This window comes from Plecotus auritus (assembly GCF_963455305.1).
Source record: "Plecotus auritus genome assembly, chromosome: 6".
Lineage (NCBI taxonomy): Eukaryota > Metazoa > Chordata > Mammalia > Chiroptera > Vespertilionidae > Plecotus > Plecotus auritus.
The window spans coordinates 52,710,801-52,999,158 of record NC_137773.1 but is presented as its reverse complement, the minus strand read 5'-3'; the positions used below and the strand labels follow the sequence as shown (position 1 = coordinate 52,999,158).

At 42.4% G+C, this 288,358-nt stretch overlaps 2 protein-coding genes across 4 annotated transcripts; one reads left to right on the top strand and one right to left on the bottom strand.

The window, feature by feature from the left end:
- Positions 1 to 19,933: 19,933 nt before the first annotated feature.
- Positions 19,934 to 40,170, bottom strand: ZNF330 (zinc finger protein 330). 2 transcript variants are annotated; one of them, XM_080675337.1, is made up of 10 exons: positions 40,001 to 40,151; positions 34,708 to 34,836; positions 32,821 to 32,840; positions 32,649 to 32,719; positions 29,966 to 30,045; positions 25,965 to 26,091; positions 25,416 to 25,520; positions 23,716 to 23,762; positions 22,109 to 22,226; positions 19,934 to 20,894 (listed from the first exon to the last, which is right to left on the bottom strand). In XM_080675337.1, the coding sequence occupies exons 2-10, from the start codon at positions 34,825 to 34,827 to the stop codon at positions 20,623 to 20,625; spliced, it is 960 nt and encodes a 319-aa protein (XP_080531463.1). In that variant the 5' UTR covers positions 34,828 to 34,836; positions 40,001 to 40,151; the 3' UTR covers positions 19,934 to 20,622. The 2 variants fall into 2 exon arrangements, with proteins under 2 accessions (XP_080531463.1, XP_080531464.1); XM_080675338.1 differs by lacking the exon at positions 32,821 to 32,840 and having other exon boundaries at positions 40,001 to 40,170.
- A 51,821-nt stretch (positions 40,171 to 91,991) lies between these two features.
- RNF150 (ring finger protein 150) lies at positions 91,992 to 271,133 on the top strand. Of its 2 annotated transcripts, none has more exons than XM_080672483.1 (7): positions 91,992 to 92,510; positions 186,128 to 186,378; positions 192,750 to 192,821; positions 194,473 to 194,555; positions 213,816 to 213,912; positions 221,040 to 221,250; positions 249,147 to 251,525. In XM_080672483.1, the coding sequence occupies exons 1-7, from the start codon at positions 92,030 to 92,032 to the stop codon at positions 249,263 to 249,265; spliced, it is 1,314 nt and encodes a 437-aa protein (XP_080528609.1). In that variant the 5' UTR covers positions 91,992 to 92,029; the 3' UTR covers positions 249,266 to 251,525. The 2 variants fall into 2 exon arrangements, with proteins under 2 accessions (XP_080528609.1, XP_080528608.1); XM_080672482.1 differs by lacking the exon at positions 249,147 to 251,525 and adding an exon at positions 270,560 to 271,133 and having other exon boundaries at positions 91,996 to 92,510.
- The last annotated feature ends 17,225 nt before the right edge of the window (positions 271,134 to 288,358 follow it).

Below are 288,358 nucleotides of genomic sequence, written 5' to 3'. Positions count from 1 at the left end.
TTTGATCATATTATATGAGTGAGAGGGAGAAGTCAAAGATGACTCTGATTTTTTTGACTGTGCAACCGGAAGTATGGAATTTCCAGGTAATTAGATGGAGAAGACTTCAGGAAGAATAGATTTGGAGGAAAATTAAGAGTTTTATTTTTTTTTCCCTCTTTTTTTTTTTTATTGTTTGAAATATAACAAAGAGTAGTACATATGTCTCCTTTTTTTTTTCCCCCATTGACCTCCCCACAGGCCTCCCCTACCCCCCAGTACATGCCTTTACCTGCCCGCCCCAGTGTCTTGTATCCATTGGTTATGCTTATATGCATGCGTACAAGTCCTTCGGTTGATCTATATGTGACATACTGAGTGCCCCTGTTAGACACCAAAAAGGAAATGTGCATCTCTATAGACAAATCTAAAATTCAGGAAAGAGGCTGATGCTGAGGGGCTAACTTTAGGAGTTATCCAAATGGAGACAACATGAAATTTATGACACCAAAAGAGGTTATCAAGGGATTGAACAACATAGATAGAAAAAAGGAGAGGCCGCACGTCCATTAGCCCTGGTCCTCTCACAGAGCATAGTGTAACTTTAAACTCCAGCCACACCTTACCAATAGAGCTACTCCACACTTAACCCAATAGGAATTTTCCAGTGGGAAGTTCTTCAAGTAATAAAAGGAGTAAAGCAGTTAAAGGGTGTCTGAAAATGTATTCAGTGTACACAGAAGAATCGCTTGAGTAACCACTCCGGACTTACTTTTATTTTAAACCCAATTATTAAGTGCGGTGATCTCGTTGCCAGCACATTGGTAACCAGAAGTTAGCAGGCACCTAATAACGACAACAGCTAGAAGTGACTGAGAAAAAGGAGTCGGATATGGTGATGAAGACTGAAGTCTGGACTTCCTGGTGCTTTAGCTCATTTCTTTTCTTGATAAACGACTCTCCCATCTTTTCTTTGAGGCAGTAAGTATAAGCAGTCCCACCTGGGCTAGCCAGAGCCATGGGCCTGTTAGTGCTTCTTCAAACTACTATTTTGTTCAATGCATATTTGGAAAAAGGACTGAATATTACGTGGCGAAAGGTGAGAGGGCAGTGCTCAGCCTCTCCTTGAGCATCCAAGCAGGTGCGCTCCAGCCCCCGCTTTGCATACTCTGCTCCCCCAAGAGGTGGTTCGGGGACCACTGAATGTCCCTAAAGCATGATTCTTGAATAGGATGGCCATGTCATTTATTTTTAAATATATTTTTTATTGATTTCAGAGAAGAAGGGAAAGGGAGAGATAGAAACATCTATGATAATAGAATCATTGATTGGCTGCCTCCTGCACACCCCCTACCGGGGACTGAGCCTACAACCCAGCATGTGCCCTGACGGGATCAAACTATGATCTCCTGGTTCATAGGTCAACACTCAACCACTGAGCATGCTGGCCGGGCAGGATGGCCATGTGATTTAGTTTCCCACCTGGCACACTTCTGCAAGTGAAATGGGGTAATATTACAACAGGCATCAACTGAGCCTGTCTCAAGCAAAGAAGAATATGTCTCACCCATCAACACCCACGCTTCTACACTCCACTCCCACTCCAGGCAGCTTACAAAAGAATTTCTCCCAATCACGTAAAATACTACCTAAGATGACTTCTGATAACCACGATTTTCTGTATCTTAGAACATTTCCAGAAATATTTTGGCACTTCTTATAGATATGATAATCTCATAAAACTTATTGACTGGACCATTCTTTAATCACTAGCTATCATTCAGTGAGCATGGGCTGTATTCCAGGAGCCAGGGACATTGATTTATAGAAAGTACTCAACAGTAGTTGGATGCATACTTAAATGTGTTAATTCATTTAGTCCTCACAAAACCAGCAGGAATTTAACCCTCCCCCCATGACTGATGAATTCACTGATGCCCAGAGAGGTGATGGAACTTGATTAAATTCACACAGCTGGTGCGTGGCAGCCCCAGGATTTTGTTTTATAACTGCCTGGACTTCTCATGCTACCAAGAGAAAGATGATGAAAGACATGAAAGGAGCTGATGTCCCATAAGATGGCTGAGCCCAAGATTCTTCCTCTGTCCTGTTTCCTAACCTAATCATTTCAACATACAACCAGATGAAGAAAAAGTCAAGGAAATTCTGCATGTGACCCTCACCCCACCCAGCTGAAAAGGCAGGCAACCCTCTCAGAGGCTCCTAAAAATGCTTAAAACATTCACTGAGGAACCTTTAAGATGGCACCATAGGCAGCTAGCTCTGCAAGAACACAACCCACAGTCACTAGTAAGTTTTTTAAACAGCTAGTTGTTTGTTCCCTAATTGATGGTTTATCTCTCCCCACAGCAGGTTTTTTTAATTACTCCAAGGTCTCATTACCAGTTGGCATTTGCCAGGACTGCTCACATGTGCTGGGCTTCAGAACCACCTGAGAGCCCTTGTTAAAATACTGTTGCCCAGCTTCCCCCTGTCTCCTACCCGGAGAAATGCTGATTCTGGAGGTCTGGGGCTGGGCCAGGAAATAATACTTTTAGCAGCTCCCAAAGGGATTCCGATGCAGTCAGTCCAAACACTCAGTGTTTGGGAATCAATAAACACAAGGAGGAAGAAGGTTAGTATAAGAAAAAAAAAATCACAAGTGAGCCTCTTCCCTCTTCTGCCAAGCTGCAGTTTTCTCCAAGTTTCTTCTTCTCGGTATTGAAGCAAGACAGCCAAACCAACCAAGACTTTCTGCGGTGCTCCCGAGGCATAGTGCTACTCGAACCTTTACACAACGGTAAGTTAGAGTATGTCCCGCTATAAACTTAACCGAAAGCTCATCCCACTACAGCCTACTTATAAAATCCACAGCCATTTTCAACTTAACAGCTTGGGTTATAGACAGACTTCTCAGTCATCAATGCCAAACGTAGTTTACATTATATATATATATACATGTTTCATAGAGTGTCTTTTGTAGAGTTAGGTAACATGGCAAAATATATTTAAAGTTTAAAATTTACCTTTAAATCTATAATTTGTCCATCAGTTCTGGAAGAAGTTCAATTATAGAGACCCTGGGATTAGCACAAACCAAAGTGTTTCCAGTATGGGTAACAGTCTCTTGATTATTATAAAAATGCAACTTCATTTTTGCCTCTCACTGTTTGCACATTAAAATCACATGGGGAGCTGTAATGATTCTGAGGCCCAGGGCCCACCTGCCAATATTCTAATGTATTTGGTCTGGGGCATGGCCTGGGCCTTGGGATTTCTGAAAGTTTCCCCTATGTCACAAAAGTGCAGCTAAGATTGAGAACCATGCTTTATGTCTGAATGAAGGTTCCTGGTTTGAGCAAGTCACATATTTCCTGGCAACTCTGAGATGATAGGGCCTTTTGTTCGATTTTATGTAAAACACAATCTCAATTCAAAATTTGATTCTCCAAATCTTATAAGTAGCAAGCCCTGAATTCCTCTATTTAACTTAGCATTGATCTCCCTTCCCCAGCTCCCATGCCTGGGGGCAGTGGAGGGGTGGCGGTGGTCCATCCTCCTGCTCCCAGAATGCGGGGATGGGAGAAGAAGGAGGTATAGGGAGAGAAGGGATGAGGAGCCAGCACAGTTCTGATGTGGCTGAAACGCTTCTTTGGACTTTGGGGTCTGGCAAATGGTTAAAAGTGAAGTCCCTGCTGAGTCAGCAGATATTGAGCTGTCTCTTTCCTAAATGAGGCTCTTCCACGGTCTCTCAGAGATTTCCATGTGGGGACACCTCCCCCAGGAAGTTTTCCTGGTTTTGAACTCCCTCCAAGGTTACTCTGCACCCTGCAGTCACACCTCTTTTTGTTGGCGGTTTTCTCACCACCACATAGGCCTTAAAATGAAATCTCTCCCCTCCGGCCCACAGCTGGACAGGGAACACCCTCAATGCGCAGCGGGGAGAGATGAGTCCTCAGTTAGGGAACAAACTACTAGTTGTTAGCAAGAAGCATTAGTGCCTATGGACTGTGTTTTGTGGAGCTAGCCACCGTGGTGACATCTGACTCCTATCAATGGCTTTAAGAAGTTATAGTCTCCCTTTGTGAGGATAATTTGACAGTATCTATTAAATGTTTAAATGCACGTAAAAGTTGACCCTGCAATTTTACATCTAGCATTCATCCTACAGAAGCCATTAAGTCTGTGCACAAAGTCATACACATAAGGACATTCACTTTGCATTATTTGTAATAATGAAAACTGAAAACAAGCTAAATGTCTCTCTCAGCATAATGGTTAATTTGCTCATGATCATTCGGATCACATGTCATTATACAGGATAGGGTAGACCTATGTGAATTCTTAGGGAAACAGTGATAAGTCTTATGATTAAGTGAAAAAATAACTAGTTTTGGGGTAGTATGTATTGTAAGAGCCCACTTTTGTAGGAAAAAAAAGATATATGTGAACCTATAGATGTCCACAAAATCATCAAACTTTATCTATCAGTGGTGGTCTTTGAGGAAGGTAGTGTGAGTGGAACAAGAAGGTAAGAAAGGGACTTTAAGGATTGCTCAGCTCTCTATGTTAAGATTTAACCATTTGCACTAATAACGCATTTGTACATGGCCTCTGTGACTTTTTAAAGGGGAAAAAAAAAGAAGAAATATGATTGGCCTGGAAATCTTCAATAGCACTTCGCACTTTTAACAAAATGTCCTTACCTTCCCAGTTCCTGGCCTTCACCACTCATCAAATGCTAATTAACCTCCTGCTTTCCCAGAGTCTTGCAAGTATTGAGCTTGGGCTGCTGTCTCCTGGGGTAAGCCAGCACTCCCTCTTGAGGCAGGTGCCTGCCTGGGTGCCAAGTCTTGGTGTCAGAGATGTAACCTCTATAACCTGGAACTCTAAGCTCTGTGAATAACAGCAAACTGAATGCTTAACAGATTTCATCAGGCATGGGTGGAGCTTAGGCCTTCACCACAGTAGTCCTCGACCCCAAAGTGAAGCGCTGTTTCTGGCAGCAATTACTCTCCTAAATGGGTCGGACAGGTTTGTCCCTACTTGGTACAAACAAGCAGTGCCCTCTTCTGCCCAGCAGCAGAACTTCTCTACAAAGCAACAGACGGGTGGAGTATCTGGAACTTCCATTTGGTCAGGATGTGTCTTGCAAAATGGGACAAAGAGACTGAAAAACAATAGTTCTGAGCCAGAGAGCCATTTGCAGGAAAGCTGTCACTCTGACTCTGCCCTAAATTCATGTCCCAATTTTACAAGTACCCTATTTTAACCACAGAAAAGATGATAGAAAGGTTTAAGTAATAGGCTAAGTCCCATCTATTAAACTGCAAAAAAATTAAGGGCTTCAATTTTATAATGCTCTGATGAATTAAGAGGAAATATTACCCTAGGCATGGCATGCAATATCAGCTCAAGTTTTCTGAGAAACAATCTGGCAATAAGTAATAATTTTTTAAAATCTCTTATAAATTAGTCCAGTGATTTTACATTTGGGAACCTTTCCTTAAAAAAAAATAGCCCCAGATAAAATGAAGTATGTTATATAAAGATGTTTAGAGCAGTGTCATATTTCATTACTTTATAGTGTAAAACTGAGAAAACTCACAATAGGCAAGCAGGAAAGAAATGATTATATGACATACAGCATGATATCACAATGCTTTGCCATAAAACCATGAAGAATTTTAGTTCAGGGACACACATAACACACGTAATACCCTGGTTCCAGTGAAAGTGCATACCATGGTAAAAGATTTTAGAGAAACAGCTTAGTATTCACTCTTATCCATGGAAAAGATTAAGGATGAGGCAATAAAGAAGGTAGTAGAGGGAATGAAAGCAAGACAGAACAAAACTATTAGCTATTATTTAATGCTTTAATCCTCACTACCTCATCTCAAAGCATCATTTTCTGTTTGGGAAGCCAAGGATATCTATTCTATTACATTAATAGTTTGTTAATAAGATAAAAGAAGCAAAACAAAAATAGTTTGTTAATAAAGAGTATTCACTTATGAATACACAGGAAAGCAGAATAGCCTTAGAAAGTTATGCCAGATCTCCTTTCTCATGTCTTAAACACATAGCTTCACACTTTGGGGCTCATACAGACACAAGCTGACGAAAACTCTAGGTTCAGTTGTCAGTATTTATAATTCTTTTTTTAATATTTTCATTGATTTCAGAGAGGAAGGGAGAGGGAGAAAGATAGAAACATCAATGATAAGAGAAAATTATTGATTGGCTGCCCACTGCATGTCCCCTACTGGTGACTGAGCCCACAACCTGGACATGTGCCCTGACCAGGAATCTACCCATGATCTCTTGGTTCCTGGGTTAACGCTCAGCCACTGAGTCACACTGGCCTGGCAGTATTTATAATCTCTAAAACTAAAAATCAAGTTTACCCAAAAAGTTCCATAATATGAAAATCAATGTAAAAAAATGCCAGAAAGTTTGGTGAAGCCCCTGGTAAGGCTGAAATGGAACAGCCTGCTGGAAGCATCCCATATCGAGAGTTTAGGCCAAAACAGTGAGCTGTTCCAGTTCTCATTATTAAGCTCACAATACGTTCTCAATTCTGGCCTGCAGGGATTTAAAGTGTGGGCTTGAAATGGCTAACAAAGACACAAATCTTTGCAAGGGCTCAACTCTCTCTCTCTCTCTCTCTCTCTCTCTCTCTCTCTCTCTCTCTCTCTCTCTCTCTCTCTCTCTCTCTCGTAAGAATCAGGCAGTGGTTCAAAATGTATCCAGCATGGGAATTATAGGAAGGGCTATTAATCTCTCATTCCTGGGCCTCGTTGGCCAGATATTCCATGGAGATCTGATCATGTCCAGAGAATCTTTATTTTAACAAAAGCCGCTGCGGATTTTGGTGCAGCTGGCCCACAATGCACCAATACTACTGTAGTAGACAGTAGGGCTCCTTGAATTAACCGGCTTGATTCCTTACAGCTGGATTCCAGACACTAGGTTAGGGAACACAGAATCCAACCAATTTTTAACATTCCCAATTACCAAAACCCTACTCTAAGCTTCCACTGTCTCTCATTTGGACTCTTGTACTGGCCTCCTCACTGGTCTCCCTACTCCTACACAGCAGTGAGAGGGGCCCTTTTGAAGCCCAAGTCAGATCATGTTACCTCTCTGCTCAGCCTCCTCTCCGTTCCTGACCTTGACCTACAAGGTCCCATATAACTAACTTTGTTTCTAGCTATCTCCCTAACTTCACTGCCTCTTCCCTTTCCCTCTCTACTCCACCACAGTGACAGCCTTTGTACTTGCTGATCCCTTTGACTGAAATGCTCTTCCACCAAATACCTTCATGCTTACATTTTCATATCATTGTCACCTTAAAGAGAGGCTCTCCTGGATTAGCTATTTTCCTCCATGTTTTCTCATCTTTCTCCTTCCTTTGCATCTCTTCTTTCCCTAACTCAGTTCCCTCTCTTGGTTTTCTCTCCCCTTTGCTTTAGCACGGATGCTTTCACCCAGGCCTTAAACTGTTTTTTTGATATTCTATTCTGAACCGGCCAGATCAGTCCTTTTCAATCCTTTTCTATCCCAGTAGCAGGCCTCTGATCAGTATCCAAGGCTCTCTTCAGCCTCACCTTAGGGGGTGGAGAAGAGCATGTGAAATTCTTCCAGGAACAGGAAAACACTATAGGTTGAAAGTTATTCTAAAGGCTTCCCATGAAGGTCTGATGAGCGTGTTTCCCAACATTCCTTCCCCACCAAGTAGGGCATCTCTGCTCTAGAGATCGATACCCAAAGTGGTGGTCCACAGGCCAGCATCGCTGGCATCACCTGGAAGGTTGTTGGGAATTCAGGTTGTCAGGCCCCCGCCCAAGAACCACTGAATCAAAATCTGCATTTTAACTAGATTCTCACATTCAATTCTAAGAAGCACTGCTCTGTTGTGATAGGAATACAGTAAAACACAGCACACCTCATGGACAGATGTCATTCAACTTTCAATTAGAACATATACAATGGAACATTGTGATCTTTGGATTAAAGCAGGCTGCTTTTTATTTCTAATATGTAATTAACTGAATCTTCAGCAAATTATTTAACCTTCTGGAACCTCAATTAACTCATGCGTAAAATGGAAATAATAATACCTATCTTGCAGAGATAATTCATATCTAATTCTTAGCACAGTGCCATGAATAGAGTAGTTATAGAATAAATGAATTTTTAAATTTAATTGTTTAGATTATTATTAATGTTATTGTTATTGCCATAATTTACTCTAACATAACTTCATATGTTATTAAAAATTATTCAGATCAAGTTACACAGACATGCTTCTCGTCGCTCCAAAGCTTACAACATAAACTGGGCAATAACTCCATGAGCAATTGCACATTAAAAAAATCCATGAGCTGACAAGATAGCACATTCATTCAACTCTGTGCTGAAATTTTAGTGAGCATGAGGTAGGGTTTATTAGTCTGACCCACTGATTAAATAGCATTATCTGAGTCATAAACTACAAAACCAGGAAACCACTAAAACATGAGATTAAAACTTCACCAAATGAAAAATATATCAAAGAATAAAAATTTGATAACAAAGAGGCTTCATCCTGTTAGATAAACTTTTTTATCGTAGAGTCAACAATAATCTCTCATGAAATGTTTAATGACCTAATATCTGAACCAACTAAAATAAATAGAAATTCCTTATAAGCTCAAGCTCTACATCTAATTAAATGTATCAAATTTAAATGTCATACTTTCTAATCCAGTACCCGAAGCAAATGTCACAAATGGCCTTTTACTCTTTGTTAATTGTTATATGGTGCCTACTAGTGTCATTTCTAAAAGCTCTTCTTTCTTTTAATTTATGTTTTGTTTTGTTTTTAATTTACCTTTATTGTTGAAAGTATTACAGATGTCCCCCTTTTTTCCTACAATGACCCCTTCTACCTTTCCCATCCCCCTTCTAGGCCTTCACCACACTTATCTGTGTCCATGGGTTTTGCATACATGCATGTAAGTCCTCTTGATGTAAAAAAAAAAAAAAGAAAGAAAGAAAGCCTTTTAATTTTATAACTAGACTTCCATGTCCTCACTTGTAAGCTGAGAAGATTGCACTAAATCATCATAATGATCTCTTCCAAAGGGTTGCAATTCCACACTTAGAATTTTCGGTGTTTGCTCCAATATCAAAGTCAGAAATAGTACCAGTCCTAGCCCCTCACATAATGTATCAACTGGCCTGTTTTTTTCTATAAACTGCCTTTAATTCATAATCTCATCATCTCTGGATTCTTCTACAAAATAAGAAATTCTAAGTTTACATTTATAAATACATAAAAGCAGGAAAGAAAGAGTAGACAGTCTTTTCTTAATTGGAGCAAATCTCTGAATTTTGGAATTACTTAAAATGCTAAGATGATGAAGCAGAATCCATTGATAACAGCCATTCATAAAACAAGACTGTTTGGAAAAGCTCCACATGGCAACATTTACATGCAGTTAAGTTTGAGAGAGGAGGGATTTCTCCTCTCTTTTTTCTCCTTCAACCTCTTTTGTGATAAGTGCTTTCTTTGAGTAATATGGTAAAGTTTACAAAATCCCAGTTCCCGGTATTATAGCCTATGTCTTACTATTACTTTGAAGATGTTGTCTATTCTCAAGTTTTGATAACTTCACCCAGCTTGGTAAAAATGTGAAGAGGTACTAAATTTCCAAGTTCCACAGCTGTCGCACCTTGTATAATCATTTTAAACCCATTAAAATAAAGAAAAGCAAAAAAAACAAAAAACAAAACAAACAAAAAAAAACAACTAATCTGCAAATTCAGCACTGTTTTAATTAATGACAGGAAACTATGATTTTTTAAAAAAAAAAAGAAACTGATTTTATGAGACCATAGATACGTAATATAACCTCATGTCAAAAAAATATTTCATGTTAAAAAAAAAGGAGTTAATAAGTTTTACATATATTTCAATGCTCATCTTCCATCACTCAATCTAACTGGATAACTGATATATTTTCACACCTTCAAAACTGAGGAAATATTACATCTTCAAGTGCATGCATTTCAGAGGTACTGCTTGATCAATGAACAATTAAATCTGCTTAATATGTTGCACTCGTCTTCACATTAATTTGCCTGGAGTAACAACAAGAGTGCCACACAAGATTGATCAAATGACTTTTAAGTCCCCAGTGCTAAATTGTTGTGGAATACAAATGCAAGTGCATGATAGCCGCGTGAGCACTCAATGAATTCCTAATGAGCAGGTGCCGTTGTGCTGATTGCCACGTATAATGACACCACCCGCAGATTAAAGTGCCCAGAGCTCTGCCTTGAGACCTAGCACTGCAACTACACTCGGCTGGATCCATTGAAGCCTCATTTGGATGGTAAATGAATGTACTCCGGATGAGTGTATTTTATAAATGAATTAAACGTATGTTAGAAATGGATATTTTTTTGTCAGAATTCTCAAGTGCCCCTGGTTTTCCATCAGAAATTATTCTTTCTTTGGCTGGGGAATACCAGACTAAGACTTCCAAAGACCTGATAAGAATTCAAGTTAAATGAACCACCGTGTCCCCTCCTCCTCCATTAAGGATCTTAGATCCTTCTTCCAGAAGCCGCTTGAGTACAAGATTATAATGGCATAAAATTAGTGCCAAGAGAAAGAGAATTTTAAGGAAGTCCCCACATCAAAACGAGTACTTCTTTCTTCATTTATTCAAGAACCAGGATTTCCAGAGAAGAAAGAATATCAAATCCTCGGTAGTTTCTATCAAAGTTACACAAGCATACTATTTCCTTTCTTTCTTTTTTTTTATTTTTTATTTATTTATTTATTTATTTTATTTTTTTTCCAGTTCCAAAGTCCTTTTCTGCTATCTGGTTGGCATCCCATTCACTGTTTCTATAATGTACTGTGTTCACCCATAAAATCAAATAAATGGGAAAATTTCCTCCCCATGTTTCAAAAAATTCTCTTGTTAGAGCCAGCATAAATGGATTGGGAATTGTTTAATTCAGATGCTACATCTAAGTACATTTTATTTGAGAAGGTACAAGTGAAAAGGCAGAAAGGCTCAAAAGCTTCAGACTCCTTAGAAAAACAGACAATTGGTTATCAACAATCAGTGGAAGAGACGAAGGTGCGGAAAATTGGAGGGACTTCCAGTTAAGGAACAAGCTGTGTTTTATGCTGTGGTAACATAAAACACCAAAATATCGAGGGCTTAACAGAAGTGCTTCTTACTCACCTAGATCTCCTATCTGTCCTGGAGGCATGATCTTGGCTTGATCCTGTGGTGGGGGAAGTTACCTTGAGGATATCACTGCCCTTTGACCTGTGAGCTGGGCCCAAGCAATCAGAGGCTGCTCACCCCTCCCCCGCTTTTGGAGTGTAGGTTCTGTCCACCATTCCCATAGTGGGAGCTGTTTTTGAGAACACAGCCTGGAGAGAGCAATGTGCAGTTAACACCATCTGGATGGTACACATGACTGACCACCGCAACAAGTCTATATAAACTTCAGATTCTGCCCCAGGAGCTGAGGTCTACTCGTCTCACAACTGCTCAGCACAAGCCTCGTGGGTAAGTTCCCTTGCTTATTAAGCTGCCACCTACCCAACTGGAGTGTTCTGAGTCTTTCTCTGGGCTCTCCTCACCCTCCACCTACAGGAGCCAGTTTGCAAAGCAACACTCAGGGCACCTGTGATCACAAAGCCAGGCAGGAGCTCACAGGGCAGCTTCATATGGGAATTGAGTACTTTGACCAAAACATCACATGGCACCTCTACTCGCATTTCATTGGCTAAAGCGAGTCACATCATCACACCAAACCTCATGGGGGCATGGAAATACAATTTCTTTCCCACTTCCATGGCCCAACCTTCCATGCCTGGAAAGACTAGAAGCAGAAAAATACAGGTGAACCTCATAAATATGTCCCTCACCCTAGAAAATTCAAAAACAAACCTCACTTCCCCCTACTCTCAGCTTGTCATCTGTCTTCTGTACATCTTCTGCCACACACACTTCCTTTTCAATGAACAATATTTAAATGCCTATTTTCCTCTATCTCTTTCCAGATTTAACCAGGATGGTAACAGTCATTGGAGGCTCCGCATAATGCCCCACACTTTGCAATCACTCCTATGATCTGAGAGGCTGCATACACGGCCCTGTCATTTACTTGGGGCTCACAGCTCTGGTCAAGAGAGACACAGCACAACTGAGACGTAAGAATGTTTAGTACTGTGGAAAATTAGGGCTCTGACACCAGCATGTATCTTCAATTGGATGATTATCATTACCTTCTCTGCATTCCAGACCCCATCTGTCCTACTTCAGGGCCTTCCTGTTCAAACAACTCCTTGGTCTCTTTTCTTGGAACAGGGAACTCAAGAAGGTGCCCTTTTCCCTTTCAGCCTCCCTGTGCTACCATGCTCTCCCACACCCCAGTATTGTTATGTCTCTAGCAGCAGTACCTTATGTTTGGAAGATAGAATTAAAGCCTTGGCACTAGTTAAGATCATGTGGGTTGGATATGTACAGTGACATGTTGAGTTATAGCAGTTAGATATGATATAGCATTTAACGTGGAGAAAGAAGGCAAAGCCAGTAAAGGAGACTAACAAGGACTGGCCAGCAAGGTAGGAGGAAAATTGGGAAAGTGTGATATAGTGGAAACCAAAGAAAAAATGTTTGAGGGGAAAGATAGTAGCCATTGATGTAAAATACTGAGGATAGGCTAGGTAAGGGAATAGGGAGCTGATCTTTGGACATGGTAGAGCATAGAGATCACTGGTAGACTTAATGAAATACTCTCTGAGAAGTGGGAGGTAGAATGGGTAGAAACCACACTGGCATTAAGAATGAATGAAGGGTGACATCATGGACCCTAAAATCCTTTCAAGTACAGTAGCCCTCCCTTATCCATGATTTTGTTTCCCCAGGGTTTCAGTTATCCTTGGGCAACCAAGATCCAAAAATATAAAGTGGAGAATTCTAGAAATAAACAATTCATAACTTTTAAATTGTGCACCATCTGAGTAGCATGATGAAATACTGCACCTTCCTGCTCTGTCCCACACAGCATGTGAATCTTTCCTTTGTCCAGTGTCTCCACACTATAGTCGCTCCCTCCCCATTAGTCACTGAGTAGACGTCTCATATTCTCAGATTGACCATCGCCCTATGGCAGTGCTTGTGTTCCACTCACCCTTATTTTACTTCATAACAGCCCCAAAGTGCAAGAATAGTGAAGCTGGCAATTCTGATATGAAGCTGGCCTTTAAGTGAACGGTAGGAAAAAAATGGTAGAGTTAGGTACTATCCATGTTTCAGGCACCCACTGGTTTTCCTCAAACGTTTCCCCTACTGTATTTGCTCCTACTACCAAAAGTTGCATGTGTGGCTGTGGTCCCACCAACCATTCCTGCTCTGCGTTTCAGCATTCACCCCGGAGCCCTCCGGCTGGACCATAGAGCCCTTTGGGGATGCAGTTACTTTCTTGTGGGTGGCAGGCCCTTCTCACTCTTTGCCACACTCAGGTTGGTCTTTCTTATTTTGCCATATCTGTTAAAAAACTATACTCTTTATTCTTAAAAATAGTGTCTCTATAATACAGATTGCTAATCCAGCAGTTTTCTCAGTGGGTGATATGACATCTATTTCTAGAGTTAGCTCATGGTTGAAATATAAATGAAGGTCATGGTCGTCTTACACACTAGTATCAGAGGACAGCAACATGATGAGAAATCAGGAATTCTCAGAAGGCCAGCCAAAATAAATGCCTTTTGAAAGGAAAAGTGACAAATGCCAGGGGGGAAATATATCTGATTTTATCATGAGTGCTTTATTATTTGAGATGTAGTCTTATGCAAATACATTTATTTTAACTATACATGATTATATCCTTACTTTTTTGTGGCTATTTTAGCAGCTAATACATTCTTCCTAATGGTGAGTTTTCAGTTGAAATGGGCTCTCAAAGCAGAAACTGATGGACTAAGTTTTGTCTGATCTAAAATCAATTTTTATTTTACTTCTATTTTATTTCAAAAGAGCATACATTTTTTGAATCCATTAATCCCTATTATGTTCCTTATGTATCAACCACAGAACTTGATCGTAGTGGCTATGTCAGCTAATCATCCAATGAATATTCATTATTGCTGTGCAGAAGAGCCTCAAGGAATATTTGGTGAATGGGATTTAATGTTTCTATTGAGTGTTTTTATTTTTTTAAGCCTCTAAGTGAAGAAGCTAAATCCAACAACTCCTGCTACCACTTCTAAACCACTATAGGAAGATTAAGATTTTAATGAGCAATATTTTTGGAATGTCAACCTGGTAGAGTGGCAGGCATCTTCAAACTATGGCCCGCGGGCCACATGCGGCCCGCTGAGGACATTTATCTGGCCCGCCAGGTGCCGCTGCCTGTCCTGCTTAGCTGCCGACTCGTCCTGGCCCGCAGTGAGCATAGGAATTTGTTCATATTTTTTAAAACTATAGTCCGGCCCTCCAACGGTCTGAGGGATAGTGAACTGGCCCCCTGTTTAAAAAGTTTGAGGACCCCTGCTTAAGAGTGTTCAAAGATTAAACAAGAAGGTTCCTATCTTAACGCCAAGAGCTTTACATTTCTAACTCACATTGACAAGCACATGTAAAACAAAACAAAAAATGGATTTCAAAGAAGGAGGACATTTTGTCGAGTTGAAAGATAAAGATCAAATGTTTTCTTTAGACTCACGTCTAAGGCTGGTTGAAAGGCCTGGATGGCATTTCAGACTGAAATTCTAATAAAGAAACATTTTCTTTAAACCTTTTTTTTATACAACAGAAACAAAGCTTCAATAACTACTCCTTTTTTAATGATTGTCTGGTAGTGTGAAGTACATTTCTTAAAAAAAAAAAAAAAGAGAGATCCCATCAGCAAAGTAAAATAATTTGATGAACATATCAGGTATATTATATACCTACTAGAAGCCCGATGCATGAAATTCATGCACTGGGGAGTGGGGATGGTGCCTCAGCCTGGCCTGCACCCTCTCACAATCTGGGACCACTGGCTCCTAACTGCTCGCCTGCCTGCCTGCCTGCCTGATCACCCCTAACCACTCACCTGCCTGCCTGATCACCCCTAACTGCCTCTGCCTGCCTGCCTGATCACGCCTAACCACCTCTGCCTCAGCCTCCGCCATGGCAGCTTCATCCAAAAGGACATCCAGAAGGTTGTTTGGCTGTCCAGTCTAATTAGCATATTATGCTTTTATTAGTATAGATTGGCTTAGACACTAGGTACTTAAAGGTCAAAACTATATAGACTATGCCAACTGTGCTTTCATTGTGTTTTTTAAACCTTTTCTTCTTGGAGGCCAAGAAAAACTTGATATCTAAGATTAAAATTAAGTAAATAGATTTTGTGTTTAATTTATATAATAAGGAATATATAAACTTCTATTACACAGGTAATATGTAAATCTCAAACTTTAAGATAGCAATGTGCGTGCGCGCGCGCGTATGCACACTGCATATTACAATTGTGACTATACAATACAGTAGTCAATTCCTAGCATTAACCATGTAAAAATTAGTTTCTGCTTTACAGTTGCATGAGCTATTTAGAAAGTGTCTTACTATTTTTACTCTGCCTGTTATAGCTGTGTTTAGCTTATAGGTTTTGCACAAAAAGAGCTATGTCCTCTTAACAGGTACATCCCATGGACTTGAGGGGTCCATACTTTCAGGACTGTGCAAGTTCTCAAATATGAAAAGCAGTCACAGAGCATTTATTCTCTGCACAGTCTCTTATATTAACTCAAGTTTAGAATTCTCAACTTCCAGGGAAGTTACACTGTAATGAAATCTTACTTTTCCAGTGTTTAGTGTGGGTTTGCTTTGGGATTTCATTAAAATCTCAGTGGTCTACAAAAGGCTCATAGGTAGTATTGAATAAAGAACTCCAAAGAAATATAACATAATGACTGCCAGTATCAATAATAATTTAGCATCTTTTGTTTTCATTGCAGCCTGGCGACAGTATCCCAAAGAGTATAGAGTTTCAAGAGTCCATTTTAAATTGCTTCATTAACATAAACACTGTCAGACAATGTGCTAATGTTATGGAAGACTTTGTTTCTCCCATCCTCTATTTCCACTTTTTGAGAAACTCTATTACAATAAATTTCTGCACCTAAGTTATGGTTTAACTAATAATTACTTCACCATTAACTCTGGGAGCATTTAAATTTTGTTTGGAAATAATAATTATGCTCTGTGAAAACATTTGACCTTCTAGTCACAGACCAAAGAGTTAATATTTATATTTAAGATTTAGTAGATAACTAAGTATGTGAGTTTCCTATTGCTGCTGTAACAAGTTACCACACATTTAGTGGTTTAAAATAATGCAAACTTATTATCTTACCAGAGGCCCGGTGCACAAATTTGTGCACCAGTGGGGTCCCTCAGCCTGGCCTGCAGGGATCGGGCTGAAACTGGCAGTCTGACATCCCCTGAGGGGTCCCAAATTACAAGAGGGACCTCTAGCATGCATATAAGATCTTTGGTTAGTCTCTTTCCACTCTAGCCCCTCCCCCCTTCCCTCTGAGATTCATCAGACTGTTCCATATTTCCATGCCTGTGCATTGAGTGTCTGCCCCCTGGTGGTTAGTGCGCATCATAGCTAATGGTCAAACAGTTGGACATGTAGCATATTAGCCTTTTATATATATAGATTATATATATAGATAGTTCTGTAGGTTAGAAGTCTGACACAGGTCTCACTGCACTATGAATGAGGTGTTGGCCCGGCTGTGTGCCTTTCTGAAGGCTCCAGTGAGCTGGCAGGTAAGGCCGGGCTGTGGCTGTGCCGAGGTCCACTGATCCCCACAGGCCAAGCCAAGGGACCCCACCTGTGTATGAATCTGTGCATCGGGCCTCTATTGTGAAATAATAGTTTTCAAGATACAGGACATTAGGTAATGAATGGGATAGTGATCCCTAAGAGATGAGAAACACACAAGAGGAGCCTTACAATGGCCCCAACTTACTGCCTTAAGAAATTTTACAAATCACAGCTGAGAGGAGGAGGACCCAGGTACAGCCCAGGACCCTGAGTGGAGAAGAGCTGAGTCTGGATAGACATGCAGCCAGCCTTCTCAATGTAGTATGGGAAAATTAGCAAATTGTACTAGTAGTTACCATATTCTTTTGCCTTCCCACAAAGATTCTTTCTCAGAAACACTCTGGCTTTTATATACATTGTTTTAACTCTGACTTCTTATAAAGATTGCTTCAATATGTCTAATTTATCATTTGTACTATCTATGGTGATTCCACAAAATATTAAGCATTTAATATATTAAGTTTCATCCTTTGAATTGTTCCCATTGGACAGATAACCAGGATCATTCTGTAATGCACAGGTGGGTGTGCTATATGGTCTATTCCAGCCGTGGGCAAACTATGGCCCGCGGGCCGGATCCGGCCCATTCGGCTGTTCTATCTGGCCCGCGGAGCCGAAAGAGCAGAGGGGTTCTCTTGCTCTCCCCTCCGCTCCTTTACTTTGAATTTATATTAGTTCACACAAACACTCCATCCATGCTTTTGTTCCGGCCCTCCGGTCCAGTTTAAGAACCCATTGTGGCCCTCGAGTCAAAAAGTTTGCCCACCCCTGGTCTATTCACTCTCCAAAATGGACTAATACAGTGGTCGGCAAACTCATTAGTCAACAGAGCAGCAAACCGCAACTTGTGAGCCGCAGTTTGCCGACCACTGGACTAATACATTCTACATGAGTAGAAGCTTGTAGGTGATGTGTAAAAGTCACCCTCACATACATCATTACAATATTCCAGCGTTTACTAACTATGACCAGAATGAAGAGGAAGAAAAATATTTCCGTTATTGTCACCTCCTACCTGACTGCCACTATCTCTGCTGGTCTCAGTGGATTACCTGGTGGTATAACCCAGACCCTGACACCCTGGGGATCTAGTCACCATACCCTTCACAGGCTCGGGTAGTTTGCCATGTCCATTTATGGACAAGTGAACAAAGAAACACCTAGGAAACTCAAGTGAATCACCTGAACTCCACTGATACTCCTCCCTGCCCAATACATAAAAGCAGCCCTATTTCCTCTTGATGGTCATAATAATCTGGCCAATCAGTGTATATTCTATTAGCCTTCTTCATAACTCTCTGCAGGCCAGGCCCCCTTGGATAATCACTCCCAGTTTGAGAGTCATTTTGATACTTGTGACCCCATCTGACATTGGCAATTAGGCATTGCCACTTGGCCACTATTTTTTCAGGGTCTTATCGCCCATTACTATCAATGTACTAAACTTTGTAATAGTTTGTTTCTACTGTGAGCAGTAGCCTAGAGTCAACACTAAAGTTTTAGTGACCCTTGTCCCCTTCCCACTCCCAACAATTCTTGTCTTTATGGCCTTGTTAAATGGTTTGTCCCTGGGCCTTCCAGTTGAACATAATCATCTGATGATCTTCCAGCCAAAGATAATCTATCCATTCCAGCATGCCCATTTTCCTCACCCTTTTAATCCTTCTCTCCACCATCTGCCACAGTAATGCAGGCATTTCAACTTTGCTCAGAATTGTCCATAGCTTTTTCCATGTTTCTGGAAGTTATTCACCATCTCCCAGGAGCCAGGGTGTTAAGTCCTATAACCTAAGAACCCAATGTGGTGCTATCAAACTTTCCCCTAATTTTGTTTTGACTCCTATTATCAACATCTTCGTATTCTAATCTCAAGCGTACTCTTCCTGGCTCCTCCCAGCACATGCGGGCCAATTCTTGGGGCTCCTTTGGGGAATAGTAGTTTCTCCTCTCTGCTAGCCCAGCTGAGTTTTGTTTAATTTAAATTCTAGTTAGTTAACCCTAATTCTAGGTCTAGTAGCCTGAAAATAGGACAAGTCCTGAGGGGGCACATATTGCCTAGGGCAGTGGTCGGCAAACTGCGGCTCTGTTGACTAATGAGTTTGCCGATCACTGGCCTAGGGAAGGAGACTTCTGTTCAGCTTGGGAGTGGGATGGGGGATGCTCGTCCTTAACAGAGGAGTGAGCTGACTGCAAGGCTCAGAAAGTTCAGGAGTCTGGGGAGTAAAAATCTACAGCAGCATCCATCCAGATGTCTCTATCTCACTTGTCAGGGTCCTGGGTTTTCCCAAACAGTGCCCTCATCTTTTCATATGGACTTGCCTTGATTGGCAACTGTCTTTGAAGTTCATTCTGTTAAATCCTGGGCTTGGTCCTGTTTTCTCATCCCTGCTGCTGTAAGAGATGAAAGCTTTTTCTGCATGCATCCAGAGCCCTCTGGCTCTCACTCCTGGTTTCCATAGCCTATTACTGCCCTCAGCTGTTCATTATGTTTCTATAGAATCCAGGGGTCCTCAAACTTTTTAAACAGGGGGCCAGTTCACTGTCCCTCAGACCGTTGGAGGGCCTGACTATAGTTTTTAAAAAAAACTATGAACAAATTCCTATGCGCACTGAGGGCCCGGGATGAGTCGGCTGCTAAGCAGGACAGGCAGCAGCACCCGGCGGGCCGGATAAATGTCCTCGGCGGGCCGCATGTGGCCTGCGGGCCGTAGTTTGAGGACCCCTGGATAAGCCATCCAACCCTTTTATCCTCAAAACTAGTTTTCTCTGTACTTCTCAAATACCAGTCAGTCCCATAGCGTTTCTTTCTACCACTCCATCCTAATTCATAAGTTGTAACAAATGGAATTTGTGCCAGCAACTGTCTGTTCTCCACCTCCACCATGAATGATGGGGTCTGGCTGCATAACTTTGTGTCTACCACAATATTAATCTCTGCTACTTATTTCGCATATTAGACAAAAAAAATGAAGATTACACAAAAACATTAGAATATTTTCCAAGGTTTACAAAATTAAGAACAAGAAATTAAATAAAATATCAAAAGTATGTAACTGTAATACTAGATTTATTCAAAAAGAAATTAAATTTCCTGGGTAAAGCATCTGTGTAATACTATTTCTAATTCTGTGTCTGAAAAATGGCTTTGTAGTCACCTTTGTCTATACATTTAGGCATTAATAGGTACTATTCAGGATGTACATTGTGAAGAATCAGTTGCTAAAGCACACATATCATGACTATGTAAAATGACATGAAGATTTAATGAAAATTTAGTATAGAACATCTGACTTGTATCCGATGGACAAACAAGGAAAAATACAATAACTCTATTTACCCATTACATTTAACAAAATCAGACAGAATGTATTTATAAGCAGTGTTTTTCATAAAAACAGCAATTTAATTTCAAATATATTACCCTCCAATTATTCCTTTATCTTATATATGTATCTAATTGGCAAAACCTACCAGGTTACTGAAATCAATAAAAATCCAATCCACGATGCTTAATTCCTTGTATCAATAAACATCTTACATTTGAAAATCATTTTTCTTATGCCATAAGCCTGCTTATCAGTTCCTATAAAAATGCTATGCCTACCCCTTGCCCAGTAAGTGTGACTAGTCTTTTGCACAAGGCTAAGTGACAGTACTTCTGAACACCCACACACGATTCATCAAACACACACTTTCCTGCTCCTCTCAGACAAGGTCACCAATGGGCAAGCAGTTCCCCTAGTCCTCTTGTTCTTCATAGTGAGCATAGCCACTGGCATAGGTCCTTCCTAAATTTAAATTAGTAAACAATTCTGATGACTCAACATCTGAATCCTTTCCACCTTCGTCGTCGTCGTCTTCATCATCCTCTGCTTCAGACTCATCCTCATCGTCGTGGTAGCTGGTATCACCATACTTATCAGATGAAAGGTTCTTCCAATAAGCATCATACCCAGAAGCTCCATCTCCCTCTTCACCTCCAGCCTGTCTGCCAAATTTCAGGGAGCGTGCTACAAAACGGATATGTACACGGCACCTCATTAGTTCCCATTCTCTACATCCTCATTTTCCTCTATAATACATAACATTACATGAACCTGATTGGCTGCTTCTTACTCCCAAACAAAAAAGTAAGCCACATTTTTCCTACTTTCCTAACTTAATATTTAATTGGAAAAAAAGACCTTAAAAAACAACAATCAATTCTATCCAACGTGAGGTCTACATACACACCACATGTAACAAATGATAAAGATGACAGTGTCATTTCATTAAATCTAGAAAAAGTTGGGAAACAAAACAGCACTCTCTAAACATAATAAGGCATGTTAAAAATTAAAATAAAATGCCCTTTCGTTTGATCAATTAAACATTTATTCCAAATTATAGCAGAGTTGATTTCATGTCATTACACTTTTTAGGGCAATTTTAAAGTCAGATGTCCTAGAATAGTGGTCGGCAAACTGCAGCTCGCGAGCCACATGCGGCTCGCGAGCCACGGTTTGCCGCTCTGTTGACTAATGAGTTTGCCGACCACTGTCCTAGAAGACAAAGCCTTTAATTTCTTCTTCTAGCAACACAAACTAGTGCAAAAAAAAAAAAAAAAAAAAATCAGCAAAATCATCAGTCTTACCTCATTTGATTAAGCAAAGTCATTTAGAATTATGGTTCCATTCTGATACGTTTGGTAGAGTCAAATTGTGAGCTGCATTACTATAAATGTTTATGGCAGTCATATTCCTTCATAGAAAAGTTATATAAAAACCAGAAAGCAATTTCCTACAGTAGTGATGTAGTACATAATAAGCATAGCTGCTCAAATACTACATACCTAAAAATTGCTTAAGAATGAATTTCAACTTTCCAGTACTAAAGATTACCAGCACTTAAATATTAAGGATTTATAGCTACTCAATTATTGAACAAGGAAGCCTCAGCAAAAAAAAAAATCCCTTTTTTGGTCTTAAATTTCAGTATTCACTATGTCATTAACTGAGGCAAATGCCAAATATCAAAATGAATGATGGCATATTTCTTAAGTTAAATTAAGAAATTTTACCCATATATTTTCCAAGGCTGTAAAATTCCACTTCCTTAAGAGAACACATTTATCTTTCCAAATAGAAAAAAGAGGCAAAAACAAAAATAGAAAGAGGAAAAAAAAAGATAAATCTTGTCTAAGCATGAAAGCAAAACCAACCCACTGTCATTTTAAGAGCCTTACTTGACATGCTAAGATCCTTAGTTTCCTGAGTTTCATGTCCACATTTAGGGCAAGGAGGCTGTTTTCCTTTTTCTTGTTTAAATACTTTGCTCCTTGAATGATCATCACAGAAACAGGCCTATACAGAGAAGTAAAAATGAACAATAAATAAATTTAAAGAAGTCCTTCAAGCAGTACTTACTTTTATTTCATTTTATTTTTAAATATATTTTATTTATTTCAGAGAGGAAGGGAGAGGGAGAGAGAGAAACATCAATGATGAGAATCACTGATTGGCTGCCTCCTGCACACACCCCACTGGGGTTGGAGCCCGCAACCCAGGCATGTGCCCTTGACTGGAATCGAACCTGGGACCCCTCAGTCTGTAGGCCAATGCTCTATCCACTAAGCCAAACCAGCTAAGGCAACAATAAATAAATTTAAAATACCCAAAGATAACATGCACTATTTCAAGGAAATTTAAAGATATGGTTCATTAGGGCAGAAGAGCTTGGGACTGGTCACCCTCCTTACTTTAATTTCTTAAGAGAAATGCTCTCTGTCAGGACTCTTCAGAACGATGATCTAACACAAGGCAGAAACTATACACAGGGTATGATATGTAGACTCATTCATGAATATATGAGTATTCACAAAGCCCCTGATGATATAATGGTGAAGAGCCTATCTTACCCTCACATTGTATGCAGTCTAACTGGGGACACTGACAAGTGGAGAGGCCACTACAAGACACTATGCATTGAAAGAGAAGAGCAGAGGAGGAGCACTAAAACCGGTGCAGGATTCAGGTAAGAACATGAAGTCTTAGCTGGGATCTGAAGGAGAATGGGGGTACAATAATGATGGGAGAGGGATCTAAGGCAAAGGAAACAGCTTAGACAAAATTAGAAAAGAGTGGGAAGAGAAATAAGATAGGATTAAGCCGAAACCAGTTTGGCTCAGTGGATAGAGCGTCGGCCTGCGGACTGAGGGGTCCCGGGTTCGATTCCGGTCAAGGGCATGTACCTTGGTTGCGGGCACATCCCCAGTGGGAGGTGTGCAGGAGGCAGCTGATCGATGTTTCTCTCTCATTGATGTGTCTAGCTCTCTATCCCTCTCCCTTCCTCTCTGTAAAATAGCAATAAAATATATTTTTTTTTTTTAAAAAAAAGATAGGATTAAGAATATAAGCAAAAACCAGAGAAATGTTTCTGAGAGCAAGTGAATTGGTTGTATCTATTTAGTTATCTTTGACAAACTAAAATGCTAGAGATAAGTTCCAAGGAATTAGAACATTATGGAAATCTTCACTCTCCTACGCAAGTGCATTCTGACATTAATTAAAATACATTCCATCATTTTGGTCAGAATTTTTTCCATAAATGTAAGGTGTGAAAACACTGAGCCAAGAGTCAGGAAGCATGTGCACTAGTGTCAACTCTAAGACAAGCCAACCCATAGCCTTTGCAAAGTCATGAAGATTTCTCAATCCCACAATCTCCTAAATGAAAAAACAAAACTAAATAATGTTTAAGGATCCTTCTAGGTTAATCATAGCTGTAAGTAATTCAAGGACTGGTGTGGAATATGGGAATTAAAAACAAAAAATAAAAAATACTCAAGTATACCTTACAACGGAGACAAGAATGCTGACCGAGCCGATTGCACGAAACACCTGTGGGGAAAATACATAATGCCCCGATTAAACTTGGAATAAAAATACTATTTTCCACAGATTTGTACTTGAAGTACTATCTTAGGTCAATTACTAAGTTTGCTTTTCTGTCTCACAGTATAACTTAGAGGACACATAAAAATGAGATTGAATTCCAAATCACAAGAAAGGAAATCAACAATTCTTATATACTTTAAGATGTTCCTTTAATCTTTGAGAATTTCTATAAAAATACTGTAAGATTATATATATAATTGATATATATGTCTTAGATATAGATATATCTAATAATGACATATATACACATATATCTCAATTTTAAATTTATGTGAATATAAGGATTAACAACTGATACCAGAACTATCAGAACAAGAACCAAATTCAAGGAAGTGAGTATCTGGGGAATATCAGTCTTTCCCAAGATGGCATCTATTATATAATAACTAGAGGCCCAGTACACGAATTCTGGGTCCCTTGGAATGCACCAATAGGGTCCCTTGGCCTGGTCTGTGGGATAGGGCCGAAACTGGCTCTCCGACATCCCTCGAGGGGTCCCAGGTTGCAAGAGGGCGCAGGCCAGGCTGAGGGACCCCACCGGTGCATGATCAGGGCCGGGGAGGGATGAAGGAGGATGGCCAGCTGGGGAGGGACCTTAGGAGGGCTCCAGGGCATGTCCATCCCATCTCGCTCAGTCCCGATCCACCAGACCCCAGCAGCAAGCTAACCTACCAGTCAAAGCGTCTGCCCCCTGGTAGTCAGTGCATGTCATAGCGTACAGTTGAGTGGCCTTAGCATATCATTAGCATATTATGCTTTGATTGGTTGAACGGACAACCAGACACTTAGCATATTGGGCTTTTATTATATAGGAAGGTTTTCTAAGTGCCAGGTACTATACTAATGCTTTTCTTTATCTGGATTCTCATTTCAGTTAACACTTTGAAAAAGAAATTCACATCTTCCTTTTAAGGAGATTCAGGTTTAGAAAGATTTAGTGATTTGCTCCAAATCATATGACCAACAAGTAGAAATCAAGTAGTGTTTGACTCCAAAACTTGAGCTTATGAGAATCAGAGTAGAAATAAAATACAATCTATCTGTGAAGGTGATACCATCCACCCAGTCAGTAACACCGGTTCTCAAATAGAAAGATCCTTGAGAATTATGTGTGCAGGTTAAATGCATGTGCCTGGCACCCACCACAAACGTTAAATACAGAATCTCAGGGATGAGGCCTGAACACCTGTATTTCTTAAAATCCTCCACAGGTGTCTTTGATGCATACTCCTGTCTAAGATCACTGAAAAGAAACCAGGGGTGGTATCCCTTACTTGGGGGCATCTGGAAGTGTGTGGAGACGAAGGGGATTATTTTAGTAACTTAGAGGTGAAAATGACATTTTGTATTCAGGACCAGTAATTCCTGATCATTCCCACAAAATAAAGAATTGGCCCAATTAAAATACCATAGGCAACCTCTTTTAAAAAGAGAAAATAGATGTGTTATGAATTTTTTCTACAACCAGTAAATAGATTTGAGCTAAATTACAGTCCATAAGAGACTGAATGAAAAACTGGATTCCTTTTTCATTGTTTAACACTCAGACTATTAAGAAACTTGGATATAAAGAACATTTAATATATAAAAACTTACATTTAAATGTTTCTGCCTCTAAAACCTGGCAGCTGGCTTGATGTTCAAATTGATCATCTTCACAGAGAAAGTTTTGGCAAAAAGAACAACTGAATATTCTGCCTCCTATTAGATTAAAAAACAAAACACAAAAATGTAAATATGATAAGCTTTAATTTAAAAAACTCATTATCTATAAAACTGGTCAAAAAGGATGGCAAGTTATTTCAGATTTACACCATAATGACACAGGAGTTTCTGTTCTGGTAAAAGCTACAATGAAAACTGCTAAAATGAACCATAAAGAAAGGGACTCCCACTAACCCCTGGCTACACATATGTAATACAATGCTCAGAGACACTTGCTCTCCTATAACTACTCTCCCTACTTGTTTTGGTAAACACTCCAAATGACTATTAGTGCTAGTATAAATCCCTTTTTCAACTAAACTGATAAGCAAAACAGTGTCCATATTTAGGATTGAAAGCATCCTGAAAAATATAATCCAGGATGTTTCAAAGTCAGCCTTCACTTGGAGCCAAGTTCGCTGCCTGTATGCAATCACTCACCATGGTCCCAGACACCTCGTTCACATTCCACACACTCCGCATCGGTAAGAGGGCAGGCACAGGCATGTGTGCTGAGACATTTCCGACCATGACAAACCCAAGCTTCACAGAAGTCACATATTGCACCCTGCAACCAAGGAGCACAAAAAATTAATCTTCGCCACTTGACCAGCTGCAGCCATTGTCTAACACAGCGATTTTCAGTGTCCCACAAGAATTTTTCAATGTACAATACCTAGTCAGGGGCACTGATCTCTTTTCCCTTAGATTGTCAAGTAAAAAAAAATGACAACAGCCAAACAACAAATCCAGTGTGAATGTGCTGTCTTGAACCATGAATACATAGGTCATTTAATAGCGTTCTATCTTGTTGGTCACATTGCATAATAAGGTTATGTCTGATTGATTAATTCTTGGTACCAGAAATCCTTATATATAAGTATAGGCACCTGATTTTTTTTAAGTCACTTTGGAGCAAAAAGGGTAAATAATTACTATTATTATTTATTTTAAAAATCAATCAAAGTTATACCTATTTTTTTTTTTTTTTGGTCAGATTGGCAAAAAAACATGTGTTTTGGTGTGCTGCAGAATTTTAGTAATTAGTTTATTTGTGACATGAGGTGAAAAAGTTTGAAAGTCTCTGTCCTACCCAGTAGCTACCATCAAAGTTATATACATTTAGTAATTTATCAACCTTCAGTGACAGGGGTGGCTTCACTGAAGAAAAAAATTTACTGTTTACTTAGCCAAAATTAAGAGTGAAAACTACTACACCAATAGCTATTTATACAGACCTTAGCTATGTATCAAAAGAAAAAGAAGCAAGGGGAAAACTATACACTTACCCTAATATTAATCACTGAAGTAAGTCAGGAGCTGGAAGTGTGGCCTTCAAACTGAATTCTAATTCAAATGAAATCTGGAGTCCACAGTTCAAGCATGCTTGTCTACAGCAATTCCAGTAACTAAATTGAATGCTTCCAAATACTAATATTTCTAACTTAAGAAAATTCCTTATTTGTGTCATTTATAAAATAATCACATAGCTTTTCTAGGATAACCCTAGACAACATATTAAACGTCTGTCAGCATCTTTTTTTCTTTTAAGGCATCTTATGCTTCAAAGCAATTATCCTGTTACCTTGTTGGAAAAAAATTAAAGTAAAATATATAGAACTAAATGACAGGGTAAGACTTTCCATTTCTGTATCAAGATAGGATAGTAAGACTATACCTTTCAATAACATGAGGTCAAGAGTATTAAGAGCTAGAAAGAATCTTAATGGACTGAATGGTCTTTCCTTCACAGATGAGGAACAGGGGCCTGAGACCAAGTCCAAATCCCAGAACTACATTATAGAGGAGCTGAGATTTAAATCCAGGTCTTCCGAATCTCAGTTCAGCGTTATACCATTCAAGGCCCTGTAACAAAAATAGTATAGAGCAAATAGGAAAAACGTTTTATGACTTATAAAAATGGATTAACAGCCCTAGCTGGTTTGGCTCAGTGGATGGAGCGTCGGCCTGTGAACTGAGGGTCCCGGGTTCAATTCCAGTCAAGGGCACATGCCCGGGTTGTAGGCTCAATCCCCAGTGGGGGACTTGCAGGAGGCAGCCGATCCATGATTCTCTCTCATCATGGATGTTTCCATCTCTCTCTCCCTCTTACTTCCTCTCTGAAATCAATAAATATATTTAAAAATAAATAAATAAAAATGGATTAACAGTGTAGCTAGCAAATCCTCAAATGTCTTTTGGATTACTCAAGGTTCTAACAACAAAGACATGGCATAGTAAACTGGGTAATACAGGAGAGTTTAAACGAGATAATTTACAAAGGACAGGGATAGGTTCAGAAAAAACATCAAGGGACAGGGAAGGGAGGGAGTTACCAGAACCCAAGTGAGAGCCATATAGAGAAGAACTCTGCCCAATTCACATCCAAACCAGGGAATGAGCTAGGAGAATAAAGACCCAGATGGTATTCTCCTATTAAACCTGCCAGGGTCTCCCATTGGCTGAACCAAAAGGAAGCCATAACATAAAAAAGCCATGATCCAGTCAGGCTCCTAGAACAAAGCAGGATGAAGAGGGAATTTCTAGAATTTATAACTAATGATTCATGATTCTACTTAAATATTTTATTTATATAAGAAAAGATCATACAGACTCATACAACTCAGTTAAAGTGTTTGATAAATTTAGACATAAGCTACCAAGGAAGATGACAATGGTTTTTGAATCTTTGATTGATTTTTGAAAGATAACACTGATAAGCTTACATTTAAAATAAAAAATTCACAAGATGACTATGAATAATTCTAGCTCCTTGCATCTGTAAGACAAGCACACATGAAATATGTCATATAAAGATCTGCCTCCTGATAGGTAATTATATGTTCTTAGAAAGTTACTAAAAAGGAAATATTCTGCTTGATGTAAAATAGTATTATTTTAATCGTGAACTGAAATTCGAACCAGAGCATAAAATCACACAATGGAATACAGTAAAACTGGTTAAAAGGATAACTTTTTAGTGAAAAAGAGAGCAAAATGCATCACACAAACATGTTTTTATTACTTAAAACAATTTCCTTAGCAACTTCTACATATAATGAAGAAATTATGTATAACCTGTATTAAGTATGTACTTTTTTGAAAATAAAAAGCTTTAATATAAAAATATTAATCCTATGTTCTTTTGGAACGAGGTTGCTTATTTAATCAAAAGCATGAACCTTGGGTAAGCAGGGCTTTCATAGTAAATGAAGTCTAAGTAAGACACATTAGAAAGGTACCAATAACAAATGAATTTTATTTAAGTCAAAATTAAATGTTTCCATTCCTTGTATGTTTCCAAATAAGAAAAATAGGAAGCAGTTAAAAACAAGTAGGTAATAAAGGGAATTCATACAAAAATATACCAGAGATAATCCAGTTAACTCCAGATTAATTAAACCAGGGGACAAAACAGTATGATTATCCTAATATATAAAAACCCTAGGTGGTAACAACCAGTGGTCCCCGATTGGAGAGGGTGCAGGCTGGGCTGAGGGAATTTTGTGCACTGGGCCACTAGTCCTATATAATAAAAGCGTAATAAGCTAAGTGGTCGACCATTTGGTCACGGTCGACCAGTCACTATGACACGCACTGACCACCAGGGGGCAGATGCTCCGACCAGTAGGTTAGCTTGCTGCTGGGGTCCAGCCAATTGGGACTGGGTGAGAGGGCTGGACAAGCCCTGGAGCCCTCCCGTGGTCCCTCCCCAGCCGGCCAGCCCCCATCGTCCCAATTGGGACTGGGCGAGATGGCCCCAATCAGCCCCAATCGCTGGCCAGGCTGAGGGACCCCACCCGTGCACGAATTCGTGCACCAGGCCTTAGTATGTTTATAAAATACAGTGCTTATAAAAAATAACCATTGGTCAGAATGATGTGTCCTTATCCTTGGATACAACTAATCTTAAGACAGCAATTTTCAACCTTTTTCATTCCATGACACACATAAATTACTAAAATTCTGCTGGCTTAGCAAAAAAATATATTTGCCCATCTGACAAAAAAAAAAAAAAAAAAAAAAATAGATATAGCCTGGCTAGTGTCGCTCAGTGAGTGAGCATCAACCAATGACCGGGGAGTCACCGTAGGATTCCCAGTCAGGGCACATGCCGTTTCCAGGCTCAATCCCCAGTAAGGAGTGCAGAAGGCAGCAGATAATTCTCTCTCATCAATGTTGTTTCTATCTCTCTTTCCCTCTCCCTTCCTCTTTCTGAAATCAATGAAAACATATTTTTTTAAAAAAAATAAGTACAATTTTAATTCACATTGGATGGCTATTATTGTGCTGGCTGTTGTCATTTTTTAAAATTCACAATCTAAGAGAAAAGGGGTCAGTGCCCCTGATGAAATAGTCAGGTAGTGCATGTTTTAAAAATTCTTGCAGTACACTGGTTGAAAATCACTGACTGGTCTAAGAGATAATGAAGAGAAGCTTACCACCATTGCAAGGCCAGTACTGTATACACCAGCATGCTTTATGACACAGTCTGAAGACTTCATCATGCACTTTGTTTTCCCTAGTAAAGAAACAAATTTATGCAATTAGCCTGGCAAAAGTAGCACATGCAAGTAATTCATTAATTATCTTTAGCCTGTGGAAATAATTTTAAATAGCTAGAAATAAGCAGTGTACTGCTTACATAACCAAAAATAGAAAATGGATATAACTGAGATCTCATTCATTACCTGAGTCAGATGTTTTGAGATTAGAAATTTATTAAAAACCAACTGCACAATAAAGTTGTATGTTAATTTATATTTGTACTAAAATCATAAATTCCAGGTTATGTTTTATAACCAAATCACCATTATAGCAGATTTTAAAAAACGCTTTAAAATGAATTTAACCTTTCATGCCCTAGCCGGTTTGGCTCAGTGGATAGAGCGTCAGCCTGTGGACAAAGGGTCCTGGGTACGATTCCGGTCAAGGGAACGTACCTCAGTTGCAGGTTCCTCCCCGGTTCAGCCCTAGCTGGGGCTCGTGCAGGAGGCAACCAATTAATGTGTTTCTCTCACATCGATATTTCTCTGTCTTTCCCTCGCTCTTCCACTCTCTCTAAAAATCAATGGAAAAATATCCTCGGGTGAGGATTAAAAAAATAAAAAATAAATTTAACCATTCATAATTCGCAATAAAAACAGTCAGGTTTAAAGTTGTTGCTTATTTCTTTCCACACAATATCTCAAACCAACCAAACAGAGATTATGCATCTTATCTGGTTCACTTTTTAAGTTTATTCATATGTACACATTTATAGACACAACCTCCAATTAAATATTTTTCAAAAAAAATTTTAAAATAGTCCCCAAGTGAGCACAAAAACCAGCAATATGGTGATAGAGCTAAAAATTACCATATAGCCACAAAAACTCTGATGTAACAGCTAATTAGCAATCCAAAACACTGTCAGGAAATTCATATACTATGGGAAGATTAATAATGACACAGTAATCATCCATTTCATACTCCACAAAGTGGAACATGAAAGAAACAGAAGATATTCAATTTTCCATTATCCTGAGTACCTGAGGAACAAAGCTAGACAACAGGAAACGGGAAGGAGAAACTGGAAATGAGAGGCAACGGCTACCCAACTGTTCCATGTCTAACACTAAGTACAAAATAAGTGAGAAATGTATCCATGTATAACAAAATTTAAGCTCAAAAACACTGAAATTATAGGAAGACCCTAGCAAGAATTTAATCTTTTCCATAAATTATTTTCTCATTCTATATTAATTTCTTTTGTAAAATAAGGATGTAACAACCGGCAGATAAGCGGTCTACTAAGCCAGTATTCTCTTTTTCATTAATTATAAACCTCAATGATGTCTTCTTTGAAAGCTAGAACTACACTAGAATATTCAGGGATGTAGCCCTAAACATCCCTAACTTTCTGCAATGTTATCATACATAAACACATTAAAATGAGCATATCTCAAAATGTGTTACACCTGAAAATATTATACTAAAACCAAAAGGTATATTTGTTCAAGTAAAAGTTTGGGGAGAAAATCTGCATTTGTTTACTGGAGGTCTTCAGAAACTTTAACATATAAATACTAGAGACCTGATGCACAAAATTCGTGCAAGGGGCTCAGCCCTCTCAGCCCTCGCAGCCCTGGCTTCGTCCGGAAGGTTGTCTAGATGGTCATTCCGCTGTTTGGTCTAATTAGCATATTTGTTCTTTATTATACACGATATAATAGAAATCTCCCAGATGGGAAGGGAATGAAACACACAGCATTTCTCAAATGTATACACAGTGCTAAAAAATACTTATTATCACAAGTATTCTAAGGAAGACTATTTGACAAACACCAATCTTGTTCTGTGAACTACATTTAGTTTTACTCTGAATGATCACCTACTCTTAGTTTCCACTTATACCTAGGAAATGAGTATGTGGCTTAAGAACTCTATTCTAATCACTTGGGAATCCATGTGAAGAAATTCAAGAATCACATGCTAAAAGCCAAACAGAAAACAAATGATCAGGTAAATGTGGAATAAAACTATTCCCAATGGTCTAACATACTGCAGGCAATATTAGCCAGAATCAAATTTTAGAAAAGTAAACAAATGGCTATGGACAAGACTAAAGTAGTATAATTAAAAATCCAGGACTACCAAGTACTATTAGTCTGAAATCTGATCTTTTAATGTATGAAACAACATGTTGGTAGCCCTGGGCAGTGAGGCTCAGTTGGTTGGGCATCAGTATACACACTGAAAGGTTGTTGTTTCAATTCCCAGTCAGGACACCTGCCCAGGTTGTGGGCTCGATCCTGGTAGGGGGCCTGCAGGAGGCAGCAAATATGTTTCTCTCTCTCTCTCTCTCTCTCTCTCTCTGTCTCTCTCTCTAAAAATCAATTTAAAAATCTTAAAAACATATTGGTAACCTATATCTAAGCTGTATGTTAACCATTTTCCAGCATTAAATTAAAGAGTCAAAATTAAGACTTGATAGTGTTTTGGTAGGCAAAGTATCATTTAATGATATTTTATTAATGGTAAGGCATAACATTATGATAAACAGTGATAAACCCACCATTTCATATTGATTAACTGCCAACAAATATTTGATAAAAGGCAGGTGCCTTTAGTTATCATACTTACCACACTGTGCACAAATTGGTAACTTCTGTACAGAATTACAAAAATAGCAAAATGCTCTATTCTTCTGCCGCCTTGTCATGTAAAATAAATTTTAAAATATAGTCAATATCAGATAAAATATCAGAGGATCTATATTATTACATACAGATAAGAAAAAGAAATGAAAATTTACCTCTGACATTTGTCACATTCCTGTAAAATATAAACATGACATTAATTTCCTACTGGCTAAAAATTGGAAATTTACTTGCATTATAAAGAATATCCTGTTCTTCATGTTAAAATTTAAATGACACTTGACCAACTGCCCCCGGTATACAGGAATCTACACATAACAAAGGTATGCTCTTGGGCATAATGCCCTCGACAAGTGCCATTTTCACAAAAGGGTAAATAGAGGTAGTTTGTTTTTTAAAGAATCACACAAATAATAAAGAACAGACACAAGAAACAGTGGAGAACACAATATGATAAAGCTTTACAGAAAATCCAGAATCTTAAAGCATGGTATTAAAAATTCTCAACAATCTGGTCTCTAAATACTTTTCAAATTGCTGGCCTATTCTCTTTAGATTCAAGTCACTATTTGTCAGCCAATTTCAAAATATGCCTTGTACTCTCTTTATTTATGCCTTATTTATTCTAATACCTTGCCCTGAAAAGTCCCTCCTCACAGTCTTTCCCTGTTGGAAGTTCTGGTGATGATCCCACCTTTTCTGTAAACTGCAGCCCATCCACACATTCAACTTTATCACCTCTAGTCCTAACTGCCTCCACTACAACACTCACCAAGTCTGGCTGTCATTGTATATACTTAGGAATGTGAATTACTTCTTCTTTCATCTTGGCCTCTACCCTTGACTCTAGAAATGATCCTGACACACAGAAGGGGGGTCCCCACTGTCCTATCTGTGCCATGTAATCCTGCTCCCCCACTCCAGCCATAAATGTCAGTCCTGGAAATGGCACCATGAAGTCCAAAGTATCAGAGTTCTTTCCCTCCCTGAGGTAATGACATGTGATGCAAGATATGCTAGTTACTGGTGCCTATGAACCCAAACAAATGGAGTAAGACAACCTGAGAAAATGGAACTAATAAGCAAAAAGGAACAAAAGCAAAAGATGGAACTACAAGGTTGTTCCAGGCTCCAGTTGTCCCTGTGCCCCAGCTCTATCCTTACCCTGCCCAACTATACAAGTTAGTCCACTATTTTCTCCCGGTTACTTAGGTTGGATTTGTCATTTATAAACAAACAGTTCTTAAGTACTGCACAAAACAACTGATCCATAAGCTTGTGGAAACAGGACTGTGTCATTCACCTGTGTATCCCCCACAGTGCCTAAAATAGTATCTGATGGCACAGAGTAGATGCACAACAGTTTGTGGAATTAAGTCATGTTAAATGCTTTATGTGTGTCTGATGAAACAGAAGAAGAAAAAAGGAGTAGTGGAAATAGGAAAAGTAGAGAGAAGTAGAAATTGGGAAATGTGGGACAACTCAGAGAAACATGGTCCAAGAAAAAAAAGGACTAATGCTGACATAAATATCACTTGCTTTTCGCAACTTTGACCAAAGAAGCCCAGAAGTGATCAGGACTAACCCATTCAGCACAGGGAAATAAGGTAGTAGAACAGGAAACCAAAAGAGATGTCAAGAACAGCAGAAAGTTTAGAAATGAAAAATCAAATTAGTTATAAAGAAATGCTAAGAGAAAATGATAAAAAGGTTCCAACTAATAAGACAAACTGAATTAAGACACATACGTTCAGAGAAGCTGGAAAATTTTTCACAGTGATCCTAGTACGTATTCTTGGTCAGTAAGTATTCATCACCAAGAATAGCCAAGGTAATATGCTAGGTTTTATAAATAACATAAAATCAAACAAAAATCATGGCTACTCAGTGTTAATGAAAACAATGGACATGCCTTTAACACAGATTTCAAAATCAATAAAATATATGCAGCAACACTGTATTCACTAAAATTTTTTTCAAGTGTTTTTCCGATAACTGATACAGTTTTTCAACTACCAAATGATATCATAAAAAGCTGTTACCATTGAAGCATTGCATGGGTGTTTAGCTAAATCTATAGTGCTTCTCGATGCTCGCAGCTGTTTTTCACGTTCCCGGCGGTTCTCTGCCTTCTTCCTCGCACCAGTCTTTTTTTTAGGCATTTTTTCCCTCTTTTCAACACAAGAGAACAAACAGAGAAGGTGTAAGTGCCAGGTTGCATTTGCTATTCTAAATAAACTAAGAAATTTATTCTCATTAAATTTTAAACTCAAGCCTGTCATTTTGACTGGTAAGCAATTTTAGGCCTTTATGAAACATTAAGCACACATTATCCCAAGTAAAATAGATGCCTTTTAAAATAATGCACTTACTTGCACTACCAAACAATTCTAAAAAATGTAAATACACACACGCACGTGCACACACACACACACACACCCCCCAAATCATCTTAAAAGCCAAGTTTTCTTTCCCATTAGGAAAAAAAAAAGTTTCCCTGATATTAAGTATTCTTTAAAAATTACTCTGTATCAAGGTAAAAAATAAAACGAGTAGGCAGATGTCATAAAAAAGTATATTATTTACCCAGTTTACAACACTGTTTTGAACTTTATATTCAAACTAGAGGCCCGGTGCATGGATTCGTGAAGCAGTGGGGTCCCTCAGCCTGGCCTGCAGGGATCAGGCCAAAACCAGCTCTCCAACATCCCTGGAGGGGTCACGGATTGTGAGAGGGCGGTTCTCGGGTGACACACCCTGGAATCAGGCTCCCTCCTCTCTGATTCCCGGTGCATCACCTGGGAACTGCAGCTGTCAAGTCACCACAGCTCGGCAGCTCCTGCATTCAAGTGTCTGGCCCCTGGTGGTCATTGTGTGTCATAGCTACCCGTTGGCCTAGCCTGCAGACATCCCCCAAGGGGTCCCGGTTTGCAAGAGGGCACAGGCAAGCCAAGGGACCCCACCAGTGCACGATCGGGGCCAGCGAGGGACCATGGGAGGGCTCCAGGGCATGTCCAGCCCATCTTGCCCAGTCCCAATCGACCGGACCCCAGCAGCAAGTTAACCTACCAGAGTGTCTGCCCCCTGGTGGCCAGTGCACATCATAGCTACTGGTCAAATGGTCACTTAGGCTTTTATATATATACTAGTGGCCCGGTGCACAAATTTCGTGCACCAGGAGGAAGGTGGGGGTCCCTCAGCCTAGCCTGCACCCTCTCCAATCGGGGACCCCTTGGGGGATCAGGCTTAAACTGGCGGTCAGACATCCCTCTTGCAATCTGGGACCGCTAGCTCCTAACCACTCACCTGCCTGCCTGCCTGATCGACCCTAACTGTCTCTGCCTGCCTGCCTGCCTGATTGCCCCTAACCCCTCTGCCTGCATGCCTGATCGCTCTAACCTCTCTGCCTGACTGCCTGATCGCCCCTAACTCTCTCTGCCTGCCTGATCGCCCCTAACTGCTCTCCCCTGCCAGCCTGATCTCGCCCCCAACTGCCCTCGCCTGCTGGCCTGATTTCACCCCCAACGGGCCACCCCTGCCGGCCTGATTTCGCCCCCAACTGCTTTCCCCTGCTGGCCTGATCGCCTCTAACTGCCTCTGCCTGCCTGATCACCCCCAACTGCCCTCCCCTGCTGGCCTGATCTCGCCCCCAATGGCCCTCCCCTGCCAGCCTGGTTGCCCCCAACTGCCCTCCCCTGCTGGCCTGATCTCGCCCCCAACTGCCCTTCCCTGCCGGCCTTAACCCCCCTAATGGCCTCTGCCTCAGCCCCCACCACCATAGCTTTGTCCATCCGGAAGATGGCCGGTAGACCCTGTCTAATTAGCATATTACCCTTTTAGTAATATAGATAGATTATATAGGATAGGATTGCTTAAATGGCGGGGGGCGGGTGAGCCTTTTTCAGCAGGAGGAGATGCTCTTGGCAGACAAAAACACATAATCCCTATATCTGGACTGACAGCCAGCCATACGCACTATACTGCCAAACCGGTCATTAAAAAAATTGAACCGCTTTCTTACACCTTACACCAAACAGCTGTTGCCATTAAAACCCCTCCTCAGCCCCCACCTTAGGTTCTGCCTTCACAGTTCACCCAGATTAGGTTCTGATTGGTTGGTTTCTATGCCAGTCAGCATCAGAAGCTCTGTCTCCTAGGCAGCCATTGGCTCCTCGTAGTTCACCCAGATTTGGTTCTGATTGGTCGGTTTCTATGCCATTCAGCATCAAAAGCTCCACCTCCTGCCTTAACCAGTTTGGCTCAGTGGATAGAGCGTTGGCCTGCAGACTGAAAGGTCCCAGGTTCGATTCTGGTCAAGGGCATGTACCTTGGTTGCGGGCACATCCCCAGTAGGAGGTATGCAGGAGGCAGCTGATCGATGTTTCTCTCTCATTGATGTTTCTAACTCTCTATTCCTCTCCCTTCCTCTCTGTAAAAAATCAATAAAATATATTTTTTTAAAAAAGGCTCCACCTCCTAGGCAGCCATTGGCTCCTCACAGTTCACCCAGATTTGGTTCTGATTGGTACGCTTCTATGCCTGTCAGTATCAAAAGCTCCACCTCCTAGGCAGCCATTGGCTCCTCACATTTCACCCAGATTTGGTTCCGATTGGTAGGTTTCTATGCCAGTCAGCATCTCCGGGCATATCAATGAGCCTGATCAGAGAGGCAGGACTGATCAGCAGCCCCAGTGGAGGCCTGAGAGAAAGAGAGGCAAGCGCAAAAGAGAGAGGTAAGTGCTAATCAACAGCTGCCATGGAGGCTACGGATCAGACCCTGCTTCTCTCTCCAGGCCTCTCTTCGGGCCTGATCCGCAGCCTCCTCGGCAGTCAGTGCTGGGTCCAGGCTCCCGCAGCCACAGCAGTCAGTGCTGGATCGCCACGGCAACCCAGAACTGACTTCCGGTCGGTAGAGCCTTCGGTCATTTTAGATGTCATGGACCCTGGGTTTTTTATATATTGGACTAGAGACATGGTGCACGAAATTCATGGATGGGGGAAGGGTTCCCTCAGCCCAGCTTGCACCCTCTCCAATCCAGGACCCCTCGGACATCCCTCTCGCAATCCAGGACCACTGGCTCCTAACAGCTCACCTGCTTGCCTGCCTGATCACCCCTAACTGCTCCCCCCTGCCAGCCTGATCACCCCTAACTGCTTCCCCCTACTGGCCTGGTAGCCCCTTACTTCTCCCCCCTGCCTGCCTGATCGCCCCTAACCGCCTTTGCTTTGGCCCCCGCCACCATGGCTTTGTCCGGAAGGCAGGACGACCGGAAGATGTCTGGTCTACCCGGTATAATTAGCATATTACCCTTTTATTAGTATAGATGATCTGATACTGACAAGTCATGGCTCTCCTATGTAATCTATATATATAAAAGCCTAAGTGACTGTTACGACCAGACAACTAGACAACCGGCCAGTAGCTATGATGCGCACTGACCACCAGGGGGAAGACGCTCAATGCAGAGCTGCCCCCTGGTGATCAGTGTGCTCCCACAGCCGGCCAACCTCCCACAGCCAACCTCCCATAGCCAGCCAACCTCTTGCAGTCCCTCTCCCCAGCCTGCTAGCCCCCATGAGCCCTGATCAGCCTCATGAGGACTGGGCGAGATGGCCACAATCAGCCTCGATAGCCAGCCAAGCCGAGGGACCCCACCCATGCACGAATTCATGCACAGGGCCTCTAGTATCTAAATAAAACATCTGCTAGGCAAATCAAATGACAACATTAACTACGAAGTCAAACTAGTCTCTCTGAAAAGATATTGAAGGTATTATAGTTTTGCTTTGATTCTGAAAGCTGCCCTTCTGTCTACATGAAATGAGCATATATGAGGTGGGCAAAAGTAGGTCTGCAGTTGTAATACAAATAAATAATACAATAATTAATAAATAATACAAGAATAAACTGTTTCACGCACTCAACACTGTAAACCTACTTTTGCCCATCCCTGTATATTAAGTCCTCCCTTAACCTTGTGCACAGGTTCTGCGACTTTTAAGTGAAGTGACCTATAGCGAAACCAATTTTACCACTGGCTGATTCACATAAAGGGGAGTTAAGTTCCTAGCTATCTCATGGTTTTAACTAAATGATTTGCACAAAACGTTATTCTATAACCTGCTGTAATTTTAACAGGGCTCAAAGTTATGTTTAAGAGTATATATTTACCACATATATTAAAATAATGACTTTAAAACTGGCTTTCATCATTTAGTTAAAAGAACTACCACATTTAGTAGAACAAGGTTTTTACTAAATAACACATCTTTCGCGGATGTTTGCTTCCCAGCTCTGCCTGGCATATATTAATCACTCAATAAATGAAGAGACACACTAATGAAAGAACTTACATGTGATTGCTTTGAAATCTGAATCTCAAATTTCTTAATAGTCTTCAAAATACGTATTTTTAAAGTCTTTTTCCTAAGAGTGATTCTCAAAAATCAACTGCAGAAATTCCTAAAAGTACAGATTTAGACTTCTAGGCCCTACTCAGGATCTAGGAATTCCAAACCTCCAAGGACAGGCTCAGGTTTCACTGGGGACTGTGACACACAACCTCCCTGAAGACACTGATTCAAAGAAATCAACGTGTGCCCGGGACACATGGACAGAGTTCAAGGAAGCACGCCTTTAAGAGACTTCTATTTCTTTTTCAAAAGGGCATATTACAATACAGCAAAACCATGCACCAGCTTGTACTGGAAACAACACGAAGGTCACTCAAGAACTTTTCCTACTTTGGGTTTCAACTCTTATGTTAGAATATCCCATCAAAAACCAAGTGATGGGAAGTTGCGACTTTTTAAAAATGGACAAATCAAGCCAGGACGTTTAGCAGGTGGTTACTCAAGTACTGCCCAAGCCCACCAGGTCGCCCTTTCAGTATTTAACATGACAAAATCTACAGGGTGAAAAAAACGTGTACTGTTATGGCCAACAGAGCACAGGTAATAATCACCGGGTGATCATACGGAGGAATTCTCTACGTTCCCAGGGGTGAACCGCTGAGAAAGTTGGGCCTCATTTTTTTCCCCCCTCCGGTTTTGGAAATTTGAAGAGCAAATTCTTTTTCTCAGCCTCAGATGGGGTTAAGCCCCTCTCCAGCAACGCTCCGACTTCTCCAGAATGTGGCCCGTGTCGCCAAACGAGGAAACCGGCGCGGGGTCGCCACGGTCTGGGAGGGAAAGCCCGCAGGCAGAGGACCCAGCGGGGTGAAGGGGCGGGCGGCCGGAGACTCGCCGGAGGTGCCACGCGGCTCGGGGACCCGCCGACCGACACCGCCCGCGGGACACCCTCCCTCGCGCGCGCTCCGGGCCGACCTCGCTCACCCTGGCGGGGAGGCCGAGCTCACTCCGAGGGCAGAGGGGCAGGGAGCGGCGGGGTGACGCCCGCGGCGACAGCAAACCCGGCTCGTGGACCACGACCCGGGGTTAGGAGGTACTGAGACGCAGGGAAGGCGGGCAGTCACTTCCCGACTCCAGGAGCCGGACCGGATGTCCTCTGACGTCAGCGCGTCCTGACGGCGGCGCGTAGACAGGGAAGGGCCCGCCCACTTCTGTTCGCTCCACCCCGTCCCTCCCGCTCCTGCAGGGGAGCAGGGCGCGAGGAGCGGGCTCTCTCATGGGGAGAGGAAGACCTGATGGAAAGGAGGAGGCCGGAGAGAAGAGGAAAAAGGGGAAAACAGAGCTTAAGGAGCTGGGAAGGCCCGTCTATTTTATTTTTTCAGAGAAGGAGGAGTCTAAAGGAAGAGAAAAATCTAAAAGGAAGAGGTACATGAACTCACAAACTTGGTACTGTTTGAGTTGACTCAGAAAATGCTGGCCTAATTCTTTGGGAAACTTCCCACCATCGATTCTTCACATCCCACTTTTCATGTTTGCTGCCCAAGCCGTGCCTTTAGTTGCTTGGTGAAGCGTCTCCGCAGTGCAGGATACGCATTTCCCCACACGTCCTCTCTTGTTAGGAGGTGGGGTCACTCCCCTGCTCCCCGTGCCTCACGCAGATAATTATTTCCTTTTCTGTGTAGCCATGCCACTTTTCATCCTTCATCGTTACTCTTTTTTACCCACAATTTAGTAATGGGAAACTTTGGAACTTGATTTCCAACTTCTGCCATCACCCATTAGCATCCGTATGGAAGACCCATTCTCTTGGGTTCTTGATTTCTTCAGCCTCAATAGCCATCACCTACACTCCACTACAGGCACCCAGTTCTTAAATGTTTTTGTCTCAGGACCTTTTAAAACTCTTAAAAACTGAAGATCCTAATGAGCTTTTGTTTATGTGGGTTATGTCTATTGATATTTACCATATACAAATATTAAAAAATTTTAAATACTAGATCAGTAAAAATAATACTCATAAGTATATTACATCTATACTAATAAAAGGTTAATAGGCTAATTAGACTGGGAGATCTTACAGGAGGCCTTTTGGACGTTCTTCTGGACAAAGCCATGGTGGCAGGGCCGAGGTAGAGGCGGTTAGAGGCCAAGAGGGGAGGGCAGATGTGGGTGATCAGGTGGTGGGGGGGGCAGTTTGGAGTGAGCAGGCCAGCAGGGGGGCAGTTGGGGGCGAGCAGGCCAGTGGGGAGGGAAGGTGGGGGCGAGCACACTGGTACGGGGGGCAGTTGGGGATGATCAGGCTGGCGGGGGGGGGGAAGGCATTTGGGGGCAAGCAGGCTGATTGCAGGGGGCAGTTGGGGGCGAGCAGGCCAGCAGTCAGAGTGGTTAGGGGCAATCAGGCAGGCAGGCAGGTGAGCAGTTAGGAGCCAGCAGTCCCAGATTGCAAGAGAGATGTCCCACTGCCGGTTTAGGCCCGATCCCTGTAAACCGGCAGTAGGACATCCTTCTAGGGGTCCCAGATTGGAGAGGGTGCAGGCTGGGCTGAGGGAGACCTCCCCCACCCCCATGCACAAATTTCGTGCACTAGGCCACTAGTGTTAGTATAAAGAACATGTTTAAATAGAAAAAAATAACTATAGTTTTTTTCCAAACAATAAACATATTCTTTTACAGTTCTGCAAATCTCTTTAATGGAAAGCTTAATAGAAAGCAAGTGAATTCTTATATCTGCCATGCTATTGAAAAATGTGTTGATGTTCTCATTTTTCCAACATATGGTTAGCCAGAGTAATAGCAAAGAACCCTCTGGGGAAAGACGGGAAATTATTACAGTGTACATCTTTTATGATATTCCAGGCTTCCTCCTGGGGATCTAGTCTTTTCTCTGCTGATGGTTTCCAGATCCAATAACTAGCTCAGACTTTAACACCCAGCAAAGAATTGTGACTAGTTATTGGAATGTGGTTCTCAGGCTCCTGGTCTTGCACTCCTTGATTCCTTTTGATTACACAGGCTGAGCAGTGTCCTTGTTTGGTGCCCATCCATTATGCTCCTAGGGACACTGTATTCTGTTATCCATCTCCCTAATCTTCTCAGGAGCAGGCCCTCTCCTTCATGTGCCACACCTCCCTTGCCACTGGTTAAAATAAAATTACATTGTAAAGAAAGCCAAGTTATTGACCCAGTGGTCAGGAGGAAAACCGAGGGCAGATTCTGATGTTTAAAACTGATGTTTGAACTACTCTGTTATTTTTAGACAGTCCCTAGTTCTATAGGTCAACTCTGTTATTTTTAGATAGTCCCTTATTCTGTAAAATAACTGTTTTAGTTTGAATAATAGAGAAAGATAAAAACTTAACTGTCTGACCTTGCAAGCTAGCCATCTAACGTAATAGACTAATACTGATAATATTCCCATATTCTCATGCCAAATGTTTGTTCATTATGTATCCAAGATCACAAACTGTCTGCAAAAATAACTTACACAGAGCTCTTTGTAAAATCTGCAAAGAGCTCAAAAGGGTATAAATAAGGAAAACTTCCTCTATGGCTTTGCTCAGAGATTTGGGAGACACCTCCCTCTGAGCCCACGCGTAATAAAGACTCCTAACTAATTGGCTCATTAGGGCGTCTTGTATCTAGCTTGCTGATTTACGATACAACAGGACCATGTTCAGACTCATAGAGTTCAGGAAAATCTAGGATTCACGCATTTCAGGTGTCTCAACCCAGTTCATTGCATCAGGGTTTCTTTCCAAGTCAGCATTGGGACCTTGGCATGGCCAGCCTAACTGAGCTGCAAGGTTGTTCATCTCCATTGGAGCTCTACCACACTTCCAGTGCTGTGACTATTGCGCAGCTTTCTGCCCTCCCGCTGCAGGAGATAAAAGCTTCTTAATTTGCTACCAAAGAGGCCTTTTGAATTTTACTCATATATTTAATAGCCATTAACCTTTCTCAGCTTTTTGTGTTTTGCAAAGACTGGATTTTGATTAGCAACAGCCAATTCCCCTGTTTTTAAGATTACTATCTCCCTCCTATTTCTTAAATGTCTAACGCATCACAGCCACTCTAGTGTACAGGTAACCGCCACTATTCAAATGTTCACGTTACGCCACTCCACTTTTACAAAAGACCTACATATGTACCCATTTTTACTAACCAAAAGAAATCCAAAGAGGATTTCTAAGAGTGATTCTCAAAAATCAACTGCAGAAATTCCTAAAAGTACAGATTTAGACTTCTAGGCCCTACTCAGGATCTAGGAATAGCCTTTGCGTTTGTTTTGCAGGGAGCCCTTATAAAGTCAACATGCACCTGAGCAGTCAGAGTGGCCCTGCCAAGCTCCCTCCCTGGGAACGACACCCAGCATCTCCACATCAAGCCCCATAGTTGTGAACTGTCTATGAGCATCTGTACTGAATCTCGATTTATTTTGTGCTTCATTAGCAAGATGTGTCCTAAGGTATCAGAAAAGCCTGAGCACTCCTAAGGGTGTTATGGTTAGCATACAACTGGACATAATTGTTATTTTAGGTTTATGTGTTATTTGGTATGATCAGCGAGGTTATTTTTTGGGTATGGGAATGAGCAAACGTTTTTCTATATAATTTAATGGTAATTGCTTTTTTGCTTTCTACCATCAACATGAAAGGTTTCGTAGAACACTCACCTTTCAGAGAGCAGGGGAAACATGTATTACGTTCCTTTAGAATACATCCCAGTTCACTACTAATGATAGTTTTACCTATTGCACTGTTATCTTGTGTCAAGGTCTGTCTGTCCTACACCTGTCACCAATGAGGAGGTCTCATTGACAGTCAGCTGGCCAATGACTCAAGTCAAAAATTCCATATTAGCTTCTCCTTTCTTGACTCATCTTTGACATCAACTATCTTAGATTAACTTCTCTGGAAGCATACTGAGTCAGAGATACAACTTGCATTTGGCTGGGTCCATCTGAAAACCCACTCTGACCTAGAATTTGAATTCTAGTGAATAACATGCACACTGGAGATAGGGGCCCTACAGTCAAAAAAGACAGGATGTTGGGGTTGAAACTCTTGCATAAAGCTGGGACTCACAAGGGACAACACCCTCAGTGCAAAAACAAGGTTAAGGGAAAATCTTGCAACCCAGAGAAAGATGGTTAATTGCCTGCATCACCTTTGTTTCTAAATGGAGTGGCAAATAGTAAAAATTAATAGCACCACAAGAGAATCCCTAACTGCAAGCCCAACTTCAAGCATTTGTTTGACTTTAAGGCTCTCTCCACTATTCTACAGTGAAATAAGCATAGGGAATAGGAGAAACCTGAAGGGCCTCCAGAACATTCCTAAAGTTTGACATCGCTGGTCTGCGGTTACTAAGCCCCTTCTTCCCAGGATCACAGGCTTCTGGTGATTTTTTTTAAAAATATATTTTATTGATTTTCCACAGAGAGGAAGGGAGAGGGATAGATAGAAACATCGATGAGAGAGAAACACCGATCAGCTGCATCCCGTACACTCCCCACTGGGGATGGGCCCGCAACCAAGGCACATGCCCCAACCGGAATCGAACCTAGGACCCCTGAGTCCACAGGCCGACGCTCCATCCACTGAGCCAAACTGGTTAGGGCTGTGGTTTTTTTTTTTTTTTTTTTTTAATGCTTTTATCATATTGCCATGAAAATGATGTTTGAAATTAATAGGTTTTAATAGATACCCCCTTTTTGGTAGCAGGGGGGTGGATTAAGAATGTTCCTTTCTATTACTGAGAGATTTTGTTTTAACTATGAATCAAAGATAAAATCATGAACTCTTAAAAATAAAATTCAAAAGAGAAGCAACACAGTAGAAAAGTGGGTAAAATATATGAACATGCAATCCACATCCAAAAAAACACAAATTGTGAATAAATACATGCAGTTATTTTTAGCCTCTTTAATAACCTGGTAATTTCACACCTTAGTCAAATACTATAAAGAAACTATCAGGAAATGTATGCAAGAATAGTAGCTTTATAGAAAAATACTGCAAACCAGCTGAAATGTTCATCCAACAGTGAATGGATTAATAAATTGTTACATATTCACCCAATGCAATGTTAAATGGTAGTGAAAATGAACAAACTACAATAATATGCAGAATTGTGGATGCTTTTCAGAAATAGAATGTTTACATATGTGTTATATATATATATTATTTTGCATGTAGCAAATATTAAATATTTTAAATTATATTAGTAAGTGTGAATCACCTGTGTGTCCTCTCATTACTCCCTACGTTGGTGGGTGTTGGGAGAGGTAATTTGCCATGGACTCTCAGCTGCACATTCTTATGAGTGTGCCAAGAATGTAAGGCCCTCTCACATGACGTAACATGACTCGCTGCACAAAGATCAGAACTGCTTCCACTTGTTAAAAAAAGGTAAATTCCTCAAGTTCAGTGTTCTTTGGTGATGATGCAAATCTGCTGTGTGCATAGCATCTCCCTGGCCCCTCTGTATTATTTCCATGAGATTTGAGAATCAAGGGAAATCAATATGATCATGATACTCCAGCCACTGCTGTGCCATGAGACTAAAGTCTTTTGTCCCTGATCCAAGAGTCTTGTATCTGCCAGCACCCATAAACAGTAACAGTCTGCAAGTTAGGTAAAATCCCAGACACTTCATAGACCTGGACAGTAAGCTGGGAAACTAGGAAGATTTCAAAAGACCTTAACCCTGTTTAGTCACTAACTAGCTATCTTGAGTTGGCCTATTCAGTACTGTCTACAGAAATTTTGTCCCTTTTATGTAAAAGGAGATCATTGAAGTAGGTAGTCTCTAATACTTTGTGATTCTATATTGTGTGAGTATGGAAACATGTCCTGAGATCTAGAGTGAAGGCACTCAACCAGATAAAATGGAGCTTGCAAGAAGGAATTGAAGCTCTTTTGTAATTTCACTTTGTGTCTGAATCTTACATCACCAAGTGCTTTGGTGGGTGGAGGTCCTTTCTTCTTCCTGCCTTCTGTTTTCTTTCTTTATTTTTCTACCTGTGGGCATTGATGCGATGGAAACAATGAGATAGAGAAACTTGCCAGCCACTCGGAGTCCTTTTCCTCCTGTGCTTTTTCTCTGTATTGCAGGGTTCTGGGTTAGATTCCACCAGTGAGAGGCATGTGACTTGGGAATTGGAAGAGAGGCAGAGCCATGATTATTTCTCCTACAGAGCCATGCAGGCACTCGCTCTCGCTGACAGTAGAAATGGAGTTTTGCCAGCCACTTCCAGTCATTTTTTGAGAATAACTCATTTCAGCTCTGTAGATTACTGAGATGATTGGTGGTTTCCTGCGGTTCCTTCAGTTTTCCACATTTCATGAGAAGTGATTGTCTTCACTTTTGCTTCCTCAGCTCTTGTTTTGTTTGTTTTTAAAGTACTTAAAACCTCGTGTTAAATCCTTCCTACCTGAAATGCCTGCAATGGTTTCTCTTGACCTAACTCAGTGGTCAGCAAACTGCGGCTTGCTAGCCACATGCGGCTCTTGAGCCGCGGTTTGCCGTTCTGTTGACTAACGAGTTTGCCGACCACTGACCTAACTGAACCTGTCTGATAAAAGAAGGTAAAAGTTGAGGAAAAGCTACTCTAATTTGGTTTATTTTCAAATTTTTATACTGTCAAAAACTTTAATAGTATTAGAATCTGTATCCATAAGGGTTAGTTTTACATTGCTGCCATAACCACCAAAAACTTAGGAAAACAACACAATTTTTTTAAAAAACCACAATTTTTTTAATCTTGTAGCTCTGTAGGTCAGAAGTCTGGGTGGGCTTAAATGCGTCCTCTGTATAGGATTTCACAAGGAAAAAATTAGGGTGTCAGTGAGGCTGCATTCCTTGGTGGGGGCTGTGCGGAATAATTCTTTCCCAATCTTATTCAGCTTATTGGTTCACTTCGTTATCTTATGGTTGTAAAACTGAGGTTCTCATGTCTGTGTGAGCCATCATCAGGGGCTGGCATTTGCTCTTAGAGGCTTCCTTGATTCATTCTCTTGCTTTTTCTATGGTCCCTCCAGCAATAGACTCGTGGGGCTGAGTCTCTCACATTTCTGGATTCTTCTGCTGCATCCCTGTGAAACCATCCAGGGGAGATTCTCCGCTGCGCCCACCCAAATCATCCAGAATTAAACTCCTTTGCTCAGTTTCTCTTCAGTTTTGCCAGCAAAGTTCCTTTTGTCAAGTCACATAACATAGAGCAGGTTTCCAGGATTAGGGCCTGGTCACATCTAAAAAATTGAATATTGTTATATCTTCTTTATATGACATCCTCACTTGAAATCTTATGACCCGCCTTGACTATAGCAGTCTTCTTTAACTTGGTATTTGGGTTTGGAGGCACTCCTTTAGGAGGAAGAGAGGGAGAGATGGAAAGGAACAGCCAATGCAAGGAGAGCAATGATAACACAGACCCCAAGATGATTTTAGAGAGAGTACTCCAGGAGTGGTCAGGGATGACCTGGAAATATAGAGTGCATCATCTTATAAAGATATCACATTAATGATTTCATTTTTAAAAATTAAGATGCACGACCCATTTCTTCTCCAGCAGTTACACATGTTAATTCTTTTTCACTGAGCAGCCTCTCTTCTAACACACACACACACACACACACACACACACACACACACACACACACACAATTGGGAAACAGCAATTTCTTAAAATCAGCCTCTGACAAAAGCCTACTTTGACATGGATGGGGAATTTGGAATTGCTTCTTAGGACCTAGAAATTAAGAGGTTTCTCTGTGGGATATGGTGATATTACCAATTCTCTTGTCAAATAAACAAATTATGTGTCTAGCTTCATACTGAGATGAGATATATTCCCTGCTATTTGGCTCCCAAGAAGAAATATTTCTCATCATAACAGATACCCCCTCAAACCATATTTGTGCTTTGATGTGGAACAAAAATATTCATTAGAAGAATGACTGAACCTTTGGTCCTGCCTCTAATAAATCCATCATCTATCTCAATAATAGAGACTATTTTTCCTCTCTAATTTTGTCCTCCGAGACCCAATTCCCATCCTTATTGTTTCCTTTATTGCCTACAGAGCATAGTCTAGAAAGGAAAAAATGAAATATGCAGAGATAAATAATAGTTCTAAAAATCTTGTTTTATCATCTCAGCTCCTTTGGTTTTTGAACATTGTAGAAAAAATAGGATATGAAAAACATTTTATAAGCATTCTTTGTGAATAGCTTATATACCTTTACTAGCCATTTTACTTTAAGAATGTTTATCCCAAATGGGTTAACTATGTTTAGAAAAAGACCTCAAGCCATGCATTTATAGACATGCATCAGATGACCTTGCCAAAATTTTACCCTTTAAAATACCATTGGGTTTTGCTTATATGAGAAAGGTTTTTTAAAATAATAAATAGCCTTAGCTTGCAGTCTTGCTGAGATTAGGACATTAATATCTCTGACGCTAAAAACATTAATATTCTACCAAAGACTGTGGACCTACTCAGCAAGTATAATCATAATCTTTATATTTGTATTACAATTATGTTTATTGATGATTTTACTCTAATTATTCTTTTTTTTTATTTTTGGACAAGATGTGTGTCAAAGTTGTCACTGTGACCCTAAGAGCTATTTCCAGCTCTGCCACTGACAGTATCCTTAGTGTATCTCCTTTACAATCTCCACCCTTAGGAGAAAAATAGACCAGTGGCACAAATTCATAGAAGAGGGAGGAGATGGGATGGAGAATATTTGTACTTATTGAATGTCTACTATAAAGTAATAGAGTTGTGAAGGTGTATGGATAAATTTTGTCTTTTTGTCTAAAAACGACAGGAAGCCAGGATTGTCTTATTGTGGTGTAGGTTTCTCTGACAAGATTCCAGAGAGAAGCCCATCTAGGACCGTCTGGCAGAAGGATCCGTGCGAGGTGCCAGAAAGCTGATAGTCCAAGTCCAGGGTCCACTCGAATGGGGGCAGGAGAGATTGTTAAGGGGTTGCAAAAGAGAAGATACAGAAGATACATAAATTAATATCTACAAAGACTAGTCATGCCAAGGTCTAGGATTAGGACTCCTGACAGATGGAAATCACCTGGAATCACTCCAAGGACAGAGTATTCAGGCCTTGCAGGGGCCATTTACATAATTCCAGCTCAGGGTTGCAAGGGCAGGCCAAGTTTATTTAAAGGCATAGACACTACATTAGGAACCCAAGAAAGAATGAAGTATTTTTCCTGGTAGCCTGTGAAGCAACCTCTTCTCTTTTCATTTTGTTGAGGGGTTTATGCTTGTGGGCAGGGGTGTCTGTGTGTGTGTGTGTGTGTGTGTGTGTGTGTGTGTCTGTCTGTCTATCTGAAAAGGGAATGTGAAAGGAGAAAGGGAGGTGCGGTCACATGACCAGCCGGAAGAGGGCACGTGAACAGGGGGGCGGAGCCACCTGAAGGGCCCCGGACCAGTGCACATGATCAAGAGAGTAGGGCCATATGTCAGTGCAGAGGAGCGCAGGTGAACAAGGGACAGGAATCCTGATGGTCTGGAGGTGGGCATGTGAACAGGGGGGCAGGGCCAGGATATCATCCTGAAGCAAGCTGGTTTGAAGACCCCCAAAAAATTTATTTTCCAGGCAAAACAAAATCTGCCAAGTAGGCAGGCACACACCATTTCCAGGAAGGACTTTGGCAATGGGACTGTTGACAAGTGGGAGAGCAGGGCCAGAGGACCAACCAGGGAGGTGGCACAACAGACACAGAGCCAGCAACTGGATTTTCGTGCCCAGATTCTAGATGCCAAAACTGAGGCTCAGAGACGGGTAGTAGAGGTCCCTAGCCTTGGCCCATGTCCCAGTCAACTCAGCCCAGATGTCAGGTGGCTCCACCAGCTGCCCAGGTTGCAGAGCCACATGATTAGGTGAAAGTGGCCACCTGAACAAGGGAGCAGAGGCAAGTGAGCACGTGAACAGGGAGGGCAGGGCTTGTGATCAGCTGGAATTGGCACAGCAGAAGTGGGCTCCTGATCAGCAAGAAGTGGGCTCCTGAACAGAGGGGCAGGGGCTCCTGATCAGCAAGAAGTGGGCAGGTGAACAGGGGGGCAGGGACATGTGATTATGGAAGAGATGTTCCTCCAGGATGGAGGAGGGCCCACATGATGATTGAAGGGATATGGCCAGGAGCCCCCTGAAGCTAAAGAAGTAGGAAGGACCCTCCCCTGAACCCTTGGAGGGAGCAAAGCCCCAGACACCCTGATGTCAGATTCTGGCCCCAGATAGGGGAGAGCTTGTGTTCCTGTTTGTTTAACCCAGTCTGTATTCATCAGAGCAGCAGCCTCAGGAAATTTACACCTCCTTGCCCATCCATTTGGGGCTTGATAGGGCTCTGGGAATAGCAGGGGCCGACGGAGATTCTGTGCCTGCGCTCACCACGCAGGCTGCTGGATGGGAAGCCGCTCGGTGGGAATCTCCCTCTGTCTGTGCCTCAGCCTGTCTCCTAGCCCCCTTACCCCCCAGGACTCCTCTGCAGTGACAGTTCAGTGGGCTCAACAGGGCAGGCTGCTTTGTGGGAAGTGCAGTTAATTTGGCTCAAAGACTCCTCCACTTGCTGAACCCTGGGCTATAAGTTGATGCAGGTTACTCCAAAGCCCCGCTCTTACCTACAAGGCGTTTCCCCTAATGAGTCCAGCCTGGGGCTCCGCTTTCTGAAGCACCTGGGATGACAGAAGCGAGCAACTGGGTTTTCATGCCCAGATATAGAAGCAAAAACTGAGGTTCATAGAAGGGGAACAGAGGTCTCTAGCCTTGGCCCACCTCCCAGTCAACTCAGCCCGGATGACAGGTGGCTCCACCAGCTACCCAGGGTGTGGGGGCACATGATCAGGAGGAAGTGGTCACCTGAACAAGGGGGCAGGGGCAAATAAGCAGCTGGAAATGCACTCGTGAATAAGGGGGAGGGGTAACATGGACAGCTGGGACTGCGCATGTGATCAGCGGGCGGGGCCACGTGGACACCCAGGAGTGTGCAGGTGAACACCAAGTGGGGTTATGTTAGGACAAGCAGGGGGCACCTGAAGATGGAGGAGCAGTCACGTGAGGATGGAGGAAAGGGCACCTGAAGACTAGGGGAGATTGAAGGGATGGGGCCAGGAGCAAAGGAGCACCAGAAGCCCCCAGAAGCCGACCAGGCAGGAAGGACCCTGCCCTGGAGTCCTCCCGGGAGCACAGTCCTAGACGCCCTCATTTCCGATTCTGGTGCCCAGACTGGGAGATAACTTGTTCCTGTTTGTTTCGGCCAGTCTGTAGTCATCGGAGCAGCAGCCTCAGGAGATAGACCCCTCCTTTTGGGGCTTTGAGTGGGTCTGAGAACTACTGAGCCCTGTGCTCCACGGCAGGGGAGACCCCTCCTACCCCCCAGACCTCTCACTGCAGGGCTCCCAGGGAGATCCATCCCTGTGTCTGTGCCTTGGCCCTGTCTCCTGCTCCCTGGGGCTCCTCCGCAGTGACAGTGCAGTGGGCACATCAGGCAGGCTGCTGGGTGGGAAGCCGCTCGGTGGGAAGTGCAGGCCAGGTGGCTCAGAGACTCCCCACCACCTTGCCCAGCCCCCAGCTGCAGGATGATGCAGGGCACTCCCCAGCCCCATGCTTACCTCCCGGGCCTTTGCCTAAGGCAGTGGTCAGCAAACTCATTAGTCAACGGAGCCAAATCAACAGTACAATGATTGAAATTTCTTTTGAGAGCCCAATTTTTTGAACTTAAATTTCTTCTAACACCACTTCTTCAAAATAGACTCGCCCAGGCCGTGGTATTTTGTGGAAGAGCCACACTCAAGGGGCCAAAGAGCCGCATGTGGCTCACCAGCCGCAGTTTGCCGACCACTGGTTGGGGAATAGCCTACAGCTGTTCAGGTATTTGGCCAACAGGAGGCAATAAAATGCCCTGAGCTGTCTGGCAGCAAACAATCCTATTCAGGTTTGGGGGAAGTGCCTTTTAGCCGTTTCCAACAGGTAAACTACATGTGTCTCAACACTGTTGAGCTCCCCAAGCTTCACCAACCTTTTGGTGAAACTCTTGTAATTATTACATGCTGGAATTGGTTCTCGGCAGGAGACAATCTGGAACTTGAGCACCTGGCACAGGCCTGGGCACAGAGCAAAGCCAACTCCCTTCCTGCCACCTCCACTTAAGCCTGGACTCCAGCACCCTCTACCTCATCCCATTTGGATCCGGCTCAGAGGCAGTGTCCATACCCGAAGGCCGGAGTCTGTGACCCATTTGGAGGCAAGGTAATCACACCAGGATGGAGATGTGCACTTGACTTTATAAGGAGCTCCATGTGTTTGGGAGTGTTTGGGAAAAACTGGGAGTAAGGCCTCCATTCTCCGAAATCCAGGACCTCGCAAACTTGCAAGCATCTGAGGGCTGAACTTGAGCAGGGGACTTCAAAGGGTTTGCACAGAGTACTTTCTGCAAACAATGCCTTACCTGATGGCCTTTATAGAAAACAGATGGAAACTACGCTGCTTGGGGATAAAGTGATGGACAGTGTTGAGGGCACCTGGGAGAGGGGACCACAGTCCTCTTTCCCCTGTGGTTCTGGGTCCCAGGGTGATAGATGGTGGAGCAAAGCCCACTCCCTTCCTGCCGCCTCCACTGGAGCCTGGGCTCCAGCACCTTCTGCCTCATCCCATTTGGAGCCGGCTCAGAGGCAGTGTCCATACCCAAAGGCCTGAGTCATTTGCGCCTTTGGAGGCAAGGTACCCTCTCATTTCTGAGTGGAGCACCTGCAGGATGTCCCTGCAGCACGTGGAGCAAAGAGCAGACGGCTCCAGTCCTAGAGGCCGCGTACAAGTCCTGGCCACCATGTCCCCCAGCTTGTGCCCGGAAGGACTCTGGTCATACAGCAACATAGCCACAGTTACAAATGCACAGAGGGCCCTGGAGCCTCCTGGGTTCGTGAAAAGGGGGACCACACACATCCGCTGCAGAGACTGTCCTGCTTCCCAATCCAGCTCTGCTCCGCCCCAGCTGAGGGAAGCGCCCAGGTTCTGACCTGAGAAATGGGAATGATGTGCTGGGTTGACTCCCAGTGAGCAAGGCAGGGTGACTCTTACTTCATTGCAGTAATGGAAACTGGCCAGCAGAGGGCGACAGCCTCTGCCGCCTCCCAAGGCAGGCAGCTGGGCTGGGAGGGAACCACACCTGGTTGCCCTTCAGGAGCGCTAAGGGGGAGGCTGAAGGATGGCTTTGGGGCCAAGTGGGCATCCAGCTGCCCTGGGAGGCCTGTTCTGCCTACCACCCTACAGACGGGTCCCCTCGGGGTCCGCACTGTGGGTGCTCTCAGCATATCCTCTAGGAAGGCGGGGGGCGGGGTTTGGAGGGGGGGAGGGAGAGGGGGCGGAGTGCCCACCTGTTGTCTGCACCCCTCTGCTAAGGGGTCAACCCCCCCTGCTCCTGCCAGACTGGTTTGAGGACCCCCAGGCTGCAGGTAGGACCTGGGGCTCAGCAGGTCCCTGGAGCTTTAGGGGAGCGCTGAGGATGCCCTGTGCTGAATGGGGACCCAGGGGTTGAGAGATGCTGCCAGGAAGGTGGGGTGACATGGGGACTTGGACCAAGAGGTGCTGCGCAGAACCACGTCTCACAGAGCGTCTCACAGAGCGAATGCGGGAAGTCTGCTGGTTTGCTGAGCCCTGTCTGCAGGGGGTGAAGGAGGGGTATGAAGGGAAGGGTGACCCCCATCAGAGCCAATGGCCACAGGGTGAAGAGCAGCTCACCCAGAGGTCACAGGTCAAGGAGATGGAGGGTTCCATTTTCAGCTGTGTCCTTTTACAGCTGTGTACTCTGGGAGGAAAAAGTGACTCCTCCTCTCTATGCTCACCTGTACAGTGGGGACTGGAATAAGGGCGGGGCCAATGGGCAGCCAGGACTGCGGTGGTGATCAGGGGGCGGGGCCATGTGGGCAGCCGAAAATGGGCATGTGAAAATGGGGGTAGGGCCACATGAACAGCCTGAAGTGGTTATGTGAACAGGTGGTCAGGGCCAGCTGAAGTGCCCCGGACCTGGGCATATAATTCAGGGGGCAGTCCCATGTGTCAACCCAGAGTGGTGCAGGTGAACAAGGGTAGGGACTAGTGATGGTCCAGAGGTAGGCATGTGAACAGGGCGGGAGGGCCTGTAGATCATTGTGAAGCCAGCTGGTTTTTAGACCCCAAGTCCATTTTCAAGGCAAAACAAAATCTACCAAGGAGGCAGGCAACGGAAGGCAAAAGAATAATAACCGTACTGTGCAATCTGAACCACAGAAGGTGAGGGGACGCTGGGTGATCTCAACACATGGCCCTGGCCCCAGTGCTGGGGACTCCCCCAAGATTACCAGGAGGGAGAGACCCTGGGACAAAGTGAGCAGCTGCCCAGAGGCCCTGGGGCGATGATGGGACCCCTGTCTTCTGGGGCTGTAGAAGGGGTGTGGATGGAAGGGAAACGGGGACCACACACATCAGCTGCAGAGCAAATGGCCATAAAGTGAAGGGCCGCCTACCCAGAGGTCACAGGTAAAGGAGGCACAGTCTGTGGGCAGCCCAGGGTTCTATTTTTAGCTCTGCCCTTTAACTGCTCTGTGCCCTGGAGGAAATCACTTGCCCTCTCTGTGCTGAAGGAACCTCACCTGTACAATGGGCCACAGCTGCTCCTCCCAGGAGTGTGGGGAGATGGTGTGTGTGGGGCACTTGCCTTGAGGGGATTCTGCTTCCTAATCAACTCCCCTGCCTCACCACTCTTCCCTCCCAGAGCCTTCCAGGGACTGCACAGTCCCTTCTGGGAGGGGGTGGTGGGGGGAGAGAGCAGGAACTGAGGGTGGTATAGACTTTAAAAAAGAAAAACATAATCTTTTAAAAACAGTACATGTTCTACTGATATGCTTAATATACCACATAAATGTGTGGTTTGCTGGTTTTGTGCTGAATATTCTTTAAATATATATATTTTTATTGATTTCAGAGAAGAAGGGAGAGGAAGAGAGAGATAGAATGAGAGAGAATCATCAATCCGCTGCCTCCTGCACACCCCCTACTGGTTACTGAGCCCACAACCCAGGCCCTGACCCTGAATGGAACCTTGACCACCTGCTTCATAAATCGATGCTCAGTAGCTGGACTGTGCCAAATGTTTTTTAAAGAAAAATTTAGATGAGGTATGGCACCAAACAAAAAAGGAGGAACATCTTATGGTATGAGGGGAATGTCACCCCCAAGAATGCAGTTCTGGTCCTGTAATATGACATTGCAAAGGGTTGAGCCAGGTCCCCAGTTAGGATCTATTGCTGTCTCCTATGTAACTAATGTCAAAAACCATTTCTAATGCCCTTCTCCATTTCCCATTACCTCCTGTAAGGACTGGACAATCTATGGCTCATTTATTTTCCAGCTGGAGCAGCCATGTTACCTAGTTCTGGTCAACGAAATGTAAGGGCAAGTAAAGGAAGCTGGGAAGCTTATGAAGAAGGTTTCTCTCCCGCCTAAGAGAAGTGGGAGTAAGAGGAGTAAGACTTTGCTGCTAGCTGTCCCTGCTGCCTGACCGTGAACCTGAACGTTTGAGCAGAGGCTGCTGGGAGCTGCTCAGCCCCCTGACAGCCATGAGAATCACAGAGACTCCAACCCAAAGTCCTGACCTCGTGAGCCACGGAATGAACATCTTGTTGTGTGAGAAAAATCATGTCCTGTTGAGACAAGTACCAGTCAGACAGCCTGTGGTTCAGAGCACCATTCATTCTAAATGGATGCTGAATCTCGACACTTACGAATAGGAGAAAAAGGACAAATTGGATGGTCGTTGGAGATGGCAGCAGAGCCCAGTTTTTGGCTTAGTTTAGTCAGCCGTGTTTTGTTTCCCAGGAGAAAGTGTCGGTGCCTATGTCTGGACTGGGGAACCCCACCTTTCTGACCAGGTGGATTGCATTCTATCTTGTCATCCTTGGAAGAGACCTTCAGCTGAAGAGTAATTAGCACTAATTAACCTGCTCCATCTTTCCCTGGGCTTCATGTGGAATAAGGCCTGGCAGCTCTGGTGCATCTAGAAGTTAGGAGGACAGGGTTACTGCCGGGGGCCATCCACATGAAAAGGAAGCAAATCTCCCCCAAATCCCACTAAACTGTGTGGTGGGGGTTATGGAAGGTGAGTGTCCGCTACTGAAATACAAGTGGGTGTAAGCCATGGTGAAAGGATATGGCCCCAGCAGTGAAAACCCTATAAACAAGGAAGTATGTGTAAGAAAGTGAATGTAACCTTTAAAAGAATATGGAATAGTTATACAATCAAATGACTCTTTTCTTTACAAAACAAATTGCTATTGAACTCCTTTAAATATTAAATCCCCTTGGCAATGAAGGAAGAACTTTGAGATTCTCAACCTAAACTGGTAAGGAACAATGCCAATTGAAGGTTAATTGGAAATAAAGACAAAGAATCCCATAAACTGCACTATGAGAGAGTGAGGCAATATTGACGGACTTATTCACTTGGGAAATATTGACTGTCTTCCATCTTTTTGCTGAGCTGAATGGACATGGTCCCTGCCCTGCTAGAGCATGCAGTTGAACATAGGAGAGAAACTTTTAACCAGCGGGAGACTTTAATATATACCATATTTCTATACAACAGTCCTCTGAAAGAAAGGAACAGGGTTCTAAAAGAGAAAAAGAGGATCCTAATTTAGACATCAAATAAGGTTTCTGGAGAAAGTGGCATGGAACATAGACCTGAAATATGACGAGGTGTTAGTCAGAGGAGGAGCAAGGCAAGCATTCCAGGTGGGAACACTCAACTTTACAGGAATACTTAGACTGCAAAAATATATAATTGGACCTGTAATATATTCATTAAACTTGACATTTGGAAGCAGGTGGACAACCCAAACTACCATCCACAGGAATTCCATATGCCCAGGCCCTTGTCAGTACAAGTTCAAAGCTTTGGCTGTACCGCCATTCTCTGGCCATTTGCACCCTCTCCAGCCCCCTCTCAGCCCCCCAGGAACTCATCTCTTTAAGCCAAAGACAGTAAATAGATGACAAGTGGCCTCTCAACTGATCATTCTGAGCAGTTGAGAAGTGGACCCTACTAATTACCTTAAAGTTTCTCCAGTTCTTTCTGACACATCTTTCACATGAAAAAAAAAAAAGGAGAGAATGTAAGAGAAATTAATGTCTTTGAATTTGAAACACAAAGATGACTCCTCTACACATTTTTAACCTTGATAGATCTCTAATTAGATAGAAAGACTCCAATTTACTAGCTTTGTGAATTCAACTCCAGAGAAAATAGCATGTGAATGTTATCTCTCTCTCTCTCTCTCTCTCACTCACATACACACAGAGGTTGCAATACACTTTGAGAAAATATTCTAAGGCTCAGCCCTAATCTTCCCCCAGTAAAGAAATGCTATTTTAGTTACCTCCAAAAAGAAAATTTCTACAACCTTCCAAAGTACTTCTTTTCAATATTATAAATACCCCTGAATTTTAAATGAAACATATAAATTTTTAGCTTACTTCTTTTTAATCAAATGACCATATTTGTCAGTTCTATATATATTTGGGGATGAAATATTGCCATTTAATTTGAAAAGTGTAAATTATCATTCCCATTTGCCCCCAAACATTTGTCATATTTGCTATTGTATTTATTATTTATAGTGCACCACAGTAGTATAAGGTTCTCTATGGTAAATAGAACATAAAAGAAAACAAGCAAACAAACAAAAAAGCAAACAATAAGCCCTTTGCTCTAAAGGAGTTATCAGCAAGCACCTCCTGAACTCCCCAAGGTATCAGTTAGATTTGCTGAACAGTAATGATAAAGCACCAGGGCTCTTAATTTATTTCATTCCATTAATTTTCTTCTATAATGTCAGAGAAAGCAGAACAAGAACTGAGTGTGAGAAATCACATATCCAGGAAAGAGAATGTTAGCGCATGCATCTAGATTGCAGAAATGCTCTTCAAGAAAAATTGGCTTCCTAGGAAAGTTTGACATTCCTGGACCATGAAATGCCCTGTGTTGTAGTTTCTGCCCTGATCTTAATGTACACTCGAGGCTGTTTCATGAGAGGAAAGGGGAAGGGGGAGGGAGAGGAGACCATGCCAGTGTACCTCATCTATAACTCTGGCATGATGCCAGACCCTACTATCCTTAGTGAAACAGGGACTTGGGTTTGGGATGTATCAGAATGGAGCCACAAAGAGCCAAGACTGGACTTTCCCAACTCAATCATGGGTTCCCTGGAGGGGATTAGAAACATATTTTAAAGTGAACATTGGAATCTTCCTTTTCATAGAATTGTGTACAATGTAAGCCCAGGATGCTAGCCCTTTTGTGATTTTCCTGGTTCCATATGTAACTACTAGAGGCCCAGCACACGATATTCATGCGCGGGAACGGTCCCTAGGCCTGGCCTACAATCAGGGCCATCTTCCCCAGGTGCCCGCAGCTGGCCCCACCCCTTGCCGCTGCCCACCCCCAGTTCCCCATTTGCCATCAGGTGATCAGTGCCTGACGGCCGGGGGAAAGGGACTGAGAAGCCGGCTATTCCTGCCCGCTCGCTGGCCCGCCCCCGCCACGGGTGGCCATCAGGCGATCGGAGCCTGCTGGCTGGGGAAAGGGGCCAAGAGGTGGTCAGTGCGCCTCATAGTGACTGGTCCAGCAGTCGTTATGGTCGTTCTTCCCTTAGGGTCAATTTGCATATTACCCTTTTATTATATAGGATAGAGGCCTGGTGCACAGGTGGAGGCCAGCTGGCCTGCCCTGAAGGGGGCCCCAGATCGGGGTGGGGGGGTCCCCACTGGGAAGCGGGCCAGCCTGGGCGAGGGGCTGCATCGGTTTGCAGGCCATCCATGCCCCCAATCAGGGTTGGGGTTCCCGCCGGGTGTGGGGTGGCCTGGGCGAGGGACTGCGGGTGATTTGCAGACTGGCCATGGGTGGGGGGGGGTCTCCACTGGGGGGTGGGACCAGCCTGGGCGAAGGGTGGCGGGGGGGTTGGCCGGCCCCCAGCCCTCAATCAGGGTGGGAGAGGCTGATCAGGGGTGGGGCCGATCAGGGGGGAGAGGCTGGGTTCACTGGTCGCAGTGGGCATCATAGCCACTGGTCATCCTGTTGTCTGGTCGTTCTGGCTTTTTATATAGCTAGATAGATTGCTACTGATGATATTATAAAATTAAACTTTTTATAGCTTGAATGTCTTACTAATCCTTGACTTAAAGTAAAACCAACAGACAGGAGTGTTTAGTAGAGAACATTTAAAAGATTTAAAAGCTTTGATCTGGTGACATAAAATGTTGAGAATGAAAGGCACTGAATGAATATTTTGCTTGTTAAGATAAAAGATGAGGAAATATTTGTTATATTCCTTGATGACACTAAAAAATATAAAAAATATAATCCATATCTTGTGCATGAAAGTTTTTTTCAGCAGATTTTTTGTTGTTAATCCTCACCCAAAGATACTTTTTTACAGAGAGTGGAAGAGAGACAGAGAGAGAAACATCAATGTGAGAGAGACACATCCATTGGTTGACTTCCCCATGTGCCCCAACTGGAGCCAGGGATTGAATCTACAACCCAGGTACATGTCCTTGACTGGGAATGGAACCTTTGACCCTTCGGTGCATGGGCCAAGCATCTAACCCTTTGAGCTATGCTGGCCAAGGCTCATCAGATTTTTAACTGTTTTATGCTTTACTGTGAGTGTTTAAATTATAGTTTGTTTGTAAGTAAACAAAGCAGTATTGCCAGTGAGTGGATGGGAAAGTTAGATAAATTCTGAAATTCAATATTCCAAAGTACACCTTTGCAATGGATGAAACGATGTACTCAAATTTAACTTTACTCAGTAATAGATATGGCATGCTGAATGGACTCAGCCTTGACTTCTTTGCTATACCTCTCAGTTGGTTCTGAGTGCAAGTGGGAAACAGAGTTGCACTATATTAGGCTCCCTTGAACCTCAGCATAACAAGTTTAAATTAAAGGAGTTTCGTTTAACCATATTTTCAATATGTTGTATAAAAATGGGTTTTGACAGGTCTGATAATCTAGAGGCACTCTTCAGCCATTCAAGTATTATATGGTGATTCATGTTATAATTAAAAATAATCTACAGGTGTCCCAAGACATGGAATAAATGTCATATATGATCAAGTTCCTTAAAATAATTGAGGTACCTGGTATTACAGGCTACTTGGTCCAAGCACGTCCATCAGTGTATTGTATATTATCTGGCTTAGAACTGTTACAAACATCTATATATATAAAGAGTCAAGGTTGTAACATCCAAAACAACCAAAGGCTTGCCCGAACGCCAGGCTGCGCACGCAGCAGGCGAGTGGGCTGAACTGCTGACCTCTCGAAGAGAGAGAAGCGGGGCTGATCAGCAGTGGCAGCGACTGCTGGCCAAGCCCCGAGAGAGAAGCAGGGTGGTCAAACCCTGCTTCTCTCTCTGGGCCTCGCCAGCAGCCAAACCTCTCTCTCTCTCTCTCCCAGAGGTCAGCAGTTCAGCCCGCTCACCAGCAGCCTGGGGGCTGCTGATCAGCCCCACCTCTGTGATCAGGCCTGGAGATAGGCCCAGAGATGCTGACTGGCATAGAAACCAACCAATCAGAACCAAATGGCTGCCTAGGAGGCGGAGCTTTTGACACTGCCTGGCATAGAAACTGACCAATCAGAACCAAATCTGGGTGAATTGTGAGGAGCCAATGGCTGCCTAGGAGGTGGAGCTTTTGATGCTGCCTGGCATAGAAACCAACCAATCAGAACCTACTCTGGGTGAACTGCAAAGGCAGAACCTAAGGTGGGAGCTGAGAAGGGGTTTTAAGGGCAGTAGTGTTCGGTGTAAGGCAGGGGTCCTCAAACTTTTTAAACAGGGGGCCAGTTCACTGTCCCTCAGACCGTTGGAGGGCCGGACTATAGTTTAAAAAAAAAAAACTATGAAGAAATTCCTATGCGCACTGCGGGCCCGGGATGAGTCAGCTGCTAAGCAGGATAGGCAGCGGCACCTGGTGGGCTGGATAAATGTCCTCAGCGGGCTGCATGTGGCCCACGGGCCATAGTTTGAGGACCCCTGGTGTAAGGTGTAAGAAAGTGATTCAATTTTTTAATGACCAGTTTGGCAGTATAGTGCATATGGCTGGCTATCAGTCCAGATATAGGAATTATGTGTTTTTGTCTGCCAAGAGCATCTCCTCCTGCTGAAAAAGGCTCACCCGCCCCCCCGCCATTTAAGCAATCCTATCCTATATAATCTATCTATACTAATAAAAGGGTAATATGCTAATTAGACTGGGTCGACTGGCCATCTTCCAGATGTCCAACTTCCTTCCAGACAAAGCCATGGTGGTGGGGGCTGAGGCAGAGGCAGTTAGGGGCAACCAGGCCGGCACAGGAGGGCAGTTAGGGGCGAGATCAGGCCAGCAGGGGAGGGCAGTTAGGGGCGATGAGGCAGGCAGGCAAAGGCAGTTATGGGCGATCAGGCAGGCAGGCAGAGAGGGGTTGGGGCAATCAGGCAGGCAGGCAGAGGGGTTAGGGGCGATCAGGCAGGCAGGCAGGCGAGTGGTTAGGGGCCAGTCATCCTGGATTGCCAGAGGAATGTCTGACTGCCAGTTTAGGCCCGATCCCAGTTGGACATCCCCCAAGGGGTCCCTGATTGGAGAGGGTGCAGGCTGGGCTGAGGAACCCCCCTCCATGCATGAATTTCGTGCACTGGGCCTCTAGTTTATAATAATGGAATATATTGTTTAACATGATGAAACCTGAATAGGCTCATTAACTCTAAATTTGATTCAGTATCTCCATTTCTTTTCATTTGAAGAACCATGATTCTGTAGTTCTATAACATTAGCTTAATTATGTGAGCAGTGAACCATCCCTAAATCTAGACTCATGTTTAGTTTGGTGCAAAATAAATATTAATGTTGGGATTCTTATTCCTGAAATGCTTTTCTGAACAAATTCATTCATCTCCTTTATTTTTCTTGGGATTTCTAGAATACAGCACAATTAGAAATTGTAGAATCATGGCATTTTAGGAGTGAGGATCTTGGAGATCACAGAGATGAGAAGAATGTATTAAATGACTCATGATTATGAGCTAAATAGTTCTTATAAAGGTACCAGAATTATAATTACAATAAATGCCAAAAAGGAATGAATGGCAAATATTACAACAAAAAGGTTAGAACTAAAAGCTGAAATAAGTAAGTAAATTATTAGAGACTTAACTTTAATAACTTAAAGTAGATTCATTAAAACCTGAATAGATAACTCAAAGGAAGCTGAGAATATTGCTGAGTATAGGGAGAAATTTACTTCCAAATGCGTGCATGCTCACTCTAGCCCTCACGAATCGCATGCCAAGCTTTCCCCTTTAAAACTGAACATGAATCTTTTTATTGTGATTCTTTGACATATTCCTACTACTCAACATGAGAATGCTTTGCTGCTCCTTCCTAATGAATTACTTTATTCTTTACCAAACTATAACCATTAAAAATTACCCAAGAAATATTTATTGAGAAGTTCATCTTACCTTAGGTTTTCTCATGAGGTGATACATCTTTACATTATTGGTAACGTTTTTACAATTCTTCTTCATATTCTTCATGGCAAAGACATCTTGTACAAAGTTATATCGTTTCAGATTCATACAATTATATGACACCTGAGATATGATTCTTCAGGATACCAAGCAGCATTCTCCTGTAATGCAGACTTCTAATTTCTCCAGTCATTTCCTCCTAGTAGGCTTCCTCTCTGTGCTTATTCTTGTTACAGTTGATTGACCTTCACCAAACAGTCCATGACAGCTCTCAGACTTCCCTTTTCCTCATTTTACAGTACATTCGGACTAGTGGCTATAGAACAGTGTATTTTAAAATGTTAGCATACATTAGGGTGATGTGGAGGGCTATGAAAACACAGATTGCTGGACCAGCTCCATAAATCTGGTGTGGGAGCCTGAAAACTGCATTTCTAACTAGTGATGCTGATGCTGCTGATCGGGAACTCAGATTCTAGAAACTCAGCTGCAGAACGCTGGAAAACCAGGGAGCTGCACGACAAGGGATTGCTGCAAATTTTTCACAGTTGTTGCCAAAAGTAGTTTGGGAGTTAAAAAACAATTGGTGTTCGCTGTGTCTGAAATGTAAAGGAATCAGAAATAAAAACGACAGAGCTGGAAGGATTTTCAAAGGCTGAAGACTCGCAAACACTGAGAGGCCTTAGGATGCCTGGAGCTGCTATCCCCTCCTAGTGTCTGCCACCTTGGCACCCCAAATATAGGATATCTACGTTTTTTTCTATGCACTTTTCAAAATTATCCTGCTCTGCATTGACATGACCTTTTTAGAATGTCATTCTAGAAGGTCATGTTCTCTTCCTAGAGTTGTTTGTTTATCTTTCAATTTCCAAGGTGTAATTAAAAAAATTGAAAGTCTGTTCCAGGGGTGAATGCTGTTTTCCCCACTGTGGTGCAGCTTTACTGGGGTAATCTGTAATCAAATCGTGTGAGTTTTCCGCCCTTGCCTTCTTCTTCCCTACTTGAAGCCTCGGGAATAGATAAGTGAACAGAAAGGCGGACGTCTGGATAATTTTATCTTCCCTATTCATCTTTAGTGCCAGTGCCCAAATCACTATTAAATATCACCTTAGCAAACAGAGGGTAGAAAGTCATCTGTCCAGAACCAGAGGCAAAATCATAGATTTTCTCAGGTTAGGCATAGGTACCTGAATTATCTCCATATATGTACTGGATCATTTATTTAAGGAAACAATATATCTAGAAAGAGATCTAGGAATATAACCAATGGATTCCAGTATTGTTTGCAATATTAAAAACTGAAAACAAGCAAAATGCTTATCAAAGTGGCTTCCATCTCTGGAGGCTCCATTATGTCACAGTGCTGTGTGACCTGGCCTTGAAGGGGAAGATAAAGATGGAGCAGACACACCAACTCTCGAGCCCAGCTGAGAGGTGACACAACTCAATGAAGCTTCTCTACATACCACTGCTCTAGGACCAGCACTAAGTGAAACGGTAGTGTGGACTGTTAGAGAGAGGATTGCCGCTTGTCCTCTCTTACGACCCCCTACCCAGAGAGACTTTGGTCTCTCAGGTTTCTCTTCCCCCCTATTAATATCGGAAGTCAGCAAGCAGGCTGGTAGGTTGAAAAACCAATTCACAAATGTTAGGTACCACCCTTTTCCAAATCGTATCCTTATATTCCCCCTCAATCTTAATAGATGTCACCTGAAAAATAAAAAGGGTGATGAGAAAGGGCATGTGGCCTGATGCAGGGGTTGGCAATCGGGGGCCCATCGGCCAGACCTGGTTCGCTGCCTGTTTTGGTGCACATTACAAGCGCCGTACAAAATTCGTACAGATGAGAGTTTTTAAAGGTTGGGAGAAAATATGTTAGGAATACTTTATGGCATATGAAAATTATCAAATGTCAGGGTCTATAAACAAAGTTTCCTTGGAGCACAGCCATGAACATTCATCCACACGTTGTCCATAACCTTTTCTATGCACTTTTGCGATCTTTCGTGTCACAATGGCATATTTGAGAAGTTCCAAGAGAGACCCAGGATGACCCACAAAGCCCAAAATATGTCCTTATCTATTCCTTCACAGAAGTTTGCTGACTTCTGGCGAAAAGATTTGGAAACAGCCTGTTAAACAAAGTAACACCAACTGCTCTTGGCTGTTGAGCTGCTCCCCCTTTAAAGTGCTAACGTGGTTTTGCAGCTCCAGATGGGGGCTAGTTTCTGCAGCATTTCCTGAGCTGACGACTGAGGAGCCCTTCTTTTTATTGCATGTTTCATGTCTTATTTTGAGGACATATTTTGAGGAACGTCAATTTGGGCAATGTCATTCTGGAGCACAGGCCCTCAAAGTGAGGACACAAAGTGAACAAGAAGGAATGAAGAGCTACCGCTGAAATATCTGTGAACGAATTAGCAAGAATGGCCCAGATGAAAAGAGGATTTGAATTCCAAGTGTCTCTCAAATTATACCCACAGGATAGATGGCTCCTACTTGGGAGTATAACAACCGGGGAAAACAAATTTGAGGAAATAATCTTTTTTATTAACAAATAATCCCACTATCTATGCCTTGTAAAAAAAAAAAAAAAGAAAAAGAAAAATGGTCATTCTAAATAAGGGGAAAGGTCACAGAACAAAGTGGCTGTCAGTTTGTCAGTTCAGTAGAACGCTTGGTAAATGTTTATGCTAAATGCACAAAGCATGAGCTTTCTTTAGTTGTAGTTCTTAAAGCACAGGAAGTCAGTAAATATTAGGCAACAACAGTTCCCATCACTTCGCTTGGGATTTTATAACAGGGTCAGGCTGTTCTTTCTGGAAAAAAAGAAAACAAACATATTCTCCCTTTGTGGAACAATAGCTACCTCTAGTGGCTGTCTTGTTATAATGCTTTATATTTCCTCAAACTCTCCTAAAAAATTATAGAAATGGCATTTCCATCTTTCCAAATTTTAAATGTGAGTCCACTTATTTACGTCGGCCTGCAGACTGAAAGGTCCCAGTTTCAATTCCAGTCAGGGGCACATGCCTAGGTTGTGGGCTCAGTCCCTAGTGGGGAGGAGGGAGGGTACTGGAGTCAGCCGATAAATGATTCTCTCTCATCACTGATATTTCTATCACCCTCTCCCTTTCTCTCTGAAATTAATTCAATATATTTTAAAAGCTCTTTGACTCTAGACTGACACCTTTTGACATACCTGAGTCTTGGTCTTCTCACAGCACTGTTTTGAGTAACAGTGAAACTGTAGTCAGAAGCACTCTATATTATAATGTATACTAGAGGCCTGGTGCACAAAATTTGTGAACTGGGGGAGGGAGGTGTCCCTCAGCCCAGCCTGCACCCTCTCCAATCTGGGACATCCCTCTCACAATCCGGGACTGCTGGCTCCCAACCCCTCACCTGCCTGCCAGCCTGATTGATGCCTAACTGCTCCCCTGCTGGCCTGATTGCCCCAAACTGCCCTCCCCTGCCGGCCCAGTCACCCCCAACTGCCCTCCCCTGCCAGCCCAGTCTCCCCCAACTGCCATCCCCTGCTTTCCTGGTCGCCCCTAACTGCCCTCCCCTGCTGGCCTGATCACCTACAACTACCCTCCCCTGCCAACCATCTTGTGGCGGCCGTCTTTGACCACATGGGGCCGTCCATCTTGTGCGAGGGTGTGAGGGTCAATTTGCATATTACCTCTTTATTATATAGGAGGATTGCAAATAAGAGATGCTAATATGTTATTATCACATATGATCCTTAGAGTTTTAAAAACATGCCAAGAAATTTGAGATACATGGGATCAGTATAGGAATTGGCAACAGAGCAGTTGGGGCCTGAGAAGAGGAGAAACAGATTGCTTTCTGAAAGCTAAAATGTGACATCAACTCCAAATGGACTGGGAAAAAGAAACGTGAAGTCCCCCTGGATTCTGATGAATTCACTGAGCTGAACATCATTGGTTGCCTCTTCCTTTCCTGTTCTCCTCTACTGGCAGCACCCTAGTTTTGTTTTGGGGCTTGCCCTCCTATGCAGTGTGGGTCACTAGTGGCTGAGTCAATCATACTTCTGTTCCTCAGTGAATGGATTTGGCCATGTCTATATGACCCCACCCAAGTCAGTGGGATCTGAATTCTTCTTGGGGGCAGCAGCATGCATGGCCATGCTAGGAAAGACTTTTTTCTGGCTATTTAAAAGGGGTGTAGAAAAAGCCCCATCCCCATTTTAGAGAAGATGTTGTCATGTCTGCATGTGGCATCTGAAACTCCTTCAACTATCACTGATTGTGAGGGGAGACACTGATGACACCCTGGAGGTGATAGAGCAGGGAGGCCAGCAACAATGACGACCTGAGCCCTTAACGACAATGTTGCATTGTGGGCTTAGCCAACCTTAGAACTGTCTGCCTCTGACTTGTGATGCTGAGCCCATTGTTTTTAAGCCATCTTTGGTTGGGAATTCTGTTGCTTGCAGTGGAAGGCATTCTTACATATTCCTCTGAGGCCTCTAGGCTTCGAAATGCCTGGACCTTGGATTTCTTTCCTTTAATCATCTATAGCATATGCTCAGAGTTATAATTCAATATAATGTGTACCATAATTTTTATATTAGTGAAACAACATGAGTTCAGACAAAAGAGGAATCTATATTGGTAAAATATCTGTTTGATGAAGGATGGCATCACCCAGGCTTTACTTTTATGAACAGGCACACCATTCTTATCTCCTTTCACTGTGCCACGCATAGAAGTATGATTAGTGATAGGATTAACCAGTTAACTGCCACGTGTCCAAAACAGAAACCATCCCACATACCATAATATTTTGAATTTAATTGCGTCTATAGACACTTATGGTGTACAAAGGGTTAAGTAAGATTCTCATCATGAAATGTAGGTTCTCATTGAATAATGGTTTTCCTCTCTTCCTAGTGTCTACCAACATATATCCTTTTATCCATCATATCTTACTGAGAGCTCACCTTCTCACATAAGCTTTCCCCAAATTAAATTCACCTGTTAATTTATGTCCCCTTTGCACTCAAGACTATGGCTGCATTAGACACAACTGCTTAAGTTTTCAGCTGCATGCCGGCATATTCTGTCTCTCTAGATACACACCCGGATTGCAAGGAGCTCAAGCAAGGAGAGATTTTGGCCTCCACTTTTTTATAAGTATATATGTTCTCTGACTTTTCTCAATTCTTCCATAACCCTCCAATATTTAGCCTTGGATCTAAACATAGCCATTACCAGTAAGTGGTGAGAACTGCCCACCTTAGCAGCCCTACTCACATAATGGTGTTGAGCTGTACAGATGGGTAATGAAGGTCAGAATGACCTTGCTCTTTAATATGCAGCCTGCAAAGTTCCTTTTTAGTTTTATGAAAGCTGGTCCCTGTCCCTGAGTGGGGAGAATCTGGCTACTTATGTGGGAAGGAAATAAGTTGGAATTTGGCCAAAGAACAGATAGCACTATCACCCAGACCCAGAGTCCTGCTTTATGTCAGCTATTAAGGCAGAGTTTCCTTTCAACTCTAGACATTCTTGAAATAACTAATGGCAGAGACTTAATGAGTGCCTTTTATGTGCCTGGGATCATTCTAAGAGCTTTTCCATATGTGTACTCATTTAATATTCACAGCAAACTGATGAGGAAGGCATAATGATGATCTCTGTTTTACTCATAAGGAGAAAGAGGCAGAGATGGGTGAAGAAACTTGCCCAACTGGCAGATCTGTGATTCAACCTTGGCTAATCTCACTGCATAGCCTGCTTTCTTAATCATACATTACAGCATAGTGTGTGTTCTTTGCTGCACCCCTCCCCTAATTAACTATTGATCTATTCATGAGACATATAAGCACCTACTGTGTGCAAAGAGCAAAAAGTTCAAAGACAAATTAGACATCATCTCTGCTCAAATCAACACCACAATCCAGTTGGGAAACAAATAGAAAAATAGGTATTGGATTGAGGACCCAACATCCCTCTGGACGTTCTCTTCCTACTATGTCATCCACCCATTCAGTGCTTTCTTTCTACTTTAATAGATTAATGTTCCACTTTTGAGTGCTTTTTAGCCATGACTACTTTGCTGTGTATATTAATTTACTAGGGCTGCCATAACAGAGACTCTCTGGCTTGAAACAAAGTTTATTTTCCCACATTTCTGGGGGCTAGAATTCCAAGATCAAGTTATCAGCAAGATTGGTTCCATCTGAGGCCTCTCTCCTTGGCTTGTAGATGTCCATCTTCTCCTTGGGTCTTTACACGTTTTTCCCTCTATACCTGTCTGTGCCCAAATTTCCTCTTCTTATAAAGACAACAGTCAGATTGGACTAGGTTCCAAACTAAGGACCTCATTTTTACTTAATTACCTCTTCAAAGCCCCTCTCTCCAAATACAGTCACAATCTTAGTTACTGGGGGTTAGGACTCTGATATATGAATTTTTTTCAGGGTGGGGGGGCACAACTCAGCCCATTATACTGCATTAACTCCTTCTCCTCACCAACTTCTCCAAAAAATGCTTTGACAACTTTAATGATTTTAAACCCCCAGCACTTGGAAGAATTAAAAACCTTTCTCAGCTCGAGGCAGGCAAAGACGAACATAATTATGCATATTGCAAGCTATGTGTATAATTAAGATGTTGTGAATAGTCCTAGGGACATGCTTTCATTTATTCAAAAAACACTGCCTGGAATTGTTTTCATAAGCCGATTTAATATTTTTCTCATTGCAAGGCATTACATATATTACATATGTATATTATATATGAAGTGAAGTTTATCCTAAAAACAAAAGATAGGTTGAAGTCCCCTTTCCTGTCCCCTTTAGGGGTTAGTCTATCTCAAACATCTTCTGGGGAAGAATAAAATGAAGAGTTGACCCTAAGAATGAGGATAAAGGAAATAGAAGGGTTGGGAAGACCTTAATACGTAAGTTATAGTGAGGCCCATTATTCATTTCAGTGAAACTGAAGGCAGTGCTTCTGGGAATAAATTTTACCTTTTTAAATAGTCACAGGGATGTAAAGTACAATATAAGGAATATAGTCAATAATATTGTAATAACTATATATGGTGTCAGGTGGGTACTAGATTTATTGAGGAATTGCTTCATAAATTATATGTGTCTAACCATTATGCTGTATACCTGAAACTAACCATCATACCTAATAATAGGCAAACATGTAAATTGACTGTACCTCCGCTATGCCCACAGCCAGAGTGAGTATGCAAATTAACCCAACAAAGATGGAGGTTAATTTGCATACATAGGCACCCAGCATGGGTCCCGAGAACTTTCTCAGCACCCAGGTCACTCCGAGGTAGGCCCCTGTGGGTCCTGAGCAACCTGGGAAGGGCCTGAGCCAGGGAGCTCCTGGGCAGGGGCGGACCTGGGTGATTGGGCGATCTGAGGGAGGTGGGGGTCCCCTGCCCAGGCCCCAAGCCCTGGCCAGAGGCTTGGGGCCTGGGCAGGGTGGAGCCCAGCGATCTCAGAGAGAGCTGGGGGTCCCCTGTCCAGGCCCCAAGCCCCATCCAGAGGCTTGGGGCCTGGGCAGGGGTGGAGCCAGGAGATCGGAGGGAGCTGGGGGTCCCCTGTCCAGGCCCCAAGCCCCAGCCAGAGGCTTGGGGCCTGAGCAGGGGCAGAGCCAGTGATCGGAGGGAGCTGGGGGTCCCCTGCCCCGGCCCCAAGCCTGAGCCAGAGACTTGGGACCTGGGCAGGGGCAGAGCCGGGAGATTGGAGGGCGCTGGGGAGGGCCCCTGTCCAGGCCCCGAGGCTATAGGCCTGGCAGGGGTGTAGCTGGCGATCAGAGGGAGATGGGGGTCTCCTGTCCAGGACCCAAGCCCCAGCCAAAGGCTTGGGGCCTGGGCAGGGGCAGAGCCGGGTGATCTGAGGGAGCTGGGGGTCCCCTGTCAAGGACCCAAGCCCGGGCCAGAGGCTTGGGACCTGGGCAGGGGCGGATCAGGGCAACCAGAGGGAGCTGGGGGTCCCCTGTCCAGGCCCCAAGCCCCGGCCAGAGGCTTGGAACCTGGGCAGGGGTGGAGCCAGTGATCGCAGGGAGCTGGGGGGCCCCTGCCCAGTCCCCGAGGCTTTAGGCCTTGGCACGGGCGGAGCCAGAAATAAGAGGCGATTGGTGTGAACTACAGAGGAAATACCTTTTCTGACCGCTCATTGGCTAAGCTCCCTGTTTATAATATTCTTAGTAACTTGGGTATAAGAATCCAAAAAGGTGATCTAGGGTTTTTCCACCACACTCCTAGAGAAAAAAAAACAAAGGTCCGCTGCTGGAGGGCTAAGAAATGTCATATCCTGCCCTAGGCAGTTTGGCTCAGTGGATAATGCCTAGGCTTGCTGACCACACGGTCCGGTTGGATTCTGATCAAGGGCAGGCTCCTCCCTGGCTGGGGCCCAGGTCAGGGCTCATGCAGGAGGCAACCAATCAAAGTGTTCCTCTCACTTTGATGTTTCTCTCTGTCTTTCCCTTTCTCTTCCACATTCTCTAAAAATCAATGGAAACATATCCTCAGGTGAGGATAAAAAAAAAAAAAAGTAAAGAAAGAAATGTCATATCCTATGAAAGACACATCTTGAAAATGCCTAAAGAAAGTTGTCATTTTTTCATGGTGAAGGGGCTGGAGTCCGTGTTGATGAAAACACCTTGGTGGCTGCGGTGACTGGCAGTGGCTGCAGCAGCGGGGTGATGGGGCTGGTGCCTTCCCCTGATCATCCTGGTCACCTCAATAGGACTTCCCCTGAGGACTCCCAGTATGTGAGAGGGGGCAGGCTGGGCTGAGGGACCCCCCACCCCCCGCAGTGCACGAATTTCATGCACCAAGCCCCTAGTATAAAATAATATTAGATGTCAATTGTAATTGACAAATAAAAAACTCCAAAAATTACTTTTTTTACAAATAAGTAATAAAAAAACAAATTAAGAAGTGGATGGAATACAAATGATTATGAAAAAATACTATAAACAATTCTATTCCAACAAAATGGACAACCTAGATGAAATGGACATATTCTTAGAAAAATACAAGCTCCCAAAACTCAATCAAGAAGAATAAAAAAACCTAAATAGGCTGATAACTACCGAAGACATCAAAGCAGCGATAAAAAATCTTCCAGCAAACGAAAGCCCTGGTCCGGACAGCTTTACAGAGGAGTTCTACCAAGCATTCAAAGAAGAACTAAAACCTATCCTCCTCAGACTATTCCAAAAAATTCAAGAGGAAGACACACTTCCAAGCTTATTCTATGAAGCCAGCATTACCCTAATTCCAAAACCAGATAAAGACACCACAAAAACAGAGAACTACAGGCCAATATCCTTGATGAACATAGATGCTAAAATCCTCAACAAAATTCTAGCAAATCGGATTCAGCATTACATTAGAAAGATCATACACCATGACCAAGTAGGATTTATTCTGGTGGTGCAAGGATGGTACTATATTCGCAAATCAATAAACGTGATACATCACATAAACAAACTGAGAGACAAAAATCACATAATCATATCAATCAATGCAGAAAAAGCATTTGACAAAATTCAACAACCTTTCTTGATAAAAACTCTCAGCAATGTGGGAATAGAGGAATCATACTTCAACATAATAAAAGCCTTATATAACAAACCTACAGCCAACATCATACTCAATGGGCAAAAACTAAACCCATTTCCCCTAAGAACAGGAACAAGACAGGGATGGCCACTTTCACCACTCCTGTTCAATATAGTACTGGAAGTGCTAGCCATAGCGATCAGACAAGATGAAGAAATAAAAGGCATCTAAATTGGAAAAGAAGAAGTAAAACTGTCTTTATTTGCAGATGACATGATACTATTCATAGAAAACCCCAAAGACTCCATCAAAAAACTACTAGACCTAATAATGAATTTGGCAATTAGGCAGGATACAAAATTAACACCCAGAAATCTATGGCCTTTTTATACACTAATAATGAACTCACAGAAAGAGAAGTGAAAAAAACAATCTCATTTACCATTGCACCAAAAAAATTAAGATACCTAGGAATAAACTTAACTAAGGACGTAAAAGACCTATACGCGGAAAACTACAGGACACTGAAAAAAGAGATAGAGGAAGACATAAAAAAAAAAGAACATACCATGTTCATGGATTGGCAGAATCAACATCATTAAAATGTCCATACTACCTAAAGCAATCTACAGATTCAATGCAATCCCCCATTAAAATACCAACGGCATATTTCAAAGATTTAGAACAAACTCTCCAAAAATTCATCTGGAATAAAAAAAGACCCCGAATAGCCACGGCTATCCTGAGAAAGAACAAAGTTGGAGGAATCACAATACCAGATATCAAGCTATATTACCAAGCCACGGTTCTCAAAACTGCCTGGTACTGGCACAAGAACAGACATATAGACCAATGGAACAGAACAGAGAACCCAGAAATCGACCCAAGCCATTATGCTCAATTAATATTTGCAAAGGAGACAAGAGCATACAATGGAATCAAGGCAGTCTCTTCAATAAATGGTGCTGGGAAATTTGGTCAAATACCTGCAAAAAAATGAAATTAGATCACCAACTTACACCATACACAAAAACAAACTCAAAATGGCTAAAGGACTTAAATGTAAGAAGGGAAACCATAAAAATCCTACAAGACTCCATAGGCAGCAAAATAGCAGACATATGTCGTAGCAATATCTTTACAGACACAGATCCTAGGGCAATGGAGACTAAGGAGAAAAAAAAACAAATGGGCCTATATCAAAATAAAAAGCTTCTGCACAGCAAAAGAAACCATCAACAAAACAACAAGAAAGCACACTGCATGGGAGAACATATTTGCAAACACTATTTCTGATAAGGGTTTAATCTCCAAAATTTACAGAGAACTCATACAACTTAACAAAAGGAAGATAAACTATCCAATAAAAAAATGGGCAAAGGATCTAAATACACATTTTTCGAAAGAGGACATTCAGAAAGCCCAGAGACATATGAAAACATGCTCAAAGTCACTAATCATTCAAGAGATGCAAATCAAAACAACAATGAAATACCATCTCACACCTGTCAGAATGCTATCATCAACAAACAACAAGTGCTGGCGAGGATGTGGAGAAAAAGAAACCCTCGTCCACTGCTGGTGGGAATGCAGACTGGTGTAGCCACTGTGGAAAACAGTATGGAGTTTCCTCAAAAAGTTAAAAATGGAACTCCCATTTGACCCAGTAATACCACTTCTAGGATTATATCCCAAGAAACCAGAAACACCAATCAGAAAGGATATATGCACTCCTATGTTCATAGCAGCACAATTTACAATAGCTAAGATTTGGGAACAGCCTAAGTGCCCATCAGCAAATGAGTGGATTAGAAAACTGTGGTACATCTACACAATGGAATACTATGCCGCTATAAAAAAGAAGGAATTCTTTACCATTTGCAGCAGCATGGATAGAACTGGAGAGCATTATGCTAAGCGAAATAAGCCAGTTGGAGAAAGATAAATATCACATGATCTCACTCATATGTGGGATATAATGATCAACATAATTTGATGGACAAGAATAGATCCAGAGACAAATGGTAGGGGAGCAGGGTTTAGAGAGCAATCAAAGGACTTGTATGCATGCACATTAGCATAACCAATGGACACAGGCACTGAGGCGGTGGGGCTTGCCTGGGGTGGGAATGGCTGGGGGGGGGCGGGTGTCAATTGGGGAAAAAGAACTTTAGACAATAAAAAAAAAAAGAAAAAGTGGATGGCACTTTGTGATTTGCAGTGTGCTGTATTGAAGTAATAGTCGTGTCACAGGCTGAAGCAATTTTCAGATATTCCTTGTTCATTTCTTCAAGATGGTAGACTATGCCCTCCCAGCACTCATTATTCAGCTATGTTCATCTCAAAACTGAGTAACTTTGAAAAGAAATATCCTTTTCATGTAACTGTACAGAATTCCATAGTGTGGGTGTTTAATTCACCCTCCAGGGACATAGGCAATATAACTGAATTCCTACCTAAATTTCATCCTGGTGTTGTCTTACCCACTGAAGAATCCCTGTGGCCTAATATAATCCTATATAATAAAAGGCTACTATGCAAATAGACCGAACGGTGCAACAACTGAACAACCAGTCGCTATGACATGCGCTGACCACCAGGGGGCACACGCGGAACATGGTGGGCGTGAGCAGCAGGTGGCAGAGTGTGGAACATGGTGGGTGTTGGTCACGGCGGGATGGTGGAGCAGGTGAGCGGGGGCACCAGACCAAGGTGGGGCACCAGTCGCTGTCCTTGGGGCAAGCCTCTGGTGGTTACTGAAAATTCTTTGCTTCTGTCTGCCACGGTCCTGCCCACCGCTCGCACTCGCTGCCCGGCACCGGCCCCAATCACTCAGCACAGTCAGCAGGTGCGATCAGTGGCTGCCAGGCCCGATTGCCCCTCTGGGCTTCTCCACCTCCCCCTGCTCCTGAGGGGTGATTGGGGCAGCAGCCACAGCTCACACCTGCGCTGGACCCACTTGCACCCACTGCTGGTGCAGGCCCCAATCACTCTGTGCTGTTAGCATGTGTGACCAGGGCTGGTGCTGTCAGCGTATGGGAGCTGGAGCAGGACTGCTGGCAGACAGGGGACCAGGGGACGCAGCGGGAGGGGCTGGGTGGGAGCGTGGAGGATGGGCCGAGACCCGCTTCTGTGCCCATTGCAGCCTCGCAGCCCACACTTCCTTTCGAGGTGCATGAATTCATGCACTGGGCCCCTAGTCCTCTAAAAATTTCAAAGCTTCATTTATTTCTAATGATTCATAGCAACATTCCCCAAATTGCTGAAGAGGGATTAATAGATTGCATAAAAGCCGTTGTTAAAAATTGAGTAAATGACAATTTTATCACTGTTACTGAACTACTTTATTTGGACATAAATGAAAGGTTTATAAAAGAACACAAGGTAGGTTTACATCATGAATTTTTCTGAGAATTAAATATTTCCCAACAATAGCCATCTGTTAAGTCCATTGGAACAGCTTTTCATTTCTGGATGAAATTTGAAGTTAGTATATTAAAGAAATTCTTGTGAAGAATTTTATTTTATCATGGCAGCACATTGCCTTCCTCTGGGAATTTTTAATTACTTGTCAATACAAATGTTATAAAGATTCAGAACATCATTTTCTTACTCATAAAATCCAGAAAACTTTGCAAAGAGAATAATTAAAGCCTTCCATAATCCTAGTACTGTTCTATTCCAAGGTAAAATATTAGATTAGATAACTTATAAGTTTCCTTCTGTTTCTAATATTCTTGAAATTTTCTGATTCTTCCAGATTACTATCATCCTAGGTAGAATAGTGCATTTTTCAAAGAATAAGGAGTGAAAACTTATGTAAACCTCTTTTAAAGAAAAACCTGTCTTTAGCTCCCAATGTTGACTTAAATTACTTTTATCATAATGCTAGAGGTCCAGTGCACGAAATTTGTGCAAGAGAAGGCCTTCCTTCCCCCGGCTGCCAGCACTGGCTTTCCTCTGGCACCCAGGACCCGGGCTTCTCTCACAGCCACGGCTTCCTCCGGAAGGTCTCCGGTCTAATTAGCATATTATGCTTTTATTATTATAGATTAATTATATAGGTTCAAACACCAAACTAGGGACATTCTTATCATTCTTATGCAACTATAAAGCAAGAACACTTATTTATAATCAAACAATAAAAGTTTAATTTAATATACCTGATCCATTTTTTCCAGAATTGTTTATTGAGTATGTACTATATGCCAGGAACTAACCCAGGTGCTGGAGTCACAGCAGGAAAGACCACAGATGAAAACCTCTTCCCTCTTGGAATTTATATTCTAGTAGAGGAGAGACAGAGAAAGACAATTTTTTAAAACATCAACTACGTACAATGTTAAATGGAGATGAGTTGGGGACAAAAAGTAGGAAAGGAAGTGGGTAATACAAGAGGAGTGTTCATTTTTTTAAAATAATTATTTATTGTTTAAAGTATTACATATGTCTCCTTTTTCCCCTCATTGACCCCCTCCGTCCCCACCCCCACCCCAGGCCCTCACCACCCCATTTTCTGTGTCCACTCACTTTTAACAGAGGGCTACATGTGCCGGTGCCAGATGTGGTACATATACGTTTTGACTCACACTCTCTTTCCTAGAACTCATGGCTTCACCTAACACCGAGGAAGGTTGGGAAGGTGGGAAAATTGAGTATAGCTCTATGACTAAAGGAAGAGAAAATGCATGTTGGTGAAAACACAGCAGTCTTGGCATGCTAATATTCCCTTTCTGAATTAAGCAGACTTACTCCTGAGAAACAACAGAACATCCCTTGCAGGTTTGAACCACCTCACTGAGCTTATAGCATGGCTGAGACAGAGGCTCAGAGTGCACCCTCGCTGTGGGTGAAATTCCAAAGAAAGTGGAGAAAAGGGTGATTGATTGAGCTCTACTAGTGCTTTCAATCTCATCAATCAGAGTTTGGGGGAAGAGAGACTCCAGGAGTGCTAATCTAGGAAAATAGTCCACTCACAAATATGATCCTTTTTCCTACTCTAGCCTCCTCAACACAGCTGACTGAGTATTTCTGTTGAACACAAGTCAGATGGTATCACTTCGTTGCACAATGCCTCCATCTCATTCAGGGTAAAAGGCAACGTTTCTTAGAATGGCCTCTATGGCCCTTCCTGAACTAACTCCTCCAATATCCTTATATCCTTGCCCACACTGCCCCTTCCACGTCACCTTTGCTCCCCGCATTACAGCCACATGGGTCTCCTTGCTGTTCCCTGGATGTGCCACATTTGCTCTCATGTCAAGGCCTCTGCACTGGCTGTTCCCTCCAAGGTGTCCATGTGGCTCACCTCCTCACCTCCTCCCCCCAATGAGCAGTAAGATGCTAAAAATGTCTGAACCCAGGCATGTACTGAGGCATGTGTGGTTGATGTTACATCCATCTGATACAGATATACTCTGAGACATACCTTGATTCCTCAAAATCTCCACAAGATAGAAAAATTGGGAACCTGAACCATGGCAGAACCCAAGCATTGGTGGATCTTCCATAAGATCCAGCCATCCAAGTAGGCCCTGCCAGTGAGAGACTTCTATCCTGGGCGAATAAATAGGCTGTCCAGTTTATACGATTCATGTTTTCTCTTTTTTGTCTATACACCAGAAAATGTGAATTTTGTGTTCTTTCTGTAATACCTGGTTTTAAAGATTATTCAATTTAGTGTAACCATGGCAAATATAGCAAGAGTTAAATAGGCTATCAACCATTGGCTAGCCCACAGAAGTTACACTGTGATAAATGGAAACTAGACTATTCACAAGAACACACACATGTTTGTGTTCTCTCTCTCTTTCTCTCTTTCTCCCCTGCTAATTGGAAATCATCCATGCATATTTTAGCCATATAGCCTTTTAAGTTCCTTTATTTTTAATTTGTCTTAATAGCTTTATATTTCCTATGGCCTGCCTCATATTAAGCTAGGCTTCATAATATTCTGCATTTTGTGCATATTTTTATTAGTTTCATCTAATCAATTTGTATTTATTTCAATTTCAATTTGTATTTATTTCTTCATAGGCCTGTGTTTATTTTCTTTTTGTCACCTTAATAATATTTCAGAGACTATTTAAATTCTTTACAGGCTTCTTTGCCATTAAAAATTATATTATACACCTAATTTGGATAAAGTTCAGAAAATCAGTTAGCTAATTATAAACACTGACTAGTGTGGAAATTGAGGAACTGAGATATAACTGTTGTTATTCATTAATTATTTTAATCCTCACTCTTCGCCCCCCCCTCCCCGCCCCACCCCAGTTTTCTAAATTATCTATGATTCTCAACCTGGCCACACAGTACAAGTATCTGAGTTGCTTTAAAAATTGCCATTGTGAGAGCCCCATCCCTGTCAACTTAATTCAAATGTGTGCAGGTTTATGCAAAAATAAAAATAAAACAAAAAAAGACCTTCCTGTGTCATTCTAATGTATAGCCAGGGTTTTGATTTATTCCAAAGTTTGGATCTGGACTTGAAGTGAAGTAACAGTCCCCTCTCCCACAACTATCATCATAAATAAATAAGAGGATGTATTATAGGAATTCCAAGTTCTACAGATCCATTTGGAGACCCTAACAGACTCCAGCCTCACAGCAGCAAAGCAGAAGAGGAATTGTATAATTGTACTAGACCTGATTAAGAGAATCATCTAGTCCACAGCACCTTAGAGCTGGAGAGATCTGGAGAAATCATCAGTCGACTCTCATTTTACAGCAGAGAAAATAGACTCGGAAGGGGCTGGTCTGACCCCTCACATTAGTTATGTGTAGCAAAGAGGGGAGAATTCAGACCAGACAACTCATATGAAAACAAACACAGGGACTGGCTTATGAGAAAATAAATAAATAAATAAATGTTATTTTCTCCCCCTTATTCCTTCACAGAGAGTTTACTATGTGGCAAGAGAATCTGTCAATGGAAATAGGGTAATGCCGAACTCTTGTGATGACTCTGTGGGACTCAAGCTCAATGGATGTTTAGGAATTAGTATCCAAAGTAAAATTCACCAAAATGAGGGATTAGTCATCCTGCAGTCTTGACCTCAATAGAAAATTAAGCACAAAGCTTGGATTAAAACCCTGACACCTGTGCCGTTCAATCCTAAGGCTGTCTGGCTGGCTGTCTCCCTCAATTGTGCTGATGGCTGTTCACCAGCCCTGTGGGAATGCACTTTGTCACAGGGAAAATATTTATAAAAGTGTCCTTCTAAACAGCTGGCTAGAAAGGGCAGGAGGAGGGCCTGGATTCTCTCCCCTCTGGTATTTGACAAAGTGTAGTTTAAAGCTGCTCATGTCTAACAGCTGTTATGGGCTGTCAGGATACAATTCTCCGAGTGTCTTGGGTTGTAGATACATCACCCCCATCCTGACTTTCTGGTGAAAGAGGAAAAGATTATATCAAAAAGGACCCCCCAAAAAGCCAGTTTTTAAAAATATACCCAAATAAAGTAATAAATTAGAACAAAATCTGAACAACCATTTGAAAAAAATAAGAAGGAAAAAAGGAGTTGTGCTGTGGTAGGAAAGTTTTCTGTTGGTTTTGGCTCACATCCCAAGAGTTTGTATATGCTGACTCTCCATGTCTAGTCTCTCAAAGAATTTCATGACACACTTGTTTGGAAGGGTTCTGGTTAGTGAGAAGGATAAAGAAGCCCAAGTTAAATGTCAAAATTGTACTGAAGACTGAACTAAGTAAAAATTCCTTTGATCATTTGAAGGAGTGAAAAAGAAGGAAGATTATTTTTAGCAATATATTGTTCTGAAATCTGAGAACTTAATAAGGGAATATAAGCAAAGAAATGAATATTATTAGTTTCATGCACACTCTCCCTCTCCCCACATAACTTTCCCATAACCTTCCATTTCTGCAATACTTGCTGCAGAAGCTACAGGAATGGTTGGACTCTGAAAGTTCATGGTTTCAGAGAAGCGATCCTGCTCAAATGAGATTGAAGAAACAGCATCTGAGCTGAGGTGATCAAAGGAATTAGCCAGAGGCAAAAGAAGTGAAGTTACAAGTCAGAGTCAAGTTAATGAACAAGGTGGTGAATATCCAAGACAAAGAGAACACCGTAGGCACTTCTTCAAATTTCTGTTTCTTCATTTGTGTAATGGGACCAGTGATACCTATCTCATAAAGTCATCCTGAGAATCAAATAAGATAATCTGTTCTGTGTAAAGTGTTTAGAACAAATAGTGCCTGCATATATATTAAGTGCGCAAAATTACAGCTCTTCATTACTTTTTATTACTCAACATGTTTATTGATGCTCACTGTGGAACAGGCATTGTAGTAAATGCTTGGAATACAAATAGGAATAGGACATTCTGCCTGGAAGTGCTCAGCAGGCCAAGTCCTTGCAGAGCAAGCATGTTAAACTCAGGGGGCCCACAATGAATATTTTTGTGGCCCAGCCAAATGACGGTATGTAAGAAATATTTTAATAAAAATTTCTTAACTTAATTTTAAAATATCCTGTTATACATAATCCTATCTAATAAAAGAGTAATATGCAAATTAACCATCACTCTGCTACACCCACAAGCCATGCCCACCAGCCAATCAGGAGCAAGTATGTAAATTAACCCAACCAAGATGGCTGTGGCCATGGAGCGAGCAGGAGGCTTGGGTTTCCCCCAGTAATGGAGGAAGCCAAGCTTTCCGCACACCCTGGCCAGCCTAGGCCTCCACTCAAGGCTACAAAGTTTCAATTATAGAAGATAAATAAATCCCAACAGAAATGGCTGGGGCCATGGAGCAAGCAGGAGGCTTGGCTCTGCTTAAGGCTACAAAGTTTCAATTATAGAAGATAAATAAATCCCAGATACCAGGGCCTCTGCTTGGGTTGCTGGGGGGCGTGGTCAGCCTGCAAACCACCACAGGACCCTTGCCCAGGCTGCCCCACACCCCAAGAGAACCCCACCCTGATCTGGGACACCCTTCAGGGCAAATCAGCTGGCCCCCACCCATGCACCAGGCCTCTATCCTATCTAATAAAAGAGTAATATGCAAATTGACCGTCACTCCAACACACAAGATGGCTGCCCCCATATGGACACAAGATGGCCACCACAAGATGGCCAGCAGGGGAGGGCAGTTGGGAGGGACCAGGCCTGCAAGGGAGGGCAGTTGGGGGTGATTAAGCCTGCAGGGGAGGGCAGTTAGGGGTGACCAGGCTGGCAGAGGAGGGAAGTTTGAGGCGACCAGGCTTGCAGGGGAGAGCAGTTGGGGGGGACCAGGCCTACAGGGGAGGGCAGTTAGGGGTGACCAGGCCTGCAGGGGAGGGTAGCTGGGGGCAAACAGGCTGGCAGGGGAGCAGTTAGACATCAATCAGGCTAGCAGGGGAGTGGCTAGGCACAGGGGTGGGCGAACTTTTTGACTCGAGGGCCACAATAGGTTCTTAAACTGGACCGGAGGGCCGGAACAAAAGCATGGATGGAGTGTTTTTGTGAACTAATATAAATTCAAAGTAAAGGAGCGGAGGGGAGAGCAAGAGAACCGGATAGAACAGCAGGATCCGGCCCGCGGGCTATAGTTTGCCCACGGCTGGGTTAGGGGATGATCAGGCTGGCAGGCAGAAGTGGTTAGGGGCAATCAGGAAGGCAGGCAGGCGAGCAGTTGGGAGCCAGCAGTCCTGGATTGTGAGAGGGATGTCCGACTGCCCGGTGGGATCGGGCCTAAACAGGCAGTTGGACATCCCTCGAGGGGTCCCAGATTGGAGAGGGTGCAGGCTGGGCTGAGGGACACACACCCCCGTGCATGAATTTCATGCACTGGGCCTCTAGTTATTAATAACAAACTACAACATTCGCTAATGACTGATTACTACACTGAGTGGCCAGATTATTATGATCTCTGAATGCATAATAATCTGGCTAATGAGTATATATATATATATATATATATATATATATATATATATATTAGAGGCCCGGTGCATGAATTTATGGGTGGGTTCCAGCCAGCCTGGCCAGGGGGAGGTGACATGGGCGGTGACATGGGCGCCTGGCCGGCCTGCCTGCTGGTTGAACTCCTGGTCGAGGGGACAATTTGCATATTAGCCTTTTATTATATAGTATATACACTGAGTGGCCAGATTATTATGCGTTCAGAGTTCATAATAATCTGGCCACTCAGTGTATAATCATGTTGCATTCATTTTCCTTATGCGCCTTCCACACAGGCGCACCATTTCTCTCCACTAATACTAGCAGCGAATATTTTAGCAGCCGATTGCCACATCATTAGTCTTGGACTGACTTGTTTGGTGTGTGCAACAGGAAATACTTTGCTTTCAGAAAACAAGAAAAATAGGTTTATTTGCAGTTATTAATTTGTGCAGTTATTCAGTGTCTGGTAAGTTAATGTTCAATAAAAATATTAATTTATATTAAAATGTTCTATTACTTTATGTTAAAGATTACTCATTTATTTCAGCCCTTTGTATTTCCAATGTCTCTATAGAAATAAACCTACGTTTCTATGAAAATTGCAGCTTTTGCTTTTTTGCGGCCCACATAAACTTAAACCTTGTTTATTTGGCCCGTGTTAGCCTTTGAGTTTGACATGCTTGGTGTAGAGCGAGCTGTGCTAATTGTGATGCAAAATAACCTGGTTAGGTCATCCCCATATTGTGTCATTTCTATGTAGTATTTGCTGTCTCTGAATTCTTCTTATATGTATGTTTTAAACATGACCGTACTCTAGCTTCACAATTCCTTTGTGTGGTTATGTCTATCTCTAAAACTAGATTCTAAACTCCTTGAGGGGAGAGCTGTCTATTCCTCAGCACCCAGGAGGAGCCTAACACAAATCAGACAACCACATACACAGAAATGGCAAAACTGACTTTCTTTAAGAGCTTTAGACATTAAAATTTCTAGGCTGTGTTCCCTCCTGTCCTCTTGTCCTCACCTCTCCTTGGAGTCTCTCTCACTCTTCTATGTACCCAACGTAAGCTGCCCTTTAGAATCTTCCAGCATTCCTGGGAAGAGGTGTAATCACTCGAGACTTACTGAGAAAATTGTGGCTCAGCACTGTTAAACAGCCCCCATGGCAGCACTGAGATTCTGATCCTGGTTCATCTCCTGCCAAGCCCCCGACTCCTCCAACCCAGCACGTTGTACATCCCCTCTGAGCACATACAGAAGACGGGGAAGAGGAATGTATCTGCAGCACGGGCCGTGTGCAACTACACGCCACAGGCTGCTATGCCACAGGAAACTGATTTTTAAAATAGTAATGCCAGCCCTTCCACCAAGGTAATGCAAACCCCTGTTACATGTGAGGTGAGGGTTCTTCCTCCTTCTCAGACATGTGGAATGTATTCTTGAAGAGTTCTCCCATTTTCATGGGGATAGTTATGTGGGAGCTTAGTGTGAAGAACTGAACAAGTATCAATTTTTAAACATTGTGATCAATCAATGTCAACTTTGAAAAATACCATATGGATCAAACCCTGCATATTGAGACTTCTTCACATTAAACTTTTATTAAGCCATTAAAATAAGTATATGGAGGGGGAATTATATTTTCAAGTGTTTCTATTCATTTTCTAACATTTCACTTCCTACAGTAGAATTCCCTTTGAACATGCAATGCCCCTGAATGGCAAGGTGACAAAGCAGTGTCAGGGATGAGCGCGTCATGGGGAAAGTCCAGTTTGCTGACATTCAGAGCAGTGGGACACCGCTGTCCTCTGCGGAGGCTGCTCTTCATTTCTGACTGGGAGGCTTACACGTTGCATGCATTCAAGGCAAATCTGCCTCCACTCCTTAAGAGCACAAGAACACCTCCCTACACCTGTTAGCCTAACGATAAAAGCCAAAGTGAGAGGCAATACCAGGTAGCATTTAGTTGACATCCAAAAGAATAGCTCTTGAGGAAGCACTGATTCAGGCAGAAACCCAAACTGTGCTGATGCGGAGGCAAAGGCAATGGGTATTACTTATGAGAAAAAGAAGGGCAACAATTACATCAATGGCAGGAATTTCTATAGATGCAGATAAGCTGACACGGGGATGTTAATTCTAAAAAGTGTCTTTAATTTTTAACCCTGCAGTCATAATGTCTGCTTTCTTGCTGTGTTTCCAGTTTTGTGGGATTCAATGCTGCTTTAGGCCCAGCCCAAAGGATACTGTGCCCAGTTTTAACATTCCAAAGGCTTGAGAAGTGAGCTGTACAAGGCAGTTCATCTGGGATGGCAGCTCTGACTCCATTTTAAAGTGTCTGCATTTATATTAAGTTTCACACACCAAAGAGCCCTGGAGACACCCACTAATTCATTGTGGCCTGTGCTGCTTGGCTGAGGGAGAAAGCCCCCCCTTAGGCCCAGACTCACGACTAAGTTGTCTTCTGGTGATATTTCAAAAACGACTTTTAGGGAGCTCCCTTTACTTTGGGGCATGACAGATTAAGTGAGGCCAATCTCTGGAAAAGCAATTTGCATCCTGGACCTGTCAAGAACTTGAAAACCATTCGTGCGCTTTGATCTGGTAATCTTCCTTCCCGGACACTTCGCTGAGGCGAATTACAGGATTCTTACCCTAAACAACTCCTTCTACAATCTTCCTCTTCTCAGATAATGACAACATCCTCCCACCAGTTGCTTAGGCTCCAAACTGTAGAGTCCTCCTGGAATCTTTTCTTTCATACCCCATTTCAGATGCCCCACACTCTGGGGCCCAGAGGATTCTGTTTGTTCCATCTTCAAAATATACTGAGGATCCAATCACTTCTCACCTTGTTCATTGCCACTGTCCTGGCTCAACACTATCCTCTGTTTTCCAAATTATGGTTATAGCTCCTGATTGTTCTCCTTGCTTCCGAACCTGCTCCAATACCATCAGAATAAACTTTTAAAACAGGTCAGACTGTGTCACTTTGCTCCTTAAAGAAAAATCCTCTCCAAAGGTTTTTCCTCTCCCTCAGAATAAAAGCCAAAGTGTTGTTACCCTGGACTATAAGGCCCCATGGGCTCTCTGCCCCTCCACTTCCCCTCCAATCTCATCTCCTTCACTTTTTCTCTAACACCTCTCCATCCTCCATGGTTTCTTTGCTGTTCTTCAAACACAATAAGCACAAACTTACCTCAAGGCCGCTGCATTTATGGTTCCCTCTTCATGGTACAACCAGGCCCCCAAACATACACATGGATCTCCTCCCTTCTTTCAGGATTCTGTTCTGAAGTCACCTCATCAGAGCAGCTGATCCTGATGTACAATAGCACCTTATACAACATAGGTCACCCTCCCTCAGTCTGATGCCTTGGTCTTAATAGCACTTTCTGACATAATCTAAAACTTAATTTTTTTTTTCGACTTCTCCCACCTCAGAATGTAAACTCCATGAAAAGGAGAACCTTATCCATTTTATTCCCTCTGGTATACCCAGCTCAGTTTGAGTGAAGCTACTTGAGCGAAGGAGCAGTTGAGTGAAGCTACTGGAGCAAAGGAGCAGTTGTGCTGGAAGAGAATCATTAGCACAAAGGTGGCAATAGATTAATATTCTCCACCTCCCCCTCAAATAATGGGCTTTTGACTTTCTATTTTATCATGAATTGGATTTCAGCTTCACTGAAGTAATGGATAGTAGAAACCAAGATCTTACAAGTTATCATTATTTTTTCCTGAACCACTTGAAAACAAGGTACAGACAGAATGCCTCATCACTACTAAATACTTTAGGGCAGGGGTGGGGAACCTTTTTTTCTGCCAAGGGCCATTTGGATATTTATAACATCATTCATGGGCCATACAAAAATTATCCACTTAAAAATCAGCCTGCTATATTTGGTCAAACATTTAATTAATTCACCCCTAATGCCTTGGCAGGGCCAGACCAAATGATTTCACAGGCCTTGTATGGCTCTCTGGCGGATGTTCCCCATCCTTGCTTAAGGGCAATATTCCCACACAAGGACATTCTACATAGTGTGAACATCCAGGTCACGTATTCAGCATTGATAAAGTGCTATCATCCAATTCACAAACTGAACTCAATTTTTGCCAACTGTTTATTTTTCCTGTCTGGTCCAGGAGCCAGTACAGCATCATTTGTTGCATTTAGTTGTCACATCTCTTAAGTCTCCTTTAATTTGGATTGATTGGTTCTCCCATCTTTCTCTGTCTCTCATAAGCTATATGAGTTTTAAAGAATACAGATCTTTCATTTTGTGGGATGCCTCTCATTCTGGGCCCATTGAAAGGTTTCCTATGTCCAGTCCAGGCTATGCATTCTTAGCAGAAATGTGACAGAAAAGATGCCGTGCTCTCCTCCGCACATCACTACAGGAAGTATGCCATGTGACCAGTTTTCCTGCTGGCTATGCTTCTCTTGATCACTTGGTCAATTTGCTGTCTCCCAGGGTTCTCTTCAGTAAATTAACCATTTTCCATCTTGTCGTCAATAAGTACTTTTCAGAAGCTACTTTAAGACTAGGCTACATCCTGCTTCACATCAAGCATACACACACACACACACACACACACACACACACACACACACACACACACCTTAGCACCCACTAAGGACTCCTGCCTGAGTCAAATAACATTGCCAAAGGGTGACTTTCTATCTCCATCCATCTTATGTTTTTTTTCAAATTTTTATTAAGGTATTATATGTGTACATATCTTGCCATTGCCCCCCCCTACCCCACTCCCATACATGCCCTCACCCCCCAATGTTTTGCATCCGTTGGTTACTCTTATATGCATGTATACAAGTCCTTCGGTTGATCTCTTATTTCCTCCACCTCTCCCTAACCTTACCGCTGTAATTAGACAGTCTGATGCTTTACTGCCTCTGTAACTATCTTTTTGTTCATCAGTTTATAATGTTTTTCATTATCCCCAAATGAGTGAGATCATGTGGTATTTTTCTTTCATTGACTGGCTTATTTCACTTAGCATAATGTTCTCTAATTCCATCCAGGTGTCTACAAATGGTAGTAATTCCTTCTTTTTTATGGCAGCATAGTATTCCATTGTGTAGATGTACCATAGTTTTCTGATCCAGTCATCTGCTGATGGGCACCTAGGCTGTTTCCAAATCTTAGCTATTGTAAATTGTGCTGCTATGAACATAGGGGTGCATATATCCTTTCTGATTGGTGTTTCTGGTTTCTTAGGATATATTCCTAAAAGTGAGATTACTGGGTCAAATGGGAGTTCCATTTTCAGTTTTTTGAGGAAACTCCATACTGTTCTCCACAGTGGCTGCACCAGTCTGCATTCCCACCAGCAGTGCACGAGGGTTCCTTTTTCTCCACATCCTCGCCAACACTTGTCGTTTGTTGATTTGTTGATGATAGCCATTCTGACAGGTGTGAGATGGTATTGCATTGTCGTTTTGATTTGTATCTCTCGGATAATTAGTGACTTTGAGCATGTTTTCATGTGTCTCTTGGCCTTCCTTCTGTCTTCTTTCGAAAAGATTCTATTTAGGTTCGTTGCCCATTTTTTTTATTGGATCATTTATCTTCCTTTTATTGAGTTGTATAAGCTGCCTGTAGATGTTGGAAATTAAACCTTTATCAGTGATACCATTTGCAAATATGTTCTCCCATACAGTGGGGTTTCTTGTTGTTTTGTTGATGGTTTCTTTTGCTGTGCAAAAGCTTTTTATTTTGATGTAGTCCCATTTGTTTATTTTCTCTTTGGCTTCCATTGCCCTAGGGGCAGTATCAGTGAAAAAGTTCTTTTGGCATATGTCTGAGATTTTGCTGCCTGTGGATTCCTCTAGTATTTTTATGGTTTCCCGTCTTATATTTAAGTCCTTATCCATTTTAGGAATAAACCTAACCAAGGAGGTAAAAGACCTATATGCGGAAAACTACAGGACACTGAAAAAAGAGATAGAGGAAGATGTAAACAGATGGAAAAACATACCATGTTCATGGATTGGTAGAATCAACATCATCAAAATGTCCATACTACCCAAAGCAATCTATAGATTCAATGCACTCCCCATTAAAATACCAACAGCATATTTCACAGACCTAGAAAGAACTCTCCAAAAATTCATCTGGAATAAAAAAAGACCCCGAATAGCCACAGCAATCCTGAGAAAGAAGAATAAACTAGGAGGGATCTCAATACCAGATTTCAAGCTGTATTACAAAGCCACTGTCCTCAAAACAGCCTGGTACTGGCACAAGAACAGACATATAGATCAATGGAATAGAATAGAGAATCCAGATATCGACCCAAACCAATATGCGCAATTAATATTTGACAAAGGAGGCACGAGCATACAATGGAGTCAAGACAGTCTCTTCAATAAATGGTGTTGGGAAAATTGGACAGATACATGCAAAAAAAATGAAACTAGATCACCAAGTTACACCATACACGAAAATAAAATCCATCCATCTTAGTTGACATCTTCCACAAGGAAGCGATATCCTTCCTTCCCCATTTATTTATTTATTTATTTATTTATTTATTTATTCTATCATTATTTATTTATCCCTTTATATTACATGGATTCATGGATTCTTGTTTTAGCCCATGGGTTAGAATCAGTTACTATCATTCTTTATTTTGATGCTCAAATTGTCCCAGATTTGGCCAGTGGGAGCCCCATCCAGCTGGCTTATGTGTCCTTTTGGAATGCTCTCACCATGCTCTGAGCACTTCCCTCCAAGCTTACTTTGCACTTTCCCAGCCCAAGCCCTGGAATCAGCCCTGGTTCCTTTTAAAAGCATATCACACTTAGAAGCCAAGATCCTCTGGCCACTTGATGTATCTATTACTTCTAGCCTCTGAGAGAAGATAGCTATGGTGTATATATGTATGTATAGATATGTATATGTATATGTGTGTGTGTACATATATACATCCATATATAATGATTTTGCATTTACTTTTAATTCAATCCAACACCTTGGGGTTCTTTATAGCTTTTTTTCCATATTTGTAAACTCCTTCTTCACACTAAGGAACCTGGCTCCCAGTATAGTCAATATTTTACTTATCTGCCCAACACCCCTGTACTTAATCAATCTCTGAGCCAGGATCTGTCTCCTTGATCCTGCAACCTCCCCAGCCTCCGGAAAGAAAGGGTAAAGAGTAGTTATGCATTCTTTTTTTTTTTCTTTTTCAAAAAATGTCTGAAGTTTTACATATGTCTTCTTTCCCCCCAATTGACCACCCTCCCAACCATTCCCACCCCGGGCAAGCTCCCACCACCCCAGTGTCTGTGTCCATTGGTTATGCTAATATGCATGCATACAAGTCCTTTGGTTGCTTTCTAACTTCCCCCTCTCCCCAACCATTTGTCTCTGGATCTATTCTTGTTCATCAAATTATGTTCATAATTATATCCCACATATGAGTGAGATCATGTGATATTTATCTTTCTCTGACTGGCTTCACTTAGCATAATGCTCTCCATTTCCATCCATGCTGTTGCAAATGGTAAAAATTCCTTCTTTTCTTATAGTGGCATAATATTCCGTTGTGTAGATGTACCAGTTTTTTAATCCACTCATCTGTTGATGGGCACTTAGGCTGTTTCCAAATCTTAGCTATGGTAAATTGTACTGCTATGAACATAGGGGTGCATATATCCTTTCTGATTGGTGTTTCTGGCTTCTTGGGATATAGTCCTAGAAGTGGGATCACTGCGTCCATTTTTAGTTTGTTGAGGAAACTCCATACTATCTTCCACAGTGGCTGCACCAGTCTGCATTCCCACCAGCAGTGCAGGAGGGTTCCTTTTTCTCCACATCCTCGCCAGCACTTGTTGTTTGTTGATTTGTTGTGCATTCTTAATGACACAGACTCCTCCAGTGTTGTGGCTGGGGAAGAATTGCTAAGACATAGAGAGGTTTGGGGAACCACCTTGGTTTGCTATGGTATCTGTACAGAACTAGCTGGGGGTGAGGAGGAGCAGGGGGAGCCAATGGTCCCCTCCCTCATGTAGGTGGTTCGGGAATCAGGCAGTCTCCACTTTTGCCTGTGGCATCAGGCACTATAAAAAGCACTGTCCCAGTTGCCTAGAAGCCTATTTTCTAAAATGAAAACACACAAATCCAGCACATCAAATACCACAGAGAAAAATTCTTCTTAGTAATTCTTTTTGTGCCTGCTTCTAATTTGGATATAGCTACCAGCTATTTGCAGTGCTGCTGGATAAAGAGAAGTTACTGGTGAAAGGTCTTTAACAGAAACCTGTAAACTACTAAGGTCCTGGGGGAAAGGGACACTTTTGTTTGCATCGTGAATGGGGTCCTGGGTTGTCTGAAAAAGTGCCAGGTGGGAAGTACAATGGGAGCCATTGAGAACCCTCTTGCAAATTGGTTTAGATACTTCATGTGGCACATATCTCAAGTCAAGGAAACTGTTGGTGTGAAAGGAAAATAACCAAACATTTAATTGGGAGGGAATTGTGCTGTGTCACAGTTTTAAGAACACTACTCTAGAGGGGATGTACTCTCTGCTGACTGTTGTGATCTCTCTGCACAACTAACCCACGCAGACCTCCCTTGCCTATTGCGGCTGCGAATCCTCTGTTACCAGTCCTGACAACCAGAATAAACAGTGAAGAAACATCTCACCCAGCTTCTCTTCTTGTAGAGTTGGAAACACTCATTCTGCAAGAAAACAAATGTCACGCATTTGCTTCCAGAAGGGAGGAAAGAAGCCCATTCCTGTGCTCACCTGAATAGAGCGGTCCCCAGACCAGCAGCACCACCTGGGAATTTGTTAGAAAGGCACACGCTATCTGGAGCCCCACCCGAGATGTGCTAAATCAGAAAGTCTGTGGCAGGACCCGGCAGTCTGAGTTTTAACAACCCCTAGGTGATGCTGATGCACACTTACATTTGAGGGTCACTGCCTTAGATCTTCCAGGCGTGGCTGGGAAGGACCTCCCCACCAGCTGGCCTTACCTTGTGGCCCTCGGATGGGTAATTAGGGGCTCACTGCAGTTGCTCCTGCGAATGGGAAGGCTGATTACAACCGCGCGCGCGCACACACACACACACACACACACACACATTTCGCTGTATATAAGGTGCAGAAAGTGGTTCCCTTACGCATAGGTCAAGGGGGCGCGTTCCTTTTTGCCTCTACCGATCCAAATCGAATATGGAGTTGAATTTGAGACCCAGCAGGGGTCGCTGCTGCCCATAAAGAGAGACTCAGGGAGCTTGGCAAGCGAAGCCTCGAATCTTTGACATCACACTAAGCTCCTCCTTGCACGCACACATTACACACACACACACACACACACACACACACACACACACCACAAACGGACACAGAGACCGAGTACTTCTCTCTGCCCGCTCGCACCCACTACCCAGGAACCGGCCTGTCCCTCGGCAAGTGTGTCCGGCGTGGCTGCCAGCGAAGCGAGGAGCAGGAGCGAAGCGCCCGCAGCGCGAGGGAGCGGCGCGCAGAGGAGCAGTGGCCAGGACACCCTGGGCAGCACCCCGTGCTCCCAGCAGCCGCGCCCGCCCGCGCCGGGGCTGAAGGGCGCAGAGCCGACACCCCGCTCGCTCCTGGGCCCCCTGCCACCCCTATGAGAGGAGAAACCCAGCGAAGGAGCAGGACGCTCGGCAGCTGGACTCCTCCGCAAGCCCCGAGCGCCCCCTCCTCCTGCTCCCCTCCGGCGCCCGGGAAGCGAAATGCAACCGCCGCGCTTGGGCTGAAAGGGGAAGGGGCCGGCGCCACCCACCCGCTCAGAATCCAGTCCCCGCGGCGGCTGCGCGTCCCGGCCGCGGCCCCCCGGGCTTGGGAGTGAGCAGGAGCCGGAGCGAGAGGAGGAGGCAGCCGGCCCAGGGTTGGCCGGAGCGGGGGAGGAGGGACGGGGCAGGAGGAGGGCGCGGGGGGCGGGGAGGGGGCCCCGGCGGATGAAGATGGCAATGTCTCTCATCCAAGCGTGCCGCAGTCTGGCTCTCTCAACATGGCTGCTTTCCTTTTGTTTCGTGCATCTGCTCTGCCTGGACTTCACCGTGGCCGAGAAGGAGGAATGGTACACCGCCTTCGTGAACATCACCTACGCCGAGCCCCCGCCGGACCCCGGGGCGGCGGGCGGCGGCGCCGAGCTGCACACCGAGAAGACCGAGTGCGGGCGCTACGGGGAGCACTCGCCCAAGCAGGACGCCCGCGGGGAGGTGGTCATGGCCAGCTCGGCCCACGACCGCCTGGCCTGCGACCCCAACACCAAGTTCGCCGTCCCGGCCCACGGCAAGAACTGGATAGCCCTCATCCCCAAGGGCAATTGCACGTACAGGGATAAGATCCGGAACGCGTTCCTGCAGAACGCCTCCGCCGTGGTCATCTTCAACGTGGGCTCCAACACCAACGAGACCATCACCATGTCCCACGCAGGTGAGCGTCCCGGAGGCGCGGGGGAGGGGAATCCCAGGGATGGAGGCGGTGGGCCTGCGCCTGCCTCCTAGCGCCGTTCTGGGAAGTCTGTGCTTGGGCAAAGACGCGTCTCTGTTCCCTGGACCTACTAAGTTTCGCTGTGCGTCACTTTGTGGGGGTTACAAAGAGCAAGGGTCAACTGAATTGGGGGACCTAGGGAGTGTGTTCGGTTTAGATTAGAGCCGCTGGGACTAGGGTCGCTGAGGTGGCCTAATTTCTCAGAGGAGGACCCGAAAGGTGCGGTTCAGGGGCAGAACTCAGGTATTGCCCCCGGTGAGGGATGCCCCGCACCTGTGGGGAATGGGTAGATCGGATAACTGGCTCTGCACTCGCTGGGTGCATCAGGTATACTCTCATTCGTGTATCAGGAGGTGGGTAGGGTTACTGGCTCGAGCAGCTCGCCTCCTCTGAGAACTAGCTTCTCAAGTCAGGTTTCAGTGCTTCAGGGGAGACTGGGCACCACCCCCCCACCCCCCCACCCCCGCCCGCTGGCTTGCTGCACATCAAACATAATGTTAAAAGCCTTGTGCTCTGCCAGGCTGTCATCCGGAGAAGCTGACAGGCGGGCATGATGGTAAATAATAACAATCCTCGCCAAGCCAAGAAAGACATGGTGGCCATAAAGTTACGTCTACTTTTTTTAGTATTGCATTGTCCTTTGCTTGATTGTGAGGTTACATATGTTTGTGCCAATAAGAGGATTTCAGGATAGAAAGGCTAAGCTTTTCTTAATGATCGCAGGGCGCCCGGACTAGAAATAGGTTGCTGCCCTAAAACTGGCGATTTACCCCTGACTGACACAGCAGTGCCTCCGTGGTAGGAAGAAGAAGTCCTCTCCACGCTTGTCAGCATAAGCAGCTCCCTTTAGCAGAATCCCGGAGTCCAGGGTGCTACTTGTTCCTGTGCGCCCTCCTTCCACAGAGGGGTTCCTGGGCGGAGGCTGTGACATCCATAGGGAGAAGGGAATAGAAATGACAGATGCACTGGAGTCACTTAAGCAAAAACAAAAACAAAAACAAAAAAACACCACATTGTTTTCCTTAAAAGCCAGATACTAATAAGCAGTTATACTATTGAAATGGAACACCAAGCTTTGCCTACATTGGGAGGAGGGAGGGGTGCATTCTTTGGGGTCAAGTTTTCATTCTGAGACCTCATGTCACCTATTAGTGAAATATCTAATTGGTTTTTTATTACCAGAGGGTCATCATCACTAGCTGTTTTTAGAAGAGGAAATGGTCAACCGTAACAAAAACAGGTGTGGACAGCAATGCTCCTAACACCTAGGCCAGAAAAATGCAGTGCGGTAATTAATGAAGAGGCGGAGAGGCAATAAACTTAGAAAAGTTACAATAGTGCACACAGGAACATATGATGTGCTTTCTCACGCTCAACAGTTTTGTAGGGGAAAAGATTGCATTCTGACCTTGAGTCATAAGAGCATTACTTAAAGTATGATATTCAAGGATTTGGAGGACTTTGGAAGAGCACTATAAGTCATGTAAAGTATCTTTAAGTAAACATATTTAATATCTTAACTTCAACTGGCAGGGTGGTGGGAAGGAGATTTATTTATTTGTTTTTATTTTTTTGTCCTTTAAATGCCAAGATTGTTGGCTGACTTTGCAGGATTCTTTCAATGTTTCTTTGTGCATATGCATGAAATCTTAAACTTGGCTTCTTGGAACACAGACTAAGAGGCATCATTTGTTCCTGTCTAAAAGGTTCTGCCAGAACTGCCAACACATTGGATCAATTAATGGCTCGCCTGTTTTTAAAGAAAGCAGTAAGCTGATTTTCTACACAAACGATGCTTGATTAAGACCTCGTGGGAGTAAAGGACTTAGTAATAGTTTAAAAGTTAAAGACTAAACAATGCGAAGGAAATTCTCTACTATCTAATTATTCTGTTTTGAAAAATGTGTTAATGCTGCGTCTGCTAATAGCCATGAAACTTCCATAGTACTGTTTGATGTATTGCCACACCAGGAGACTCTGCATTCGCTTTACTCAGAGATTGCATTGATTTCTGCTAAAGTCCCATTATAAGTAGATACATGACCCAGCAGCTTGGCAAACCCTTCACTCTTAAATTCTTCTCCCTGAATATCAAACAGTGCCAGCACTGGTCTGCTGTCAGTGTCTCCCTCTTAGCTCCCCGAGGCTTTCATTTTTCTAGTTAAATTTGAGTCATATTTTTAAATTCATTGTAAGAAATACATTTTAGGTGCTAATCAGATTTTCTTTTGTGAACATGGTATTCAGTATTAAAAAGTTCACAAATGCAGAGAAGCCTTACATTTGTGAACTTTTAAATTTAGTCACAAAAGAGTTAACATCAGCCTTCGCATTTTTCAAAAAAAATCTCACCTCCTCTAGATCCTTTATTTTTGGAACTGATAGCTTTCAGGTGAGGAAAAGGTCTGAATTTAGAGTTATGCAACCCATCATGTAACACTTATGCATTATGGTGATATGACTCCCACACACCCACTATCTCGGAATTCCATGAAATGGAAATCATTTCCCCTTCACATTTCCATATAGCAGTTCTTTTAGAATGTATTCCCTTTCCTGCTTAAATGATTTGAGGTTTCTGTCACTTCTGCAATTATGGTTTCTCATTCACAAAGACACAGATTCTCCTGGGATAGACTAATAGTTTTATTTTGTTACCAGGTTTTAAATCTTATTTGAAGTATGACAGCTTTGTTGCCATACAATTCACATATCATACAAGTCACTCATTTAAAGTAAATAATTTAATGGTCTTTACCATACTACAACCCTCACCACTAATTCCAAAAATAAACCCTATGTCCATTAGCAGTTACTTGTCATTACTAACCAATTTCCAAGTTCTAGTTAATCAGTAATCCACTTTATGCCTCTATATATAATTTGCCTATTCTGAACATTTCATGTCAATGGAGTCATGTAATATATTGTGGGTTTTTTGTGTGTAACTGTCTTCTTTCACTTAGCACAATATTTTTAAAGGTCTAGCAATACTGTAGAATGTATCAGTATTACATTCCTCTTTTCCAAATAATATTCTTTTGTATGTATACACCACCTTTTGTTTATTCATCGATTAATACACGTGTAGGTTCTTTTCACTTTTTGGTTATTAAGAATAATGCTTCTATGAACATCCATCTACAAATTGTGTGTGGACATTTCTCTTGGGTACATACCTAGGAGTGAAATTTCTGAGTCACATGGCAACTGTATGGTTTAACTTTTTGAGGAACTGCCAGATCATTTTCCAAAGCACCTGGGCCATTTCACATTCCCACCTGCAGTGTATGCAGATTCCAGTTTCTCCACATCCTCATCAACATGTGTTGTTATCTGTATTTTTTATTTTGACTATCCTGTGGTTGTGAAGTGGTGTCTCCATTGTGGTTTTAATTTGCAATTCCCTGATGACTATAGTTACTTTCAACATAATCTTGATTCTTTCTCTGCTTTTTATTTTGTTCCGTCCCCCTTGTTATTCATTTATTTATTCTTTCAGCCCATACATTTTTTGTCCTAGGGAAGAGAGAAAGAGAAAGACAATGGTAGAGAAAAGAGATCCATCCCTTTCAATTTAAAAAAAAAGCCCATGGACCAGGGATTTTATAGGCCCCCTATAAAAGGATGTGAGGAACTGTATCTTCATTGCTTTAGGGAGCTCCTGGCACGGTTTGCCTTGTGAAAGTGACAGCGGGGTGGAGCAAAAAGCTATACGTATAAGAATACAGTCTTCACCTAGTGAGAGCCCCAGGAGTGAACTTGCAGGTGCAGGCAAAAGCCATGAGACCCAAATTAAGAAGTGTAGCCTCCAGAGCCAACCACTTGAGTTTGTGCCCTGGCTCTGCTACTTCCTCTCACTGTGCATCTTTGAGAAAGTTACTCAACCTCCTGCAGCTCCCGTTTCCTCACCTGGTAAATGGGAGATAATAGTATCTACCTCGGTTGGTTGTTTTGTGAAATAAAGAGTTAGCACAGTGCTTACATCTGTAGCTGGGACGTAGCCATCAATAAATATTAACCCTCATAAGCACTGTACACAGTGACACCTAGGAGCCACAAACTGGAGCATCCAACCCCAGGACTCAGGGCGTCCTGGCAGCCTCAGGAAAGAGCTCTTTATTTACCCTTTCATGCATTAGAGGCCAGAGCCGTTGTGCCAGTCTTTGTGGTTCATGTGATTTGATATAAATGTTCCATCTCTTTCAGATGGTTGGTGAGCTTTTTAGGATTCTCCTGTTGCATTTGTGCTTTCTCTTGGATTAAACTGAAATCTTATCATGGCAGGACCTGTATGATAAACATAGTGGATCTGCAGGTGTGTGGATGCAGTTTCTGACTGAACTGTGATATGGAAGAAATGGTGTGTTTTCTCCCCCCTCCCCTACTCTTTTAGAGTGTGTTTGCCACCTTTTTGTCTACTGTTCATACATAGTTAAAGGGAAAGGAGGAAACTAAACATCTAGCCTTCTAGGAAGAACTGTTGAGAGACGGGGTCCCTAATAGTAGTTTAGGGATGGAGGGAGGAGATGGCTGCAGTAACTGTCTAGGCCCGTGGTCGGCAAACTGCGGCTCGCGAGCCACATGCGGCTCTTTGGCCCCTTGAGTGTGGCTCTTCCACAAAATACCACGGCCTGGGCGAGTCTATTTTGAAGAAGTGGCGTTAGAAGAAGTTTAAGTTTAAAAAATTTAGCTCTCAAAAGAAATTTCAATCGTTGTACTGTTGATATTTGGCTCTGTTGACTAATGAGTTTGCTGACTACTGGTCTAGGCAATAAGCTCAGCCCTTGGCGAGGAAGCACCCGGGATGAAGTATATCCCCTGTATTCTAGGACTTTCTCCAAGGTTCGGGGAGAAAACGTGGGATATTTACGGAGGCTCTTTCCCACGTAGGCGGGTGCTAAGAGTTTAATTCCCTGGTTCATGCTACATTTATGGCCATTACTTTAAATGCTCAAGTCCGCCTTTGCCTTAACTTCTACAAAGGAACTAGCTGCTATAATTAATTTTTTTCTCCAGGACTCATTTTTCCAGAATATTTTCAGGGTTTTTTAAAAGTGTTTTTTTACATTTTCCTTTAAGTACTATGTTTGCATTAACTTGTTTCTCAGTGTATCACAGCCCGCTCTTTGGGTAGTAATACTATTGTTCATGTAGTACTTACTTTGTGTCGGGCATGTATTATGCACTTTATGGATGTTGGTTCATTTAATCCTCACAACTCTGCTGAGATAGGTACTGTAATTATCCCTGTTTCACAGACAAGGAAACTGAGACCTAGCCAGGGGAGGTAGTAGGTGGTAGAGCTGGATGTGCAAACTCCAGCAGTCTGTCTCCTGAGTCTGGGCTTGTAATTACTGCCCCATATGCCCTCTCAACTTGAATGGATGCTCTAAAAATTAGACGAGGACAGAGGTGACTTAATCATGGATGCGGGGGATGATCTGAAGCCAATTCCTTTTTCAGAATTCTTGCACGCGTCTACAGGCCAAATGCACCAACTTGCAGGCTGCAGTTCTATGCTGGGAGAAGTGGGACCTTCCTCTGATTAACCATTTGGATCAGCCACTTCTATCCTGGGTCTCAGTTTTCTCACTTAAAAAATGAGAGGTTTGGTTAGTTGTTTTCTAAGTGCTGTTTGAACTCCATAATTTCTTCTTTATATATTCAAAAATTAGGATATTTTTACTAAAATTCAAATTTCTGGCATCGCATCAGAAAATCCGATGGCAGGGACTTAGATGCCTGCGTGGCGGCAGGCAGCCGGAGCAGAGCTCTGGCCGGCCCTGTAGATGGTCAGCGTGCCCGTTAGTTGGCCCAGGTCCCCATCACTTCCTATGGTCTGGCTCTTGGCCTGCGCTGCTCATTGATCCCCTTGCCTCAATCCCAAGGCCATTTGCAGCCTCAGCTTTATGGAGTCAAACAAGAGTTAGTGAGGAAAGTTTGCAGAAAGCAGACATGGCCTGGTAGAGGGAGAAATTCATAAGGCTCGAAAACTGTTTAGAAATTGAAGAGGTTCCCCTGAGACGGGAAGCTTTCTCTTGCATTCAGGTGGAAATTAGACATGAATGGTGCATGCTTGCTTGATGCAGGATTCGTGCAACAGGTTCTGATGGGTGATGTCTGAAGGGCCTTTCCAAGCCTGAAGAGCCTCCGGTTCCACTTCGTTTTTCTCTTAAGATGCATACAGAAAGCTACCATTTATGTTTGGTCTTAATCCCCCAGGCCACCACACTCTCTCCCGCCCCTTTGTTTGGCGCTAAGCGGTACCTCTTCACCTGTCTGTCTGCTGGCAGCCAGATAGCCAACAGCCGGGAACTCCAGACTCTGTTATTAAAAGCCATACTTCAGTGTCAGTGTGAAATAACATTATTGGCAGTGTAACTTAATATGGCCTGGGCATTTCAAGGAACTGTGTGCCTTGTTTACTCATTGCAGTCATAGAAATACATGTCTGGGGGATTTGAAAGGTATCCTGTCTCCTACCTTCTGATCTTTAGTAAGGATTCCATCCTTGTCTCTCTTGATGCCTCTATTCTTAAGACTCGCCTGAGGTCTCAAAAAGGAAGGAATTTCAGGACCATGAAAACTGGGAAGGTTTAGCGAGAACCTGGGACTTTGTTACTCATCCTTTTAGTTTTTTAGAAGGAATGAGTATGCCTCTGGTGCCAGGTTAATTTGTTTAGAAACCAGTCTCAACTTTGTAAAAGAGGAGCCTAACCATTATTGTTTCACTTCTGGACATAAAACTCAGTATATAAATAATGTGGTGTTTTGCTAGTCCCTGAAAGTCTTCAGTGTATCCCCACAAGAGATACTTGATCTTGCATCTACTCTAAGGAGGATCTTACTGAATACGGACTGAAGTGGTGCTAGAATTCTGTGTATATGATCATGTAAATTCAGAGAGGCTAAATTTGAATTAAAATGAACCTCAAATCCTATTCAGGTTATCGCAGCTCTTAGGGTTTTTATTGGTAATATAAAACCCAGAGAAATTCTGGTGGTTCTGATGAAAACATTGTCTGTAGGTATAATTTTTTTATTTTAAAATTTCAGGGATTAATCACTTGGCAGTTTAACATATGATAGACTAAGTGTGCTTTATAGATTGAAGTCAAAATATTAATGATTAGGATTAGATCTGGGTCTTTTTTTATATAAGAGAGGAAAATTAAATATTTTTACTGCTTCAAAAGCATTGGTTATAAAATTATTCCTATAAGGTTTATTTTTAAAATATCTTGTATATTCTATAATATTGTTATACTTAGAAAATATTTTTTCAGTAGAAAGAAGCATCATTTATCAAAAAATTGAAGCTTATGTTTTGGATTGTCTGAACATCTCATAATAGATATTTTTAAAAAAGAATTAGATGTATTTTTGGATGCAATATATGGCTTATCCCTGTCCTTTCCAGGCAAAGATATATAATGAGTAGACATATTAGGTAAAATCCAGGAAATGTTTTGTTTCTTAACCAATCAGCCTGATATCTCTCCATCGTAGATGGTGTTCTACACATACAGTCCACTCAAGCACTATTGAAAAGGCAAATATTTGAGGTTTTTCAGAGGTGTTGACAGTATGCATACGCAGTGCCTTTTTCGCCCCTTAAATACGTCTTTTCTGTGGTCATCACTGTCTACAGAAGATATTGTCCAGCCATTCTATAGCCATGAACTGACTACACCCTCATCAGGAATGTAATTCAAATGATCCAAAGAATAGTGGGAGAGAAAAGATGTTTCCCCCTTTATTTATCAAGAAGGTGCTTGGACTATTCTTCCTCCCAGATACCCACAGGACTGGCTGCCTCCGCCTCCCTCAGGTCCCTTCTCTATATGACCTCATCACTAAGGCACTCCCTGGCTACTCTATTGACAACAGCACCGTGCCTCCCCCACATCCCATCCCCAGTGCGCTACCCCTCTCCCTGCTTCATATAATGTGTTTATCCCATCAGAATGCAAGCTCCACAAGCAGCAAAGCTTTTAGACATTATTTTTATTGTTGTTCATGGTAAAGTTCCCAAAAAGCCTAGACAAGTCCCTGGTGCATGGAATGTGCTCAGTAAATATTTATTGTTAAGATCTGTTAAATAATCTGGAGACTGGAAAGATGGACTCTGTTAATGTTAGTCTCTAATTTCATGAAAAAAGTATTCTATGACAGTAAAAAAATTTTTTCTTAGCTTTTGACAGGTAAATTCTAAGTTGAATCTCCCATTAAAATGTTTAATCCTCTTGTAGAATGAGGCATGAAGTGGGGGCCTGGTCCATGTTCATGGTCTAAACAGGGGTCCTCAAACTACCGCCCGCAGGCCCGCCGAAGACATTTATCCGGCCCGCCGGGTGCCGCTGCCTGTCCTGCTTAGCAGCCGACTCGTCCCAGCCCGCAGTGTGCATAGGAATTTGTTCATAGTTTTTTTTTTTTTAAAACTATAGTCCGACCCTCCAACGGTCTGAGGGACAGTGAACTAGCCCCCTGTTTAAAAAGTTTGAGGACCCCTGGGAAAAAGATGTATTAAGTAACAAGGAGAAGAATCCAGGGTGTCAAAAGTTATAAACAAATACAATTCTGTGCATGTGTTTAGGGTCCTGCTGCTTAGATAGATAGATGTATCTACATAGAGATGTATCTCATATATGTGTGCCTTTTTAAATGAAAGAAATAAACCTCAGAAAATATAGAAACACTTAAAAAGAGGACGATAATAACCATCCATAACTCTACTATATTATTTTTCATTTTGTGGTACATGTTTACTTTTACCAAATTTGGAATGTTACATATATGTTTAATAGCTTTTTAAAATATAAGGTTATATTTTGACATTTTCTTGATGCTTCCATGACATTTCTATGATGTTTCCACTTTTCCTCCACATAGACAATGCTGCTGCACCTACATCCTTATGTACCTAAAAATGGGTGCATCTTATCTCAGGAGTGGCTGCAGAGCAGGTTTTAGCATAGCCCATTTAGTGAGGTCTTCAACTCTGTGCTCACTCAGTAGTGTGGCGCTCCTTTGAAGGAGAAAGGACAGCTGGCAGTTTGGGGTACTGCCGATGGTGCTGCTGCAGTCTTAGCACAGCTTTCCTGCATCCCTTTGCTCCAAGGTAAACTAGTTTGGCAGCTGGGGCAGAACTTGGAGAATCCGAAGAAACGAAGCCTCAGTGATAGAAGCATCAGAATTACAACCAGTGAAACCCCCACCTTTCCCTTGCACTGAGTCGTCTGTGGTTTATGTCTCGGGGATGTTAAAGGCAAATTGAACAGGGAGTTAGGAAACCTGGGTTTTTGTTGTGGTTCTACCACAAATTGGCCTTACCGTTGGCAATTCACTTCCCCCACTGGATCTTGGTTTATATCTGTGACTTCCCACCCTTGCTTCACATTAGAACCAGGGAACTTAAAACTTACAGATGCCCAGAGATTCTGATGGAATTGGTCGACTGTTGGGAGGGGACACTTCAGATAATTCTAATGTTCAGCCAGAGTTGACAGCCAACACACTGGATGAACCTAAAACCTTCCTCAGGCTCTTAGATTCCATGATTCTTTAAGTATTTAAAGAAATACTTAAAACTATTCCTTTGATATCAAAATCCTATATGAAAAAAAATTTAATATCTTAACTCTAGTGGTTAAAACTATGGTGGTATGTTCAGTTAACTATTCCCTGTACCATGAATTAGTGATTCGCTAATAATAAACAGGTTTAGAGACCAGCAAGAAGGCAAATGGCAAATGCAGCAAGTACAGGGAAGCATACACACTCGTGTAAAACAGTCAAAAAGAGTACAACAGCAATGTGTCAGAAATGATTAGCATCGATTCCCTTTCTTCTAATATTTATTCCATCCAACAAAGATAGACGTCTGAAGTCATTTGGTTGGTGAGAGTGAGATGCTACCCATTCAAGGGGCTGCCCAGAACTGGAGGTTTTGCTGGGCAGAGAGGACCAAGGAATCTCAAGAAGCAAGTGATTCACCTAAGTCTTCGAGTCTCCACCTGTGAAATGAGCCTCACACGTTATCCATCAGAGCTGCTGTGGACACTTGCACTAAATAATGCAGCAAAGGGGAAACTTTGAGCCGTTAATAAATGATTAGCCATTTAAATTAAGTTCAATGAAATTTTATTGCTATGTTCATTATCTTGATTGTAGGTTCTGGACATAAGAGGTAGAGATACCCTGGTATTTTTACCAAGTGGGAAGTACCCCATTCCATTTATCTGGGTTGTCATCAACCCAGTTTGGGAGGCAGTATAGGGTGGTGGTGAAAAAGATGATTCTAGTACACAACTGATCTGCGTCTGAACCCGGAGAGAGTCACCTCCCTGGGCTGTCAAGAGAAATATATTTGCTCCCAGCCAGCGTGACTCAGTGGTTGAGCATTGAGCTATGAATCAGGAGGTCATGGTTTGATTCCAGGTCAGGGCACGTGCCCGGATTTTGGGCTCAATCCCCAGTGTGTGCAGGAGGCAGCCGATCAATGATTCTCTCCCATCAATGGTGTTTCTCTCTCTCTCTCTCTCTCTCTCTCTCTCTCTCTCTCTCTCTCTCTCTCTCTCTCCTTTCCTCTCTGAAATCAATGAAAATATATTTTAAAAAAGAAATATATTTGCAATCACACTACATCTTAACACCTATATTATCACCAGCTGAGTCCCAGCTACCCTGACCTCTGCCTGGACTGCTGGGCTCCTCTAGTGAGTAGGGTGATGAATTTAATACATATGCCTGGAACCAAGAGGTGATTTTCAGAAAGGATGTCTTAGCTTACGCAAAAATGGAGAGGCTTTCCCTCAGTCCTCTCCCAGGAGAAGAGAAGGTAACTGAGAAACAGCTCAGTGGCTCTTTAGAATGGCGAATGTACCCTCACATGGTGGCTGCTGACAGGCTCCCCAGCTGTTATCTACTCATGCCACTTGAAGTTCTTCCACAGGGATGCTCAGGCCCTGGTCGCAGGGGAACTGGTGTCCGACTGCCGTGCAGCCTGAAGCTCATGAACACCAAGGCACAGTCCGACTTTGTCCATCCCTGAGTTGCTAGACAACAAGGCCCTGGGAGGTGGAGAGGGTTCTGTCACACTCATTTACCCTTGGAAATTGAACACAAAAAGTTTTCGATGATCCTGGATTCCTGGTCTGTCCTTACTCCCAGATAACCTCCTTCCTGATGGAACCTGAGCAGCAATTTTTGTCCTCCAATAAGTACCCGGAGATTGCCGAAATGCCCAAATAGCCTTTTAGCCTCTGAACCAGTCGCTTTCTGGTGGGTTCAAAGCATCCTGCCCTGAATATGAGCAGCTGAGGAGTCATCAAAGACCTGAAGAGGAAATTGCAGAATGTTCTCACTGTGCGGTGCCTTTTAGTCCTGGTCCTTGGTCTCTCAAGTTCTGACAACTCTGGTAGCCTTAAACTCCATTTTCCCCTTCCCAACCCAGTAAGACTGCAACAAGTCTCGGCTGTTGCTTTCTGTTTGGTCACTATGGGTTGAGATCTAAATTGGCAAATTACCTGAGGCAAAAATAAAAAAAGCAGCAAGCAACAAATGTAGGGCTCACTCAAGTGTATTTTTCTCCTTTCTAGGATGTTGGCCCCTCATGCCCTATTGCATTGATTACGGTCATGATCTTTAAATAGCTATTTGTTTGATTTTTTTTTCTTAACCCACCTTTTATTGTTGTTGTTAATGCGAGGGCTATTCTGTTACACTCTGCTCCAGCACAGGTAGAAGAAGAAATCGCCCTGTTTATTTCTGCCTATGCAATTCTGTTCCTAGGTTCACCCTAGTATTGATGATGCACCAGTTCATGATCTAAGAACCCTTGTGTAGCTGACAATGGACATGGTATTTGTTGAACTAGAAAAAAAAATGAAGAAAACAAAAACATGATAATAGCAACTAGGTTATGTAAGAATGAACGCATTTGGAAGACCTATGGAGAAGTATGACCTACCCCAGTAGTTGTAACCAAATGTCCTCTCCGGGTCTGAAGCAGGCGCAAGTCAAGAGCACCACAGAGATGTGAGCTATTTTGGAGACCATTTCACACCATTCCTCCCGGAATGATATGATAGAGAGGGAAGTGCAACAACTTCACTGAGAGAGGAGTGCTTTGGAGATTATCAGAGGGGAAGAAGAACTGGAACAAGTTAATACCGGGTGAACCACGCTGGCTGTGACAGAAAATGTAACTGGTGTGCTGGGATGTGTCAGAGGACACCCGGGAGATCTGAATGAAAGAAATTAGCTGGCCACTGTCTACCTTTGTCTCACCCCAGTGTAATGGCATTTTAATGATTCATCAGAAGAAAAATGCATGTGACTGTGTGTGTGTGTGTGTGACATTTGAATGGATGTTAAAATGGTTTGATCTTGTCTAGTTTTCTTGGCAATCCCACTCATATGGAAAGGATGGTAATACACTATACAGATAAAATCCCCCTTTCCTGGGGTCCAAGTGGCACGGGGTTATTGTCAGATGATGTAGCAGACCTCATGCTCACTGGCATATGTCCTCATCACCGGAGCACCATTATGTTCAAGAGGAAACTAACATTTGTCCAGAATTCACCATGGGTCAGGCATTTTGCTAGCCCATCACATCATTATTTGGACAGGCTACATTGTTTAGTAGTTAAAGCCAGACTAGACCCAGACCCAAGAGACACAGATCCCAGCTCTGCCTTGTTATAAACCTCCCTGCTTCAGTTTCCTTGTATGTAAAACGGCAGTAATAATAATAATAGGACCTATTTCAGGGGGTTCTTGTGAGAAGTAAATGGATTAATATGCATAAAGCACTTATCTACATAGTAAGCACTATAAAAGCATTTGCTAATAAGAAAGCAGAGTAACACATGGTACTAGGATTCACGTCTATTTTAACCAAAAGCCTGTGGTTTCCCCCCACTATAATCTAGTGTTTCTACATGCTAACTAATATCACTACGCTATACAGATCACATTAAATTGATGTCACCTTTGATTTCTAAGAACAGTGAATGCTAAGATAGAGAAAATATCTATATTTATTCCATTTATATTTTTTTCCCATTTGGGCATTGGCTGTAGCATCTTTTAACCTTTGATATATTTTAGTCTGAAAGACTAGACATTAAAATATTATACTCTTGGATCATACTTAATATATTTGTCTCTCTTTGACATAGTACTTTTCTCTACTTGATTTCATTTATTCTGTTTTTAGTGTGTTTTTTTAAAATCCTCACCTGAGGATATTGTTTTCCACTGATTTATTTTTTATTTATTTATTTAGTTAGTTAGTTATTTTTAGAGAGAGTGGAAGTGGTGGGGTGGGGGAGAGAGAGAGAAACATCAATGTGAGAGAGATACATTGATTGGTTGCCTCCTGCATGCAGCTGGGGCTGAGGATCAACCTGCAACCCAGGTACATGCCTTTGACCGAGAATCGAACCCGAGACTCTTGGGTGCATGGACTGATGCTCTAACCATGGAATCACACCAGCCAGGGAGATTTTATTTATTCTTATAATAAAGCATTTCCTAGGTGAAAAAGATTCTAGTATCCCAGCCTACAGATGAAGGAGTTGAAGCTCACAGAGTTTGAGTTCTAGCCAAAGTAGGACTCAAATTCATGTTTTCACTCTTAAGTCAAGTGTTTGTCACTGTGTTCACATACTTCCTTACAGTTGTGACTTGAGCACTTTACCATGCACAGGTGTGTTAAACCCCAGCTATACAAAGATGAGATGCCACCTTTTTCAGTACAGGTTACCATCTAGCAGACAAGAAGGATCCAGTGGATGTGTGATATTATTAGTGTGAACAGAGTGCTATAGGGACATCCAGGAATAGCCTCGCGACTTGAGGGAGGCTATGCAGAGGAGGTGACAGTTTACAATAAGTAGAGCTGTGTGAAAGGCAGAAGATGAGAGCACTTTACGTAGAGGAAACCATCTATTTGATTGTTGAGGGAAGGCGAGTGGGCCAAAGTGACAAGCCAAGGGGTTGTATGGTGAGGTGAGACTAAAACACAGTTTGAGACGGGAAGGGTGCTGAGGAAGTTGGACATTTCCTATAAGTGATAGGAAATCATGGAAGGTTTTTGGCAAACATTGTCAGAGTTCTGTTTTAGAAAATAATTGTGCTAGCGTACTGAAGTGTGGGTATAAGAGACATTGGTTTTATTATTTTTTTCCTGAGGGAAGAAAGACTTTATTTTAGTAGATAAATAAGCCATTAAACACTGGAATTGCCTTTGGCTCTTGGTCAGAGAAGGCTTCATGAAAATAGCAAACCTTAAAAAGGAAATTAAGGCAGAGAGTTTTGCTCAGAGGACAAAACCACAAAAACAATATTCAGATACTTATCTGCAGAGCGTAGCTGCTGGACTGGGATTTGGTAAAATCCCACCTCAAGGTTGTTTTTATTTTTATTGATTAAGGTATTACATATGTGTCCTTAACCCCCACACACACATTGCCCCCCCACCCCCTCCACTCATGCCTTCACCCCCCACCCCTGGTGTCTGAGTCCATTGGTTAGGCTTATATGCATGCATACAAGTCCTTTGGTTGATCTCTCCTCCTTACCCCCACCCTCCCCTACCTTCCCTCTGAGGTTTGATGGTCTGATGGAAGCTTCTCTGTCTCTGGATCTGTTTTTGTTCATCAGTTTATGTTGTTCATTATAGTCCACAAATGAGTGAGATCATGTGATATACTTTTCGAAAGAGGACATAAGGAAGGCCAAGAGACATATGAAAACATGCTCAAAGTCACTAATCATCCGAGAGATGCAAATCAAAACGACAATGCGGTACCATCTCACACCTGTCAGAATGGCTATTGCTAACAAATCAACAAATGACAAGTGCTGGCGAGGATGCAGAGAAAAAAGAACCCTCGTGCACTGCTGGTAGGAATGCAGACTGGTGCAGCCACTGTGGAGAACAGTATGGAGTTTCCTCAAAAAACTAAAAATGGAACTCTCATTTGACCCAGCAATCCCACTTCTAGGAATATGTCCCAAGAAACTAGAAACACCAATCAGAAAGGATATATGCACCCCTATGTTCATAGCAGCACAATTCACCATAGCTAAGATTTGGAAACAGCCTAAGTGCCCATCAGCAGATGAGTGGATTAAAAAACTGGTACATCTACACAATGGAATACTACACTGTGGCAAAAAAGAAGGATTTCTTATCATTTGCAACAGCATGGATGGAACTGGAGAGCATTATGCTAAGCGAAATAAGCCAGTCAGAGAAAGAGACATTGGTTTTAAAAAAATGTTAATTATGAGGCTGATAACAATAGTCTAGAGAGTTCAGAAATAATTTCTAGAAACTGGTGTGTGAATATAAGGGCAGAGTTAAAGTTATATAATTGTAATGGGTGAATGATTAAACTATACTAATAAAAGGATAATATGCTAATTAGACCGGCTGTCTTCCGGACATCCTTCCTGACAAAGCCACAGTGGTGGGGGCTGAGGCAGAGGTGGTTAGGGGCGATCAGGCCAGCAGGGGAGAGCAGTTAGGGGCGATCAGGCTGGCAGGCAGAGGCGGTTAGGAGCCAGTGGTCCCGGATTGCGAGAGAGTGCAGGCTGGGCTGAGGGATACCCCCCCTCTCCCGCATGCACGAATTTTGTGTACTGGGCCTCTAGTGATATTATAAAAATGGAATATAAAAAAAAAGAAGAGGTTTGGAAGGAAAATGTGGATTCAGTGTTGGGCGTGTTGCATTTAAGATTGCTGAGGCTGGACACAGATGTTGGCACCACTAATATAGGACAGATAGTTGAAACTGTGAGACTGGATGGGAGCAACACTGGAAGAGGTGTAGGTAAGGATAGACACCTGGGGTGGGGTTAGGGTAGAGGGAACCATTATGGGGATTGGGAGTAGAAAACAACTTTTTGGTTTTGGAAACGTAGGAATAAGAGAATTTCAGTAAGTAAGTACACAACAATGCCAGATGCTGCTAAGAGATCAAGAGGCTGATGGTATTGGATTGGACATGCAATGATGCACTTGAACCAAATGATATCAAAAGTCCCATTCAATTAACACATTGGCTCTTTGAGCTTCCTCTAGATTCTTCCAAGAGCAAATAATAATATTAGAACAATTTCTAGAGAAATTCTTTAATTTATGAAACAATTACTAGAGGCCTATTCTTATTTATCTGTGGGTATGAATTTGGTACTATCATTGCTAATCCTGGCATTTAAATCTCCAGAAACAAATTTGTTAATGGTTGGGTTTTATAAAATCCAGAAAACTATACTTAATTTAATCTTCTAAACAATAGGCATACATGGTAGGGATTATAAAAATGAGTGCATGCCTGGCCAATGTGGCTCAGTGGTTGAGTGTCAACCCATGCACCCAGAGGTTCCTGGTTTGATTCCTGGTCAGAGCACATGCCCAGATTGCAGGCTCGATCCCCAGCAGGGAGCATGCAGGAGGCAGCTGGTTTATATTGATGTTTCTCTCTCATTAATGTTTCTCTTTCTCTCCCTCTCCTGTCCTCTCTCTCTAAAATCAGTAAAAACATTTTTAAAAAATGAGGGCAAAGCACAGTCAACATATTAATATTTGGATGCCAAGTCATAGTTGAGTTAACTAATGTCTGGGGACTGAAGTTGATGTATAAAGGTATGGGTGGGTGTGTGTGTGTGTGTGTGTGTGTGTGTGTGTGTGTGTGTAAGAGAGAGAGAGAGAGAGAGAGAGAGAGAGAGAGAGAGAGAGAGATATCACCGTGATGGTGCTGTATATGAATGATCATTGTAAATGCTGGCATTTCAGCAACCATTACCTTTTATTTGCAAAAGAGGCTAACAATTTGGGCTCCTCTTATTTCTGCATCCAATTTGGATTTGGGACATTGAATGGAATCATCAAGTTGTTGTTGTTGCTGTTATACACAGTATCATTTGTTAAATGAAGGCTTCAGAGAGAGGAAAGCAGTGTTTTGCACAAGCTTGAATATGTACGGTTAGTGTATAAAGAGATCTAAAGGCAACGTCTAGTCATTGGAACCTCGCAATCTTTTATAATTAACTCTTTTCCCCCTTAAAGAATATAAACAAGTCATAGCTCTTCAGGTGTCAAGTTGCTACTCAGCTCCAATTGCCATTAGCTCTATTGGAGGTGATTCAAAACAGAAGACAGAGGCTTCTGCGATAATGTTGTAGCAATTGGGAAGACGGCTCTTGTGGTTATGCTTGGAGCCCATGTAATAAGGATGCACAGATACTCTCTTGATCCTTATGAGTGACCTCTGATCTGAATCGCAGGAGCCACTGTTCTCTTTGTGCTGTGAGCAGCAGCCACCTAACATTCTCCACTGGGTTCAGGGGTGAGCCAGTTGGGTGATGTGCACAAACCAAGAGAACTTGACCTTCATTCTTTTCTTCTTATGCCCCAACACCTCATCACCTCCTGCTTCTTTTTACAACCCCTGATCAGAACATACTGTCTCCATTAAGTATTTCCTTATTGAGGTGTAACCTTGTTAAATTTTTATGTGTTTATTCAGAATTGAGGTAAAACCCTGCATATCCTTTAGTAAAGACTAAATGCATGTCTGAGACCTTTGTGTTTGTAATATTGTGTAAATGGAATCATCCTAAGGGAATGGAACTTGACATCTTAACCTCCCATACCAGTGTTCCTAACACTTCCTGTAAATAGGGCAATTTAATTACATTCCCACCTGTCTCATTAACCTTTTATATTAGTTGTTTTTCTAACTGCAATTCAAATAATAAATTTAGAAGGTTGGGCAACACTCTTACAAATGAATCAGAAAAGAAAAATATTACAATTCACTGCATAAGGGTAGCTATTGTTTTGCAAAACGTTTATTACATACCCACGTATGTGTGTGAGAAGTCACAATGGATTTAAAAGCTAAGGTCTTCGAGAACATCCTAGTGATTCATGATGGGTTTTTTGCTCTGCTCTAAAAAAAAATGCCCCCAACGTTCAGCATTATGATCCTGGGTCATCTCCCCTGTCCCCCGATTCCCCTTGTTGCCAAGATGTTTGTTAATACAAGCTCACACACAAGGGCTTCTAAGTAAAGGGGCATTCACAACCTTGGGGTTAGACTTTCCCAAACCAACACCCTCCCTCGATTGTGCAGAGGCATTTGTAGTCTTTAGCGGAGACAGAGGGCCATGCGTTCACATGGGGGTAGGGTCTCCGGCAGTGTTGTCTCCTGTGAACCAGCAAATAGGATCCAGATCCTCTAGAACCGTGTGAGTCCAGTTGGTGGAGGCTGCACCATCCAGGAGCAAGGCTCTGTGCTGTAACCTCCCAACCATGGAGGACGGCGAGGTGAGGATCCTGTAGTTGGTCTCTTCGTTTTCAAAGTGTCTGAGGAATGGAGGTGAGTGAGCGTATGACAGAGAATCAGGGGACAAAAAGAACAAGCTATATCAGTGGTTCTCAACCTTTCTAATGCTGCAACCTTTTAATACAGTTCCCCAACCATAAAATTATTTTCGTTGCTACTTCATAACTGTAATTTTGCTACTGTTATGAATCGTAATGTAAATATCTGTGTTTTCTGATGGTCTTAGGCGACCCACAGGTTGAGAACCGCTGCTGTAGAGCCTCCCCTCAGGCTATGTTTTAGTCCAGTGGTCGGCAAATTGCGGCTCGCGAGCCGCAGTTTGCCGCTCTGTTGACTAATGAGTTTGCCGACCACTGTTTTAGTCAATACCTCGTGAGGAAGCACTGTAGTAACACCAGAACCACACTCTAATTATCTACTGTTTTATTATTCAGTTATTTATTTTGCTTAAAGGCCCTATTTAGCAAGCAGTATACAGTTCGTTCCATTGTATGAGATACATTTTTTCAAGCATGGTGTGATAAGTTTGGAAGTCAAAGGTCCTCCTATTAAATGATCAGCTCAGCAGCCGTGACAGGTACCCCTGTGGTTGCAATCACTGTGTGGACGTCCACTGAGCTGGGAAAGTAGAGTGGTTTCCAGACAGGGTTATTTTTGTTTGTGGACACTGCCACTTACATAGGAATTTCCCAGCTATGGGGTGGATGTGACATTATCTACTTCTCTTTTAATGTAAAAATAGCAACCCTCCAACTTCTCCCTGGTGTGGTAGGGAAGGTAGAAGGCGGATAATGGCAGAGTATGTGTGCTGACAGGCGGGCTGAAATGTTCATGGCCCTTAGGAACGGAAAGGATTGGGGAGCAGTTGCTTAACATATGCACTGTTGCCTTTCCTTGTTGTTCCTTACATTCTGTCTTTTGACCACTTTCACTTTCCTAGATGGGTGAACGAAGCAGTGAAACCCTAATCAATATTTTTTTCTACTTGCTGATAGTATTGCTATAGTGTTAGTAGAGAAATGGCTCGAAAAGAATAACATGTGGTTTTGTTTATACACCTTCTGTGGGTATACTTGAAAGCTTATCCAAATACATCTGTTTCCGTAGCAGTGTCCTCAGTCAGTGACTCCCAGGTTAGGTATCACTGAGGCTGCTAAATGTCAGCAGGGGGAAAGGCAGTAAAGTTGTGTCTCTGTGCCAACTTGCATTGTATCGATCAGTTTGCAGTGTGAAGGTTTGAACATCCCTGATGCCATTACTTTTTTAATAGCTGATATCCAGTATTTGTGATTTTCACTTTAGACAAGATAGAAGAAAATTATTATTCCTTCCCATTAGTGCAAAAATTTCCAGAATCCATTCCAGAATATTTTCTCCAATTGAAGGTGAAAATCTCTTACCCTGTTCTTCCAGGAGAGAATTATGTATCTAACTAGAGGCCCGGTGCACAAAATTCGTGCACGCGGGGGGGATGTCCCTCAGCCCAGCCTGCACCCTCTCCAATCTGGGACCCCTTGAGGGATGTCTGACCACCCATCCCTCTCACAATCCAGGACTGCTGGCTCCCAACCGCTCACCTGCCTCTGCCTGATTGCCCCTAACCACTTCTGCCTGCCAGCCTGATCACCCTCTAACCACTCTCCTGCCAGCCTGATCGACACCTAACTGCTCCCCAGCCAGCCCAATTGCCCCTAACTGCCCTCCCCTGCTGGTCTGGTCACCCCTAACTGCCCTCTTCTGCCAGCCTGGTCACCCCCAACTGCCCTTCCCTGCTGGCCTGTTCTCCTCCAACTGCCCTCCTCTGCTGGCCTGGTCACCCCTAACTGCCCTCCTCTGCCAGCCCAGTCACCCTGAACTGCCCTCCCTGGTGGTCTGATCGCCCACAACTGCCCTCCCCTACAGGCCTGGTCCCCCCAATTGTCCTTCCCTGCAGGCCTGGGTCCCCCCTCAACTGCCCTCCCTTGCAGGCCTGGTCTCCCCCAACTGCCCTCCTCTGCTGGCCCAGTCACCCCTAACTGCCCTCCTCTGCCAGCCTGGTCACCCCTAACTGCCCTCCCCTGCTAGCCTGATCACCCACAACTGCCCTCCTCTGCCGGCCTGGTCACCCCCAACTGCCCTCCTCTGCTGGCCTGGTCACCCCTAACTGCCCACAACTGCCCTCCCCTGCAGGCCATCTTGTGTCCACATGGGGGCAGCCATCTTTGACCACATGTGGGTGGCCATCTTGTGTCTTGGAGTGATGGTCATTTTGCATATTACTCTTTTATTAGATAGGATTCTTTATAGAAATTATTGCCACTGCCCTGAAGCCTCCATAGGTCACAACACTGGCATACTTCAAACCAGTCATACCTTCATCTTGAGGGGGCAGGGACACCCCTCCCCCAACTGAAGTCTGGGTCCCTAAGCCAGAGAGGAGAAAGATGATGGGGAGGGCCACCAAGTAAACTATGGTATGATGCTATCTTCTTCACAATTTTGTTTTATAATTATTGTCAGATATTTTTATACTTATTTAGATACTAGAGGCCCAGTGCATGAATTCATGCATGGGTCGGGTCCCTCAACCTGGCCAGTGATTGGGGCCCATCAGGGCCAGGTGGCCAGGGGGAGGGGACCATGGGAGATTGGCTGTGGGAGCACATTGACCACCAGGGGGCAGATCCTGCATTGAGCTTCTGCCCCCTGGCGGTCAGTGTGCATCACAGCGACCAGTTGACTGGTCAACAGGTCGTTCAGTCACTTAGGCTTTTATATATATAGATAGATTGTAATCTTAAAACACTCCTTTGCATACATTATGGAGAAAATATAAGCAAAATAAATTGGTTGAGCTGGTTATTTTATAAAACTTTTTCACAATGAGTGCAATACCTTCGAATCACTTTTCAACTCAGAGCATCAACATCCCTGTTTGCTCACACTGTGTTATCTGTGCCATCGGGACTTTGAGAATGCAGCATTTCATAAAAGAGAGCTCTGCTTAGTCCTCTGGGGTTTCTCTGTGAGAGTCAATGCTGGCACTTTCTAATCTTAAAGAGGGTACCAAAATGTTTTCAGACGATATTCAGCACTTACATTCCTTTCTGAGATGAACTTTCAGCGGTTTCTGACCAAGGTGTTGCAGGGTGGAGTAGGTGGTGTGAACCATGTCCCAACTGCCCCCTGGCTGACAGTAATTTTAATATGCCATCCACTCCAAGGGGCATTTTGATTTCATAGATGTTAAAAGGTTAAGAACAGTGAATCAATGAAATGTGGAATTTGCTATCATAGAAACATTTCATAATGTGTACCCCCCCCAAAAAAAAATCCCTTGTAACGTTTATATTAATAGCACAGAAAATAAACCTCTAAGGGATTTACCCTTATGTAGTTATTGTGAATGGACAATTTTATAAAGATGATTATTGTTTCTGAAAGTGAAAATTGAAATTGCCCACATGTCCATAGATGGGGGAGTTGGTGAAGCAAAGCAGGACATGGATGTTCCAAAATGTGATGACCTTCGGTGAGAGCTGCATGTGTGATGCTGAGTAAAGGGACAGACTAAGGAACAGCCAGAAGCCCAGGAAGGGGCCATGAGGAGCAGTGCAGGTTAATAGAATGATTAATGTTTATTTGTTTAAGGATTTTTGAGTACCTATATATCCAAAGCACTGTGATAGGTGGTCTGAGTTAGAGAATGCTTAAAGTAAGGGAGATGCATATACAAAATGCTATGCATTTCCAAGGAGGAAAAAATTCATTCAAGTTCGGGGCTCATTGGAGACTTTCTGCAGGAAGTGGCATTTGACTTAGAGCAAGATTGGGAGAATGTTGAGAATGTGTTGAACCGTATGAAAAATAACAGAAATCCACTTATGCAAGCCAGATGCTTTTTTAAAGGGTTACTTTTTTTCAAAGTATTAAAGTATAACATGCATATATAAAAGTGCCCAAATCATAAACACACTGCTTGATGGATTTTCAGCAAGTGATCAAGCCCGGATTAAGAAACAAAACACTAACTAACCCATTAGCATCCTTATGCCCCTTCCAGTCATTAATCTTCTCAAGGGTAACCACTGTCCCTGCTTCAAATTCCAAAGATTAGTTTTGCCTGTTTTTAAATGTATATAAGGAGAATTATACAGAATGTGCTCTTTTGTATCTAGCATCTTTCACTCAACATTGTGTTGTCAATTTTACCCATGTTGTCGCTGGGTAGATATAATAGCAAACTCTACAGAGGTATAGACTTAACCTCCTGAAGACATGAAAGTGCCTGAATCATATTTGTAATCTCAATATCTGCCATCATATTGGCTTAGAGTTGGCACTAAGTAAAGGCTTGTGAAATATATGGGTGGCCGCCGGAAACAAATTAATTTTCTGAGCCAAAAAGCAAGCAAATGCACTCAGCGAGCAGTTATCAGTAGGTAGGGTGCCTGGCACTGCACCAGGTGCTCACACAGGTCCCTTGTTCTACGGAGCTCACATTCTATTTGGGGAGAAGTAAAAGGTCCCTAACAACATGGTCCTGCATACGGTGGTCTGCTTTGGTAAATAATGCTTTTATATTCAGGCTGCTGTCTCTGGTAGAGACACATGAAAAGAGTAATTGCATCACGTTTTCCACTTGCTGAGGACATAGCTGCATTTCAATGAAGCCCGAAAGGTTTTCAGAGCTGGAAAGAGCATTAGAGAGCATTAAGTCCCACGTAAAGAACTCGCTGTGGTTGTCGGCCACTGATAACCCAACAAAGGAATTTGGAAGTCACTTAGGGATAAAAGAAATACAACACTGATGATTCTTGGAGTTTCTTGGAATTCCAGCCTAATTGGAGGCTAATCGGGACTTCAGGATCTCTTGCCTGTGTAAAGGAGTATGCAGTCTTGTAAGTCACCGTGTTACCTTGCCCAGAATAAAAATGAAAGGATTCTTTGATTACAGTACACTTAAATGCCATCTTTTTGAAGTGGACAAGTATGACCAGAAAGACTCTTAAAGTATCATTAAATATGGTATCTTTATTTTTAAGCTTATTATATGACTTTTTGCAGTTTAGGACAATGAAAGCTGTACAAACCTTATGCTCATCCTTTCGAGGTACTTTTGTTTTATAACAGGAAAATAATTCCCTAAAATGAGTATAATTAATTGTCTTACAAGCTAAAAATTATCTTTAGGTGTATTTTTTAAGTATGAATGCGCACTACTCCTTGTGTTACAAAACAACAACAAAAAAACCCAAACCCAGAAACAGAAGCACAATGAGCAAGCAGTAAACATGGCCACTAACCCTCTCTTCCACCCTCCCCCATTTCAGAGGAAACTACTGTTAACTGTTACATGCCTGTCTGCACAGAACTCTTACTTTAATTACAAAATGTATCATGTATGCATGAGTACATGTAACATGTATGTAAAGTTAAAGGATAATGATTAATAACTACAAATAAATCTATTCCCAGCACTCTGTATACTAACTGGATTACTGATAAGTAGCTCGTTAGAAGCCCCTGGGTGCCTCTCCAGGATCACATGTGTCTTCTTCCCAGAGGCAGCCATTATCCTGAAATTTTTTCTATTATTGTTTTGTTTTCATTGATTTTATGTATTTTTTATATATTTGCTTAAAACTGACTTTATAAAAAAAAAACCGGTTTGGCTCAGTGGATAGAGCATCAGCCTGGGGACTGAAGGGTCCCAGGTTCGATTCCGGTCAAGGGCACGTACCTTGGTTGCATACCTTGGTTGCGGGCACATCCCCAGTGGGAGGTGTGCAGGAGGCAGCTGATCGATGTTTCTCTCTCATCGATGTTTCTAACTCTCTATCCCTCTCCCTCTCTGTAAAAAAATCAATAAAATATTAAAAAAAACAAACTGACTTTATTTTTATTTTTTAATCTTTATTGTTGAAAGTATTACATATGTCTCCTTTTTTCCCCATTGACCCTCTCTAGCTGGCCCCTGCCCCAAGCCTTCACCACCATATTGTCTGTGTCCAAGGGTTTATTGATTTTAGAGAGATAAAGGGAGAGACAGACAGACAAACAGATACATCGATTTGTTGTTCCACTTATTTATATATCTGTTGGTTTATTCTTGTATGTGCCCTTGTTGGAGACTGAACTTGCAACCTTGGGGTATTGGAACAATGCTCTAACCAACTGAGCTACCCAGCTAGGGCTATTCTGAAGTTCTTAAATCATGCCCTTACTTCGTTGTTTAATCCTTCCATATGCAGCCCTAGAAATAAATATATATATATACACATTTTTGTTTTACTTGTTTTATACACTATATAAAAGTGTGTATGTATCTATCATCTTAATATATATATAAACCTAATATACAAATTGTATACAACTTTATAAAACCAGCTATTTTACTTAAATGGAATAATTTTGTCTCTGTGTTGAATTAATCTATTTGCTCTGCAGGTTCCCTCTTATAAAGGGTAAAACTCTATATTTGGTTTTGTCTCCTGGAGAAAAACTATAACCTGGATATTATCTTCTAGATAAATAGCTTGAAGGGATATTTGAGAATATATAGCATTGCTACAAATGCAGAGGAATGAGAAGATAATATTCTTTTCAATTATTTAGGAGACAGTGATAGTACTTCAGGTCATGGAAAGAGTTATTTGTTAAACTGAAGTCATTGAATGGTAAACATTCAGGACTACTAAGCTGTCATTTTTTTGTCCTGTGTTTCCAATTCATGCCTAGGGATGAAATGGACTCATTCCATTTGAATATACATTCTCCTTAAATTTAAATATTATTCAAATTAGGTGCAGTCTTACTCATACCACATTATACTACTTATTAAGAGGTAGAAATTAGGTATATATGGCAGAGAAGGGGATGGGGCACTTATAAAATCTGTTTACTGCCAAAGAGCATATTTTTAATCTTTGCTCAGTCTTCATTTATGCATATTTTAGTAAAGCTTTAGTCAATTGCCTTTGTAGCTTTCATAAATTTCTGGAAGATAGCAGGGTCATGTGAGGGATTTGGACTATGCAATGTGTATACATACATGTGAATTGTGTGTCCACATTCTGTCACACCTGCAGAAAGGACTTCACAGCCAACTTTGTGCCCATCCTCGGGGTCTCCATGCATTTGGGCAAAAAGGAAGGAACAAGTGGAGATGTATAACAGGGTTCTCCTCCTGTGACATGGGTTTCCTACTGCCCAGGATTCTCCCTGTGCTCTTCATACACTCCTGTGTCTTTATGATTCTGGGTCTTGGATTGTTTCAATATTTCCCATAACTTCAGTTTTATAACTTCCAGAGCCAAAACTCACTAAAACCAGTACCACCAACATGTAAACGAAACCTGTTCATAGTTCTTTCTAAACTTAATAGAAGAGGAAGAGGAGGAGGGCAAGAAAGAAAGAGCTTAATTTAGGACTAAGAGAGTGGCCTTGAGCATAAAGCATTCTCACAGAGCCATTTGATTCATTGTGTGTGTGTGTGTGTGTGTGTGTGCGCGTGTGTGTGTGTGTTTAGTGTGGTTATCAATCATTTTCCTGTTTGTGGTAAAGAAAAAAAAAGTCAGTATTTAAGGATCTCTCTTCCTAATTATACAAATTCAGAAGAGCTGGTTATTTCCCAGTATTTTCTGGCTTCTTGATAAATCTCCCTATGGTATGAGGGGGAGCTTTATAGTACTGTTAGTGGATTCACCTTCTTTCATGAACCATTCTGATGGTTCATTAGGAATATGTCTTTTACTGCAGAGGGTCTTTAAAAAGTCAGAACACAAGAGTACAGAACACAGAATACAAGAGTATTCTTAGTCTATATGGTAAGTGTCTACAAAGGGCTTAAAAGGGGTTGGGAACACAAGAAAATGGTGTATTACTGTCTTTTTTCCTGATTAATTATTGTACCCATTGCTTTAATATTGAAACCCTTCACCTGAAGTTGGAGGGAAACCATATGAGTATTGTACTTGCAGTTGTAGCTGACATGCTACTGAAAGATAAGTTTGCCCAATGTTCTTTGACTTGGCAGACAGCCTGCTCTATTAGGCACATATTCCCCCTTGCATTGAATTAGAGAGGAAGAGGCAAGGAGGTAGAAAGTCAGGAGCAGGAGAGCTACCCCGAAATCATTCATCTCAGGACAGGAAGACCAGAGCAGCCAGAAAATGCTAGAAAAACCATTCATGGTGCATATGGCTGTTGGACAAGAATTGAAACAAATACCTCAGTTACCACGGCCATTGGTTTCCAAGTTCTGTTGTTTCCCCGAAGCTCGGCTCATCCCGTATACAGCAGAGCAGCAGTGACGTGGGAATCACTATCCAATCCCTCAGTTACCACGCACATCACTTTCAGGCATTTTTAAAGAACCTTCAGGGAACATAATATGTCTGACTACTCTGGATCATTTCAGTCCCTTTTCTCTGAAGAGTTCGAACAGCAGAGGGATGTGGAGCTCAAATGATGGTGTGGCACCGTCGGGCCGCATGGGGGACTGAGCAGATAACCTAAGCGGCAAAGCTGACGCACGCTTTGGGGGAGCAGACTGCACTTGGTTTCTTTGGTACAAACACATAATTATACTGCAACAGTGTATTGAATGCCGAGTGACCATAAAGTTCTGAGAACCCTGGGGCACAAGTGGAACAGTTTATGGTTTTGAAAATTAAACAGAAATCCCCACAGGGAGTATAAATTGGAAAGAAAACTAAAAGCTCTTCTGTTCTCCTGATATTAAATGGGGGCATATGCAAACATTATTGAAGGAATCCGTTTAAGGGTTGTTTTTTTTAATATGCATGAAAATTGCCTATCTCTGAAGGAATAATTGATTTTCGGAAAACATTATCAATCTATTCTCTTGCCCTAAATATAGATAGATAACCTCTCTCTCTCTCTCTCTCTCTTTCTCTCTCTCTCTCTCTCTCTCTCTCTCTCTCTCTCTCTCTCTCTCTCTCTCTCTCTCCCTTTCTCTCAAACACACACACACACACACACACATAAACACACACATATACCAATAGTTCAATTATTTTTACTTTGTTCTAAAGGTCTTTAATCTCACAGATCTCTTTGCTTATATTTCTACATTATGCTTTTAAATAGTATCTAATAAACTTTGGAAGGTAAAATTTCACTCCGTTAGTGGGGAAGTTTCATATGTCTAAAGTTGCTAAATATGGAACACACAAAATCCCTCCTGCGCTAAGATTGGGTTGACCATGGTGTTTTCTTGTCTCTGTCCAATCGAAGCAATGGTCCCTAGGTGCTTCCGTGTGGAGCAGTGTGGGCTCTTTTTTGTCTCGTGTGTGTCCTGATCTCTCCCAGCAGACAGGGGAAGGCCTCTCCTAGAACCCTCTCTGCTTAAAGTGAGTTGCGTGGCAGATGGAGTTACAGAGGGAGCACAGAGAAGACACAGGAAGAAGGCTGAGGAAATCTACCTAGCTCAAAATAACAGCTCAACTAACACCTAAGTATCATTTATCCTAATGACTGATAGGGCTGTTTGTAAAATAAAATAGAGCTCCCCGAATGCTCACACATCCTTGACCCCGGCCTTTCTTTCCACAATTTGAGCACTAATGGCTGCTTGCATCTGACACGGTCCGGACCTGCAGGACTGACAGTGCTGAAGGCTGTAGGCAGAGCCGCAGGCCCTCCAGTGGTTGTGACTTCAGGTGTTGTATTAGAGGTGCTGTGCCATAAGTGGCCACTTATCCAAGGGGAATATTTAGGAAATCCTGCTGACAACCTTCATGGTAACAACCACATTGGATTCATGTTCCAGCAAATAGGTCACTTGACCCAGAGCCATACAAGCAGATCATGTTTAGTCATCAGACTTCTCGCATGTGGCCCCAGAACTTTCCATCCTTGTGGCGGTGCTCCTTGGCTTCGGAGAAATTCTTATTGACTTCCTGTCACCGTCTCGCTGCCCTTTTGCCTGCGTCTGACTTTCCCAGCGGCCGGGAGGAGGGTGCAGCTTCAGTACCTAGTCTCTCCATCATGGCCAGCCTGTTTGGAAGTCTCACCCTACAGCCCTCCTCAGAGCTGAGCTTGAATTGTCGCCGCTGACACATTGTCCCCTTGCTCTTTCTCACACAAATATAATTCTTTCAGAGGCACAAAAGAAAAAAAAAGTGCAATTTTAGATAAGTAGTTGTTATTTCACAGAATAGAACCTTTCTTCGGAGTCTTGTGAGAAGAGAACATATTTGAGATGAGTCAGGAATATAAAGTGAAGCTAATGAAGAAATTAGACATGTTTTAAGCTGTCACAGTGCCACATTGTGACAAGAGAAAGGAAAATTTAAATTGATAATAGCAGCTGGAACTGAATTGGGTGAAGAGAGCAAAGTGGCCAGAATGAGGACAGGCAATTTCAAAATTGATGGTGAACCACAGGTTTGGTTTTGTATTTGTCCTTTGCAGCAAAAGCAAACCCAACAGTAGCAGACTGGCTGAGGCGTCCTAGTAGAGGGGGAGGGGAGAGGTCAGATTTCGGAGGTGCCTGAGAGAAGAGGCAGGGACTTCATGACAGATTATGGAAGGATTTGCAGATTAATCTTCCTGCTCCAGCCCACTAATCCAGCCTCCCTGGGAAGAGCTGTTTTTCAAGGGAGAAGTCCTTTTTCAATTTTCGTTTGTTTAAAATGTTTACTTACATATGTCTTTTTTTGAAGTAGGAATCTTTTTTCCAGTTTTCTGTATAATATACACTGTCACTTTGAGAGCAGCATCTGTCTTATAATTTTAAACAATGTATGTGAAGTCCTGACTACACTTTATGCGCCTTATCACATACAATCATTGCAGCGATGCTCTGGACTCAGTATTGCTTTCCTTGCCATTTACCTGTAAGGGGCTGAACCTCAGAGAGGTTAGCAATTCATTCAAAGTGTCACAGGCTTTCTGGTCCAGAGCCTACAGTTCTGACCACTACTACACAGGAGCAGGATAGCAGCTAAATGCCAGGCATTAAGTCTGTATATAATAGACCTGTATATAATAGACCTGTCAACCTATACTATTCACCCCATTTTACAGATGAGGAAACTGAGGCTCGAAGACAGGAATACATAGTAGGATTTTAAATTGTGTCTGTCTCCCCTCTAAATCATTCTCTTTCTACTGATGTTTGTGGTGTTCAGCAGACACTGACCTAGTAATAGCAGCTACTTGTACAGGCATACCTCAGAGACATTGTGGTTCCACACCACTGCAATAAAGCAAACTCCATACAGAAAGTCATATGAATGTTTTGGTTTTCCAGTAAACATAAAAGTTATGCTTTATACTATACATTATTAAGTGTATAGTAGCATTACGTCTTAAAAATGTACATGCCTTAATTTTAAAAAACAAACCTTTATTGCTAAAAAAATTCTAACCATCATCCAGGCTTTCCATGAGTCAATCTTTTTGCTGTGGAGTGTGTTGCCTCCATGATGATGAAAATGCAGTATCTGCTAAGTGCAACAAAGCAGATCACAATAAAATGAGGTATGCCTCTATTTTTATAGAATCTACTATGTGCCAGGCACTGTTCTAAGCTTACTTTACATACATTAACTCCTTTAAAAAAAAGTGATCCTGCATGATAAGTACTCTCACTTACCATCCCTTTTCTTCAAATGGGGACATTGAAGATGAAAAGGTTAAGTAACTTGCCCAAGGTCATACAACTATTAAGAGGTAAAACTAGAATTTGGGCCCAGGCAGTCTAACTCTAGCAGTTAATAACTTTATACACTCTCCTCAAAGAATGAAAATAAGAAAGAAAAAAAATCAAAGCCACCTTTTGGCTTTCTTGGGAGTTTTAGTGGCCTAAAGTTTTTCAGAATAAAGCAAGGCTTCATTTTCTGGTTGAAAATAAGATAGGATGTGTGATATGCAAGTGCTGCAGTTGGAGAGAGCAGAAAGTCAACGTTTTTTTAAAAAATGTATTTTTTAAATTTATTTTTAGAGAGAGGGATGGAGAGATAGAAACATCCATGAGAGAAACATCATCAATCAGCTGCCTCCCGCACGCCCCCTGCTGGGGATTGAGCTCGAAACTCAGACATGTGCCCTGACCCGGAATTGAACCCGGGACCTTCCAGTGCACAGGTGCAACCACTGAGCCACAATGGCAGGACAAAAGTTAACCATTTTAGTGGAATTGACCTCTCCAAGCAGTCTCCACACAAAGAATGCATCACAGCAGCGAAAGCCGCCTTCTATCCTTTACAACAAATTAGGCAAGTCTGTCAGCAAATTGTCTCTGTTAGAACCTGGCAAAACTGATAAAGATGATGAAACACCACTTCATTAAATGGCACTATCTAACCCCATGCTGTCACTGTGAGGTGGGCTGAGATATTTTGCATTTGAAATGAAAGAGACTTGTTATGAACCTCTCTTTAATCTTAAGCTCCTTTTAAAACTATTTATAGACATAATCTGCTCTGATTTTGAAAGCAGGCCTGGTAATAGTTTAATATGGGATAGAGTGAAATCGTTTCCCTTGCAAAACAGCAAAGCATGTAAAATACAGGCCCTCCCCTCCAACATCCCTTTAAAAACAATCCCACAAGGTCTTCTGAGATTTGAACATGAGGTTCTAGAGAGGAGAAGATGGATGCCTTTTCCTTTCATTCACTGAGGTCCATGTTGGACTCCCGGTATCCCCGTCACACTTCACATTGCCCACTGACCCAGGGCATGGTCAAGTACAGGGCTCTACAGTTGCATTGGGTCTCATTTGGGACCAGGATAAATTCTCAGAAAACTGATTTATGCTCTTTGTGCTGCCTTCAGTTTCCAAGCATGACCACGTTTTATAAAAAATTTAGAGCAGACTGTTGTGCTTCCCTTGGGATGCTTTGGTTTCAAGGAGGGGGAAAGATTATTTTCCCCCCCTGGTTAAAATCTCAGAGATTGATGCAGGCTACAGCTGCTGGTTTTTGTTTGTACTGTTTTAAAATTGTTTCAAGAAACATCAAAGACTTTGCAATTTAGGTCAGAGAAACAACTTAACCTCATGGTCAGGGAGGCAGGACAAGGCCCCAAGCTCAGCCCATCCCTGGCCAGGTCTGCAGCCTCGGAGGGCGGGTCACCAGTGAGTGGGTCTTCAGCAGCATGTGAGGCCAGGACAGACAGAACCCCTGCAGTTGCTGACCGCTGACACACGGTGAGAGCACCAGCCTGGCTGGTCCTGCTTAACCAGGGAGGGGAACCTAAGGAAAAGAAGGCTAGAATCTTCCCCAGGTTATTAACTAAACGATGGTGGGATTTAGTCTTCATGGCCTCTGTTCTTGTTTCCACAGTCAGGAAACTGCTCGCTCTCTCTCTCTCTCTCTCTCTCTCTCTCTCTCTCTCTCTCTCTCAACAAACAAACAAGAACTCATACACACAGACAATAGTATGGTGGTTCCCAGAGAGAAAGGGGAGGTGAGGGGGAAGGGGATCTAATATATGGTGGCCGAAGGAAATCTGACTTTGAGTAGTAAACACACAATGCAATACACAGATGATGTATTATAGAATTGTACACTTGAAACCTATATAATTTTATTAACCAATCTCTCCCCAATAAATTTAATAACAAACTAAAAGAGTAATTTTAAGCATTTTTATTTTTTTCTTTTAAATCTTTTTTTTAATTTTTCAATTACAGTTGACATATAATATATTTGTTTCAGGTGTACACCCCAGTGATTAGGTATTATTAAACTTACTAAGTGATCATCCCAAGAATTCTCATACCCATCTGACACCATACATAGTTATTAGAATATTATTGACTGTATTCCCTATGCTGTACTTTACATCCTTTATGACTATTCTGTAACTACTAATTTGTACTTATTAATCCCTTCACCTTTTGCACCTATCCTTCCAATCTCCCTTCCCATCTGGCAACCACCTAAATGTTCTCTGTATCTGAGTCTGTTTCTGTTCTTCTTGCTCTTTTATTTTGATTTTTAGATTCAATTGTTGATAGATATGTATTTATTGCCATTTTATTATTCATATTTTCATTATTTTTCTTCTTAAAGAAGAACCTTTAACATTTCTTATAACATTGGTTTGATGGTGATGAAGTCCTTTAGCTTTTTCTTGTCTGGGAAGCTCTTTATCTGGCCTTTGATTTTAAACATTTTAAAATACATATGCAGTGAAATTTACTTTACTTATTGTACAATCCTATGAGTTTTGACAAGGGAACCCATCACAGTCAAGATACGGAACAGTTCCATCACCTGTCAAAATTCTCTGTGTTGCCCCTTTGTGGTCAAATTCTGCCCCACTCCCATCCCCTGGCAACCACAGCTCTGCTCTCTACCGTGTTGTTTTGTCTATTAATGTCATATTAATGGGATCATGCAGCATGTAGCTTTTTGCATCTGGCCTCTTCTACTGAGCACACTGCATTTGAAACTCATCCCTGGTGTCCTGTGTATCAATAGTTTGTTCTTGGGCAGTATTCCTTTTTGTGGATGTACCAGAGTTTGGGTAGTCACTTATCCACTGAGGACATTTGAGTTTGGGTGGTTATAAATAAATAAGGCTGCTACAAACTTTCATGTGCAGGTTTTTGTGTGGACATCTTTTTTTCAGATCGCTTCGGTCCCCTCTCGCCTTTGAATAGGCCTAACTCATTAATTTTTATCTCCCCTTTTTAAAAATTAAATTTATTGAGGTGATATTGGTTAGTAAAATTATATAGGTTTGAAGTGTACAATTGTATGATACATCGTCTGTATATTGCATTGTGTGTTCACCATCCAAAGTCAAATCCTCTTCTGTCACCATATATTTGACCCCTCTTACTTTTTACTACTTCCCTGACCACCTTCCCTTTTGGTAACCGACATACTGTTGTCTGTGTCTAGGAGTTTTTACTTGTTTGACTTGTTTGCTCTTTTATCTTTTCTTTCCCAATAAAGGGAGAAGGACGTGGCGTGAGCATAGAGAACACCACAGCTCTAGTGCAGGCAATGTTTCCAGGGTCCTTGGCTGCTGCTTCTCAAGCTGTACCCAATAGACTAACATTTGGGGGTTTGAGAGGCAAGAATAGTAATTCCATTGATATCAGGTGACTGAAGTAGTGAATTAGACCGAGCTATCTTCTTTCAAACAGGATCATTTTGACCAAGGGAAGGAAATGCCATTCACTGGCATATGAATGGGATTCAATACTTAAATGTAAGTAAAATTTAAAGCAAAAAATAAAAAATTTTGTTGAGTGCTTATTATATGAAATATTCTTGTGAATTATATTTGTGTTTTATAGGCAATGTGTTTTTCTTTTTAATCAGAGACTTACAAGTAAAGATCTCAAGAGGCCCAGCATGGCAATTCACTAAAAGTCTCAAAGTGATGGTATAGGGTCAGGGCTCACCCACACAAAGATGCTAAACTTTGCAGAATGAAGAATAAAGGAAGAATAAAACACATAGTTTGAAGCCTTGAAAGAAAAACATATACTGTCAAGGTGGGGAACCCAACCCTGAGTGATTGGTTAAATCCAATCAGATTTGCTTGTGTTTTAGAATCCATGGTCTGATCTTATTCTCTAGGTCAAGGAAGAAATAATAAGCATCTGTCTTAAGAGGGAAAAAAAATTGAATACGAATGATACAATTGTGTGCTATTTTTTTTAAAAAAAGCAATTTTAGTGTAGAAATGGGAAGTAGGTCTAACTAAAGGCTGGTGGGGAGGAGAAATGAATTTGGAGCAAAGAGCAAAAGGCATTAGAGCAAAGCTTTCAAGGCCTGGGAAGCACTGGAAATTATTTGACCTATGCCTGTCAGCTTATTTTGTGCAATGTTAGAAAACTTCAAGGAAATCTTAAAAGAATAGTTCCTATTTGTAATTTTATAAAAGATATGTAATCTTTTAATGGGTAGTATTTCCTCATACAGTTTTATGAAAATAACTGACTAGATAGTGTCATCATTTTTCTATTAGATTTTGAAAAATATTTTTTAAAAGGAAATGTTCTTATGCTAGAGATTTTCCCACCAAACCTCACATAAGATAAAGTAAGAAGAAGTGACAACAGATTGTTTTAAGTACTAGGAATGAAACTATTTTGGAAAGCCCAATGGAAAATTCTTTAAAGTCCTATTTGGATTAGATGCAACTCAAGTTATATAGAAAAGCTCTAAGTCAAAAGTCATGAATTAAAAACTACATTAGAGCCCTAGCCAGTTTGGCTCAATGGCTAGAGTGTCAGCCTGTGGACCAAAGGGTCCCAGGTTCAATTCTGGTGTCAAGGGCATGTACCTCCGTTGCAGGCTCTTCCCCGGCCCGGGCCCTGGTAGGAGCGCGTGCAGGAGGCAATCAATTGATGTGTTTCTCTCACATTTACGTTTCTCTCTCTCTTTCCCTCTCTTCCACTCTCCCTCAAAATCAATGGGGAAAATATCCTCTGACAAGGATTAACAAAAAATAAAAATTACAAAAGTAAAAACTACACTAGTGACAAAATAAAACTAAAGAGACTTTTTAAGTGATTTATTAATATAAAGGCACAGTTTGGGGAAAAATATAACAACATTTTGAACCTTTGATTATTAGACTGAGATTAAAGGGGATAATTATAGTTAGTAAACAACAATAGACTTTGGTTCTGACCTCAAATTTTTAGCTATTATTTAATGTTTTATTTGGTGGGTTACTTCAAGACGGGCTTCCTTTACTTGGCTGACATTGGTTTAGATCTGGGTTGGCAGACCATGGTCCTTTCTGAGGCCATATACAGCCCAGCACCCATTTTTTGTGAATAAAGTTTTATTGGAACACAGCCACACCCATTTGCCTCACCGTAGTGCAAAATTGAGTAGTTATGACAGATTATATGGCCCACAATGCCTAAAATATTTACCTTCTCACTCTCCAGAAAAAGTCTGCCCACCCTTTCTCTAACTAGGGCTTCCTTAGTTGGGTGACTTTGGTCTAGATGCAATACCTGGGACCAAGATTTTTTTAAAAAAATAAGTTTGGGCCAAAACCGGTTTGGCTCAGTGGATAGAGCGTCGGCCTGCGGACTGAAGGGTCCCGGGTTCGATTCCGGTCAAGGGCATGTACCTTGGTTGCGGGCACATCCCCAGTGGGAGGTGTGCAGGAGGCAGCTGATCGATGTCTCTCTCTCATCGATGTTTCTAGCTCTCTATCCCTCTCCCTTCCTCTCTGTAAAATATCAATAAAATATATTAAAAAAAAAAGTTTGGTAACTTTTAGTTTGTATGTATTTTTTTATTTTATAATTTAAAAATTTTTTTCAATTACAGTTTACATGTGATATTATTTTACATTGGTTTCAGGTATACAGCATAGTGGTTAGACAATCAAAAGTGTTTCCCCTGATATATCCAGTACCCGTGTGGCACCATACAGAGTCATTACAATATTATTGACTACATTTTCTATGCTGCACTTCACATCCCTGGGACTGTTTTGTAGCTACCAATTTGTACTTCTTAATCCCTTCACCATTTTTATCCAAGATCTTGATTTTCATTCAGAGAGATTGAATTGCCCTAACGAAACTCATAGGAGATTGTGTTTCAAAATTTAATGTGCTATGCCTGTTGCAACAGTTCCTGTGACACTGCTGCATGGCTGTGGGTGGACAGGTGCTCAGTGCGAATGCCCTGGAATCTTAGTAGAAGCTGCATGTCAATCCCAGGCCCTAGACCTACTGGATCAGAATCTGCATTCTAACAAGATCCCTGGGCAGTTCATTCGCACGTTGATTTGGATACCACTGCCCCAGAAGTTGCTTGAATTATGGCAGAATCTCTCTCTCTTTTTTTAAACTTTTTCTCTCTCACAAAGAAACAAAATAAGTGTTACCAAGAGCCAGCCCTAGTATTCTGGCTTTCGCTCTTTGGGACTGCACAAATGCAGTGTTGTCCAGACGTCAGCAGTGGTGGATGGCCTTTATCCTGAAAGAACAAAAGCTCCCATCATGCTCTCTTTCATTTGCAATGTCTGCACTTCCTAGAAATGTGTAGGTGGCTCTGCTACCCATAAACATCTCCCTATTAACACATAAGCTTTCAAGAGCCATAGAATGTTGTGTTTTCATTGGAGAATGAAAGATTATCACACTCAGAAACCCCATATTTAGATTTGTGCCATATTTTACATTAATTAAACTCTAGGCCAAAATGTTTCATGCTTTTTCTAGCAATAAATTTCCTTCCTCCCTCCTCCCTTCTTCCTCTTATTGCCTCCTTTATTTTCTTTCTTTTTTCCTTTTTTTTTCTCCTTCTTTATTTCTCCCTTTTGTTGTCAATATGCAAAAGTCTCTCTTAAGAATTAAACTGGGAATGCTACCCAACTTTCTTATTCTATTTTTTTAAAAAAACAGCATTCACCAGAATAGCTTGGGGAATTTTTTTGTTGGCTCAGTCTTAGTGCTAACATTTGCCCGATAAACTTCCCAGATACATGCCCTTTATTGGGATTCAAACCCACTACCCTTCCATGCAGGAGCCGTCACACTAACCACTGAGAAACACTGGCCAGGGCTAGTTTTATAATTTTCAATAATCATTTCTGTTGCTGCGATGTAAGTATTAGGTAACATTTACTGTTAGCATCCTTTTCTTTGAGTATATTTTATTTATCCCCAGGATATAAGCAAATAGCTCAATAGCTCCAATTTAATTTTCTGAAATGGTAGGGAAAGAATAATTAAACCTCCATGCAGTCATAAAAAGATGGAATTTTAGTCCAATATCCATGGGATCTTACATGAATGTACATCCCGACTATAGCAACACATGAGGGGAGGTGTGAAACATCATTTTTTCCCTTGATATTTCTCATATTTTGACATAATTTACATTTACAAATGTAAGGCCAAAAACAAATGCATCCTTCCTAGTTATAGCTTATTCTAGATACCTATGTTTAATTTTAGATTTGGTTGCTATTTATCACATATTTAACAATTAAGTAGCCCTAATTACACAGAATGCCTAAACTAAAATAGATTTAATTTCATAGTGTTTTATGCCAGCTTTCTCAATCATGGGGGTGAATGTGTTTGCAATAAAGCATAGAATTATTTGAATTGAAATCTAAGCTATTTAGAAATAATGTAGGATGGCTGTGGAAGCTTCAGTAAAATTTTTTTGTGAGTACACATGATTTCCTTCTTCATATTATGATCAAATAACTCATTTGGAGATAAAGCTACCTCTTCACAAGGCAATATATATATATATATATCCAGAGTTTTATAATATTAAATAAAAATTATGTGTTTTTATGAAATTTAACCAAATACTTTTCTTCTCTAAAAACTAAAAGAATTGGCCGAGAAGCCAGAAATATGAACACTAAGGAGTGTTAAAGTTGTCCCTTTAAAAAAAATGTATTGTTTAAAGTATTATGTATGTCCCTCTTTCTACCCCATTGACCCCTTCTAGCCCGCTCCCATGCCAGGCAGGCCAGGCCAAAGTTGTCTCTTTTATTCTAAAGTGTGAGTACATATAAAAAAAGATGTTTTTTTATTATCTTGTGAACTTCTCCAAAATAGCCAGATTCTTTTATATGTTAGATTTTCAGGTGAATTACCTCAGCTTTCCATCTTACTTTGCCTATATAGCTAAAGCTCAAATTGCAACCAGAATACTTAATGAATAATTGATGGTATTCAACAGAAATGTTTACAATGGTGGGGAAAGGTTACTGGAAAAAATGTGGAACTGCAACTGGGATGAATTCTAAAGAGAAATGCAGAAAACTGGGCCCTGGAGTAACACAGTTAAGCTTCTGATGAAAGAACACATTTGTTAGATTAAAAAAATATATATGACTCTGAGGTTGAAAACACATCAGCAGAGAACTTTCCATTTGATGATTGATTGGTCAGTCAACAATATATATTTTTAAACTTAGTAATTTAGAATTGGTGAAAATGATGCAAAACCCAAATAATTGAAATTTGTATCTGGAAGCAAACAAAGGATCATAGAATAAAGGTAAGGAGGCTAAGGAATAAGTTATTTGGCTAAATGTATGATCCCCTGGCTATATTGTTGGTGGCCTAGAAAATCCCGGTGAGGCAGGGGACTGCTAAGAAGGAATGGGGACTGCAAGGCAGGACAGACTTTGGAGCCAAGGGAAGGTCATGGGTTAAAGTAAAAGAACAAAACACATGATCCAAGGTAGGAGCCAAATGTTGTCCCCTATTGCTCTCCAAGCTCTTCAAAGAAATCGAATGCCACCAAACTCGCCGAGTTCTGAAGGGGATGAGATTACAGTCCTCTCCAAATGTTTAATGACATGTTTCTGTTGTCTAAACCTACCTGGGCTCCTGCCAGTTAGCACAGTCATCCAGCCAGCAGCCGTGCATTCAGTCATCCAACATACTTTTATCACCTGTCAACTCTATGACCTCAAAGCCCATAGGGACACAGTTGGCGCCTTTAAGAAGCTCACACAGTCCATCAGTGAAGGTGACTAAGGCACAGGAAAAACCCAATGGTTAACAGGTATTAAGTATGTTATTGTACACCAGCCACTGTGCTACATACGTTGCCTACTATATTTTATTTAATCTTCACAACAATCCTTTGAGTTAGCTGCTGGTTTTTCCCCACTTTAAGGATGAGGAAGTGGAGGAATAGGGCAGTTCACTGACATTGCCAGTAACCAGTGGAGGCTGAATTGTCACACGCAGAAGTCTGGCTCCAGGACCCATGCTCTTCCTACTACTACATGGAGTGAGCAGGATGGAATTCCATGTAGCTAGTAAACATCATGCTAATGATTATGTATTGACCACAATATGTTTGCATTATATTTTGTGGGGAAACGCAGACTGAAGAATCAGAAGGTATATCATATACTCAATTTTTAAAAGCCACCAAAATATTCACCGTATTGTTCCTAGAAGGTGGGATTAAGGATAAAGGTTTGCCGGAACCGGTTTGGCTCAGTGGATAGAGCGTCGGCCTGCGGACTGAAGGGTCCCGGGTTCGATTCCGGTCAAGGGCATGTACCTTGGTTGCGGGCACATCCCCAGTGGGAGGTGTGCAGGAGGCAGCTGATCGATGTTTCTCTCTCATCGATGTTTCTGGCTTTCTATCCCTCTCCTTTCCTCTCTGTAAAATATCAATAAAATATATTAAAAAAAAAAAAAAAAAAAAAAAGGATAAAGGTTTTTCCCTTTCTCCTCCACCTCTCCTGCCCCCATCTTCTCCTCCCTCTACGTCTCTCTTTTCTCCCTTTCTTCTTCCTTTTTGTGTTTTCCAAACATTTACAACAAATGTAGTAATTTTACAAGAAACATGCTATCAAAGGTTTCCAGTAAGAATATATCCCCTCTATGTTAAAAAATAAATAAAATAGATGTTCGCTCATCTTAATAACAAGGCATCTGTTCAGCATATCAAGATCAGAATATAAATTGGATGTACACATTTAATTGATAATACGTACTTTTTACTTTGTGCACAGATTTGTTTCGTCCAGTAGCTCATGGATCACAGCCCTAGTGGCTTCCGATTATTGCGTAATCATTTCAGCTTTATTAAAGGGTAGGTGATGCTATGTTTAATTAGAAGAAGATCTCATGGAGTTATGCCCAAGGTAGTGAAGTTTAGTCTTCATGCCACCACTTTCAGAGCAGAGGGTTTGGTCCTCTTGGTGGGGCAGGATGTTGGGGCGTGGGGTCTTGCCCAGGTTTGACAGAGTCCTCTTGAGAAGGCAGATATTAGAATACAGGGGCTCTGTCAAAGTGACTGTTGATTCCTGGAGTAGAGGTGAGAGGTTATCAGGAGTCCAGTGGAGGCCAGTGGGATGGGGCAGCAGAAAAGAGTGGAGGTGGAGGGCTGGCAGAGACAGCCTCAGTGACTCTCCTGCAGGGCCTTTATGAACACCTACTGTGTTTTAAAGGCCCAGAGATATACTCATCAAGCAGACTATTTCTCCAGGTTCGTTTTTTAATGTTAAAGCTCATTCATAGAAATAAAGCACCGTGCTCTTAATGTGAATTATTCGCTCTGTGGATTTAAAAAGAGAAATATTGACCAACTTCTTTTGCTTTCTCTGCATCTTACTGAACATCTGACTCCCAGAATTATGACAATGAATTTGCCAAATGGATCACAACTTTATTCTAAAACCAAACAGATGATTTTTCAGTGATATATTTTCAATCATCCGTCCTCTTGTTATTCGTGATTGGCAACTATAATTAGTTGCTTCTGCCACCATTGTCACATCAGTAGCTCAAAACACCCAACTGGGGAATCTGAATGGTTGAGATACCTAATGCCATATTAATTTCAAATTAAATAACTCAATTTGGCTTTCAGAGCCTCCAATTGGACAATGTACTTCCTTCACCCTTGCTTAATCTTGACAACTACTCAGTGGTTGTGATATGTTGGTTTATTTCATGTATAGAATTTAACCACAGATTTTCATGCTGGCAAACAAAATATTTTTTGTTGTGAATTTTATATAGGTAGATTTTCTTCTTCAAACACTGGGCCCTATGTACAGTGATAGTCAAAGTAATGCAAGGCTATATGAATAAAGTTATAAACTCTCTCTGAAAGGTTCTGTTGCATGTTTTAAAAATATGCCACAAAGGCCTCATGCAGAGGAGAGAGAAGGGGAGGAGCAACCCAAGACTCTTTATAAGAAGATCTAGCAAAGACTGTCAGTGCTGACTAGTCAGCCACATCCTCTCACCAGCCCACACTCTTCTATTTCAAGGGCCTGGGCAGGTGTTGTAGGTATTATTTTTTTAGGGGATGGGAAAGTTATTATCTAGAATACATTGACTGGAAAAATGCTTTTCTCCAGATTTGAGTTCTTTCTCTTAAATATATTTATATAATAAAAAAGAAGAAACATTAAATTGTAATTAGAAAAATATTTACCCATAATAAAAATCCCAAATTCCACAACCAGTTTCATTTCTTTGTCTGATATTTGTTTCAAACATATAATAAGTAGTTTTTTATAATTACAATATATGTATGCATATGTGCATGTTTTTTCTACTTTTTCCTTAATATTTTATAAATGTTTCTTCACATTTATTAATTATGCTTATCTTTTTAATTGCAGCATGATATTCAATATTTATACATTTAAAACAACAGTGGAGTCACTGAACTTATTTATTGTTTTCTCATTAGCAGATATCTCCCCAGATATGTCATCAGCAATTGATGAATTTAACTTTTTTACTCTAGTCCAATACTAAAGAGCTTTATTATTTAAAAAAAAAGTTTTTCTGAAATATTTGCTGGTGTAATTCTCTTCATTTGTATTTCTATAATTATTAACAGTGTATATCCTCTTTAGTTAAATTTCTGAATCTCTCACCCACTTTTATCCACTGGGATTTTGATGATGATTTTGTTTATTTTTAAAATGTCGTTTATTTTACTAGAAATAAACCCTTTACTAATTATAACTGCTGAAATTTTTTCCCTCTTTCTTTAAGCTTTTTTATCTTAATTTTGTTGTCCTCTTAGCTTTTATTTTTACCATGTTTCTCTCTGATATGCCACTTTTTTTCCCCTCTCTAGACCTCATCTCTGAAGATTTCTTTAGGCTTATGTTCATATCCTTAATTATGTTGGCTACACTTTTCATTTGTTAACTCTAGTACCTATTGATAGACTGTAATTTCTTTTTCACTATTAACAAAATACAAACCCTTGAAATACCTAGATCCTCCTTATTCTCCCCTTTGCTTCATATTTATAAGATACTTTTCATTCCTTAGTTGAGGCACAACTAATTAACAACATTTCATAATACCTGTCACTCAGAATAGGTGCTGAACTTGAAGAGCTGGCTGGCCCTGCCAGGACTGGGTATCTGGCCTGACCGCTGCTCTTGTTTTGAAAGTCTGCTACTGCTACCCTGTTCTTAGATTTTATCAAAAGGGAGTGTGAAAAGTGAGAGAAGAATTATGTTGATTTTCGGCCAACTTGGTATATTGAGGTAGCGTCTACAAAACTACATGTAGCAAAGAAGCAACTAGGAAAGATACCCCCTTCTTTTTTTTAAATTAAATATATACTTATCGATTTCAGAGAAGAAGGGAGAGAGAAAGAGAGAGAGAGAGAGAGAGAGAGAGAGGAACATCAATGATGAGAGAGAATAATTGATCAGCTGCCTCCCGCACACCCTGCACTGGGGATCAAGCCCGCAATTGGGCATATGCCCTGACCTGGATTCAAACTATGATCTTCTGGTTCATAGGTTGATGCTCAACTACTGAGCAACACCAGCTGGGTGGGGAAACCCCCTTCTTCATCATATAATTGCCATGGCCAATTGTTTCTCACCTACATGTAGTTCTGACCCATCCTGATGGCTGCATGCCAAGGTGGTCATCTTGTGGGCTTTGTTGCCCAGCAGTCCATTGCTGGGTAATGTTCTATTTGTAACATTCCTTTAGAGCATAGCTAAATGGAGACCTTGTGCTTCATTGTACTTATAGCAGCTTTTTTTTTCAGCTTCCTTTAGCTTACTGTGCAACAGTTGCTATGAATCACCATGCCTCCTCTTCCCCACACATTCTCAGCCACCTGATACTGTTAGAGCAAGTAGTAGTTCACTGGTTCCATTCAACACTGTTTTTTGTGGAATCTAAACTGTGGCTTTATGAAACATGGATGAAAGTACCCATGAAAGTGAAGACAGGGTGCAGAGTAGATCTTGGTCTCTAAAGACCATATAGAAAGTCACTACTCTGGTGTCCATTTTAAATCAATTTGATAGAATTTCTTGTGTTTTGGGGTTGCATTTGGGCATTTTAAGTAATCTTTATTTGGCCCCCATTTTCTGTTTTTCAAGGTTAAATGACTTCTAACAATACCCATTGATATACTACTTGAAAGTATTTATTTTTGATGGAAAGTTTATCATGTGAGTCATCATCTATGTGTGCGTCTATCTTTGATCAGTTCTGGGAATGTGCTTAGTCGCACAAGCCAAGATCCTTGACCAGGTCCAGTCTCTGCCTTTTGCTGCTGCAGATGGAAATCCCGTTGACAGCAGAGAGCTGTGGGCGTGTAGGAAGGGGTCAAAATTCCTTCAGTAGGAAAGATAGAAGGCATCTGATATGTTCAGAGTACTGTCACAGCAATGTAACGTGTAAAAACAAGCAGCTTTTAAAAGCCAATCCCTCGAACATGTTTTTTGAACTTTTTGAGATGTAGGCAAGCTGTGAAATATTAAAGCAGGGAAACACACACACACACACACACACACACACACACACACACACTCCACACACTGCTCCCATGAGCCTGGGAAGATCTGGACTGGGCTTCAAAACTGAGTTTGAGCATTTTGGGGAGGGAGGGCTTATGTTGTTTATTGTTGTCTTGGGCAAATATTAAGATTTAAAAGGCAAAGAAAATGATCCAAAAATGTATTGCAGACAAGATGAAATAAGCAAGATCTCTCCTTTTATCCTCACATGTGTCTATGGAATGACAAATATATCCCCGCTTATCGAGGCCCAGTAATTGTGAGGCCACGTGACCTCCTATCTGGCAGTCATCCCCTCACCAGTGGAATGAATGTGGAGAAAACTGAGCACGATGAATTGCCTTTTGGTTTGAATTCCTCTCCAGCTGGCCAAAAAAGTAATAAAAACGGTCATGGGAACAGAGCAACACAGATGTTCAGAAGCTAAGGAAGCAGTCAGCAGTTTGCAAAGAATTCTTCATGCACCATGCTTCCAAAGACATGGAACCAATGACTCACTGAAGTGTAAACTTCAATTTTGGCCCTGGTGGGTGTCAGTAAATAGCAGTTGTATGAAAGCAGCGTCTACTCTGCAACTTCCTCCCAGACTTGTGGTTGTGCATTTCCTAGAATGCTCCAATAACAAGTTTATATATGTCCCAAGCTTTGGCAACCGAAGAGTGCACTCTAGTCCGGTCATGAATGTAACAGAAAAGAAAGCGTTCTATTTAAAGAGGAATGTTGGTGTCTATTTCGGTAGGAGACAAAATTTGAAAGCTTTGTAGAAATATAGTTCCTCCAGCCCCTACCCAAGGTTATAAGAAGGAGAGACAAAACCTTACCAGCAATCGCTCAAATGATATTTGACAGTGTTTGACCTGCTGCACTAAAGCCCATCTTAGGATCATAATTAATCCCAGTATTTTCATAACTCTAAACATTTCCCATTTCTATGCATCTCCTGATAGTCCCCCTACATAATTCAATCCTTCTCTTTGGCCTTCCTGTTGTCTTTTTTCTTGTACTTTTTTGTTCCCTGCAAAAAAAGCTTTATTGTTTCATTTGGTTCAATGCATGGGAGATGGTTCAATTCAGGGTGGTTAAAAGAATGGCTAGTAGTTTCGGGAAGAGGCTCAGGTAAAGGCCAGACACCAGGGGGATGCAGAGGGGCCCCTCAAAGGCCTCTGGGTTCCAAAGCTCCTGGTCCTGCTTGAGGGCGAGCCTTTTAAAGAGATACTCGCCCAGCCCCGTTGGGGGCCGGCCAGCTTGGTGATGCTAGTCAGGTGGTCGCCCATTTTCTTGATGAGTTTCACCTCCTCACCCTGGAAGTGGTTCTCCAGGAAGTCACAGAGATTAGGGTCTGTGCGGGTAGAACCCAGGGCAGTGGTCGGCAAACTGTGGCTCGCGAGCCACATGCGGCCCTTTGGCCCCTTGAGTGTGGCTCTTTCACAAAATACCACGGCCTGGGCGAGTCTATTTTGAAGAAGTGGCGTTAGAAGAAGTTTAAGTTTAAAAATTTTAGCTCTCAAAAGAAATTTCAATCGTTGTACTGTTGATATTTGGCTCTGTTGACTAATGAGTTTGCTGATCACTGCCCTAGCCGGTTTGGCTCAGCCTGCAGACCAAAGAGTCCCAGTTTCGATTCCGGTCAAGAGCACGTGCAGGAAGCAACCAACTAATGTGTTTCTCTCACATCGATATTTCTCTCTGTTCTTTCCCTCTCTCTAAAAATCAATGGAAAAATATCCTTGGGTCAGGATTAACAAAACACACACACACACACACACACACACACACAAGTTAAAAGTTTTCTTAGCCAGGCATATGAGGCTGATGGCCTTTTTAGGAGCCACTGATTGATAAAATACATAATGATAAAAATCTACCACACATTTTGTAATGTTGAAATGTACTTGAATTTTGTAGAATGCTCTGTAGACATTTGAAATCAATGCTACATGTATAAATGTGTATATTGTGAGTCCACCTACTGACAGTTCTTATTGGGCATTTCAATTCGTGTACTTCTTATAGTACTTCTTATACAGGCAGAAAACCATTGATATGTGTTTTTTAACACCTCTCCGTACAGGACAGACCCACGGTTTGCCTAGGACTGTTCCAGTTCATGCCTGTTGCTCTGGTGTGTGCCTTGATTTGGGCAATAGATTATGTGGCCACTCTACCTGTAGGCAGATATTTGTATTGCATTTGTTTTATCTTGACGCAGAAAAATTACACATAAAAAAGTTGGAAGCCTATTATTTCCATCTCCAAGTGCATTTTCTCCACTAATATTGTTAGTCTGACTTACATTTTTTCCTTGTTGAGCTCAAAGTAGTATATATTGCTTATCATTTCTATCCATTAGCCTTTGATCAAATGTATATGTGTTTCTGTGTGTGTTTATTATAGTAAGTTAGAAAATAATTACTCCCAGATCATATTTAGTTAGTCCTTTCTTCCTCATTTTCTGGAGTGACCTGATGGCCAACAAATCTCACTGGTTGCCTAATTCAGTTCTACACAGATCGCATGTGTGTATTTGGTGTGTGTGTGTGTGTGTGTGTGTGTGTGTGTGTATGTGTGTGTGCAAATTTTAAGAACTATTACAGGGGTGGGGAACATCCATTCCTGGGGCCATTATAAGGCTTGCAAAATCATTTTTTTTAAATATATTTTTATTGATATCAGAGATGAAGGGAGAGTGAGAGATAGAAACATCAATGATGGGAGATAATCATTGATTGGCTGCCTCCTGCACGCCCCCTACTCTGTGCTCTGACTGGGAATTGAACCATGACCTCCTGGTTCATAGGTCAACACTCAACCACTGAGCCACACCAGTTGAGCTTGGCCTGCAAAATCATTTGGTCTGGCCCTGCCAAGGCATTAGGGGTTAGTTAATTAAATGTTTGACCAAATATAGCAGGCTAATTTTTAAGTTGATGATTTTGTATGGCCTGAGAATGATGTTATAAATATCCAAATGGCCCTTGGCAGAAAAAAGGTTCCCCACCCCTGAACTTTTACAAAATATTCATAAAACACATTCATTTTATAATACACACTTTGCTCGCCAGTCACCATGTAGACACAACTCAGGTATTTGCATCCTTTCTGAGGGTAAACAGTGTCTTGGGTGTGCTTGAGTACCAGTTATGGGGACCTCACCCCCTGAACTCTGAATCTGTCATCCACATTAGAACTTTGAGTCACCACCCAGAGCCACCTCCCTTTTCCAATTACCTGGCTGTCTTAAGTGAGGCTGTTGCTCTCTTCTTGCTTCTTGTCCTGTTCTCCCTCCTCTATTGCTGGAGCAGGAGGGCTCACTTGAGACCCCCTGCCTGTAGGGAGTAAATGTGATCTCCACTCCTATTAATTCTTTCTACTCTATGACCAACATCTCTGCTTCTCCTTGTGTCTCTTACCATCTCCTACTATTCCAAGTCATTTTTTTGTTCCTTTTGCCATCAAAATGGGAAAGAAATAATTATTTTGTAAAGCTATTATTAGGTTATCAAATGTCAGTCTGTTCAGGCTGCTGTAACTAACTACTGCAGAACGGATAACTTACAAACAGCAGAAATTTAATCCTCACAATTCTGGAGTCTGAAAGTCTGCCAGCATGTCTGGTGAGGGCCCTCTTCCAGGTGGTAGACTTCTTGTATCCTCACTTGGTGGAAGGGGCTAGGGGAGTTCTGAAGGGTCTCTGTTAAGGCACTAATCCCATTCATGAGGGCTCCACCCTTGTGACCTAATTACCTCCCAGAGGTCCCACCTTCTAAGATCATCACACTAGGTGTTAAGATTCCAACATGTAAATTTTGAGGGGACACAAACATTCCCACCATAGCATCAAAAGAAATTGCCAGCTCCATTCATTCTTCAGCCTTCTTTCTTGATTTCTTGGACTAAATCCTCTGGACAGGGTAGAAGATATTTAAGTGGTACCACCGAAGGTCATGTTCTGAGGCATGGCTCAGAGTATAGCATGCACCCCAACTGCCCCAACTGTCTCCATCACTTTCCCCAGAGATTGAGGGGAGTCTTGTCTTCTTTCATTGTTTGGGAGTTTTACTTTCTGGAACCTGACAACCAGCCAGGCATCCCCTTCGCCTGGAGCACCAGGGGTGCACGCGTAAATGGAATCAGGCGATTCTCCGGATGGTGGTAGAAAATAAAGTCTGCCTTCTTTGCATGGTATAATTATTTAACATATAATTTAAATTCTGTAAACTATAAATATTTGAACTCAGCAAAAAAAAAACAATTATTTCTATTTCAGCATATTAGTATATATGATTGTTTACATGTTGGTTGCTTTAAAATGTACATTTCTCTAACTGAGATATATCTAGGTGGAAACTTAAATATTTTTTGTGAGACTCTGGTTGATTCTACAGGGCTATGTACATGGTGCCCACTAACTGATTTGCATGGTTAATCTTCCACAGAATGTCTTTTCTGAAATATTATACAAATGATATTGAATTTGGCTCTACCCGCTTTCCCAGGAAAAATGAAATCAACTTTTACAGCTGGGAATAATTTAGTCCTTAGCATTGAGCGCCTTAACTTTCTCTCTCGGGAAAAATGCCTTTTTGATCTAACAGTTTATTGCAAAAATGTGGTTCTGGCTTCTGTTTACATGATGAAAAAATAAAATAAATTATATTATTTTATTGGGAAACTGAGATTAAATGTAATTCAAGGTAATTTGGAAATTCCAAATCTTGTTGAACTATTTCATTTCCCTCAGGAGAAAATGCAGATCTAATGTTTTCATCGGATTATGTTTATGTTTTTCATCTTGTCCCAAATTCTCATAATAAAATTGGTTTCTCTTGTTGTAATCAGTTTATCCTCACATTAATGTATTCCCTTAAACATTATTCATTGGCTTTTTTCCCCATCACCATGTATCCCCCCTAAACTTCCTTCCATCTCCTCCCCACACCCCACCCCAAAATCACCACACTGTTCTTCATTGGCTTCTTAAAATCTTTATAAATTATGATGTATTGACTTAAAGTAGGTTAATGTAGCGTACACTAGCTGTTTAAGTGATGTGCAATAAACTTATGGGTGATAGATACTATGCTTTCTTAAAAAACTAAGGGATGATTTAATAGAAAGATGATGAACAAGAGCTATCTTACCTACTAAAAACAAAGCAAAGCCAAAAACACATACCTTTTAGGAAAGATAAATAGATTACAGTATTCTAATAATGTGCTTATCTTGAGCTTGCTATGCTGCTTGATATTAGGGTATTATTTTTGAATAATTTTTTAAATTAAATGTGACATCAGCAAGCATCATCAATATTTTTCAGATAAATTTATATATCAACAATTCTGACAAATATGTTGCAATTGGGATTTTTCTTTACAAAACAGGAATAGAAAATGTGGCCATTTAACTGTAGAGATTCATCAAACAGCTAATGGTTTTCCCCTGGTGTGACCCATTGGTTCTCTAACACACCCTAGGATTGCTCACAAGTTACTTCCCAAAGTGCAGGAGTCGTTCTCAAAAACTTTGAGTCATGTTATTGCTCACAGAATATAATATTGAGTTGTTCAGTGGGTATGATTGTTTACATGTTGGTTGCTTTAAAATGTACATTTTATAGAGTTTTAGTTTTGCAAAATGAAAAAGTTCCAAAGATGTTAACAACATGAATATACTTAACATTACTCAACTATACACTTAAAAATGGTTAAGATAGTAAATGTTACGTGTTTTATGTTTTTTCCACAGTAAAAATTGAAATACTAAATTTAATATTTACATATTAAGAGCAGTCATGATCTGGTCTCTCAACTGTCATTCTTGCATCATCTTTTGTTCATTCATTCAACAAAGCTTTTCAAGCACCTGTTATACTTCAGAAGCATACAAAGCACAGCAATGGAAAAGGCCCAGCCCCACATGCAAAATTTAAAATAAAATATTGCTAGAGTGGAAAGGACTGCTATGTTCTTATTCCTTATGCTTTTGCCATAGGGCTTGAATACTTTCCATGTACACTTCACATTTGTGTACTTCTACAGCTTTGTTTATCATAGTGTCTGTCCTAGCTGCCCTCCTGCTTTCCACTCGCCTCAATTCTTATTCTTACCTATTGACAGTTCTTTTTTAAAAAATCCATAAAAATGACCTGAAGATAAAGCTCTTTCTTTGGCAGCCATGTTGTGTTGTGTTACGTACCTCTCCTTGTCTTCCAGGCCTGGTCCAGTGGTTGGTACAGTGTTGTGCATGTATCAGACACAGAAGCAGGTTTGCTCAATGAAGTGACATATTAAAATATCTGAAATTCTCTTCTTAATACATACCAAATACATTGTTTTCCTTGTCTAAATATTTATTTATATTTAATTTTTAATTAAAATAATTTACATAAACTTATATTTATATTTAACATTTATTTATTTATTGTAGTCATCATCTTTCTTTTTTTGGATCTGAAGGTTCAGTTGCATACCACTAAATGACTACATACTTCATTACGCTTATCATGAGTACTTAGGTTCTCTCTCTTATGTAGGAGCGGAAGCAGTTCAGGGACATGGCCTTGAGTAGAGTAATTAATGAGGCTCACTGCTTTAGAATACCGTTCATGAAGCAATAGTGCCATTTTAGGGGATTTAGATCTGTTTTACTACTTAAGGCTTAGGAATAAATGTACATTTCCCCATTGTTATTAAATATATAATTAACTTCTGTTGTGTCCTCTTCTTCATTTATCCACTAAGCGTTCCATAACATTCTTCTTAGCATAAACTATAGGGAGGGCTCCCATGTTCATGACATTGAAGGCTGTGAAGGTCAGCCATGAGCTGCAGCAGAGGGGGGCTCAGATTTGGAGCCTCTTGCTTTCTGGCTCACACCAAGAGGACTAACATATGGGCATGTGCCAGTTTCTGCATTCCCCAGAGCCAGAGTGAACATCTAATTTTAAGTTAACTTTGTCAATTATTCCTTTTTTAATTTCAGCTTTATTGAGGTGCAATTGACATAAAATTGTAGGGTATTTAAAGTGTACATCATGATTTGATATACCTATACATTGTGAAAGGATTCCCACATTTGTCACCACACATATTTATCTTTTTTTTTTCATGAGAATATTTAAGTTATAATTTCTTGATAAATTTAAGTTTTGTTCCTTTATTTCTCTCTCAGCTTTGGAAGGAAGAGTGCCTAACCACCTCAGAGTTATTAAAACATGTTGGATCTGTGGCTTTTTGAGTCAAATTATAGAGAGCTGGTTAAAGTAAAAGATACTTTCATCACCTCACATGTTGCATTGATCAGCTGAAGAGCAACCAGCACTGCCTTTGGGAGTCATCAGATCAACTGTGGTTTCTTTGACTAGCCAGGACTATGTTTTGTTTTGTAAATTTTTAAAGTTTTCATTGTGGTAAACTACATAAAATTTACCATTTTGAAGTGTACAGTTGAGTAGCATTAAGTATGTTTACATTGTTGTGCAACAGATCCCTAAAAGTTTTCATCTTGCAAAACTGAAACTCTACACCCATTAAACAATAACTCCCTTCTCCCCTTCCCCCGGCCCCAAGCAACATGATTCTATTTTCTGAATCTATAAACTTGACTACTTTAAATACATTACATAAGTGGAATCATATAATACTTGTGTGTTTTGTGTGTGTGTGTGTGTGTGTGTGTGTGTTTCAGAGAGAAATGGAGAGGGAGAGAGAGATAGAAACATCAGTGATGAGAGAGAATCATTGATCAGCTGCCTCCTGCAAGCCCCACACTGGGGATCGAGCCCACTACCCAGGCATGTGCCCTGATGGGGAATCGAACCCTGACCTCCTGGTTCGTAGGTCAATGCTCAACCACTGAGCCACACCAGCTGGGCTAATACTTGTGTTTTTGACACTGGCTATTTCACTTAGCATAATGTCCCTAAGGCCCATTCATACTATAGCATGTGACAGGGTTCCATTGTATGTATATGCCATCCTATCTAATAAAAGGGTGATATGCAAATTAACCGTCACTCCATCACAAATATGGCGGCACCCAGTCCCCTCAGCCTCGCCGGAGTCCCCCAATTCTGGGGGGGCTGCCGCTGAGAGTGGGCAGCGTGAGTGGCCTGGCAGAATGCTTGCTTCTTCGCCGCAGCGATGGAGGGCCTCTGGGCAGCAGGCACGGAGCGGCTGGGGCGGGACGCTTGCTTCATTGCTGCAGTGACGCCCTGGCCACGGAGCACCTCTGAGGGGTGGGGGACCAGCACGCAGCCTCTGTGGCTGAGCACAGGCCTGGAGAGGAAACAGCGGGCCCGCCTCCTGCCGAAGCAGCGCGGGTCCCTCCCAGCTCCGGTGGAAGCTGCACGGCTCCAGTGGAAACAGCACGGCTCCCGGGGGCGCACTGCGGTTCCCACCGGCTCCCAGGGAAGTGGCGAGCGGCCTACTGTGCACGATATTGCATGATAGGCTACTAGTATTATAATAATCTCTTCATCTGGGGATGGATACATGGATTGCTTCCACCTCTTAGCTAATGTGAATAATACTGCTATGAACATGGATGTGCAAAGATCTCTTGGAGATCTTGCTTTCAATATTTGGGGTTATACACCTAGAAGTGGGATTGTTGGATCATATGGTAATTCTACTTTTAACTTTTTGAGAATCTGCCATACTGTTTTCCATAGAGGCTGCACCATTTTACCTTACAACCAGTGGTGCACAAGGGTCCCGATTTCTTCACATATTTGGTGATACTTTTCTAGTTTGGTCTTAATAATAGCCATCCTAGTGGATGTGAGGTGATACCTCATGGTTTTGATTTGCATTTCTCTCGTGATTAGTGATGTTAAGCATCTTTTCATTATGCTTTTTGGCCATTTCTATACCATCTTTTAGAAAATATCCAAGTTCTGTGCCCATCTTTAATTAGGTTATTTGTTTTTTTGTTACTGAGGTGTAGTTCTTTAAATAGTATGTGTATTAACTCCTTATCAGACATATGATTGCAAGTATTTTCTCCTATTTTGTAGTTTGCCTTTTCACTCTGTTGAGTAATAGAACTGACTTTAACATTTGATACTATAATTTGTATAGAAATTGTCTTTGGCTGATCTGCTGACATGTAACCAGTAATCTCTTCTGCCCAAATAAGTATATCTGACCATGAAGTCCAGTTCTCTGTTAAGGTTATCCAACTTCCATAAAATTAATCACACTAGTAGGGGCAATGCTGTAAAACTTTTCTGTGCACTGAAGCTTTAATGAAAACCTTAGCATTTTCCTTCTTGTAACTGCACTAGCGTGTCAAGTACTAAATGGCACTCTGGTTTAAGTTCTCCAGAAATTGTTCAAGGGTTGAAGTGGGAGGTGCAGGTAGGCTGTTTGCCCTAAGTCTGATGTGACTGATTCTGAGTTTGTGGAGGAGGATGGCTGGTTTATATTGTATAGCCATTTTCATGGAACTTGAGAAAATATGAGCTATACCAGTAAGGACAATCTGAAAGTTACTTGGAGTTGCATGGGGATTCAGAGCCCATTTCTATATATCATCAAGGAAATGATATATACTAAGTAACCAGAATAGAATCTAGGGACAGTATTTGCCTTTTTTTTTTAAGGAAATGTATATAATCTATGGTTTCTGCAGAACCTTGCCTTTTTATCTCAGGGAATATCAGTGTGTTCACAAGTTATATATAGTCAACCTCTCCATTAAAATGCAGCTAGCTATTGGGTGATTGCAAGAATAGCTGTGAAAATATCTAGGCCACCCATTCTTAGAATCATATGCTTCTTAAGTAGTCACAGAGAAAGCAAGTAATCATTCATGATCATGGTGTATTTTAATAAATGATGTGGATTTGGGTGAATATTAATGATTGCCAATTTCTGAATCTTTCCTAAATTAATGTCACTGTATCAGAGAAAGCCCAATAAGTAAATGGTTATTTTTTAGGATATGAGCTTTACTGACAATGTTTATTTTTAATGTGAAATGGTATTTTTAATATTGGAAAACATGAAGTAAAGTGAAGTTTCAAGATTACCCTTAGGAATTTTATAGTGTTTTAAATTTAAAAATTCATTGTAATTCTAGCACTAATACTAAAGTCCAGAGCTTTAAATACTCAACAGTACTTGCTTGAAAATAAATTGCAAAATCATAATCAATATTAAATTTTCAAGAAGGATATTAAGGGGCATGGGGCTGTGTTGTTGATTCCTTTTATTTGTTGTTGTTTCTTTAGTGTTCTCAGTAAAATTCATACTCCATTTATCTAAAGAGTCATAAAGCTGGAATTTTCTAAGAGCACTGTATATAATGATTATGGCAAAATTCCAACATTTTCCAGTGGGAAACAGGCTTTTATTCTCTTTTAAACTGTCAAGCTGTTTGCAAAAGCAAGCACTCCAGTTAAATGACTAAGCAAATGGTTTCTGAATCATGCCCCAGTCCTTCAGAAGGATCCATAAGAAACATCTGGCTAAGTGACTAAACTCCATTTGTGGCCATGCATATCAAAGATTAATCATCAAGGATTCTGACTAATTCCAGCCACTACCTCTTAATGGATGCCAGATGTGAACCCATCAGCTTTTTTCATATGACATCAGAAACACTTGAATGGAGCAGTTGTCTAGCACTCTATTGGACTAATATGATTAATTTTAAAGAGGGGTTTGGGGGTTCCAGCTTGTCCTAACACTGTGTACTCAGTATGCAAAGTGAGATTTCAACAGTGTATCCATCAGTAGCAGCGTGTTCTCAATCTTTTGCAGTCCATCATCTGTTAGATTCTAGCTTTAAATTCCTGTGTGTGTGTGTGTGTGTGTGTGTGTGTGTATCTTGATGAAACAGGATTAGACAAAAATATTCTAAGCTCATTAACTAAGGAGCTTTAAGAATGCTAGCAGAGAGGACATTAAAAATCAATTTCTAATCCAAATGTCCATGAATGAGAGTGGTTAAAGCAATTGGAATATATCCATACGTTCCGCACAATGCGGGCAGAAAAGGGTGCTCTGCTCCATTCAGCCATTCAGGGTCAAGGCTGATAGGGGCCTCACCTTCCTCATTACATGACTTCCAAGGTTGCTGTCTGTGTGGACATTCAGCCAGCAGAAGGGAAAAGAGAGGGAGGATAAATGTGGAAGGTTGTTGTGGGACAGGCAGGTAAGTGATACATATTCCCTTGACCAAGATGTAATCACATGGCCATATCTAATTGCAAGGAAGGCTGGGAATTGTAGTCTATGTGCCAAGACAAAGAAGAAGCAGGTTAGATACCAACTACCCAATCTCTGCTACAGAGGTGGTGGAAGCTAGGTAAAAGAAGAGCATTTCATTAAATTCCTGTGTGTGTGTGTGTGTGTGTGTGTGTGTGTGTGTGTGTGTGTGTGATTTACACAATGTAAATATATGACCTATTCAAAAAATAAAATATATTTTTCAGAAAAAAAACAAAATCATTGTCTAAATAACACTTAGAACTCCTTACCTAATTATAAGCCATGTACTCCAGAGAATGTTGTTATTTACCATAGCTTATGAGCATGCTCTAATTCCTTTTTAACCAAGCTGGTTCCAGACTCAGGGTGAACTTCTCTGTGACCTGGTTCACTGCATTTTGGGGATTTTTCTTTTCCTCCTCTCATCTCAGTTGACAGGCCAACTGAAGAGAAATGGTTGTATGATAACCTGACAAGAAGGAAGTTAGCCTTGGCTGTGGTTCACTGGGGAAAGCTTCCAACCACACCCATCCTGCAGTCACTGTAAAGACCCTGCTCTGGGTAGCCTTATGGGCCACATTTGCAACCCTGAAGCATTACTCCTCATTCCCGCTTCTCAAATGTCTTCGGAGCTCCATATTGCTCCTCATCGCAGGATCCACCCTTTTTAGACTATCTGATAAGATTTCGATCTGACATTTGCCTGTTGCCAACTTTGCATCTTGCCATTTTTTATTTCCTTTTAGTTTTCTCTGTGCCTGAAACCAGAGTTTCTCACACTGATATTCCACAGAAGACTTTTCTGGGAGGCATTATCAGGTGTGCTGTAGACAAGATGTATTACATTAGTTCAGAAAGTACTAATACATTTGGAAAACATTATAGCGCATACTGCGTTTCCTCTTGGAGGTACATATGCACTGAACTTCTGAAAAGGTCTAAAGCTTAGATGCTTATTTAATTTTGTTCATCCTGGAATTTACCATACTCAGTTGAACATAGGAAGTGCATTGTGCACCCTACCTAGGGGTCCTTGGGCACAAAGATGCACAGAGCATCAAGTGGGATGTTGCTGCTCTAGATGTGTGGGGTCCAATGTGATCACACTAGACACATGGAACTATGGAGCACTTGACCTGGGTCTCTACTTTATTTCTATTGGACAGCACTACTCTAGGATTTCTTGTGAATTCTTTGCTGAATTCTGTACAATCATATCCATTTTAAACAATTGATGCTTGCTTATATATAAACCCATTTTTATCAATATATTTTATACTTTTTTAGCAAGGGTCTTTTAGTGGTAAACTTTGAATCTCTGTCTAAATATGCCCTTATTTCAACATATTTCTTAAATGGTAGCTTATCTAGTTATGGAATTGTAGATCATCTTCTTCCAGCTCACTAATCCTCTCTTTAAACTCTATCTAAGTGAATATTTAACCCAATTATTGAGGTTTTTTTATTAAATGACTTTATTGATCATTTGTAGTACAATTTTGAATTATTTGTTTTCATCTATCTGGTCTTTTTTGTGTGAACTTTATTCTTTTTACTGTTTTATCTGCCTCCTTTTATGATTTTAATATTTTTGGTGTGTTTATTTTATAAGCTCTCTTTGTTATTTCTATGATCAGAATTGCTTGAGGAGGTCTAATCCAGCTGTTGGTTCTGTCAGCTAACTCTTGCCCAGCATGAATTGTTTCCTCGTTTTGGTTTATAATTTGGAATTGTGAGCTCATGTTTGGTGGAGCTTAACCAGTTATAATATTATGTGCCCTGGGATGAGGGTATATTCCCCATGAGATGTCTTGTATTTGCTTCTGCCAAGCACCTGGTAGTATTTCTGGGAGTTAATGAAACACATGTTAGTTTAAATTTGAACCCCAAGTCTAAGTGGAAAGAGACCCGTATGAACTTTAAGAGGAGACATCTTTCCCCATTTATCCTTATTGTCTTCCCCTGTGGTTGAGGGAGATTATTTTCCCTGGTTCAGTGTTCTACTGTGGAAACACAGTCTGTGGTCCCATTGTTAGAGATGGATTTCAACTCCAACTCATGCCTTGAGCATCTGCCAAGCCTCTGTTTTTTTGTGTGAAAGCCAAACTTCTCAGTTGCCTGCGACCATCCCATTGGCAGCTCAAGTACCAAACACCTTCACCTCCATCTAGTTTTTGGTTCTGGAAATGTTTCTCATGTTCCCACAATTGTAGCTATGCATTTCAAAGAATGTGTTTTAGCAAGCATTTCTTAGGGTTTTATAAGAGGTGGATTTACAGGGTAATTATTCTGCCATATTGCCATAAAATGTTAATGCACGTTAAGTGAGTAGTGGTCTGTGGATGAAGTATAAGAACAATCTGTAAGAGACACCAGAGCAAACAGGTAGGGGAGGCAGGAAAACACAGGAGTGATTTGTTATCGTTCAGTTTTTCTAGACAGATGCTGTCCAACTTGGTAACCACTAGTTCTCTCTGGCTGTTGAGCCCTTAAAGTGTGGATGGTGAATTGAGACATGCTGAAGGTATAAAATACAAACTAGATTTTGAAGACATGGTATAAAAAAGAATGTAAACTATCTCAATTTTTATGTTGATAATGTATTGAAATGCTACTTTTATATATTGGATAAAATAAAACATTAAAATTAATTTCAGCATTTTTTAATGTGGCTATTAGAAATTTAATTTGTGACTCCCCTATTTCTATTGGGAGTACATTAGAGTACATTGTAGGTACACAGTAAGTACTAGTTGAATAAAGGAAGGGTACACTCAAATTGTCTCTCACTATTCCTGAACTTGGCATATGATGAGACCCACAATACCTGCAAATACTTCCCATCCTGGCTGTACTATGGATCCAATTCTTATAGCAAAGGGAGGAGTGTGAGGTGAGAGAACAGAATTTAGTTCACTGCAGTGTAGCAAATTTAGGTGGAGAGTAGTGGAGGAAATGAGTTTAGTAAATGCTTTTGACAATCATTTGAGTAGAACAACACACCTATCTTTCTTTGGTAATAGTCTTCATGGTTTTTTTAAAAATATATTTTTATTGATTTCAGAGAGGAAGGAAGAGTGAGAGAGAGAGACAGAAACATCAATGATGAGAGAGAATCGTTAATTGGCTGCCTCCTGCATGCCCCACAGTGGGGATCGAGCCCACAATCTGGGCATGTGCCCTGACTAGAACCGAACCTGTGACCCTTCAGTCTGCTGGCCAACGCTATCCATTGAGCCAAACCAGGTAGGGCAAGTCTTCCATGTTTTTGTCACACTTTTTTTAGATGATGTAAAAAAGTTTTTACTCAATATATAATGAATGAAAAGCACATAAGAAAAGGAATCTCAAAAAAAAAATAAACTTTCTCAATTTGATAGTATTATTTTCTCTAACATTTTAGCCAATCTACTTCCCTAAATCAGTATTCATTCATTTATCATTTGGGTATACAGAATGAGAAAGAGGGTGCTAGAAGGTGGGAAACACCATACACTCAAAGTGTATGTTTCATTCGGGTTCATTAAACTTGCTCAGTGATTAAATGCTATTCTGCCTTTTGGTTGAGAAATGAGCTGTAACTGTAAAGTCAGACAACCAAACAAAAAATTTCCAAAGGCATCATCGCACTCCCATCTGTGGCTAGTCATTAAGCCGGTAATGTGACATTTTAAGGGTGTTTTGCCATATTTTGTCTTTGTCGCTCTGTACATTTCACAATAGCCCTTCTAACAAAGTCCATGTGTTTTTCCTAAGTGGTAGGGGAAGGGGAAGTAAAATTATGAAAGAGGATCATAAGCTAACAGATCTGAGGCTTCCAGAGAGCTGTTATTCCACCAGCCTGTAGAACAAACCCCCGTCCGTATACAAGCCTTGGTTCCAAGTTGCGTTTCAGCTGGCTGTCTCCAGAGACCACTTGTGCCTGTGTAAAGAGGCCTCCCTTTTTCATTGTCCCTTATTCTCTTACATTGTCACCAGTGCGTTAGCACATAGGCTGGGCCTCCAGTTGTAGTCACTGTAGCCGCCATCCCAGGATTCTGTTCACATGAGGAATGGACCATGAGTTGCAATGCAAATTCTCCTTTGTTCACTCACTTCAGGGCGAGTTAGCAAGCTGTGTGGCTCAGCTAAGGTATCATGTTTTCCCTTTGAGTCCAACTGCCACCAAAGTTTATTTCATGTACAATTTCTTCATGCGTGGAGTACTGGTGTGGGCACCAGGGACAGATGGGCTTTGTCCCAGGGTGTCACTGATAACCCAATTCCCACCTGGTGGGCCTTTACCTGTAACAGTGGGACACATCTGTTCCCCCAAGGGCTTAAGACAGGCATACGGACCAAATGATGAAAGCATTTGGAAATGGAAAGTACAGCCGTCTTTGAAGTGGAATTATCTGTAACTTTTATCAGATGCGGTCCTGATTCCATCCATATGCTTAGTGTTTAGTTCGCAGGCAAGAAATTGTCCATTTACTACCTCCATTGTTGCCCAGAGAACAAAATGTTCCTAAAGCCTTATGGAGAACCAGATTTAGTGATTATGCCTCTTTTCTTTCATTACCTCTTGACCCCTAGACTTCCGATGCCACTCACCAGTGTTTGTGAGCAAGAAAGCTAAATTATCTCTGCTGGAGTGAAGCAGCCGAGCCCGAGAGTACGAGAACATGTTTTACCTGTTCAGAGCAGCTTAACCACAGTGCATGTTTATTTTCATGGCCAATGTGAAGGATCTAGTCTAGCCCGGATCTCATCCTCAACCCTCCATGGATCTTACCTGATAATCTAATTAAATGTAATAGCTTAGATCATGAAGAGCTTCTGGGGGAAAAACACCACCATATCATGGGATGATGTGTTCTAGCTTTAGCCTGACTGTAATGGGCCGGCTGAGCTGAGTAAATAGGAATGAATGTACGGTTGGCCGTGGTTCATAGGGTTTACCACATTGTCCTGATTGTTTGGAAAGGTTGGGGTTTAGAGACCCACAGCCTCAGCATGTACAGCCTTTAGCAGTGGCTTTACCTTAGAATGCAGTTGTACCACGAGTGTATATCAATGATCCAAGTGAAACTCTTCATTACTGGGGATTGGGAGAGGGGGAAGAAGAGAAAAAAAATATCTTTAAATATTCCCACAGACCACAGAGTCAGTGCCAGTACACACCACAGGCAATGGCGCAATCAGGCCGAAACCAGAGAAACCTACAGAAAGCATGCATGAAAGATCTGAAGGGCTTTTCTTGCCATTGTCCATTAAAACAAAATAAAATGAGAATAAACCAACAAGCCCCAAAGAAAATCTCCAGTGGCCATTGAGAAGAGGGTGCTTTGTGGATGAATAAGCTGCATAATGAAGAGTCTAGAGAAGCGCTGACTGTCTGAGTTGAAGGTGGTGATAAAGTTGCCAAGCAGGTGGTCCAGTCAACACCAACCAACCACTTACATTGTACCTATGGGCGGTTCGGGGAGTTTGCCAGGATAATTTTGCCTTACAAGCTGAGTTTAGAACCTAACCCTAAGTTGCTGAACTATTCAGTTTATGTATGTAAAGCTATCAACTTGAGAGGCTCCATCAAAGGACAAAAGCAATAACCTTGCTTCTGAAACCTTCTATAATGTAAATACCTGTTGTTCAGAAAAATCATTTGAATTGGTTAGCATTAAAGGCACATGAGAAACATTTGCTCTTCCCAGACTTGGGAATGTAGAAAGATTTTCACATGCATTTTCCAGATGGCAGATTATCTGAATCGCAGTTTAGTTCTTAAACATATGCTGGGGAATTTGGTGGTGGGGGTTGGGAGAAGTAATGGTAATGATTATGAAAATGTAGCACATATTTCTAACCCAGAGCACAGCTCACTTGAGAAGTCACTTAAAAACACTATGACATGTTCTCAGATTTTCTTAAAGTAAAATTTACACTCAAATGAAAATGATCGAATTGTTGATTTTCTTCATCTAAGAAGAACTAAATGTAATCATTCAGACTCTTAAAAAGCGCGACAGCAACACTTTAAAAATAACTTACCCAAAGAATGTTAGAAGAAATGCACTTCAATGAGTAAAATGAATTTAGGATTCCCTGAAACATAATTCTTTGGGTGTTTATACCTGGGGGAAATTGTTTTAAATCAATTACATAGAACTAAAGGCCAATACCTAAAATTATTTTCTTGATGATCATAAGGTATTTCACTTCTGACATGGATCTTTTCATTATAGCCCATTGGTTCCCAATGTGGGGCACACACCCCACAGAGGGGCAATTTGATTTGTAAGGGGGGCAATTTGAGAATGAGTTATTAACAGTGAATGAATTTTTTTTGCATTTCTTATGGTTCTAGGGGCCTCATATACAGTATATACATGTAGTATATTGTGACATATTTATGCATTTCAGTTCTCTATTATAATTTGAAACTTTATTTGCTATTTTTTCATATCCCTTCATATTATTATTTTTTAACAATTTCTTAGTGAATTCTTCCTCAGTATTTCAACAGTCCTTTCGTTCTTTTATTTTTCTCTTTCATGGATGCCATGTTCTTTGGAAGGTTGTTTAGACCAAGTTAATGGGTTTTTAGGCTTCCTCCACGTGAACAGGAGTTCACTTTTTGAATAATAAGAATTAGTCACTGGTGCAGGGGGTGGAGGCATCAGGATTTTAGAGATGCTTAGATGGGGCATGGCCAAACAAAGGTTGGGAACCACTGTTATAGACCATTGTTTTAATTTACATTTTGAGATCCATTAGTTGGTTTCTCTTTGTAAACAATATGAAAATGTTAACGTGGTCTACACAGAACCAGAATTATGTTTCAGGGAATCCTAGATTCATTTTATTCGTTGAAATGCATTTCTCCTAAGTTTCTTTGAGTAAAGTTCTTTTTTAATATATTTCTTTGCTGCAAGGTTGCCTTCAAAGGATGTGTTTGTAACTCTATACATGTATAGAAGGAAAACCCCAGCAATGCTGTATAACTGAGACAACCCCTAGGAAAGAGACCTGTGCCGTATTTCAGTGACTATATTACCTTCCCCACTTTATTTCTTTGAGTCAAAAATATGGGGTCAGTAGTTTTACTGGCAATTTCAATTTCCCTTCTTTTAAAAAAAAAAGTGTGCAAAAATGCAATGGCACAATGTTGAGAGGGTGACAGGTGGCATCTTCTCTTTCCCCAAATCCTTTTGTGATTGTGCTGGCAGGCAGTGGACAGCTGGGAACCTTTCTGGGCATCCTGTCTCTGTGCTGCCTATCTGTGGACCCCTTGGTGAAGGTGATAGAGAGGAAGCTCGGAGGAAGGCATGTAAGGCCAGGGGTGTTACTTTGACTGTTTCTGATACAGAAAATCTGCAGGAATAGAAGGGCAGCCCTGGGATCTGTGGGTGGGGCCAGCAGCATTTAAAGGGATAGATACTCTGAGGTGGACAGAGCCGAGTGTCCTTGGAATAAGCGAGAGGTCCTGCTGGATAGGGAGAGAACTGGTCTAATTAAGCAAGAAGGTGTAGAACAGGGAGCATTTACAAAGGATGTCTTTAGGATAAAGAAAAGCAGAGACTAAACGAAGGCAGTCAATTCCTTTTCTCTCTGCCACCTCATTCTTGCTTCTAATAACAATTTTCACTAGGTTTGCCTTTGAAGATCCAAGTATTCTCCTTCTAAAATTATATCACTTCTTTACAATATGGTTGTTTTGATTTATGTCACTAAAGCATTTACACTATCAGAGCCTCTCACGTCTTAGCATCGTTAAATTTATTGATAAAAAATAAACATTTCTTTCAATTGGAAGGACCACCTGGTGAGGATATGTTTTTATTGATTTTTTTTTTAGAGAGAGAGAGAGAAATGGGGGTGGGGGGGGGGGGAGAGAGAGAGAGATTGCTTGGGTATGTGCCCTGACTGGGAATCGAGCCCATGACCCTTTGGTGGGAACCTATGACCCTTCATCAACCAACTGAGCCACGCGGGCCAGGGCCCCACCTGGGTTTTTAATTGTGCTGGTCATTTGCTTCTATACATGGTGTACACATCTGTGTAAAAGACAGCTATGGATTCACATTTGCTCTCAAGTACCCCAGACTCCCTGGATTCACTTTGAATGAAAAAGAACCCAGAAACACTGACTAATTGTGATATTTTTTCATAAGTTCTTAGAAATGTTTTAAATCTAACTTTAGTAAGTAAGCTCCTTACAGCAAGGATTTCTCCTTAAAAACAAAAAAAAAAAACTGGTTTTCCCCTGGAGCTTCTACTCCAGTGCTTAGCCGGGAGTAGCGTCTCAATTAGCTGTTTCTGTGAATTGTTTGCAGACAGAGCAGAAACTTACATATCCCTCCAGTTTCTTTTAAATATAACATCGGTGTGTCTGTGACAAGCAGCTTTATGTTGTATTCTTGAATAAAGAAGTTAGTGCATACTTTTTACATACAAAAAGAAAAAGCCACAACACTTTTTTGTACATATGTACACAGTCTCCATTTTTTCATGTAAATCTTTGCATTTTGCTGATATTGCGCTCTCTCTCTCTCTCTCTCTCTCATACACACACACACACACACACACACACACACAAACTCAAAAAATTGTAATGCTATAATGCAGGAGGAGAGAAGGGAAAAGCCAATTTACTTGCCCATCAGTACCCAGCTGTTACATTGAAGGGATAGGGAAATTGAATTCCTGTGGCTTCACAGCCAGGTCTGGAGGGCAGTCCCCACGCCCCCCCCCCCCCCCCCAAGCATCCCCTGCCCCACTCCCGCTGGCCATCTAGGACAAGAGGCCCTGAACTGTTTGCAGACAGCTTCCCAGTGTTCCTCCAGGACAAGCGGCCTCCCCGGGAGCTTTAATAGCTCTTTGTAGGGCTCCTTGTTATGATTTGAATTGTGGCTTTTGAAAGAAAAGATCCTTTCTTCCACAGTAACTTCAATGTGATTGGCAGTGATTAGTGAAAAAGTAATATCTAAAAAGAGTAGCTGTGCTCAAAAGAGAATGAGGTTAACCAGTATGCAGCTGTGGCCTTACATTATGAAGCCTTGGCATTCTATTTAATGGCAAGAATGTTCTTTGTTCTCCAAATCACCAGGTACATCCCTTGATAAGCTTATAGAAATTCCTTTCACTCTAAGAAGATTTTTGTGCGTGTGAACCTGAAATTTGGTTTTATATGCCCTAAGACAGAATTTAATCACTGAGTGAATGAGAGTCACTTAGATTCTAATTTATCATTATGGATTTACTTTTGTGATAATTGAAATTTTCAAGTTGACTGCAGTGAAGAGAAATATAGAGGACAGGAGAAGATAATGAACATTTATTGGCTATCTTGGCACTGTGCCAGGTGCTTTTATAGAAATTATTCTATTTAATTCTTACAGTTTGTAGACTTTGTGGTATTAACCAAGCCCATGTCACACAATGACAGAGCTAAAATGGAAATCAAATCTATTTGACTTCAAAGCTTATTTTTGAGTTATTGAGGCATGCTGTCTAGACAGGGAGTATATTAAAGATTTTGTTTTTCTCAGAATGAGTAAGGAAAGAAATCAGATGATCTGTCAGCTGTGTTTCTGAGAGAAGGGTGGATTGTGGGAGAAGCAGAATCTGGAGTGGGGGTAGACCATTCAGTTCAGTTGCCAAAGAAGTGATCTTCTGGTGGGAAATACCTTTATGACTTTGGGCAGACAGAAGTGTCCCAGGTTCGAGTCCATTCAAGGGCACCTACTGGTTTGCAGGCTCAATCCCCAACCCTGGTCAGGGCACGTGTATGAGTCAACCAGTCAATGTGTCTTTCTCACGTTGATGTTTCTTTCTCTGTGTCTCTCCCCCTCTCTTCCACTCTCTCTAAGAATCAAAGGAAAAGTATCCTCGGGTGAGGCTTAAAAAAAAAAAAAGAATTGACTATCTCAGATATCTGTTGTTTTCTTACAAACATCTATATTATAGGCCAACGCTATTCTCAATACAGTATAAACTCAAGTATACATATATTTTGCTTTAAAGGAATAAATACCTAAATCTGATTTGTTCTCCTATGTTTTATAATCTCAAGTGCAATTCTGAAACTTAAACATATGGAGTTAAGACAATCTCAAAAGAGAAAGATTAATCTTCAAAGCACTTCTATTTAGAAATGATGTGCTATTTAACTAGATGGTTGGGTGTGAATGAACATCACAACTGGGAATTTAGGACCCATGCTTTCTCAACGCACCTCCTTGTCCCTGAGGCAGAGATAAGATTTGAATAGAGCCACAGCCTCAAATTTCCAAATGTCAAGTAAAACAAACAAGCATGTATTGCCTAATCAACCCTGTCCGGTTCAATCACGTGTTACTGAGAGGATTCAGTATGAAGGAACTTGACATTTGTCTCTGGTTTTAACTGTGTTCCCTCCCCCAGCTTCTTGTTGCCAGATGTCACTCTGCCAGGGATCATCTTGGTCAATTCTTACTGTTGCCACACAGATGTTTACAGGAGACTACAAACCTCACAGCTAAGCTAACCAGTCCGAGACCAAGGGAAAATGCACCAAAAGTAGGGCAGTGTGTATGTCTCATTCCTCCTTACTCTTCATTCTGGTTCTTAAAAATAGAAACCCAAATTTTAGCAAATTCTAGGAATGAAGTGCTATTAGAAAAAAATAATGAAAGAAAAAATTCTCTTTGCTCATAATATTTAAGATGTGACCAAAGTCAAATGTGTCCCTCTATCATAATGCGTGATGTACTCAAGTTATAAATGGGTTGTGTTCCAAAAATTAATTTGTTAACACCCATGTTAATGTAGGCACATTTCTTGCAGGTTTCATCTTCAGGAAACATTCAGTTCAGGAAACATTTCCCAGTGTAAGTATGTTGTACAGTACGTGGGCTCTCCTACCACCTTAGAGAAGCCTACTGCTCCTAGAAGTCTAAGTGCTTGATAAATACTTCCTCTCTTACCAGGCATGAGTGTGGCACTGGTCATACCTGGGTTGTCTTCTGCCTCATGGGTGCTGTTTCTCTGATTCTGACAGGCTCCTTCTCCTTTGCTCAGCGCTACATGTGGAATTCCTCTACACTTGATCCTCTTTCTCTCTCTGTGCTATCTCCCTGTTCAACTTTGTCCACATCTGGGCTTCAGGTACCATCTACATTCTGACAGCTGCTAAATGTAGATCTCCCCTCCTGAACTTCTCCACAGATCATCTATAGTATCTGTATGATTTCTCAAAGTCACCTCAGACTCAGCATGTCCAAAAACATGTCTTCTCCCCCAAATTTGGATTTCTTCCATGTCCCCCCACCAACTTAAAAATGGCTCCACCATCTGTCCAGGTGGGTGGGTCATTCTTGGCACCATCCCCTTCTCATCCCTCAGGCCGCTATAAGCACTGTCCATTGTAACTTCAAATCTACTCATTTTTCTCCAATACTCTGAACATTCTGTGCTCTTTCCTGCCATGGGGCCAATGCTCGTGCAGTTTGTTAGAACAAAAAATCCCTCACTTGAGCTTTATTTTTATTTTAAAAGAAAGTCATCTGCTGTAGTCAATGATTTATTGATTCATTCAAGTCTAAAGAGAGAATAATAGAAAGTAGAGTTTTGAAGTTTTCCTGTTGAATACCAGGTAGAGAGCAATTTCCTGTGACAACCTGGATTAATGGTTGTATTAGAAAGGCAGTAAGTTGAAGCCCATGTGGCTCACATATGGTGACAACTTCTAAAAAAAAAAAAAAATTAGCAAGGACAATTTTATAGTTACAAAATACCTCCAAAAAAGTTACTATAAGACTCTAAGTTATTATAGAATCAATGACATAAGGATCATTGATCAGATTCCTGTCCCCATACTCACCTGGGTCTGTAACCTCTTACCTTACTAGAGTATTCTTACTAACAGCTGCCTTTTAGCAAATTTTCATCATTCTATTAGCTACTTCTGAATAATATAATGTAGAAAATTATAGACATAACTTTAAAAAGTTCAAGGAGTTAGAATTTCCTGCCTCCTCATTTTCCTTCTGCTCCCACCCCCACCTCTGCTGAGAAACCTAGTCATTCTTTAGAGTTCAGCTTCAGTGTCAGGCCTCAGAAAGCCTTTCCTGACTCCTGGCCCTACCCCAGGCTCCTTTGTAGAACATCCCCAGAGAGTCTCATTCCTTTCCTTCTTCATAGTTATCTGAGTTTATAATTGTACGAATATTGGTGGAGACCTTTTTATTAATATATGTCTCTCCCACTAAACTTAAAGCCCTCTGAATGTAGGGAATGTGTATTTTTTGTGTTCACCATCATTACAGTTCCAGAGCCCAGCATGGCACATTGTAAATGCTCAGTAGACATGTGTCAAGTGCTGTTGAGTGAATAAACTGAACACAGTACAGAACCACTATGGCAGATATAACTTCTCTTTGAGAAATTGCATTCGGAATCCTAATTGGTTTCTGGTACACAACCCCACTCCTTCCACTCGCTAGAAGAACCATCCTTTCTCCCTGACCTTGGTGGGCCTCCACTATCTGCAGGCACTTCTGTGATCTACACAGCTGGTAGTATTCTGATGGCCTGAATCATGGCTTACCAGACCTACGGCTGGGGAAGCCGAAAGGTAAAAGTGAGGAAAGACCTGGAAGGGCAACATAATGGAAATGGAGCATTGGACAAGAGTGGGGCTAAAATCCTTAGCTGTGGAGGTAGCATCGTTTCACAGAGAACCTTGTAGGATAGCTTCCCTTCTCTCCAAAGGCTGTGGTGGTTGAACTGCCCCTTCAGAAGCCCGTCTCTGTTGAATGGAAGACAATTCAATCTTGCAGCATCTTTTGTTTCCCCACGTTGGGTCACCAGAGGCACCCTTGGCCTTCCTCCCCTTCACTTGGATTTAGGGAGTTGTGGGGAGAACAGAATGGTGTGCCTGACTGTTGACGATTGGAATGTGGCCAGTGTTACTGACGTAGAAAAAGGCAATGGGGAAGGTGAGAGTACAAGAGAGGATAAGACATTTATCTCCTCAGCCACCAATCTCCTCAGCAGACTTCAGTGAACTGTTGCCTGGTAGTTTGCCAAGGTTGTAATTCAGTCCAATATCAATCTGTGTGTTTGGGGTGGGGGACACTGCCTAGGTCCCTGAAGTACCATGTATGGTATATGTTCTTTTCTGTGATATAAATTAATCCTGAAAGCTAGCACCCATTGTAGTTCTGTTTTGTATGGTGTGCTACACCCTAAAATCATTCCCACGGTCCTTCCTCTTCTTGCTTCTCAAAATTCAGTAGTTCCCTAATTTTTTCTTTTTATCTCTCATACTTGGCCCAATAAATAATAAGTAATTTTTTGTCTACTCAAGAAAAATACATCTATCAAGGCAGAAAGACGAACTGTGTCTCCTAAATGAATGACAATCACTTTAGAGCGGTGGTGGGAATCCTGCCATTTGGTTCATTCTTTCGACAAATGTCTTTTAAGCACCTACTATGTGTCAGGCAGTGCTGTAGGCATTAGGTATACAGTGATGAATACTACAGAAAATGTTCTTTCTTTTTGGAATTTTGAGAGTGCTCCTTGAAGAGCTTAAAGGAAATAACTAGAACAGCCCTTTGAAATAATCAAAGCTGACGTACCTCCTCGTTGAGAATATGGTGGCTCCGTGCGGGAAGGTGCCCAGCTTTCCCTCTGCAGCCCTTCCCCTCTGCATTACATCTGACTTGCTTATAGGCTGCTAGCCCTGTTTGCCGTTATGCCCCTTAGTGCATGCAGCAGTCCTGCTTAAAAGGATTAGCAATTTCTTGGTGAGATTAGGCCAAACGGTGTTCTTCTCGATGCAAGCCCAGAGAGGAGATGCATTCTCTGAGCTGAGATGCATTGAGTAACTCACAAGAAGCATTTCCATAAGACAGAAATAGTGGGTGTTTATGTAATCACATCATTTTGACCCATGCTCTTAATCATTCAGTGTGGCATAGTTTAAGATAGTGAGGAGAGGAAGGAGGTGGGGGAGGGAGATGGATTAAGGGCTGACATCATATGCAAATCAAAACAATGAGGTACCATCTCACACCTGTCAGAATGGCTATCATCAACAAATGACAAGTGCTGGAGAGGAGGTGGAGAAAAGGGAACCCTCTTGCACAGCTGATGGGAATGCAGACTGGTGCAGCCACTGTGGAGAACAGTATGATGCTTCCTCAAAAAAACTAAAAATGGAACTCCCATTTGACCCAGTAATCCCACTTCTAGCAATATATCCCAAGAAAACAGAAACACCAGTCAGAAAGGATATGTGCACCCCTATGTTCATAGCAGCACAATTTACAATAGCTAAGATTTGGAAACAGCCTAAATGCCCATCAGCAGATGAGTGGATTAGAAAACTGTGGTACACCTATACAATGGAATACTATGCTGTGGTAAAAAAGAAGGAATTCTTATCATTTGCAACAGCATGGATGGAACTGGAAAGCATTATGCTAAGCGAAATAAGCCAGTCAGAGAAAGATAAATATCACATGTTCTCACTCATTTGTGGACTATAATGAACAACATAAACTGAGGAACCAAAATAGAACCAGAGTCATAGAAGCATCGAACAGACTGTCCAACCTAGAGGGAAGGCGGGGGGTGAGGGCGCAAGAGATCAACCAAAGGACATGTATGCATGCATATGAGCATAACCAATGGACACAGACAGGGGGGTGGGAGGTGGTGAGGGCATGTGCTGGTGGGTGGGGGCGGCCGGGGAGAGGTCAATGTGGGAAAAAAAGGAGACTTGTGTAATACTTTAAACAATAAAGAATTTAAATTAAAAATTAAAAAGGGCTGACATCATAGATCTGTTCTTAGAATGAGAGACTGTTGGTAGAACCATGAGAGGAGTCAGATAACCTGTCCTAGTGTGAGCTTAATCGGATACAGTAAAGACTGTTATGCATGCGGCTTTGACAATAAACATATTCAAGTTGAAAAGCATTTCTAACACTCAAAATTGTAACTTCAATTAATGCTGCTTTCACTGTATAATAATCTGTGATAAAATTATTTGCTTTCTCTAAGCAGAGCTGAGATGTTGTATTTTCCCAAATAAAGTGGGGACTCATACACAGAATGATTTCAGGTGATGTCTGAATCAATATTGTATATAGAAACATATACACATATAGATATAAACACACATATATCATTCACATCTAATTTATTTCACAGATGTTATTTATTATTATGAAAGTTAGTTTTATAAAATTTGGTTATATTTTTAATTCTCCTAGGACCGTGGTCAGCAAACTGAAGCTCGCAAGCCACATGCGGCTCTTTGGCCCCTTGAGTGTGGCTCTTCCACAAAATACCACGGCCTGGGCGAGTCTGTTTTGAAGAAGTGGTGTTAGAAGAAGTTTAAGTTTAAAAAATTTGGCTCTCAAAAGAAATTTCAGTCGTTGTACTGTTGATATTTGGCTCTGTTGACTAATGAGTTTGCCGACCACTGTTTTAGGAGATTATATAAACTAATGCTTTCATTGCCTTTTACAATTGAGAAAATCTCTGTTGTATAATTACTGAAACTGAAAAGACAGGAGAGAAAGGAGTGGTGAGGATAAACGAAGAGGAAATATTTCAAGAATGAGCAAGAACTTGGAAATAGGAAAAGATAGAAAATAGTCAAAGAGAGAAGTATATATAAAGCATATCTAAAGAAAAGAGAGAAAAATTACTCAGAGAACTAGGCTTTGATGGAATAACACAGAATTCCAGAATTCAATTCATTTTTGAGGGATTTCCAGTTAGAGTTTTAAAGATGGGTTGCATTTTACAACTGTAAGCAGAGTGGGAATATAATCTCTTGAAAGTTTTCCATAAACTTGTAGATATGGGAAATACCTGGCCTGTGTCTTACTGGGTTAAATCTGTGCACCTCAAACATTTTTCCAACATAATTATTCAATTGTAAATTAGGTCAGGTTAATTTATTTAATTTCGTTTCTGTGTAGCAATTTTTAAAAGGTCACAGATAAATTAGTACTGAATGAGTCATTCTGATAGTTATTATAGCTTAAGACTTGTTAAACTTATTTATATTTGTTGCCATTTGTAATTCTAACCAGCTGAAATAACTTTTGAATAAGTATACCTATGGCCAGGGATTACCATTTATGAAACCTCCCAAACAAAATCATGTTGAAATATAACATTTAAAGCAACTACTCATTTGGATGTTTGATTCATTTTTTTTTTTAATAATTGTAAAAAAAAATTTTCCTCATTTAAGGTGTGGGAGGCAAATTTTAAAAAAATCCCATTGCCTCTGTCTTGACCTGAGCGTGTGACAAGAACAAAGATAAAAATTTTAAGTCAGAGTAGGCACTTATATTTATCTTGAAATTGATATACTTACCAAGATCTTCTGACTTGTGCATGAAAATATTATTGTATTTACTTTTAATATTCTTAAAGAGTTAAATTAGTCTGCCACCTGCATGGCAATTTGACGTTGCTCAAGTTGAAATATATTTGTTGGTAAACCAATATGTCTGTGTACTTACAGTATTTAATAAGGATTTAAGGGATAACCTGCTCTTGCATCCAAAGTTCTAGAGACTTTCCAGGTTTAAAGCTATAACCAGGAGTCTCCTTTACATGTACTGACCCAGGGAATCTAGAATGTATTTATGAAATTTGTGCTTAAACAATTTCTCTTTCCTGTTTTTGAATTAATTAAGTAGATAAAAGATTGCCCTGTGTTCAGAACTATTCACTAGGAGAGATTTGGAGGCAGAATTTTCTAAACCAATTCCTTGAAGAGTCTTGCTTGTCTTCTAAAACTGATTTTCAAGTTCATTTCAACTCCTAATCTGATAAAACTCTTTCGTCAGCTTTGCTACGAATGAATACAATGGAAATGGGTTATGTCCAAGGTTCAGGATGAGTTCAATATTATGAAATTGTCACCCACAATCCCGGGTCATATTTTCTCTTGTAGTCACATCCCTCAAATCTTGGTAACAAAAGTGCCATTCTTTTAGCCTCATTGTCATTAAGAAAATTATCCCATGCCCAAACCATAAGGGTATCTGTTCCTAGGTGTTGCTATGTCATATATACCCCTGATAATAAGAATTCAAATCTTAGACTTAAAAAAAAAGCATCCATGCTTCAGTAGGCTTTTCAATATTGCTCTTTCACCAGAAGAGTATTCCTGGAGCTTTCTCTTCCAAGTGTTGCATTGCCCACCAGCAGAGTCACTTTCACTTTCCTCTTTGGTATCAATGATACCTGAGCAATGTGTGTTTTAGTGATTGGCTTAACACCATCTCTCTTCCTTTGACAGCAACAGGAGTTGTCATAGTTGTCTGTTTGTGAGATGGAGTGCCTCTGTATTGCCCTGTTTGGGAGTGTCAAGGTTTCCGAAAGGTGGGTTTTCAGGGTAGTAAATTCTCAAAAGTCGAGCATGTTCTGCCTTCCCTGCCTTGAGAAGGCTAGCAGAAGCCAGAATGAGAAAGATTGTGTCCACAGCCACATCTTTGTGAGGCTTAAAGATCTAAGTAGACCTGCTCACACTGATAAGGAACTCCTGGGTTACAATCTACTATTTATCTTTCAGAAGTCTGAAATGGCACTGTTTTTGCATGTGAACTTGACTGCAGTGGCATATTTTGCTGTCTGATCCTGGTATCCACAAGCTGAAAGGGGTTTAGAGATTCTTCAGATACATCCTACAGAAGTTGATAGTTCAAGGTCACAGCCCTGGGGACAGCCCTGGAACTAGGACCCAAGGCTACTCACACACATTCTGTAGGGCTGTGTTACTGTGTGTCAGCCCGTTGCTCCTCTGCAGGCCAGGCATTGCAGCTACCACTTGAGCTCGGTTTACACTGACTAGAGTCCATGACGGTACCTGTCTGGCTTTGCTGGGGTTGCTACAACAAAATACCACAGACTGGGTGGCTTGAAAAAATGGAATTTTATTTTCTCACAGTTCTGGAGGTTGAGAATCCAAGATCAAGTTGCCAGTAGGGTTGGTTTCTGGTGAGGGCTCTCTCCCTAGCTTGTAGATGGCTGCCTTCTCCCTGTGTTTTGCGTGTTGGAGAGAGAGAGAAAGCTCTGGCATCTCTTCCTTTTCTTATAAGGACATCAGTCCTATCATGTCAGGGTCTCACTCCTATGACCTCATTTAACCTTAATTACCTCCTTAAAGGCTCTGTTTCTACATACAGTCACATTGGGGTGAGGGCTTCAGCATATAAATTTGGGGATGGGGACGCAATGCAGTCCATAACAGTACCTAACCATTAAACGAAGTCCACAGGGGATGGAACTAGACTCTAAGTTGGACTTTATTTTGCATTGTTATCTACCTGGAAGCAATTTCAACTAGAGTCTCTTCAGGGAACATTGTGCATCAGGGCTTCCTAAATTGAAGTCAGGGTGTGCAGTTACTTGGAGTCTTTAAAAGCACGGGGCCACCAAATGGCACTTCTAAAGTAATTTTTGAATATGTAATACATGAGTATGATACAGAATACAAAAGGTATATAGTGACAAGTGGAGCTGCCTCTCCTCTATCCTAATCTGTCACTGGTGACTTTTACTTTGATGCAGGAAGTCTTTGCATTGACAAGCCATCTGTCACAGTCTTTTTCTTTTTACATTAATAATAGCATTGTATGCACAGTTCTATACTTTACTTATTTTACATAATAAATCTTGACAATTATTCAAAATCAGTGCATATGGAGTCTATTGTATACTTCACATTTTATAAAATCTGTGAAATATTTCGTTGAGGATATACCACAGTTTTCTACCCAGTCTCCTATTGATGGCCTCTAAGGTTATATTTCTAGATTTTTCAATTATATTTCTTTCAAATATACAAACTGGGCTGCAGAATACTTTTATTTTTTTTTTACAGAATGTTATTCACATATATACATACATAAACATTTGCAGGACTGATTTCTTTAAAAGTGGAAGTGCAGTGTCAAAAGGTATGTACAGCTTATATTTTGGTAGATAATCACAGTATGGTTCCCCATCGTGGTTTGTAGGAGAGGGTTTGGGAAAATTATGCAGATTTGCTTCTCATTCTCTCTGTGTATTGGCTCATGAATCTCTCACACTCTGGAATGTTCTCCAAGTACCATTCTGCTTCCTTGTACCCACCAAGTTTTTCTTGATGACCTCTCTTCTCACTTGTATTCTTAGTCTGTACCACACAAGGCATCTTTAGTGCATGGGTTCAGAAAATCTAATTGACTACAGGACTCTCTAACACTTTGCTAAATACAATTTTTCTCTTTAACTATATTTCTTGTGCATATATAATTTCCCTAAATTCCCTAAGTAGAACCCAAAGTTTACCTTGCTTCTATAATAGCAATATATATTTTATAACATTTAGTATGTTAAGAACTTTTGTATTCATACTACAGGCCCAGTGCATGAAATTCATGCACTGGTAAGGTCCGTCCCTTCCCTTCCTGGCCGAGGTCTCCCTCCCTTACCCTGGCTGGCCCTACCCCCTGGTCGAGGGGAATAATTGCATACTACGCTTTTATTATATGGGATTTTATTCTTTAATCACCCTTTTGAAGTAGCCAGAGGGTAATAATTTTATATAATAAAACCCTAATATGCAAATCAACCCAACAGCAGAACAACCAGTTGCTATGATGCACACTGACCACCAGGGGGCAGATGCTCAATGCAGGAGCTGCCCCCTGGTGGTCAGTGCACTCCCACAGGGGGAGCGCCACTCAGCCAGAAGCCAGGCTCACGGCTTATGAGAGCATGCGGCGGTGGTGGGAGTCTCTCCTGCCTCCGTGGCAGCGCTAAGGAGCAGCGAGCAGGCGGGCAATAAGGAGCGAGGGGTCCCAGACTGCGAGACAGATGTCCACCAGCTGGCTTAGCCTGCCAGCAGGAGGACATCCCCTGAGGGGCCCCAAACTGGGGGACTGAGGGACCCCCCCCCCCCCATGCACAAATTTTCGTGCACCAGGCCTCTAGTAATAATAATAAATTCTCAAGTTTATGTAAATTATTATTAATAATCTACACTAATAAAAGAGAAACATGCAAATTACCATCACTCCGCTACACCCAACAGCAAATCAGAGTGAGTATGCAAATTAACCTGAAAAGATGGCGGCAGCCCCGCACCCCAGCCGCTCTGGGCCTGTGAGAGTCGAAGAAGTTGGGCACCAGCGCTTGAGGCCTGCCGCAGCCAGGGAGACCAAGAAGCCACTGTCCCATTATCCCAGGCCTCAGAAAGCAGCAGAAGCCTCACATCCACCTGCCCCCACGTCCTGGGGGAGCTGGAGAAACTGGGCCCCAGCGCCTGAGGCTGGCTGCAGCCCAGGAGATGAAGAAGCTGCCTGTCCTGTGATCCGAGGCCGCAGCCAGCAGCAGAAGCCTCATGTCCGCCTGCCCCATGTCCTAGGGGAGATGGAGAAACCAGGCTCCAGCTCCTGAGGTGGGTGCAGCCCGGGAGCCTGCCTCGTGATCCCAGGCTACAGCCAGCTGTAGAAGCCGCCTGCCCCATGTCCGCCCTCCCCATGTCCTGGGGGAGACAAAGAAACTGAGCCCCAGCACCTGAGGCTGGCTGCAGCCCAGGAGATGAAGAAGCCGTCTGCCCTGTGGTCCCAGGCCACAGCCAGCAGCAAAAGCCTCACATCCGCCTTCCCCACGTCCTGGGGGAGACGGAGAAACCGGGCCCTAGCACCTGAGGCTGGGTGCGGCCCGGGAGACGAAGAAGCTGCCTGCCCCATGATCCCAGGCTGCTGCCAGCCTGAGAAGTTGTCCACACTGCATCCCAGGGAAGACGGAGAAGCCGCCCGCCTACGGTCCAGGCGCCAGCACCTGCGGCTGGCTATAGCCTGGTAGATGGAGAAGCCACCCACCCCACAATCCTGGGCACCAGCACCTGCAGCTGGCTGTGGCTCAGGAGACGGAGAAGCCGCCCACCCCGCAGTCCCGGGTGCCAGCACTTGCAGCTGCAGTCCAGGCGAAGCCACCTGCCCACCATCCCCTGCGTCTACAGCCAGCCTGGGCACCTACGGCTGACCAGAGGGAGGGAAGCCCAGATCCCGGGTGCCTGTGGTCAGCTGGAGGAGGGAATCCTGGGTTCCGGATGCAGGGCCGAGGCAGAGGTGGTTAGGGGCAATCAGACTGGCAGGCAGAAGCAGTTAAGGGCAATCAGGCAGGCAGGTGAGCGGTTAGGAACCAGCAGTTCTGGATTGTAAGAGGGATGTCTGACTGCTGGTTATCCCCTGAGGGGTCCCAGATTGGAGAGGGTGCAGGCCAGGCTGAGGGACACCCTTCCCCCCTCCCTCCCCACCCTGTGCACGAATTTCATGCACCGGCCCACTAGTGTATAATTATAATAGACTAGGGGCCCGGTGCACGAAATTCATGCACTGGGGGTGGGGGTCTCTCAGCCAAACCTGTCCCCTCTCACATAATGGGAGCCCTCAGGGGATGTCCTACTGATGGCTTAGGCCCGCTCCCTACAAGGAGCGGGCCTAAGCTGCAGTCTGGCCTCCCTTTGTGGGAGGCAACCAGGCTGATCAGGGGAAGGCACCAGCCCCATCACCCCGCTGCTGCAGCCACTGCCAGTCACCACAGCCACCAAGATGTTTTCATCAACACGGACTCCAGTCCCTTCACCATGAAAAAATGACAACTTTCTTTAGGCATTTTCAAGATGTGTCTTTCATAGGATATGTCATTTCTTTCTTTATTTTTATTTTTTATCCTCACCTAAGGATATGTTTCCATTGACTTTTAGAGAATGTGGAAGAGAAAGGGAAAGACAGAGAGAAACATCCAAGTGAGAGGAACACTTTGATTGGTTGCCTCCTGCATGAGCCCTGACCTGGGCCCTGGCCAGGGAAGAGCCTGCAACCTAGGTACATGCCCTTGATCAGAATCAAACCCAGACCCTGCGGTCGGCAGGCCGAGGCATTATCCATTGAGCCAAACTGCCTAGTGCAGGATATGACATTACTTAGCCCTCCAGCAGCAGACCTTTGTTTTTTTCTCCAGAAGTGTGGTGGAAAAATCCTAGATCACCTTTTTGGATTCTTATTACCCAAGTTACTAAGAATATTACCAGTGGCATACAGGAAGCTTAGCCAATGAGCAGTCAGAAAAGGTGTTTCCTCTGTAGTTCACACCAATCGCCGGCTGGGCCCTGCCAAGGCCTAAAGCTTTCGGCCTGGGCAGGGGACCCCCAGCTCCCTCCAGTCGCCAGCTCCACCCCTGCCCCCTCGGCTCTGATCGCAGGCTTGGCCCTGCCCAGGAGCCCCCTGGCTCAGGCCCTTCCCAGACTGCTCAGGGCCCACGCAAATCTTACCTCAGAGTGACCTGGGTGCCAGGATGTTCCCGGGACCCAGGCGCTGGGTGGGCGCCTATGTATGCAAATTAACCACCATCTTTGTTGGTTTAATTTGCATACTCACTCTGATTGGCTATGGGCGTAGCGGAGGTACGGTCAATTTACATGTTTGTCTATTATTAGGTAAGGTAACTAATGCATACTTAATACACAATATCATATTATTATTTCATCATAGAGATAAAAGAACTGAGATGCAATGAAATTAAATGCGTGGGTCACACAGCCATGAATAAAGGCAGGACTTTGGTTTTAACTATTCCAGATGAAATTTATTTTCCACTATCTCATACTATCTGTTAACACTGAGTAGTGCTGAGCACTCAATAAAGAGTGGTAGGTTGATTAAACATAAGCTTCCATCCAGATAATCCAGGTGAAAACCAGATGGGTGACAGCCTTGAGTGAAAAATCCACCCTGCTCTCTGCTCTGCAAGCCTGGCAATGAATCATTTTGCCCATCAGGGCTACCTTCAGGGAATACTTAAAACCTTTTTCATTTGTTCATAGCCTAGATTTCCTCACTCTCAGTCCTTACTTTTTTTGGACTTGATGCCTTCTAAATGTGGCTTTTGTTGTGTGGCCAGCTACCACAATAAGGTCACTCACTGTTCAATATTAGCTATTAGCTTCCAGCTTGGTTTGTTAGGGCTGATGAGGCAGTGGAGGGATGTTTTGTGTGTGTGTGTGTGTGTGTGTGTGTGTGTGTGTGTGTGTGTGTGTGTGTTGGAGCAGCAGCTCTGCAACCAACATTTATTAAGAATTGGTCTCCTGATTAGTTGTATTCTCGCCTTTAGTTTGCATCCTTGGCCTGATACACACACAGGATCAGCCTGGTCCCAGACTTGTCTCTCCTCTCAGATTCTTTGGGCCGTTGCCTTCCAGACATCCCGGTAACTCTTCGTGTGGGGAGATGTTAATCTGCCTTCAGTTGGCAACACTTGATCCTTGGATCTCCACTCCAAATATGGTTAATTGGCTGGCTCCTTTTTTATCCTTTCCATGAGCAGGTCTCTCAGAGTCTAGAGGCATGCATGTGTGCCTCTGTGCGGCATGCGTGCCTCTGTGCGGCATGTGAAGGTCTAGAGGGAGCTGAGATGGAGCGAATAATTATTTGGAAAGCTCTTACATTCTCAGAGGCTGGTGGCAGCTATTTTTAGGCCCTTGGAGGCAAATTATCACTGTTATGCCAACAAACCCCCACACATGCAACCTTTTTCATGCCAAAACGGACCAGGCCTGTAATCCTTCCTAGCTAGTGTTTTACATTGAGTGAGTGTCAGTGCCTTAGTCAGAATTCTGTCCCCAGGATCTTGCTCATGTGCTAGGATTTAGGTTTGGAGTATGGGGTGTGGCATAGCAGCTAGTGGGGGGCAGGGAGGAGAGGGAGACAGGGATTAATTATCCTTCTCAACTTTGAGAAAGAATAGCTTTAACATTTATTGAAATTAGCCTCTGGCAGAAGTCAGTCTTTTCCAGCAGATTGAAGGCCTTAGGGAAATCATAAATAATCTTACTTTGCCAGCCATGTAAACACCTGGGAAACACAGGGGCCCTCACTATAATCCAGAAAGATCTGGCTCCAGTTGCATGCCTCTGGGAGGCCTCCTCCAGAAATATGTCTTATTTCCACCTTCAGTGTGGTAAGCAGAATAATGCTTCCCCACCCCCATCTCCAGAACCTGTGAATATGTTGCCTTATATGGCATAAAGCACTTTGCAGGTATGATTAAGTTAAGGATTTTGAGATAGGGAAATTATCCTGGATTAGTCAATCTATATATATAAAGAGGCAGGATCTGTAACATCCAAAACAACCGAACGGACGACCAAACACTGGAAGTCAGTCCTGCCATCAGTGCTAGGTCACTGTGGCAACCCAGAACTGACTGCCAACGGGGCTGTGGATCCAGGCCTGGAGAGAGGCCCGGAGAGAGAAGCAGGGTCTGATGCGCGGCCTCCATGGTAGCTGTTGATCAGCCCTTGCCTCTCTTTCTCTCTGGGCCTCGCCAGCAGCCACGGGGGCTGCTAATCAGCCCTGCCTCTCTGATCAGGCCCGGAGATAGGCCCGGAGACACTGACTGGCATAGAAACTGACCAATCATGCCAAATATGGGTGAACTGTGAGGAGCCAATGGCTGCCTAGGAGGCAGAGCTTTTGACACTGACTGGCATAGAAACCGACATGTCAGAACCAAATCTAGGTGAACTGCGAGGAGCCAATGGCTGCCTAGGAGGCGGAGCTTTTGATGCTGACTGGCATAGAAACTGACCAATCAGAACCTAATCTGGGTGAACTGTGAAGGCAGAACCTAAGGTGGGGGCTAAGGAGGGGTTTTAAGGGCAACGACTATTTGGTGTAAGGTGTAAGAAAGCGGTTCAATTTTTTAATGACCAGTTTGGCAGTATAGTGCATATGGCTGGCTATCAGTCCAGATATATGGATTATGTATTTTTGTCTGCCAAGAGCTTCTCCTCCTGATGAAAAAGGCTCTCCCCCCCATTTAAGCAACCCTATTCTATATAATCTATCTATACTAATAAAAGGGTAATATGCTAATTAGACTGGGTCGACCAGCCATCTTCTGGACATCCAACTTCCTTCTGGACAAAGCCATGGTAGTGAGGGCTGAGGTAGAGGCAGTTAGGGATGATCAGGGCAGCTGTGGGGGAGATCAGGCCAGCAGGGGGTTAGGGGCAATCAGGCCAGCAGGGGAGGGCCATTGGGGGAAAGATCAGGCCTGCAGGGGAGGGCAGTTTGGGGTGAGATTAGGCTGGCAGGGGAGGGCTGTTGGGGGTGAGATCAGGCCTGCAGGGGGAGGGCAGTTGGGGGTGACTAGGCTGGCAGTGGAGGGCAGTTGGGGGTGAGATCAGGCCTGCAGGGGAGGGCAATTGGGGGCAAGATCAAGCCAGCAGGGGAGGGCAGTTAGGGGCAATCAGGCAGGCAGGCAGAGGCAGTTAGGGGTGATCAGGCAGGCAGGCAGGTGAGTGGTTAGGAGCCAGCAGTCCCAGATTACGAGAGGGATGTTCAATTGGAAAGGGTGCAGGCTGGGCTGAGGAAACCCTCCCCCCATGCACAAATTTTGTGCACTAGGCCACTAGTGTAATTATAATGATTCTTAGGCATGAGAGTCAGAGAGAGAGGAGGAAATGTGACAAAGGAAGCAGGGGGTGGAGTGATGTGTCCACAAGCCAAGGAATGCAAGCTGGAAAAGCCAAGGAAGAGTTTCTGCCCAAGAGCCTCCAGAAAGAGCACAGCCCTACTGACACCTTGATGTTAGCCAGTGACACCCTTTTCAGACTTCTGATCTCTAAAACTGTGAGATAATAAGTTAGTATTGTTTAAGCCACTAAGTTGATGGTAATTTGTCACAGCAGTGGGAAACTAATATACTCATAAAGGTGATTTGACACCCTGAGAGAAGATGCATCACTCCCCAGAGCATGCTCTCACATCCTCTCCACTGGGTCCCCTGCTACTGTGAATCAAAGGATGTCCCTTGATTCCTGTGGTGGAGGAGACTGACTACCAAATCCCGGCTCTTCTCCATTGATAAGAAGAGCCCCTCACCATGCAGGACTGACACCATCTTCCCTGGTTGTCGGTGGGTCGCGGACTGGAGAAGGATTTCTCATTCCCATACCCCGCTCACCCTTTGAAATAGCTATGTCTGAGTGCCTCCCCCCAAACCAGGGCGGATCAGCATCAGAGAGCCTTGTCATGCTGAGAAAAGCATCTCTCGCAGCGTTAAAAGTGGAGTACACTGTGCTTTTCTCCCAGCTGCTTTGGCAGTGACCAAGCTCCTCTCCTGCTACCAGCCACGGGAGCGAGGCCAATGCCAACACTCATCTGACATGCTACAGCCCGCTTTATGTCTCCCACACCTGCCCCGAGATACCGCTCAACTGTGCAGCCTTCTGATAGCTTCCTTTTTTCTTCCCAATCCTTGGTTAACGCTTTATCTCATTAACCCTAGCGAGTTTATCTGAAAATGCCTATGTACTCAGATGGAAATTCTGAAGGCTAAGAATAAGGCACTTAAAAAATATACTCAAGTGCACTATATAATCTAACATTTTAAATAAATGGAACTGAGGTTGGAATCATTACTGCACATTCTTTTGTGACAGGGAATCTGAGAACTTGAAGAATTTTTCATATTATCAATAAAATCCCTCCCTCCTAGGAACAAGATAAATTTATTATGTTGTATGTATTTTCAGATGGCATTTGGCATTATTTTAAGAATTTTGGTTCTTGGATGACCCCTTTAAGATTTGCACTATCTGAAGATAAGAGCATTCCCATGATTCCAGTCTTTCCACACTTGGAATAATTTATTCTACCACTGTGCTTGGAACAATCAACCATGCTTTTCTTGACTCTCTGAATTTATCGTTTAGTTACTATGATTCCCATATTAAATTATTGTTCTCACATTTCAGTTAGAATTTATTGATTTGCTTCAGATTTGGAAAGCTGTTTTATCGGTTGCTGAGCAACCCAAATATGTAACTGTCTTTTGCCTTCACTAGAATCTTATTCAAGGCTGAAGTCTTGACATTCAGAGTGGAATGTTTCTAATGAGGAAATGGAGTTTTATGGTTGGGATCTGTTGGAATGGCTGTGCGGCTCCAGAACTAATATTTGCAAATGATTTTTCAAATCAAAATTATTAATGTGATGAAGAAAGCCATCATTTTGTTTCACTTTGGAGTTGTTTATAAAAGAGAGAACAAGTAGTAATTTCCAGAATAAGCAAAGGGAAACGATTAGCACCAAATAACAGACACTCTGTGTTGACTGTGAAGACAGCATATGGACAGCCTGCGAGGGCGTCGGGACAGGCCTTCAGCTCCATGGTGGATGCAGATTGTACACATGTTACACAATGGATATAAATTATAAGATGACTGTGCATGAGCAGGGTTTCTTAGAGTAACCTATCTAGAATTTGGGAAATTCAAATAAATGCTGAAAAACAGGTCCAAAAAAAGAAAACAACAATTCTTTTTCAATAGTTCTTGACTTTTTTTTTTTTTTTTTTAGTAGCCACAGTCTCTTTACATAAATTAGTAGTGACATCAGTCCCATGTCTAAGGACTCTCTCTCTGGAGGCAAAAATGCTCTTACCTTTTGTATTCAGCAGCGACCCAAAACTGGCTGGGTCTTTCTAGAACCAGCCTGTCAACATTCACATATCCTTTGCTTCAAGTACCATTATCTCTAAGGCCAGATGCTCAATAATTAAGAAGCATTCAAGATTTGTGTTTTGCCCTAGCCAGTTTGGCTCAGTGGATAGAGCATTGGCCTACGGACTAAAGGGTCCTGGGTTCGATTCTTGTCAAGGGCACATGCCTGGGTTGCAGGCTCGATCCCCAGTAGGGGGCGTGCAGGAGGCAGCCGATCAATGATTCTCTCTCATCATTGATGTTTCTATCTCTCTCTCCCTCTCCCTTCCTCTCTTAAATCAATAAAAAAAATATTTTTTAAAAAAAGATTTGTGTTTCATGTGGTAAAAACTAAAATGGAGGTAGAAAGATGATGATTTGCTGCTTCAATTTACACATTTCCTTACAATGTACAGTATCGTTGATGGTATTACAGGATCAAAGCCCCAGAGAGAATTATCTATATCATTAAGCAAAACTTTCCAAGCCCAGAGCTTTTGTGAAAGGCAGGTTTATTGAGCTATATGCACGTGAGAAAGGACCACCAGCAGTGGCAGGGCTGGATGGAGAAGACATGTCAGTGTTCTGAGATTGACGGGGCTGTTTTATTTATTCTTTATTTTTTTAATTATATTTTTACTGATTTCAGAGAGGATGGGACAGGGAGAGAGAGATAGAAGCATCAATGATGAGAGAATCATTTATCGGCTGCTTCCTGCACACCCCCCACTGGGGATCTAGCCCACAACCCAGGCATATGCCCTGACCTGGAATCGAACGTGACCTGGTTCATAGGTCGACGCTCAACCACTGAGCAATATCGGCTGGGCTGATGGGGCTCTTTTATACAAACCATTTGGAGAATAAAGATATAAGTTGCTTTGAAAGAATTTACATTGGCTCTAGATAAAACGATGGGAGAAGGTGAAGGGGGCTAGTTCTAGTACAGGTGCAGAGTCTATAAGGGAACTGTGTTTGCTTTTGGGTGCTTGCTTTGGGCAACAGTCCGGAAACAGCATGCATAAGCAAGATGCAGTGGCGCCTGGTGGTCGGCTTCTTGGCTATTCTGAATAGATAACTGCAGAAGTAGCCACTTTGATGGAAGTTAATTCAAAGCTTGGAGGTACTAGTATATTCAGGAATGTTATCTGTCTTTTGTTGGTTTCAGCCTGCAGCTGTTACCTGATTAACCTCTCTTGTTTCTTCCGTTCACCCTCCCATCTGCTGTAATTTAATTGAGGACATTTCAGAATTTTCTTCTTGTTAATACGAATATTTAAATGATTTTACTTCTTCCAGGGAGCTTAGCTTATGCAAAATAACAACATCCATCTGTAAGATCGTAATTTCTCTGTTAGCAATCAGTTACATTCATCTTTCTAAACATTTTTAAAATCCTGCTTCCAAGCTGCCACCAACCCCTTTTTGTCTTGGGTAAGTCTCTGGGCCTCAGGTTTCTCTTTTGAAAAATATGGAGATTGGGCTTGACAGATGGTCGCTGGGTGGCACCCAGAAGTAGAACTCCATGGTTCTGCAGCAGCTTTTCATGGCTCTGCAGCAGCTTTTCATGGCTCTGTCCACATCTGGAACCTCTTCCAGTGGTCGGCTGAAAACTGGTGCTTTCTTTGGGTGAACAGATCAGATAAGCAGGAGCCAGAAAGCCGTGATCACCACTGGCCCCGCCAGGATAGCACACCCCTGTCTTCACATTCCTACTGGGTCCACATTACCTGAGCATAAAGGCCTCTCGGTCCTATTTTCCAACAATGATGAGCTCGAAAGTTAGGGGTTAAACAAAAGGGGGCAGTTCTGGGGATGCTGCTGACACCAGGCCTGTGTGCTCCAGGCATTAAGCTTACTTTGGAAGCAACCAGGTTTGGGCCGCAGTGAGGCTATGTGGAGTTTTCTAGCTCTAGAAACTAAAACAGTAAACTTCAATTGCTCTTAAGAAAGGGATTTTCCAATCTGGATCTTTAGTAGAGGGAGATCTTCTAGTTTTCAAAGACTACTGAAGACAACTTTGGAGAATACTGAAAAGAAACATAGAGATGAGTCCAATGAAATAATGTGCATTTAATAGTTATGCAGTTGTTGACCATAAAACAAAGGTTGACTAGAAACTTTATCACACACACACACAAAAAAAAGATTTATTTGGGGAAAAGAAAAGATTGCAGTCCGGAAAGTGCAGGCATAGTGATCTGTGTGCAAGTTCTGCCCAAAACAAGAGGAAGTACCTTATAGAGGGGAAGAGGAAGTCAAGGGGAGGGGTGGTTCCAACCCTAGAGCTATGTTTAGCATAGAGTTCTTCCTGTAGGGCCCTGGCAATGACATAGAGTGTGAGAGCTCCTCCCACAGGCTTCCTGATTCCTGTTTAGGTTAAGATCTCTGTCGTAATATTTTTTAAATATGTTTTTATCTATTTTTGAGGTAGAGAGAGGAAGGGAGAGGGAGATAGAAACATGGATGAGAGAGAAACATTGATTAGCTGCCTCCTGCATGCCCCCTACTGGGGATCGAGCCCACAAGCGAGGCATGTGTCCTGACTGGGAATCAGTGACCTCCTGGTTCATTGGGTCGGTGCTCAACCACTGAGCCACGTTGGCCAGGCTTCTGTCATAAATTTTGATGCAGTAAGTTGGGAATTCCAGGTCGCTTCTGCCAAACAAACAAGCAAAAATTGTGAGAAGAGATGCTTCATGTATATTTCCCTGTTCTATACAATGGTACATAATAGTATGCCATAACTATCTGTAAGTTCATTAAATCTAAAATATTGTGATTGTTCATTGTAATTTTAAGTTCTTGCCATACATTATTAAAATAGTCAAGTGGAGAATAATTGATGTGATATTTTCCGGTAACTCAAAGCAAAACAAAACCCTCGTCCAGGTTTGCTTTAATTATCTATTTCAAATGAAAAATTAAACAATTTTTCTTTTTTACCCCCTTAAGAGAATAATATGAGTTGGACTGTTAGTTGCTTACCCCTAGTTATGATCATTTTTTCCTTTGAAGATGAATGTTCTATTTATCTGCCTCAGAGATTCCTTTCATTGACTAATGTGCAGTGGAAAGTTAACCCTTTCATGTTGCAGAAATGACAACTTGCTCAGCCTGGCCCTCAGAGATTTGGAGGGGTCTGTGTAGTAATCAGGTGCTCTAGGTTGTCCAGAAGCTTAATCTTTGTTTCTGGGCTCCAGTGGAAGCCAAGGTCAGTGTGCTCCTTTCCCGTCCCCCTCCCCCTCCCCCACACACACACTACCTCTCTTGGTAAAAATGCAAGGTTTACACTGCATGGAATCTTTTAAATAATTGTTTGATAGGTGATGTTGATGATAGTAATAACTTAATATTTATTGAACACTTACTCTGTTCTGGGTCCTTTATATGCATTATCTCATTTAATCCTCACTCAATCCTTTGGACTAGTCAGTACATTTACTATTAGAGTTTTTGGAGATAATGAACCTGAATTTTAAAAAATTAGTAAATCTTCCTAAGTCACCCAGCTAGAAGTTATGCTAAGTGATTCTGCTTTTTAATTTCATTTATTAGATTATTAGGAAAAGAAAAATGCTGAGGAATTTTGGTCTCTCAGAGTTTCCTATCCTGTGATTCCACTGGTCTGCTCCTTAATGAGATTTACATGTATATTGGTTTTTGTTCAAACTAAAATGAGAATTTAAAATATTTTATATGCAAACAGATGGTGCTTTAAGCATGATTATTTGCTTTAATAAAAACTGAATTGGCCATGGCTGGGTGGCTCAGTTGATTGGAGCATTGTCCCATATACCAAAAAAGGTTGCAAATTTGATTCCCCAATCAGGGCACATACCTAGGTTGCAGGGTTTGATCCCTAGTAGGGGCATATACAGGAGGCAACCTATAGATGTTTTTTACATCGATGTTTCTCACATTGATGTCTCTCTCTCTCTCTCTCTTTCTCTCCCCCCATCTCTCTAAAAAGAGTAAACATATCCTTGGGTGAGGATCAAAACAATAAAACTGAATCATTGTAAAAAATCAATTTGGTATTCAATGATTTGTTTTATTTCAACCTGAACTCTATGATATCATTTTTAACCACTTAAAATTATCACAAAGACTAGAAGTTTTATTTTAAGTCTGATTCACTGACTATCCTCCTATCTAATAAAAGAGTAACATGCTAATTGACCATACCTTTGCGATGCCCACCAGCCAACCAGGAGTGAGTATGCAAATTAACCCAACAAAGATGGCAGGTTAATTTGCATACACAGGCACCGAGCAGCCAGGGGTGGGGTAGGGCTGGACACTGGCGGCTCCAGCCAGAGCGAAGGCAGTGCCGGCAGCCAGGGAAAGGAAGGCCCATTCCTGCACGAATCTTCATGCATCAGGCTTCTAGTATTCTAATAAAATGCCATGGTGAGGCTATCATAAAATATCTTATTTTATATTTATTACTTCTCCTACAGCTATCATAAATTCATAGAAAATTCTACACATGTGTAAACCAGGGAAAATGAATTTTTTTAAAATGTGTGAGTCATTGATCATCTCAGATGTAGCTGAGGAGCCAACATTGGTGAGGTAATTAAGTTACTAGAACCATCAAGGAAAATAAAATTGGCTATTGTTAGCACCTCCTAATTTTTTTATCTCATAAAAGTTAGTTGTTATTGAGTGTCTGCCTCTGACTGTAATGACAAATCTCCACTTAAGGGTGCCAGTGCATAACTGAAATGCACTTCAGTCACACCCAGTGTTTTACATATTTCAAGCTTTCCAAAAAACTTTGGGGGAGCTCAAATTAACCAGCTTTTACTCAACAACCAGGTGAGCCTTTAATATATTGAGCTTAGTGGTCTTCTGGAGAAATCTTGTCAGTTGGCTTGCACTACAAATTATTAGTTTGGTTCCCAAATAATAAATGTTTACACTCCTAAACTAGACCTACTCTGAATTTGTTTTTATCCCTGAAAAAAAAATGTTTTTACAAAATAAGACTATGTTCCAGATAACACCCTTCCCATTCCCAACAAGTATAGTAATACATGGGTTTCAGGAAAGGCACATGGTTCAGGTTGGCACCCTGAAATAGCAAAGCTAACAGAACACACTTAAGAGCTATCTAGACTGACTGCTTATTATGGCCAAGGATGGCTTTGTAATCACACATGCAAAGCAGACAGCAATAATTTTGCTTGACATGGACATTCTTTACTGAAGCATACACAGATGGAAACACTAAGGGTGAATTTTACTATGAACTCAAATAAATAAAATTAAATTAAATTATAGGTCACTTGAAAAACTGCATGGCAGTATAATGAAATTTAATGACTCTGGTTTGGGACCTGTTTACATAATGTGGGAGCAAAGGGCAGAAAACTCAGCCCAAACTGCCTTTAGCAAAATAACTGCAAAGTCTAAAGATTCTGATTTCAGGTATGGCTTGATCAAGGCACAAGTCATGTCATCAGATTATTTCTGTCCTGACTTTTTGGCTCTCCTCCTGTACCAGCCCTTTCCCCAGTCTTTTCCCCTTGTATTGCTAAGATAACTGCCACAACTTAGCCTGACAGATAGTCCTGTTTAAGACCAGCAGTGAAAGAGGGCCTTTGCTTTTCTCTTAATTCAGTAAAAGTCCTGTGTGCCATGATCATACACGACCAGGGACTATGCCCAGTAGGGCACTTTGCACTGACAGGATTAGGCCCTTGTAGTTGAGGATTCATTGTACCATGAGAAGGATGGGGCAGAGGCATTCCCATTTGTCTCTTTGACAGTAATGATACTAATAAAATTTAACATCTATGTCCTGGTTTTTATGTGGCAGGCCATATGCTAAGTGCTTCGCTGTGAATTACCTCATTTGCTAATAGGACAGAAAAGTTCCCTCTGACGGGTACTTTTCTCAGTGACTCTGGCAGTAAGGTCACTAACTGAGAATATGGATGGGAAAGGGCGTGCACTTCTAATGTTTTCCCCTCCACTTAATGTACTAATTCTGTAAGATACTCTGCTTCACATTAAGGAAATTTCCTTATATTACCCTTAATAAGAATCAGGAATGGGTGCCATCCTCAACATATAGTTTCCTTCTCTAAGAAGCTGGTTGTTCCCACATCTCTCCATCTGAAGTCAGAGAAAAGGGGAGATAGGGCCTGGGGTGCACATACTCAGTCCTGTATGGAGGGGACCCTGGAGTAGCAAACATCATCTCCACTCACATCTCAATGGCCAAATATTAATCACAGAGCCACCACTAGCTGCAAGGGAGGGTGAGGATTCACACCTCACCGAACAGCGTGTGCCTGGCTAAAACACGAATACTGTTGAAGTGTAAGAGATTGGAGGACAGCTAACTACACAAGATCATCATATGCTTTGTTCCTTTAATTTGTTGATGCACTACAAAGCATTAATATATTTTCTAATGTTAAATCACCCTCACCTTCCTAGGATAAATCCCACATTGGTCAGGAAAATTTTTTTACTGGATTGTTGGAGTTGATATGTGAATGCTTTATTTAGGATTTTGGCATCTGTGTTTACTAAAAGTATTTTTAAACTAATGTGGAAAATTGTAATACTTTACATGTATATGGTACTTTGCAGTTCTTGAAATTATTTCACATATGTTATCATCATGAGAATTGATGATTATCAGGAGCTATTAAAAAAACAGTATATAATAAATGTGTAAATAGAAAACATCTATAAATGGAAATTGCCTTTTCTTATTATTGCCTAAACTCTAAAGGGCTGTCAGTGAGACTAAGGTAAAGATTAGGAGAGAAGAGGATGCAGAGGACTGAAAAAGGGTTTTTGCTCACAGAAACCTAGGAGGGAGTTACCACCCCCACACCTCCACCCCCAGAAAGCACAGGGAGGAATGGGGCTGCCGGCCCTTTAAATGTCTAGCCCTGTGCTGATGTTCTAGACATTCTATCAATGTAATGTTTAAACAACCTGGTTTTGAATTTATAAGTAAAGGATTTCCTGGTTATTAAACATTCTTTCTTAACTTTTGTTTTGATTTCTTATCTGTACAGACTAAATTAGGTCGTGGCAACTGAGCTCTCTCCTGGGAAAAGGAAGCACTAAATATACAGGGTGCTCCTGCTGCCTGTCTGGTGGCCAGGTCACATACATGCCCTGGTCACACAGTCTCTCGCAGGGTTAAGGAGCTTTTCCAGAATACACAACAATTACATAACAGTGATCACCCAGAAGTATAAAGTGCCTTTGGGAGGAAAATAGATGGCCGGCTGACATAATTTTGCAAAAAGAGGCAACTGATAACAGATTGGGCATCATAGTAAACATAGAATTGCCCAAATAGCAAGGCCTGTTTGTAGAGTTGACCCGTAAAAAATATGCTGTTTGTTCACTGCTCTTCCCTGAGTCTCAGAGCCTCTGGTGTGTCATAGGTTAGGTACTTAGGGCAGCATTCACTCTAAGATCACTCAGCAGAGCTTTCAGCCCTCTCTGCCCCTCCTCAGTCCTCCCTCCCTTCTTCCCTCTCTCCCTTCCTCCCTCACATGCACCCTCAGAAGCAATGACACTACAGTGTACCTGGGAAGAACCTGCTGGCTTCTCCTGATGCTGGCTGCACATTCCAAAATGAAGCAAAGATCAGGGAATTGTCTGATAAGTCACATTGGTGCACATGTCCCATTGGAACAGTTTGATCCCACAGTAGCTTTTTGCCCTGGACTTTGTGCATTGATCCAACTGGTCAGATAAGTCATCCAAATCTACTTTCCTTTGCGCTGTTTGGGGAAAGCCTATATGCCTAAGTTGACTATTTTCTTCTGCGATAGATGCACACCATGCACAATACATAACCGAAAGTGCATGGAGAAATACCCCAGAAACCCATCTATTACTTACCATCACCAGCCCTAGAAACTCATTATGAATATGGATGATGAATACGGTTAAAGTCCAGGTGACTAGAACCTCCCTACTGCCATCTTCTGTCTTTCCGAGCAGATGTCATGTGTCATGAAGACACAACAGTGGTATGAGCCACACAGGTAGTGTAACTAAGCACCTCAGTTTAAAATAGTTAATTATACTTTACCCTACAGGGGAAAAAAAATGTTTCCTTAGGTTCCTGAAAATGGATGATGAGTAGTTTAGAACTTTGTGGATATCCAAACTTTGGTTGCCTATTTTTAAAATACTGAGCTGGGGTTTGAAACAAGCTGTTCAGTTCCAGAGCCCAACTCAGTACCAGTAGGCCCTATGGTCTCTTCATATAAGTAGGTAAGAGGAAAAATGTCAGGGGAAAATTAGTGGAAGAAGGGTTAGGCTACTAGGTAGTAAATTTGCTAAAAGCCTAGACAACTATAACAGCCTGATGTGGGTTCACCAAAAAAGCAGGTCAACCTTTCAGTGAAGTAAAATCCAAAGGTAGATCCAAATATATCTCAGAATTTAGGGTGAAAATAAATTTCATCCTAGCTATCTCCCCTCTGCCATCCTATATAATAAAGAGGTAAATGCAAATTAACCCTCATGCCCTCACAAGATGGCTGCCTATGACCAGGCCGGCAGGGGGGCTAGTGACCAAACGACTGAACAAGCAGGCTGCGTGGGGCAACCAGGCCAGCAGGAGGGTTAGTGAGGGATAACCAAATGACTGAACAGCAGGCTGCATGGGGCAACCAGGCCAGCAGGGGGGTTAGTGAGGGATAACCAAATGACTGAACAGCAGACTGCATGGGACAACCAGGCCGGCAGGGGGGCCGTGAGGGGCGACCAGGCCGGCGGGGGGGGGAGGGCAATTGTGGGTGACCAGGCCAGTGGGGGGGACAGTAAGAGGCAACCAGGCTGGAGGGGGGGTCAGTTAGGGGTGACCAGGCCGGCTGGGGGTTGCAGTTGGGGGAGACCAGGCTGGCAGGGGGGGCAGTTGGGGGCGATTAGGCTGGCAGGGGGGGCAGTTGGGGGTGACCTAGTCAGCAGTAGGGGGCAGTTAGGGGCGACCAGGCCTGCAAGGGGGGGCAGTTAGGGGTGACCAGGCAGGGAGACAGGTGAGCGATTAGGAGCCAGTGGTCTAGGATCGTGAGAGGGATGTCTGACTGCTGGTTTAAACCGGCAGTCGGACATCCCTCAAGGGGTCCTGGATTGGAGAGGATGCAGGCTAGGCTGAGAGGAACACCCCCCCCCCAATGCACAAATTTCGTGCACTGTGCCTCCAGTTTCATTATAAGAGTTCAATACATGTTGTGTTATTGTCAAATCACATTTAGGTTGTTCAAGATTTAAACGTAAAAAGTAAAACTAAAATGTTACAAAAGCAGTTTTAAATGAGTATTTCTGTCATCTTTGGTGGACAAGCTTCCTAAGCAGAATGTTGAAACTAAAAGCCTAAGGAATAGAATGATAAGATTTGACTACTCAAAATTTTAAACTTGTGCAAGACTGAGCATACAAAGTCTTATAAATAACCCCAAATCCTCTTCTCAAAAAATATCTTATTCTAGAGCTTTGAATAGATAAGCTTTAAAAATATAAGTAAAGGGATTGATTAAGTGAAAAGTTATGAATCTACCCACCACTTAAATCTCTCTAAGATGGCCACAGCACCAGGATGAGCCTCACCAGGCCAGATTAGTCCACAATACAAAGAAGTTATTTCTGTAGAGACAAAACCTGCAGGCAGCCTTAATCCCTCCCAAACCCTCAGACCACATGCAGCCATTAACCAAAGTAAACATGGAAAGAGGAGCATTGGAATTGTCAGTAAATTCTGCAAAGTTGAAATTCAAGCCATCAGTTTCAGTAATTCCCAGAAGTTGACAGCTAAATCTAAACACTGTGTGGCTTTGAGATTTTACAGTTGGGCCCATGCAAAGGTTTCTGGAATTTAAAAAAAAAAAAAAAAAAAGGATATAATTGATGTAGCGTACACAGACACCTTTGTATGTCATTAGCTTTTAAAATATTTATTTAGCCCCAGTGAGTAAAAGAATCAAGGAATGTAGGATTGAAAACCTGCGTAGAGATCAAGGTCAAGTGAAAGTCCTAAGTAGCTTCTAAGAGACTTGCACCATCCTGAGCCATTGTAATCTGGCAGTTCAGTCTGGCGGGCCGCAGCCTGTGAATAAGGCCAGCTTTAAGCAGCTATGGCAGTGTTTAATTTTGTCCCTAAACTGCAACATCCTCATTGTAAATTTGCTCTCTTTAATTTGTAGTGACCTCAGGGAATAGGATATCTCCATGTGGAAGAACCTATGCTAGTGAAATTGATATTCACAGTGATGTGCCAAGTTGGTTCATTTTGGAGCTTGTCTCACATCCTTTCTAAAGACCCCCTTGTAGAGGCCCCAGAACTCCTCACCGAGAGGCTGAGCCTCACACAGTGTCACAAAGAATAGGGACAATGACCCAGATAACTCTGATCCAAGAAAGTTGCCCCTCTTGCTTCAAACTATCCAGTAATAGGGGCATTGTGGCGGGAGTGTTTGGGAGTGGAGATGAAATAATCCTGGAGTTAGCTATTCAGCCTCCATCTTCCCTGGTTTGCTATGGAGATGCACAAGCTGTTTACATTGAACTAGGTAAAATAAGCAGAAAATATTTCTGAGACCATTTATTTTATGTTAACAGATCATGTTAGAGCTTGTTAAGAAACTCTATTCGAGGTTGCTTTGGGTACTTACTGTATGAGAAAATTGACTTGAAAATGATAATTACAGATCAGTATTCAGAGTGCCTGAGTGATGGAAAGAGAAAAAGGTCGCAGACAGATGGCAAAAAACTGTATTTGACCTTTGTGCCATGGGGTCAGAGTGCCTTTTCCTCTCTTCAGGGGATGGAAGGGTTGTGAAATGCAATTTAGGGCTGTAAACTTGGACTTGTTGGAAAGCAGCCACCTTTATTTAGCAGGGTCAACAACACCTTGGACAGTTGAAGGGTAGTTTGATCATGACCTCGCTGCTACCAAAATTATGAGTTCATTTTAGGTTCTTTTCTCATAGTCAAGATAGCAGCATCTCAAAGTAGCTGAGGAAAGAGAAAATTTGGCTCAGTGTCTGGCTGTTCGATATTAGAATTGCACCTGGATATTAAGATCTGGCAAAGAATCATCACAAATAATGTCATTATGTGGGTGTATGTTATTTATCCAGACATTTCACTATTATTTTCCTGCTCTCTCTCATCCCCTTACCCTCGTCCCTCTCACAACAGGCGTAGAAGACATCGTGGCGATAATGATTCCAGAGCCCAAAGGGAAGGAGATAGTCAGCCTGCTGGAAAGAAACATCACCGTGACGATGTACATCACCATCGGTACCCGGAACTTGCAGAAATATGTGAGCCGCACGTCGGTTGTGTTTGTCTCCATCTCCTTCATCGTCCTGATGATCATTTCCCTCGCATGGCTGGTCTTTTATTATATCCAGAGGTTTCGATATGCAAATGCCAGGGACAGGAACCAGGTGAGTAGCAAAAAGTTTTTCTAAAACTTAAAAATTACTATAAAAATAAGACATGTTATTGTATAAACTTAAAATCACACAAAATACTAAGACAAAACCAAAATTACCTATTATTTCCCCACTCAAGATAAGCACTTAATATTTGCTGTATAGTTTTTCAGATCTTTTCCAATATACATATGTTGATGTTTTATTAATATTGTTCTGTAAAATGGAGGGGCTTTATCCTATATTCCTATTGCTCATCTTTAGGCAAATAATAAAGGAGAAAGGGAACATGAGCTGAGATTATGCTAATAGTGGCAACATAATTTAGGAAAAGCCCAAATTTCCTCCTTGTGGATAGAAGAAAAGGAAGTAAATAAAAGCTATTTTAAAAAGCAATTAATTTTTGAACAGATAATATATATATACATGGTATAAATTGCAAAAGGTATAAAATGGTGTAAATGAAAAGTAATTGCCTTCCCATGTGTGCCCCTTAGTTACCCAGGTCCTCTGCCTGGAATTTCTTCTCTTCTAGAGATATTTTATGTGCTTGCAAATGCATATGTGTGTGTGAACAAATAATAGTACTCTTAACTCTGTACCCTTATTTCTCACTGTATCTTAGAGATTAAATTTATATCAACACTCAATCCAAGCTGCCTTCTCATTTCTAATGCCTGGATAATATTTCATTTTCTGTGTATGTTGTATTTATTAAACCAGCTTCTATTGATGGACATGTTTTCTCTTTTTAAAAAAATGTACAAGTGACACTAAGCACATCCTACTGGTCAAATTTGGCCCTTTTTGGCCTTAGAAGTAAAGATTGGTTGTTAAGTCCTTTCTAATATCTAGTCTAAGATCCTCAAACTCAGGGGGCTCAACAAAGGAGACTCAGGGTTCTTCTACTCAACTAATCACTTCCCTTCTTAAACTCTGAGATGGAGAGCCAGGGTCATGACAGATTCTTTTTAATTTTGTTTTATTGATTGATTTTGAGAGAGGGGGAGAGAGGAAGAAAGGGAGAAGGGAGAGAGGGAGAGGGAGAGAGAAACATCGATTTGTTGTTACACCCAGTCTTGCACTTGTGGGTTGATTCTTGTGTGTACCCTAACCAGGGATCAAACTAGCAACCTTGGCGTATCCAAATGATGCTCTAATCAACTGAGCTACCTGGTAGGCCAGGGACATGACAGATTCTCAACCTGAATGCCAATGTCCACTACAGGTAGCCTCCCTTCCCCGCCAGGAGGTGAAGGAGCCATGTGTCCCTCACTCCCCAGATGTGCCACTATGGCAGCTGTTCACCCTGCAGATGCAGCGAGCAGCATTCCTGCCATGGCTGTGGCAGGTGAGCCTGCCTGCTGGTGATGCTCGGGGACACTGTCCCTCTGTCTCCTAGGATATCCCATCTCCGACACAAAGACTGGGTCTGTGTTCTGAAAACCACAGGACTCTTGGTAGACGGCGGCGATTTCAAACATGGGCAGATCAGATAAATGATGTAAGGCTCTTTTTTGTTTTTCATAAACAATGTTGCCTTTGAGGCTAATCCAAGGAAACCAGACCTGGTTTGTGTTGTTTTATGTGAGGCCTGGTAATGACATTCAACCAAGCTTTCTTGAAAGAGGTACTCCTCTGTGTGAATACTTTTCTAGTATTTGCATGTACATGGCCCATGGCCCTTTGATTTCACTTGCACATTTGGTCCTGAAGTTAAGCTGGAGCAAGAGAAGCAATGGTATTTAAGACACACTTGAACTCCACAGGGGAAGAGGGACGGAAGGGAAAGGAGTATGCCAAGTGTGCCAAGGGTCAGAGATGCTTCTGTCTCGTAAAAAGTGACAACCAACTCGGTCCCTGATGTGTCCCTGCAGAAAGTGCAGAGCCCTCGGGAGGATGGAAAGGCAAAGTGTATGTTATATCTGTGACATATTCAATGAGATAGTTAGCCATTGACTTGCCATGTTTAGATAATTCAGGTCCCAAGGATCTTTGCCTCCCAGTTCTGTTCTGTGTGGAAGAAAAATCCTGACCTGGTAAAACTGGAAATGACATGACTCCACATACCTAGTTTTACTAATGAGGGGAACAGTGGTCCAGAATGTTGAAGTGACTTGGCCAAAGTCACACAGTTAGTGACAGAAATAGGACTGGAAGCTGGATCTTCTAACATCCAAGCCATGCCTTCTCTTCTACAACACCTCCCACGAAAGATAACCCTGGTGTTTCTACCTCATGTCATGTGTGCACAGCTTTAAGTCATCGCTCTGTGAGGTCACCAGGCTGTCAGTGCAGCCAGGCTGATTCTCTTGCCCACTTTACTACATTGACGGAATGGTGACCTACATCATAGAAATCAGCTGAACTGTCTGTGCAGTGATTTCTGTTGCATCAGCCAGGCCTGGAAAACTCATTGTTATGTATCAGAGCGAGCGAGGGAAGTATCTGAGTCACCCATGGCCACATGAGGTTCCAGATGACTGGGACCAACTCTGTTTATGGTTATAGTGTCCTCTCTTCACCTAGGACGTAAGAACACTTTGCTGTTTTTCCACTTGGTGGTGGTGTTGAGAATCATGATGATCAAATACAGCTGTCAGTAAAAAGGGGTAAATATGATACAAAATTATCCAATCAGATGAGATGGAACACAAACTCGATTTTGATGCTGTATTGGTGTCCTTATGTTCCTAGTTTGTTTTTAATCATATTCACTGCATGTCTGTTTATAACACAGAAGGTGACAAGAGGAAAGTGTCTTCTTTTTCTCCATCTCCTAAATATTTAGAAGGTCACTAGTTTACGTGTCTTGGATTGAACTGGAGTCTGCAATTGTTTACTGTCCTTGTTGGCATTTATGTAGGACTTCCTTCTTTTAATAATTGGTTCTTTTTTATTTTCCATGAAGCCATTTGTCTTCACTACTGTCAAGGAACCAATAACCTTGGTAAATACTTTCTTATACTCATTTAGATTCAATTGATGGATAAATCTAATTATTAAGATGGCCCAACTCCTGGTGATCTTTAGTGAAAAGCATGATTTGGATCTAGTTGGATTAGAGAAAATCTGTAGGAGCCCCTAGACAAGGGAGAGGAATCACCCTCTGAAACAAAAAGCCTCTAGAAACTTGAGGCGATCCATAAATGTGTGAGGTGGCCCATAAATGTACCTGTGGTGGTTGCTAAGTCTCCCATTAGCAGCCCATTAGTCTGCATTTCTGAGAACCAACTACAAAGGAAAGGATGAGTTTTGTGACAGACTTCTGGTTCCAATCCCTAGATTCTCTATTCAGGCTCCACACCAGGCTCAGTTTGAGCGGGGCCTGTGGTTTTTCTCTCCTTTATTCTTGGTGCAGTTAAGAACCCAAAGACAGAAGAGACCCACTGCAAAAGCTACAAACTGCTTTAGCTGGACCATTTCATTAAGAATGTTTATGTTTTTACTCACCTCTTTAGTTTGCATTTTGGAAATCCAGTAATACTGGTTAGAAAATTGTTGCAAGTGAGTCAGTGTTTTTATTTAGAAGTCAATATTTCCTGGTCATTTTTGTGTCACTTAAAGAGAAATACAAAATTTGACTACATTTCAAAACTTTATGGTGCTTTCCCCTTTTTTGGTTAATCTAGACTTCTGTTGAAAACTCTAGCCTCCACAGTTTCATAACTATTATCTATATCTCAGAAGTGGACTTTTCTGTACTTTCCAAGGTGTCTAGAACATCTGCTCTGCCCCTGGCAAGTCAGACTTTCTTATCCTTTGTCAGCCACTCACAAAACGTTACCCTTTCCCTCCTGAAAGGAGGTGTATGTGAATTACCATCTGAAATGAGGGTGGTCTCCAGGCACACCATTTTTCCAGAATGATGAAGGAAAACATGTCTTCCTTCCTTTGTGAGTCTGATTTCTCAGGACGTCCAGGGAGGAAGACCTCTTAGACTTGCTGTTGAGAAGACTTTATCATTTTCTTTTATGCTTGAATTTCTCCATCTGCTAGTTCTGCTCATGTGAGAAGCCCATCTCCCAAATGACTTTATCCTCCACTGAACTCTTTTAACCTCCCAGCCCTCAGTCACCAAATGGAATTCCTCTTCCTAATCCCCTAACCATTAACTCTGCTATTAGCCATAATCCCCGATACCCTAATGTCAGCTTACATTTCCTGGATAGACAAACCATTTTCTTTTTGTTTTTTATAAAGGCAGCTGACATCTTCCCTTAAAAGGGTATGGAAATGGCTTTTTATTTTTGTGGAAGAGAGAAGGGGATTTTTTTAAAACACCCCCTTTTTATTCAGATATAACCAAAAGCAAAATAAAATACATGGACAAGATAGAACGTAGTCTTTGAATTTACCTTACATGTTCATATTTAAAAAGGACATATTTCATTAGCTTTAAAAATGATTTTAAATAAATTAAATTTTGAAAACATTATTTCTGGTTCACCTCCTTAAAAAAGGATGGTCTTTCTTTGAGTATAATCCAATACCATTGTTTGAAAATAATTTTTGCTGCCTTATTGCTCTGCTTTAAAAATAAAAAAACAATTTAAGTGATTGAATTGGGGCCAGATATTATATAATACAAATTAAACACAATTACAGAAATATCTGAATTTATAACTTAAACCTAAAACAATCAATAATTGACTGTAGGCCCAGATCTCTTATTCTAAATATAATATTCTATAGGTTTTCTGCATTTAGTCCCTGTAACAAGTAGCCCCTTCTCCACGTCTTTCAATTCTTGCTCCTGTCTTCTTCAATGAAAAGCAGCTCTTACTTGCAACAAGCTGCATTTGCCAAGGTCAGGACCACAGCTTTGCTTACCTAACCACATGTATCATGGTTAGTCCATATATTTTCCCGTTAATTGGCTAAATTTCTCAGATTGTTTTCCATGCTAAAAAAAAAAAAAACAACAACAACAACAACAAAAAAAAAACACGGTCTCTTGGTTTAAGATTTTATTCACTCATCAGCCATTAATGGGGATTCCACTAGATAGTAAGCTACAGAGAACAGAAATTTGTGTGTTTTCACTACCATTTTTTTTTTCAAAACCCAGAGCTTTTGAAACTGGGATGAAGTATGTGATCTGAAATATGTGTTGAATGATCCAGGGTCAATTACTGAAGGCAGCTCTATTCATATTAATGGGAAGCAAACATAAATACAGTCCTGTCCTCAGGGAGCTTACAGGAGAGAAAAGTAACTGGGATAGATCTTAAAAATAGTATATATTGTCACAGGGCTATGAAGTAGAGGGACAAGGTGCTGTGAGGGTGTAGACCAGAAGGGTCTTCTCTCCTGGAAGACATCTAGGAAGGGCTCCCCCAAAAATGACTTGATTTGAGACCAAAGGATAATTAGTCAATAACTAGAGGAAAAGAAGAGGGAAGAGAGTTGCAACCTGTTTAGTTTTACCTCAGGTCTTTTTCCTCTTACTCTATGTCCCCCATTCGTATTTATCATTATAGACTCTTTCTATTTTTCCTGCCAATTTAGTTTGCTATCTACTCCTGGACTTCTGCATAAATCTCAAGTGTATATGGGCGTCCCTTTAGGAAACAGCCAAAGCTTACTCTCCTGTTAAAAATGCCAGTGATGATTTTAAAAACTAAAAATGAAACATCAAAAAGGAAAGTAAATTAACATGGAGAATATCTCCTTTTCTACTTATTTACTGTAATTACTGTGTGTATAGGCCAGCTGGTGTTGCTCAGTGGTTGAGTGTTGACCAATGAACCAAGTCGAATACAGTATTTCTTGATGTGGGTTATGGTGGTTTACTTAGGGGTTTGCTGTATAATTATTTGTTAAACTAAATGTATTTTTATGCATTTCCCTATACCCATACTCACACTTAAACATACACAAAGGAGGCAAAATTGGCATGTAAGAATGTGATGTAATAGGATAGTACAAACTAAATATAAACCTAGTTTGAGTCTATATAAGTAATGGAAATTCTTTAAAATTCCAACCGAGTTACCTGCCCTTGACTAGAATCGAACTCTGGGACCCTTCAGTCCATAAGCCAATGCTCTATCCACTGAGCAAAACCGGCTGGGGCCTCAATTTATTTTTTTGGTAATCTGTATAAATGTAACCTGCACTAACGTCACTGGACAGGATCTTTCCATATCATATGCCACTTGCTTAACATGGGGCATGAAGACCTTCTCTCTAATAGACCTCAATTACTAGAGCCGCTTTGTTCAGACATCACCATGCCATCTCTTCCAGACATCATCATTAACATTCATGCCACTCGTGCATGATTTCAGAGATAGCTACCCTGGTTTATTAAATGTTATTAGAAGCAAAGTCAAGAATTACAGGCCTTTATTACTAACCAGCAGCATTTACTGTTTCAGCGCCGACTGGGAGATGCAGCGAAGAAAGCAATCAGCAAGCTCCAGGTCAGGACCATCAAGAAGGGCGACAAGGTAACAGCCTCTTTTCTTTTGGGTGAAGGGCTATTTAAACAAGCTCCTGGCTTTACTGGCCACCAAGGTAGAAGAGAGAAAAGGATGGGAAAGGGGGAATGTATGCTAATAGTTCTCCCATAGGCATCTGTTATTTTTCCCACCTTTATTAAATACTAGAGGCCCGGTACACTCATGCACAGGTAGGGTCCCTAGGCCTGGCCAGCGATCAGGGCTGATCTGTGGAGCAACTGGTGGGGCGATCGGGTTGGGGGGGGGCACTTGCACCCACCTTAGCTGGCCTGGGGCCTGCGGGCTGGGGGCAGCTCCTGCATTGAGCGTCTTCCCCCTGGTGGTCAGTGCACATCATAGCGACCAGTAGTTCCGCCATTTGGACAATTTGCATATTAGGCTTTTATTACATAAGATAATTTAAAGCCCTTTATAAAATGTATACAACAGGACAGCAAAGTCGTTTGGATAGAAAATATGAGAAATTTAAAATTAATGTAGGAAGAGCAGATAAAGCCAGGATGAAATTAGACAAATGCATTACCTAAAATGCCTAACAGAAATGGGTCCCAAATTTAGGTGGGTGCTTTCTAGCAGCCAATGCAAAGAAGGAAATAATATTCCATTTTCAAGCAGTAGCTAATTACCTTACTCCAGTGTCCCACAAGATTTAAAAAAAAAAAAAAAAAAAAAAAAAAGATGGTTCCTGTATTAGGACTTGATTCTTTGCAAAGAAGACAATGTTATGTGCTGAACGATGTCCTCCACTACAGTAAATGCAGGAAGCATATTTAGTGCCTCGGAATTCTAGTGTCTAGAGCCCCAAAGTCATTGCAGCAGCTTCCCTCACTGTAGCAGGATGACATAAAGCCAAAAGCAAATTCATGTCTAGAGGATGGACAGCAGAGCAGTGCAGTCTGTACCTGTGGCCTCTGAAGATCTCTCTTCGCCCAGGAGAAATTTTAAAGCAGTGGATTGCAGACATGGATTTGGAGCTCTTGGGAGCTTGTAAGGGATTCATGACTCAACATGTATTCCAGGTGTTTGTCTCTAGTCTGAATAATTGATTTGTCTCCCTAATTATGTGCTGCTGTTTTTCAACTATATAAAAATTCTATTGAGCTTATTATGATAACATTCATTTAAAATCACTACTGAATTGAAAGTATTTTTCTATTACTTTTTCCCCTGAAACAGAGAATAATAAAAGAATAAGAACTATTATATAAGTAATATTTTATGGGGTATTAAAGGAGATTTATATACTTGGGGAAGAGAGGGGGAAGTCAGAAACACTATTTTAGCATTGTGTACATTCGATTCCTGAGGAATGGAAAGATTAAATATTATTCAGATACTTCTCCATAAATGGTATTTCTTATCTTCGAGTTTTTGCTATGTCACCTCTAATTATAATAAATAGCATTATTAGTAATGGTACATTTAAAAACTGTTCCACTTGCAGTGGAACCCAGAGACAAAACGTGGAGGTTAGAATGAATGGAAACTAAGCCAGTAAATAGTAAATTATTGATTAAGAAAACTGACCCCAAGACCACGAAGCCTGCCTCTGAGGCATGGTCCTTTGGCGTGTTATTTGGGTATCTTTACAGGAGTTGGAACTACAACAGTAGGCTCACGTGTGCTTTCTGTGTTGCAGGAAACAGAGCCCGACTTTGACAACTGTGCAGTCTGTATTGAAGGGTACAAGCCCAGCGACGTGGTCCGGATCTTGCCCTGCCGGTGAGTCACAGGCTGCCTGCTTTGACTTGGGCGAGTGTGGCGAGTGCCCGCTGGCCTCTGGCTCAGACCTGCTAGGCCCATCTGCCCAAACGTCTCCATGTTTCACTATCAAACAACCAGAAAGCTCATTCTTTCTGTGTAACTTTTCTCCTGATCCTCTTTGCACCAACGGAGGTACCTCTAGGAAGTAGGCCCTCATGATACAGTTTGATAGCGCGGATCCCAGTACTAGTTTTCTTTAATAGAAGATTTGTGATACTTGATTTTACAGTGCTATTTTAATTAAATGAGTAAAATTTTTCAAATATTTTATGAATGATCAGCAGCCAGGAAATGGTCAGGATTAAGCAGGACGCCAAAGGCAGATTCTATTTCCTTTGTTTGTTTTGGGGGGATTGGGTTTTTTTGTTTGTTTGTTTGTTTTACTAACAGGAACGGAACGTGACAGTCCCCGGCCAAAACTTCTAGAATCTATAGGAGAGAGTGCCCACAAGTGTAGCTGGAAAAGCTCCCCAGGTGATTCTCACGCAATCCTCATTCCTGTCGCTAATTGATATTGGCTGTTAAGGTGTCTGAATTATTTTTATACAGTTAAAATTAAACACATTTAAATAACTTAATTAAATTATTTTAAAGTTGCCTTAAAAGTTGTCCTCCTGTAATTAAAAACCTTTCTGCATCTGCTCAAGTATTCTAAAAATAAAATTAAATTCTGCCTTGAAGAAATGGTCTTCACTTGAAAAGACTGGCTTTAAAGAGTCTTAAAGTACTCACATAAATAAAGTAGAAAAATACACAAAGATAGAAAACACCCAAAGATACAACACAATCCATTTACTTATAAAACAATGCATCTTTAAAAACTATTCATTAGAAATACAAAAGAAATAAAATATGCCTTTGGAGGAATTGGTTTAATAATCCCAAAATGACAAAGAAGTGACAGAGAAAAAAATCACACCAAGGATATTCAAATAAATGCAGAAACCCTCAAGGGGAATGAATGGATTGTACTTGAAATGCTTTTAGGCCAATTGATCATTAGGAAACCAGACCTGAGGAAGTGCACCCTGGTGGCCCAGCCACGGCATTTGAGTGGGATTCTTCTCCTTGGTTTATAGATGCCTGATTGTCTCTAAGAGGAAATAGTAAGTTGGGCACATAAAGACTTGGTAGTTTCCTTCACATGAGGGTACTACACATAAATTCTCTCTCTAAACATTATCTGTGGCGTTTACTGGGTGACTTCTAGAAACCCTGGCAAAGAGTAGCTGTGTGTGAACCTCAGAGAGCCTCTCAGAGTAGCATCTTTTCATCTCTGCAGATTTTACTCAGGGTTTTATATATCCTGATAGTTATAAGTAAGGAAAGTGCTTTTCTTTATTTTATTTCTTGGAGACTGTTTAGAACCCTGTCAGGCTGCTCCTAATAAAAAAATATTCAGAGCAGCCCAGCCAGTGTTGGCTCAGTGATTGAGCATCGACCTATGAACCAGGGGGTCACAGTTCAATTCCTGGTCAGGGCACATGCCCAGGTTTCAGGCTCAATCCCCAGGGTAGGGCATACAAGAGGCAGCCAATCAATGATTCTCTCTCATCATTGATGTTTCTATCTCTCTCTCCCTCTCCCTTCTCTGAAATCAATTAAAAAATATATTTTTTAAAAATATCTAATGCAAATTAAATAGCAACTTTTTCCTGAGTCTCCAAAGAACTTTACAAATGTAATTAAGAAAATATGTTAGGGGGGGTGAGGGCATGTGCTGGGGAGTGGGAGTGGCTGGGGTGAGGTCAATGGGGGAAAAAGGAAACATATGTAATATTTTAAACAATAAAGAATTAAAAAAGAAAAAGAAAAAAGAAAATCTGTTTTAAAAACTTGGTACAGCATTACTTTAGCTCTGTAATTCATACAGTGTAAAATACCTTGTTCATTTAGAGCTCTGGCGTAAGTATATTCTATGTTCCTACTTACAGTTGCTAGAGGCTGCGTAATAGCCTAGTCATAGACGTACCACAGTTCACTTCACCATGCCCCTGTGTGTAACACCTGGCTGATTGCAATTTGTAATTATGACAAATTACATGGCTTTAGCAGCATTTAGATTGTCATGATATATCAAGCCGGATCTCCTTTTACTCTAAAATATTATGGAAATATTAACCAAGAAAAAAAATAGCATTTTAATATTTATCACAAAAAATAATAAAACTTTAGGAACTTACTTTTTTTTTTTTTTTTTGAACTTTCATTTTATGTATACTAGCCCTTGCCCTAGGCTGGTTCAGTGTGGCCTCAAGCTTTCCCTTTTTATATCATTATTTGGTTCTCAGCTTATTCCTTGATTCTTTTTGCTTCAAGCTCCTTACTGTCCATCTGCTTTTATTTCCTTATCGTAGGCCCTCCTTTAAATAGTGAACTTCATTGAGCATTCCCAAACACAGATTATACTTATGGCTGTTTGATCTTAGACTCGCCACATGCATTCACTCTTTGAAGAGCTCATACATTTTTTTCTATGCTGACTTTAAAATCAAGATATTTGTATGCCTGTTGCTGGGTTCTGCCAGACAGTTTGCAGTAATGGATGTTATCCAACAAAGGCACTGGCATTTGCGTTTTGCTAGGTAATTTCCTCTGGGGTATCATTAAGCCTTTGTTCCTATGAACTTCATAGACTCTCCCATTATTTCCAGGCTGACTCATACACAGAATTCTTTGCATCTCCTTGGAGTAAAAACTGTTTCCAAAAATGTTCCAGTTTATTGTCTTCCTTCTCTGATACTCTTTTCTGTGGCCTCCTCGCCCCTGACACACTGGGTATATCTCTGCTCTGTTGTTGCTGGGTAGGGTGTCTTTCCGAATCACTCAGGAATGGATGCTCTTGTACCACCATATTTTCAAAATCATTCTCTTGTTTGTTTCTTTCCATTGTCTCTTTTGGAGTCCCTTGCATGAGTAAGGAACTAATAATGATTTCCCTCCTATTTGTTGTCATGGTAATGATTAAAGTCATGCACAGACATACCTACCAGCTCCAAGACGAGTTTTAACAACAGACCTATGCTATTCAGAATTAATCCTTGCTTTTTACAAGTGCTATTTTAATTAAGTTAAAAACTCTTTTCAAATACTTTATGAATGATCATGAAAGGATCGATAGCCAGAATATGATCAGGAATGAGTAGGAAGTCAAAGGCAGATTCCATTTCCCTTCATCTTCTTCCGAACGGGAACAGAATGTGACAGCACCACCAAAACTTTGGGAATCTAGGAGAGGGTGCCAGCGTTGTGTGTGCTGTGCTTTTAATTTAGCCTTGACTTCTTTTAACAGGAGAAAATGTCAATGAAGGGATTTGGATTTTGATGCAATAATCTAATTTATCTAACAAACAATTGGTTTTCACATATTCAATTCAAAACCTGACAAATAATGATAATGGTACGTATTTCTACTGTTATTATTATTGCTGTTGTTACAGTGTAATGTGACATTACTCTTATCATCATTATTGGAACTATTACTGTTCCTAGTACAATGGTTACATCATTATGACCTTCGATTCTTTCCTGTCTTTCTGCAGTAGTCTTCTTACTAAGCTTTCTGCTCCTATTCCTGCTCCTTAATTATTCATTCTGATAAGTCTATTTTTAATTATCTGGCTATAGACTAGATTGACTCCAAGTACTCTTCAGCAAATACAACTTTAAATTCATCAAGTGTATCAGTATTAGGACCAAAATATTAGTTGAGGGAATACTTCAGTCCTTCCATTTCTTTAAATTCTACTTCTGCAACAAGGGAGATTCACAGAAAACTAAAAACATGCATTATTGCTTATTGGCTCCTTACAAGGGGGATTGAGTTGGCTGGTGCAATGGCCATCGCCTTCCTCCTGGACCTCTGTATGAATCACCCTGGAGAATCCTGCCATGTGTGCCTTAGAGTTTTATACTCTTCTCCATGGGGACTCGCCACAGCGGTTCGTGTATGGGATAACCACATTTCTCCCAAGCAAGGGAATGTTTTTATATCGTGGGCACTGGATGGTGATACTGTCCAGATTTCTCTCTATGCTTGCTCATGGGAAGCTAAAAGCCCCGTTTGTGGCCCACACACATAGTCAACAGCTATCTTGGCGGCCTCACCCTGACTCTGCTTTAAGCCTGCTTTCTTCGTTTTTTCTTATTTTGCTTTTATGACATCTTCTGGGATATCTGTATCTCCTAAGTCTTCTTAAGTCCTTTCTAGAATAAACATTTTCCATGTCTTTAAAACTTTGTCAACATAGTTTTTAATCCTATATACTAAAGAGCTAATATGCTAATTAGACCAAACAGCAGAATGACCTTCCAGAGGAAGCCGGGGTGGCTGCGAGGGTCGAGGCAGCCGGGGCTTCGAGGGCCTACCCTTGCACGAATTTTGTGCATCAGGCCTCTAGTTGTTTTATAACATCCCATATAGCATAATTTATTTGATTATTTTTGGACATTTCAGTTGGCTCCCCCCACCACACACACACACACACTTTTTTGCTGTTATAAATAGGCTGTCATAAATAGCTATGTGTGTAGACCTTAGCTCACATGTTGGCATATTTCTTTTTTTCTAAGGTTAGGTATTCAAATAACCTATTGTTTTTCATAAAGTTGTACTGAAAGAGTTTTCCAGCCAGTCAGAGCTAAGAAGACTATTTCAAGTGAAGACAACTCGTGGTAACCAGGAATTGTTAGCTTATAATGCCCGTCAGGATGGTGGAGGAGCAGGCTGGTTCAGATCACTTAGGACCTGAATGCCCAGCCAAGGAGCCCGGGCTGTAGGCAGGTGCTGGGGGCCCTCTGAGGGGTTTAGCTTGTGCCCCATGCACAGCACGCTGGCACCATGTGCGACACCATGTGGCTTGAAGGGATCTGACTAGAGTTGGGAGACCAGTTAAGAGACTGTTAATCTAAAAATAAAAGGCCAAAGTGAAAATCAAGAATCATTTATTTGCAATTAAAAGAATAATTATTCTGGAAATACTGATTTAGGCAGAAACCAAAATAGTGTCCCAAAGAAGAAAAAAAAGTTAAATGTTCTTAGAGTAAAAAGTACATTCTTAGTGCTATAGGATTGGTCCAGGATGGTTATTAGTCAGATGTCAGGTGGTCTGGATGATAGATACCAGGTGGTCCAGAACATGGGAACCAGGAGGTCTGGTCTCATCCAGTGGTCTGGAAAATGGATGTCAGGTGGATGTCTATATGAGCCCTGCAGCGGGTAATCAGGTGGCCTGGATATGTGAGTCCTGCAGGGGGCAATTAGAGTGTTAAGTTATCTGCAGGTCCAGATGTATATCCAGGCATCAACAAAGGACTGGAAAGTTCAAACAAGTATAAGTTCCCAGGATAGTGAGAACAGGAATTGAGTCTTTCCTCGTACCACAACTTTCATAATGTTAATAATCTTAGCAGCTCGGTTAGCGTGAACTCCACTTTATTTATTCCCTGTCTTCACTCTTCCCTTAAGATTTTGGCGACTTTCTTCTGAGTTATCCAGCCCCAGAACAATCCCATACCTGGGTCATTGAGGCACACTTCCATTTTGGATAGATAATTGTTCGATTCTGTGCTACCCTTCCTCTTTCTCTTCTCTCCGTTTTAGGAATGAGGCTTAATTTCAGTTGTATCCGTTTAAGAGCTCTCTTAGTAATGCAGGACATACACGATATTATACTGTTGGTTTTTTTCTTTGAAACTTAAGCCTACATTTTACAAATATCTGAACATGACTAATAGGATTCCTGCTGTAAGAGATGAAATAGAGATTTAAACACAGTAATATGCCAGACTAAAAATCAAAAACAGTATAAGTGGTTACCGTTAAATTGCAGTACAAATTAACCATGAAAGGACAAGTGAAGCTTGTAGGTGCCAATTGGGGTCATAGATACCCTAACTGGCACAGGAATTCCTAATGACATTTCAATATCTGAGTCAGATAGCACCTAAAAGTGATAGGCCTGAAGATTTGGAAAAAGAATTTTTTGAGGACAAAGCCCAATTTTGGTCTTCTAGTTTCTTTGAAGGTCAGTTAGCTACCATGTGTCTACAATTGACAAAGACATTCATAAATCATCCCTGTCCATAACCAATCAGACAGCCAGCTATTTTTCTTTTTCAGTTGTTGTGACTGACATATATTTTTATTAATTGACTCCTCAAATGCAAGCACCCATTAACTCCTGTCCCCAAAGACGGGTGACATTTTCTTCCACCAGAGAAGTAGCTCTGGGAGACGTCTAGTAGAAAGGACATGGCAAACAGTAAAGGGATCCATTTGTAGAACTTTCTGAACAAGCACCTATGGTAAGACTTCCAGGCTTGCCTGCCAAGGCCCAGCCTCGTTAAAATCAAGTTAATGAGATATACTGAGCTAACGTAGGTGAGCACACAGCAGTACACCAATGAGTGGCTGGCGTCCGATGGGCCCCTCTGAAAGGCTGTTTGTTCAGTGTGTCCCGGAGCATTTCCTTGTTCTCATGGGTGCTTCCAACAAACCCACCTGGGCAGTCTGTAGCCTCACCTGTCTTGCCTGAAACTCTGAAGTGGGATCCACGTCTTGGGTCCTTTCATGATAACCCAAGGTGCCTTCTCAGTTGGATGCTGATATTCATCTGGTAACTTCCCTTTTTGGGGGCGGAGGACACGAGACTCTCCTTGCCAGACATGGCATGATCATTATAAAGAAGGTAACATAAAGAAGAATTATAATCTGATGTAAAAATGGGCATCATTTTAATATTTGACAACTCAAAGCATCACAATCAAGTTTTACTGAAAGCACTAAAAATAAACACTAGCCCCTTAAGCTATGTTTTTCCCCAGGGACCAGTCTGATTTTTAGATGAGTCAAATGAACTGAATGTCTTTGTGGGGAGAAAATTCCAACCTCTTTATGAGTAAAAGAAATTTACAAAATGCTGAAATGTGATCAGGATTCTGACGATGAGTCCTATAACTGGTGAAGTGGAAAATAAGGGGCGCTTTCTAGCCGGGCAGAAATGGTCTGTCCTGACTTCACCCTGCATACCTGTGACATTTCTTGACTAGGAACAGGTTTTTTACCAAGTTCCTTCTTTTGAAAACAGTGATAAATGTTGGCTGGTTTTCATAAGGTTTGACTCACTCTTTCAAGCCCATGTTATGCAAGTTAGATTATTGGGCATTCTGTCTATATGGAGAGGTGATTTTTGAAATAACTTTCAGGGTTTCGTGGCTCATACATTTTTAACATAGAGAAAAGTATAAAGATGTAAACAAAAAATAATCTCAACACTGAGAAAGAAATTATTATTAATATTGGTCTATTTCATTTTTTATAATGCATGTATATAAATACCATATATGTTGTTATACATTGTATGTTGTTAAATATATACCATGTATTTGTTAAACATTGTAGAGTCAGAACATTAACACAATTTTTATTCTACTTTCTTATTTAACATTAAAAAGTAAGCATTTAAAAAAAAAAAGTAAGCATTTTCGCCCAGCTGGCGTGGCTTAGTGGTTGAGCATTGAGACGTATGAACCAGGAGGTCACAGTTCGATTCCCAGTCAGGGCACATGACTGGGGTTGCCGGCTCAATCCCCAGTGGGAGGGGCATGCAGAAAGCAGCCAATCAGTGATTCTCATCATTGATGTTTCTATCTCTCTATCTCCCTTCCTCTCTGAAATCAATAAAAATATATTTTTTAAAAAGTAAGCATTTTCTATAATTAGAAATTATTTTAAAATATCCTAGTCGTTGCAGAGTAGCCCATTATTGGAGTTTAGTTAACTGCCCTCCTATTGTTCAGCATTTAAATTGCTCCCAGTTTTCATCATTATAAAATCATTACCTTAATTGTTTTTATATATTTTCTTATGTATATATTCCTTAGGATACATTGCTAAAAGTGAACTTACTGGGTCAAAAATTATTTTAAAGAACCTTCATAAGTTTTGTCCAACTGCTTTCCTGAAAGATAGTAACGGTTTACACCCACTGAATGGGATGTGAGGATGCTTAGTGTCACTTTGGAACCCTGAACTAGAACCATTTTAAACATCTTTCTCATTTGATAGGCAAATATGAAGGTAGCACTAGTTCTTTTTCTTTTCTTTTTTTTAAGGAACTGCCATGGATATTCAGAACCAATGGCAGATAGATAGATAGATAGATAGATAGATAGATAGATAGATAGATAGATATAGATATTCTAGAGAGAGGAAGGGAGAGGAATAGAGAAAAAGCTCCATGAGAAAGAAACATCTATTGGCTGACTTCTACACGCCCCCTACTGGGGATGGAGCCTGAAACCTGGGCTTGTGCCCTGACCTGGAATCAAACCGTGACCTCCTGGTTCATGGGCCGATGCTCAACCACTGAGCCACACCAGCCAGGCAAGGTAGCACTAGTTTTAATTACCATATTTTTTATTTCTTTGAGATGTTACTATTGACTAACAAGCTCTTCATATATCTAATCTAAATTGTCATTGTCTATAAGATGCTTACCAATTTCAAAGGTGTTAAAATGGGGATGGGGAATGGGATGGCCTAGAATTGATAAAATGTGATATTAACTATTTTAAAATTTTTATTTTGATATTTTCAGTAAATAGTGCTTTTTCTCTTTTAATTATTTTACTCTGTTTTGATAATGCTTTTTGATTAACAGTAAAAAAGATAAAATATATGAATTTTATCTTTGTTCATTTTTATTTCTTCCTCTCTTATGCTTCCCTATCAAGAAATAAAGAAAACATTGGTTAACTACATTTTTTAAAATGTATCTGAAATTTACGTTGGTGTGAAGCATTCCACTCAAAACCATTATTTAAAAGACTCATACTTTCAGGAATATAACTTAACATACTCTGCCAAATTAAAAGTTATATAGTGTGGTAGGAGTCTAAAATGGCACAACTGCTTTGGAAATTTGACAGTTTCTGCTAAAGTTAAACACATGCTACCCATCTATCCTAGCAGGGCCACTCTTGGATATGTATGTACCCAGGAAAAATGAATGCCACGTTCACAGAAAGACTTGTACAAGAGTTGTCCTAGCACACTTATTCATAATAGCCAAAAAGGAAAACAACCCAAATGTCTAACAACAGAAAAATGTATAAACAAATTGGGGTACATACACGCAATGGAATATCACTCAGCATTAAAAAACAATGTATATTAATAAGTATACATTAAAAAAAAATAAGTATACATTAAAGCACACATGAACCTGAAAACATTATGTTGAGCAAAAGAAACCCAGGCAAAAAAAAAAAAAAAAGAATATGCTTTATGATCCCATTTATATGAAATTCAATCACAAACAAAGCTCATCTATGCTGACAGAAGCCATAACGGTGGGTACATGGCAGGGAGTGGATACTGACTGGTGAGGGGCAGGAGAGGTCTGTGGGGAAACTGTATCTTCATCTGAATAGTACATACACTACAGTCATGGAGCTTTCTTAAGATTTAAGCAATTTTTATGCCTACATTTAAAATAATGGGGGGGGGGGGGTTTAAGTACCAAAGAAGCTATACTTTGAACTTAAAAAAAAGATAGTTCACTTTGTGCCTTAGTCAAAATTACATAAATTTTAAGTTCAAAGTGTGCTGATGGTGTTTTCTAATAACTTTTCTTTGGATTTGTATGTGTACCCAGCCAAACATTAGGTACATTACTGAATCTCAGGGATGAAAGGAGGAAAAAGAAAAGGAGATGGCAGGGCTGGTAAATGATGTCTGATGTGTTACTTTCTGTCGTCTGCAACAGAGCAAATGCAGCCCGAGGAAAGAAGTCTCGAACTGTAATAACCTTGTTAAATATGGCATTCTGACTTCAAATGTCCTGATCCCCAGTTATATTCATCAACTAGACAGACGGGAAGAAAGCCAACCAGCTTTGCTGCCCCAGCCAAGTGATATAATTAGACCAGGGTCAAGTTTTCAGCACGGAGCCTCCCTCCGCCAGAAACCAGAGGCGCAAGTGACACTGGCTACGAAAGGAGGGTTCAGCAGTGCCCTCAGAACTTGCGTTCCCCAAGGATTGATTTCGTCCACTGTAGCTAAAAAAAGAAACGCAGTTTAGTCGCAGGAAGATCTGATACATTGTCTTAGTTTTTTTTGTTTTTTTTGTTTTTTTAAGTTGTGTTGGTTTTTCCTTACTGATATTTAAATCCAATACTATGGGCAACTGGGTGAAAGAAGTGGCTGTTTATTAAAATATTTTAACTTTGGGAGAAACCAAGATGGCGGCATAGGTAAACACCTAACCTGCTGCCTCGCACAACAATATCAAAACTACAACTAAAAGACAGAAGGGATACCATCCAGAACCACAGGAAAGCTGGCTGAGTGGAAATTCTACAACTAGAAGCAAAGAAGAAAGCACATTGAGACTCAGAAGAGATGCAAAAGGCTGAGGTACAGAGACACGCGCATGCAGAGAGGACGGGCGGCTGAGTGCGTGGCTGGCTTTCCCAAGTGGGAGGGAGATGGAAGCTCCCGACTGCGTTGAACTCCAGTCCCGGGCGAAACTCTGGGAACCCAGACTCATTCGGTGGGAATCTGGACTGTCAGGAAAAGAGAAAGCACACGGAGACTCAGGGGAGCTGCGGAAGGCAGAGGTCCGGAGGCGCGCTAGCAGAGAGGACTGATTGCTGAGTGCACGGGCGACTGAGTGCGCGGCTGGCTTTCTAAAGCAGGAGGAAGATGGAGGCTCCCAACTGTGCTGAACTCCAATTCCGGGCGAGTTTCTGGGAACCCAGACTCATTCGGGGAGAAACTGGACTGTCTGGCAGCGGGCGAAACTCGAGGGCGGCTTTCTCTCAGAGGTGCTTGCAGCAATTACCGAGGGACACTGAGACCCAGGGGCCTTATAGGGCAGGGCTGATGGGAAGCCAAGGCTGTCTGCTCTGCCCTGAGACTCCACCCCATCCAAGCTGAGCACAGAGGCTTTTGCAATTTTGCACATCTTGTCTCATAAGGCTGTCTCCAGCACAGAAGTTCTCCCAGCATAGACACAGCTGATCCTCACAGCCAATTGGCCTGGAGGTCAATTCCTCCCAGTGATACCAACAATAATCAAGACTTAACTACAACAAGGCTGTGCACACAGTCCACAAAGGGGTGCACCAAAAGTGTCCACCTCAGGTAACTGGGGGAGGCTGAGCCACTGGGCCTTATAGGACACCTACCACACAAAGCTACTCTACCAACTCAGGGAAGCAACGAAAACGCAGAGACAAAGAAACAGATCACAAATGAAAGAAATGGAGGAAAGCAAACGACTGGATATAGAGTTCAAAACCATGGTTATAAGGTTTTTCAAGAATTTCCTAGAAAAGGCCAATAAATTTAGCAAGACCCTCAAGGATATGAAAAAGGACCAACTAGAAATTAAACATACACTGACTGAAATAAAAAATATTATACAGAGACCTAACAGCAGACTAGAGGACTGCAAGAATCAAGTCAAAGATTTGAAATACAAAGAAGCAAAAAACACTCAACTGGAAAAGCAAAAAGAAAAAAGAACCCAAAAACTTGAAGATAGTGTAAGGAGCCTCTGGGACAACCTCAAGTGTACCAACATCAGAATTATGGGGGTGCCAGAAGAAGAGAGAGAGCAAGATACTGAAAACCTATTTGAAGAAATAATGACCGAAAGCTTCCCCCACCTGGTGAAAGAAATAGACTTACAAGTTCAGGAAGCGCAGAGAACCCCAAACAAAAGGAATCCAAAGAGGACCACACCAAGACACATCATAATTAAATTGCCAAGAGCAAAAGACAAAGAGAGAATATTAAAAGCAGCAAGAGAAAAACAGTTAATTACCTACAAGGGAGTACCCATATAATGGTCAGCTGATTTCTCAACAGAAACTATGCAGGCCAGACGGGAGTGGCAAGAAATATTCAAAGTGATGAATAGCAAGAACCTACAACCAAGATTACTCTACCCAGCAAAGCTATCATTCAGAATTGAAGGGCAGATAAAGAACTTCACAGATAAGAGAAAGCTAAAGGAGTTCATCACCGCCAAACCAGTATTATATGAAATGCTGAAAGGTATTCTTTAGGAAGAGGAAGAAGAAAAAAAAAGGTAAAGATAAAAATTATGAACAACAAATACATGTCTATCAACAAGTGAATCTAAAAATCAAGTGAATAAAAAATCTGAAGAACAGAATAAACTGGTGAATATAATAGAATCAGGGGCATAGAAAGGGAGTGGACTGAAAATTCTCGGGAAGAAAGGGGTGTGGGGGGTGCGGGAAGAGACTGGACAAAAATCGTACACCTATGGATGAGGACAGTGGGCGGGAGGTAAGGGCAGAGGGTGGGGTGGGAACCGGGTGGAGGGGAGCTATGGGGGGAATAAAGAGGAACAAATGTAATAATCTGAACAATAAAGATTTATTAAATTAAAAAATATATATTTTAACTTTGAAAAGCACTCTACTGTTTACAAAGCTCTTTTGCATATAATAGCTAATTGGTATTACAATTATATATATTATAATTATATATATATCTTATATATCTATAATATAAATAGAGTAGGTATTATTAATGCCTCATTATTTTAATTTTTTTTAAAAAAAACTTAATTCAGAGAGATTTGTCACAGGGCCCAAAGCAAAGCCATGTTTTCTGACTTCTGAGCTGGTCTTTCCACTGTACCACTGGCTGTGGGTCTGACACCTTGGCCCAACCCTCCACCTGCCCCATAAGGGTGCTCTGCTGTGCTCTCAACACTCTGGGAATATGGTTTTGGCTAAAAATCTGCCTCAGAAACTCCCATCTCCCTCAAAGCCAAATGTCAAAGGACCCCATGCACATCAGTTTAAATCTAGCCCAGCCTTAAGGATTTCACTTTCTCCATAGTGAGTCCAAGCTTGTTATTAATGGGCCTGGAAACACCCTCCTTCTTCACAGAGGGCGGTGCTTGTGCTAGAGGTGAGCAGTGATGTACTGTAGTGCATTCTTTTTCCCTCTCCAGCAGGTGCACCTGCTAGCATAGCCTGTTAGCTTGCCTAAACAAAGTAATTATGTTTACAGCAACAGCCAGAATATGGTCGCTACTGGTTCTGTGTGACAGCTCTTTTTCCCCTTTCCTTTTCTTCTTTTTCTTTTTATTTTAAACAATGTTTATATAACCTAAATAGAGGGAATCCAGAAAATGCAGTGTCTCATAATCAGTCCAGACATTTCAGACCACGCCCAATGGCAGAGTTGCCCCCACAGCGGAAGGAGTTGGAAGGAGTTTATGGCAGGAGGGGCTATGCCTGCTTAATTGGCCTGATTCACACCAAGCCCAGAACACAACACCGCGATCACTGTAAGGACTGTCTGCAGAGGAGACAGAGAAAGATGAGACAGTATGGAAGGAAATCACTTAACGACACAAAGTTTATCATCACGTTCTTTGATGGCCATTTCACCAAGGGGAATGAAACAGCTTTCACTGATGCCAAAAGGAAAGCCAGGGGACCCTGATCTCAATGGCAGGGGGCAGGGTCTTATAGCCTGCAAAAGGGAATGAAATGGAAAGGCCAGAACAGCCCTTCCTCCTCTACATAGAGGAAAAAAAAAAATTGTCATTCAATTGGGGTAAGATTTACACATACAGGTGAAAGGACAAGAGAAAACAAGAATCAATAGATGGGGAGATGAGTCAAACTGGGTTTTCAGTGCTGCTAAAAATGTGAGATCTGATTTTATTATTCATCATCCTCTCTGCATCATTATGCAGCTGTAGACATCATGTTTTGTGAGGTGTTTAAAGAACAGTTTCTAAACGTTTGCTTCCCTTCAGTGAATTAGGAAGAAGAGTTTGATCAACCCCCTGTTGTACTTCCAATTTGTTGGGATTGTTAAGAGATAGAATATCTTGTCCTTTTGTTCCTCTGATGTATTTCCTCACCTAGCCTTTGTTAAAACATGGGAAGGGACAGTGCTTTACTGAGAATTGCACAAAGAGGAAGAGTTGAGATTGACTTTGCCTTACAGATGTTTACGAAACTGGTGGTGCATTGCACTAAATTTCAGAGTCTTCCCCTATTCTTTTGTTTATTTAGTCAAGTGACTTTTATTTTTCTTTCCATTTGTGGGGGGGGGGGGGGGATTTTTTTTTTTTTTTTGCAATCCAATTATAAGGATATTGTCTTCATATTTATTGTTTAACAAGAAATATGATGCTAGAAATATTAGTTAATGATAAGCATGATCACCCTATGAGTCATTTCAGCACTTCTTTTTCATTACTTCCTCCTGTGATTTTTTAAAATTTTGAGTTACTTGCATTCAATCTTAGAAAGTTCATTCTGAAGAGTAGAATATGGAGTAATAACAACATCTAAAAACAAGATTCAGCCCTAACTGGTTTGGCTCAGTGGATAGAGCATTGGCCTGTGGACTTCACAGTCCCAGGTTTGATTCCAGTCAAGGGCACGTACCTCAGTTGCAGGCTCCTTGCCAGCCCAGGCCCTGGTCAGAGCATGTGAAGGAGGCAACCAATCGATGTCTTTCTCTCACATTAATATTTCTGTCTTTCCCTCTCTCTTCCACTATCTCTAAAAATCAATGGAAAAATATTCTCGGGTGAGGATTTAAAAAATAAATAAATATCCTATATAATAAAAGCCTATGTGGCATCACGCCCTCACGCAACACCCTTGCATGACATCGTCACAAGATGGCCACCACAAGATGGCTGGCAGGGGAGGGCAGTTAGGGGCGACCCGACCGGCAGGGGAGGGCAGTTAGGGGTGACCAGGCCAGCAGAGGAGGGCAGTTGGGGGCAACCAGGCCTGTAGGGGAGGGCAGTTCGGGGGGACCAAGCTGGCAGGGGAGAGCAGTTAGGAGCAACCAGGCCTGCAGGGGAGAGCAGTTAGGGGCAACCAGGCCTGCAGGGGAGAGCAGTTGGGGATGACTGGGCCAGCAGGGAAGAGCAGTTGGGGGCGATTGGGCTGGTAGAGGAGGGCAGTTGGGGGTGATTGGGCCAGCAGGGGAGCAGTTAGGTGTCAATCAGGCTGGCAGGGCAGCCGTTAGGGGGCAATCAGGCTGGCAGGCAGAAGCGGTTAGGGGCAATCAGTCAGGCAGTCAGGCGAGCAGTTAGGTGCCAGCAGTACCAGATTGTGAGAGGGATGTCCAACTGCCAGTTTAGGCCCAATCCCACAGGAATCGGGTCTAAACCGGCAGTCGGACATCCCCCGAGGGGTCCCAGATTGGAGAGGGTGCAGGCTGGGCTGAGAGACACCCCCTGCCCCGTGCACAAATTTCATGCACCAGGCCTCTAGTCCTATCTAATAAAGAGGGAATATGCTAATTGATTCTCACACCAAAGATGGCAGCGCCCACAACCAATAAGGAGGGATATGCTAATTGACTGCCCTGCCCTCAAAGATGGCAGCACCCACAGCCAATAAGGAGGGAATATGCTAATTGACTGCCCCACCCTCAAAGATGGCGGCACCCACAGCCACAAGATGGCGGTGCCCAGTCCCCTCAGCCCTGCTGGGGTGGCAGGCACGCAGCAAGGCCGGGCACGCCCCCAGGCAGTCCCGGCAGCTCCATGCACCTGCCTCCAGAGTCCCCAAGTCCTCTCAGCCCCCCAGCTGCCCAGGGCCGGACCGAGGCACAGGCAAGCCTTGGATGGAGGCTGCCCAGCCGCCCAGGGCTGCCCGAGGCTCAGGTAACCAAGGCTGGTCAAGGCTTGCGCTGCTGGCAGTGGCAGCAGCAGAGGTATGATGGGGCATCACCTTCCCCTGATTGCCAGGTTGCCTCCCAGCCCTGAGGGCTCCTGGACTGTGAGAGAGGGCAGGCCGGGCTGAGGGACCACCCCCCCCCTCCAGTCCATGAATTTTCATGCACCGGGCCTCTAATATATAATAAAGAGCTAATATGCTAATTAGACCAAATAGCAAAATGGCCATCTGGACAACCTTCCAGACGAAGCCGGGGCTGCGAGGGCCAGTCGGGGCTGCGAGGGCCGGCCAAGGTAGCTGGGGCTGCGAGGGCCAAGGCCCTTGCACGAATTTCATGCATCAGGCCTCTAGTAAATAAATAAAAAGAAGATGCAGTAGTAGTATTGATAAGATTAATGGTAGTTTACAATTAAGGAGGGCCAAGACTTATGATTTAAGCTTTGTAAGTATTATTTATTTCCTCTCTTTCTATCTCTCTCTCTCTCTCTCTCTCTCTCTCTTTCACACACACACACACACACACACACACACACACTCACACTTATTCACTTGCAAACTCCATACCTATAAGATAAAATTTTACCGATGAGGGTCTGAGTCTTGGAGAGCTAAGATGTGCCTAAGATCAAACAGCCAGAAAATGGATCCAGGAGTGACCTTTCAATGACCTTGACATTTTAGTTCCCAGGGAACCACTGAAGGGCTGTGGCACTGCCTTGAAGGAGGGACCTTGTCTTATTTAAATTCATACCCAGCTCCTAGCACAGAACAGAATGAAACAAGGGGGTGACGTAACTCATACTTTATTTTAAGAAGATAAATCTGGCAAGGAAGAGTGGGATGAAGAGAGCAGGGAAAGACTGGTGGCATGGAGACCAGTTCGGATGTTAGTGGAATAATACAGAGAAAAAGGTCATGAGATTGTGAATGAGGGAACAGCACTGAGAACAGAAAAGCAATGAATGTGAAAGAAATTTAGGAAGAGTGGGTCCGTGGGACTGGGTGACCTGACCATGTGCAGGCAGTGAGTAGTACCGGGCCTTTGATAAGTACCCACTAATGCAGCAAATATTTCTTATCTGCGTGCCAGGAACTGTTCTCAATGCTGGGATACAACAGTCAATCAGGTGAAGGGATGGGGGGTTGCTCTCATGGAGGTAATCTTCTCATTGGGGGATGCATCAGTCAGGTTCCAAACATTACATCCCACTATATATTTTCAAGGAGTTGGCTTACGTGACTGTAGGGGCTGGCAAATCTGAAATCTGCAGCACAGGCCTACAGGATAAAAACTGCACAGCAGTTAATGCTGCCTCCTTGAGCCAGAATGTCTTCTCTTAAAAAGGTTTTACTCTTAAAACTTTTCAACAGATTAGAATAGGCCCACCTAGATTGTTTGGTATAATCTCCTTTACTTAAAGTCAACTGATATGCATATTAATCATAGTTACAGAATATCTTAGATGGTTTTTGATTGAATAGCCTGACCCAGTTGACACATAGCACTAACCCTAACCATCGTAGAGGCTGTAAGACCAGTGAATGGAAAGAAATCACTCAGAGTGTTAGGCAAGAAGCACTCATTCTGTGAACTGGATACTCAGGGAAGTCTTCTCCATGTGAGTAGTAGATCTTCATCTTACAGATGAGGCAGATGAGACTTGGAGATACTAAGTGACGTCTTTAAGTTAAAACAGCTAATGAGGGGGCCTGCCCTCGTTCCCACTCCAGTCTGTGTTCAGGAGACACAGCAGAGCCTGCCTCCCAGGGCCGGTCAAAGGGGCCAGAATGTTTGACTTGGTTCCCAGGAGGAACACCAGGTGGTGAGCAAAGTCAGATTAGGAACTTGTTTCCTGAAGGTAGAGCCTGAACATAGGGAAGGAGGGATATCTTGGGGAGAGGGGTGGTTGTACAGGCAGGACTCTATCCAGCCTCAGCCCCTCCCTCACTGTGCTGGGACCACTTTCCAGTGCCCAGCTCAGGGCTTTTGTCCAGCCAGTGGTTCTGCTTAGAATACCCTCTTTCCTCTCCCCTCCCCTTCACGTAGATGTCTATCAGTCGTCCAGTCTTAGCTTTGGCACTTCATCGGGAAATTCTCCGTGTTATAATCCTCCCCACTCCTGTCTTCTAATGTGGTACTTAGCACTAGTGTCATTAAGCAGTTTATTTTATATTATCACTTTATTAATGTCTGCCTCTCCTGTTATACTCCCTAAGGGAAGAGGCCAAATCTCTAGCATGCCGACTCCCAGTGATGAGCACAATTCTTGGCAGACACTACTTGTTGGACGAAGGCGTGGATGAGGGAATGAATGAATGAGATACATGCCTCCCAAGCAGTGAATCTGCGGGGCATTCTAAACAGTCATCTGCAAACACAGTGACACATCCAAGTTGTCATTCTCCTTTTTTCTAATCACCAATCTGATCACATCCTCTATACAGCTAATCCCATCCTTGGCACATGGCTACTTCCCAAGTTCAATTTAAAAGGCAGCCCCTTCCTGCACAATTCTCTCATTTGAGGCAGGGAGGACTTTTGAAGCACTTGGCCTAAAGCCGCCTAACACAAAGAACATTGTGAGAACTGTTAGAATGAGAGAAGAGAAGAATGAGAAGAGAGAGTGGGAGTACTCCAGGTTTAGGGCACCACTGAGGAGAGAAGGTCAGGCATGGATGCCATGTCCTAGGGAAGCCCTCACCCTTAAGACAGACAGTTTCTCTTCTTGCCCCAGGTAGGCACTTCTGACTGCTTCTGCCCGTGGTCTGGAGTCTTTTGAGTGAGAAAACAAGCTTCTGACGCCAATAGTGTCTGACAGAGTGACTCCCAAGAGCCAAGTGGAGAGGCAGTTCAGTTAGGCGCCCTCCCGCTTCTTCCAAATGCCCCCTTAGCACGCCCCCAGATGAAAGCTCAGAGGGCCTGGAACCAGCGAATGGAGTGGAGTTGAGCACATGAGTCAGCTGTCCAAACAGGAAAGGTTACAACCCCTCTCACTGGCTTCTGACTTGACAACCAGCAGCCTTAACAACTAACAAGGTCATTTGTGTTGTTAATTGCTTCCAGGATCTCCTCTGCCCTTTATGTCAGACCTCCAAATATTAATGGAAAGGAGCCTTTATTTTGCAGTTGTCTTCCGACTATGGGAAAAGTAAGTCTGGAATTCTGTAAATGTAGTATCTATCAAGTTACCCTGACAGGTCTGTTCGAGTTTTTCCTCTTGTGTTCTTTCCAGTAAACATGTTTCCTATTGAGAAAGAGAAACTTCTCTCTGTCTCTACACTTTCTGAAACTTGGAGTCCTGTAGGACCCTCCTGGGATCCAGACAGAGTTTGACTGCACCGCCGTAGGGGATGACAGGACGCACATTGGTCCAGGTGTTAGAAGATGGATGTTCGAGTCTTGGCTCTGCCACTGAGCAGCTGAGTGACTTTGAACAAGCGACTGGGCCCTAGTGGACTAGGGAGTCTCTGCAGTTGCCGCCGCTCTAAGCTGTATGGTTCTCATTGCAGGCATCTTTTCCACAAGTCCTGTGTTGACCCCTGGCTCCTAGACCATCGCACCTGCCCCATGTGCAAGATGAACATTCTTAAAGCCCTAGGGATCCCGGTAAGCACAGCACAGCCTACAGCCTCGTCATGTCTGTCTTTCTGCATTACCCCCGGAGCAAGGGACAACACATCACACCTGGCTTTCCCTCTGTCCCCTCAACCCCGTAGCCTGGGCATCATCCGATGAGGCCCTAAGGGAATGCCCATGTCTGAAAACACTTGACCTTCTCCCCACGTCCATTGCATGTGTCTGAGAGCCCAGGTGCTGCTTGCGCAGCTTCTCCTCCAGGCTGCAGTGAGTAGATGCAGGCGGGACACCAGCAGAGGCCCCATGGGCCAGTTGTGCATTGATTTCCTCTTGTGTCATGGCCCCTGCGCTGTCATCACAGAGGCCTCAGGCCACGTTTTCTGATCGTGCCCCAGTCCCCTAGCTTTCAGGGGAAACGGGCTCTTTCCAACACTGGGCGGGGAGAGCAGCTGCTGGGAACCTGGCCCAGAGCCGCTGCTGAACTCAGATCTGTGGAGACCTTGAGCAAGCAGGACACCAGAGCCAGAACCCCTTCATTCTAGTGTGACCCTCCAGCTGGTGCCTCCGTTATAGGTTTTATAAAATCGAATCTCTCTGCCAGTGCAAAGAGAATCTTACCGGCTAGCTGGTTTGACACTCCAGCGAAAGCCTTTCCCAGGCCCATGGCAAGTGAAGCCCACAGACTTGTGGCTGGTGAGACAGCAGCTGCTATGTGAGGGCAGGAAGCCAGCCAGGCCACCCAATCCGAGGGCTGCACAGAGTGATGTCAGAAAAACACAGGCACTAGCTAAAAGGAGCTAATTAAGCAGGATGCAGAAACTGGCCTCCCCCTCCCCTGCACTGTACTGCAACCTCCCTGTTGTCACTCCTCACTACACTAATGGTAGAGAATAAAGAGAATGTTAATGGTCCCAAGATGTCACTGGAGGAGGAAGGACCAGGTCAGATATCAAAGGTTTTCTTTAATGCGGAAGGGCTCATTATTCTAGGACTATCAGAGGGACTCTGCTGGAGAGGGCACACCTTGAGCATTAGGAGGCTGTGCATTGGCTGAAGTTTCTCCCTTGTACCAGCTGCCTCTGTGCCAGCTGAGTGCCGATTTTCACGGTTGATGCACCACAAACAAATCAGCTGGTGTGACTGTATCTTTGAATTAGATTTTGAAAGGCAATGCATTAAATTCTCAGACCAGAGTTGTAAATGCATGATGTAGTCAAGGTGAAAATCAATTACTGTGAACATGAAACATTAGTTAAAACCCAACATTTCTACCAGGTACTGGTGACTTAGAAATTCATCTCAATGCTTGCACTTTTCACACTCCTGGTTCTTACAAGGGAGGGGGGATGTATGTGTATGTGTGCTTGCACGTGTGTACATGTGTCTTTGGTCTCTGACATCTTTAGAATACGTACTCACAATTAGAGATCGTCACATCACTTGACCTAGCTCCTATTGCACAGGATACTTTCAAAACTCCTAAGTGTAGATTCCAATACTCCTTCTTCAGAACAATGAAGCCAAATATTTACTAAATAACATTTGACTCCAGACTTTTCCTGGGGAGGTACAACTTCTCCAGAAGCTACTTGTAAATGAATTGAGAATACAGCTATTCATTGTTTTTAAAATAGAAATATTGGGTGGCCATTTGGCTTATTTACAAAACATGTAGCATTGTGACTTTTAGCAGGTGGGCCTTCTGGCCAGGGTTTATACCTATCTGGATAGGATTTTACTTAGCATGCTTGGCTTCTGGAAAAATAAACATTGGTAGCATCTTTTGGGTTTTGCCAAGGATTGTTAAAGGCCAGGTGAACAGGAACGTGACACCCATCCGAGCTCACCCCAGAGAACAGAGCATCCTCCATGAGAAAGGCACGTAGATTACACTACTTCTCAGCAGCACCGAGGCATATGACTCCCCCCTCATGCCTTCCTGAGACTCCTCTGTTTTTGTCCTGGTGGGTGATACTGAAGTCTGGATCTGGGAAAGATTTTGGTTGTTGTTTCCATTCTATCCTCCATCACTGAGTAGCACCATGTCTAAAATATGCCAAAGAGACAAAATTTTTACTCCATTCTTAGAACTTTCCATGTCATTGGCCAAGCTCACAGCCTTCTTAGCTAGAAAACACTTCCTATAGCTAACTGAAAACCCTTTTTATACAGCTTATGGAATTGTTTTACCATCTTCCTAAACTTCTATACTCCATTTCTTCTCAATCAAGGAAAATTAAAAAGAGCTTGTCACTCTCTGGTAATTGGTGCCTGTTGGTCCTCCATCTCTGTACCCCTTACATATGCTAATTGCTCAATAAATGTCTGTGACATATAGGCCTTCGGAGTCTGAAGGCTGCCAGTCACAGAATCATAATTTACGAAATTCACCCTGATCCCTCTTTGATCAATGTCCACTCACCAATGATTTGGTTGTAATCCTGACTGACAAGCTAGTCCAAATGCAGGTGGCAGGATTTTTTTGGTTTGTTTTTGTGTCTGTTGTTTTTAACTGAGTATCCTGGTGGCTGCCTGTGCTTTAAGGCAAATAAATATAAGTTGAAAGCTAAGAGCTGGAAACATTTTCATTTTGTAAGTGGATTTCTCTAAAATGAACTAAAGAATAAAAGCACAGCTCAGGGCTCATGAAATTCCCATTATGATGGGCATATTTTTTAATTATATTTTACCAGGAGAAACAGAATACTGAACTGAAAGGTGAGAGGAGTGGGGGGGGTCCTTTATTGTCAGAAGTGTTTTCATGTCTTTATCTACATTACGGTGCTTCAGCCCCCTCTCTGTTCAGTCAGGTCTAGGTGTCCTGTAAGATGAGAGAACACAGGTTTCAGTGAATACGCGGATAATGTACCATATAAACTGGGCTTTTCATATCCCAGCAAACACCTTCTCCCATCACTGTTATCCAGGTGTGAATAGGATGACTGTTTGATGGCAAGGACAGTGTAGCTGGTATATTCACGAATCCCTATTTGGCAGTTGGTTGACTTGAAAAGTTTCCCCATGCTAACCTGAATTTGAATACCTATACCTTGTTCACTTTCAGATTATATTTGACATCTTTTACTTAACATTATGATGATAATTCCTCTTAGATGATTATAAATTGGGCTTCTTTTCAAAACCTGCTATTTGATGAACCATTTAGAGTGGATATAATCTATGTGAGAGTTAGTAAGGCTGATGTATTCAATATTATATCTAACCCAAATTATTTAGGCCTGCTAACACTCAGTCTCAGTGAGCTAATTCTGTCCTTCACTTTCCTCTCCTTCCTCTATTAAAGATGTAACACTGTTCTTACTAGTCCACAAAGTAAAGGCAAATGCCCTGCATCAAAATTGATAAAATACGTTTTTAAATAAAGAAAATAAATAAAGGAACAATATCAACAAGCAAACACAAAATTTTGAAAAACATGTCAGTTTTTATCACATATATGATTGCATTCAGGTGCTTATGGCTGAAGAACAACCGCACACTATCCTCACTGGGAAACCTTTTCCTCCCTGATACCCCCACACAATAGGTTTTGCTTAGAAGCATCTTTACATGGTATTAGGGAGGGGGGGGAGTTATTTTTCCTCCTACCTTTCTAGGTTCTCCAGCTGGGACCCTGTAAATTAAACTCATAAAAGATTGACAAGAGAAAATCAACACGTGTACCACACCTACACATGGGAATGCTTAGTGATGAGTAACTCAAAAAGGTGGTTAGGCCCTAACCGGTTTGGCTCAGTGGATAGAGCGTCAGCCTGTGGACTGAAAGGTCCCAGGTTTGATTCTGGTCAAGGGCATGTACCTTGGTTGCGGGCACATCCCCAGTAGGGGGCATGCAGGAGACAGCTGATCGATGTTTCTCTCTCATCGATATTTCTAACTCTCTATCCTTCTCCCTTCCCCTCTGTAAAAAAAACAATAAAATATATATATATTTTTAAAGATGGTTAGGAGTTGAGCTTATATAACATCTTCAAAAAAGAGTAATAAAATTTTAGAGAAGCAGCAAGACAAAGGAAAAGAACGTTGGGTTTCTAGAACAGCGGATTGTGAGGAGGTAAATACCTTGGGGAAACTAAGGGAAGATAAGGTCATGTTAGTAAGGTTTGTTTGTGCAGATCCATTTCAGAGTCAATTCCCAATCACTGGTGATAAGAATGTTCTTATCTTCCTGATACAGAGGGGGCACACATCTACAAATTTATGTCCTGCTTTTATGCACATAGAAGAACAGAGAGCATTTCTTTACGTACTTCTCAATTATTTCAGTTCAAAATAATCCTTATGCCAACATATTTAGGGGTGACATTTTCTGCTGCCCTTCAATAGTGTACCTTACCTTTGAACAGAACTTGTCAGTTTTTAAAGTATTTTCTCAAATCCTCTCTTAATGTAGGGCAGATTCTAATGTTCCCACATTTTCAGAGCAGTAAACTGAGACTCAGATAAAATTTTCAAATCGACATTTTCTGACCACTTACTAATTGTCAGGCACTATGTGATTCAAGAGCAGTATAATGTAGTTGAGTTACTTTAAAAAGCTTGTGTCTCACTTACATATGGAATCCACAAACTGAACTCACAGAAATAGAGAACAGATAGGTGGTTACCAGAGGCAGAAGGTGGAGGGTGGACAAAATGTGTGAAGGTGGTTAAAAGGTACAAGCATCCAATTATAAGATAAATAAGTTCTGAGGATGTACAACTTGGTGACTATAGTTAACAATACTGTTTTGTATATTTGAAAGTTGTTAAGACAGTAGCTCTTAAAAGTTCTCATCACAAGAAAAAAATGTACCTAAGTGAGATGATGGATGTTAATGAAACTGATTGTGGTGCTCATTCGGCAATATATACATACTAGTATACCAAATCAGTATGTGTACACCTCAAATTAATACAATATTACAATACAATATTACATGTTAACTATCTCTAATAATAAAAGGGTAATATGCTAATTAGACCGGATGTCATTCCTGATGAAGCTGGGACCCAAGAGAAGCAGCCCGGGTCCTGGGTGCCAGAGGTAAGCTGGTGCTTGGCATCGGGGGCGTTGGGGGTTGAGGAGGAAGGCCTACTCTTGCACGAATTTTCATGCATTGGGCCTCTAGTATCTTAATAAAACTGGAACTTTAAGAAGGCAGACTAGTAGAGTAAGAAAATGCAGTAACCTATAACAGCATTGGAGAAGTAAGAATAAGGTGTTATAGTACTGAGGATGGCTACCTGGGAGGAACACTACTTAGAAAAGGTGACATTTGGACTTCAAATTGAGGGGTGATTAGGAGTTCCTCAGGAGGGTTAGTTTGAGATCTTGGGATGGGAAAGGGGAACCAGATGATTGGGGCAAATGTCACCTTGAGCAGAGGAACAGCATGAGCTCAAGCTCTGAGATAGGGAATAGATGGTGTTCGGTGTGTTTCTAAAGGCTGGGGATGAGGCCACAAGAGTAGACTGGGAGAGGCTATAGGTGCCTGTTTTGCCACACTAAGATTGTAATTCATTCTTTAGGAGAAAAGAAGAATCATACCTGTGTTTTCAAAAATGAGTGCTCTGGTGAGAAAGTGGAGAATAGGATGTACGGGGAGGAAACTATAGAGAGATTAGGAGACCAGTAATGGGATGAGAAATGTAGCATAATTGCTCATGATCAATGTCTCAATCAGTGAGTTTGGCGGTTCAGTCATTCAGTGAATTGACTTTCAACAACTTTAGTTTCAATGAATTGATTCACTTCCAATAGAGACAAAGAAGCAAAAAAGAAGAGAGAGAGAATACAGAAAAAAGAGGAATGAGCTGAATTTGAGGGTTTTGTGGGGTGATGGAGATTTCTAGCTGTTGGAAACACAGGCTGGTGGTCAATAGACTGGCTTAATAGCAGGAAACTAAGACAAGAGTACAGCACTTTGAGTTTTTTGCTTTCTGCTCCCAATGAGTCCATGAGCTGTAGATTTTCTCTTTTAATGAACTTTTAACACAACATAATCATTGTCAACTCAGAATTCCTACCTTCACACCTTGTTCTTTATCCATTGGGAGTGCAAAACCACTTAATTATCATCACTCAAGACAATGTTGATGTTCAGAACAGAGCAAAAGTAATAATAATTAATAGCTATTCTTAGTATTTCTCAAGCCCATCTCTCTCCAACACCACCTTTCTTATGAGTTTGGGTGAATGTATAACAATAGAAAGTCATTTTAAAAGCTGCTTGTGGAAGAGATATAAATATAGTCAATATCACTTTAAACAGCAGAACTAAAACAAACAAGTAAAACTTGCCACGTTTCCCAATAATGGAATAATCTAGCAAAGGTGAGCAACGTAGGCAAAGCAAAGAGCTCCCGCTTCTATGTTGTGCAGTTGGATACTGTGGGGAAGAGTCCTGCAATGATGGGTAATTGCGCTCCATGGTCTTACCCTAGTGTCATGATTCTAAGATTTTCATTTAGCTCAATTGCATGTTAAATAAATAGGGCTTTTTTCAATAGCAGGTTTTTGGCTTATGTGTAACAACAAAAAAATAGCCTCACCTTGGTGTGTGTGTGTGTGTGTGTGTGTGTGTGTGTGTGTTGAATAATTCACAATTCTATCCCCCTCTCATGTCATCAGTATTTGTAAATAATGCATGGGTCTTAATGTAATTATGTTGCTACTCCTGGGATTAAAACCTTGTATGTAGATCAAAATGGAACCTTTGGGAAGGAAATTTTGGAAAATGTTTTGGTTTTTTTTGTTTTGTTTTTTTTTTTTAATATATTTTATTGATTTTTTACAGAGAGGAAGATAGAGGGATAGAAAGTTAGAAACATCGATGAGAGAGACATCGATCAGCTGCCTCCTGCACGCCCCCTACTGGGGATGTGCCCACAACCCAGGTACATGCCCTTGACCGGAATCGAACCTGGGACCCTTCAGTCCGCAGGCCGACGCTCTATCCATTGAGCCAAACTGGTTAGGGCAGAAAATGTTTTTTTGTTCATTACAAACTTTATGTGGAAATTTTTAAAATAAAATGGTTCAGGAAGAAAGCAGTAAAGAACTTGGTTTTCCATTAGGATGAAATATCTAGGCTGCAGACATTTTGCTTCTAACTTGGTGACACACACTGAGAACACTTTTCTGCTCCTGTCAGCCCAATGCCGACTGCATGGACGACTTGCCCACCGACTACGAGGGATCTCTGGGCGGCCCACCGACCAACCAGATCACAGGTGCAAGCGACACGACCGTAAATGAAAGTTCAGTCACTTTGGACCCTGCTGTCCGGACTGTGGGAGCCTTGCAGGTGGTCCAGGATACAGACCCCACCCCGCAGGAGGGAGAAGTTATCTTTTCTACTAACAGTAAGTTCTGTGCTCAATAGTGCCGTATTCAAAAGGGCTATTGCCTTGTAGGAGTTGGGAAAAAAACATTCCCTCAGGACCAAAAAAATTGCCAGGTTAAACAATTATACCTGATAGGCCTTTAGAAGCCCAGCTCTTTCCAGAATCAGCAGGGCAGACAGCACACCTGGTTCTGTCCTGCCACCCACACACTGATACCAGCTCTGCACACACCCCGTGCTACCTGCAGCAGGTAGGGTGGCGGGTCTGGCCTCAAGAATGGAGGGCAGGTGAGAAATGCAGCTTGTTGGGTATGCTCAGTGGGACTGAGATAGGGCACAACCCCCCCACCCACGCCTGTGCATGTGCGTGCGCACGTGTGTGTGTGTGTGTGTGTGTGTGTGTGTGTGTGTGTGTGTACTGGTCTGGACTGCATGCAAGAAAGTGCTCTCCCCTGCTGACCCAGGACTCAGATGTAAATGACACCATTTAGAAGGACATTTTCCCAGTACAACCTAAACCCCTGTGCATGCAGCATATTAATATACCAGTGGGGTTTCTTCCCCATCTTCTGCATAAACGCTTAACTCAATACTGTTCTATTTGATGTTAGTTGTAAAAATATTGAAGATTGAAGCAAAAAAACTGAAGTATTTACTCATCACTTTAATACAGTAGAAATAGCTTCAGGCATTCTGAGAAAGCCAGCCCGCAGATTAACATAGGTTGAAGGTTAAAAGGGGGGATGGCCCTGACTAGTTTGGCTCAGTGGATAGAGCATCAGCCTGCGGACTGAAGGGTCCCAGGTTCGATTCCGGTCAAGGGCATGTACCTTGGTTGCGGGCACATCCCCAGTAGGGGTTGTGCAGGAGGCAGCTGATCGATGTTTCTCTCTCATCGATATTTCTAACTCTCTATCCCTCTCCCTTCCTCTCTGTAAAAAATCAATAAGATATATAAAAATAAGTAAATAAATAAAAATAAAAGGGGGGATGGATAGTGTAAGTTTTAAATAAGGTGTATTTCGTCCCTGGATAGAAATAACCAATTCACTATAGAAAGTTTGGAAATATAGAAAAGCAGATTAAAGCATTTTAGGATATTTCCTTTTAAGTGTCCTCTTTTTTACACATTTGCAATGTTTATACAATTTATAAACCATTCATGCTGAAATTCAAAGATATGCACTTTTCTAATGAAACATAATGGTCTTCATTGTTAAAAGATTGCAAGATGAAGAAAAGAATTTTAAAAATTCAAAAATCACTCAGTACCCCACTACCCAGAAATAATCATTCTTAACATTTTGGCATATTTCCTGATAATCTGTTATTATCTATCTACTTGAGGCAAAACCATAGGGGCTGACCGTTGAGTGTTGTAATCATAGGACTCTCACAGGACCTGGAGAGAAAGCAACCTCAAGAGGAACTTGGTGATAAATATCTGCCCATGCAAGGTTTATTTTGGGTAGATAGTGTTTTAACTTGACTTTGAGAGGCATAAGGACCACAAATTGAAACACTTGCCATTAAGCATTAAAAGTCCTTAAAGATAGGTTTTGATCCCTTTGTTTTGAAGGTGTAGAGTGGTGCTGCCCAATGTTGTTAATGCAAACCACAAACACAGTTTTACGTTTTCTATAACCACACTACAAAAATGGGTGAAGTTCATTTTAATCATATTGTTAACCCAATATATCCAAAATATTTTACCTTTTTTGGTACTAACTGAGAATCTGGTGAGTCTTTTTTACTTACGGCACATCATCAAAAATGAAATTGAAAATTATGATCAGTATCCATATAATTTATAATCTGTAAACTGTTTTTGCCCAACATAGACTCCAAGTGTTTAGGTCATAGCAGGCATTCAGTAGATGTTGATTGAATGACCTGAGGTGAAAGTGTTTGATCTAAGCTTGAAACAAGGAGCCTCTATTGACACAGAAGGAAAAATGACAGGTAATTTCAACGGAAGGTATTGGTAGAGACTCAGAGTGATGAGAGGTATGTGACCACATCTATAGTCTGAAAATTGATGGCATATACCAGTGTATGTGTGTGTGTGTGTGTGTGTGTCTAGAGATATCAATCTTATAGTATAGAAACTTAATTTTTCATGAAATATTTTTCCTAGACCATTTATTTATGATTGCTTTGATTTATGGGGATTTAACAGAATAGTTCAAATATAATAATTCTGATTAGATGTTAATGGTTTATACCATTAACCAAATGACTGTAGATTCCTTAAGGGGAAAATTCTCTGCTCTCTACAGGTTTGTAAATTGATTGCCTTGTGCCCTAACTCAAATAAACAATCAATAAATGAACAATTACAGATGCATGAATAAGTGGGTGAAAAAATTCAAGTTCTCATCAACATTATTGTAACCAACTCTATAATGCTATCCAAAAAAAATTGGGTGGAAAAATAAATGTAGTTGTGATACAGTATTGCTCCATGTCACTACCCATTGGGGTTGGACCTGATTTTTCTTCACATTATCTTTTACCACCTCACATCTCCACAGACCCAAGAAATTTACTAGAAATGAGGAAATAACAGTAGCTAATAAATATATAACACCAACTATGCAACAGGCACCCTTTAAAACCATTTATGAAATTAGCTCACAACAACTTTATGGTAAATATTATTTTTAGCCTCATTTTACTGATACAGCAACGGAGGCACAGAGAGATTGAAATGACTGGCCCAAGGTCATAGTGGCAGGTGGAGCTGGAATTCAGAGAAGCCTCTGGCCAGAGCCCCGTGCTAACTACTCGATGCTCAAAGGTGCCCTAGGGGAGAAAATGGACACAGGCACTCACTCCCTTCTCATTTTATTTATTCTTTTCCTCCATTTTTCTAAACCTCTTAAAGCTCAATAATGTGTGTAGCTTCTACTTGAATTCTCATTCATCCCTCCCTCTGTTCTTCCTTTCCTGGCAAAGACTCTTCATGGGTCGATTAAATGCATGTAAAAGTTATCTCTGCACTTGGGGGTGGGCAGGGGGCGTGGGTCTAACAGATTGCCTTTAGAGTGAAGACGGGAAAATCTGGCACTAAAGGATCATCTTTAGCTCCCAGGAAAAGCTTTGACACAGCAAAGGAAATCCGAACTTGTTACAAGTCTGACATTTGAAAGACATTCTTTATGCATATCTTTAATGTTTCTGACATTCCACCTTGTATGACCTCACGTGGCAGTGCCAAATCACAGTGTTTCTCCTGCGCCTTGGTTAGTGCAAATGGCCATTTGTACGAATGTCCAGAGGTCACTCACCAGTGTCTAGTTGCCTGTCTGATGGCACCAAAGCTTACTTTTCCCTCTGATTCCCCAAGCCCAGGCTGCAGTTGTTGGACTTACTTCAGGAAGGGAAAAGTCCCTTAGCCTCAAAGGAAAACACAGCTAAACAAACAGCCCTGGGTGTTGGGAGATTCCAGAGAGAAGCTAGAAAAAGACATGAAGAGGAAGACTATCAACCCCTTCCCAAGACACTCAGTGTGCTCTGTGTCTTCTCAGGGGGTGCTGGAAACCTTCCCTTTGTTTCTCAAGGAAGTTGTTGATGCCACTATTCGCCCTTCCTTCACCTCAAACTAGAAGGACCCCACTGTCAGCCCATGGGTGGAAAGTGGAGGGTGCGGAGAGCTGGGACAGAAAGAGACTTGGGGACGACAGAATCAGGATGCCGTAAATCTGCCCCAATACTTTGAGGAGCACATGGCATAATGTGTTTGGCCAGAAGAACACCTGGTCTTCTAGTTTTATGGAAGGAAGCAGTACACTAAAATTCAGCCTGTTTAAATGAAATGTGGTATGGAATTCCTCTGAGAAACTTCCTTTGCTAACTTTCTATCAACTCTGGTCCTTGGGGGCGTGAAGTGTATCTAATATGTTGTGCAAATGTCATTTGTGATGTATTCAGATACCTCTCTGTTTGCTGCATGGCCACAACTGTGTTGAGTGGCTGTAATATTCCCCAGCCCCTGGGTGAAAATTCCAGCAAGAATTTTCTGCTCACTCTTAGATAATGGACAGTTCTAAGAGACCCTTTAGATTCTAAACTCAGACAAAAGAATTTTTTTTCCTGCGGGACCCTTTCCCTTGTAGCAATTCCCATGACTCCAGACAGAAAGGTCTCTATTGCTTACTCAGGAGGCCTCTTGCAGTCCCTGGGCATCCAGCAGTCTGCTAGCAGCCTCTGTATGCTTCAGTGCCTGACCCATCAGGAGGTCCTTAGGGAGAGGCCCAAGTGGAGCCCAATCCTGCTCGCTGTCCCACGTGACCTGCCCCAGAGCACTCACACATCACCTGCCCCGATAGCCCTCTCCAGCACAGCGCCATTCCCTGGCTCCTGACACTACCCAGCCATCACCTCATCTTCCAGATGCCAGGCAGGAAAGAGACCTGAGTCCATGACTGCCTGTTTAGCTTTTCTAAGGCCGAGTCAGTTCTCCCTGAGCCCCACCTATAGGGGACAGAGTTCAGCATCCCTGGGGTTCCCACACTGGCTAGAGCAGTGGATTCAGCAGGACAATTCTCTCTCCACAATCTCTTTACCAATTCCTCACCTTCCTCCCTCTCTCTCTCTCTCTCTCTCTCTCTCTCTCTCTCTCTCTCTCTCTCTCTCTCTCCTTTTTATTGTCTCAAAATGGGTGATGGGGTCAAGAATCACAGACCTGCTTCCCTTCAGATCCCTTGTGCATCAGGCAGTGGGCAGGGAGCAAAGGTGGGAGGTTGGAGAGGCTGCCTCCTTTGCTGTCCACATCTCTTCAGTAGAAATAGAGGCAGGAAGCATCCCTTGAGTGTGCAAAAGGGTGAGTTCCCAAATGTCTTAATAATCTTCACTAGAGGATACAGTCTTAGCTACTAAACAACTGTCCCTTTGCAGAGAACCTGGAGATAGGTCAGCCTTTTTTTGGAGGGGGAGGGGGGCGCGGGGGGGGATTCATACTCTTCAAAATGCACCCACGAGGACAAAAGTAATTATCTCAGCACATCTGAACCTAAAGCCGAGAGGAAAGTCATTTTCAGAAAAAAAAAAAAGTCATTAACAACTGTCACTGCAGTCACCAGGAGCTCTCCAGGGATACACCGTCCATGCCGATTTTGAAAAGACTCCCAAAGACTTCATCAGAGACTGTGTGGAGTCTCTGAAACAAACCACTCTCTCTCATTTGAGGGACTCAGTATAAACCTCTCTGGGGATTCTTCATTGCTAAAGACACATTCTCTTAAAATCAGGCCAGAAATGACATCCACTCTTGCATTTTTGAAGTTCTGTGTTTATTGTTTAAGGAACAATTCACACAGCCTTCAGAACATCTATGTTCAAAACTTGTTAATGCCCCTTGCTTGCTCTGACCTCAGCCTGAACGTGAAAATAAGAGAAAGCATGTGTCTCCAGGACTCTTCCAGGAAACTCGATTCTGAGCCTCTGAGTCCAGACAACTGAGAGGAAAGGGGAGGGTTGGTGATGTTCCTACATCACATTTCTGCTTCAAATGCGCAGCTACACTTTGCTGCATTTGCAAAGCAGCAATTTCCAGGTTTTATGTGACTGTAAAATATACTGATGCATCCAGAAATAAACACATCTCAAGAAAGCATTCCACTGTTTACAAGGGAGAACAAGAGTGAGTAGCCACATTGGCTTTTTTGACTTGCATCAAAGCTGGAAACGGCAAAGCGGCAACTCCTGACTGTGGATAATATACTGGCTGGATCCAGCTATGAGAATGGTCTCCCTTGGTGCCCATAAAACTCACATTAGCCCTGACAAGATGACTGCTGTGATCTGTGAGCATATTCCATTGGGTCAGCCAACAGAATTGGCCAACCCTTCAAGATTGTAGACCCCACTGTCATCTCCCCTTCAGGAAATAGCTAAGCCATGGCGGATGACTTCACAAAACGAAGCATTTGCAGATTGTGACACTGCTCCCCATGTCTCATAAGGTGCCAGGTCCCCGAAGCAACATCACCTCCTTCTTTCTGGGCCCTCCAGCTCAAATGACAGCTTCCACAGAGGAACAGCTGTTCTGAAGAGCAAAGATCTTTGCAATAAGCACATGCCTTGATCATCAAGTGACCCAGATGGCAACTTTCCAATCGACAAGCCACTGGGTTTTCCATGATAACATTCCTCCTGGATTAAAAACACTTGTCAGTCCAAGAAAGCCCACGGGGCCAGCCTCCCAGGGTTTTCCTGTCTTATGTGTCTGGTGCCTCTGACAGGGAGGAATGAGGATCTGCAGACTCACAGACAGCCTAGGAGACAGTTCATCCCTTTAGACCACAGATATATCACCACTTGGAACACTCAGCTCAGGCACGACACACGCTATCCTCTCGGAAGAAATGTGTCTTCCTGAAACAAAGTAACTCAGCCAGCAGACTAAGTTCATCCCTTTCTGGGAGATTGTCTCATGTTCTGAGTTACTCAATGATAGCACCATCTCCCAAGGCTGTCTTGCTTTGGTACGTGTCGTGGCTCGGCAGCTGTTCCGAGATGAGCTGGGGAAAGGGCTATTGAGCAGACCTCCATTTTACCAGACACTGTCACACTGAGCATGGGGCTCAGCAGGGAGGTGGCAGCTAATGGCAGGAATCATAGTTGGCAGGTCAGCACTTTTTCAGTGTTTGAGCAGCATGAAATGTAAATAAGATAAAATTTCTCTTTCCATTTCAATTCTAAAACAAATCATGGGGAGTCTCATTATTCAGAGATTGAGAAAGCAGAAACAGCTGAAAATGCCTTTTGGATGACATGAAAATTGGCTCTGAAAATTCAGAGTCTCGGGGTTCTGTAAGTCTAAGTATTTCAGAAATGAAATTCAATGTCCCAGGGGATGGGGGTGTATAACTACCAGAACATTACTGGGGCTACTTGAGATAAGATGATATCATGGAAACACCACTAGACAGAGGCAGGAAGTTTGCCCTTAGTCCTGATTTGGCCTCCAATTACCTGTGGGCTCTTAGGCAAATTGACTACCCTGTCTGCACTTTCATTGCTTCACTTGGGTCACTTTTACTAGCAGAAAAAATACCTTTAATTCGTCAATTGATTGTTCTTCCTAAGATCTCAAAGAATAATTCACCCACAGTATCGTGTTATGCTTGAATAGCATTCTTGTACAGTAGAAACAAACAATAATATTTATCCCCAAAGGAAAAAACAAAGCAGAGGAGATACATCGAGTTTCTGCCCTGGCTCAACTGTCTCTCCAATACTGGACCACATCGTTAAACATGGTCCCTGCAGAGAAATGCCTGAGAAGCTCACTTATTCCAGACTAAGAGTACAGAGTTAAAAATGGAATTAAAAGATGCCCCTATGGCACTCGCTGGTTTGGCTCAGTGGATAGAGCATTGGCCTGCAGACGGGAATGTCCCGGGTTCGATTCCAGTCAAGGGCACATGTCCGGGTTGCGGGCTCGATCCCCAGTGGGGGGCGTGCAGGAGGCAGCCAATCAATGATTCTCTCTCATCATTGATGTTTCTCTCTCTCTCTCTCTCCCTTCCTCTCTGAAATCAATAAAAATATTTTTTTAAAAAAGATGCCCCTATGAGGTGATTTAAGACTCAAGGGCATCAAGATTAGTCGTCTTGGTAAAGGAACCATTCAACTGAAGATTTTTGGAAACACAAAGCAGATTGAACCCACATGCTTATCTCTGCTATCTAACCAAGTCCTGCCAACCTTGTAAAAGGTATAAACCTGCAAGGACACTAAAAAAGAGAAAAGATTATAATAGACAATATGTCAGCACATTTTGGATGACAAGTGAGTGGAAATTCTCTTCGTGAAATAGGGAAAGCTGAAATCTAAGTGCCTCCTAAAGGAGAAACCAATAAGAAGCAGGTGGTTTTACCCTCAGAGCATCAAGTCCCCAGGAAGGCTGCAATAATGAGTGTTGCTCAACAGAAGGCGGTTTGAAAGACTTTGTGTAGAGCATTTAGGCCCCCCAGGTTCCCTCCCCATCCTGAGCCTTCTGTTAGTTGCCTTAGGCCCATATTGAGGTCCCTTCCCCACCCAGGTCCACTTAATCACAGTGCCTCATTTGTAAATAGGAATGGAAAGCAATGATGGCTAGAGAGTTGGAAAAAAAACACCACACTAAATCTAAAAGAGAGAACATAATGAATAAAAATAAATTTCAAGGAAACCAAAATAATTCAGAGCACAGAATTCTATAAACCATCATTTGTATCCTTAGAGATATGAGGTAATAGTGCATCCATGGGAAAGAAACATATGATAGGAATTTTCAGAGAATGAGGAAGAGGTCTTGGCAATTAAAGCATATAGAAGAGCGAAAATTCAAAGATAAAATACTATTTGCCTTGTTAAATTATGCTTGTGGTGTGAAATAAATTTTTATAATTAATCTGATTTAAAAAATAAATTTAAAAATAAGGAAAAACAGAAAGAGTCAGTTGACTTGCCATTGAAGAATTAATCCACTAATTCAACACACATTTTTGTATTAGCATCTCACACCCCACCCTCAATATGTGCTTTGTCTCATAGTAAAAATTATGGCTATGTATGACATACTTGGCTTCAGAAACTGTGTATGGTACCAAACTTTTAAGTGTTCCCTTATTGCATGCTACATTTATGTTATATTTGCAATGCAGTGGTGTATAGATTTATTTTATAAGTTAGTGACTTCAGTCTTTACAGTGAAATTACTTCCTCGTGCTCAAGCCAATAACATGCAGTTACCCTACATTTTTTCTACTCTATTGCTCTGCATAGTAAAACAATCACCACGCCATGTTCATGTTTCTTTAAGCTTCTCTTCATGTGCCATTTCCCTCTGTCACTGCCACCCTTCAAGACCTTATCATCTCTTATCTGGATTTTTGCCATGACTGCCATTTCACTCCCCTGTTTCTAGTCTTGCCATTCCCAGTCTGTCTTGATCCTGCTTCCTCAATAATCATCTGTAGAAATCTGATCTTAGTTCACTGTTTTTCTCAAAACATTTTTATCACCTATCTCAAGTTGGCTAATGGAAACAAATCAGTAAGCATTTGGCCTCTGCATCTCTCTCTGTCTTTCCCCCACTTCCACCTGGCACATCACACAGAAGCATTTCTAAGCCACTGGTTCCAGATACACTATCCCTGACACATTTCCCTCCACCCACCAAGCTGTACATACCCTTCTGCTGTGTTCTCTGAGACGTCTTCTCTGCTACTGCAAGTAGGATCTGATACTCCTCCTACAATTATCTCCTTTCAGATAGCTAGCTCTGTTACTATTCCTTGAGAAATCATGTGTCACCCCACAAAACGTAGAGGTCTTCATAGAATTTGGACTCTGTTTTTTTCACCTTCATGCTCTAACTGGACGCCATAAACTGTACTAGTTTATGGCATCCAGTTAGACTCAATAAACAGCTGAATGAATGAATTAATGAATAAATATGTTGAATTTTAAAGGAAACTAACAATAGCAATAATTAGAAATGGAAAATACTATATTGCAATATATGTTTTCATTTTGTGTGCTAATGAAAATAAAATATCTATACATATATACATATATATAAATTCTTCCAAGGCCCCAGCAGACCAGCTTCCCTAGAGCCAGTTCCTATGGGATGACACTGTGACTCCCCCCTACCCCCATGTGACAGGAGCACAGATGCTAAACTGTTCCCCCATCATGAGGAAGGTGGGAGACTAATGCCTTGTAGGAATGGATTGATGATTTATTATTTAACACCACTGATATTGGACTACACAGTAGAAACAGGGAATTAAAAGCTGTGGAGAAAGATGAAGTGGCAGAAATAGCAACAAAGCAAAATGTGGTGGAGAAAGGCTCTCACTCCTGACTGTGCATCAATTTCTGCAAATGCTCTGGAAATATCATAAAACCAAGTGCCCAGAAACCAGTGCAGCTTAAGTGAAGCTCTTCATTTTTGTTTTATACCATTGGTGCTATTCGTAACATTAACCCATATTGAATTAAAATGACCCTACGAAGAGATAATATGGCCTTGGGAAAGCCAGATGACTTGGACATTGAATGGATCTGGGCTCAAATCCTGGCTGGCCACTGAATCAGTAGCCAATTCACTTAACCTCCCTGGGCCTCAATCTCCTCATTTTTAAAATTCTCCAAATAAAACCCACCTCACAGTTGAAATGTATCAATGTTGATACAGCTGCTGGCTCAGTGTCTGGCACTCAATAAATCATAAATGTACCCCTGGTCCCACTGTGCACATCTCTCCCCCTTGTGAACAGACACATCCCAAGTACCCATCAGTGCGACCGAAATGTCTTTATATAAAAGTATCTTGCCCTAACCGGTTTGGCTCAGTGGATAGAGCGTCGGCCTGCGGACTGAAAGGTCCCAGGTTCGATTCCGGTCAAAAGCATGTACCTTGGTTGCAGGCACATCCCCAGTAGGAGGTTTGCAGGAGGCAGCTGATCAATGTTTCTAACTCTCTATCCCTCTCCCTCTCCCTTCCTCTCTGTAAAAAATCAATAAAATATATTTTAAAAAATAAAAATAAAAGTATCTCCACAGCACCTTTCTCACATGGATTCCAAAGCCTGGGAGCTCTAGGTTGTATCCTCAATCATTTGTCTGTGGGGATGAAAAATGTCATCACCTTGCTTAACTTCGATTATCACAATTCTTTATGTCCTGAGCCAGAACTGCATGCCCACTTGTCATTATTTATCTTTTTCACTGATTGATCATTTGAGCTGTAGTCTTTTATTACCATGATCTCATATAAAATGATGACATCCTTACAACACCATTTACAGAGAAACCTATGAGCATCATCATGAGGCAGCCCATCAGTCAACAGCCCATTAGTGTGAATTCCTAGAAAGTCATAATTATGTCTTCCTCCACATGGCTCTCTATTGGTTGTATTCCAAAGGCAGCCACCCTACTTATAATCTTAGTGTTTTGAGCATGCAGACCTCAGACAAATGACCTGTTGAGAAACTAATAATTTCAGATTGTCTAAGTCTTGATGTTCTTTTTGTGTTCATAAGTGTAGCCTTAGGGGACAGTTTGGAGCAAAAATTTTGGAAGTACTCATTGATATAAACCTTCAAGCTTGCAGCAATGGAGTCCAATACCCCCACATAGAAAATCAACAAGGAAACATTTTAAAATGTGAGGTATCTAATTCAACAGCTTCTTATAGAGTGGTCTTCACTGCACTTCCTTCCCCTCTTTAGCAAAAAAAAAAAAAAAAAAAAAAAAAAAAAAAAAAAAAAATTGCAGGAAAATTTCTGGAGAAAATAAAATAGATTGTGGTTAAGTGATTCAGCCCAACTCCCCTCCCAGCTCCATGCAGGACACAGCTGTGGTGATAATCAGTTAGGTCACACTGAACTTGGTCTGGATAAGTCTGAGACTGCCAGGATGAGAGGTAGACTGTCCCTCCTCCTCATTCTGGAGACTTCCTGGGGAGCACACACCAGGACACCGGTGAGAAGCAAGCCAGCTCCCTACACATGCATGTACACATGTGCACACATACCACCAGCTTGAAAAGGTTGGAAGCAGCAGCATAATGGACCTTGTTCTCTTATTATAACAATTGGCTGCACCTGAGTCAGACAGCACCCTGGAGACAAGGTGTCCTCTGCCATTTACCACAGCTTTGCAACCCGAAATTGAGGGACAGTTTCAGGGCAACAGTACTGCTTTCATATGCAATGATGTCTAAGAGACAATCACTGTTGTGAATTGTCCTACTAGGTCTCATTAAAATAAGACCTATAAGTAAAATCATGTAGCACACTGTATGTGTGCTTATTAAGCAACAGCATACACAGTTAATTAGCTCATTGGTAACTAATGTTCACAGCAGGGAGGAACAATCAGTAGATTTATAGACTTAAGCCTCATCAAAATTCTTTTGTCAAACAAATCATTCATTTATATAAAAAACTCACGCCTTAATCAGAGCTGTCAGTACTAGAAAGGATTGGCAGCACTTAAACTCCCGCTATGCAACAAGAACAGTAGAAATAATTTTTTAAGAAAAAAAAACACATTATAATAACACTGCAACTGTTACTTAAATATGGAGTTAATTAGAAAATTGGAAAACAACATTTGAGCAGAAACACAATGGGTTAGAAGGCATGTCTTCCCTGTTACGAAGTTAGGGAAAATTTGTGCAATGGGATAAACACTTGTGTGTGTGGGCACACACAAACACACATAAATGCTTATGTTGAAGCATGCATGTATGTGCACATATGTGTGTCAAGAACACACATGCACCTAGTTACATACACAAGCATGTATATACACTCCTGTCTGCAAACCAAGTGAAGCATGTGTGCGTGCCTCAGGCAGTACTTTTATACACACATCTGCACGTTTGTATGGTCTACATGCACGCCTGCACACAGACACATGACTCAGCATCATCAACTCGGGGTCAAGGATTTAACATGTCTCAGCAGGAAGATTTGAAGTTTCTGATCATGACTCAATTAGTCCTATAAATGGAACTGTAGTTCCAACTGGGCTCATTGGAGAGGGGACAGCTCCCAAAACAAACCTATAGATTATTCTATTTCATTAATGGACTTAAGGCTGTCTAATATCTGGAAAGAGTAAATGTGCCCCTACAGGTAAGGCAGCCCTTCATTTTAGGTTCAATGTATTCCTAGAACCTATGCCCTACAATAGATTCACACACTCTCTGGCCAAAGCACACTTGTACATGTCTGTGTCCACAGTGGAGGACAACTTCAGTTGGTGAGGCGTCAGAGGACATGACCAAATGGCAAGGGCACTGGGACTTTATTGGACAGCAGAGAGAAGTCTTAAAATCCTCATTCTAATTAATACCCCTGAAAATAATTTAAGTTCTTGGCAGTAGAGCTAAGTCAAGGCCCAGCCCTGCCACCTGCTGCCTGTGCAACCCTGGGCAAATTGCTTAACCTCTCTGAGCCTCCATTTCCTCATCTGTAAAATGGAAGTAATAACACCTCAGGTGTTTAAATGAAATACAAACTCCTTAGAAAAGTGCCTGGCCCATAATAAGCGTTCGGACCTAGTTATCTACAGAGGAAAAGGTGGAGGGAAATCAAGCATTATTAAGCATATACCTTGTGCAAAGGATCTTGCAGAGAGCTTGCTTTTTGTGTTTTATTTCACTTTTGCAATCATTATCACTCTTTTACATACAGGGATTTGAAGTGGAGAACAGTCCAGGAAACTCATTAAAAGTCACACCTTGAGTAATTGGCAGGCAGGGATGAGAGCTCTGGTCACTCTCCAAAGTCCAGGTTCGTTTCAACACAGTGGAGCTTCTCAGGTGTGGCCTGAACACCTATCTGGGCTGGAATTGTAGTGTAGACCTCTGGCCTCACCCAGATTGCTAAATCTCAATTTTCAGAGGTGAGCTGAGAACATTTATTCTTTTTTTAAATATATTTTATTGATTTTTTACAGAGAGGAAGGGAGAGGGATAGAGAGTTAGAAACATCGATCAGCTGCCTCCTGCACACCTCCTACTGGGGATGTGCCGGCAACCAAAGTACATGCCCTTGACCAGAATTGAACCTGGGACCTTTCAGTCCACAGGCCGACGTTCTATCCACTGAGCCAAACAGGTTAGGGCGAGAACATTCATTCTTATCCAGCTTCCTCCATGGGTCTTTCTAAAACCAGACTTGGAAAACGCATGCCACTGCCCCAGAAAGCCTACCCAAAGAGGACAGACCCGGGCGGCATGCGCATCCTAAGTGTGGTCTTACCACTACGGTCCATGTACATTCTGTCTGTGTCTATCCTATGCTCTTTCTATTCAGGGGCATTGGAGTTGGAACATTCTCTTCAACCCAACCAACTTCACCTAGTTCTTGTTGTCACAGTTTTGGGGAGTTCCCAGCTGAACCCTTTTTGGGATCTATCCATGCATGTAATATGGACGACCACTGGTCCCTGTGGGGAAGATCTCAGTCCCAGAAGAAAAGCCATAGAAAATACAAGTATAGCCCTAGCTGGTTTGGGTCAGTGGATAAAGCATCGGCCTGCGGACTGAAGAGTCCTGGGTTCAGTTCAGGTCAAGGGCACATTCCTGTGTTGTGAGCTCAGTCCCCAGTAGGAGGCGTGCAGGAGGCAGCCAATCAATGGTTCTATCTCATCATTGATGTTTCTATCTCCCTCTCCCTTCCTCTCTGAAATCAATATGTGTGTGTGTGTGTATGTATATGTGTATGTGTGTGTGTGTGTGTGTGTGTGTGTGTGTGTGTGTGTGTGTATATATATATATATATATATATATATATATATATATATATATGAAGCATACTATGCTAATTAGACTGGACGTCCTTCTGGACGACCTTCCAGATGAAGCCGGGGCTGCAAGGGAAGCCCGGGTCCTGGGTGCCTGCTGGTGGCCCGAGGGAAGCCAGTGCCGGCAGCCGGGGAAGGAAGGCCTACTCTTGCACGAATTTCGTGCAACGGGCCTCTAGTGTGTGTGTGTGTGTGTGTGTGTGTGTGTGTGTGTGTGTGTGTACATTTTTATTTAGTCCTGCCTTGTTTGTGATCTTCATGGAGGTTGAATCCTGGCAGCCAACATTGCTGTATAGGGCAGAAGGGCACTGCCTCTGCACTGTTATAATAATTGCTCCTTTGCACATGAAACAGTGTGGACCTGAGCTTTGGTTCAGGCACTCACTGACAGTTTGAGCATAAGCATTGACACCAGCATCGCCTACTGGTAAAAGGAGGTGAGTCTCCAGAGAAATACTTCAACCAGCTGAGATACTAGAGTTAAGTCCTTGATCCAGTAGAGCAGAAGATGCATTTGGAAAGAATTGCAATTGGTTTTTTCAGATATATAATTTTACTCAGGAAAGAGGCCTTTGGTGTCATAAAATTAACTGCTGAGAAAAAAAAGATAAGGCAACAAGGTTACATTTTATAGTTCCTTAGGGCTCATGGCAGCTAAGATCTACTAATTAATTAGTTGAGCACAGGTGAGCAGCATTTTATCTTCCACTAAAGGTACAGGGTAGATAATATATTTGGAGAGCTTAATACTTGGAAGGTGGTAATAATGGTAGGAAGTCTGTCTTTGTCATTATTTTTCTATCTTGAAGAACAATTACAGTTATAAAACACAGGACCATGACTTAACTCTCATAAGATATACCGCTCATTGCTTAGAGTCAGATGTTTTCTGCTCCCAGGCATATTGCTGGGAATTTGCCTTTACTTTGATGCATGTCTATGCTATGATATCCTCGTCTTCTACTTCCAGGGTTCCCTTGTGCCTACATATGCATCCTCTCTTAGAGAAACCCTAGGTCTAAAAAATGCATCCATAAAACAGAAAAATATACTCACCCATGTGGCTGGAATTACAAAGTTTTGAAGAAAAAAAATCTTCAAATAGTCTCAGAAATCTCACCCAGCTCTCATGCTGTTCGCACCCCCTACCCCTGCCCAGGAGCCTTTCTCTTGGGGGAGTGGAGGAAACGAAGGCCGCCTGGGATTTACTGGGTTCACAAACAGGCTCTACAAATGTAAAGTTCTCAGGACCCTGGCTGCTTTTTGCCAGGCTTGCAGACCCCCCGGGGTGAAGGTGTCTGCTCTCCCTGGGGGTTTCTGGGAATTGAGGATGATCCCTTGGTAACCATGGAGACTCAGCTGCACACCAGGTGAGCAGCGGGTTATGTGTGATTTGAGCATTTATGGATTTTAACCACTCTGCGCCGTATTTATCATCATTGACAAAGTATCCCACTTTACAGGGGACTTTAGAAATAGTGTGGGCAGCTGTTGTTCTGTGGCAAAGTAAGATAAAATATTTGCAAGAGGGAAAGAAATAAACATTGACAACTACATGGCAAGACCTGTCCAGCATCTCCTTCCTATTGGGACGCTGGCTATGCTTGTGGCTGCAGTCTTCAACAATACAGGTTCCACAGGTTCCTTGGTTGTGGGCTACTGAGAAATATTAGCAAAATGATCAATGCAGCATGCTGCCATAAAGGGTCATGGTGAGGCAGGAACTCTGTCCTGGACAAATATTTAGGCCAACTAAGGAGTTAAGGGCGCGGGGGGGCGAGGGGGTGGTTTATCATCAACATCAGTGATCATTTCAAGTAGCAGCAGTGTGGTCCTTAAAAACAATCAAAATCCAGACTCTACATGGGCCATATGTTGAAATGACTTTATGTTGTGCAAAGCTCACAAAACATGGTAAGAATGCTGTAACTAGTATTAGCTTCATCCCTGTCTTCAGCATGTGACTGGTCATGGGGCGGGGGAGGGCGAAGCTCCGCAGTGTGCCCATCCTGACCCCAAACCCCATTTCCCCTGCTGGTGTTGGTGCTTTTTAAAAGTGTTAAGTTATGGAAACCCCTCAAGGCCCTTCCTGTCCCCAGCACCTCTCATTGATACAAAAGTTCCCTGTGTTTTTTAAAAAAAGAATACTGTAACTAGAGAAAAAAGACATTGTGAAGTACTCTGAAAATATCGTAAGACCTCCAGAGAAATTAATCTAGAAGTCTGTTTCATTAATTAAAACCATTTTACCAACAATATCAGGGATATAGTCTAATATTTATTAATGCCTATACTGAGGTAGGATAAAACTATCTTTGAAGAAAGTTAGATTCTAACAGATGTGTGCAAAGTAGAAGTGATTTTGCCAAGTGCTATTTTTTAAAAAAATAGGTCTCATTTGCCATATCTGCTAAAGTTACTGTGTACATAAGGGATTTGTGGAGTTTGTATTAGTTTATCAGAGAGGGGAGAGAGAGAGAGAGAGAAATGGTCACTCTGGGGCTGATGCAGGAAATAGTAAGACCTTAACGCCCCTCCTTAAATTCCAGAAACTCCCACTGGGATTTGTTCAGGGAATTTGGCCTTTTGAACACAGATTCAAGGCTATTAGGATGAAATGCATCTGTCTTAGATTTCCATTGTTACTATTGGAAAATTGCTGGTTTTTAAGTCCTTTTCCTAATTTTGTGTTTATCATTGATATGCTCACCCAGTCACAATGGTCCAACTATAAATGGTACCTTTTCAATTTTCACCACTCCTTGTTTATGTTTAACAAGCTGTTGGCACAACAGTGGGCTTAGCCACACCCACCTGTGTTGCCATAGGGACCGGCTTCCCACAGGGCGGAGCTGAGCCTAACTCTGAAACCATGAAAGAGCAACAGGAAACCATAAACTGACCTTAGAAGATCCCTACTAAGGTGGAGGGGTTGGGAGGCAGGAAAAGATTGCTAGCCCGTGCAAATAAATGAAACGGTTTACTTGCTGTGTGGTCTAGACCTAGTTTTGCTTTGCCTGTTCTAAGGGCTGGCCTTGCCGCCTTAGTGTAATGTACGCTATGTAGCATTGATGCCAATATTTTTAGCCTTTAAAATATCAACAAGATAGCTTCAGATGTTCCCATTCATTTATTCATTCCAGTGATAACCATTACATTTCTTTTTTATTGAATTTATTAGGGTGATATTGGTTCTGTTTGCAAAGCATTGGGGATGGAGCTTTGGTACAGTCTATGCAAAAGTCCCCATCCTCTAAGAGCAGATAAGGAACCCAAAGCACCTGCTAGTGAAATTGAACAATGCTTATCATGTCAGTGTGAGATTAGGTCTTCTAACTCCTAAAACAGCTCTTTCCAAACTCTCTTATTTCCCCTTTATGAACACACTCTCAAACGTTTTTAAAAACGCCATACTCTCTTCTGATAAACATAAAAATCTTATCCTTTCTCTTGAGGGTTTTGAACCCACATCCTCCCCCAATTTTGCCCTTGAGAGTCACTGCTATCTTTCCTGGACCCCACCTGTCGGGAAGATTTTGTTGAACTTTAGAGTCAGTATTTTTAAAGAATTATTTGCATTTTGGCATTGTCCAGATATGAAATGAAATCGATACTTTATGGGATGTTTTTCCAGACACACTATCGTATCTGCCTCCTCACTTATTAAGTTGGTGGAATGGGTTCATCCAGCTGTGACCGCCAATAGAAGAGCAGCTTTATCATGATCACTATCACAGGCTGTTTGACTAAGTGTTTCTGTAAACCAGAAACTGGGCTCAATGCTTTATAGCCATTAGCTTATTTGATTGACCGAGTGAGTGATGGATTAAGGAAACTCTTCTAGCTTTATCCGCTTGCTTATGAAACAAAGTGACAGAAGACTCAAGAGACCAGAAGAACAGAGGTTTCTATCTTTGAGGGGCAGTATGGAAGGCAAAGGTGTGGCTGAGCTTAATGTCCCCCATATTTCCTGTGCCCTTTCACGGGCCCTCACCTTATTGAACAGCTTACCTCATTTGTATCTACTTTATTCTCACCCTAAACCCATGGACAGAATTCCCATTCCATGCCCAAATATTGATTACAAATTCTGATTTTGTTCTAAACATGAAGAGCTGGAAATTGTATTCTGGGAGCCAGATGAATGGATGCAGTTATGATTTTATGACATGTGTGACTGGACCACTGCTCTTGCTGTTATATGCTTTAGAGAGAATCCATTAGGCTTTTTCAGAAGGTATGTAAACACATAAATTTTAGGAATTTCAGAAATATATGGTGTGATATCATATACCATACTCTGGGTCAAAGCATCAGGCCTCTTTTCTTTAGCTAAGAGTGAGTTGATCAGTTTTTCAAGGCGTTATTTGTGCCCCAACTTGGAGCCCTGTCCTCTTTGACCATCCCCCAAAACACCAGGCTGTGACCAGTTCTCAAACCTGCCAAAGGCAAATGAAGCAGCCTTTATGGCAGAGGTGCCGGCAACCAAGGGTTCTTCCAAACGACTGACTTTCGGTGTTGATGCTTTATGAACAGGTTTCTCTCGTGCTTTCTGGGGAAACCGGTGGTCAGAACGGTCATAAATGGCAACTGTATTAAAGACCTTAAATCGATTGTGGTCATAGAGCAGGATGCTATAAAATGAAGCCTGCTGATCGAGACCCAAATGTGCTCATAGCAGTGTTCCATCTGCAGTTTAGCATTGAGCTATTCATTTCCCTTATCATTTGCTGATGCTCTTCTTGAGGACTGATATGTTAGCAGCTTATATTTAAAATGCTTCTTTCCTTTTCAAAATGTATATGTAAGAAAGTGTGTCTATTCCTGTTCTCCCCTCCCCAACCCCTTCCAGGGAGAGGCAAAAGCTCCCCACTGTGCTATGTCCTACGGCTTGACCTTTCAACTAGACCTGTTTCCATCAGAGCTCTGTTCTCTAGTTTCTTCTGGCGCTCACGCTGGACTATCTTGTAACAGGGTGGCATTCGTACAAGCAGTAAGGAGGAGGCTGTCACATGGCAAATGAGCTCTTTATGAAATGTTGATGCATCAACTACATCCAATAACACTGAAGAAATAGAACATTACAGAAACAGTGGGGTAGTGGCCAGGGAAAGAGAGGACACCTCTTGTCTATCAGCACATTAATTGACAAAGGAGGAAGCCAAGAGGCTTATGGGAAAGTCCTCAGTAAATATATGAAATAAGTGGGCATTATCTGGCATAGCATGTGCCAGGAAATGAAGCAGTGTATTATAATTATCACTATTTTATGGATAAGAAAACTGACATTGTTTCTTTTTCAACAGCTTATCTAAGCAAGTACTTCTTATGCACAAACATAATATAATCCATTTATGTTAAAGTCAGGACACTTTAGGCCTGCATTCAAATCCCTCTTCAGTTTTAGTACAGCCTCTCTCTCCAAACCCATTGCCTGTATTCCATGAGACCAGCAGGGAAAATGGAAATCACTCTAGGTATTTATAAATAGGGGATTTTACTACACATCCATCAAAGCTCATCAAATCATACACTTTAAATAGATGCAATTTATTATAGATAAATTATGCTTCAATAAAGTTGATATACAGAGAGAAAGAGAGAAAGAAAGAAGAGAAAGAGGAAAAAAGAAAGGAAGGAAGGAAGAGTTTGGAAGACTGGAGAAGCAAGAGGGCATTACCCAGAGCAACTGAGCACACACCCAGTGTTCTGCTGTTGGAGCGCTTTTGCTTCTGCTGAGGAAACCACTGGCACTGCTGCAAATTGAAGACTCGGGATCTTCCTCCCTCCAATGCTGTTGAAAGCATTGCAAGCACTTCTGGAGCCCACAGTGACCTGCCTGACCCAGAAGTACAATAGCTTCCCTCTTCCTCCTGCCTTCCAATCTCCTTGGCAAGACCTAGGAGAAAGCCAGCTGGCAAGGGAGTCTGGGAAATGTAGTTCCCAGCCTTCTAGCTCCCTATGAAACAGGAAGAGGGCAGAGTACCTACCAGATACATCTGGCACGTAGCTTATCATTCTCCATAACCTAAGTTACACCAAAACCAAACCATCCACATGCCTGACATTTGCTCTGTTGATATCTAGTCTTGCTGGTTCTCCTGAAAGGAATGTATAAAGATTTCTCCGAAACTTTATACTTAACAATACTAATCAGATCTCTCCCTACAGGTTTACATGTCACCTACTTTATGAACCCTTTTGGCTACCCAATCAGAGGTGGAATTTCCCCACCCCTTATATCTTGCCATTTTATTTATTCCTGTTTTTTAGCACATATCACTTTGTATTAAATGTGCAGCTACAAGTCTGATATCTTTTACTAGATCAAATTCAACTTAGAGGCAGAGCCTATTTTAAGGTCATCTTTATCTCCTGCAAAGCTCATCAGCAGTGTCATGTATCTAGTAGGTGATCAATAAATACCTGTTGAATCAATGAGTGAATAAATAAATGAAGTCTCTGGATAATTTTATACAATTGCAAAAATGGGTGAGTCTGCATGATCTCTGCCTGTCTCTCTAATTCCATCTGGCAGCTTCCTCTTTCTCACTCTTTTTTTTTTATTCCAATCATATTCACATTTACAAGAACCTTCCATACACCAAATACTCTGCTTAATGCTTAAGGTGTTCTGTAGGTTTTTCTAATTGGGATTGTAAAAAAGCTACTGACAGCATAAATGTCCACTAGATTTTGTTCCTTTTGCTGCAAAAACTATGTAAAGCTAATGCAAATATCACAGTGTTTCTTCTCTTGGCACTTAGTAAGGAATTACTCAGTGAATGAACTGTTAAGGAAGTCAGTAAGGAGTTTGAGCCATTGAAGAAAACATTTATCTTGCTGGATGAAGTGTCACAGAGAAAGAAAAACAATGATGAAGAGAGAAAAGCCAAGTGAATTCAGACAATTGTGACCTAATTTAATATACAAACTTCCAGGGAATTCTCCTTTACCAAGTCAGCATAAAAACAATGCTTTAGACCTCCCCATCTAGAAGGTGAGGAAGAATTTTCCTGATTTGAGCTCATGACGTTTATTCTTATAACTATGAGCAAGAATTTGAAAAGGCAAAAGTACCAGTTACATCAAAATGATTTCGGGAGTCGCTTGTCCAAATGGATGAATTTGCATCATCAGCTGGGAACGCTTGGTTCCCAGAGGTGGCCAAGCCTTGTCTGTGAGAACAGCTTGGCAGCCAAATAGAAATCTGACAGCTCTGCCACTCCAGAGCAGCATAGCCGTCAGCAGCACTTACTTGCGTGGGGAGGATTCCATTTCTGCCCCTTGCTATGGACTTGACTTTGGACATGTTGACTTCCCCTGTGAAATGTGAAGCAGTCATTGGGGGAACCACATGCCTACTTCACAGTGTCGTTGTCAGGATAACCACATAACGTATGTGATCACTTAGCACAATGCCTGACCCGTAGGGTCATTGTCATTATCACACAGCCCCTAGGAAAGTGACCCCGAGCCCTGCCATTCTCACTGCAGAAGCCACTCACGAGAGGGAAAATTTAAACCAAATCGGAAGTTTATCTCCTCAGAAATTCTTGTTAACAAAATAATTCGAAGGAGTACATTTCCTTATTGAAAACACTGCGTTTGACATCTAATGAACTTTCCCACTGAGATAATGATGGAGAATAAAAGGCAGTGCCCCAGCCCTAAGAAACCGAAATTCTGAGAAGAGATGCAAAGATAGCAGCCTTGTCAGTCAGCCCCTCTGCTTGAGCAATCTCCCCAATGGTGTTCTTGTGTAACACAGGGGGGAATGGAAATGATGTCCTATTTTCAAGAAGGTCAGCATCGGTAGCAGTGGACAGAGAGATGCTGTTCTTCTTTGGAATCTTATTTTTCAAGTAAATTGGGGTGGGAGGAGATGGGCTTCTGTGTGATGCAGAGCAGTGACCAACATGTGAACACCAAACTTGCTGGAGAATCAGGACACCTGGGGGATTATATTCATTACCAAGTATTTCCCCTCAACACAGAGAGCACTATTCTGAGGGCAATGTTTGTTACTTCCTAACAGAGGAGGGCTTATTCCAGCCTGCTACCGCTCTATGCCTTCTTTCATAAGACAGGCAGCGGAGTAAATGTCAAACCTCATTCTGGGAAGGATAACTTTCTGCTTTAGCTTTGAATAACTATCATAAAGAAACAATTAAGGAGGAAAGCACCGACTTCATGTGAAGTGAATAGAACACAGTCAGTGACATGGAACCAAAATATGCTTTAATAAAAAAGCCAAGCCACTCCGTTGCAGACGAAAATGTGTTCTTCAGTTCACCCAGAATGCAAAAGCTCTTAGTGAATGCTTCTTAGCCTTGTCTGGTTTCTGTGAGAATCTGGTAAAGGAAAACCTCTCACCAGAAAAATGCATATATGCACATACCCATAAAAGTGTGATTGTCATTCTAGGTACCTGGACTCCCCTGAAAGCCCAGTAATCTTTTGGTTAAGAATCTCAACTCTGTACTGTAGACATGGCCAAGTTCATGGACGCTGGAATCAGACAAGGCTGGGATTTCTACTGCCCTGCATTTTTAACCTTTTCAAGCTTTAATTTTATCACCTAAATATGGAAATGATAACTCTTCCTGCGTCATAGGTTAATTGTGAATATTAAATTAAACAATCTATTTAAAGAACTTAGCATAGTCTCTGTCATGTACTAAGTACTCAATAAGCACTAATATTGTTATTAGCTAATAAAATACAAAACTTGAACCTCTCAAAGCCAGAGAGGAACTTCAATTCATTTCCACTGCTACAAACATTTACCAATGACAGGATTCTAAAATGAGAATGTGGACCATAGCATGGGCCTGAGCCAGAGAAGTGATAAAGACAGGCCAGGTGTGCCCCAGGCCAGACAGGACAGGCCTCAGGGTCCTACAGTCTCCGGTTGAAAGAAACTTCAACCAGACCCTCTGCTATAGACAGTGACATCCAACCCACAGCAGAACTATGATTGCAATGCCCGTTTCACAAAGGGAGACCTCTGACTGCTTCGGTAACATTTTATCTATTAAAGAGGAAGGAGATAAACCAAATGTATTAATAATTTGTGAAATTAAATGGGGATGAGAGAGATAAAGAGGATATGTGGGGATAAATGGTGATGGAAGGAGACTTGACTTGGGGTGGTGAACACAATACAATATACAGATGATGTATTCTAGAACTGTACACCTGCAGCCTATATCACTTTATTAACCAATGTCACCCCAGTAAGTCCAATAAAAAATAAATAATAATAATTTATGAAGTTAAAACAAATCCCACCACTCAGAATTTTTTTTATTAACCACAGTTAAGCTATTGATCAAATTTACTTAGAATTAAATGTGGAAATATATGAAAGCAGTAGTTATGGGTCAACAAAGTAGGTTACAAGGCAGCATTGAGAGCAGTATTTTCTGCTTATCAACTAATCAGATTCTCTTTAATGCTGTGATAAAGAGGTTTAAAGCTGAGAATTAGATGACTTAGGATCAGTCTTTAAATCCACCCTAACCAATGAGATACCCACAGTATCTTATTTCCTTGGGTATGGACTGTTAACAGTGAGTCAGTACCTATAGGAGGTAAAGAAGCAAAATATATTTAAAGGCCCAACCAGCAGGCTCAGTTTTTGAGCATTGACCTATGAACCAGGATGTCACCTTTCGATTCCTGGTCAGGGCACATGCCCGGCTTGTGGGCTCGATCCCCAGTGTGGGGCATGTAGGAGGCAGCCAATCAATGATTCTCTCTCATCATTGATATTTCTATCTCTTTCTCCCTCTCCCTTCCTCTCTGAAATCAATATATATATATACATATACATATACATACATATATATATTTAAAAGAAAAAAAAAAGAAACAAATCAGTGAAACAATGTTCTCTATTTTCAGGCTCTTTGGGGGCTTCCCCTCCTCTGCTGTGGTCTGCCTTCTCCCTGATATTTGAAACTCAAATGTCTACACAGGCCAAGCAAGTAACATGATCCAGTGTGCAGACTGTTGGCCAACCATGGTGCCCTGGAGCCTCTTTGCCTTGAGCTAAGGTGGACAGCCCTTACCCAGTTCACCCCAGTGATTTCCATCTGGGAACTGAGCACGTGTTGCCACTTTTTTTTCTTTTTTCAAGATAAAATTCAAATATAAACTTGTATGTGAAATAACCTGCCTTAAATACTGGTAACTAATTCACACTTTCAAAGAAGTACTGTATGGGCCAAACAAATGATCTTGGAGGCACCAGTTGGAGTTTTTGTCCATAGGTTTTGGTGTTCCTGGGAGCTCTACCTCTGAGTTGTCTTTTCGTTCTTCATCTTTTCCTAGAAAACCTCATCCGCTCCCATGGTTTAAAATATCTTCTCTACACTGAAGCCTCCCAAATTTACTGGTAGTGACAGCCTCTCCTCTACACTCCAGACTCTACATCTAGCTGCCAATGAATTCCACAACATTGGCTTTCTTATGGGCACCTGAAGCTTCGCACGTGCAAAACTCAACTCTTGATCTATCCCTACCTGTTTGGCTTCCAGTTTCTCCACTTCGGTAAAAAGTACCTGTGTTGCTCAAGAAATGTGGGAGTCATTGTTTCTCCTCTTTTGCTGCCCTTGTCCAGTCCATCACTTTTCTGTATATTCTTCCTCTCAAATCCTTTTTTAATTTGTCCCCTTATCTCCAGTCCTATTGCCACAGCAAACCACCATTACATTTCATCTGTTTTCCACAATAGTTTCCCCTGGATTATCTCTGTCCTTTGTCCTACTGGTCTATTCTTCACTTAACTGCCAGAGAGATCTTTTAAAATATTAAGTGGATCACATCACTCCCTGTTTAAATGCTCTCTGTGTCTCTACAATGCATGAAACCCAAGAGAAGGAAGTGTGTCAAGTAGATAATGTATTATTGTGTAAAATGGACTGAGAGGATTTTTTTTAACCTGTAAAGCAGTACTAAAAATATCTACATCGGAAGGTTGTTGTGAGAATTCATTAAAGGCCACTGTTATTTCCACATTAGTTTTATATTAGCCTTTGCAGGAAAGAAGGTAAAAATTACATTGTTAATAGCTACTTCACACTCACCTGCAGAGAACCTTCTAAATGTCTTAGTGACGGCATTTTTCTTTGTATGATCATGGTCTCAAAGTAAAACATCTGCCTTGATTAAAGGATAAAAACCTGCTTTTAAAAAGTATGGAGCAGACCAAGTTCAGTTGAAAGCATAGGGCACTATAAAGAATAATTTCAAATGTCTTCAGATAATATTTAATGTTTTGAGATGAAAAATGATTAGATAATGTGGTTGATGCAAATGTCACATCATGAAAAGTGAACCCTTTCTTTGCAAATCTCTATTTTTATTGATTTGAATTCACCTTTGCCTTGAGCTGTGCAGGACAGTCCCTTTCCAAAATAGCATCATGACTTCAGCAGCCCACCGTTTTCGCAGTCCCCGTGGCCCCTTTTGCTTTTAATTCACACATTCCAATTTAGAAAACACTACTGTGAGAATCTGCCGAGTCGAGAATCTGCCGAGGCTGGTGGCTAAGGAGCCGGGAGGGAGGGTGAGAAGCTGTCCGAGCAGGTGCAGTGAGCTATCTCTATAGAACTCTAACTCGGCGCTTTATCTGTGCTGCCTTTCTTTCCTAGATTTATATGAAAGTCACAATACCACTGTGATGAGCTCTTACCTGTATTTCAACATGAAATAAATTATATCAGCGATTATCAGAGCAAAAGTTTTATAACCATCAGCCATCTTCAGTACTTAGACATTTAGTTTGGTCTTTTAATTGCATGTTTATCTTGCAGGATAATTGAGCGTACAAGATCTTTTGGTTGTAAAGCTGCCTTTTCTGCAGCTGAGCTTCCCTGACTCCCCTATTCATACTCCCTAGCTTGACTCTGCATTCCAGTCATACTTAAATATGATCTGATGTCCAGCTAAGGGCTCCCTATCACCTCCAGACATCTTCATGTGCTATTGCTGTGCTTAAAAGATGCTTTCTTCTCATGCCTCTGGCTAGAATACGATTTACCCTGTAGAATTCAGTTTAGTCATTGCACCCTATAGGAAGCCTGCTTTGATTCAGCAAATGGTTATGTAGCCCTCTTTCCTGCTGCTGTAACACCAGCACAGTGCTTATCCCATTGTCTTGTAATTGACTAGCAGCTTACTGGTTGGCCTGCCTACTGGACAGGAATCATCTCACTCTCTCACCTGCATCCTTAGCACCTAGCACAATCCTTAATACAGAGTGGGGACTCACTATGCCTCGAGTGAGTGAATGATATTTGTGCATTGCAGAATGTTTGGGAGTAAAATGGAAAAAAAATTTAACGACAATGAATATGTCTTAAAACTTGAGACAACACTTATTAGCATTTTTTTGTTTTCTTGCTTCTAATTAACTTTCTATGTCAAGCTCACTGCATAAAAGCTTTGAATACATTGTCTTCACTTCTCAGTATACTGTGAGCATATTCTAATGCAGTGGTTGGCAAACTCATTAGTCAACAGAGCCAAATATCAACAGTACAATGATTGAAATTTCTTTTGAGCCGAAAACCGACTTCTGCACATGGGCCACAAAGTTTCAATCACAATGTACGTGCACGCCCTCACGTGGTATTTTGTGGAAGAGCCACACTCAAGGGGCCAAAGAGCCGCATGTGGCTCGCGAGCCACAGTTTGCCAACCACTGTTCTAATGTAACTACAAATTCTCTGGAAATGTCACTTAAATGGTTGTAACGAGATGTCCTTTAGAAGTAACATAGTTCATTCAGATATTATTTGTTGTTGGACTTGGTTACATGGAATGTTTTGCTGCTATAAATAATGATTAAATGAGTGTTTTTGCATCTGATTATTTCTCTATAATACATTCTGGGAATGAAGTTACTGGGTGAAAATTTCACAGTTATACATGTAATCTATCAAAGTGCCTACCTCAATGTACCCTTAACTATAGGCTATCTTTTTTTAAAAGTCTAGATTTCAGAAACAAAAAAAAGATAGCTCATTTTTACCTTATATTTATTGGTCATTTTTATTATACTCCTCTGTGAATTGTACCATAGTAAACTGCCCATTTTTCTGTTGTTCTGTTAGTTTTCTTATTGATTTAAAAGCTCTCAATATGTTTAAAATACAGTCATCTATAAAATTTTTACAAATTTTCCAGTGTGATATGGGCCTTTTGGTCTTTGTGTGTGTGTGTGTGTGTGTGTGTTTTATTTTTATGCACACTTATCAGTCTTTTCTTCTGTGAATTACTCAATTGTTTTTTCTTACAGAATTTCTTGCCCTGCTTAGATAGATATTTTCATACTTTGATATATTTTCTTATAGCTTTATTCGTTTCTTTTGTTTACATTTAACTTTTTGCCCCATTTAGAATTATTTTGGGTGATAGTGTAAGTGACTCTAACTAAATGTTGTTTTTCACAAAATAGTCAACTTTTCTAATATCTTCTCTTGACCTTCAAAGAAATGCTATTAAAGACAATTGTACTAAATAACCGGCATCATCTGAAGATGTAACTCAGTGTTCACCATGCACTTTGCTCTCTCCTCCCAGGTGAGCAGGAGCCAGCTGTCAGCAGTGACTCTGATATCTCGCTGATTATGGCGATGGAGGTTGGACTATCTGATGTGGAACTTTCCACTGACCAGGACTGCGAAGAGGTGAAATCGTGAAATGGCGAACACAGAAGAAAGGGATGGTAGGACCCATGGGGAAGGGGAGGAGGAGTGCCCAAGACTTGGACCAGGCACACACACCTCCAGAACACCTCGGCATCAGCAGGGCACTCTGCTCAAGAATGGTCATGAAAAGCAATATCCAAAGTCCAGTTGATCGGGATGCAGTTTCTCCGTCTCTACAACAGCCCACAGCCTTGGCAGCTTGGAAGTGGAAAGCTGGTGTTCCTTCCCGGGCCCTTGCAGACACAGAGGCCCCTAACACAGACTGAAAGGACACTTTTGGGGCTTCTTAGCGTTCATTTCAGTTTTTCCCCAGTGTTGTTTTCTTGTTTTGGAATTGTTGTTTGATTTCCTTGCAGATTCTTTTTAAAGACTGTGTACAGTTCCCTGTAGGTCCACTCCTTTGTTTTTCCTTCGATCCACTCCAGCTTTTACATGGAGCTGTGTTTCGAAGCACCCATCCCTGCTGTGAACAGTCCATGTCAGTCTCTGAGACTAAGGACCTTGACCTCTCAGCATGAGTGTGCATGGCTTTGGGAAGGGCCTCGGCACCCTGAAACAGGCGAAGGCCAGCTTTCATTAAGAATCTAAATTCTTTTCAATGGATCTTAACACTCCCAGATGCCAGAGACCCCAACACTGAACTCTGAATGTGCTGAGGCCGCTACTCATTCTTCTCAAGGACATCACACTGGCTCCCAGCTGCCAGGCTCTGTGAAGGGCCATGTGACATGAGAAGGAAGCTGTAGGGAGGCAGTTTAATTTGTCTGGATCTTACAGTGTGTGGCTGGAATGATGAGCTCAGAAGTCCCCTCCAGGCATTAAGGCCACTCTCATTGGCTGTCGGACTCTTAGCTGGAACTACAGGCCTGGTTTTAAAACCAGGTATCACCCATTCTTCCTGAAAGCGAAATGCCTGTTGTGCTGGCTCCCCCCAGGCTAGGCCAGGCTTTGTTACCTCACTGGCTTCTGCAGGAGATGGAAGCTTTAGGAACGTCAGCTTTGAGCCTGGTGTCCACTACCATGGGGGTCTACCTTCCTTTCATCACATCTGTTACACCTTCCCAGACCTCGAGGGATTTCCACGAATCCTTTACATATTGCTTCCCAGTCTCCCTGAGGGTGTCCAGACACCAAGTGAGGAGGGAGGTAAAAGTCAATAAACCATCTGGTCTAAAAAGTCCAGCATGGGAGTTGGCTAAGTCAGGTTTCTCCTGACTGAGAGAGAGAGAGAAAGAAAAAGAGGTATCTGCATTTTGAAACTGTTATGTTTGTATCTTTTTTTGTAACTATGACAGAAATGTGCTATTTTTTTCTGTGGGCAATTTTGTAATCCATTTAGACTCTCCCCACGCAGATGACTAAGGTGGTGAGCAGTCTCCCTGGACAGCCACGGTCACCTTGTCCTCTGTAGGAGGTTGACGGGGACAGGAAGTTGCCATCCCTGAGTTCTCTGTGCATCGATGAGGCTTTTCCCTCTCCTCACACTAACACTCACCCAAAAACAGAGTTTGGCTCTGCCGTGCGACCTTGCTGCCTGCTGAAGCATAGAGTGTAGGTCAAGGGACACTGCTGGGTGCTCTTTGTCACCACCTTTGACCTTTCCTACTTGATGCTTTCTACTTAGGTAGCAAGGCTAAGAGAAACGATTGCCACCTTCAGAAATAACCCATCTGTCTGGGAGTCCAGCCCCCCCTGTACTGAAATCCAGGGAGGAATGAAGACGGCGCTGAGGCAGGAGGCAGGAGGCCCAGGTGAGCCGCGTGCTTGCTGGGCCTCAACCCCTTCCTCTGTAAAGTGGAGGAATTTAACAAGGTGGTGCCCAAGGCTCCGGTGGCCTTAGGACCACCAGCGAGCAGTTGGCCAGGGGATCTATTTGTTGCAGGTGGCAATGGCAGGTAGCCAACTTTCCACCTTGAAGAGGCAGAGGTGCTGGGCGTGTAACATAGAGGAACAGCTTTGGGAATTTGGTGCTCCTGGGTTGCTAAGAATGAACAGCTCAGTGATTGAAGTTTTCAGCCAAAGGAGGAGTTGTTTGGTTTCACCTTGTTCTCAAACTGCCGTTAGTCACAGAGTTTGCCTTCTCTGGACCCCCTCAAAGCCTGGTCCCCAGTGTGCAATTCTTCATTTCCAGGTGTTTTCTTTCTCAGTCAGAATGGGCCTGCAATACCTACTCCTCCTTCTGTCAGCTTGACCCCAAACAAATTTCAGTGATAACTTTAGCCAAGTGGACTTAGAAGGATAATTAAACAGCAGAAGAAAGATGCATTGTATTGCTTACCCAGAGAGAAAATGCCTGTGGAGTGCATGGTCCTCTGACCATGGTTCTCTCTTCCTGCCATGACTAGGTGCAGAGGAATCAGTTGCATGTGGCTGCAGCAACCCCTAGAGGGCGCTGTGTAGATGCTGGGGGCCAGGAGGCTCACTGGAGGCCTGTGGGCTTGAACCCACAAAGGCTCTGCTGCAAACCCCCTGAGTCTGCGAGGTTCTTCAGTTACCAAAGGTCTGTCTCTGGAGACTCCTCCTATAGCTTTGGTAGCTAAAAAACAATTTTTTTAACCAGCATAGAAGGATGCAAAAGAAATGGAAACAGCCCTTCCCCCACAGTGTTCCTCACCACCTCCCACCAAAGACCTGGGGATCGCATGGTTCGTGGAGGGTGTCAAAAGGTTGGAGAACCCTCTAGAAGTATATGCAGACTTTCTGCTTATTTACTGATTTGCATTTTTCTGTCGTAAGTGTCTAGACCAGCACCGTCCAATAGAAACGTAATGCCAGTCACACGTGTGATTTTAAGTTTTCTACTGGCCACATTAAAAGAAGTAAACACGTAATAATAATTTAATAATATATTTTTGAATCCAGCATTATTGTTTTGACATGCAATTGCTGTAAAAAGAATTCATGAAATACCTTACCTTCTTTTCCATACTTAGTCCTCTAAAGCCGTTGCATAGTTTACACTCATGGCGCATCTCAATTTGGATGAGCTACCAATTGGACAGCGCAGGTCTCCAGCTTCCACAATATTCTCACAAGGTTCCCTGACCCTTACAAAGAAAAAAAGTGAAAACCTAATTACCTCCCGAGAGAACTAGACTCCACCCAAGTTGCCTAATCAGAGGGCCCGCGATCCGTTGGTTTTGTAATGGATGAATGTTCAGGCCGCCCTTCCGAAAATTTCTGCTTGGACTTTCTAACCACACCACTGATGTCCATTACCATTTGCTGTGATTTCTCTAACCAGTTGTTTTGTAGGAAGTCACACAAGCCATGCTGATTTGGTGCTGAAACAAAAGGATATCCCTCGCTTCCATGGCAAGCCCTTAGACTTGATACGTGGCGCTCAAGAGCCAAAGAGAATCCCAGACTGGAGTCATCCAGCTTGACCTCAACCCCTAGCTGTCCTTCTTCCTCTAGGAGTTGCTACTACCTGTTGGCTGGTCCCTTTGGAAGGAACTCAGCCCCGATCCTGAAGACAGCACCTGCATATTGATGGAGTCTCCAGGGCTTGTCACCCTTGAAATGTCAACTGCACCATCTAGGCAGGGCGAGGGGAGAGTTTGAGAAGGTAGAAAGTTACTAATGGCAAAGGCCCCTGCCTATTCTGACATCACATAGTGAGCATCATACCCACGGAGGCAAGTCTCCATCCAAAGAGGTTTGTTGGTTATTTTGTCTTGTTTTCAGCATTTCCCTCATTCTGGTGGAAATGTCTCTGGACGTTCTTGGCTCTGGGTTTGGTCGTATGGAAAACCATGGTGCCCGTGGCTATTTCCGTTAGTGCCCTGACCTCCCTGCGGCCGCCATGCTTTCAGGACTGAAAATACTGACAGGGAGCCTAGCATAGGATTCTTTCTCATTTATGAGTTTTGTTTAGGTGAAACTTCTCGCAGAGCATGGAGAATAAATGGCACTTAGTTATCCATTGAGTGCCTGACCTTGACCGCACACAAAGAAGTCCCATGAAATCGAACCCTTTCAGAAAATCTGGGATCTAGAGTCACACCCTCGATGGAGCGAGAACCCAGCCCTCTGGTCCCAGGGTCCAGAGGCAATGTACGGTAGCATGTGTTATGTGCTCTGACTTAGATTTTTTTCCCTTTTTTGTCTGTGTCCAGCTTTCTCTGACTGCCTGTCTGTTTCTGTGTATGCACACCTACACACATTCTTCTCTCATTTTTCAGAAAAAACCTTGGTGGCTCTAGACCTATAAAGTCACTAATGTGATTACCATCATTAGTGATGGTGTTTTCTTCTTATTCATGACAGCATCTATAGTTGCACTTCAGAAGATAATACCCAGTTTACTCTAAAGGCAAATTAACTTCCTTCTTAGAGGAGCTAGCTCGATTTTCACTTTCATGTCTAATTTTATCACAGACCATCTATAGCTATTGCCGTTTTCTCCAAGGCTTCCTTGCCAGAAAAGTCTCATGCCAAATCATGGCAAGGAAACAACTCCAGAATGCTGTCTAGGTTTAGTATCTTCCACCTCCAGCATCTGTGACCTTCCTGGCTCATCCCAGGCCCCAGGGGCTAGGGTTTCTTAGAAAACTGTGTGGGCCATACTGTATCTGATGGCCACTCTGCTTCCTAACATTGTAGCATAAGAGCTTGCTCTCTGTAAGTGATCTGAGAGGCCACCTCTTCCTTAAGACTGAAAAAGAGACACAAACCAGCTTCCTAAGGAGAGGGACACAGGGTGCCTTGGGCACTGCTCTGTGTCCCAGAAGTCCCTCATCCATGCCATTGCAGGGCCAGGACAGAGAGTGCATCTGGTGATGGCAGGCCAAGGTGGTATGAATACCACCTGTAGGGAGTGGGAGCAGAGGGTGGCAGGATATGAATAGGGACGTTCTTTCCAATAAATGCTCATCTCCTGGGTTTAGAGCCAACCTGGTTCTTTCGTGTGTGTGTGTGTGTGTGTGTGTGTGTGTGTGTGTGAAGGAGTTAAACACTCATGATTGCAGAGGCTTGGATTACCTAAAAACTAAATTAATTCTGAGAAGTAGGTATGAGTTTCTCATCACTTACCTCTTCTCTTTTCCCACTTTGCTCCCCATCTCACAACTCCAGGCCCTTTGTAATAGGAACAATCATTTATAAAGATCCTTAGATCAGTAGCCACACTTTTCCATGTTAAGTCTTCTGACAGCACTGAAGTGTCACCCCAAAGCTAAAGAAGTGATTCCAGGTCCTAGATGTGGACCTTTCACTATCGATCCCCTTAACTGCACAACCAGCTTGTTCTGCAAAGAACCTGCTGATGTCGTTCACGTCCCTGCTTTCCTCCCTCTGAGCTATGCCTGCTCCAGTGCTTCATCTGTGGCTTTTTTCAGGAATCTCAGTGATCAAAGACATTCTCATCCTTGTCACTATTGACGTTTGCACTTACTACAGAGTCCTTCACTCTGTGGCCACCCGATCAATATCTGTTGATGATATGATAAGACAAGTAATTGCATTTCTTAAAAGGCTGCAAGTCTAAACAGAGCACAGGAGAAAGATCTGCAGAGAAGGTAGCTCAACCTGAGTTACCTATAGTCACTGCTTGGTCTTGTCATCCTGAAGGAAGTGGAGGGCTTAGAGAAGCAGGGAAAATGTGGGGACCATGTGTGCTCTATAAACCAAAGACGGCTCACTATCCAAATGGACACATGCTTCTTCCATTGACCAGTTGAATTGTCTCCTAATGTTCTCATGAAGAAAAGTGAAGGTGTGTTGCCTCGTCAAAGGAAACCGTGAAATCTTCAGGGGGTTTCTCTTGCAGGCTGGTGATTGACCTTGACCTTTCTAAATCCAGAAACATAAAAACAATATCTTGTGGCCTTGGTACCACAGCATCTTTAAAGTCTAGTGGTTAGTCCCCTTCTCCCTCAGAAGTTTTAGAGAAACCGAGTGCTTTATTCAACTCAGAATATTGTCCTCTTGAAGAATGTGATGATTTTACAGAGCCAAAGAATTTTCATGTATAAGAGCTAGTTAATTAGTATCCCACTCTTTTGAAGAAAATACCAAACTGTGGTGGTTAAAGAAGGATGATTCACAGGAACTCTGCTGTCTGCGTTTGTGTTGGTATCTGTGGCACTTACTGTTCAGTAGGATGTTATTGTGAGGGGGCAGAGCGCCCTCTGCTGCAAAATCACCATTCTTTCAGCCAGTTGATTTGACTAGAGTCGTCATTTCATCAACGCCTCGTTATTTGCCTTTTATTATCCAATTCCTCCCCGTAGTTGAGAATTTGGTTTATCAAAAGAGAAAGGAATGTCACAAACCCTGAAAGGTTGAAAGCGAACCCCACTGAAGACCTCACTGTCAGTAGCCCTTCCTTCTGCAAAAGGTTGACACGTACTGTCAGCTCTGTTTGTAACAAGAGGCCTCTGGCTGGAATGTTGGTGCAGAGTTATAAGGCAAGGGCCTGATGGTTTTGTAACTTAACTTGATTCTTGTCAAATTGCAAAGGAAGATCAATAAACAGACTTCTTTTATATGAATGTAGATGGTATGAAATATGTGTTTTTGTATGTGTACATAATAATATATTGACTTCCTGCTTTCACATTAGTAATCTGAAATGGTTGTACCATTTTATAATTAGAAAGAGATGTAGGGGTGGGGGAGGGTGAAAGGGCTGTTATTTTTATAGTGGGATGTTCCTTATATTTAGAAAACTTGAAGTAATTTTGTATTTGTGAAAAGTTACATTCCATTCAATTCCTGAAAAAAAAATAATAATAGGTCTTGTTCTTTAAAGTATTCATGAGCTGGGAGAATGATGATCCTAGTTTCCAGGGGAGCCTTCCAAGAAGCTTGTATGTCACACCCAATTCTGTAGATGCAGACCATGACCTGCAATTGCTAGTTCAATGTGAAAAGGGAAAAAAACAAAACAAAACAAAACAAAAAAAACACTTTATTTTAACCCCTCTGTATATAGCACATTATTTCCACCAAAAAAGACATCTGCTACAAAGAATGCACTTACCGTTATGAAATAGTCCAATGCGGCATCATAAATCCATCTCTAGGAGCTCCCTACTAGCAAGAAAGAAAGAATCCAATGGCTTTATTTTTTCTTTCTAAACATGAATTGTGTTTTTATTGTAAAATGAATGATGTCACAGATAGAATTTGACTTCGCTTCCCCAGGAGGTCTCTCTGGCCTGTCTTCAGATCATGCACGTGGTGGTCCCAGCCCGGCAGTCCCCACCCTCTTCCTATTCAAATCCTGAGACTGAGCTCCCTGGATGAACTGCCACATGACTCAAAAGCCACAGTTATTCCTGATGGCATTTTCATGGGTAACTTTTAATTTGGACTTTGATTTTCTCTTCACAGCTGAAAAATTGAGTAATGGGTTGTGTATCTATTTTGCCCAAACATCATCTTCTGTACAAAGTCACGGGCATATTTAAATGATTAGTTAAGGCAGTGTAGTTGTTGTTTATTTCCTGTATAAATCTCATTTCTTCTTACCCACCTTGGGCCCCTACTTTATTTTTTCCAAAGCACTTTATATCTCGAAATACAAAGAAGTTTTAAAAAACAGTCTTTAAAGGTATTTGTCTTCTGTTAGGAGACACAGACCTTTCTTTCCCTTGATTCTATTCTCTGTGTGCTTGGAGAGCATAAACCTTTTGTCTCCTACTGGGAGTGTTGAAATGTTAAGGATGAGAGTCGGAAACATTCAAGCGTACAACATGGCTATTTTTGTTATATAGAAGACTATCATGTAAATAAGTGCCATCATGTTCTTATGTACTGGTTTTTTTAAAAGTGCAACTCTAATGATTGGAAAAGGATTGTGAATTCCAGGAAATTTCATTGCAAAATTTTGTTTGGTTTTGTTTTTTAATAAAATGGAACTAGATGCTGGTGTTTGTGTCATCTGTATTTCCTCACGGTGCTTCCTCATCTTGAGTTCCAGAGGGGGTCGTATGAATTTTGTTTTTTTATCTTATTTATTTATTTATTTATTTTTAATCCTCACCCAGGGATATTTTTCCATTGATTTTTAGAGAGAGTGGGAGAGAAAGGAAAAGACAGAGAGAAATATTGATGTCAAAAAAACACATTGGTTGCCTCCTACACACGCCCGACCAGGGCCCTGGCCAAGGAGGAGCCTGCAACCGAGGTACATGCCCTTGACCTGAATCGAACCTGGAACCCTTCGATCTGCAAGCCGACGCTCTACCCACTGAGCTAAACCAGCTAGTTCTGTCCTATGGATTTAAAAACCCTGATATTTATAAAAATCCTGACTATGGTCAAAGAAGGCGAGATTTCAATAACTTCAATATTTCTCTCCTGTAAGTCAGGGACTAGGTACTTGATCTCTTTGCATCTCGGTGAAGTGATGAACATATTTTGAACAATTCAGAAACGTGGGGGCAAACTTAGCTTGCGGTGCATCATGCCGGGACTGAGCCCTATAGTTTGAGCCGTCTGGGGCAGGCGACCCTATGCAGGGTTACACCCGGGGCCCACCAGGTGCGCTGGGTGGCCAGGTCCCTTTTTATATTTACTTGTACATCTCTAAAGGATTTTAAAACATTGGTTCTTTTGAATTAGCAGGGAAAGGAAATACTAATGAAATAAGAAAGACGGGAGCCGCCAGCCTGGGGAGGAAGAAAGGCCCCTATTTGCTGTTCACTCACGTGAAACTGCCAGGCCCCTCAGCATGGCACGTCCAAGGTTGCGGCCCAGCCCCTGGAGGCGCAGGGGGTGGACATGCCGAGTGCAATGCAGCCTGGCTAAGCCTGCCTTCCACCTGGCGGGGTGCCCCTCCCTGCTGTGGGCTGCACACAACCTGCTGGCATCCACTCAAACTGCATGGAGGGTGGCAGCCTCCTGAGCTCTCCGCTCCCTCTCCCCACACCCACCCCAAGGGAGCTGCTGTGACCACAGTGGAAAACATCAGTGCCCAGGGCTTTGCTCTCGGGGCTAGTCCACACTGAGCTCACAGGGAGGAAGATGGCAGCCGTGGGCAAACTACGGCCCGCGGGCCAGATCCGGCTGTTCTATCCGGTTCTCTTGCTCTCCCCTCTGCTCCTTTACTTTGAATTTATATTAGTTCACACAAACACTCCATCCATGCTTTTGTTCCGGCCCTCCGGTCCAGTTTAAGAACCCATTGTGGCCCTCGAGTCAAAAAGTTTGCCCACCCCTGTCTAGAGGGTTTGTTAGTAACAATAACGATCATGCCACATGACAAGGGACTTTAAACTTTGCTTACGCTTACAACAGCGCAATCTTTCTCTGACCAGATGCCTACTGTCTGCAATGAAGCTGACGTCTGGGGCCCTGATGCTGGTTGAAGCACAGAGTCCCAAGGTCAATTCATTGGAAAAACGCTTCATACAAGACATAGGAGCTATTAAGAACTTCCAAGGCTGTTCTTAAGTCACCGATGTCACTTTGCATTACTCAGCTTTTCTAAAAAAAAAAAAAAAAAACCATTTTTAAGGGTTATATTTTCCAACACTGCATTGGACAAGTCCATTGTGTGGAACGTGTTGATGCTCAAACTAGAAAGAAGCTGCTAGACCTGGTTCCCCCCCTCCCCATCTCACATGCCCCACAAGCTGTCTTGTCTCTCTCTGTCCCTGTGCCACATCTAGCAGGGCGAGGTCAGCCTGGAGCCACCTCACCTGGAGCGGAGACGCCCACGTGATGGGCCCTGCTCAGTGACGTGTGTGCCAGGGAGCACTGGTGGCTGCTGCGCTTACAGTCACACTGTCTCGGGAAGTAGGGGCCCTGCCCCCCTGGACACTCCACTCTGGGCTTTTGTTTTGCAGCATCTTTATCCTTTTGGGGACGGAAAACGGAAAACTCCCCAGAGTTTTGTAACGAGCCGGCAAGGCCAGCTTTGCACCCGATTCTTGGTCTGTCAACCCCTCTGGGATACCAGGAGCTAAACCACTATTCAGGGAGCAAAAAATGTGTTTGGTCTTTTCTAAGTCTCATAATTCCTCCTAACCCCTGTTAGCATCCCTGCTCCTCTCCTTGCCTGGGCCGAGAAGGACATGCGCCAGGCGGGGGAAGGAAGCTGGGGAGGGGAGAAGGCGCGGTATTTGTTTTCTTCGTTTTGCTTTGTTTGTGGTTTGTTGGTTTGTTGTTTGCTCGGTGATGATTACAGAAGAGTGCGAGTACCAGCTCCTGAGAAATTCAAGCGACAATTTATGAGCTGCTTTAGGGCAATTGTTCCATCACCCATAGTGATCCAAGCACAGAAAGTTAATTTACCTCGTATGTCTTCATACCCGTTGGTGTGGAGTCTCCCTCAGACCTCACTGTGACTATCGGTCCTTGGCAGTGAGAAGAATAAGGGCTGTGACCTCTCCGCGGTGCCATCTCAGACCAGGGAACCCTCAGCTCACGCAGGTTTGTTCTCCCTTCGCTGCTTCGCGTCCCAGCGCCCTAGCCCAGGTGGGATGCCACCTGGAGCCCAGGCAGTGGGGCCTGTACTCGCCGGCACCCTGGGAGGCAGAAACTCAACTCCCAAGCCCCTCCAATCTCTCTGCTTTCGAAGACATTCCCGCCCTGCCCCCGTGGGAACATCGGAATGTCTGTTCAGAGCTGTGACCTCCTGTCCCTCAGCACCCCCTCCGCGCCTCTCTCTGACATTCCCGCCCTCTTTGTTCTCCAGGGTCCTTTACTAAACTGGGGAGAAGCCAGAGCCAGCTCTCGCTGGCGGGCAGCTGTCTTTGGTTGCTATGAGAGCTGTATACACAGCACAGCTGCCACCGATATTATAGATCTATCTGGAGCCAAGGCTCTCAAATCTCTCCGAAACACACACACATAATTCAGAGCTTTGGAATGGGCATCAGTATCCATAAATAAATGTAAGAGCAGCGCAGTTGATTAGAGAATGTAAGGATGCAACGGAGTCAGGCCTGAAGATACGCTGGGCCCGGGTCCGATGTTACACCCACAAAATTCCCAGTGAGTCCAGTCGCACAGAGCCTCTCCTTTACAACATGGAATATTCAAAGTGGACCCCTGCCTCTCGTCACTTTCCCATTTCCTCTTTCCCATTCCCTTTGTTTGAATGGAGGAGGAAGAGGAAAGGGAGGGTGTTAACTAAGGCCAGGGTTGGGGCAGTGGGGGGGACCTGACCCAGTGCCAGACTTCTCTGGCCTGCACCACAATCCTTCCATAAATGCAGGCAGCTCCAGGCTGCTCAAAGCTCTCAGGAGAGGAAAGCAAGAAACACTGAGAGCTGGACTTTGTTATAGCAACGGGAAAATTATTGTATAGTCAGGAAATACTCCCTGAACAGCAACAATTCTAATCTGCAAGCAGAATAGGATGGAGGGAGGCACAGTATGTGAGAATGTACAAACGCACATATTCACACACTTCCACCCTCATTCACTCTCACACACCACCACCACCACCATTACTACCACCAACACAACCACACATACCATCACAACCACAACCTCACAGTGAGTTCCCAGCAAATGCTGTCTCTTTTTAGCTATGCAAGAAAGCTCATCACATTAAGATCCCAAGGGGAGTTATATTTCATGCTCTCCTTCTTCTGGCCCCTGCTCTGGTGCTGAGCTGTGCTTGCCAGGAAGCACAGAGGGAGAACTTCTTTCTCTTATATTATGGGAGGTGGGGGGCAGATGTCAGAGAAACGCCCCAACTACAGGACACTTGAAAAAATGGGGATAAAATACCTTAAATCTCCTAAGATGACTAGTTCCGCTGGTGGAAAGTAGGAGAAAAGCCTGGAAGCCAGAAGCTAGAAGGAAGGACCATCGGGAGGAGAAAATGACCCTGAGAAAGGGAGTTTGCCCTGGGCGCATGTGCTGATCCCCATGGTCCAGGGAGCCACAATTTTTTTTGCTGTGAAGGGCCTGATAATATTTTAGGCTCTGTGGATCACATATGATTTCTATAACTGTCTTTCATTGTAGTGTTTAACAAGCCTTTTAAATTGGACAAACTGTCCTTTACTCAAAGGCCATACAAAAACAGGCCACAGGAAGGGTTTTCAGGGACAGGGACAAAGTCCAGAGTCAGAGTCAGAGACCTTGGCACAAAGCCAGCACCCACTGTGGCGGATAAGCTAGGCACAGATTTAGTTTAAAGTGGTCCCAGATTGGCAGCTACACTAAGTGTTTGGTAGAATCAAACTCGTATCTCAATGAAGCTATACTTCTTAAACCCAGACCTCAAAGATTCTCACACAGCAAGCTTCAGGAATATAAACTCAATCAAAAACCTCAACAAAGGCCTGGCCAGGTATCTCAGTTGGTTAGAGCATCATCTCCATATGCCAAGGTTGTGCGTTCAGTCCACAGTCAGGGCACATACAAGAAGCAACCCGTGAATGCATAAATAAGTGGAACGATATATTGATGTTTCTTTCTCTTTCTCTCTCTTACTTCCTCTCTCTCTTGCAAATCAATCAATAAATAAAAAATTGTTAAAGTGGTACATTAAAAAAAAAATCTCAACACAACACATAGAGGAAATGAGCCACTGAAAGAAAGAGAGTGCAGAGTCCTACTCATAAAGATTGACAACATGGGAATTATGGGGTGCAAGATAGAAAATCCATGTTGAGCCCTAGCAGGTTTGGCTCAGTGGATAGTGTGTCGGTCTGTGAACTGAAGGGTCCCAGGTTTGATTCCGGTCAAGGTCACATGCCCTAGTCATGGGCTCAATCCCCAACAGGGGGCATGCAGGCAGCAGCTGATCAGTGATTCTCTCTCATCATTGATGTTTCTATCTCTCTCTCCCTCTCCTTTCCTCTCTGAAATCAATAAAAAAAAAATTTTTTTTAAAAGCAAAGAAAATCCATGTTTAAAGGAGCCCTCCTGGTGACTCCAATGCACTATAAAGTTTACAAACTACCACTGTAGTCATTTCATACCCAACAGCAGGGCCCCACAAGCAAAGCAGGACTGGAGAGCAGGTGGCATCATCACTTTGATTGGGCTGCTTTGATCTTATGATGGTGGATTTGGAGGAGACTGAATTTCATCAAAAAATGTTTTATTGCTTTGTACTCTTCAACTTGCATATAGAGAAGGAATAATCTGGGTTATCCCGCAGGGTCCCATGTGATCTAGCCCTGCCTGCTTCTCCCAGGTCCCTCTTTGAATGTTCTCCCCGGCTGCCAAGGCTGCCGTCACCCTGGAGCTGTTGGCTCAACACTGTATCCTCAGTGAGGATTGTCAAACTAATGCCTGGTCTGGAATCATCTCTCCCCAGGGAAAGGCCCACAACAGGAAGACCACGTTGCACAACTAGGGGGCGCTACTCCCATAGTGTGCAGCTTTTAGCCCAAAGGCCCCAAGCCCAGGCTGGCTTATAAATGGAAAGAATTACGTGTTTGGGAATTGCTGGCTCTGAAGAGTAAACTCCGTAGTGACTTTAAAATAAATACACAGTGCTCATGAGTACTGCTATCATGTTAATTTAGGAATACTAGCAAACAGTTGAGTGTTAGAGTTAGTTTAGGCATGTTTGTGCACCAGGCACTCAGTAAGTGCTTGTTATGCTTCATGTCCTTTCGCCTTCACCGTACCAGCTGAGGAAAGGACTGGTATTATTCCCATTTTATAATTCAGTTAGTAAAGCTTAGGAAGTAACTTGCCCAAGATCACACAGCTAGTAACTGGCAAAACTGCTCACAAACTCAAGTCTTTCTGTCTCCTAAAAGCTACCCTTCACCACCATATTACATTTCCTTCTATCTTTGGAAAGGAAATTAAGTTGTTGAGTTTCTCTATATCTATAACATAAGAAGAGAGTTATTTAAATTAAAAGAAGCAAGAACAACCACAAAGTAACTTTGCAGTGGAGAAATCCAACAAGCACCCCCCAACCCCTGCCTTAGCCAGGTGATCAGAGCTCACCTGTAAGCTGTAAGTCATGTCAGTAGTGTGTTCCCAGACACGATGGGATGAATGTGCTCTTCTGCCCAAAAACATCAGATGCATCCACATGGGGAGGGGGGCATTCTACTAAATACATGACCTGTAGTCTCAAACTGTCAAGATCATCAGAAACTGTCTGAGATCAGAGAAGCCCAAGGAGGGTATGACGAGGAAATGTAACCTACTATCTGGCATGTGATCCTGGAACAGAAAAGGGACATTAAGAGAAAGTTAGTGAAATCCAAATAAAGTCTGAAGTTTGGTTACTAGTAATGTACCAATGTTGGATCCTTGATTGTGGCAAACGTACCGCAGTGATGTCAGATGTTAACAATAGGGGAAACCAGGTGTTGAGCTATCTTTGTAACCTTTCTGAAAAACTGAAACTACCCTAAAATAACTTCATTTGAAAAGAAAAAGAGATGCTTTTATCAAATAGAAGAACCCATTGGATTACTAGAGACATGAAAATTGGCTTTTGATGATATTGTGGAATTTTCTTCCCTGGAAATTATAGAAATAGAAGAGAGAACTCAGCATCTTGAAGAGGTTATGTTTTCTTCTTGAAGTAGGAGAAACTGGATTATTTCTCAATATCAAATCCAGATTTTTTTAGTTATTTTATTTTTAATTTAAATGTATTAGGATAACATTGGTTAATAATATCATATAAATAGCAGGTGTACAACTTTATAATACAATTGTATTCTCCATTGTGTGCTCACCTCCAAAGTCTAGTCCCCTTCCATCACCATTTTTTAACCCCCTTTACCCTCAGCAAGACTATAAATTTGTGACTTGTATTAATTTAATCCAGAGTAATTGGAAAATGTGCCAAATGAGAAGCTAATTATTTGTAATTATGCAAAACTTATTGCAAAGGTAATAAATAAGTTTCTTACCTGGTGCACAGCAATTACATTTAACATAGGATGGGTAAGCCACATAGACTCCAATACACCAAATGTTACAGAACACTTACCCTTTGTGTTGGTATTTATTGCAGTTGAGCTGTTTCTCCCAATAGGGGGCACCATTGACCATCAAATAGAAACAATGCCCTTGCAGAGGTGGACAGAGGTGCAAGGCTTCCACCTTGAAGTTGATAGGATAACTTTGAGGGAGAACAACCATTCAGAAACCTTCTCCAGTAATACCTGTACAGTAAGAACGGGGGAGTTAGACAATACAAACCAACATGGCTGGAGAAGGGTGCGTTTCACAGAAGGAAGAATATGTTGGACTGCACCAGATAACAGCTCCTTAGGCGTACACATTACTGAAGCCGGGTATGTATCTGCCACTCAATGAAAAACAGGTTAGAAATGACAAAACTAGAAATATTTTATATTAAGCCAGGCCTATGTTACTAAAAAAAAAAAAAAAAAAATGTGGGAGCGATGTTCTCAGAGCATCATCTGCTTATTGATTGACCATGAGTGTTTTGTTCCACATAGCATTTCCCAGGGTAGTTCATGCACTTGATTCTTAAACGCAGCAGCATGAGAAGCCTACACACACACACACTTAAAATCCTTTTATGGCCGCCCATTTCTATTAAGCCCAAGTACAGCACAGAAGCCTTAACATGATCTCAGTCCCGCATGATCTGGTCCCGGACACCATCTGCAGAATGATCTTATGCTGCTCCCACTCCCTGTCTCCCCCGCCCCTTCCTCTAATCACTGCCTGTACATCCTGTGGGTCTCAGCTCAGCAGCCTTCCCTTGGAGAAACCTTCACCCCTAAGCCTAAGCTAGGTAGCCCCATTAAAGGCTTACAGAGCACCTTGTGCTTTGCCTTTGGAGCCCTACCAATAGGCCTGCTCCATGTGGTAAACATGACACTAAACAGTGTTAGTAATTCATGGATGCCATGGTTGGACTGATATCAATTCTCCTCTCTAGATCACACATTCTTTGGGATTAGGGTGTAGTTTTTTCCTCCATAAGTCCCAGTGCCCAGCACAGGGTCCGCTTTAGAGTAGGTTTTCCGTATGTAATTGTAGAACAAATGATTGACGGAACAACCGAGTACCTGCCAGCTGCCGGCTCTCTCCTACCTGTTTTTACTCTTTTCATCTAAAAAGAAAAAACTTTTCACCCAGAAATTAGAACTAGCAATATTTGGGTATTATATACCAGACTGCTTGGGAGATTTGGGGAAACCAATGTCAGCAAAGCACTTAAATGTTAGCTACAAAATATGGAGGAAAAATAAGAGATATGAATAAGAGATAAGATGACATAAAACAAACATGTTGTGTTATTTGACACAGGTCACCAGAAGGGCATATTTTATAGAGAAACATCTCCCAGGATGCCTGTGCTGATAGTGAGCAGGTTAGCTCCTCTACATGTTCATTCAGGTGAGGCTGGTGCTATTATTAAACCAGGGAACCTGGAGAACTCAGCTCAGCCTCTACTTAGCAAAGCAAGGCCATAGAGAGAGAAACATATGGATGCCAAGGAAAGCTATGTTCAATGCCAGGTTATATTGCGCTGCCCTGGACCAATTAGAACACTCTTTGCTTAGGCTTCGCTGTGACCTCAAATGTGTCCTGTCCTTGGCCCCTGGGAGCTTCTTGGAGTTGGCTCCTAAGTCCTTCTTGCATGGTATTATTCATGGTATTACTGGCTTTGAGAGCTTCCTCACTGTCAAGTATATCAAATGTCCCAGAATTATCAAATACATTTCCTGCCTCAAACACTGAATCAGCCATACTTCTAAGAAATAATACATCAAGAAATAATCTGGGCACTGACTGTGCTCATGGCTACTAGCTTGGTTATTGTTTCTATGACTCTTCAGTGGTAGGTACATGTTTTTAAAGAAAAAATATCTCTTGAGTTTTTACTGACATTTCCAATTCAAGTTTAGTATTACTAAGTTTTCTAATAAATCACTTCTCTACTATATCTGTATGCATTTCCTTAATTCCATGACGAGAATTCTGAATTTCAAGGACACAGGTAATGATAGAATGACAATATCTACTAAATATTCATTTACCCCACACTACATACATAACAGTCTCAGAAAAGCAATACTTAGATTTCAGAATTTACTTCTTCTGATGAGAAGAAAGCCCATTCCTGCTGACCTCAGAGAAAGTGAAGCCAGAGAGACTAACAATAAAAGAGAGTATCTTTGCCACAATGTGTAGGTTCTATGACATTTAGTCTCTTAATAAAGCCCATTCTGTTCTAGGAAATGCTGAGTTAAGTTATTCAAACCAATGCTCTGGTAAACAAAACAACAACATTTATTTTTAAAGTGAGAAAACATCTAAGTAAATATAGACAATATATATAATATATCTTAAGACAATCAAAGAACTGACAAAATAGGAAGGAATTACTAGGTCCACAGTGAAGGGAAATCAGGATCCCAGAGGTGCTAATAAAAACAAAGCCTTGCCTTAGCTGGTTTGGCTTAGTGGATAGTGCAATGGCCTGCAGACTAAAGGGTCCCAGGTTCGATTTCAGTCAAGGGCATGGGCCCGGGTTGTAGGCTCAATCCCCAGTAGAGGGCATGCAAGAGGCAGCTGGTCAATGATTCTCTCTCATCATTGATGTTTCTATATCTCTCTCCCTCTCCTTTCTCTCTGAAATCAATAAAGATATATTTTTTAAAAACACACACACACACACAAAAAAAAACTCTTCTCTGATCCTTCACCTGGAGGTCTTCTCAACTGCAAGCCCTAAAGACTCAGGGACTAGCCTATGGTTTGCTCTGATTATTACTTAGGATAGAGGTATCCTGGCCTCCTGCTTCTTCTACCATTGCTGTGGTTCCTGCTTGTACATTACATACCTAGAATGCCCCCTCTGAGGCTCAGGAACCATTGCAGAAGAGGTGGACGTGTGAGATTGTAAAAGCCAGATAAGAGGGGCACGATGGGCACACAAATCTAACTCCATCTTCCAAGCTCATCTTCCTTCGTGATTGACCAGAACCCAGTTGCCTGATATTCCTCAAGATTGAGGGATGATTACAAGAAAGGGGGGAATTGTAACCAAGCAAGAATTCAGTTTCTTTAAGGTGACCCTTTCTCCTTTCTATCCACTCCCTTCTTTAATCATTAAGTCCTGAAAACATCAGATTCTGGTCAGTATCAAACTGTCTTAAGAGCAAAGCCTCAGATCTGTTGACACAAAAGCAGAGTTTCAGTCAAGCTAAAGATGGCATCTTGACTTCAGTTGCTATCTTTAGCCCTAGGCCCATGAAATGGAATGCCCCTACCTACGAACCACACCTGCACAAAACCAGACAGAACAAGGCCAAGGCCATGGCTGACATGAGGACCTGATACAATGATCAACTTCTCCCTGCCCTGGCCCAAGTCAATTCAGTAGAGCCCAGAACCCCAACTCCTTTAGTCACCCTGGTTAGTGATTTTCCCGTATGTAACCCATCCCTTGGGAGCCAGGTACTTAAGCACTAGCTTACTTTTGATACTCCCATATTGGCATCACTTCCTCAACTAATAAACCTTACTTTCTTATCTGCAACAAGCAAACAGAAGCTTTTTCCACTCTGAGAGTAGTTATCCACCCTTAAAAATTACGATTTTCATTTTGGTGACCTTCCAGAGAGAGGAAGAGAGAAGTCAAAGCCCAGGACCACATAAAACATGAGGGCTAAATAGGAGATTCACCTGTTCCTTCATTCCTTTAATTATCTGCATGTGATGTAGAGCCACTTCCAAGGGAAGACCAGGTCGATTAAAATAAATGGATGACAACCACAGCCAGAGAAGAAGCAGAAATGAGAGTGTGGGGGCAGACAGAGAAGAGAGATGGGAAACACTTCCTTCTGAAGTGAACTCTCTGTGGATTGAAGTTGCTACAGGAGCAAAGCCTACTCTGTTTTGAATATCCTCTGGATGTATGAACTTTGTTCAATTATGAAGAAAGACTTTGTAACGGCCCCCCACCCATAAAAACGTTAAAGGCTTAGCTAAAGGATTAAGCTGAATTCAAAACCATCAAGCATGGGAGCGCAAAGCCAGTCAGACACAAGTGAGAACAAAGTTAAACCAGAAAGGTGAGGTCAGCCAAGTAGCTTCACTTCCCCTAATCACTTCCTAGTCTCTGCAAGGCCTGGAAAATGTGTGGCATTGAACTTTCTGAACTGCTTGGGGAACCCAATTATTGCTTCCCAGCATCTCCTCATTCTTTGGGGGATGAGGGGTAAGGGCTACTGATTCGGTTCCAGTTACACACAAGTCACTCCACATCCCCAGACTCTCACCCCCCTACTCAGCCTCCATGGGTAAAGATCTGTGGACAGAGTGAAAAACAGATGGCTGTGGGACGGGCGACATGGCAGAAACAGAGAGACAGAGAGCAGGAGATAATGAGACCCGCACATCCATCACTGACCAATTTGGCATTTACTAATCACATCTCATTTCTTGACCTTATGAACAAATTAAATCTAATTCTGTTTTGGAGAACCAATAGCCACAGCTAAGAGCATCACTGGTTTTCTCTGTATCTTTCATCCTTCATGAAAAGGTTCCCAGGCTGCAAAGTATGGCCTGAAAAGGAAGCCTGGCCTCAGTGGACTCCATTCATTCAACAAAATTTATTGAGCACCATCTATGTGCCAGGCACTGCTCTAGGCTTTGGGTAAAGAGCAGAGAAAAAATAAGATCCACACCCTTGTGCAACTCATATTGAAGCAGAGGGAAGACAGATACTTGACAATAAAGATAATAAGTTGGGAGGTAATAAGTAATATGAAGAATAAAAAGCATAGGATAGGGTAAGGGTAAGTGAGTGTGGGTGTTGAGGAATCTTCACATTGTTAAATGGGATGGTCAGGATAAGCCTTGTTGAATAGGTGAGCAAGGACTTGGAGAAGGTGAGAGTTAGGAAAGTAGCAGCCTCCTGCTATGAGCAAATATCTTTTCAGATATTTCCCCCAGGACCTTCATGACATAACAAGGAATAAAGTCTGTAATGAAGTCTGGCTTCTTTTCCCCAAAACTAATAGAGAAACCATTTCAATCTTAAAAGGCAAATAATTACTACAATGCACAACAAAATTTCAAGGTAACCCTGTGACATTCAAACTTAGACACCAGAGGGAATTAGACCCGAACAAAGCTCCTCATTTTTCTCTGTTCCTCTTTTTAAATTCTCTGCTTCTCCCTACAACCAGAGACTTCTTGGGCCACTCATTATGTATGAGGATCAATAACTATATGAAACAAAAAAAAATAGAGCAGTCTAGATAGTGATCCAATAAACTGTAGATATAGATCCAGCATAAACAAGACTGGAGCTGTTCTCCTGAGCCACGACAAAGTCCTGGAGAAGGAGCCGTTTGTCAACATGCTCTGTACTCCAACTGCACTGGACCGCTGGCTACTTCTCAAGCACACCATGCTGCCCCATGACTCCATGGCTTTCTCCACGCTGTTCCCTTGCATGGAACAGAGCCTGGAAAAGACCTTTTCTCACGGCCCTCATAAGAAGCTTGAAAGTGCCCTGCAACATATATTTCAGGTACAAATGTAAAGAAGGACATTATTAATATAAGACAAGTGATTAGGAAGCCCCTAGGATCTGTTTCCTACATCTAAATGTGGCTCTCCTTAGCTCCAACTTCATGTGAAGGGACCAGCCCCTCTCACAGAAATGGGCAGTCACTACAGTGTGAAGTCAAACCCAGATCCCATCTGTGAGGTCAGAGCCACGGGGAGCCCCCTGCAAGGTCTGGGCCTCCAGCTCACGATGAGGTATGGTGTGCACAAACCATAACCAAATGAAGGGAACCAAGCCAACCACAGTCAGAAAAACAAAAGGTGCTCTAACTCATAAACAAATGTCTCTTTTTCATACATGGCCCCTGCTTTTGTACGTTAGAAATGGAAACAGCACACTTTATGCTGAAACAATGTGTGCAGAAAGATCGCACCAGGCCTTGCTTAGCGAATGCTTTGAATTATTCATGAATAACACTGATAGCACACTATCCCTGTGGGTTCGGGAGGGAATACAGGTGTAACACCAGGACTGGGTTTAGGCAGCATCTGTCTCATTAGCCGCTTGAAGAAGATACTCAAGTCTTAGTTTCCTCATCCATAAAACGTGGTCCATACCTTCTTGCAAGAAGAATAAACATGAAGTGGTTAGGTCAATGTGCTCTGTGAGTTTAAGAGCATTATAAAAATGTACAGTTATTGGTAATAGCAAGATAGGATGCTTAGAAAATGTTGACAATGATCCCCAAGAAGTTTCATAATAGCAGATACACAAATTAATATACCTAGCTGATCTCTAGGTGTGAAGACATCCTTCTTAATAAAACCAAATACAGATACATATATAGAGTGGAATCCTAAAAATATGAAATTCATTTTTCAACAGCTTTATCTTTGGAGGAACTTCGGGGAGAAAAACATGATGCATCTTTGCAGTCTTCTCTTGGAAGAGCTCATTTACAGTGGCATGTGCAAGCTTTGCTGATATCTAACTGGACTGAATCAAATGAAACGTCCAAGCCTTCAAACTAAATTGGAAAAAGAACAACAAGCAGTCTCTTCAGTGACGTCATCACTTAAAATTGGGCATAAGTTGATGAGTATTTGATGTAGAGAGCACCTGGGAAGGCACATGAGCATTTCTTTAATTATTGTCAGCTGAATCCAGTGGCATTGGCAGAGCCACCTCCTGGAAACATGCCTTGCCAGAGGCAGGAGTGTTGTCAGCTTGACCTTCAGCCCAGGCTCCAGGGGGTGGGTTTCGTAATCTAAATCCAGCCAAGCACCAGGAATGAATATGACTCGGGCCCACCCAAGAATGTGCATAATCTCTTTTGTCTTGACCTTTAGTAAAACTTCCTGGTATTTTGGGGTATAAAATAAACATGCTATATCTGCTCTGGGTCCCTGTCTCTCCATCAGAGGGCAGTGGTCCCACCTGGCCCCAGCTTTTTCCTTCCATCTCTGTGTCTGTCTCTTTCATTTTCTCAATCCCCAGTTGCCCCTGCTCAGGAACCGGACCGCTCTCTAGCCACACTGGATGTGGAGAAGAGAGAAATCTTTACAATTTGAGGCACCTTATTGTGCTGACTTGATAGAACACATTTATCTGGTTCTTCCCATTCACTCGAGTAGCCTGCTCTCTTCTGTAGAGCTTCCTGGGTAGGGGGAGCACCCCCAGACAACTGCTATTTACAGCTCTTGGACGTTTGTTCCTTCCTTTCCTCTACACTGGCTCTCTTTCACAATTTTGCTAGCCAAGTCCAATGAGGATGCCTGTCCTCTACCACCGAGGTTGGACATCGATGTCACAATGAGCGTGCACAGATCTGCTTTAAAACAGCCCTACGGAAGTGGGGAACATGCCTTCCTCTGCCAGCCCCTGTCACCATGATCTCAGAGATGCACCCTGGTTTCCCAATGCCCTACAGTGACCTGTGTGTGAAAACCATCCTTTGTGTTGCTGCTCATCGCCCTTCTACCCGAGACTCAGGCACAAGTCCATAGTATTAGCAGGAGATGAAACTCTCAGATAGAGCCTATACTGCCCCTTAAATTCTCATCCCCTTGCTTCTATCCTGATGCTTCCTCACCCCTTCTAACCACCATTACTCCCTAATAGTTTGCTGTGATGAAGCTTTGTGTTTCACCATGAAGCTTTCACTAAGTGATAGTTGGAACTCTTTCGTCACTCGTTCATCACTAGCACCCCATGTCTGGTACATCCAGGTGGCAGCCTGGTGGCAGAGGCTAGGTGGCCAGAGGGAGGGCTTTGCAGGAGAGGAAGTGCTAGCCTAGATTCTAACAAAGCTGGAACAATTCCAGGATAGTTGTAAGATTTCCATCATTTATAGGATTTTCTTCTCCTAGTGCTAAAATCTGAACCATGCCCACGAGCCACAGTGCACTGATGTCCTGAAAACCGTTCTTTGCATGCACTTAGCCAGAGTGAATTCCAGTTCCATCTCTTTCCCTAATCAAGATATTAAGTTCTGCAAAGCAAAATGCCCAGGCCCTTTAATTAGCCCTGGTATTAGCATAATGCTCTGAACATGTGAGCAAATTCTTCCCAAAGATAAAGTGTTAGGGAGATGAGCATGAGTGGGGAGACATCTCTATTCTGTGGTTTCCAGGTATCCACAGGACACTGCAGTGTGTGTAACAGAAGCTGCTGTCATCATCCTCTGGATATTTGCCAGGTGCTCCATCATCATGTCCCCAAGCTGCTCTTCGCCACCAGTAAGGCTCTGTGGGAGCCATCTGCTGCCGGGGAAATGCTGACTCCGCTGCTTGCGGTACTTGTCACTGGAGAAGACGGGAGGCCTCCACCGGGAAGGAGCGGCACAGGGCTCGCGTGGTTTCCACTCTCACCCCACCCCTTGCTTGTAGCCATCCGTGTGCTCAGCCCTAGTCCCGTTGGCTTCCAAGGCGGATCCAGGAACTTAAAGCTCCTGCGTGGCAGGGAGGAGGGTCTTGTTTGGTTTTTGTGTTGTGTTGTTGTCCATTTAGCATCCTCCATCAGAGGATGCAAGGACCCCTCTCCAGGTGTGGTATCGGATGGGTCTAAGACAGGGGTGGGCAAACTTTTTGACTCGAGGGCCACAATGGGTTCTTAAACTGGACCGGAGGGCCGGAACAAAAGCATGGATGGAGTGTTTGTGTGAACTAATATAAATTCAAAGTAAAGGAGCGGAGGGGAGAGCAAGAGAACCAGATAGAACAGCCGGATCCGGCCCGCGGGCCGTAGTTTGCCCACGGCTGGTCTAAGATGAGTTATGAGAGTGTTCATGTGCGACCGACCACAAGTCATGCAGGGGTGGGGGCAGCAGAGGCTGCTTTCTCAGAAGGGCTGGCATCGGACTGCGTCTGAACTGATGTGTCGGGCTAGAGTGGGTGGAGAAGAGCCAGGAGAGGACCTTTGCTTGGTCACGGAGGAAGGAGGTGAGATGATGCCTTGAAGTGAAGTGCCTAGTAGAGGAGGAAAGCAGGGGAGACTGTCCCTCAGCTGCAGAAGGGACAGCTGAGGCTCTGCGGGGTGTCAGGCTCTCTCTGCCCCAGCTGGCTTCTCTGGCTGGGTGCCAGAGGCAAAGGGCCCTGCAGGGGCAGCAGCAGGCCAGCAGAGGAGCCCCCCAGCTGGGTGTGGGGGAGCCAGGGACTCTGAGGCTCCCTCGACAGCTGTCTCTGGAAGAGGTGCCTTATGTCTCACCAGGAGGTTTGTCCATCTGTTCATCTTCCTGGGAAGATCGACAGTCTGGCCCTGCATGGTGCCTCTCCCTTTGACCTTTTCCCATTTAAAGAACTTGCTTTATCTGTTTTCTGATCTCATTAGGAACTATTTCTAAGAGGCTTGTCCCCTAAAGCCTCTGTATTTGTTAGTCCATCCAGCAGGCGGTGCGGCTCCCCTGTTTGAAAGAGAATGTCTTACCTCTCCCCTTTTTCCCCACCGTGTGGTTAATTTTATGTGTTAACGCAGCTGTGGGGGAGTTTCTTTGGAGATTAAAATTGAAATCTGTGGACCCTGATTTAGGGCGATTAACCTCCATTCTGTGGATGGGCCTCATCAGACCAGGTGAAGTCCTTTAGAACAAAGACTGACCTCCCCTGAGCACAAAGGAATCCTGCGAGTAGACTGTCTTTGAATTTGCACTGCAGCTCTCCCCTGAGTCTCCAACCTGTAGGTTTTGGCCTTACCAAGCCTCCAGAATCATGTAAGACAATTCCTAAAAATAAATATCTAGGTAGATAGATAAACATAGATATAGATACAGATACACACAGAATATATATACTATATATATATCCTGTTGGTTCTGTTTCTCTGTAAAAGCCTGACTAATACCCCCTGTCCCTCTGTTCTGACTATTGACTGTTCCCCTCTAGTTGTGAGGTTTAGAAAATCACACTCAGAGGCCTAACTGAAAGCATGAGAGACAAGGTCTGCTGAGCCAGGGCAGGTCCTCGCCCTGAATGGCTCTGCACTGGCACTGAGGCATGACTTCCTGGTGCATGCCCACCCCTCCCACCTCCACCCCCAAGCCAACAAGCCATTTCTGAGAACCAGTGCTGGGCCCAGCCCTGGGCTGGACCTACCTGGAGCTCACAGTATAAGGAACCCACCATTCAAGTCTTCTCAAGGGCCAAGCCTCCCCGCTTGAAATGCCTGAAAAGCACCGGAAGCAAGGACCCCTACCAGGTGTGGTATCGGATGGGTCTAAGATGAGTTATGAGAGTGTTCATGTGCGACCGACCACAAGTCCTGCAGGGGTGGGGGCAGCAGAGGCTGCTTTCTCAGAAGGGCTGGCATCGGACTGCGTCTGGACTGATGCGTCGGGCTAGAGTGGGTGGAGAAGAGCCAGGAGAGGACCTTTGCTTGGTCAGGGAGGAAGGAGGTGAGATGATGGCAAGAGATTTTTATTTTTTATTTTTTTAAAATATATTTTATATATTTTTTACAGAGAGGAAGGGAGAGGAATAGAGAGTTAGAAACATCAATGGGAGAGAAACATTGATCAGCTGCCTCCTACACACCTCCTACTGGGGATGTGCCCGCAACCAAGGTACATGCCCTTGACTGGAATCGAACCTGGGACCCTTCAGTCCGCAGGCCAACGCTCTATCCACTGAGCCAAACCGGTTAGGGCATGGCAAGAGATTTTAAAATGCCAACTACCAACCAGGCAGCCAAAGTGCTAGGTAAGCTTACTTTAAGATTTGATTTCAAAATTAATATCTATTCACATGACTTCCAGTATCTTATTCTGTGAATCGCATAAGAAGGAATTCCACCTGCAGCCTATAAACCTCAGAGAGAATGTTGATCTTAATACCAAAACGTGAATTTCCTAATGCATCAATACATGAAATTCTCACAAAGTGACTGAAGCAAAAATATCCACCCTCCTGAGATGGCTTTTCTCTTCACAGCCAATGTAAGCTTAAAAGGCAGGTTGAAACTACCACAGGGGAGACCTGCAGGCAGGTCCCTGTAGTCAAGTGTCTCCCACCTGCTCTGTGAGTAACCTTAGGGCCTCTGTCCTTGACCCTCAGCCCACAGCTCCGGGGCCATAGGGCAGATCACAGCTCAGGTTCCCTGTATCCATGACCTTACCCACAAAGTTCCTCCATCTCTGGGCTTCATACTCTGTCTCCTAATATAAAATCTGCCCTGTGTTATTTCTGGTCTGCTGACTTCACTGGTCACACTGACCGGCAATATTACCTTGACCAAACTTTTTAGGTTAAGGGCTCGTTTCCCCTTCTCTAAATGGTGATAATAATACCTGCCTCACAATGTTGCTGTAAAGGTAAATAGCACAATGGATATAAAATACTGAGGCCAATATTTGGTGCATAGAAAAGTTACCAAATGTTGATAATATTATTGGACATTATGTGCCCGAAGAAGAGAACTGAAACCTCGAGGAGGAACCCACAGAGTCAGGTTGCGATGCTCGGTTCTCTTCTGATGGAGCGTCCACAACCTTGTGAATTAAGTAGAAGAGTTGAAACATACCCTCCGCACCTATGCAAATGTTCCTTCACAAACATCATGTTACTCTAGGAAGCAGAAGACATCTGCAAATCAGAAAGCACTGGACACTTGAGCAGGAAACCAGACCCAGAAAAAAAGGAGACTTTTTTTTTTCTTTTAAGTATATTTTTATTGATTTCAGAGAGGAAGGGAGAGGGAGAGAGAGATAGAAAAATCAATGATGAAAGAGAATCATTGATCGGCTGCCTCCTGCACTCCCCACACTGGAGATCGAGTCCGCAGCCCAGGCATGTGCCCAGGCCAGGAGTCAAACGGTGGCCTCCTGTCTCATAGGTCAATGCTCAACCACTGCGTCATGCCGGCCAGGCAAGCAAACATATCTTAAATTGCAAATAAACATTATAGGCAATAATGAAAAATGGACTGGCCGGCGTGGCCCAGTGGTTGAGTGTTGACCTATGAACCAGGAGGTCAGGTTCAATTCCTGGTCAGGGCAGGTGCCTAGCTTGCAGGCTCAACCCCCAGTGTGGGGCATGCAGGAAGCAGCCAATCAATGAATATTTCTCATTGATGTTTCTCTCTCTCTCCTCTCTGTCTCTCTCTCTTTCTCTCCCTTCCTCTCTGAAATCAATAAAACTATATATTTTTTTAAATTTTCCCTTAAAAAATAATGCAAAATGACCTTATCACCATCTCAATGAAATAAGGGAGAAATCATGACAAGTGTCTAGCAAGCAGGAGATGGTACATGGCGATGAATTGCCTGGTGTCCTTTAACTGAGGCTGTGTTTAATGTCACCTATGGTCTATTAGTGTGCCCTCCATCATGTGAGTTTAGAAAATGTGATAATATCGGTAGGTTCCTACAAGGTCAGTTTCTCTGACCTATTTTCTCTGAAGGCCTTCAGTTACCCATTTATAGACTTTCTTACTATTTTTAGGCTAAGTTTCAGGAAAAAAAAAGTTTGGGGGAGGGAATTCTGTTCTACTGTTGGCTACTATCTAAGTGATTGTTTATTCCCAGTGAGTTTAATTTAGCTGCCACCAGTTATACTTGAGAAACAGGGAACTCTGTTTTCTATTTCTAATCTTCCCTTTGGCTCATCTCAAACAAGGTCTGGCCTTTGGCTTTTGCCACTGTGATAACAGCTCTCAGCTCCACCTTTGGTCTTAAACAAGCAGTAACCACCACCAACACCCCCCTCCCATTTCCACTTACCTGCTCTAATACCTACAGATGGACGAATATTCTACTATGCATCAAACACACCATGACTCAAACATAACTCACCAGTCTCTCTGCTAAGCAGACCACCTCCTATGCCACCTAGGACCCCAGTTTCCAGGTGGGACACCAGGATGGCCATCTTTGATGGATGACTGGACGGGAGCACCTGGCAGAGGGGCCAATGGGAAGCTGAAGTCCAGCCTGTACCCAGAGAGGTGACTTTATCCAGGTCTCACAAAAGGCCCGCAGGACAATGGCAGATAACTTTATCTGTTCAGCTTCTTCTTTCAGTCACATCCATTGGCTGCCAAGTCCTGGAAATTATACCTCCTTATTAATTCCCACATCGAAAGTCTCTGAACAGCCCTGTTCAGGTGCTCAGTCCTTCCTGTCCTAGACACAACATTCTAACTGAAGGGTATCAAAAGCATCCCTAAAGGGTAAGTCAGCAGACCGGGGATGGGCCCTGGATTCGCAACACTAGACAGAGCAAATAATATACCCATTCTATAGATGAGGAATCCATTTTTACCCAAAGGACTAAAGAGATGTGCCTTGCATGACCGAGCTAGGAAGGAGCGTGGCTGAAATCCTCAAGGAAGGCGTGCCCCAACAATGCAAGAGTGTCCTCTCAGCTGAGAATCTTTTCCAGAGAGGACAGCACCTGTCCTCACAGTGAAGAGGAAGGAAGTAAGGGGCACACGGGGGCAGGACTCAGATTTTCACTTCCACATTCTGAAGGTTGATGCAAATGAGAGGAAGCCAACAGAGCAGGCCTAAAACACAGTGGAAATGGTTAGCTAGCCAAAGAGCCAGGCTGCCCCTGGGCCCCGCCTCCTCCTTCCCCACCTCGCTTAAAGCTGAACTTGTTAGGGGCACAAATAGAATATCGGGGACTAGCTAGCAGTTATAAGAAATGTTAATGATGCTCTGTTAACCGTGATTTTGTTGTTGTTGTTCTGATTAAAGAAAGCACATTCTAGCCTGGCTGGGAGTTGTACATCTTCAGGAACTGGGAGTCAACCTTGGAATGCGGTTCCATTTAAAAAGAAAGATGAGGAGAACAGTATGGAGTTTCCTCAAAAAACTAAAAATGGAACTCCCATTTGACCCAGTGATTCCCACTTCTAGGAATATATCCCAAGAAACTAGAAACACGAATCAGAAAGGATATATGCACCCTTATGTTCATAGCAGCACAATTCACCATAGCTAAGATTTGGAAACAGCCTAAATGCCCATCAGCAGATGAGTGGATTAAAAAACTGTGGTACATCTCCAGGGGTCCTCAAACTTTTTAAACAGGGGGCCAGTTCACTGTCCCTCAGACCGTTGGAGGGCCGGACTATAGTTTTAAAAAAAACTATGGCCGAAACCGGTTTGGCTCTGCGGACTGAAGGGTCCCGGGTTCGATTCCGGTCAAGGGCATGTACCTTGGTTGCGGGTACATCCCCAGTGGGAGGTGTGCAGGAGGCAGCTGATCAATGTTTCTCTCTCATTGATGTTTCTAGCTCTCTATCCCACTCCCTTCCTCTCTGTAAAATATCAATAAAATATATTTTTTTAAAAAAACAAAAAAAATTATGAACAAATTCCTATGCGCACTGCGGGCCCGGGACGAGTCGGCTGCTAAGCAGGACAGGCAGCGGCACCCGGCGGGCCAGATAAATGTCCTCAGCGGGCCGCATGTGGCCCAAGGGCCGTAGTTTGAGGACCCCTGACTGCACAATGGAATACTACGCTGGGGTAAAAAAGAAGGAGTTCCTACCATTTGCAACAGCATGGATGGAGGTGGAGAGCATTATGTTAAGTGAAATAAGCCAGGCAGAGAAAGATAAATATCACATGATCTCACTCATTTGTGAAATATAATGAACGGCATAGACTGATGAACAAGAACAGATCCAGAGACTGAGAAACGTCGATCAGAACCTCAAACCTCAGGGAAGGAGGGGGTCGGTGGGAGTAAGGGGGAGATCAACCAAGGGACTTGTGTGCATGCATATGAGCCTAATCAATGGACACAGACAACAGGGGGGTGGGTCATGAGTGGGGGTTGGGGGGTAATGGGGGAATAAGGACACATATGTAAAAATAATAATAAAAATAAAAAATAAATAAAAATAAATAAATAAAAAGAAAGATGAATAACCTTGGGGCCGAAACAAAGGAGTCCCACCCCAGCCAGCATTGCCTGTAACACCCATTTCGCATTCCCATTCTTTTTTTTTTTTAAATATATTTTATTGATATTTTACAGAGAGGAAGGGAGAGTGATAGCTAGAAACATCGATGAGAGAGAAACATCGATCAGCTGCCTCCTGCACACCCCCCACTGGGGATGCGCCCGCAACCAAGGCACATGCCCCTGACCGGAATCGAACCCGGGACCCTTGAATCTGCAGGCCGACGCTCTATCCACTGAGCCAAACCGGTTTCGGCTCGCATTCCCATTCTTATTCCTTTTGCTATTTCCACAACTTGTCCAACTGCCCTAAGCAGCTGGTGTATGGGGGAGTGCAGAGCAGATTTTCGTGGATGACCTGCTGCTCTCCCGCACTGCCGGCAGTATTGGATGGAATAAACGCTCATATATGATTCAACCCTGTCTCTGCTGAATTGGCTCCAGTAGTGACAGGCAGCCTCAGGAGGGCAGTGTCCGGGAAGTTCCTACCCCAAACCCCTTCCATCTCCTAAAAGAAAAGGGGTAGTTAGACCCAGAGGGTTTGCTCTAGGTAAGCAGAGCCATGTTGGGGAAATGCATTTCGTTTCACACACCAAATCTAACTGAAGATCCCCAACGTAATATTCCGAGAATGCCCTGATACAAAAAGGATAGGCAGGACGACCAAAAAAGGGTGAGGGCAGGAAGAAGAAAAGGGCCCAGAGGAAGTGACATTTTATTAAGCCTTTCCCAACGTTGGGGTCAGTCATTCAGAAAAAAAATCAGATAATATGCTAATAACTATCCCCTGGCCAAAGTGCCCCACCCCCCTCTCTGCTGTGCCTCAATGTGACCCCAGTTTGTTCTTCATCGGGAGAGTTCGGCAGTTGCACTTCCCATATTCAGTGAAAAAGACAGATGAAATCCTGGGGGGATTGAGAACACGTCAAGGGCATGTGGAGATCAGGAAAAGCTGAATGAAAGCAGCACTGACGGTCAAGGATAAACAAAGCTGGGCTCCAGCAAAAGTGGTAAGGGTGGATTTCGTGCAGTAATAGCCACTGCAGTGGGGAAAAGTCCACGTGAACTGAACTCCTCTTGGCTGCCTCAGGGCAGGAGGCCTTTCAGAGGTGGGGGTGTACCACGGAAAGGCACCGAGGGCTAGGGAGAGTGTGGGTCCGTGCGTCTAGGCGACGGCTGTTTATTCACTGGTGCTCATCCAGAGGGCAAACACCTCTCGGGTGTTTATGACAGGAAGCCCTGACATAAATTACAGCAAGGTGCCCGGTGGAGCAGAGAGTGACACTGCCTCCTTGAATGTTTGCATCTCTGAGAGACAGCTCCCAGGTCCTTGGAAAGACAGTTCTGGGTAGTAGACGATGCATGTCTCAAAGGGCAGAGACCAGATCTGTAATTGCAAGCTTCCTAGAGTCACTGCCCTAGGAGGCGGTTCAGCAGCCTGTCAATTTCTAGTTTGGGCTGGAACGCACTGTAAATGCTCCTGGCAGCCCTGCGCTGTCTCGTGTGGGCCCTTTGAGGGGGGCTGGAATCATCCTGGTGATATGGGATTTGGGGGCAGGATGATTCCCGGGCTCTTTGTCTGTCAGAGTCGAAGAATGAATCCACGGACGGAAGATGGTATAGCAAAGGAGGAAATTTATTGAAGAACAAGTACAGACTCCCACGTGGGGAGGGAGAAAGAGTCCCACAGAGTTCCTTCCCTGCCCCCCCCCCACCCCGTTTATAAAGGCTGCAGTTCCTGTGCCTCTATAGCCCCTCTGATTGGCCACTATTCCCCTTTGATTTGGTCACTATAGTAACTTCTGAGCTCAAAGGTCAAAACCTTGAGGACCCCTGACTGCACAATGGAATACTACGCTGGGGTAAAAAAGAAGGAGTTCCTACCATTTGCAACAGCATGGATGGAGGTGGAGAGCATTATGTTAAGTGAAATAAGCCAGGCAGAGAAAGATAAATATCACATGATCTCACTCATTTGTGAAATATAATGAACGGCATAGACTGATGAACAAGAACAGATCCAGAGACTGAGAAACGTCTATCAGAACCTCAAACCTCGGGGAAGGAGGGGGAACTTGGGACTTGTAGGGCCCTCCTTCTTTGTTTTGTAAATATAGACCTTTAGCTACTCCCAGTTCCCTTATCTTATGGAAATGTAACTTCTGCCTTTTCTTGTCTTATGGAAATGTAACCTTTGTAGCTCTGTAGCCCTGTGTTTCTTCCATGGACACCCTTAATCTTAAAATTCCCTAAACCTGCCTTTTTCACCTCTAAAAATTCCTATTTCACTGGGGATGTGGCCTTGAGCTGTTAGAAACCATACCAGTGTTTGCTCAAGTCTCTTAGTACCTGGGGAGGGGGGTTGAAGGTTTATAGGCCAAGTTTATCTCCTTACGGCTACAATTTTATTCAGTGGTTTTGTGAGGAAGACATGAAGTAGAGGAAGGGATTTATCTAACAGCAAAAATGAGAAGTGGGAAGCAGAGGGACCAGCAAGAGGACCCTCCGATAACTGGCTGGCTCTGTGGTGAAGGTGAATTCAGTTCTGACTAAGCTGAGGATCTGTGACTCCTCTTTGCAGACTTCCCAGGTCCAAGACTCCCTAGTAGTCTCAGATAGAAAGTTATTTCCAGCCCTAACCAGTTTGGCTCGGTGGATAGAGCATCGGCCTGTGGACTGAGGGGTCCTGGGTTCGATTCCAGTCAAGGGCATATACCCTGGTTGTGGGCACATCCCCAGTTGGGGGTGTGCAGGAGGCAACTGATCGATGTTTCTCTCTCATCGATGTTTCTAACTCTCTATCCCTTTCCCTTACTCTCTGTAAAAAAAATCAATAAATATATATTTTTTAAAAAAGTGATTTCCATCTTTTATTCTACGAGAGCACAGTGTGTAGTCCAGACTCATGGGGTGGCTCCAGGGCCCTCAACCTGAGCCAAGCATTGACCCAAGGCCCTGGTGGGCCTACCTGGATGGATGTTCAGGAGTGTAGCTCCTGGATGGCTCAGTTCCTCTGCTGCTTCTGTCTCCTCCCAGCTAAGAGAACTCAGTGAATATCAAATTCCTTCCATGAGCTCAAAGATGATGGCAGCACTGCCCAGACCAAGGCACCTGATACCCTCGGAGTGCATCCGTGGACTGGTGCTGGCCTGAGCCAAGATTACATGTAAGAAAGGAGTGAACGACAGCCTCATTCAAAACAAACTCTGGGTTAAAGAGCTAGGAAGAAGGAACAGACAACTGGGAAAACGGGGAAGATCCCCGTGGAGCGATGGTGTTGGAGGAGACAACACCTGACAATAGAGCCGGGAGGCTGGGAAGGAAGTTTTCAAGGCACCGAGCAGGTCCTAAAGTCATCCCACAGAGCCGTTAAAAGGCAAAGCAGAGTGTTACCCAATAAACCTTCTGAGTAACACAACTTAGTGCTGAATAGACTTTTTTTTTTCACTCTGGGTACAGATTCCAGTTTTCATCCTCATACTACTAGTAAAACATACACAGTGTCAACTCAAGTTGAGGTGACACTCTTTAGACCCCTCCCATCTGTTACAGAGGGTGAATGGGGAGGCAGGGTGGGAACACGGAGGCAGGGTGGGAACACCGAGGCAGAGAGAATAGCCAGTTCTAGGACCCCCTCTCCCCCCCCCCCCCCCCCCCGCTTACACCCCATCCCCAGCACCCGATATAGAAACAAACTAGGCATCACCAGCAGTGTCCAGAGCCATTTAGCTTAATCTTTTGTTTATATTTTTTCTGATATTTAGGGAATAATCTCAACCTATTTTACATAATTTTATTTTACTACTAGGGGCCCAGTGTGAGAAATCGCGCAAGGCCCAGGACCCAGACTCCTGTGGCCACCACTGCCGCGGGAGGCAGGACCCAGTAACACACCTGCGCCTCCGGTAAAGTCCTCCAGAGTCAAGTCCCCACCCACGCATGCTTGCCTCACTGCGCACGCAACTTCCTGCTGATTGGTCATTATGGCGTGATGGCGTGACAACCACAGGCTTTTTATATAATAGACTAGAGGCCCAGTGCACAGATTCGTGCACCGGTGGGGTCCCTTGGCCTGGCCTGCAGGGATCAGGCCAAAACCGATCTCTGGGTCCAGGGTACGGGTGAAGCATATTCAGGGCAATAGTGCCCCAGCAGCAACCTAACCCATGGCCGATTCCGTGAGGAATTGGGCTTCCTCTTCTACTGGTCAGAGCGTCTGACCCCGGTAGTCATTGTGCATCATAGCTACCAAGCGAACGGTCCAACAGTTGGATGGTCACTTAGGCTTTTATATATATATAGATATTTATAAGATTTTTAAGCTAATTTTTTAATGTCAGTAAACATTATTAAGGTAATCTTAAGAATTATATATGGTTTAACTTACTGGATAATTGTCATTCTTTAGCTTTTGCATATATTATTTGATTTTCTTTGCCAGCTCATTTTAAGTCTCTATTTATCTGTGTTCACCTTGCAAAATGTCTTTAGAAAGGAACAGATACCGGTCAACACTCCAAACCTGGGGATAGAGATGTCTTCTCTATACTAGGGATTTAAACAGGCACTTTCATACTCCTGAGCAGATTCCCAAGGTGATCTCAAAAAAGACCTAACTATAGTCAGATAGGAAACGCTAAATGCTGCATTTTGAACCATCAGGTTGCTTGGGAAACACTCCATCCAACATCCCCAAAGGAAATTCGTGGAAACTATTCAAATGATGGGGTCATTTTGTTCCCAAGCTCATTCCATCTCCGACTGGAGATTGTTCTACATACATCAGGCCAAATCCTATCTAATAAAAGAGTAATATGCAAATTAACCATCACTCCGCTACACCCACAAGCCATGCCCACCAGCCAATCAGGAGCAAGTATGCAAATTAACCCCAACCAAGATGGCTATGGCCATGGAGCAAGAAGGAGGCTTGGGTTTCCCCGGCAATGGAGGAAGCTAAGCTTTCCACACACCCTGGCGGGCCCAGGTCTCCACTCAAGGCTACAAAGTTTCAATTATAGAAAAATAAATCCCAACAAAAATGGCGGCAGCCATGGAGCAAGCAGGAGGCTTGGCTCCGCTCCAGGCTATAAAGTTTCAATTATAGAAGATAAGTAAATCCCAGATACCAGGGCCTCCGCCTGGGTTGCCGTGGGGCGTGGCCAGCCTGCAAACCACCACAGGCCCCTCACCCAGGCCGCCCCATGCCCCAGGCAAACCCCCACCCTGATCCAGGATACCCTTCAGGGCAAACCACCTGGTCTCCACTCGTGCACCAGGCCTCTATACTATCTAATAAAAGAGTAATATGCAAATTGACCATCACTCCAACACACAAGATGGCTGCCCCCATGTGGTCAAAGATGACTGCCCGCATGTGGACACAAGATGGCCGCCACAAGATGGCCAGCAGTTGGGAGGGACAAGGCCTTCAAGGGAGGGCATTTGTGGGTGATCAGGCCTGCAGGGGAGGGCAGTTAGGGGCAAACTGGCTGGCAGGGGAGCAGTTAGGCATCAATCAGTCTGGCAGGGGAGTGGTTAGGAGGTGATCAGGCTGGCAGGCAGAAGCGGTTAGGGGCAATCAGGAAGGCAGGCAGGCGAGCAGTTGGGAGCCAGCAGTCCTGGATTGTGAGATCCAACCAGGTCGGGCCTAAACGGGCAGTCGGACATCCCTCTAGGGGTCCCAGATTGGAGAGGGTGCAGGCTGGGCTGAGGGCCACCCCTCCCCGCCCCCCCCCCCCCCCCGTGCATGAATTTCGTGCACCGGGCCTCTAGTCTCTATCATAATAGCTGGAGGTCAGACCTGAAGAAGGAAGTGGGCCAAGGAAAAGAGAAGTGGCCACACCAAAGCAGAAACAGGAAGTGCGTGCCTGATGATGGCTTATTTTGAACGGCTTATTTGAGTCTGGGGTTGCTGAGCCCAGGACCTCTCTCTTCAGATTGTCAGAGTGCAGACAAGGTGGCTGGTCCTGGAGGAGGTCTATGGCATCCTCAGCCATCATAGCTGACAGCACCTTCAAAAATTAAAGAGTGTTAGAGTAGCAATTCATAAAGGAGGAGCATTAGTGAATTTCTGTATGTTCTATTTTTAAAAAATGGATAACTGCCCTTATACTGGCTGTCTTCTCTTATGAGTCTTCAGTGGTTTGATAATTTTTTTGTAGTTTTTTTTTTTAATTGTTTGAAGTATTACAAATAGTAGTACATATGTCTCCTTTTTTCCCCCCCATTGACCTCCTCCCGGCCTCCCCTTCCCCCCAGTACATGCCTTTACCTGCCCCCCGCCCCCCAGTGTCTTTTACCCATTGGTTATGCTTATATGCATGCGTACAAGTCCTTCAGTTGATCTCTTACAGCGCGCCCCCCACAACCTCCTCTGCCTTCCCGCTGTAGTTTGACTGTCTGTTCAATGCTTCTTTGTCTCTGTATCTATTTTTTCCCCCATTTCTTTCCTTTAAAAAATCTTGCCTCTGCAGACTAGAAATAAACATATAATAACAAAAAATGTTTGAGTCCCAATTTCAATGTCCAACAGTTCTGAGTCCCCGTTTCAATGTCAAACAGTTCCTTAAGTGTAAGTGGTTTGATAATTAAAGGTAATTTTTTTAACATTGAAGTACTAGTTTTGAAAATAAGCTAAGCACAAATCCAATTCATTACTCTATTGAGATCAATAAATAATTCATGAATTTTTTATTGCAAGAGGGAGTTTAATCTTTTTAGACTAGTCTCTTTGCTATGTTCACAAATCTTGAGTCAAAGAAACTTCTAAGTATCATAAAATAAAGTTCTGGAGCACAAATAAAAAGTCCCCCTATCAGAGTTCTGAGTTAATGAGGTTATTTCCTGTTATCTGTTCCCTCTCTAGGTTACTCAAGACCAAGCAAACAAAAGGGACACCTGCCATTTCACTGATTCACAATAATAGCTGGCATTTAATAAGCTTTTCCTATGCGCCAAGCACTGTTCTACGTATGCTATACGTGTCTCAAAAGAGGATGAATAATTTGCTAAACGGACACAGGTAAAGGTAGTCTAGCTGGGACTTGAACACCAGCAGTATTATTACTCCAGAACCAGATGCTTTTCATCTTTACATCATTCTCCCTCCCTTCTCCCTTCCTCAATGTCTCCCAGCAATAATAGTAGTACCTTAGTATAGGATGTTATAGGATGAGAAAAAAATGAAAACCCTTAGCACGCTGCCCAGTACAGAGTCAAAGCTCAGTGAGTGTTTGTTGCCAGATAACCTGCCCAAAGTCACAGGGATAAGTGGCTGAACCAGGACAACAACCTGAGAGCCTGCACCTGGAGGCCATTCTTAACCCTGCCAGTCCTGCTGCTGAGTCGCTGACGTCAGGTGAGGTGGCCTGCGCCCTCCCAGGAACAAAACCAGCACTCAGGAAATGTCAGTGGTGTCCTATTCCCACATCCCTCCTCCTCTTCACCGAGGGACGAACCAAATCACAGCAACACTGATTTAATAAGATAGTGAGCAACTTTGAAAAGTCTGACCCAAATTCCACGTCATACTTCCTTTCTCATGCTTACACACGAGACAAAAAGTCAAGTATGTGGAACAGAAGACACAATTTTTAAAAACATATCGTGAAGTTGGCACCCTCTTTCTTCCCCATTATCATCTGGCCCCACTGTATGAAGACCAGCAGGATGGGATGCATCCCTCCTTCGTCATTCTATGTCATGCGACCCATGCTAAAGAGGATGCCTGGGTTACTCACACACTCACAGTTCTGTGCTGGGCACTTTCCTCATTGAATTGTGCAAGGACAGCGTCTGCCTTAAGCATGAGCATTCAAGTTTCAGTTTTGAAGGAAGTTGGCAGTCACCTGATCTGTGTTTAATAATTTAATGATGCACTTCTGGGTTTTTTCTCCTTAAGAAATCTTGTAGTCTACACATTATGGGAGACAATCACCTGACTTTGTCCTCTGATTTTCTCACGAGGAGATCCCTCTGGCCATGTTGGCTTATCCAGATTGCAAATCAAACCTCAGATATATTCACAGAAGAAACTTACTGGCAGCAGCTGCGTCCTTCCAGGAGGAAACTAGCTCCTCTCTAGGAGCCAATATTTGCATGATTGGGTCTTGTTCAGAGTCTGGGCTTTGAGAGAAAACAGAGGATGTGCTGCCTGGGTTGTGGGCTTCATCCCCAGTGGGGGGTGGGGGGATGCAGGAAGCAGCTGATCAACGGCTCTCTCATCACTGATGTTTCTATCTCTCCCTCTCCCTTCCTCTCTGAAATCATTAAAAATATATATATATTTTTTATATATATATATATATTTTATTGATATTTCACAGAGAGGAAGGGAGAGGGATAGAGAGCTAGAAACATCGATGAGAGAGAAACATCGATCAGCTGCCTCCTGCACACCTCCCACTGAGGATGTGCCCGCAACCCAGGTACATGCCCTTGACCGGAATCGAACCCGGGACCTTTCAGTCCGCAGGCCGACGCTCTATCCACTGAGCCAAACCGGTTTCGGCTAAAAATATATTTTAAGAAAATAAAATAAAGATGTTTTTTTTTTAAATACCTACTGTGTACCAGATATTATGTAGCTGTTTAGGATACAAAAGTAAGTGAGAGAGAGAGGCCAGAAGTGAGGAGACACAGAAGAGTATGTAGTCTCTAGTCCGAATAGAGGTTCCCAGAGGTGATGACTCTTGCACTGGGTGCTGATAGAGTTATCAAAGCAAATACAAGGAGAAAGGAAATTTCAGGCTCGGGATACAGTAGAGTGGAGACAAAGCATCTAAGGTCAGTGTGAAGGGGGTGGACATCAGCATCCAGAGCAGCTGTGTTGCCAGAGCACAGACTAGGATGAGGGAGTCCTCAGGGTGAGGTCCTTGCAGACCAAGCTGAGACTTGATTTGTAAAGCCGTGGGTACCACTACAGGATTTCAAGTAGAGTGCGTGGCACCCCTCTGAGTTGCCACATGACCTCTAACTCCCCCGACGACCTCTCATTTTCCTCATCCTTCACCTCTGGGTATTTCTCATGCATGCTGGGTGTGCTTTCCAGGCATGTGCCCTGACAGGGAATCGAAACCTGACCTCCTGATTCTTTAATCGAACAGTTCAAATTTAATAAGTTCAGAGCGATCAGCATTTTCCCCGAGTTAAATTGGAGCTTGGGGAAGACTAGACTTGGGACTAGAGGTGGAATTCCTACATACGGTATTATTACTCACAAGGAGTTCAGTGCACAGAGGTGCCTGCCGGCTTACCTATCTGGTTGCTTGCTTTCTGG

Coding starts and splice junctions, on each gene's coding strand:
- ZNF330 (XM_080675337.1), bottom strand. CDS start 34,827: ATGCCTAAAAAAAAGACTGGTGCGAGGAAGAAGGCAGAGAACCGCCGG. Junction 32,720..32,820: donor GAATGTGACAAATGTCAGAG/GTAAATTTTCAT, acceptor TTACATGACAAG/GCGGCAGAAGAATAGAGCAT. Junction 26,092..29,965: donor GTACTGGCCTTGCAATGGTG/GTAAGCTTCTCT, acceptor CCTTGGTTGCAG/GGTGCAATATGTGACTTCTG.
- RNF150 (XM_080672482.1), top strand. CDS start 92,030: ATGAAGATGGCAATGTCTCTCATCCAAGCGTGCCGCAGTCTGGCTCTC. Junction 192,822..194,472: donor CCATCAAGAAGGGCGACAAG/GTAACAGCCTCT, acceptor TCTGTGTTGCAG/GAAACAGAGCCCGACTTTGA. Junction 194,556..213,815: donor GTCCGGATCTTGCCCTGCCG/GTGAGTCACAGG, acceptor TTCTCATTGCAG/GCATCTTTTCCACAAGTCCT.